The sequence below is a fragment of the Thunnus maccoyii genome, chromosome 19 (assembly GCF_910596095.1).
Source record: "Thunnus maccoyii chromosome 19, fThuMac1.1, whole genome shotgun sequence".
In the NCBI taxonomy this organism is placed as follows: Eukaryota; Metazoa; Chordata; class Actinopteri; order Scombriformes; family Scombridae; genus Thunnus; species Thunnus maccoyii.
The window spans coordinates 15358551-15646908 of record NC_056551.1 but is presented as its reverse complement, the minus strand read 5'-3'; the positions used below and the strand labels follow the sequence as shown (position 1 = coordinate 15646908).

Here is a 288358-nt window from a genome sequence, read left to right as displayed (position 1 = left end):
ACTCTGTGTGACCTTTTAGCATACGCATTAAACACTAACTTATTGGCTATTGACCAGCTTCTTCCACCTCTTTTCTTCTTTTACCCCCTCTTTGCTTCAATCCTTGCTGCCACAGCTCCATGACAGGTGCCTGATGTAACTGTTGACCGTGTCACCATCTCCTCCCCTCCTAAATCTATCTTCTCCTCCCTCTACACCCATTCTAATCAAATTCTGAGTTCATTTGAATTAACTAATGTGGAGCCAGCACAACCATCTGCTGGTGACTATTATGTTGTGTGAATAACATATTTGGAAATATGTTATTTAAACAACATAATTGTCATTATAATCATGTTTTGTTTTTGTTGACCAGAGAAAAGAATAGGAGACATGAAAAAAGGTATTCCTCTTGCAGTAGAATATGTTCATTTCTCGTATCTTTATACTATGGGTATCATTTTGCAGTATCCTTGGATAAAGCCAGTTAAAGCAATTTGTTACTGAAAAACATTATGGAGTAGTAGGCTACAATTGATGTAATTGTAAGTTTGTGACAGAGAAATACAGCTATAGTCATTAGCATTACTGGAAAAAGAGACAGAGTGAGAGATGTGATGACAGAAAGGTAGGTGAAAAGCCAGGAGGCCTCAACAAGTATGAACAATATAATCCCAAAGAAAACACATGCACAGTGTCATGCCATTGAAAAAAATGTGTGTTTCAACTTCTGAACTTGAAAGAAAATATTAACCATTTATTAATCATAATCTTGTTCTAAAAGCATTAATTGAGTGATTGAAAATTGCGTAACTTACTGTCAACCAGCCACGTGAGCAAATTATCTGCAAAAAAATCATATCAGTGACCATTTAGCATTATCCTATGAAGTCTACTTATTTAAAGAAAAATAGACAATGCAATGAATCAACAATAGAAAGCATCTCAAAAAACATCTAAAAACAATAATGCTTTTCTCTATGCAGATGAAATATAAATTAATCAGAAGTGTGATATTTTATTCAGGGGGCCTCAGTAGCAAGCGGGGCACCCATCTGTCTCTCATCTCTCTAGTCAGCCATGTCATGTGGGACTGAAGTGAAAGAGAAAGAGAGCCTCTCTGATTGCCTGCCACCCAGCTCTTTGCTGCTGCTCAGTGTCACTGCCACTCACCCGCCGTTGTGATGTGTTCGTTCCTCTCCACCTCCATTAACGTCACTCTTGGTCGACACGCTTGCAAATGGAAAGGCGTACAGGCCTCCAAAAGAGGGAAAGGGGAAACGCTTCATATATGTTTTAGGTGTACATGGACACTTGAAAGGCAGAACAAGAGTGATATTTTTTTTTTATTTCCTTAAGTAGGCCTGCATTAACGAAAATGCTGCTGAATTTCAGCTTTGAAATGTTATTCCTGTACCCTGAGGAACTTGTCTACAACCAGAACCCTCCAGTTGTTATCCTAGCTTGCTAGCTAAGGCCCCACTGTCAGTGAATGGAGATGTTTCAAGCAGACTGAGTGACGAGGTGCATAAGAGGTCAGCATTCTAAAGGGGCGACCAATTGGATCATGACCCATGAGGGACAGATATGGGCAAGGGATTTAGCCTCAAAGGTCGCACCGGGGTCAAGGAGTGTCTTGCATTCCAGTCTCCTAATCCTCTCCCTGCAGTCTGGAACGCCGGCCTTCACTGCTCCACACATGCATGCCCACACACACATAAATATGTATACCTCTCACATACTCTGAGTCTCTGTGCCCCGCACGCCAACAAGCACAGGTTGTGGTGATAGACTGGATAAAGAGACTTAAAATAAATGCACGCCTTGCCCAGTCTTTTCTCCTCTATGCCTTACGTAGAGAAAGCGTGGGCTTTGGGTGCCCTCTCCTCTCAAATCCCTGACCTTCCACTTATCCACCCACCTCCTACCGGGCCATCGAGTTTCCCCCATGCTGAGACACTGGAGTGCTGGGGATGTGGGTAATTTGTCAGGGCAACCCGACCCCCACTTTTCATGTCTTTGTGTGTGTCAGCATGCAAGCATGTGTATGCACCGGGGCTTTCTCCAGGAATCTCTCAGACTATGTCGCCAGTCTAGGCAGTCCCAGACAAGTCAGTGTCAGTGGCTGCGAAAGCACTGCTCATGCTAGTAGCTGTGCATTGGAAGCTGGGGCATCCTGGTCACGGCAATCTGAGCCATCCATCAGCCCGATGTGACGTGCATGCCACCCAACACCAAGTAGCATTTGTGCCCCCTCCCCTAAACACTTCATGCGCAGACACAGTGTACAATAGATACTATACACGCCTGATGATTTTGGAAGCTGAACCTGTTGACATTTACACTGCAAAATCCCACCACATACAAAACGCAGTGACAAAATTGCTCCATCTGTGGCTTGGGCAGCATGTAACACAGCAGTTTGTGTGCAGCAACTCACACCAGGCATCACTCTCCTACTGTTTGTGTTGGAGTGGCCCTCCTGCTGGGCCTTCAATTGTGCCCCCCCCCCCCCCCCCCCCCCCTTACTTCCTATTCCACTACATTATACCAAACAGAGCCAAATAAAACACAGGCTAACATAATGTAGCAGCATGTCAGTGGTGGGCCCTGGAGCAAGGCTGAAACATGAACCGCTGTGTACCAGCCATTAGGACAAGAGTAAAGGCAGCTACGATTTCTTCATAGCCACCCAGCCCTTATGTTGTCCAGCCCAGTGCTGGGCCTGTGTGTGTGCCAGCAGCAGATTGAGTGATGTATCCTGTGTGGCTGTGGTGTGCTCAGTGGGCCAGAGAGAAGTCCCAGCAGGGGACTACTTCTCCCTTGGCCCCAGGGCCACTGCACTTCATCAATCTCTCCACTGGGAAAGACCTGCCACTGGATCCCAAGTTTAAAACAGGGGCAGGAAAAAAAAAGAAAAGTAGGCAAACTGAAGTATGCAGAATCCAAGAAATATGGTGGAGTAGTTCAGGACATTTAGCCAAAAGCTTAAGAGGAATTCAATTTAGTATTTTGCGGATTTCATTCATGCAGATTTATTAATTTAGCCTTCTGAGCAACATTCATCCAGTTGCCATCTTAAAAGCATTTATTCACTGGTTACCTGACAGGATTCCTTTTACTATGTTCTTTTAGCTTTTTTTTTTTTTTTACATTTTTTATCCTTGTAATGTTTTTTGTTAGATTTTTTTTTTATTTCTTTTGAGAACTTTTTACTAATGGTTTACAAACTTTCATATTTTTTGTCTCACTTCAAGCAGGTTTGCACTGAAATGCCATGACATGACAAATTAGTAAACAATTTGCTAAACACAAATTTTCCTTGAGGCGAAAGACAACAATAACCTCCTCAAAAGTGACAGTTAAAAGACGCTCAAATGGACATATTCTGATTTTGGGCTTGTCTTCATAGTTAAAAATCCTGGAAAAAATGTGAAGCTTGCTACTTGTGTAATCTTTAATCTATTTAAAATCACACTGTTGTCCACACATAGCCTCTAAGATTTAAACAAAAGAACATGAAGGAGATCATTCTTTTGGACGTTAAAATTTTTTCATAGACTGATGTGGTGTTAATTCTCATAGAAGGGCCGTGCTATGGTAAAGGGTGTGGTGGCAGAGCATTCTGGCACTGGATCTCATGATTGGCTGGAATGACACTGATGAGGTGAGAGCTGATAGCTGCTGTGTTTAGGCCTAACCCTTCTCACGGTAAGATATACTTATACTTGCGGCACTGACAAAATCCCAGTCATGATTCTAGTGGTTGTGTCCCACATGATACTAACACAATAAATTAAAAAAGAATTAGGAGGCATTTAAAATGTGATCTGGTTTACTTGTCATCGCTTGTGTTGCTATAGTGGGTGAATCCTGTCTGTCTCAGTGTTGGGACCTTGCTGTGTTTGCCTTAGAGACAGAATTAAAAGGAACCATGAACACACACACACACACATTTAAATGCACATGCTCTGGCACAGTTCCTGACCTCAGATGAGGGCCGGGTGTGCAGATTCAGTGAAGGTGAGAAATAGCTAGCCTCCTCTTGTGTTGATGATGACTCCAAAACTTGAGAAACATGTAGGGAATTTCTCATGCCTCAGCGGGAAGTAGGGATCCCCTCTCACTCTTGCTGTCTCTGTCACTGAGCCCTCTGCATTCTACACTATAGTTAGATTTATTTAAGTCATGTTATGCCAATAAAAATCCTTTAGATCTGAATCTGATTTAAAGATCGTGGCCTATAAACATTTGCCTATAATTGTCAAGTAAGAGAAGATAAACTAAGCTGCATTTCTAAATTTAAACAAAAATACCAAGTTTATTGCCTCCAGCTGAAAATTATATGACATTGAACAGAAGTATAATATACTGGAGATTTTCTCAGTCATCTATTCCAGCTAAGCAGCTTTTAGGAGTTGAATCATTACTTTGTCAAGTCAAGAGAAAGCCATGGAAGGAAAGCAAGAAAGAATGGACGAGCCAAACGGAACAAGAGCCAGAGCGGGTGAGGAGAGTTGGTTTACAGTGCAATCAGCATTAAGGAAATTGGTTTGCACTAGCGCTGCGAGTGGAGAGAGGTGATTGATGCTAAGCTAGGCTAGCAGGAAGGAAGTGAAGAAATTAGCGGTAGGCCAGGGCACTGAGAGCTGTCAACTACTTCCTGGTCAATCTGGGGTGTGAAGTATGCCTCAACTGCCAGCCCTCGTGTACCACTTGTGCTGGTACAGATTTGTACACACAAACACATACACATTTGAAGAACATACACACATATTGTGAAGGCATTTTGCATTAAGCACGAGCTGTGCGTTTACAAATGAATACTTCTATTTTCATGTCTGGTCATTTACACTTACCATTATCTAACAGCACAATATATCAACATCATCCAAACATAAACGTAAAGATAAACCGCCCACAAATTATGCTCCAGGAGAAATTCCACAATGGAAATACAAATATACAAACACAGCCCCATAAGCACAAAACACAATACATAAATCCAAACAAAACAAAATCTACATATGCATCCATTAGTGCCAAACACTGTAAATTTGATCCAGTTGTGAAACCAATAGTTTACAGTCCATATAAAATAGAGCACGAGGAATTTATCCATTATTTTTCTTGTCCTATCTCATGCTTTAGAAATAGATTTAGAATGTGCAAAAGCATTATCAAAAAGGTATTCAACTAAAGCTCCATTCTCAATTCTCAATTCCTGGATCATGAACAATATTTGTCATAAATCATGGTAAAAATGACAGTATATAATTAAATGAATTACGCCTCATTCAGCTCACAATATTCACAGATTCTTTCATCTCAATCACACCTCTGTATCGTTCAGTTTCAATGTGTACTTTTAGGCAAACTATACTTTCTTTCTTAAATAAACAATAAATTCTCCATTTGGCTTTTGCCAGATTTTTACAGAATTACACGACCACGGAACATGAGTACAGCCTGACTCTTCCAAACTGAAACTTGAGTAGTACATCTTGATTTAGGAGTCTTAATGTGACAACTGTGTGCACAAGCATGCTGGGAAGCGCACACACTTTGACATACAAACGCAGAAGTAAATTCATGCCTACGCAGTCCTATAAAACAGGAATGTTTCACTATTTTTTAAACAGTTTTCAATCACAAAGAGACCATATGACCCCTTTCTTGATCTCAGCTAACTTGCCTCCGCACACAAGCCTTCAACAGCACATCACACAGTTCAGTCCTTGGGGCACCGTGTCAAAACTTGGCTCTATGCATGCCAACAGTGCAGCCACGTCAAGCCCCTGACAATAGCAGTAGTAGCGTACATGCAGTGTAATTAAGCAAGGCAACAGAGGACAGGCACAGAGGAGGAGAAGACACAAAGATGCCCTTGATACTTGGGTGTCGGCGCTGACAGCATTTCCTCTGACAGCTTCATCTCGTTGGCCACCACGGAAACCCTTACGTCTCCTGACATGTGCTTTACTCATCCCTGCCTCGCAACTCTGTTCCCTCAACATGACGGGAAAGAAGGGACTGTAGGAGGGAGAGTTGGAGATGGATGTGGGGATATGATGATGGCCAGTGCTTGTTGGTATCAGCGGTCAAAAATAAAAGAAATCGAGTGTAACCATGGACACAAGTGTCATTGGCCTGCAGTGTGGATGAGAAAGGATTTGTGAGTGGTATGAATTTTTAAGGATAATAAACTTGCTACCTAAATCATCTAACAGCCATATAACATTTTTTTGTAGGTCTGTTTTTGTTTAAGTTAGTGCAATTGTATGCTTCAGTTTCCCATAAAATGAAGCCAGTACAAGAGAACACAGGACATGGTGAACCCACAAGAACACAATGAAGAGCTGAGAAAACAAACAGGAAATCAGGAGGAAAGTACATCAATTAAATGGATTCAAAGGAAAAGAATAACCCAAGGTCCTACCAAGTAGCCACTCTAGATTGATCTTTTAAGAGAACTATTGTTTGAGGGCTATAATTTACAGACTTCTTCCAGAAAAGCAATGCTACATTTTCCTAAAAGTTTTTCCTTTCAAGGTAAAGAGTGAGTACTCGATAAGTCATTTAGTCAATGCCATTCAAGGTGGTTTAAAGTGGTCAGTTTCTCAGATGTGACAAAAATGCACAACAGTACCAAACACTTTGGAAAAATAATCAGTAGTGGGAAATATAACCTAAAGAAAAGAGCTAGTTTGGATGATATAGAAAACCGAATTGTCTAATGTTTGGGTGAGCTCACCCAAATTACAAAAAAACAATTTTCTCATCAAGTGGTATCTAGCAATGCACATAGTATTTTCTAATTGTGGTGGTCACAACATTGAACTATAGCTCTAAAAAAAAATCCATAGCAACTTCTCTTTCCAGAATAGGTGTCCAGTACTCTGGATAAGAATGTGTTGTTTACAGTTTTCATAGGGACTATTTCTTCAGTAGAAATTACTTTAAAAGAGAAGTTGACAGTGAGTGCGGTAAATGTGGCACTGATTCTGGAAAGACAAGACGAAAATGTTTTGCTCCTTGCTTTAAAGAAAGATTGGAGCCTGAGACAGAGCAAGACCAGAGACCAAAAAGAGAGATGGCCATTTTACAGAAGCCCATCTTTTACAAAGCACTCCATTCCTCTCAGGCAGGATTGAGTTAACGTCCCTTCCCTCCCTCTCACCCTCTCATCCCTCCCCTGCCCCTCCCGTTTCGCAGTGACTTGCTGTCTTGATTTATCTGATGGAAGGAATTCTGCACAGGGCTCTGGCTCTGGTGGTATCCCTATACTGTAACCTTTTCCCCCAGCCAGATGTTCCTCTCTCAAAACACGGTAATGTTCATCCCCAAATCCCCGTACAAACATATCAAGTGGTCGCTACATGTTTACGTGGGCCGTGGCCGACAGAAGTGACAGGGACAGTGACACAAGCATTGGGGGTTGGAGGGCAGACAAGGAGGGCAAGGAAGAGAGAAGTAGACAGACAGACAGACAGACAGACGGAGATGTCAGACATATGCTCACGCCAGCTGACAGCACTATGACCCAGAGGAGTAAGGGGAGATAGGGGGCAGAGAGGGGTTGATAACTCCCACAAATGTTGTAATGGGTGATACTTCGAGTTCAGCAGTTTGCCTGGATCTGAGCGCCTGAACTGATTTATTGTATCCTAACTTTTTACACTGAATTTTCCTTTTACATGCTTTTTTGATTCAGTGCTGAACGATCCAACAAGAGGTGAGGATGGCTTTTAGTGGGGCCACAGTAAAACCAGTTTTTGTAGGGCACAAGGGCTTGACGTGCAATATAGTTATGATCATAAACATGTAAATTAGGAGTTTTAAATATATGTCATTCCTGAACTTAAAACAAAGTCCTAAAAGGTCATTTTTTTTGGCTGGACCACAGGGAGCAACCTTATAAATGTGAACGTCCGTGACTGAGTGAGTCACTGACTGAGGGATTATGAAGGAAGGCCGCCGAAAGCCAACCAATGGTTTAACTTCATCACTTGCCTCGGCCACGTGTCACCACTTCCTGTCTCCTTTGTTTCAAATTAAAAGCCCTCCGGCGATTCATACACGGTTCAGCCGTATATGTTTAGGTCTTGTTATATTAGAAATTAACACAAATCAAATTGTGACTTACGAAACAAGAAATTCATTGCTCTCTCTCTTTCTCTCATCTAGCAGTCAGTAATGGATGAAATATAGCTAAAATATTGCTTCAAGTCTCTCAAATTTAGCCGTTGGGTTAAAAAAAACGGAGACCAAATTTTTTGGCCCGTGCAAAATTCTACATTAGTATCAACAGATTTCACACAGTATTTGTGGGTGATTACGCCTGTACATCTGCATATACATGTTCCCCTTATACGAGAAGAAACATATTTCACCAGCAAGAGAGGGGATAAGTACGAAGGAGAGATCGAGAGAGAGGATGATGACAATGCTGATGATGATGATGAGGGGTAAGCTGTGTCAAGGCCCTGACAGCTTTGACCGCCTCAGCCAATATTTGTCACTTTCATCGTGCATGAATTCATGATTTGATGTGCCTTAATTGATTCAGCTCGGCCTGGCACTGTCTGTCTGTCTGCCCCTCATCCCTTCCCCCCACTATCTTTCTATTTCTCTATCTCTATAATATCAGCGGGAATATGGAGACTAGGCAGACTAAAATGAATGGATTGGAGGAAGAGCAGCCAGTGATGCTGCCCTCCCAGTGACCTCTTTCATGACACAATGAGCCCCAAATGGCAGACATGACGGAGGATCAAGTGCTTCAAAGTGAGCCAGGCAGAGATAAAACCCAACAGGCCCCTTGGATGATGAACGAGTTTTGTAGCAGGAAAAAGCCATCATGTAGCTACCATGACACCTGGGCTTTGGTGCACAGGCCCAACACATGTCACATCATGTAGCTAAAGGAAGAAGAAGAAAAAAAAAGAAATGAGTCGTCCATGAGCTTAGTTGGATGACGCACTGGTGTATACTGTATTGTTTCTGCCAATGTTAAGTGTGTCCTAATTGTAATTGTCAGGACTGAGATTTGTACAGGATTTGTGTACAATGCCGGTATTTATAATTATAAATCTTAGAGGGGCTTTCCATTGTTTTTTTCTCATTCAGTTATCATTTTTTGTAATAATCAGTTTTTCAGATGTTTAATGCCCAGATTGGATTTAGAACATCATTATATGCTCTATGTGCCCTGTTACCATGGTGTTCAGACCAAGGTTACCCATTCTATGTTTCTCACTATGTGTGTCTTTTTTCAGGCCTGCATTGTTGCTGGGGCACATTTACCTTGGTTGTTCTCAAATAACCCATGTTCACTACAGAGAAAAACCCAAAATTGATTTCCACCTCCTTTATTGTAGATGGCAAAGTATGCAAGGTTTGAGTGGTTCCCACCAGAAGTGACGCCCTCCTCCTCTTTTTAGCCTTGAAGCAAATGAATGGTTGTCGAGTGAGAGGGACCAACAATACGTGTGTCGTAAACACCTCGCCCTGTCTGTATGTACTGTGTGTGTGTGTGTCAGAGGGGGTCATGGTGGTCATAGACTTTTTCAGTGACAAACAAGAAAAAATCTTGGAAAACCTCATTATGTTGAAGTACGGTAAAAAATGCCTTTGAACACCGGTGAGGATTACTTCAGGGCACAAGTTACTTCAGGGAACATAGTGTAAAAATGGTTTATACAGCTCAACACCCACCTTTTGTGCATGTGTTGAAAGCTGGTAAATTTCCCATAAGACCCTTTTGAACTGAGTGAAAAAGGGTTCAACTTGGCTAGATGAGAGCTCCACTATAGATGTAGAAACATCCCTAATAAATGTGAAGATGCTTGCATGCTTTTTACAGAAAGCATAATTCTACTTTATCTGCCGTTTCATGTTGGGTCCATTCAAGTAATGTGAGATACCTTTAATCTCAAGCCAGGGTTCCCCGTTTTATGATGAGTTATGGGTAACACTCAAGTAGAGAAACAGAAGGAGCAGCACTTTCTTTACAATAAAGCAAAGAAGGCCTGCGCTGAACCTGTCAGCTTGAAATTTAAATGCATACTTGATTGCTTTTAAAGTGGGTGCCACTGATATCCTGCCATGATGTTAAGGCTTCTTTGACGGGTGGTAAAAGCCTGAGAAAAAACTTCTTACAGGGAAACATCAGGAAGGTGTAGTTGCAAAAAAACAAGTTGTCATTTTATTAAAAAGAGCATCCTGTGTTCCAGCCCCGCTCCACTCCAACCCCCGCGCATTATGTTGCTGTGCTGATGTCACATTGATTATGCTGATCGTAAACTGCCTTTGTTTGTCGCTCGCTCCCTCCCGTCAGTCATCCATCTGTAAGGATGAGCAGAAGTCACACTAAAAGCCATCTTTTCCATGTTTTCTGCATTTTCAGGTCGCGCTGCAGATAAAGGCAGTCCCACTGGAGGCCTAGGCGACTCCTCTTTTCCTTCGCACTCCAGTATATTAATTGCTTTTTAATGTTTCCCTTCTCTCCTGAAAGTTGTTGCATACTAACAAATCAACAACAATAAGGTTCTTTTTGCTGTTGCGGGCCACAGCCAAGACTAAAAGGGTACAGTCACTGAATAATCCATGCAGGATGCACTGGAATGAAGGCTTCAAGCTGGTAACAGAGGAGTTGTAACAGGAGGCCATTTGGCTTTCTTTCTGCTTTGTCCCAAGTGTCCTCCGCTCCCAGCTGTGCGCATGTCGCAGAATGGGACTTTGGTGAGAGCGAGGATGGGAAGACGTAATACTGATCCAACTAATCCAGCTAACCCAATGAAGCATTGTGACATGCCCTCTCCCTCTTGAGCCACAACTTCAGGCAAAATTTGAGTTTTTAGCATTCATTATTAATCTACGCAGTTATAATAGAATAGGCTCCCTGTTCTGCATTGGCTTTTAGATCAAGTGTCGTAATTATGCCTGAATCTCAGGAAAATAGATTGTACCATATCCTGAGAAACATTATAGTTTAATGAATAAGAAGAAAAAATTGTCTAGTGTTTTGTCACAAACAGTCACTTTACTCTATAACATCAGCAGCACAAATTAAACATTTCAGTTTTTTGAATAAGAACAGCAGCCATAAACACAATTTGATAGTATGGGATTGGTTTTTAGTTTTTAATTTTGAATGAATACACACCAGCTCCCTCTTATATTTGGGAATCTCCTGGTAAAATATGTCTGCCTGAAGACGGTAGTATTGAGATAAAAAAAAGTTTAGAAACAAATTACGTGATAAATTAATTTGCTGCAGGCTTAAGCAGCTCTTTGATATTTCTGCTCGGTAGCCTGCAGCAGAAACAAGAGCTCTCACTGCTTAAGCTGCTAACCTACAACTTGCCACTGCCTGTAACATGATTCTTAACATACAAGTGAAGCAAAGACGGAGGTAATCAGACATGCTTACAACTTTGTTATATGAAAGAGGTCATAACCTAACTACATGATTAGCAGGCTTACTGTAACTAATGACATTACACATTCAGCTATATCTGTGATTTGTTTAGGATATTAAGAGCCTACTTTACTGCTTCTACTTCATTTGCCTTTTATGCCCGACTTTCATCTTTTGTGGAAGAATGCATGTAACATTTAACAATAACTGTGTATTTATAATTATCTTTGGGTGTAGAAAAGAAAAGTACAGTTTATTTGCAAAGTACATGTTTGCATATGCTCACCCAATCAGTAACACTGCATTGAGTGAGGAACATGCAGGGTGCAAGGGGGGTCATCAGCGAGTGTTTGGAGCTTGAGTTACAGGGCCAGCATCTGCCATCCGGCCATCAGGCCCTCATATCCATCACTGGCCGATGGCGTGGTGCAGCCCGGCGTTTGTAAAAACACCCAGAGGAAATGGAGTCTCTGGGCCAGACAAGAATAAAATTAGCTTGATGACTAAGTTCCTCCTCAGGTCCCAGCGGGAATAGAACTCTGCCATTTGTTTTCATTACTTCCCTTGGCTGCAGAAGGGAGGACGACGTGTGTGTGACTCTGTTTGCATGCATATATGTTTGGGGTAGAGAGTGCGTGTGCGTTTGTGTGTCTGCGTCTGCTTCCATCCCTGCAAAAAAAAAAAAAAAAAAAAAAAAAAAAGCACTGCACAAAAATGGGCATTTTGTCATTTCCAGTACTGTATGGGTTTAATCAAACATATTCACTCGTAAACACACCACTTTGATTCCAAACCTCCTTCCATGTATAATGTCTGTGCTCGGTCCGTAGAGGTGACATTACTGTTTGGAATTGTTCCACCACCCTTCATGGCATACAATATTGGCTTTGGGCACTTTATTGCATTTGCCTCAGAATATCTAATAAACACGCAAAGGTTATAAAAATTGATTTGCTCGCAAATGTGTTTTCATTCATTACCAGTCCTATGACCTAAGCCAAGTTTTTGCTGAACTAAATGTGCAACCAGCTTATTTTTGGTCAAAACATAATATATTTTGTCACTTCAGGCCAAAGAGGAAGTTATAAACTCGAGAGAAAAAATTGCCTCTTTTCCATATATCTCTACACAACCTCACATTCTCAGTATCATATGCACATAATCAATTGGGCATTGAAAGATTACTCAGCATGCATGAAACCAATAATGAGACGGTTCTTCTCATGCAAGTGATAAAGATAACCAGAGCAAAGTATGATACACAGACAAAGTATGTTAAATTAAAATTAATATATTGACTCCAACATGTAAATCATTTAAACATCTGTATTTCTAATAATATCCATTTAAAATTCATGCAATTACAGTATAGAAATATCTACTGAGAAATATTGTGCCCATTAAAATACATTAATTGGCAGCTAGACAGCAACCTGTGGTATTTCAGTGTCCCAGCATGCTCGCAGTACAGAATAAGTGTCCTTGTTTGTACTACAGAAGCACAAAATAGAATCACAGAGAAAGCAAGGAAGTGGGAGCCCCTCTCTCTTGTAAACACGGCAAGAAACTGCAACACTAAAGAAATGTCAGCTGTATTTACTATTGTTTAGCTGCTAGTGCACCTCTGAACTTCACCTACTTACAAATACATTTCTCTGCTTTTAATACTTTTCGTACACACACACATATGCATACACACACATACACACACACACACACCTCTCAGATTAGTTCCAGCTTTTACCCAGGGTGCCTGTTAGTGCTGAAGTGAACATCTTGTACTTCTTTAAAGCATGTAGCATTAACACCTTTGCCCCCTGTGTAAACCCTGAGTACTGACCCACAGCAGAGAGTGAGAAGCACACACAGCTCTCCGGGATGTAGCAGTGTGTAACCGGCAGATCTGTGTGCTAATGTTACCACAGCACAGAGCAGCACTTTTCGGTCAAACCTCCATAGGAAGGAAGGAATCAGGAAAGGGAATATTGGAGGTGATGGAGAAAATGAAAGTGTGTGGATGTGTGTGTGTGTGCGTGTGTGTTCTTTGGTAGAAGAGCTGACAAAACAGGCCAGGAGGCTGGTAAGGCCTTGAACCAGAGGTGTGAACAGAGAGATCCGCTCACACATTTGGCATATCACACGCAGGCAGAATTTATTTTTGCCTAATATGACCATTTAAGGCTCAGTTTACCAAATTACAGGAAAAAAAAAACATATTTAGCCCATTTACCTTTAGTATTATTTAGCTATACAGTTTTGGTTATACTTGCCCAGGTTTTAAGAAATCCATTTATGAGATTTCTTCTGCTAACCCAATACAATGAAGCTGAATTAATATGCATTTGTGCTGTTCGCAATATTGAAAATTACATTTTCAAACACATCAGCAGCAACTTATGATAATATCCTGGTAACTCTGAATAATCAAAACAACTCATTGGAGCTACTTTCTACTGAGGAAATAGTTCCTATTATTGCTGTCGAGGGAAAATCATGAATCTCCAAGACATCAACTTTTCATGAGCTAAGAAAAAAAAAGCCCAGTTTCCAGCTTTGTGACAGTCCATTTTCACATAATGAAATCGTTTCTTAAGGGGTTACTTTCAGACGTAAGAGAATTTTCTTATCACAACACTTAATCAGTTTATATAAAATAGTTCTAAATGACCTAATTTGGAGATACGTGGTTTTCACTTGACAGCATGCAAACTGTTGACAGCATGAATTAGTCTGAGTAACAGGAAGGCCGATTCTGGAAAGACATATTACTGTTCATTTTTTAAACGTCACTTTTTAGGGTAGCAGCAAAAGTGTAAGAGGCAGACTACCAAAACCTGAGGAAACAAAGCCAAACTATCTGCATGGCCAGATAACACTGGAGATAAGACAGATAATATGTTTTTTGTTTGTTAGTGTGATTTGGGTGAAACATCCCTTTAATTTGTGATTTATTTCCACATTGAGCTTCCTCACAAAACAATATGAAACTGCTGCTTTTGCAAATAAATACATACTGTTTTTCCTATACAGTAGAAGACATACACAGTACAGAATTTATAGTCTTTATGTGTATATTGACCATAGCATAATGCATTTAAACATGCATTTGTAGGAAGATAGAGAGAACGCAGATCACGGAAGAATTACACGACTTCCCAGAACCATTGTTGTTTGAAAGGGGGAAGTGATTTTCTCTAATGTATCTCTGTGTTGTGTCCTTGTCCTCCCACGACTGGTCTGCAGACCAACAGCTAGGGGTCCTGCAAAACGTGGGTCAAGGCGAGTGTGTGTATGTCAGACAACGAGAGAGAGAGAGGGAGGGAGAGAGAGAGAGAGAGAGAGAGAGAGAGAGAGAAAGAGAGTTTGCCAGTGACAAGGAAGTCAAATAAAGGGAAGAAAAGCTCCATTTCCCCAGCTAAATGTACCCCAGGGAGGCGTAAGGGAGGGAGGGAGAGAGAGCAAGAAAGAGAGAAAGGTTATGAACCGACAATACTCCTGCAAGGCTCCAGATTTACAACTACCAAGCCCTAAGAGCTCTGCCATGCTTATTTCTACAGCCTGTTAAAACAAATTGCAGCCATGTTTCAATCACCCACATCCTCTTGCTGCTCATCCGCTCAGGCCAGGCTTTTGGCTGCAGTGTTATTTCTCTCTCAATTACCCCTGAATAAATACTTTCCTCTAGTGAGGCAATCTTCATCCACTGGAAAGTCCCCACATGCTGTACACACTCTCACAAACCCCGAGTACTCTCTCCGCTCTCTCTTTTTCTTCTTATGTCAACCGAATTTTGCAGTTAGTTCTACACCGAGTGAAACTCTCGACCGAGGAGGCATGGATGAGAGCACATGTCCCTCTCGTATGTATGTTTGATTGCAAGTTGTGGTAGAAGCCTTTTGAAACCTGATATGCTGCTTGATTTGGGTTCAAATGAGAGAGAGCAACATCGGGCAGAAGGAGCAGGGCGGGGGTAGAGGATGGTTGGGGGCAGGTATGGGGTCAGAAGAGTGTCTTTTTCACGTTGCAGATTAGAAGCAGATGTCGGTGGGATTACACCGCCAGTGTCATCACTCACCCCGCAGCCCCACCTCCATCCATACACTCATAGTACACGCACGCACACATGCAGAGAGGGTTAAAAAAGTTGAACAGTGCTCTCAGCCATCCGTGCAGCTACAGGGAGGGCAAAGAGCATCAGTGACTGGTGTGATGCGCCGTGCCACAGCTACATTTCAAGCTGAATCAAAGCAAACTGAATTGTAATAAAATATATTGAGCATGGAAGTCTGATTCTTGAACCCTAATTCTTGAACAAAGCTTTCAATTGAACATGTCCTTCAAATGAATGAATGGAATCAATTCAAAGACATGAACAAACCAGAAAAAAGAGGACGCAGTTGCTTAAACAACTACTGGAATGTATTTATTAAGAAGTAGCTGCTGGAATGCGATGTACATGGAAGTGTTTAACCACTGAATACTGACTTATTGCTTCATGAAAGTTCATCTTAATCTAGATTTGTACATTTTTTGCTGGGGTTTTTTTTTTGCCGGTGGATCAGTTTGAAATATTGCCAGAGAGGAATGGATTTCATTAGAGCTCTGACAAAGCATGGAAAAGATAAAGCTCCTGTTTTTTACTCCTTTGGCAGGGCTGAGTCTGGCATGAAAATAAAAAAAAAATCTAGTTCATGAATGAAAGGATCCAATTCACTGACCCAAATACTTAGTGGATCCATTTTTGAATGAAATGATCCAACTGAACCAAACACTTGAATCAAACAGTGGCTACAATTTCTTTTATGAGTCAAGTATAAGTTCAGGCATGTACACACACTGACTGATTAACATATAACCTAAATAAAATTATGTTTAATTATAGTAGTAATTAATGATCATAAACGCCCTCAGTTGTACAACATAACCATGGCATCTTGGCGACAGAAGAATTTTCAGTGTGCTGAACCAATGATTAGCATTTTATGATGTTGTTAGCACCGACCATTTTGAGAACTTTTACAATCTGTCTGCCCAGAATTTTTTTTTTAAATGTCATCAAATGAGACTTTCCTCCTGATGATTACATTTTACACTAAAGTTAACAGTTATGCTGCATACCTCTCTCATGTTTCTACAACTTAACAATTGTGTAGACCCAACCCCACCACCACTGACCTCAGTCCAGTGCCCCCCCTTAGGGCCTTGAAGTGGTCCTGACTTGGAAGATAAATGATGTGACTGAGGAACTGCAACTACAGAGAGCTTATTGGAGCACCTCTGAAGTCTGATGTAGAGCGCAGATGGGTTCTAATCCTGAGATAGGTCCCTTACATGTTCAAATGTGTGTGCATGTGAACATTTTATACATACTTTGTGCCAATAAGTGAGAGCATCTATGGACATATGAGAGGAAGTATGTTTATAATGCCTATGTGTGTGGCATTAGCAGGCATGGTCTGCAAGGTCTAGGCATGTCAGCTGCGTGGTGTTGTGTGGTGTTGGTACAGAGGACAGAAGCCCAGGGGCTCCATAAGAGATAGCTGTGAGGAGAGAACTGTAATCCACAGTGCTTATTTTTCTTGACAGGAACCACACTGGGGCTGTGAGGATGGTCACAGCTGCTGAGAACATCACCATATCATGATACGCGGTGTTGTTATTCTGATCACTACAACCGGCTAGTGAAGCCTGGCAGCCTTTTTCTGGTAGTGGTCAAGGGTCTTGACTGGATGTCAGAGGTAGCTGGGGATCAACTATGACTGTAAGCGTTCATAAAAGATTTTTGGAAATATGAATATGGGAACAGCTTCGCTTGGAGGAGACACTGCTCAATGTGTTTGTGTTTGGGAGAGAGGGAGACCTACTGTAGTGAGAGAAAGAGGGAAATGTGTGAATGAGCTCAAATCACAATGAAATTTGAAAACATTTTTTAAATATATGGAGTTATCATTCACTGAATTAACACAAAAACCAAGTACCAATAATTTAACTTTTATATACAATTATTCAGCCTCACCACAGTGTAAACTGGGGTCTCAATGATGTTTGATGTTACCCACTCTTGGACTGAATCTGTAATCCTCACACATGTTAAGACCAGAAGTCAGGTCACAAATATTAAAGTGTTTGATATGATCACAGCAGCTCAGAGATGTTCTTATTTATTAAGACTCAATCTGTGAACTCTTAACAGTTCCAGATAATCTGTGCAGACCGTTAGTCCCAACTAAGATTGAGAATTGTCATGATGTCCTTGTATGGTGTTAATAGGCCCAATAATCCTCAGTGCAGGGATGTTAGACCATTTGGTCCAACTTGCAAACTATTAAAGTATTATAAATAAGTCAAATGAGCCTTCATGTAAAGACCACAAAGGATAAAGTGTGGGGGAAAACTAAGTTCTCTTCTAAGTAAGTTCTAAGCCATTCATTTCTTATAACAATAATTTGTATCATCACTCATGATTCTGAAATATGAATAAAAATAGTACAGCAAGATAAAAAAAAAGATCAAATTAATATAAGCTCATCACGTCAAACAATCATATACACAAAGAAAGCCGAAGTTTCAAAACATACCGAACATTTAACCAGGGCTTATCAGGAAGAAGGCATGAAAGCTTATAAAGTGGCCTTGATATGTGTATGTGTGTGTGTGTGTTCTGAGATCACAGAGAGTGGACAGTTAAGGCTCCAGTCAGTGTCCAAAGATGAGAGGAGATTTATAGGTGCTGGTGCAGACAGACTGGAGATTAAAGAATTTAAGATAGACAGACATTCAGAGAAGTTCAAAGACTGCAGTAAAGCAGTTTTTTAAAGCACGTCTGCGAACAACAGCAACTCATTGTAGACACATAATTGCAAAAATTCATTATGTCAACATGCCATTCAGACTTTTTTATAGCACTGAAATATTTAGCAAGTTACTTAAGGTAACTCACTTCATTCCACAACAAATCAACTTGTTTTTATAGCTTGTGTCATTTAGCAATCGGTTTCATTCTCTAAATTTTAGTTATTTATTTACTGGAAAGACGTGGAATAATCCCACCACACTGCATTTTCGCTGAGTAAATATCACATGCTAGTATCTGTTCCTCCCAAAGTGTGTGGAGCCATGCGGTCAAATCCACCCTGTGTACATCTTTATATTTTTGTTTTCAATAGCAGATGCTAAAAACACTCCAACCAACATAAAGTCATGTAACAAGTTACTCACACAACACTAGAGAAATAATGGGCACAAAACAGAGACATTATAGGCACAAGACACAGACTAAATGCTGCTCATCATGACCTATATTTAGTTTCAAAGGGTAACTTTGTCCCCTCTTATCTCCTCCACTACATGGTGACTGCATGCAAGCCTTGAGTGCTTTCTGAGAACAGCCCTAGAGCCCAGAGAGCTTCCTCTTGAGTGACTATCTCCACGCCCTTGACCCACCAGTAAAGCATGTAGACAGCCTTAACTATGGTAACTGATGCACATGCAGAGACTAAATGCATCTCTTTAAAACTCCTGTTGAGACTCTTCACAACGTACAGTGAGAGGTGCTGTTTTTTCAAGTGGTTTGTTTTGGTTTCTGCTTGGATATGGATCGTGATTGTTTTTTTCCTTTGTTGATATAATTACACTAAGAAAAAGTTAGTGAAACATATGCAGCCTAAGAAACAAAATGTACATAGAACTGAAACAAAATTTTGTTAAGATATATCCCTGAATATACCTGTATATTCAGATACAAGGCACAACTCTAATAGGAAAACACCTTGGACTTGCATGACACTTAAAATGCCCACTATTTCACCTTTGGCATCAGCTCTGTGTGATGTTAATGTTTCCACTAAGTCACGTCAGTGGTGCACAACACCAGGAAACCCAACTCCCAGCTGAAAACATGCCAATCATATGCATTTTGCAGATGATACATGGATGATGCATGAGCCATTGACTGAATTGAGTGGTTGGGATCATGACCCTCTCTGACACAAAGTCACAGAGAAAGATTATGCTGTTTATCATACAGTGTACATGTATGCGTTGTGTTCTTGTGTGTCCTATTTTATACTATAACTTTGTGCATTTATGAGATTTATTTACCAATTTCAGAAATGCTCATGGGGCCTCATCTGTCCTTTGTGTAAGGAAACAAAGTTCCCTCATGTTTCTTTCGCCCCTATGAGATATGAGCCTTTTACTCTGTGTGAATGGAGAGGTTGTTGTCTCTATGAAAGTATCTTTATGAGTTTCAAAAATAATTTTGAATACTAACACCAGGCTTAAAACCAAGACTACTGCAGTTTACTCCATCACTGGGGTAGTGATTTGGGGGCAAACCAATCACATGCTCTAACAACCTGCCCTAACAGCAGTTATTGTTGTAGCAAAATGGCCACATATTCATGTTTAATTTCTCTTCATTGCCTTGACCTGTGCCATGGATATTCTGGATTTATATCCCAAATCTGCTCCCTCTGACCCACAATTAACCTTAATGAAATTGGGAAAACACACAGTCTTTTGTGTCTCTATGTGTCTTTACGTGTGTGTGCACATGCATGTATGTTTTTCCACATCCTCTCCCTCCCCTCGCTTTTCTTTTTAGCTCCTCCATGTTACTTTTCAGCAATTGAAATCAAGGTAATGACTGGGCAAGGAAAAAGAATGTTCTTTCAATAGATAATTAGGGAGATTGGTTTACCAGGGCCACTCAAAGCCTATTCAAATGCAGGGCTGAGTCCAGGCCTTGTTGTCTGCTGAGCCCAAAAGGCTCCCAAGAGAGGCATTCGCCTTGGCTTCATTTCTCAGAGCAGGTGCCTGGCAGGTAGTCAATGGAGACGGCCAGTTGAGATATATAAGAGACCCATCCCCCTGGACAAGGGGTCAACATCACAGGTCAGGGGTCATGAGCAGAGGTCGTAAGGTCAATGTTTAGCACACAGGACTGGCCAAATGACTGGAAATGCATCCCGGACAGCCAGCTATCAGTTCTATGACTGGATGTGTGCAGGAAGTGGAGGTAACTCTGTTGATGATGGACAGCTACCTTTTCATTCATCTTTCATCTCTTATCCGAATATAGCTAAAAGCGCACTGTATCAAAAGAAAAACACACTTCATATGTTTCATCTGACTCTGCCCACCCAAACTCTTCATGAGCCAAAGTCATCTAATTACTGTTCATGTCCAAGTGCCCTCTATTCCTCTGTTGGGGATAGTTTTCATGTTCTGTGTTTTCACTAGCACATAATGTTAGAAATAAGAATTTCCAAGACCAAAAAAAACAAAAAATAACAAGCTGAGGATTTTAAAAATTGTAGCTCCTGTCCTTTTTAAATTCATTGTCTTGTTGATTTAGTCTTGCTGTATGACTTATAAAAGTAATGTGATTTATATAAGTTCTTATGACTAACTCTTTAACAATATTTTGCATAAACTCAAGTGCCCCCAGAATTGATTGATTCTTATCATCCTTTGCATTCACATGGATTTTCTCATCATAACAAACATCGGAGCGCTATTATTTTACATTAGATGGCGACTGGTGGTCCCAGTTCACAAATAAATACGCTCTGAATTCCTCCCCATGATGAGAGTGGTACAGGATTAGAGGTCAGAGGTGACGTGCACTCTAATTTCTAATTAAATCTCAGCGTGGAAAAGTGATCTGTCATTGCCCATAGGCTACTATTACTACTACTAGGGATCAACCCCCCCCACACCCATCACCTTCATACCCCTACCAGCCGCAGCCCCCTGGAGTCCAGCCACCTTGGGCTCCCTGGCTGCACCCCAAGGGAAACACTATATAAATGTCAATGTACTGAGAAACTGCTACTGAAGGAGTCAAAGCCATCACACAAGGGGGAAGCACATTGAGTTCCAACAGGAGCTTTTTTCCCTCTGTCACTCTAGTGGTGGTTCCTGGAAATGCAGCTGTGATTTAGGGTCAGATCTTCTTACATAGCGGTGGACCTGAGCTTCTGTGATATGTAACTGACACTCTGTTGGGTTGGCAAAAAGTGCACACCCAATCCCTGCTGGGTGTGCATGCACCCAATACACATGTACGGGAATGATTACAGAGGGTACATCAGTATACAAAACCAAATCTCTAGTCTAACTCTGTGTTGTGTACATTGCTCAGGTATCTACAACCCATTCTCCATTAGCATTCGTGGCAATAAGCACAGCAACATATCCAATATGCATGTCAATTTTTCTTTCTCTAATCAAATAGAAAGCCTGTGAAGTAAATATCTATTTTCTTACAGCCTGGCTGTTTACAACACGGGGGAGGCTATATAAACAGTGTGTGGCAAATAAGGAATTTCTTTTAACGTATCGGCCTGGCCAGCATATGCTAGATATAGGAAACCCATAGCGTCAGTGGCTCCATATTGGCTGCAGAGGTCAAAGGCTAGGGAAGGTCAAAGGTGTCATCCTCCTTTCTCATCATGAAGTGCATTAACATCTTCTCCCTGTCCCGTCATATCCAGATGGCTGACCAGGCCACAGGACAGATGCCCCATTTTAAAATATCTCAGGGATCCAAAACACACCATCGAGAATAAATATGGCTCCATCTTTAGGACATCATATTTCAAAGGAATATGGATATGGATATGGGATGGATGTAGGGTGCATAAGCACAGGCTGTGTTAAGCACGCCTTAATTGATTCTCAGACCAATCCTAACAGCTTGCTCCTCTCAATTTGTGTTTTAACTATTTAACTTTTCCTTCATAAAAACGATTTAAAACATAGAGGAAAGTAGAGGAGAAAAGGTGTTAGAGTTGAGGCTGCATGTCGTGACAACTCATTAGAGCCAGACATAGTACACATCACATTTTTGACAAAGAAGCCTGAAAAAAATCTTGTGTGCCAAGTATCTTTTGTGCGATAACCCATGAACAACAAAGAACATGAACTGAAACTCACTACAAAATAAGCAAACATTCAACGACATTTTTCTACTGTGATACTGTACCACTGCAGAAATCAGCAGACTAATTAGGCCAGGTTGTTGCTATTGGCAGCAGACCATGATCCATGTTCAGAGAAATACAAGAAAACAGGCAAGGACCTTATCAGGAGGAGGTGACCTCACTTGTGTGCCTAAGTAATTAAATTGCAGGGTACTGGAGTGCATGTACTGTATGGCATTCTTCCATTTTTTGTGTGAATACACACACGATAGCCAAACCCACATGATTAATGTTGTAGAGAAGTTGGCAAAATGGGTTGTTAAAAACCACAAGAAAAACTATCCACATAGTGTGCCTGTGATATGTTTTTCTACCCAAAATTATCAAAGTTAATCAGTCATCAAAACTCATCATTCAGTGCCCCTCTTGAACCAATCAGCACAGCTCATAAACAGATGACCCCACCTTTCAGAGCCTGTCATTATTTTTACAGCACCAAAACCCTTCCAGGCATGCGCGCAGTCAAACGAATGGAGCCTCTCCAAGCCAAATAGACCAAGGCACCCTGCCGGGAGCTTTGGGTTGGCCCTCGTGCAGCCTCTCAGACATACACACACATTTATGTTTGCAGTGAGTGGCAGTGACTAATACACACTTTCTCAGACACACATCCAATCACACACACAAACATATACAGCACGCTACCCTGCCCGGAGACCTCTGACTTGAACCTGCTGCTCTCACTCAGCAACACATAAATCACTGGGCTCTCAGCAGCACTGCTGGCCCTCAGTGCCATGCTGAACTTGACTCCACGGGAATAAAAGTCCGTAACTGGATACAAAAACTAATCCAGGCCAGAGACAATTGCTGGCATACAGAGGCCCTGGAGGTGCTGATACCCCCCTGCGACGATACGCTCTCTTTCATGAGACCTCTGACTTCTGCACTGAGGCGACACAGGCCTGCTAGGAGCTACTGGTCAGAGAACAGAGATAGGGAGAAGGGGTGAGGACACGAGGGAACTGGGGTGATGAAGACATAACCTGTCAAGCCGCCCTCACTCTTGGACTCGCCATCTGTTTCTCTAAATACACCTCCCCTCTCAACCTTCGCTCTGTCAGGTAAAACGGAGAAGTTACTAATCTTAAAGACTAAAAGGCTTATTTCAGTCTTTGACATGTAGTGCCACCCCCCTCTCGTTCTCTCTTGTCTACCTCTACCCCTCTCTCTTCCTAGCCTAATTAACTATTGTGCTGATGCTGAATGTCTTGCTTACACATCTATGGGACTGTAGTAGAATGTTTGTATATCTATCCTGTCACATTTGTGTACATTTATATCAATTTTAATTTGTCATAAATAATAAGACTACAATATGATGTACACTGATATAAACCAATTTATATTCATCAGTAATTTTGGTCACCGCATAGATGCAATGAGTTTAAGTCCGTTTTTAGTAGGCGGAGAAAGAGAGCGTGAGTGAAAGACAAGATGTGTATTTATGTATGTGTAGGTGTATTTCTATGCTTGTGTGAATGTGCAGCCCTATGTCTGGCCAGCCATGGCCACATCTGTTTGTCATGTTAGCACTTAAGCGCCTGCAGGAGCCACGATACTAAGTGGAGACAGAGTCCTCTATTCCACTCTCTCCATCCTCCCCTTTCTCCTAATTACATTTGTTCATTAATCCATTTTCTGCCCACTTCTCTTTCTTGTTTATGTTCTTGCTCCAATGGGCTTTTGCCTCCTCGACCAGCAGACAGTGACCTTTAAGGAGATGCCAAAAGACTCTGTAAGACAATGTTACACCTTCACCCTTTCACCACATCAACACACACACACACATGGAAACTCCATTACTGTGCTGTACTTAAGTACAGTTTTGAGGTTATTGTATACTTGAGTATTTCTACTACTACATTATGCTTCTGCTCCACTCCATTTCAGAAGCTAATATTACACTTTTAGCACCATGACTGATTTTGACAACTATAGTTGTTAATTACTTTGCAGAACATATTAAATTAAACTACCCAATAATAGATAAACTTGTTATAGTTTGCTGTAATAATAATCCAAAAATATAAAATTACACTATGGAAGAGGCTACTCTGCTTAATGAGTGTTACTTTTAATACCAATTAACATTTTGAATGCAAGATTTGCACAGTATTTTTACCTTGTAGTATTAGTAGTTTTGAATATGCGTCTGTTTTCTATACAGACACAATTCATGTTTTGCAAAGTGCTGCAAAGAACACAGGAATGAGTGGAACTAAAATCAATTTATTTTTACAAAATTAAATCACATAAACAGTAACAAAAACATGCCACAATTCAGTATGACTACCTGAAAAATGCTTTGTAAAATGTCAACTCTTAGAATAGAAAGGACAACTGACAACAGTGTGTTTTAATCCGCTGAGATTTGGGAAATTATTGTGCTTCTGGAGTGCTGAATTATTCTGTTGAGCCTTCTAGAGGTGTTGCCTAATTGAACAAAACACACATGAAGGAAGGTGTCCCAGTTTGATAACCCCAATCACAGAGCTCACAGAGATATATGAAAGTTAAAGCAGATAAGCAGTGAATGCTGCCTTTGTTATAGTCTTGGAGATTTATGAGGCTATATTAAAATACAAAACTTCATTTGGATTTGTTGGTTTCCTTTCGTTGCCTTGTTAGTCTAGTCGAGATACTGACAATCTAACACAGCAAAACCCTTACAACACCCTGCTGTAAATAATCCAGCAGCCTGTCCTGCAACCTCCCACACCACTCCCCGACTGTCTAACTGAGCTCCTGCAGCGCGCTCTAAACCCTCCATCCCAGCCCCCCAGTCACAGCTACAGGCCCGACACCAGCTCCAGTAATACAGGAATGCCTCTGTACTCTTCTGTCCTGATAGAGTGGCCACTGTTTCTCTCTGATAACATCAGGCACCAGGGCCTGCACAGCCACGGGGCTCCGAGACACACTTTTATGACTTAAGTATCTGGGACTGATATCTGCAGCCATCAGCTCAATACACCCTCATCACATACTTGCGCAGACACTCAGACACTCTCACTCCATCTAACTGATGCACACAAACACACGTACACACACATACACACACTCTCAAGCATGCAGGCCGACACGCACATGTACACACAACCTCACTCTAACCATTTATTCTACTTCCCATGATTTTCGTGCAGACACACACATTCACAACTGAACGTCTATATTCTATGAACCAAATTTAATCTGGGGTCAACTTGTTTTTCATTAGTCTCAAACTGTGAAATTACCCCTAATCCTAACCACTTAACCCTAACCTAGAAACCTAAATTTAATCATCAACCTGACCCTAACTCTAATGTCTAACCAGGATAGTAGACCTAATGCTAAATTTAAACCCAGTAACCCTAAACCTAACTCAAAGATAACTTTGTCAATGTAAGGAAAATCGACTTTAATCAGTGTCATGTTGGAACAGTGAGCAATGTTAAATTGTTCTCTCCGATACCGCTGTGTACGCACAGGTGGAAGATGTTTTCTCAGTCGTGCATATCACAAGAAGAGCTGTGACATTACAGTCGTACATTTGGATGTCTTTGAGTCTTTATAATGAAAGAATGTGTTGCTGCTGTTTCAGGTGGACAACATAAAAGTCAATAATAACAATCCAGGCTCTCAAAGCTGGCTTCTGCCTGAAAGGTGTGCTACAACTACCCCCCACCATTTAAATGTGTATACTTTTGGGACTTATCCTTAGTACTGGACAGTCTATGCCAACCTTCATTTGAGTCTTTGCTCTGGGGCAAACCAACTGGATGTGGACAACATTTAAAACAGTCTCTCTCCCGGCTGCTGTTCATACATGTAGCTGAAACAACGACATGTATGAGCAAATCACAATCCAATCTAATTGAGTGATCAGGAGACAATGAAGACATGGATGTATGAGCGATTTGTAGGCACATACGCATTTTTAAAAATGTATTCATTTTGTGGCATATGTCACCCAATTTAGAGGATTTTGTTTGTTTTGTAGCATGCGTAATGGGGTTTCCAGATGCATAGTATGATGGCAGTAATACAACCGTAAATGTTAATATTAAGAATAGAAAAAGGGTCAAAGATTAAAGTCAGAATACATATAATATGACGTCGGTATTTGGGGGAAAATGGACTTCATACAACAGCTGCCACAAGAATGTCTATAAAGACAAGTCTGAACTTTCTTGTGCACAGTTCTGACAAGGTTATTGCATTGATGTAATTTCCAAATAGGCTTCACTTTTAGGGATAGAGAGATAAAAGAACAAAGTGATAACTCAAAATAAAGTTCTTTGACAAACCAAGTATTCTTACAGATATACTATAACTTGTCTTGTAACATTGATTTATCCAGTTAACGAAACATTTAACCTAAAACACCACTGTCCCTACTGTTAGAGTGCGGAGACACCACAGATAGCCTTTACTCCTCTTTGACCCGAGAGAAGGCGATGTGTGCCTTTTGATGGACAGCACCATTTCACTCTTTCATGTTGACGGTCAGTCACACAAACAAAAAGAGGGATGAGATGAGTTTCTCAGGGGAGTGAGGATAATAAAATCAGGGTGTCTGTGTGTCCTGAGTGGGGGCCATATTTGATGCTCTAACAGAATGAAGGTCTTTGGCGGCCAGGCCTGGCAGTCTTTTAGCTAAAGCAAGCAGATTTCTTTGAAGCCTGGCCACCTTGGCTGAAGAGCCATTACTCCCGGGCTTTTCTATACATTAACCATGCTGTGCTACAGCAGCACAAGTGCATTACAGGCTGCCGCCCCAGCAGGGCCCAATTGTACTCCTTCTTGTTAAATATTACCCCAACAGAGCTTTTGATTTTATTTTCATTTTTTTCTCCCCATGCCGCTCATCCTCCTCCCCTCCCCCGATCAGATTAGGATCGATTGCTGCGTGGCAGAGCTGGCCCAGACATGAGGACCAGAACAACGCTACAGCGTGATTGTGCTCCTCAGGCCCCGCCTTGGAGACTATTCAGGCGACTAAATAGAATGATTTGCCCTTAGATGTCAAATTTCCTCCGAGACAAGGATGTCAATACCAATTAGATTGTCTGCAGTTGCCTTAGTTACGCCAGCCTGCCGCACACCGCCGCCGCCACCCCAACCTCTTTCCCTCTAAAGATACACTCGATCTCTTTTAACATCTCACTCACATCTCTCTTTTTTGTAGGCAGAGTGGTGGTCTCGGCACCAAGCCTTCAGCCTCAAATCAGTTTTATGACTGGCGCTGTGCAGACATTAGGCTAACTCCATTAGCCTCTCTGGAGGAGATGGCCTGAGGGGATACTGAGGGGCCAAGATGGGACTGTGTACGTGTGTGTGTGTGTGTGTGTGTGTGTGTGTGTGTGTATGTGTGTGTGTATGTGTGTGTGCGTGTGGTGAAAGGGTGAAGGTGTAACATTGTCTTACAGAGTCTTTTGGCATCTCCTTAAAGGTCACTGTCTGCTGGTCTGAGGAGGCAAAAGCCCATTGGAGCAAGAACATAAACAAGAAAGAGAAGTGGGCAGAAAATGGATTAATGAACAAATGTAATTAGGAGAAAGGGGAGGATGGAGAGAGTGGGATAGAGGACTCTGTCTCCACTTAGTATCGTGGCTCCTGCAGGCGCTTAAGTGCTAACATGACAAACAGATGTGGCCATGGCTGGCCAGACATAGGGCTGCACATTCACACAAGCACACAAATACACCTACACATACATAAATACACATCTTTTCTTTCACTCGTGCTCTCTTTCTCCGTCTCCTAAAAAATGGACTTCAACTCATTGCATCTATGCGGTGACTAAAATTACTGAAAAATATAAACTGGTTTATATCAGTGTACATCACATATATGTAGTCTTATTATTTATGACACATTATAATTAATATAAATAAACGCAAATGTGACAGGATAGATATACAAACATTTTACTACAGTCACATAGTTGTGTAAGTAAAACATTCAGCAGCAGCACAATAGTTAATTAGGCCAAAAACCGCTCTAGTGTGTAAATGGATAATTAGGGATCATTACGAATAGCTTTAGGAACTTAAAAGGTTTCCCTCACTAACTTACTACACAGTTTACTTTCTGCTTGGGGAAAACTGCAATATACACATAAAAGACAAGGCTCTTATCTCAGTGAGCTTAAAGCTTTTATCATGTTTTCAAGGCACAAGAAAACTTCCTGAAACAACAATCAAATAGATTCAGAAACAGATATACACCAGAACCAGTGACCTTATACTCTTTGTTCTTTACTCAGCTGTTCACCAGATACGACTTAAGTGTCTCTGAAGTCACCTTGTCTGCATTTCAGCATAAAACTGTTGTTTATGTGTTATTCATTTATTCATAGCTCTCATTCTGCTGTTTACATTCAATATTTGTGTTAAGTGCTGCATTGAGTGATTAGTAAGTCTATATCGTTTTAGCTTACATTGTTTTTGCTACAGGAATATGAAACCTTATACTTTCTTTTCCAGTTTTCAATTAGCATCTAAAGACACCATTGACTACTGCAATTGGCTAAATCAATAACTTCCCAGAAAGCATCCAAATCAGCACAAGATAAAGTATTCAGCTCTGTTTTCATCTCTTTGCCGTTAGTTACAGTTAACCATAAACATGAGGGGACCTATTTTGAGAGTATGTGACAGCATCATATCTTGCTATAATTTAAACATTAACCACTATTACGGTGTTTTGAGCAACATACTTCAACCACCAGTTGAAATGTTTAACATACACAGGAAAAATGACTTCAGCATTTATAATGCAACCCAGTATTCTTAATGTTATGCACATTCTTTCCCTCAGTTTCATGTCAAACGCACACTGTGCACAAGCAGCATACACTGGCAGACAGACTAATGCGAGCCATGACCAGGGTTGCGAATCTCCTTCTTTCAATACCTTTTCCCATTTTCTCCACCTCTTTTTCTGAGCCCGACATACAACACTGCATAGTCAATTCAGCGGTGAGGAATGGAAACAAGACTTGCATTTTGAAGTTGGTTTAACCTTGCAGTGACACCTATTGCAGATGCTTTGAAATGGTTGAGAAGAATAGTTTCCGCATGGTGGGATCTGCAATTAGGCGGCACATCTGCAGCAGCAGCAGCACCCCGGCATCCCCTCCACCTCCAAATCTGGCTTTCTCAGAGCTTGGTGTTGGTTGGCAGCCAACACAAACAGTTCCCACTGCATAACTGTGAATAATTTTATGAGATGGATTTCAACTGGGCAATTAGACGGATTTCAACTGTGAATATTTCAAGAGCCCCCATGCATTTCACTTTCCAATCAATAAGAAAAGGGACTGATCAAGGGAGCGAAAGAGACACGGATTATCTGGATACAAGTCACAGAACAGGAGGAGCAAAGGGGCTGGGCGAAGTGAGGAGACAAAGAAGGATAAACAGAGAGAACGATGAAAGAAGAGGAGGAGAGATAGTGACAGCCATGAGACAGAAATTTACAACCAGATCATCAATTAACCAGTCCAATCACAATGGATCAAGCCATTAAATGTGCATTTCTCCTAAACGACCTCCTGACTCACGACGACTACAGATCATGAGCTTGTATTGATGGCTATTGGAACACTATGCAGTCCTAAAGTCTGCGAAGTTCACTGTTTGTCAGTTAAATCGGCACATGCGGTCAGGAAGAAAACAAATGTCTGCCCTCTCAACTTACATACGTCTCATTAAATGTAATGCAGTTATTTCAAGCTACAAGAATAATGTCTTTTGCTCTCAAGTTGGCATGTTTACCTTGCTCTCGTTTTTCTTGTGCTGAATAAGCACAGAATGTGACCATTAAATATATTGCTGATGGAGAGACAAGGGGCGGGAAACATCAATATTAAATGAACTAGAGTTACGTGATAGGCTATCCCTAGATGACATCATCACCAGGTTATATGTACAATTAAGAAAATGCATACTACTTAAGTTTTGAATGCAACCATATGACTTAACAATTTTAACTGGAATATTAGACTACATTAATGCTCCAAGAGATCAATCAGGAGATTTTTCTACATATACTTATCTACCTAAATCTATTAAAATGTCAAAATTGGGGATATTCACTTCTCCATTATCATCACAATTAGTCTCTGCGTGATATAAAAAGCATGTGAAACAAAAGGACCTTAGGACATGGCATACTCCATAAAATCCTACTTTCAGCACCTCTGAAATTAGACCTAAAGTCCCCCCAGAGGGGCTATTAGACGACAAATCCCAGCCATTGACCAAGTTCTGCCCTCTGCTTGCTCATGACTGACGTCCCAACCTCTTTGAAGTCCCTCGCCACAACAACACCAGCACCACTTCCTCTCCTCTAAAAAGACAAAATGCGAGTTGCCACCAGAAAAGAGCAGGAGAAGCTTTAAGGGAGAAACGGGGACCCGCAAAATTCAAAAATAAGCCAGATGTTTGTGTCCCATGCTAACATGTGGAGACATGCGCTTGCCGTGGGCCTGCATTAATGAAGGTAAAGATCCATCTGGGGGGTGGGGGGGGGCTGATGGGCAAGGGGATGCTGTGTGATATAGGCCGTGGCACATACACACACTCGCCTGGTCACATGTGGTTGCAATAAGTTAGCCTCACTGCCACTCTGGTCAGACAAACAGATGGAACTGGGCTCGGGCTCTTTCGCCGAAATGGGAAATATTCCTTATAAGAAAAAGCCTGAGAAAAGAAATGCTGCTGTTGGATCACTTCTACAAATTCTATCAGCAACAGAGCAGATTTCAATTATTTCCTGGTAAAACTAAAAGATAGAAACTTGTTAGACATTGTTGTAGGTTGCTTCAAAACTGTTGTAGGTGATATGACACAGCTTTTTATATTGTTAACATGTTTTACCTTTTTACAAAATATATAGTAGAGTATAGTTTTGACTGTTGCTCCGAGAACATTTTATCTGAGCATTGATACTTTCAGTTTATTAAAAAAGGCTGCACTTTGAACCACAGGATTACAATAGTTATAATCTTCTTAAACTCTTAAACTCTTAAATAAATTCATTTTCTCACTTTATTGGCAAAATTAGAACAACAAAATTAAATCCTCTTTAAGAAATAATAAATACAATCCAATACAGTAGAATAATATTTAAAAACTACTAAACAAATTTTAAAGAAAGTATACAGTAGTTTAAATTTATCTTAATATGATTCAGACATACCTTACCTGAGTACTGTATGCCATTACATTACCACAGTCCTCATTTTTAAAATCTATCATTTTTGTCTAGTGCAGCACTACAATGATGGATACTTCTAGTTTAATATTTAACTGACTCAGATATCTTTAAAAAGGGCTGCCTATTAAATCATAATGCTATATTCATGGACATTAATTATGCTTATTTAAAATTCATTATGGTATTTGATCAAAAAAGTGTCCCATTTTAGCAAAAAAAAAAATTATATAAATATATATTTATATATAGTATCACTGCAGCACTATGTTGTTCTAGTATTGCATTGATATAATTTGTCCTCTTTTTATTGTTATATCACATTGATACAGTTATTCATTGTGTACAAAAATAAATAAATAAAGTAAATATTTTTAAGAAATATCGCCATAATATTCATGTGCTGTTACCAATAAGGCTCCTTCACAACTGACTTTCTGGCTGGGATAAAATAAAAAAAAAATAACTTGCCTGTCTGCTATCCTGTCTATCTAATTCTGTCTTTTTTGTTAGATCTGTTCATAAATTATTATTAAATTAATGATGGATTTCTGAAAGGTTCAACTCACTGATGTGTTAAGAAGGTGATAACTGACTTATTGCATCCGCTATAAGCGTTTGTGTCTTTGAAATGCACTGCTACCTACGATGAAACAATGCAAACATAAAGCCAGAGTCACTTTACGGTAATTAGGGATTACATATACAGAATTTACATTACGTACATTGTAGTGTGACTCATATTTACATCATGGCAATATTGCTTCTGGGCATTCAGCAAAGCATCCAGAATATATGTCAAAGCTCTCCACATGTCGTCATGTCAACAGTGAAGAAATACATAGAAATATCTCCATATACAGATATTAGCATTTCATAAAGAGAGAACTGCATGATAAGCGAAGGAGGGAAGAGAGGATGGGGTGGGAGGAGGTGAGGGGGTGGGGAGTGGGGGGGGGGGGGGGGGTAGTGAGGATGAATGAAAATGTAAAGATTGCATGGAATGCTCTTGCGTGAACTGCAAATGAACCCCTAAACCCCAATCTCCACCTGACAGAATCTGTTCTTTTGACCTGACACACAACCACAAAAGAGCTTGCAGCCAGCATGCAGGAATGCCACGTTAAGATCACAATTACCGCTTGATAGCCTTTTAAAAATAAATATTTCCATCCCAGGAGAGGCTGCGGAAATATTATACAACCCAATTATTGAGGATCTTTATACACTCAATATTTCACCATCTGGATTTTTTATGTTTGTTTTGGGAAATGAAGGAATAATCATGACAATGATACCTGAAACAGACACTGAGGTCTCCTGAGTGAAGTGTTGACAATTTCAGATTAAGGTGTGCTTATTTTGGAAAAAAACAACAAGACATAGGCTACTCTTTTGGAAAATTCCTCACAATTGCATATTGTTTCATTTTTAGCTTGAACATAATGCCCCAAAAACACAAAAAAGAAATACACACAGTTACAGTATTTTGTGACAGTCCAACACCTCTATGCTATGTAACCACACTGTTGGCTTTCTGATCTCTCCTCAGCTGTCATCATTGACACACAGTGTTTTAAAACTGTGGCTGAACTGAGGTAATGATAACCACAGCATAGTTGCATGGTTAGAATGGTATTTAAGCAGCCTAATGCCCTGTTTGTTTTCCTATGTGCTCTCCCAGTGGTGTTCTCAACCCAGTGAGAGTGTGTTGAGTGCTGTGATTGGTGTGTTTTTGTCTGTGTGTGTATGTACGGAGACACTCCCTCTCCTAAACTGGGCAGGTCTTTCTCTCTCTCTCTCTCTCTCACTCTCTCTCTCTCTTTCTCTCTCCTTCATTCAGTCACTCACTTTCCCTCACTCGCTCTTTTCTTTCCCATTTTACTTCCCCTCTTTATGTCTGCTTGTTTCCTCCTCCTCCTTTCTTCTCCCTCTCTCCTCCCACAGGGGCTGTATGCATTCCTGCCAGGAGGGGCGGAGGTGTCTGTGATCCAGGCTCGATAAGGACCAGGCCTCCCCCTCCACCCCCCACCCTCCCCCTCCATGCTACCCTCCCTCGTGTTCACCCTCACCCCCCCTCACCCCCTCCCTGGGAAAATGGGTGCACCCTCCTCCCTGGCAGGGCACCGGCTCCCCTTTGAGTGTGCTGCCAGCCGTGGCAGCAGAGACTTAACATGATTTGTTTGTCTGCTGCTGCGTGTTTGCACCAAACTCTAGCGCCAACCTCCATTACTCCCGCCAGAGATCCAGAGGGCTGGTTAGCTGGTACAGATCAGGAGTGAGGCTCCTGGAGGCGGAGGGGGGTGGAGGGTCGAAGGGGTGTTAAAGAGGGTGATGTAGGGAAGGTGGGGGGATATAGGGAGAGATCAGGGTTAAAATGAGTTTGGAATATGATCCACAGGCTGGAAACATTCAACATTTCTCGAAAAGTAAGTCTAGCTGCAACTGGCTGGACTCATATATGAGATAACAGGAAAACATACACTAATCACTCAGTGTGCATTTTGAAAGTTTAAGGGTTTTCCCATTCTTCCTTTTTTTCCTGGCATTTTGTAATTGGCTTGCTTCCTGGTACAGTGGCGGACACCAGGCACAGCAGCGGCTGCCCAGCCGGCCCATTGATCTTTCATCAGCCCATAGAGTTAAAGCTGAAGGCATGAGGGAGAGGCTGGAGAGGCAGCCACTCTTTTTATGGCAGCCCGCTGGAGCCTGCCTAGGATTGTTCCCTGTTTCCTCAGATTGTTTTTCATTTAGTCAGGGTGCAGTGCTGTGCCGCTCTGAGGAGGTGAGGTGGAGTGTCGCAGACATTTAGGGGAGCACGTAACAGCTACGGTCTGGGTAGGTGGATACAATGGTATAGCAGGGCTTGTTTGCTGATAACATTTTAGTTTGTGTGTGTGACAGCATGTGTGCGTTTGGGAGTTTTGGCTGTAATTGTTTTTTTGAGTGTATGGTTTGTGTGACATCTCTTCAGTATGTTTCTTCTTGTTCCAAAGCACAGATGATATGACCTATATCCCTCAATTAGGAAGGTGTTGGTGGCAGTTGATCTGTAGCCTAATGTGCTCATTGTAAGATGTCCAATCTGATAATAAAGGCACATTTCATAAACTAAAGTCAAGGATAGTTGTCATAAGAATGAGTATATTGAGGAAATCTGTTTTTCCTTCCCTAAAAGACTGGCAACAACCAACAGCAGCACCACTTATTTAGTGGAAGAGATACATTAAACTGTTGCACTTGGTAATATTTCTCCATGGAATCCCAGACTATTAATCAAAACCATTTCACATTAAGAAAAAGAAGCAGAAGGGCTCTTAACACAAATCAAATTTCACTTAAGGGGCTAAAATTACCTTCATCAATTTGCATGAAAGCCATGGTAGTGGTCAAGACATCCATGTGATATCCAATCAGAGGGTCTAATGAGTATGTGGGTGTGGTCCGTTGTATTCCCAACAGTATTCCATTGATCCGAGCTCCAGCGCTGAGCTGCAGCAGTCGTGCAGGCCCTGAACTTGGTCATCTCACTGATATGTGATATTAGGATCCTTCTTCGAGGTGGCTCCATGGGGATCTGGTCAGAGGGAGAGAGCAAGAGAGAGAGAAACAGACTTCAGATCAGCAGATCAATTTTCAATGGACTTTGAATATTTCATGTAGGGAGTCTTACAGCAGCAGACACACAGATGGGCTAAATAACTGTCGAACAACCATGTCCAGTCACATTACTGCAAATTTATACTTATTTGTACAAAAATAAATGTCGTGTTTTCTATCTAGTTCAAACATATTATGAGGCTCGATGTTGGTTTAACTAGGGTGCACAGAGAGTGAAGCCCCCCTAACATCATAATAACCCTAATATACACTTATTTATATAAAAATACAAATTCATTGTAATGCTACAAAAAAAATAAAGCCGTCTCTGTTTGTGGTGTACGACAAGAACATTTCCACGAGGAGATGTTGCAAAGATACACACACACACACACACACACGGCCGCTTCACCCAAAGGGCCAGGTTAAGGGAATCATGTCTGGATCATGTTTCTAGTCTCAGCAAACATGTGGTCGATGTAAGTGACTCAGCCCCGGTCCTAGGAGTGGACACAAAGAGCAACATGCTCAAAAAGCCTGTTTCTAAACATATACCTGTGTTCATTAATGATATTATTTCTTCATTTCTATGTCGTGTGTATTCTATCAATACATTCTCTGTCATTTAATTCACACTACATGGCGCAAGATTATAAAATGTAACATAACTGTCATATAATTCTGGAGAAAATTTTAAATTATGTCCTGTGTCAAATGGACAATAAATCCTTCCACGGTATCAGCAGTAACAATGCAACGGGACGACTCGCTCCTGCAGCAATAACCCACACCTGACCCCTAAACCTTCACCCACAGAAAGGATGTTGTTTCACCGACTGTCTTCAAATACTTTCCTCTCGGAAAGACATCAGTGAAACCAGAGCTTGTCGGGCCTTGTATTTGTTTATTAAGTATGCTCTTGGACTGGCTTACTCCCAAGATGGCTGTAACTGAGAGATTTGTTCATGTAGGCATTAGGGCTGGCTATCACTGGTGAATTATTTATTGAAAAAAATCTCCCCTTCCTTGACGGATGATAGAATATGTAGGGCTGCTCACTGACTCTGCCATATATTAGACGAATGATGAAAACACTGTTAAGCAATGCAAACTGATACTGAATTTAGAAGAAAAAAATTGGTAAAAAAAATCTGTATCTCTGGAAATAATGCCAAAATTATTTATAGTGAAGACCGCAGTTATAGAAAGACATGACCTGGAGAAAAATACAGATGCTACATCAATGGTTTATTATTTGGATATTCAGCGAAAAACTATAAGATTTAGTTTCCGCTAACTCGTTTAGAGTTAATATGATAAATTTAAGTGTATTCCCACTGACAGTAACATCAGGGATTCCACAGAGAAACAACACTGACTGCAAAAACATGCACTGATCCCCAACCTTTGTTTTTGGCCATGATAAAATACAAAAAAAAAAAGAGTTAACCAAGGATACAAGACTCACAAAATCAGACAAAAAAAGAAATTCAGTTACCCTTGATATCTTCCCTGCCAGATTTAAATCACAAATAATTTGTTCAAATCAGAATAAATCACATCTGGTAATTTTCTCTGCCCGTGCTTTATTATGTTAGTTTTTGTAGTCTGCAGCAGTGAAAGAAAAAGAGACAGGCAGAGGGGCCTGGCTATTGTCATTCAATGGCCGAGCCATTTTGGAAATCACCGCTCTCGATTTGCTCCCACTGCCTCCCTTTCTGTATTCCCTTATGGCTGCACTAGATGGAAGGCTTCCTTTTATAATTCCAAGTTGCACACGCCACCAACCCCCCCCCCCTCTCAGAATAACATACACATGTCAAAGGCTGAGCTGAATGATTGAATGAGTCAATAGTAGAAGTAAAAAATGAGGAGAGGCGGATGATTTGAATTTATCTATTAACTTTCAGTAGTATTTACAACAGCAGGATGCATCTATACTGATTAATCAATTTAACGCTTTTTTCAAAATTCACAACAAAAGACAAGTTGGGATCTTCAAAGATAGTTTACAGCTAGAGACGTCTACATATCGGTGTTTAAGCTAAAAGCCCCTCCATTACCAGAAGGGACTAATAATCGTGATCTATGCCTGCTCACTCAGCAAATAATCAATCATGCTTATTTAGTGCGTTTAAACTGGGATTTTGCTTAGGATTTAATGAAAACTCACAGTGAACCATTGTCTTACATATAGAGGGGGCACCTTTTAAGCATAAATTATGTTATGTGCAGGTAACATTATAAGAAATAAACTATTTTATGGGATATAATGTGAGTTAAGATGGTATATGGGAGTTTTTGTAAGCATCAGACCTAATTTGAATAAAAACCACCATGGCCTTGTGACCCAGGCTCATCTAAACACTCTCGCATTGTCACACAAAGAACCACTAAAAGGGGCCCACGCATGACCCATTTTGTGTCTTGACCCCTACTTCAAGAATAAAGTAGTAGACAAATGTTACAATCAGTGAATCAGCATCCTCACTGAAAAAAAAAAAACAGCAGAGATCAAAGAAAAAGGAGTGCCGTGCACAGCAGTTGAAGAGATTAGCAACACAAGACAAGTGAACAAACTAGAAAACTCTGCGTAAAATCCGAGGTATTCACCGAGAAGCTAAGCATCTGGATGCTGACAGCCTGATGATTTGAGTAACTGCAGGCCTATTTAGAACAACCTGCATGTTAAGACTTTAATGTGCAGAAATCAGGCAGAACTTCCACCCTGCCACTCTCACACCAAGGGAGATTATTCTCATCAGTAGGGCATGAAATTCACTGGCTGACCACCAGACACCCTGCCTGCTCTGAGGCCAGCAGAGTGACCACTGACGTGACGTGCCAGTGCCTGTGGGTGTGCATGTAAATTGCATGTGTGTATAAGAGCGAGAGGGAAAGAGAGAGAGAGGAAAAGAAGGTCGGTATTTATGTGTATTTTTTTTTTTATATGTGTGTGTGTTTGTCCTTGCATTTGCGAGGGGCTTTTGGGGAGATTCTATTTTAACCGTATGTGAAATGGCCTTGTTGAAACAGCCTGTCACCTTGAAATTAGCCTGAAAAAAAAAATTGTGTTGCCCACAACATAAAGTTCTCTACACGCTGGTGTCCCAGTAAGTATTTTCCACCCGTTCTGTTTCTGTTTTCACACTTTTTTCACACACTCTGTATACTCAGAGTTATTTTCCTCCCACTTTAGGTAACAGGGTGTATTTTAACTAATACGCTGTTGTTATGAAATAGAAGGATGAAAGAATTGAACACATCAGTAAATGATCCAGAGGATGAAACTTGAAATTTGAAACAAACATAACAAACTCTACTAACATCAGTGTAACCTGCTGAAACTTTATCCTACAGTAACTGCTGTTACCTGCATGTGAACAGTCATCAGGTGATGTGACACAAGTGATAATATGAAGGAGAAAGTACAAACAAATCAACCCTGTAGGCGCAGCAGAGAATGCTGGAGGACAGGACTGTAAACCGAGATCTCTTGGCTGATTACCATGAAGTTATAATGATGACACATGCTTCAGCTCTAATGTGATGAATTGATTTCACCAGGTTGAGAGAAGTGCACCTTACTTCAGAAGACGGAGGAAAGGAGAGAGTATTTCAAGGATACTTCAACATGTTGTAACAACCATACATAGTCATTGAAGCAGAGTGTCTAAGCCTATAGGTGGACAACCCTCATCAGGTATGAGAAGGAACGAAGCACAGGTAAAACGAGGGTCAAAAAAAGACGTTTTTTTTGAGAGTATGATGTAGGTCATTTATAGCCAATGCAGTCATCATAAGACATCTGAGATATGGCTCTAATTAGGATTTCTAAATTAACAGAGTTTGAGGTCAATCTTTAATAAATAAAAGTCTATAACCGCCCTCTGCGTAAAAAAGCTGCCCTGTTGTTCAAAAAGCAGGTAATAACAAATCAACCTCCAGAGCCTCAAAGAAAAAAAAAAAAAAAAAAAAAAAAAAACGCAGCCACGACATCAAATGATTGTCAGTATTTACTAGACCGGTAAGTGTCCAGAGAAGTGTGCGTAAATGTCTAAAGGATGACCAAGCAGAGCCACCACGCACGGCTGCCGGACGCGTCGTTGCCTTCAGCGTGGAGTTTGTGCGCCAGGCGCCGAGGAGGATAATCTGTTTACAGTGTGAGCGTTGATGGTCATTTTTTATGATGTTTTTTAATCCACAGTGGAGGAGGAAGGGGCGGTGGAAAGGGGGGGGGTGGCGGGAGAGTTGGGGGGGGGGGGGGGGGGGGGGGGCTGTCTAGCAGAGCCCCAGACAAGCTGGCTCCAGTGGCCATCTCTGTAGGCTATAGGCTTCTCTATTTGAGTAGAGAGACAGGTGTAAATCTCTCTCTGCGATCTTTACCCTGCACTCTCTGCGACACTCACCTGAAGGTAAATAAATGGTTTATGGCCAAGTAAATGAACCACCTCTCTCGTCCTGTGGGCTTGTGCGCAGAAAGGAAACACCCCCGGGGACAGTTGTCATTGTCATGCACCGAGTTGCACATGCAAGGAAAAGACAGCACAGACTGTGTATATTCGATAAAAACATGAGTTTAGGAAATAAAAAAAAAACCGATTTAATATAATTTGTCAAGACTGAGAATAAAAATGAAACGATGAAAACAGTTTGTGGAATTTTTATTAGCAATTTATTAGTTTTAAAGTTATTTCTAAAAAAAAGACCTGAAAAAAATATAACAAGCTTTTTTTTGTTATAATTTTTTTTAAAAGTGCAATGCCCAAACGCCATTTTGAAACTTAAGTTTTTGTGCGATTTTATGGGATGTGGGATGTGTAGACTGCTACAGGCAATACGAGCTGTAAGAGAGAGAGATACAGCATTTACAGTGAATATTAATATACATAGACATACAGCGTAGTAGCTATATTTATGAGTATATATGTGCATGATCCCGCGCGATTATTGTAAATGGTTTTTGATTGCCAAAGTTGATCTCAGTATTCCGGGATCACATTGCCACATTGTCATGCGGCACCCCACATCACGCAAAGTGTGCGTGCGTGTGTGTGCGTGCGCGTGTATGTGTGTGTGCGTGTGTGTAGTGAGAGAGCAAGATAGAGGGGGGCCATTATACCAAAGTTCTGCAAAGTAGGTCTGTGCCACTCTTGATTAGGGATTGTTCCCAAAAGATGGTTGCAGACATGAGATAATGAGGTCCTGTGATAACGCGGGTCTCCTTTAAGTTTTTCCCATGAATCGAGACTGTCGCCAGTCCACAAAACGACACTGTGCATCGGCACCACGCTACTCACTTCTCATTTGTCGAGCACAAAAGCTGATCCACCCCAAATCCGCACTAACAAACCAGGGGCCGGGAGCAAATCATATAATGTTCAATCGTATTCACTTCTCCACTAATTAACTGGAATCCTACCTTATTCCTAAATACAGTGACCAATTAAACTGCGATGTATGCCAAAGGTCTCTGGGGCCACACTCGGTCGCCAGAAACATTTGTGAAGGTCTGCGGCTTCACTATAGGCAATGGATCTTATTAGGTGGATGACCTCAGCGAGGAAAGGTTACAGGCTTTTTCACTGCCCTCGGTTGGAAAACTAAGATGTTTCCTAATCGGATTTTAATTGGTTGGTTTGGTGGTTGGTGCTTGTGTCCTTTTCCATGTGCGCAGTGGGGTGAATCTGTATTTCAACGCGTATCCACAAAAAAAAAAGGAAAGCATGGACATAACATGACAGGTGGAAGTGATACAATCAAATTTCCTATTTTATAAGCTTTTACATGAATATAAGGCTTCATAGAAGGAGTTTTCTTAAAAAAAAAAAAAAAAAAAAAAAAAAAAAATCAACAGGTGTTAATAACTTCCATTTTAAGTTTTTGCAAATCACTTTTGACCATCCTTTTCCACAATTGATTTTAAATTCAACCTCATATGGCTCTACTGAAATAGCCTCTCTGCTCCACTTCAAAAGTTAAAAAAAAAAAGAAGTTCTGAATAACCACAAATGACCATCAATTCAACACATACCCTCACTAAACGAGACACAGGCGCATTCTCTCCTCGGGAAAAAAACATATAGGCTACTTTTTGCACAGATTAAGCCTCTGTCCGTGCTTATTCGAGGTTACTGTTGAATCCTATAAGTTAAGCCAACCAGGTTCAGCTTACGTTCAAATACTCCCCCTCATTTACCCCCCCCAAAAAAATGTCTTTATGCAAAACATGTGTAGGGACTTCAATAAATGAAAGCACAGCTCCTAACCGCATCCTACTTATTTTGATTTTCATGTGGTTTTCGTGTATTGTCTAACTTCGCAAATACGGCCAGTCTCATATTTCAAATGTCACAAGTCTCTGACGACTTGCAATTTGAACATGAAAAAGCAGCAAAGCCAAACAGCTAGTAAAAAAAAAAAGAAAGAAAAAAAGGTGGCCCTGAAACTGTCTAACGTGACTCATAATAGATCTAAAGAAAGAAAGCTTTTTTTTTTATCCAGCATCGGTGGATATGGCTCAGTGTAGACTATGAGATGGTGAATTGGTAGTTTTATGTCAAACCTAATAGACTATTAGGCTAAATGGTAGTAGGCTTTTCAACTCACATATCCCATACAAGCCAGCAGCACACGCTCATAGTGTGCGCCAAGCCAGACAAACCTGTTGACGCACAACAGCGGTGGCTACATTAGACACCACAAAGCAAAGAGACAACTTAATCTGTCTTCAATGTAAACACGTTATTTAAACGTTATTTAAACGATCTTGTTCAAATTCTGACTTTACATTTGATAAAAAACCTCTGTGAAGAAAATGGTTGAGCTCTCACTCCTAAGAAAATATATTAAGCATTCCCAAACATTAATGTAGAGGCAGAGCATGAATATAATCGTGAAACGCTTGTTTTTTGATTATTTTTTTTTTATTTTGTTTTGATTTGGAGTAATATTTGATAAAGAAAATATAAATGTATCCCTCTCCCAACAACTTAATGCAAGGCTCCACACTCAGAGGAGTTTTCTGCAAACATTTACAAGGCATTATGGCTTCAACAGTTAATAGATGGATTCATCCATCGCACAGAGAAGCATGTGGGAGATTCAATTGACCGCACTCAACTTTGCCGCCGCTTGAGCTTGCCGCATACACTTCAAATTGTTGTTCTCGCTACTGACAAAACCGTTAATTCACCCAGAAACGGGAGGTCAAGTTTCTGCAGAGGCAGGGGGAAAAAAGTAGCCGACAAACTTACAGGAACATTTGTGTCAGAGCGCAAAGGTTTGTACGCACAGGGAGCTCTGAACTCTACTTAAATATTCACCCAGCATCAGAAACATTTAACACCTGTTGCTTTAATTTATCAGTGTGCTTGAAAAAAAAGGAACTAAGTCTGAGCGTTAATAAGGTTAAATGATGCAGGTAAAATGAGATATTTCCAAATTCATGTATTCCCTCAAAGCGTCTGAAAAGATTGTTAAAAAAGAAAAGAAAAAAGTGGACAATGAGGAATTTGACCACAAATTATACAATTGCCATTTTGGAGGGGCCTTTTTTGTCATAGAGCCTATAAAACACATTCACTTACACTCATGTTTAAGGGTGCAAACCTAAATGCTGGATTTGCTATATTTCAATGAAAACCGGATTTCCCATAAAGTCTGAAACAAAGTGATCACTGTTTTACAGAGAAACTAGAATTTCAGAGATATTTATTTTCAGCAGAGTAAGGATTTCTTGCCCAACTTACACCTACTTCCAAGGTGCAAAGAGAAGGAAAGAAGTCTGAAAGGGTCGAGACTCCAGCAACACACTTTTTTAAAATAATAATTATAATAAAGTTGTTCTTTATACCACCAAGTGTTGCTGGAGTCTTCCCTAGAGGTCCCAAAATATTCTAAGCTGACTAATATCATTATTTAACTTTCAATAAACCACTACATACAAATACACAAGTGACAAAATATTTTAAAACAAATGTTTGTTACATAAGTGCTATTTTAATCCTGCTAACTGCTGCTTTGCCTAAACAGAGTAAAACCTCGTGGGGATGAGGCACAGCGAAAATCTGCACTGAAAGGGGTGGATTACTGGCGCAGGCCTGCACACAGCACCTGTAGGGAGTGGCTAGGGAATCCTACTCAAAATAACCCAGAAAACTTATCCCAGCAGGTCTGCAACGAGGTTCAACAGGAAAAAATGACAGCCCACCTGAAGCACAAATCCAGGAGGACCAGGCTTACCTTGAGGGGGACTGACACCTAAGTGAATTTTTACAAGGTCATTTTGGGATGAGGTATACTGCTGTTTATGTAGCATAACTGCGCTGCAAAATTCCTTAACTGCGTTTTAGGAACTCCCTTGAAGCCGCAGTCACAGCTATGATGTGGTATATCTGTGAGCATAAGCATGATGCCTGAAACCTCCTTATTTCCTATTGGACGTCTATCATAGAGCTTAGTGTGGATTTACTTTAAAGATTGGCACTGCACTTGATCCATTTACCTCGACAATCACCATTCTTGGTAACAGAATGTCTGATTGTGGGGCAGAAAGACATAAAAGACATATTCAACCGTCCCGTCAGTGGAAATCAGTGCTGGTTTCTTTTACTCAGCCTTTCAGACTGCATGGCACTTGCTTTTCCGCCTATGGTTTTCCATTTCAAAGCCCTCTGTCTCCATGTAAATACCAAAACACAGTAATCCAATCTGACCCCATTGCAAATTTTCCAGAAACTATTGGGGGGTAGTGGGGTTGACATGAGCCACACACTTATCCCACTTAACCTCTAGAGAGAAGCCACCCTAACCCCTTAGCCCAAGATTCCCTTGGTGAAGGAATGCACTGCTTTATACCACTCTCCTCTTAAAAGCACTGGGTCTTGAGGTTGGGCTCAATGGCAAAATCTTGCAACTTCGTGAGACTGTAAAGTCGAAGCAGCAGCACAAAGCCAATGCCAGTGATGGGGAGGCTAAATGGACAGCAGATACCCAAATTAGGCCACCTCCCTGCCCACCAAAACCCAAATACTTTTTGATTTTACACAAAATAGTCCCTAACTGATGCCTCTCATGAACATAGCGGGAGCATATTTATACTGTGCTAACTTGATGACAAATAACCTGAGGATTCTGCTGTTTCCCATTTGCTATTGTGTGCTTTTTAGCATGCAAAAGTGGTTTCAGTAAGATTCTCAGCACTCAAAATATAAGGGGAAAGATGCTTATCTCGATGTTGGCGAGTGGTGGCACGTAAGGCAAGCTAAAGACTTTTGACACATGGTCCACATGTGTCAAAGAGGGGCTGAGGCATTTACCACGAGCATCTTGATCACACCACTTGTAGCTGCGGAGAAAGCCTGATGGCTGTTTATGAGGTTGAGCAGACAAAATCCCCTTGCATTATACTCTAGAGGTGATGCATGCCACTGGACCGGTTTGTTCTTATAGTGCTGCATACAATGTACCTTTAAAAGGCAGCTGTTCACTTCTTACTCTATTGTACAGCAACAGGCGATAATGAGCATAGCTTGTTTTATGTGAACAGGAACCATTAAGCAAGCGTTTAGTGGGCTGCGGGCCAAACAATGCAATGCAAACTTGCATAACATAAGCTCTTATGATTTCTGAGCCATAATTGATTATATAAAACACATACATGCATGTAATCTCAGTCTTTCGAGCATGCAGATGTGATATAACTGTGACATTTGAGGTCACAGTTAAGGTCTACTTTATGATAATGCGTAATAGTATACAGTTTCAAAATATTAATAAATGACGCAGATCACATATTGCATAATGCCAATCAATTTAGAAATGAATCGGAGATTAAGATCTGAGGCTTTTAACATCAGTTTTGCCATATTTAGATTATGGATCAAAAGCTAAACATGACATTTTTCACCTTTCAGTGGCCTCTTTCTTAACTATGTGGTAGTAAGTTAAAAGTTATGAGCCTGCGTCACTGTTGATGAACAACCTCAATCAAGGGAGCAAATGTCTCCCCAGCTCACTACCATTTTCCTTGTCAATCTGTAGTCAATGCCCTGCCATCAATAAACACATCCCCTAATTAACTAAAATTGTTTTTCATCAATACCCATAACTGGCCAGCGCAGGAATTGATGAGTGCAAGGGTTGACTTGAAAAACGCCTGACAGGGACAATTCATCGACAGGTAAAGAGTTTATCATTCCTCCAATTGAACTAAAACATGCATGTGGTTCTGGAAAGTGCATTTTCCAATCTGCACCCTTTTTGGGACAATATAGCCTCAATGGATCAATTTTATCCTCACCTAATCCTTGAGGTAAATGGTTTGCATTTAGAAAGTCATTACGCTGTCAATTGAACATCTCCCCCTCCACTTTGTGTCGGGATGTCCGTAATGAAGTTTGGAGTCATTATAGTAGTTGAGTATACTAATCTTGTGATGTTTCCTTTCCCTATCATGTGGTGTTAGGGCTGATGACTCTCACCAGACAATCTCCTCCATTCAGGAGCGGTGCCACCAAGTCTGTCCTTGCTTATCATTAACAATCTGCAAATAAACAGGACAGCATACATTACATCACTTGCAGCTCCATGATCAATTCCAGGAATGTCTTTGAAGCTTTGCTTAATGAACCTACACAGTATGGCTGTTGTGTGTAGTCAGGGCATGAAGGCTTCATAACCTATGACCTCAGTGCAGTTTTTCTTCATTGATAATATTGAGAGGTTAGCAAAAGGGGGTAAAAAAGTAATAATAATATTCGATAAAAACACATTGGTTGCAACTGGAAATCATTTCACTGCAGAGGCACGTGAAAGGAACTGCTCTTCCAATTAAATGCAGACGTCTTATCGCACAATCTCTGAGGGCAACTGCTGAAATGTGTGTGGACAGTTAGAAGTAGGACAGTTTAAAACAAAGGCTGTCCCCTTGTACTGTCAGAAATCACCCACCCACGTCGAGCGAGAAATTTTAGAGCCTGTCCAGTCAAATATACTGCCTCTTTTGATTTTGATATGCATAATCTCTGTAGATGTAAAAAAGGGAAGCGCTGACAAAGTTGGCTTCATCAATCAGTAGTGTCAGCTCAGACCTTTTTATAGCCTCTTGGAGTCCCTGAGAGCCCTAACCCTGTAAAAGTTTATATAGTGTATTGACCATTCTCTACTTGCTTAGCTAATGAAGCCAGCTTGGCCACAGAGACTGAAAGGCTGCCGCCGTGTCAACACTGCTTCCTATTTGATGACACCTTCCACTAAATTGAAATGTGCTGCTAATGGGGGTGAGTGTTTAAAGAAGAATAAGCCGCAGTAATTGACACAGACCTGACCTCACTCACACAAAGAGAAGACTGGAAGGCCCTGGAAGTAGGCTGGTGGAAAGCGGCATCTTTATTTTGGAGCTCATACCATGTGAATGGTTTAGCTACTGATGGATATCTGTTAGATTTTTCACTCGGTCAGACCCTGCTGTGGTTTATCAACAGCTATCACATTTGTTTTCTGTGGCAAATCAATATCATGCAACACATAAGCCGAATATCCTTGTGTATCTCCCCTGGGGAACATACTGTATATGCATGCAGAGCACTCCACTTTACACACATACAGTACGCACATATACGGGCACAAACATACAGGTGTTTTCTAAATCAACACTTTGTCATTAGGACAATCCTATGATGGGAAGGGCACTGTGACATGATAGACAAGTAGTGCGCTACAATGATTAAAACCTGCATAACATGACAGCAATGGTTTCTCATTAACACCTGCATGCAAACACTGAGCTGATATTCATCTAAAGTTCATGCTTCCAGTGGCTCCCAGTGAGCCATTTACTGACTATTTCAAGCTCCAAGATTCACAAAAAAATACTATAAAAAGCTTCCAAAAAAATTAGAACAACCCACAATGTGCAACAAGTACATCACACCTTTTAATGTTACAAAAATCTAAAAGAGTAGATAGAATTTCGCCCAGGTTGCACATGAATTAACAACATAGGTGTGATGCAAAACATTTAACGCAGCACACGTTGTCATAATTCAATAGGCCTATTACTTCTTTTGTGAGAATTCGCTCTAAATAGGCCCCTCAAGGACTTTGAGATCCACCACAGCTTTGGTCCCCGCCTGAGTCCACGGAGACAGACAATTGACTGAGAATTGATGACAAATGTTTGTCCAAGGTGGCTGACTCGCCACGGCTCTCTAGTTTACCTGTGAATTTGTGGTTAAATAGCATTTAAGAGAGCGCTAGCGTGGCGCTGTTTGGGGTGCACATCTCTTTAGACACATTGCAGTGAGGCAGAATTACTGCGCCCAATAGTGAGCTACAACACTTCTAACTGGTGTTTTTTTGTTTTGTTTTGTTTTTTTTTTTTGTGGTGGGTTTTAAGTCTTAAGCTTTATTCATATCCGAGGCTTAACCTTATAAATTGTGCGACTGATAAGAGTTCAAGCGGCTTCAATAATGTGGAGAAAAAAGATAATGACAGCTGTAGTTGACTTCATACAAACGAGAACATTTTTGTTAAAAATACGCCTTGTACTGTCACTGACACGGTGCAGCCTGTACAACTGTCACTCTGTCGACAGGGACTGATATTGAATTGTTTCCCTGAGACAGTTGTGCCGGGAAAGCGCTCTATATTTAACAACAGCATTGATTAGTATGAATCAAAACATCTATAGATGCAAGAATTGATAATACACAAGCAGCAGTGAGCGCATCCTCACTAGACTTCTGGGTCTTCTGAGACTTTGCGCGCAAACTTGTGAAACACGATTAATTCAGGTAAACTTAGAAGAATGCTATTTCAAGCTGAGATAAAAAACTATCATCTAGTTTCACCCTTCACCCGAGAGGCTTCAGCAATATAAGATGCGAAATAGATTTCCATAAGATTCATAACAGACTTCACTCACACCGAGTCAAATACAGATGCAGGCTAGAGAGGCACAGTGAGAATGAAGAGCTGAGTGTATCCAGAATGACAAAATGAGAAAAAAAATATTGAGTAAATCTTCCATCCATGAGCTTTCTAAAATATAAACCCATAGTAACCAACAAATATTATTATAAACCGTTATCTTATGAACATTAGCCTACATGTACTTATCATCGAGCGCCTCATCCCGTCAACCGGTTATATTTTCCTGAGCTGATTTCAAAGGAGGATGTTACAGGAAATGTTGGCTCAGCTGCTTTTCAGCGCTGTTAATCTCTGAAAATTCAGTAGACCGCGAATTGAATGCTGCAAAATCATGTAATAATTATGAATGACTAAAATTATGTTCGCGATATTCAAAGCATAAGAATACGAAATGTGCTGAGGGTCAGAGAAGGAAGGCAACAGCCCAAGCAGATCATAACATCTCGCCGACAGAGCGAGCCGGTTTCCCGGCTTGGCTTGTCTGCTCTCTCCCCTTCGCTGGGTCTCACAGACCGACCGATAGCGCAACTTCTATAACGATGTTGACATATTCACACAACACTGGCTGAGGCAGGGTGGTGTTTCACGGCAAAGCCCTTTTGAGTTTCCAAACACCTTTTTATAAGTCTGAAGTCTGTCCCCTCCACCCGACCTGTTAAAACCACGCCTACGCAGCCACACAATTGGTCCGAAAGCGTCAAAGAGCCAATCAAACGGAGCGCTGCTACTCGTAACATGCAACACATCCATACAGTATGAAGCCCTATGGGCCACAGAGGCGCTAGGAAAATCACGGAGCTGGGACCTTACCACCTCTCTCTCTCTCTCTCTTTCTCTCTGGCCGTCAGCGGACTTCTTTCTCTGCACACGTCTTTCCCTGAAATGTGTGTGCGTGCGTGAAAGAGAGAGGAGGAATAAAAAGTGTGTAGGCTATGTGTGTGTGTGTGAGAGAGAGGGTGCATGTCCGGAGCAAGTAAAGGCAGGGGGATTATTCGGCGCTATCGAAATATTTCAACACGTCGCCCTCGCTGCAGGACTGAAGCCAATAAGAAGGAACGCATTTTAACAGGAATGCCGATATTGTAAACAGCAGCAGAAGAGAAAGAATGCACTGCAGTCAATTAAGTGACTCACCCGAGTTGGTTTAATTCGACTAATGTCCGCAAGACAGCGAGACACACAGAGGTGTCCGATGCGCTTCAGACTCTGAAGAAAATCGGGCTCGCAACACTCTTGAAGATTAATGGAGAACATTTTTACATTTCTCTTTGAAGACTTTTGATCCAAGTCCAGCAAACGACTGTAGAGATTTCCCTGCAACTTGTGAAAAAGAAGTGGATGCTTATTTCTGCAGAGTTGAAGGAGGAATTTCCAAAAGCTTTCCAACTTCAGATTTATTTTTTCCTCCCTTTTTTTTTATTTTGTCTCCATTTGCTCCTCTTGTGCGCTGGCATCATTGTTGTAGATATATTGTTTTAAATCCGACCAGTCGTCTACATTTGGTGCCTGCTCTTGGATGAACTTCCTGATGAGAGATCCAGTCATACAGGGATCAAGTATGGCATATCATCCGTTTATACCTCACCGGGGTCCGGAATTTGCCATGAGTGCAATGCTGGGTCACCAGCCTCCATTCTTCCCGGCCCTGGCTCTCCCTCCTAGCGGCTCCCTCTCTCTGCCGGGCGCGCTGGGAAAGCCGATCATGGACCAGCTGCTGGGAGCTGCGGAGACCGGCCTCCACTTTTCCTCGCTGGGGCACCAGACTGCGGCCGCCCACCTCAGGCCTCTCAAGACTCTGGAGCCCGAGGAAGAGGTGGAGGACGACCCCAAAGTTCACCTGGAAGCCAAGGAGCTTTGGGAACTCTTCCACAAAAGAGGCACTGAGATGGTGATCACAAAATCCGGAAGGTGAAGCTGATTTTTTGTTGTTTGGGGTTTTTTTGTATGTGTGTGTGTGTGTGTTCATCCCAAAAGTGTAGCTGGTCTGACATACAGAGAGGTCTGTTGTGTATATTGATAACTCATGATGGAGGGATTTATTATTCAAATGCTATTGATACCTGCTTGGAGTTAGGTATATCACTGCGATTCCTTTGGTTAAGATTTTTACTTCATGCAAAGCTTTCAAGCCTTTCTATGAGTCTTATTTATATAAATAAAATTTAGATTGTGGCGTAATTGTACCACAAATGTCATGTAGATGTGACCAACATTACACCATAATATGTTTTCACTACACAATAAGGAATGACCCCTCAAAATAATCAATAGATATACAGTTTGATAGAAATAAACTGAGATAAAGTTCCTGCAAAGTCAGGAGGCTGTTGTAAAATTAGCATGTGCACAAATAGATCTTTAATGATTGGAAATGAGTTGTTAGGTCTAATATTATTTTTCAAATAAAAGGGATTAGGCCTGAAGCTGCTGTTTTACTATTAACTCTACACTAATACAGTAGCTTTCAACTTCATTGATCTATAGGCTACAAATTTCCTGATATAAAAATTAGTTTTTCTTATAATCCTATCGTTAATTTTTGTGCCCGGTTTGTAAAAACTTTACTCTACTGAAATGTCCACTTTAAGTGTGTGTGTGTGTGTGTGTGAGTGTGAGTGTGTGTGTGTGTAGCTCTGACTAAATTATTTTCGTCATCATCACAGTGACAGTATACAAAGATGGCTGTCTATGTGTAGGCCTTTCAAGACATTAAAAATCAAGAGATCGTTCAAGCAGCGTTGACGTGTTGTCTTATGGGCTTAATTGGGGATAAATTAGCAGAAGAACACATTAACATGGGGTTTATTCAGCTGCTTATACGTGGGGCAGTTCATACTTTTTCGGCTGATTTTGTCAGAAAAATTAAGAGCAAACTATAGGCTGCATCATAGAATCAATAAAGATTAAATGTCAATATTAAAATATGTTAGGGCTTTTTGGTTTATAGTTGAATATTCTATCCTTTGTTTTATGTGCATAAGTGCTTATCATTTGCTTTCCTTTGTCACAGGCGGATGTTCCCTCCGTTCAAAGTGAGGTGCACTGGTCTGGACAAGAAGGCCAAATATATTCTCTTGATGGATATTGTTGCTGCCGACGACTGCAGGTACAAATTTCATAACTCCCGCTGGATGGTGGCAGGGAAGGCCGACCCCGAAATGCCAAAGAGGATGTACATTCACCCGGACAGTCCGGCTACTGGTGAACAGTGGATGTCAAAAGTCGTCAATTTTCACAAACTCAAGCTGACAAACAACATCTCCGACAAGCATGGATTTGTAAGTTCAACTAATGTATGTCAATTTTCCTATTTATCAACTTACCCTTTTAGTACCCACGTGTCATAATAATGTATATTCTGATGTTTTTTGTTTTTTTTATTTTTATTGAAGCATTATTTAACCAGGTTGTCCTATGAAAATTCTAATTAAATTTTGGGAGCAAGACCTGATTGAAATAACACATCATTACAAAAAAAATTTAAAAAGTTATTAATCTTGAAATAATCTTATTTATAACTACTATTTATAATTATTATAATTATTAAGCAAGTCAGTTAATCCTTTGTCCGTATCTATCCATATTCTGTAACCTCTTTATGGAACTGAAAAGATATTCAGAAACATGCAGCAAAATTCGCTACCAAGACGTTTTTAAAACGATTTACAATTTTTTACAATTAAGTGTGATTTACTACATTTAATTCCTGCTAATGGTGTGACTTCTGCTCTCTAATTTTAGGTATCATTTTTAAGAAAATGTCAAGTACATATTCTGTAATTCTGTGACAACAAATGTCAGTGTAACATGAACATTTCACTAATCTTTTTTGTGATTGTGTGTGTTTCAGACCATACTTAACTCGATGCACAAATATCAGCCTCGATTTCACATTGTGAGGGCCAACGATATTCTCAAACTCCCGTACAGTACCTTCAGGACTTATGTTTTTCCTGAAACGGATTTCATTGCCGTGACTGCTTATCAAAATGACAAGGTAAGCACAATTATTGCTCACAGGCTTGGTGTTATATCATGAATATTTGCTAAAAATATAGCTTGTGCCGCTCGCTCTGTCAGACGTTTCCCCCCCTCACTCTCTCTCTCTCTCTCTCTCTGTCTCACTCACTCACTCACTCTCTCTCTCTCTCTCTCTCTCTCTCTCTCTCTCTCTCTCTCTCTCTCTCTCTCTCTCTCTCTCCTGCCTGTCTTTCATGCTCTGCACCATTTTGTTGTCATAAAATATGAAAGACGTCATATTTGTTGGAGCCTGTGAGAGTGGAGTATCATAGTGGGGGGGATGATGTTGCGAGTAAGTGCCATATTCACCAGTCTGTGGTAGGAAAGTAATAATTCTGAGGAATGTTATACAGGTTATCTTCCTTTTATTTAATCACGTGGAAAGGATTTGGCACAGACCCAGACTCTCTCTCTCTCTCCCTCTCTCTCTGCGTGTGTGTGTGTGTGTGTACTACTAAAAGGGTTGGGGGTCGAGAAATAAGGAAAAGAAGAGGGGCAACACTGGGTTGAATGGAGAAAAAGAGAGAAAAAAGTGGGGGAAGAGCATTTTGGTTGTGTTAGACAGTGCTGCATGGTAGCATTTTACTCTCTGTAAGACATACACATAATAAAAATCATCTCCTCAGCTCTTTGATATTGCTCGGAAATGATGGCACCCCCCCACCCACCCTCACCCCCCTCCTCCCCCTCCCCTCCCTCCCCCCCTCCCTTCACGTGTAGTGGTAACACTGCCGGAAATCAGAGAGAAGGTGGTGTGAGAATAAAGTATTGCAAAACTTTACACCAAAAAAAACAAACAAACAAACAAAAAAAAAACAGCACTGATTTACGCTGATGGAAAAACGTGCCCAAAAATGAGAAGTTGCGTGCTATTTGTGCGCGTTGTGGGCTTGCCTGTTTTGTTTTAATGTCTGTTTCTTTTTTCGTCGAAACCAAAAATATGTTGTATCTTTAGCCAGTTGAGACAATAAACTCCACGTACCGTATTGTAAACTTGCAGAAATGAGCTCCAGCTTCGGTGCTTTTCACCTGCAATTGTAAGACAGTTTCAGTTGCTAATATTTACAAATCATTTGCTTTATTTCAGATAACCCAGCTGAAAATTGACCATAATCCATTTGCCAAAGGATTCCGTGACACTGGCAATGGGAGACGGGAAAAGAGGTAAGAAAAAAGTGCATCACAAAAAAAAAAAAAAAAAAAAAAAAAAAAAGTCAGATGTCTTTTATGAATGGAGGCAGACTAGTGATCTCGCTGGATTAAACCCGCGTCAAAGCTTCCACATTACCCTGCAGGGAGTCTGGCTCCTCACGGTTTCTAATCAAATAGTCTAATAGACCTTAATAGAGTTTACTGTAATTCTTAAGGCTAAGCACTGGTGCTGTGAGACCTTTAATGAAGTTGTTTCCATTGCTGATTCATATTTTAAAATTATTCCAAAACTTTGGATTCTCACCTGCCTCATAGGTGAGTCAGTCATATAGTGAAGATCTTCATTAGGAATCTCGGATCTCCAGTCTAATAAGCTTTCACTCACCGTGCTGCATTATCGTTTCTGACCTGAGAGTTGAGACGACCACTAATAATAACCTCCGTACTTGTGCACAGGAAACAGCTGGCTCTGCAGTCCATTCGTTCATACGAGGAGCAGCAGAAAAAGGAGAACGGGGCTTCAGACGACTCCTCTGGAGAGCAGCCTTCCTTTAAGTGCTTCGGCCAGGCCTCGTCCCCTGCCGTGTCTACCGTGGGCCCCCCACACCTTAAAGGTAGGCTCACAGACCCCACAGTCGGTCACAGCTCCCTCCGATCACTAGTCGTGTGTTAAATCGTAAAATTCCTTTTGTGGCAAGATTTTTTTAAAAGGTACTTGTGACGTGCAGAATAAGAGTAAACTTTATGAATGTGAAGGAGTTACAGTCCGTGTACACGCTTTACAGAAATACTCATATTTAGTTCACGCACACAGGACAAATTGAAAGTTTCAACACAACAGTTAAACGTCACGAAAAAATTCTCACTAAAGGATGAGAAGATTATCAAGCAAGATATCAGTCTGCTACCAGTTAATCTGCAAAACAAACACACACAAAAATCAATAAATAAAAAATATGTAGCCGACTAATGTGAAGCAAACATCCAAATATTATTGGGAACAACTGGGAACTGACGTTATAGGTTAGATTATAGGATATCTGATCAAACATACGAGTCACCACTGTTGATAAATAAGTGCCCTGCAGGTCTATTTCTTATTCCACCTGTGAGAGGAACTGCAGTGGTTGATAATGGGAATGTGCAATTTTCTGATTCACCCAGCCTATGTGCAGAAAGGCAACTGACAGTCTAATCCTCTCTCTCTGACAGATTTCTGCGACAGCGATGAGGACAGCGACGACGAGAGCAAAGACGGACACATCAAAGATGGTCCGGACTCCAGCAAGATTTCCACAACTACGGAGGATGGAAAGGACCATGAGGCGAGCCCAGCTAAGGGGCACTCCTTTAGTAACAGTGATTCTACCAACAGAAACCGCGACAGCGGCCCTAGGACTGAGAAAAGCCAGGCAGACTCGAGGCAGAGCCCCATCACAGTCATCTCCAGTACCACCCGCTCTGGAGAAGACCTCAAGAGCCCGAGTCTGGACCAGCCGAAAACGGACGAGTGCAGATCGATAAGCAAGGACAGTTTCATGCCTTTGACTGTTCAGACTGACAGCCCGCACATAGGCCACAGCCACTTGCATAATTTTGGATTTCCAACAGGTCTAACAGGACAACAGTTTTTCAATCACCTAGGGAGCGCGCATCCGTTTCTCTTGCACCCCAGTCAGTTCAACATGGGAGGTGCATTCTCAAACATGGCCGCGGGCATGGGGCCACTATTGGCAGCTGTGTCCACGGAAGGGGTGAGCACCATGGACACGACTAGCATGGCATCACCTCAGCAAAGCTTGACGGGAGCGCCAGGTCTACCCTTTCATCTGCAGCAACATGTTTTGGCGTCACAGGTAAAACCTGTTTTCTAGGGCTCAGGCCTACTCGCAACTTTGTGTAAAGCACATGTTGAGTTATAGTACTACATACAGGCCTCGGAGGCCTATATGCCAGATTTTATGTGTCAGATATTGAAATGCCCCTAATGCTCTCAACACCACGCTCGCGTGTGTTTTTAAAAGCGTGTGTTTGTGCATGTGCGGTTGTCTGCTTTTGTTTTATTGCCAAATGTATTCAAAGTAAAGTTGGGCGACTGCATTTTGAATAACTAGGCTGTTACAGACCACGTTTTATTACTTTCTTTTGGCACTGCTGTGATGGATATTAGCATAACTATCATGCATTCAAAACAGGGAGAAGCAGACTTTGAAGAGACAGAGACAACCTTGCAACAGCTAGAGGTGTTAGGCAATCTTTTTGATATGTGCTCATTAAGTCTGTGAAAGTATTAAAATGCCTCATTGGCTCGGAAAGGGAAACAACATTACAGTTTAATAGACAACAAATTTGTCTTTTCCCCCTTTTATTGTCAAGACAAGTGTTATAGCATCAACCTGTCTTGTTTGATTGCGGGATCAGACGTGAGGAATTTTTATATGAATTAGAAATTCTTGAACAAGCACTAGAGTTACATGCTGGGTGGTAAAGTTTTGCTGCAGAATATTTTGTTAAGACTGTTTGGTTTGTGAAAAACCTGCGTGAATGGAAGCATTGAGAGCATGACAGAGTGGTTCAGTATTGGCTAAATCAGATCTACTTAGAGAGTGTCATTAACATTGTGACAACGCATTACATGTATAAGAAAAATGTTTACTGAGGACAGTGAATGTAAAGTACATGAACTGCCCGAAGCAGCTGTCTTTGCATCATTATTTTCACCCATTTGTTCCACTTTAATGTAAAACATATACGCAGGGATCTGGGGGAAACAGTTTATCACCATGCTTTTCTCCTCGACTTTTCTGTGTCTTTTGTTGACATAAATTGTGTTATTATACGTGTTTGAACTTGAATCTCCTTTTCTCAACAGGGTATTGCCATGTCCCCGTTTGGCAGTTTGTTCCCTTATCCCTACACGTACATGGCAGCAGCCGCAGCAGCCTCGTCCGCTGCCGCAGCCTCCTCCTCGGTGCACCGGCACCCCTTCCTGAACGCAGTGCGCCCTCGACTCAGGTACAGCCCTTACTCCCTTCCCATGACGGTACCGGACAGCACACTGCTCACCACCGCCATGCCCTCCTCCATGGCAGGCAGCGCGACCGAGCTGAAAGGGGACGGCATGGTCCCAGCAAGTCCCGCGTCTGCTGTCACCCTGGATTCCACATCGGAGGTGACCAGCCACTCGTCCACCATATCCTCCGGCTCGGTTTCCATGTCACCAAAAACTTGCACAGAGAAAGACGCCGCCAACGAGCTGCAGAGCATCCAGCGCCTGGTCAGTGGACTGGACTCGAATCAGGACAGGCCACGAAGCGGGTCCCCCTAGGAGTGCTTTTTCTTCTTTCTTTTTTTTTCTTTTTTTTTTTTTTTTTTTAAACACACCACCTGCTTCTCGTTTCGTTGTTGTCATGAAAAGTGAAAAGTGTTGACGGTGATGAAGACATTAACAGTAGGAGGAAACCCTCGTAGATTAATGCAGGTTTTAAAAAGAAACAAAAAAAATAAATTAAAAAAAAAATGAACTGTTGGACGTTTTTAGTTTCTGAAATGCACTTTGGTTAATACACACCTGATACTTTTTTTTGTTTGTTTTTGTTGATACAATTTTTTGTTAAATTAAACAACACTTTTATCCTGTCATTTGAATACCGTACAAGTATTGAAACTGAAAAGTTGGCATGGGTGTGACTTACAGATTTAGGAGAAGTTGCTGCTGTGTCCTGTCTCCTATAACTTTATTGTACACGAGGAGAAATTTGTTTTTAATATGCACTCTGAATTGGTTTGACTTATTTGACTTCACTACCGTTTAACCTACCTTTTAAAGACTGCTGTATTTTGTTGTACACGATGAATTGATTGATTAATTGGCCAAATGATGCATGTATGTCCACCCTAAACTAAAGATATTTTAACACTAAAAACTGAAAAAGTGTGAAAAATATTCTGTTTGGAGTATAATTAACGGACACTCTCCCTCTGCTCAAGTTTCTTTTTGATTGGGTTATCACAGTTTTGAGACAAATTTGTTTTTTCTTCACGCCTTTTTTAATTGCAGAACTTGTGCTCCGGGATAAAAAATGGCCCTAGCATGCGGGATTCAGCCAAAATGTCCAACAGGCAAAGGGAAGCAGAAATTACAATTAAATATTGAAAAAAAAATGAAAGGTAGTATTGATTATACGTGTACATAGGGATATATAAAATATTTATGTAATTATTTCATATTGTTATTGCGTGTAAATAAAACGGAGTAGTTTGTTTCTAGGGATCTGTTCTTAATTTATTGTCGATATACCTGTGTAAAGATAGTTTGTGGGCTATTATCCTTTCGTTGCCATCTGCATTTATACCCCCCTCTTAAAATATGGTCTTTATTCCTCCCCCAAATATCCACTGAGCTAGTTATTCACACTCATGTGCCATTGTATTTTCACTTGTTGTCCCCGTGTGTGAAGTGTTTTAAAACGAATGAAAAAGCGACAACGCACTGCACCAATGGCTTGAAAAAAATATTCTTTTTTTTTTTTTTTGAAAGAGAAAAAGAAGTGTCGTTGAAGTGTGATAAAAGTGGACTATTTTTTTTTTCTGTTATTAAAATACTTTGCGAACCTGATCGTAAAAAGTGCCGCATAATCGAAAATATGAAGGTTTCTTTTGTGTTTTAAGTTGTCAATGGGTTATGTTGTATTTGGATTTATGTCTAGTTTACAACATCGACATCGTGTTCTTGAAAGTTTCAATAAAATATTGAAATGTGATTTCTTAAGTGTGTGTCCTTCGCCTTATCCCCGGTTTAGTGGGACCTAATAAGGACTACAGAAAATGTCACGTTTAAAAATGTAAATTAGTTTATGTGAGGCTGGCACCGCGCGAGACATCTTGTAAAAATTTGCTGTAACCAGTCTCCATGTTTTTGGAGGTGAAAGAAGTCTCTTGGCCCGCTGACTCTCCCTTCACTCATGTAGAGATACCCTTCTAGGCTGCGTTCAAAGAGTTCAATTAAGATAAATCAGAGCAAAGAAGACCCCAAAGACCCTCTCAACTCCACAGGCCGTACCTGGGTCTCCTACCTGTACCAGTGTCCGCGCGCTATGTGACCGTTTTTTATTGGTCTCATTTGCATTTATTGCAAGGTATCGCGCATTTATCATATGCGTGTGAGTTAACGTTCTTGTTTTGTTTTTTTTTTACCATGACACTGGTCGGTAAAAAATTTGCAAAAATATATGACATACAGGAGGCAATCTGGCTAATATTTCCTCTGAGGTGCGTCATTTAGTGATGTGTTTTATCACGCTATTACTCTAACAAAGGTGCCTAAAAAGTCACTCAGTGTGATCGGGTTTAAAAGTTTTGTTGAACAGTGACATCAGATTAATTTTACACTCCTGACGAGTCCGCATCTCCTCCTGATGAGGTGTTACTTTCGGCCAGAGTGGAACCTGAAAAGACAGTCTAATCCCTTGATTACCCTCTCTATGGCACCTCGAGTCATGAGTTTATCAACACCATATCTTTATTTGTATACTGTCTGGTTAATGTGTAGCTAGCCTGGCGCTAGTGAATAGGTGTAAACACGACACAAGCCGTCTCAATTGGCCTGTCTTATTGCTCACCTGGCGCCTTCGATGGGCATATCTTCCATTTTATTGCACGGAAGGCGACGATGCGTCTGTAATCGTACCACGACACGACGCCCCCAAGCGGCTAAAACACCGGTGTGTTAACCACGCAACAGCATAACAAACCAAAGGACAAATCTTGGGCGTGAGCTCACAGAGGGGTCAGTGATAAAGATTGGCTCATAGCTTCTGTTAATTCTCCGGTTGCGTAATGATTCAGGTCCAACTTGAAGCCACAATTGCCTTAAAAATAATTAAATTAAAATCAGCTTGATAAGTCAACATTCCTAATCGTTTAATAATCTTAAACAGTGCTGTAAGAAGTTATGACCTATGGCCCTAGGCTTTGTTTTTGTCTGATTGTTTTTGAGAGAGTGAAGAAACCCAATGTAAGCACCCATTCATTAAGAACAAAGTGGTAGTATGTGCTGAGCATGTCTATCCACCGATATTGTCGATGTTATAATAAAGTACATGAAGATAAGAGGGAACCCGAAGGCCTCTCTATAACCTCTTATAAATCGATCGTGTTGATTATGGCCTCAGCTTGTTACAGGTCAGTTTTGCTGTCGGGCAGTTTTGTCCCTGTCCTCCAAAAACCAGGAGTGTCAAGCGTAATAAAAAGTTCAACTTTTCAAATCCCGAGCTAATGACTTGATTTATAACAAGTTAGTCTGTTTGGTGATGGTTGACAGAGTTTCGTGCGTTGCTCTATACTCAGGAGGCTCGCTGTTGGATGTTGGTTTGAGCGGCCTGTCTAACAGGTTGCGTTCACTTGAATGTATGTCACGGGTCAGTTTCGCCATCTAGTGGCAGTAAATCATGAATGACTCGCTTCTGCTTCCCTAAACTTCATTGTCTCCCGTTGCTGACGTGAAATCTGATTGGTTCAGTGGCTGAAATTCATTTATTCAATGAAACTGTGTCGACTGTGTTGATTTAATTAATCTATAATTCAGAAGTCGCTTTGTATAATTGTAACAAATGTGAATGACATTTTTTACCCATCACCTGAACTATATAGCAGGCTACTTTACCCATCATTGGTTCTCCAACAGCTTTATTGCCATGTGGATTCATAAATGTAACTGATTTATATGAATATCTTCAGTTAAAACACAAAGTCTGGAAAATAAATCAAATCTTTGAACACAGAATGTGAAGAACAAAGTGGAAAAAGGCAATTGTGCAGATAAAAAAAAAAAAGGCCAAGAAAAAAAATCTGTGCAGTTTATAGAAAAAGTTTTAACATTTTAACGAGAGGAGAAGAAATTCAAAATTGTAAACTGTTCCAAACTTCAATCAAAGTTAAACATTGCTTGCAAATGGTTTAACATGGAGATATGCAACTTGTACTGAATTTACCCAGCCATAGTAAAGAAGACTCATTAAGTTAATATGTGTAATCTCCACCTTGATGATATTTTGTTTGTAGAGAGCAGACTGCATGACAATCTTGCAGAAATAGAAGTGTCCTTCTTTAAACAAAAGCAAATTTAATTGTTGGATACCATGCAGGAACCTGTACAGATTATCTATTTTTAAAACAACTTTATCTTATATGAAAATAGAAAGTTTACTTAGCTGAGTAAAAGTTGAATTTTGAGCAATATAATTTGCAGCTAATTGATGTTTTCTGCATCATCAAGTTGCATTCCAGGGATATGTTTTAACATGATCTCTAATTTTCAGATGCTGCTGAGTAGATACACTTGGGGTAATAATACAGTAGGTGTGCCTGTATCTCACATGTTTAACATATTTTGGGGCTTTTGGATAAACATTTTGATTAATATTTTCCCTGTTTTAACAAGTATCTGATCTCTAAATTACACCACAGGATTACAGAGAGAAACTGGAACACATGATTCTGTGGTTGGAGTTCCAGTTCAAACATTAAAAGGGAACCTATACTAATTTCCAGCTCTATATATTTTTAATCTCAGACTCCACCAGAGTAGCTTTGCATGATTCACGATTCAAAAAAAACTCCTTATTATATTATTCTGGCTCTTTATGTAGCCCCTCAGCTCACCCGCTCTCTTAAACAGTTTGTTTTATCTTCCTCCTCCTCATGGCGTCCCTCCCAATGAGCCCACTAAACAATGAGTTACACCTATCACATATAACTAATATTTTATACTTAGCATTATGGAATGTTTATCGTAACAGTTTACAGCTGCACAGATGGTAAACACTTACACATACAGAAAGGTAGGTGGTAAACTGAGTGAAGGTGCATTCAGGAAGGTGTTTTTTATAGCTGCTGAATAGTGAGTCAGTCTGTGACACGATATCACCAAGAAACAGCCGCTGGCTAAGTCTTCTTTGTGAAGAAAAATGGCAGCTTAGCTTTGAAATCGTTATATTGTTGGAAGACAATTGTAGTATTAAGGTTAATATTATTATTATTATTTTGTCAATGAAACACTCTGTGTGTGTGTCAGTCCTGTTTTCACAGCACCAGCAGTCTGTTAACAAAGTATTATTCTCTACATAATCCCACCGTTGGCCAGCAGGAAAGGCATGTTTATGATATTGCTGGCAGATTATTTACATTTATTTACACACATGTACACACAGCAGAAAAAAGAGGTTGTCTGTTTTACTTCATGTATTTGTGTGCATATGCTTATGATTGTAAGTATACATGAGAGTAATACACACTTACAAAACATGTTCATTGCATCTTATTGTAACAACATGAACATCTTTTGTGCAAATTGCATTTTGAAAAATGGCCAACACGAGTGGAAACAAAAGGGGAAGTGGTTTCATTCACGTACATGTCATCCTATCCCAATATTTTATAGTCTATTGGACTTTTTTCTGGCATGATTAAAGTGGTTTATTATAAACAGTCAGCGCAGGGTGCACTGAGGGATACTTTAATAAAGCAACCACAAACATTTGTGATGTTTTCACAAACACAAAACAGTGTTAGTGTAGTATGCAGCACAAAATCCCCAGTATTGAATTTCAGTCATTTAAATTTATCTTACAATAGTTTAATTCATTTTTACATGCATGTGTTCTTTTATTTCTAAATGATGATTTCTGCTTTTTCCATTTGAGTCAACTTTATTAATGGTTCTGTGTAAAGACAAATATCTTTGTTGCAAACAAGTTGGTTAGAGGTGACTACAAAGAACTGTTCAAAATCTGTGATCTCATGTCATGCTAGAAAAAATAAACAAGAGATAAGTTTTCCTGCAGTAAAATTCATTACAAAAATTTAGAAGATGAGAATAGTAGAAAGAGTGAGAGGGAGAAAAAGACAGACAAGTAAAACAAGTGAAGAAGAATGATCATATTTTTGATATTAATTTCTCTTCATTGAGAGGAATTCAATATGCTTGGTCTGCTGGTTAAAAAGGCAGTCTGAAAAAATATCCATTGCCATGGCAGCTTGTGTTTTTATAAGGTGGCGGCACACTCTAGTGTCCAAAGAATATTACTACAGGAAAAAACATCTAAATAAACCATGATTTTAGGCTATATGTATGGTATGAACTAAAGCTTTTCAGGAGCTACATGAAAGTTTGATTAATCAAGTTGATAAATTATCTGTTATTGGACAAGAGGAGCACTGATTGTATTTGGGCTTAATTTATCTTCCTTTTGTTCGTCTTCTTTCATTTCATTTCAATTCAAGATCACATTACAAAGGACAGCGAAGTGTTTAAGGTTCATAATACATGCAGGCATGGTGGGACAACACCTCACCACTGAGAAGCTATAGTTTTTGATAAATGCTTACAGTTCATCTGTTTAAAAAAAGTTATTAAATCAAACTCACTAATGTATGCATGCTTTGGCATTGAACAGACACACCTCAGAACTAAGGAAGCCTTTTGTATGAGAGGCAAAACATCTTCATGAATCTACAAGTCCAGTCCCTCTTGACTCATAACTAATCACTTTTGTTTTAATGCTCCCATGTGAAGGTGTTGCAGGGATTCAATGTGATTCATTTCACTGATTACCTTTAATGCATTGAGAATTTGAGGGTATTTCCCGTTATTATTGTTATGAATATCATAATTACACATGTGGTTATGACTGTGATTATAATTACTATCATTAACTCTGATTTCTGTTCATTTCACTTAATTTCAAAAGTTTCAGTAAGTGTCTTAATGTATGAGTCATGATTGTCTTTAATTCTTTAAGAGAGAATTTGGAAGAAAATCCATTATTTAATTTGTAAATAACCAGCAATTCATTTTTTGTACGCCCTCTCCAAAACATAAAAAAGTGAACAGCGATATAGTGTAAAACTATAAGTGAGGTGTGTAAGATATTCAGGATGTTCAGTGCGTGGTTATGTAAGGTGTCGCCTGAAGAAAAAAAAGAGAGGTCTGTGTGCCAGAACTAAAACAACATCAAACAGGAAGCAAATCTCAAAACTTGAAGGTTGTGGAGGAAGTTGTGGAATGAAAGCCTGATTTCTGCCACTGTGATTGTTTGTTGCCCAGGAGGAGTAAATCTGACTTTGGTGTTGTGAGAAGGTGCAGCTCAAAATGTCACTTCAGAGGATAAAGTTACATTGTTCTAAGGCATTTGCAGCTCACTGACATGTCTACCTGTCAGTCAGTGAGATTCTCCATTTCTGCTGCTGTCAGCCCTAATGCTACTCTGTCATAGTGTGCTGCCCTGGAGCTTTCGAGGTGTGTTATGGCTTGCTCAGGGACATGATACTGCAAGAATCTGTTGTTGAATGTGTTGTTCACAATTCACATCATATTACAAAATGTAGTAATTTTTTTTTTTTTGACAGATGGCAACAGCAGCTGTATCGTGTCATGTTTGACGCGAAATTATTTGCCTCTAGCCTGTCCATGGATGCACTTACTCTAAATGTCTTTAGCTTAAAATTTTTCATGATTTATGGGTTCTGTGTAGCTATCTTGGGCTAATTCACTTCATCTTTCCTTGGAATAATTATCCTTCAATCCTCAATCCAAGTAATTCTCACGCTCATACTATAGTATTACTTGAAAGTGTCAAATAGATAGAAAAATACAGCAAAAGCATGGAAATAAATAGACTGCTTATCTTTAGTATTCACATTTAAAGCAACTGACTCTCCCACCACTGAGTTGATTAATATGACCACTTACTGTGAATATTAAAAAATGGACATGTATTGTATTAGTGTTCAATTTAACTTATAAAATATTCAAAAATGTGTTGGTTTTTTTTACTCATTTTACATAATGCATACAGACAAAGACAGACGCAGGGATACATATAAGCTCAATTTCAACACATCATGCATGCTTGTTAGTCGAGTCACTAATCAAATCTGAACAAAGCTTTTCATAACTTTTCAGAGCTAGATATTATTGTTGATAATGAGAGGATTTATTCTTAGAAAGGTTTCGCTGCATATCGACATGTAAGGTATGGTAAGTATGCACCTTATTGCAACAAGTTCACTTATCACTACTGTAATTTTTGATTTGTGAAGATTTTGACGGGGAACATTTCTTCTTAATATCTCATGAATAGCTAAAATGATGAAATAGTTTTACAGAAATCTGTTAACATGTCTTTTCTCCATTAAAAGTTGCAATAGAATCAGTAGCAATGAAGGTCAAAGAACCTCACAAGCCAGATAAAAGAATAAGTTCATTCATTTTTTTCTAAGCCATTTGAAACAAAAGGATCGTGTAAAATGGCTTATGTTCTTAAGAGTTTCACATATTTACAAACTACAAACCTTCTAGTGGGTCACCCAAATGACTTTAAGAAAACTACTAAAAAAAATTATCTCCATTACCAAGCAGAAGACTTAAACCATGTACATGTAAATCCTCCTAATAAACACCACAATAAAAAAGGTCATAAGCCAATAAGATCACAGCAAAACTGGAATTACAACAAAACTGATAGTCTATAGCCACACTAACGGCTTTGTGTGGTTGTATAGTGCTGCATTGAGCTAAATACTAAAATTAGCATGCTAGCATGCTCACACTGACAAAACTAACATGCTAATGATTAGCAGGTATAATGTTTATGTTCACCATTGTAGTATAATGCTACAATGTACATTTGCCAATTAGCACCAAACATTGAGTACAACTGATGGGAACGTAATTAGTTTTGCAGGTATTTGGTCATCAACCAAAGTAGGTGAACGAATTTAAATTTTGACATTTTAATAGTGCTAGATAAAAACATGAATGTCTGTACCAAATTGACAATCCATCCAGGAGTTGATGAGATATAATAGTTCACAACCAAAAACTCATGGTGGCACTAGAGGAAAAGTTTGGTAATCACCAAAGTCATTAGAATCTGTCATCTGTGCACCACAGTTACCTATAACACATTTTACAGTGATCCAGTAGTTGTTTAGATATTCAGTCTGAACCAAAGTGGACCGACTGACAGACCAACCTTGCTATCCCTACAGCCATGCTGCCAGTGTGGCTACAATGGTATAGAAACAATACAAGATTAATGTTAATAGAAACTTTTCAGCTATACCATGAATACCTGACATTTGCAAACCCTAAAAGCAGATTGCCAGATGTATAAGAAAACCAGGCCACATGTGTGGTATGTCGTGTGAAGCATGATACATTGTTTGCACATGCAAACCAACTGCTACTCCGTTGTCTTACACTAAATGGGTTCTTTACATGCATTTCACTCATTCAAGTTTCTTAAATAGCAACCCAAGTCTAGCCGCAGAGTCCCTCCTTCTAAGACAAGACGTTTAATCTCTACCATCAGCTGGAAGTTTAAATGAGCTGCGGGGAACAGGAGAAGACAGCCAACTCTCCCTTCACAGGCCTAATAGTCTCCACCATCAGCAGCACTTCATACACAACCACTGGCTGGCAGATTAGAAAGGAGGCTCACCGCAAACACAGACGGACGCACGCACAGTAGACATGCGAGTGGATTCAAAGTCATATATGCATGTGCCTCTGTTCAAAATATACTGAGGAAAGGCACAAATTATAAAATATACAAATACAATGCACAATGACTTTCTAATGGGTAATGTAGCAATCAACCCGCACACAGACACGCACTTCCTTTGAGTTGACTGTAGTGTGAGTGTGTGAAAGCAGCTTTGGTTGCACCACAGTCAATCTATCTTTGTAAATTGACATCACATTGTAGGCTCTCCTTTTTCTAAAAGAGCTTTCTGGTTACTTCATACACTTATCCATCATTTATCTATAGCTTGGAGTTGAGGGCATAGGAAAAATGCACATCCTCTTCAAGCAGCAAAATCAAAGATTATGAATAGTTATACTAGTCATATGAACACAGGTGGAGCCCTTTAATGGCCTCCACCACTCCTTTGCCTGGCAGTGCAGTGCAGCAAATCAAAAGCAGTGGTGGAAGAGGTATTCAGATCCTTTACCTAAGAAAAAGTATCAATACAGCAATGTAAAAATACTCCATTACAAGTAAAAGTCATGCATGAAAAATCCTACTTAAGCAAAAGTACATAAGTATTATGAGCTTGATGTAGTTAAAGTATTGCAGTAAAAGTAGTGGTTTGGTCCCTCTGACTGATATATTATTATATATGACATCATTAGATTATTAATACTGAAGCATCAGTGTATAAGCAGCATGTTACTGTTGTAGCTGCTGGAGGTGGAGCTAGTTTGAACTACTTTATATACAGTTAGCTGGTTTTGTCCAGTGGTTTCCAACCTCGGGGTCGGGCCCCTCCAAAGGGTCACCAGATGAATCTGAGGGGTTGTGAGATGATTAATGGGAGAGGAAAGAAGAAAAAACAAAGTTCTGCTACACAAATCTGTTTTCGGTTTTTGAGTTTTTCCTCTAATCTTTGTTTTTTGGTGAAATAATGGATCATTTGAACATTTATCGAAATGAAACCATGTGAGAAGTTTAGAGGGAAAAATCACTATTTGGTGGAGTTGTCAACAACTCATATTTTAAAAGCTTGTTAGTTTATCCATTGTGTAAAATTTTCATCTGAAAAGTGACTAAAGCTGTAAAATAAATGTAGTGGAGTAGAAAGTACAATATTTCCCTCTGAAATGTAGTGGAGTGGAAGTATAAAGTGGCATCAAATGGAAATATTAAAGTACAAGTACCTCAAAATCTAAATACAGTACTTGAGTAAATGTACTCAGTTACTCTCCACCACTGATCAGAAGAGACAATCATGGACTCAAACACTCACTGGTTACATGTAGGTACAACACCCTGACAAGGGGGGAGCCAAACACAAACAACTGTGAAGGAAGAGTGGCTCCTTACACACAACAATGCTCCTCGACCGTGATGGCACAAACTCTAGCCATGCATGTCCAAGAAGAGATTTTTGAATGTCCCACTGACACAACTTGTGGGGAAGTGGGTGAGGAAGGAAAAGAGTAGGACCATGATGTAAATAATGTATGTGAAAGGGGTCGTTCATAGTAAAAAAACACAGAAAATTACCACCCAACTCTACAGTTCCCTTCAGCTCTATGGATCTTTACAATGTCTTTCAGCTCTTTGACTTGGTTTTACAGCCAGCAGCTTGACTTTACTATTTATCTTCTTAAGTCTTTTTAGTACAAAATTCCCTTTTTGTGTTTCCCTGCAATGCAAGGATAGTTACAAAAATAACTGTATTACAAAATTTGTACTAAAAAGGAAGGAAGATATCCACTAAATTTGATAAACTCAGACCTCTGAAGCTTCATACAAGGACAGTGGACTTTGTCCCCCATCACGTAGCTACACTGAAAGTGCATTAGAAAGAGATATTTTAGTGGCCGGTATTAACAGGAGGAATGATTACAGCAAGCAAAACCTCTTTCAATTATCATTTGGGCACCTGACTAATGTTTTGACTTGAAAAATTCTAAACACATATCCTTTAAAGCTGCTTGCAAGTTGTTTTGGCAGACAAAGACAAAACAGTTGTGGCATGGGTCAAGTGGATTTAATTTGCGAGAGCTCTCTCACAAGGGTTTGTGTTAATGCCTTGGGGCTTTCATTCAGAGTGTCTTAACACCCTGAGGAGTGAAATGACTCGAATGCAGAGACTTTTTGTTCAGATGACAGCTTCACAGTTGCCAGGTAGAAAGCAGAAAACTCCAAGGTATTCCTGAATTATTTGATGGATAGATGTTAAGTGATTTCTGTTTGCTGCTCCTATATGCTGTCAGTGTACAAACGCTGGAACATGTCGAATGTACTATTCCATTGGGTCTAAACTTCAAGCATTAGCTTCAGTTCAGGACTTCCCAGCTTGATCCAGCTTCTCCTTAGCCATTGTACTCAACCTGAAATAGGATATCTGCTGCCCTGTGCAGCTGTCCTAGCCTTTTTACTCTCCTGATGCTTTTTTCAATCATGCCCTTCAAAGCCTGTCTTGTTAAAAGCACATCTTTTGGGGCACAATTAGCTGACAAGCTCCCTAAATCCCACATCTTCTACCATGTAGAAAGTTTGGGTATCCTTAACCCTAGCACTTTATCCAGTTCTTTCATAGGGATTATGAGAAAAGCATAGAAAAGATATTTAGGATGCCAAGTTGAAACATGTCAGACACATTTTCTGGAGTACAATATAACTTAGCTTGACCAGCCTCTCTCTGATTCAGCATTGGAAGAGATTTCTGATGCTTAACATGAAAAAGCTTCAGCATCAAGGATGCATCATCATTATATGTCAATTGCTAAGAGCACGTCAAGCACTGGACCTGTAACAGTTGTGTTGAAGGAGTAGCTAGCAGTAACAGCATTAATACAAATAGCTAAAGCAACTCCAGAGTAACAGTCCATATTTATCCATCATTAGCTAGATAGCAAACAAATATCTGTACCTTATTTTGAAAGATCAAGTCAAATTGTTACACACCTAAGAACAAAGGTGGCTCCATCTCTCCACTCATATAAATCACAAATGATACAGTAACTTATAATCTCCGGTGACACCACCACCACTACTACCATTACTACTATTAAAGGTTAATAAGGAACAATGGAAAGAGGAGATCTGGAATAAGCCAAAGCTTAGAGATTATATCAAAGAAGATTACGACACAGAACCATATACTGAATGGCAGAAGGCAGAGGTCCCCGTGTGCTCAACTAAGAACTGGTACCTTATCCTGAAGAGCAGCATTTGCATTAGCTTTTTTTGGTTGGGGTTTTTTAGGATCTTGGTGGTGTCATTTTGTGTTTCATTGCCCCAACTACAGTCTCAGGTTGCTGTAGCTGGGGCTTTTTGGAAAAAAAAAAAAAAAAAAAGACTGTAGAAGAATCCTGATTTATTTTGGTTGTCTGAAGGCAATATGTTCAGTTGGCTCTTTAATGAGGATTATAGGGACAGAACACTGTATCCCTCGGGGACACTTCTGTCGATTGGATCTTTTGAAATGTTCTTTTTGAGTATGTGGAACCGTATATTTTGATTTTTTTCATGTGACCATCTTGGTTGTTGACATCTTTGTTGCTATCTAGTAGTGTATATTGTAAGGTCATATGGATGGGGACACCATTTTGCGCAAGACTCACCAAAAGGTCCCGCTCCCTTAACCTGGTGCGCTTTGCATACTAGAACTTGTAAACCTGGTTTACCTTCAGCTCTCAGTCTTAATTAGCTCGAATTGTATTGAGCTAATCGTATGAAAAATTTCAGTCTGGCCTCCATGCTTAAAATAATAAATAAAAAGAGAACTCTCTTCAAAGTGGTGAATAATAGTCGATATCTTTGTACATTCATTCATTACTGTCCCTTCTCACCATCTCACTCGCTGCCAAGGCTCTATTAGCTTTCAGCTTAAGAACCGAAATGTTGTCAATCCATACTTTGATACTTCAGTAGAAACAAAAATGTTGTACTGTCAATTATATACATAGGTGAATTTGTAGATAACATAATGCTGTATTTGATTTTGACTTCAGTATTTTGCCTTCATGATCATCAGATTTTAAACCAACACCCACAAATCTTTTGTGTGAAGTTTAATTATATGATTTAAATGGCCCAACTATTGTACACAATTATGTACTGTAAATTCCTTTGAGCAGCAGATTCCCCTAGTGACCACTTGAAGTTTCAAGAAATGACTAATATAAAGTATATCCTTTCTTTCTGTCATTTTACCAGAGCAAATGGAAATATATCAACCTAAGATGATGCAACAGTTGTGTTTGAGTAAATGTTCTTTTGTGGTTTTATTTTTGGTATTGGTTTCATGCAAATATTTATTCTGTTGTCTGTGTTCAACCGACAGTATATGGCACTGAAGGAAACAAAAGGTCTTGACGGTTTTCTACAGTCCAAGTGTTTTTATGTTTTTCCAGCAGTGGAACAACTGCACTTGGCTATGACCTTTTAAGTTTGTGCTCTCTGCAAGTGACAACAATTAAAGTCTGGTCCAATCTCACAGAAAAGGCCTCAAACTGCTGCTTATATCACCCATACTCATCCTACTACAGGAAACACCACTTTATAAATCAATTAAGTCACAAAAGGTATGTATCTGTTCCTAAATACATATTATAATTTAACAGTAAACAAAATTCAATTAACATTTAAGAAAAAATAAAAAAGAACTTACCAAAAACTGAATCAAAGTACTATTTTCTTAAAAGACATCACAACCCCCCTCTGTCTATCACACACTTGGTACATTCCCCCAGGAACACCTCCATAAAAGGAATCCAAATTGACCCAGTCTACACAGTAAATTAAATTCATCTCTTCACCTCATTAGGAAGCATCCAAGCGAAACACATGATGTCTGCAAACAAATGGAGATTGTGGATTATGTCATTCTTCTCTGTCCTAAATATGCAAATGAGAAACAGTTATTAAGGAACAAACTAGAACATAAAGGGATTAAACATATGGACCTTAAAAAAATCTTTGCAAACAGCTCTGGAAATTTGGTGTTAATGCATGTATTCACCTATCTGCAAGACAAAGGGCTGATAACAAGGATTAAGAACAACGTAACATGACAGTTGGTGGCGATAATGCTCCCCAGTTGCAATTCAACATTGAAAAGAAGGGAAAGAAGAAATTCTGGTTTAGTAGTTTCAGGGTCTGACTGATTGCAGAAGAGAGGAAAAGTAGGCGACTCACACAAATCCACTAAATAAACATGTTGAAAAGTTAAAATCTGTGTCATGTTAACTGAATAAAAACCAACTGAAATGAGAATTTATTTCAAAATTTAAAATGTGTGTGATATTTTGCTAATAATGCCTTACAAACTCTACCATCAACAGGCCTCAAATTGTCAGTAGACATCATAGACTATAAAAAAAAATTTGGATGTAGTCATCGTGACGTCACCCATTGGTTTGTGGACTGCCGTTTTGATGCCTCGACTTTAGCGATTAGTCCATCGCCATCTTTGATTTTTGGAGCCAGAAGTGACCATATTTGGATCATGGGTGTAAAAAGAACACTTCATACATCCATGATTTGAATGAGAGAGTGGAATTGACCCTAGCACTAGGTGCTAGCTTCGTTAGCACCTATGGTTAACTGTGCCAATGCTAATTTTCGCTAACGAAAAACAGGCTTAAAACCATTAAAACAAAATGTACTTATAGGAAAACTGAACAGCCGACTCCTTTACCACAATAAAATGCCGAACAAGTCTTTTTTAGGCGACCAAAATGTTACAGTTAAATTTCATGAACTGAAAACATACTGTGAAAAAGCAGCAGTTACACCTGTGCTCAGTGAATCTAGGGTTACACCATGGTTACGTCACATAATCAACGTTGTCGCCATGGAAGTGACTCAATCACAAGTTAGCTGTGCCCTAAAGCATACGCTGCTATAAATTGTACCATAATTTACAAAATGAACACCATGCTGTATCGAAGAAGACTTGATACTAGTGATTGAGCCATAAACTCATTAGGAAAGTGTTTACTGAGGTAATAAATCAAGCGAGAAGTAGGGTACATTTTCTCATAAACTTCAATAATAATACAATAATACAATCAGATTACTTTTTGCAACCAGTGGAGTCGCCCCCTACTGGCCTTTAGAGAGAATTCAGGTTTAAGGCACTTCCGCATTGACTTCACTTTTCAGACCTGGAGCTTTTAAACACATTTTATGGATCATGGATCCATTTTGTGGATCCCTGATTTTAATTCAGCCTTCCCCTTCCCTTTGTTTTTCTTCTTCTTTGAAGTTTTACAGCAGCTAGCACCCTTGTAGCTGCATTACTGCCATCTTCTGGTGTAATTCCCTGTCAGTGTCCAGTTTGTACAGGGCCCTGTTTTTCCCAGTACCTCCACATTCATTGCAATGACTGATTTCTGTAACTGTGGCATTGTAAACTGTCTCTTTGCTGCATACTGTTTTTCCTGGATATTATAAGCCCATACTCTAAGGTTTCAGATTCTTGACATTGTTCCCAACAAGACCAACAGTCTAAAGTCATGCTAGTGGCTCTGTGAGGCTGTTCTTAAGCACAGCAGTGCTTTGAGCTAAATGCGAATGGCAGCATGTTAACATGCTCACAGTGACAAAGCTTGCATGTTGATAGCAGGTATAATGTTCCCAACATGTTCACCATCTTAGTGTAGCATGTTTGCATGCTAACATTTGCTAATTAGCTGTGAGCTCAAAGTACAGCTGAGGCTGGTGGGAATGTTATTAGTTTTGCAGGTATTTGGTCATAAAGTATTGGACAAATAAAAAACTTGACCTGATGATGGTGTGAGATGAAAGTTTAGGGTATCATAGTTATTACAATTCATCCTCTATGGGTCATGAGTGTCTGTCTGGAACTCACCAAGGTCATTAGGATCCATTGTCTTAGAACCTTGAATATCTGTATAAAAGTTTGTGCTAATCCATATATTCAATATTGAGATATTTCACTAAACAATTCCAATGTTTGACCTGACGGAGGGCCAATTTCATGACAATCCATCCAGCAGTTGTCAAGAGTTTTTTAATCCGAACCATAAATGTTAGTGTCATAGTGGCACTAGGGGAAAAGTCAGGGGATCATCAAAGTCAGTAAGATTCATCCTCTGGAGACGATTATCTGTATATAATTCCATGGCAATCCATAAAGTAGTTTATTTCAGTCTGGACTAAAGCAGTAAACTGACCAACATTGACCTCCCTGGAGCCGTGTCACTAGCATGGCTGAAAACCAGGTTATGTGTGCTTTTTATATTAGTGTCTCATTAATGTTCATTAGTCATTAGTCTTTCTTTTTTCATATTCCTTCCCCTACTTCTTACCACACTACCTCTATTTTGAACTGAATACAAATCCTGTTGTTTGTTTCCATACTTTTATATTTATATTATTACATTTCTTCACTACGCTTTTTCCCTCTGTTTTTCTTGTTTTTCTGTTTTTTATGTTCTGTGTTAATTTCTGCATTTCCATTTTTAATCACTTCTTTAGCCAATTTGTCCACTGTCTCATCTTCAGGAATGCCTGCATGTTCAGGGAATAATTCAGTCTCATGCCTGTTTGTTGTGGTGTTGCAGCCAAGCTGACATGAGGTATAATTTTTTACCATTACTATTATATCTTTTTCTATCATATATAGAGCCAGGTTCAACAGAATTCTACCCCAGTTCTCACTCGAGGAAGAACCCCGAAGACAGATTTACTGTGACTGCTTCTTAGTTTTAGATTTTATCAGTTTTAAGGTTTAGGGGGTCTTGGATGTTATCTAAAGCATGCCTCATCTCTTTTATGAGCCTGAAAGGAACTTCCTGGGATTCAAGGACATTCCTGGACATACCAGAGAGTCAAAATGAGGTAAAGGAAATACCTAATTCATAATTTCTGGATTTGAGAGTCATAATTTGTGCATTTGAGCATGTCAAAGTTAAAGGCGCTTTGACCTCACTGAAGTGAGACATGATGGCCTGCAGGCCCCCAGGGTCTGTGAATGTGGCCATGGCTGGAGCAGACCACACCACATGATTCCCATGCTCATTACCTCAGCTTTGTAGGTGGCTGGGTGTCTGTGTGTCAATGCTGCCGTCAGTGTCAGTGTCTCTGTCTGAATACATACGTTTGAGTTCTGGGGGCTTGTGCATTTTTACACTTTTATGAATATAACCTCAAATATGATGGTGTTCGTTTTCATTACATGCTATATGTGATTAATACTGTATATTATTCATCAGGTTTTAGGTTATAGTTAATTGCAAAGCCACGTCAAAGGATCTGACTGTGTAGTTACTGATACAACTCTGTTTTATAACTCAGACTTTACTTAGCTCTGTAGCCATAAGCCTTCTGGGATTTGGGGGGGGGGGGTGTTGTGTTAAGACATTACTGTAGCCATGTTTTCAGTTGTATTGTTTGAAATTATCTGTAAACTGTGTTATATTTGGCCAGGATGCTCACAACCCTAAATTTACCAAACTATGCTGGTAAAATACATAAAATAAATATGTAAATTATGAAGAAAACCTTAATAAATTATCATATGATTCCATGCATTTATTCATTTTTGTACTTAAACTTTACATCGAACTCTTACTTGCTGTTGTGATGTGTGAAATTAAAATTTCAAGCATTACAAGTGTACTGTGTGATGTACTTGTATTGGCACTCTGCACCAACACACATCATGTCATTGGTGAAGTTTTGAAAAAGAACACTAGAGGGCAGCAGAGTACATGATATGCAGTACAAATACACTCTACACACTGTTTCACTTAACCAACTGGCCAACATGACAAGATGTGCTAGATCCAGATGTGCTGGAATTGTATAAAGTTTAATGACTTAAGCTTTATAAAATGATTCTAGCTAACAGATTTTCCTTAAAACTAATGTCTTTGTCAGTTCATATTTTTGTATTTCTAATGAGTAATCATGTTTCTCTAAGTCCTCAGTACTGACTGCTGAGGTCTGCCCCAGGCCTGCACAGCCCCACCAAGACCTGTTGAGGGAGGAGGATGACTGCGGAGGTAGCCCAGGGAAGCAGGGTTGGTGGGGGGTGGTGGTGGTGGGGAGGGGATCAGGAAGTTGGAATGTGGGTCCCTGTGTGTGATGTGATTGTTAGCAGAAACGTGTCAGCCCCAAGCCCACCGCCACCAACCCACCTCCACCACCACCACCCCTGAGTCCAAAGCCCTGCTCAGGTTGTGAAAGTCGAGCTCTGTACGTGAATATGCGTGTGTGTCTCTGCGTAAGCGATATACCTCTTAGCCCTGCATTGCCATGGAGGCCCAGATACCTTATCATTGCCTTTTCTAGTGGAACAAGGGTAAACTCACTCACGAGGTTGAGGTTGAGGGTGGAGGGTGGAGGGTAGAGTGTGGGGGGGGGATAAAAAGACAGTCAAAGACTCTGAGCGGAAGGCAGACCACAGGCCCATGTGTGGCCATGGAGGGTGAGACCATACTGGATCAGAAGGGAGTGTGTAACTCTCCATCTTTATATAGGGAAACTGAAAGGCAGAGGAGGGTGATGGTGGCTGAGTGGGAGTGTGAGTGTGCACACTGCTCAGCAAATGAGGCATCAATCAGTATACATCTCATCTTTTTCCAGTCATTACACTTAACAACCCAACCTGCAGTGTTGCCATGTTTTCTCACTTCCTTGGCTTTCTGTTCCACAACTTTTTTTTGTCATAATGCTCAGTTTTGCACTTCCACTCTTTAAGTTTAACCAATGTAATCCTGCCAACCCCTATAAGATAGGTCATAATTTCAAACACAAAACTATATGTCACATTTTATTTTATGTTATGCTGCTGGCAGTTTGGTTACTTTAAAGGTGCAGTCTACTATCCAGCAACATTTGTCTTCTGAGTTGACAGTGGAATGTTTGCTGAATATACAAACAGCTGAGCCCTGAGTATCCATAAGAACTTCATCCACACAAGGATGAGTCATAATATTCCTTTGTTTATGTCTTAGAAATTGGTCACAAAATCCACTCTTCGCTTGTGTTAGAGCTCCCAAATGAAAATATGTTGCAAGCAATCTTTGTGTGAAGAATCTTGAATATGAACATGTTGGATGAAACTGGCATAAGTGTTTATATTTACATCAGATTCAAATTTATTTTTTTATCAAATTAGGCTATTTATTCAGTCATAGCTCCACCTGGAAAAAAAGAAGTAGTCTCTGCAGCTTTTGTTTTCCCTTCTCTCCCTCTTTCCTCCTCTCTGGCTCAGCTCCTGAGAGCCAAACTCTGGATGGGTTTTTCAGCCACAAACCTCACGGCAGGGCCCACATGCATAAACGATGCGTACGCACAAAAACCATGCATACGCCATTTCCCGCACATAAACTGGTGGGCCTATTTATAAAAACAGAATGTGCTGTGAGACTGTGCGCACCTCACGCCTTCTTCAGACCAGCCGTACATATGTTTTTCTAAAGAGATCTGAGGGTGATGAGATGAGGTGGAGATAAAATATGAGGTGGGAGACAGAATCTTTTAGTAAAACATTGTTTTAGGTTTATAACCAGCTAGACTGATTGTGTGATTATTTATTTTTTTACTCTTCTTATTTTATTTATTTATTTATTTATTTTGTGTTCAAAGAGATTTGTAAAATCAAAGGCGCATTTATTAAGGTAACATTGATGAATTACTTTTGTACGATTAATTTTGTCATTCTTTTAATTTACATTGGAGTTTTATTTTGCTGTTAACAGACTTTTCTTTTTGTTTTATCCTTAGCTGTGACACAAGTCCGTTTAGATATGAGCGCTACAAACTAATAATTGATTACATTTCTGGGGTCCATGTGATGAATTAATTATATGGAGGTGATAAAGAGCCGCACATCCGTGCGTAAAGGTCGCGCGTAATGACAGTTATGCAACACTTCATCTTTACAGTTTGTTTCATTGACAGGTGTACAGACTGGTGGAGCAGGCGGCGAATTTACATGAAAACGGCTGGTGAAGGGTGTGTCCTCACCCATTTATGACTAATTGTGGGAGTGGTAATGAGGCTCGTGCGCCCAGTTCCTCAATGACTGAGATTTATAAAACAGAACCATGCGTACGCACAGCTTTATAAATCTGACGAAAAGAATGCGTATACATGTTTCTGTCTCTGTGCGTACACACACACACACACACATTTTAGTCATGAATCTACACAGAGTTTTATGAATGTGGCGCCCGGTCTTTGGTGCAAAGCATCTGGGCAGGCCCCCTCCCTGATCCAGGGATCCAAGAGTCCTGGCTGGACTGGTGGTTAGCCACACCAGCGCTTTCACCTGAATTCTCACCAGACTCTAAACAAGCGGTAACATCAGACCACACACTCAATAGTACTGGACAGCCAGGAGGTAGGGAAGCATGTATTTAACCACTGTGTGTGTGTATGTGTGTGTGTGTGTGTGGTCCAGGTATTCCTTATGTTGTGGGGACGTAAATCTGTTTACACAGTCATGTTGTGGAGATTTCCTTATGACTTAAGTCACTTTCAGGGACACACACCAGACTTAAGACCAGCTGACTGGGGACGGCTTGTCCAACTGGGGACAAAAGCCGTGTCCCTAATTTTTGGGTCAGTGCTTAAGGTTAGGGCTAGGTAATGGTAGGCAAGTAGTGGTTATGGTTAGGGTTTGGGTAAGTCTCCAGGAAATAATGTAAGTATATGTAAATAACCCAAAAGTGACTTAAGTAAACCTGTGAGTGAGTGTGTGTATGTGTGTGTCACAAGCTACATTTGGGGACAAATTTCAGACTAAAGACCAGTTATTTGGGGACGGTTTGTCCAATTGGGGAATATGCTGATTTTTGGGTCAGTGGTTAGGTTTAGGTTAGGGTTAGGGTTGTGTGTGATGTGTGTGATGTGTGTGATGTGTGTGTGTGTGTGTGTGTGTGTGTGTGTGTGTGTGTGTGTGTGTGTTGCAATGTTGCACTTGCACACACATATTTCCAGCTTAAAAGTTGCACAAAACTGATCCACACATCACTCTAATTTTTGGCACCTCGTCATTTTCACCTGGATAAGTGGGATTTGTAGTTTTTCAAGAGAGGAGGAGGGTTGACTCTGCCACGCAGAACGTTTAAGATATGACATGAATGAGCGGTAGACTGTGTTTGCATCCAGCAGTTTGATTTTCATGCTGCAGATTTAGAGTCTATATGGAGCAGCGGTGAGACTGTTTAGATGCCACTGGGCAGTGTCGGTTTCTGACTTTTGTGGTTCACTACTTGTGATGCGTTCAGTGTCCTCCAGGCTACATTTAGATTTTATGTTTCAGAGTAAATGATTAGCCAGCATGGTCACGCAACATTTTTATGTTTATTTGTAGCAGACAGAGTTTTATGTACTTTACACCACTTCCACCAGCAAAGTCAAAGTTTCTCTTTCTGAATCATAATTTGGTCTAGCTGGACTTTTTTATGCCGCTCAGCTGCTCTTTCAGGCTGAATAAGTGATGCAAACAAAGCATTTATCTATCTTCATTATCACTTTTAAGATCATTGTGTAGGTGTATTTTGGAAAAATACCGTAGGATGTAGATAAGTTTTTAAAATTCCGTCGGTAACTGTAAATTTAAATGTTCAAAGTTTGTGTGGGCGGTGCAAATAGGAAATATTTTGTCCCTGTTTGTTTATTTGTTTGTAGTACAAAATGATATAACGTTGTTTTGTATGTTTGTGTATATGCAGTGTATATTTAAATGATCTGTGTGAATATGATGCTATTTTTGTGGAGCAAATATGTTTCATTTTATTTCATTTGCAGTTTGATTTCACTGTGATATTTTAAAGGAAAGTGGATTTTGGCAGCATTAGAGTTCATTTGTTTAGACTTAAACTGCCTCTTGTCATGTGATCTAAAACTAAGGCATTTTACCAAACTTACCAAATTAAGGTAAAGGTGATCTATTTAGGATGTGCATATGTAAAATTATTAGTTGTTCACTCAATTCTCCAAATAACTGATAGACACTGATGCGCGAATAATCCAGGAGTTTTTTAAAGAGATTTAACACGAATTACATCAAAAACTCTAATTGTTGTTTTTTTTGATACAATTTACTTGCACATCTTTATTCTTTATTTAATTTGTATAATTACTGTTATTATTAAATGGGCTTTTTGTGAAAGAAAGTTTTAATATCGAGCTGATTAGTGCATCACCTGAACTTTAACCCATCTCACACAAGATCAGTCATTTCTTTCTTAAATCTTGTTCTTTCTTTATTTATTTATTTATCTTTTTGCCAGAGGGTGTGTATTTACCCTTCTTTATTACAATATCTAATGTGAATTCACAGTTTATTAAACTTGTGTGATTTTTTTTTTTTTTTCGTGTTTTTTTTTTTCACCATTGAGGATATTTTTAAGTTTCGACTTCAAATCGACCTCGTCTATTTGGTGGTCATTAAACTTTAAATATGTTCTGTTGTTTGTGTAAATTGACAAAAGTTTTATATTCATTTCTTTGCTCAAATTGCATAATTGTTTCTGAAGTCCTTTTTTCCGCTCTGGCTTGTACTACGCGCTGTTAAAATGTCTCTTGTTGCAGACTGCAAGTTAATTAGCCTTCATCCTGCACACCCACGTCATCTGTTTGTGAGGGCTGTTGTTGTTTACTGTTTCAAACGGTCAAAAGTCTGCACTTCTGGCTGCTGAGCCCTTCTTTTTCCACTTTTACTTGCTCATAAGGCCTTCAGTGGATTTCCACGTGGTCCTTTCCTTTTCAATGACCGAGTTTCACCTCTTAAGTTTAGACATACAGGTAAAGTAGGACGTTTCTCGTATTTGGCACTCACGTTTTCATTTGGTATTTTTCCATCCAAAGCTCCTGCATGTGGACAAAATGCACTTTAATCGCTCCCAAATTAGTTTTCACTGCTAATTAGCATATATTATATTATAATATGGCAAAACGGGGCAATGGAAAATATAGGAGGCATATGCAGAATGTAGAGCTCATGTGCAGCTGCTGGGCTATAAATTTAATATTGAAACTGATTTGTGGGTATCGATGTAGTTTAATTTTAGGTGAATCTTAACCTCCAAGATGATCTAGATCTCTTGAAGGAAGATTTCAACTTGAATACACTGACCGCTATATGCAATTGACCTTAAAGCAGTTTTCACTTTCCAGTCATGTGACACCATAACATCTCATTTTGTTTGTTATTCCATTTGTATTCTTTTTTTTAAAAAAAAAAAAAAAAAGTTAAACACTGCACACTCGTGGTTGCTTGCATCACATTTAATTGAAATGCACTATTTCCTATGCTGCATCTGTACTTGTCAATAAATACTGTTTTACTGAACCATGAAGTTTATTTATTATATTTTCATGCAATAACGTTGTAAAATAAATTCCAATTATCACACCATGTTCAAGGATTTGGAGCCTGATAGACTATGCCTGTATTTTAGTCATATTTGCATCCTGAAAACAGTATTAGTGCAATGCTCTGTTGCCTTATCTAGCTCTTGCAAAACCTACGTTTATTTTGTGTTGATACAGTAACTGAGAAGCACTGGGAAGTCCGTCAGAGCTCTGTCGTTTGTGTGTGTGTATGTGTACGTGTATGTGTGTGTGTGTGTGTGTGTGTGTGTGTGTGTGTGTGTGTGTGTGTGTGTGTGTGTATGTGTGTGAGATACATAGGGAGAGAGAGAGAGGTGGGGGATCTCACAAACTTATCCAACATCAAAAAATGAATGTGACTAATTTCAGAGCTTTATCAGCTTATCTGTTTCTTAATAAGAGGAAACAGTTCAGTTAAGTTTGATTTGAGAAACAATTATCCACATATGGGGAAAAAAATGAATACAGTTATATTGTTTCGTGTAAATACAGTCTGCTTACATTTTCCTGGAGAAAGTTGGTGGACACATACTACTGTATGTTTACAGCTTACTCCTAAAAATGGGTGATTCATTCAGAATATTTTCGAATAGAAATCCTATACAGTTGGAAAAGAAAGTGAAGTCTTTAGACTGCTTTCAACCTCTGCTTTCAACACCAGATTCACTCTGGCTCCTGGATTTATTATGAGTCTGCGTTTCGGTCTTAAAAAATAATATTTTGATATCTAAATTAAGTGTAAACGTTGACGGCTCGCTAATGGACAAACAACCAGCTCATGTGCTCTTTCTCTGTGTCGCACTGTATGATGCTGAAGTTGACTGCGTGGGCGCCTGCCTAACGAGATAACAGCCTTAAAAATGCAAATGAGACATTTTAATGCGCACACTGCAAAAAATGACAACTTAAGCGAGTCGTAAGTTTTCATGCTCGACTTTATAGTACCTGAAACCAAATACAGGGCAGATCTACTAGAAAAAACACTGACAAGAAAAACATTTGACTATGAATGGTAAAATATCAAACGAACAGGCTATTTTCCCACTCCATTTTTGTTACATTTTATACGCTAAATGTGCTTTAAATGCTGACTTAGTGGCATTTTTAACTGCCCTGTAAGATGCTCCTAAATATGCGTATAACCAGGCACTGTAAAAGAGCCCACATAGCCTACAGTTTGATCTCATTTACAAGATTCTGGTGGTTTACTGTGATCCTTCTGTGGATCTGAAGTCCAGTATCATGCGAAACGGACGGCGGTGTGCGGACTACGTGTGTGAAGCCACAGGCCTAAACATAGCCTACACCGACTGACCCATGCAAGTTTTTTTTTTAAAGACAAATATATCCAACTGCGATCTATTTGCGTCTTTTTTAGCCTTTTTAGCCTCATACACTCAGTCGTGGAACCTGTTCTGTGCCTTGTTCTACTGAGGGAAATAACAAGATAGTAAATAGTTCATTCATAAAATTCCGCTTGACCAAACGGCCTGTTAATTAGCATTGTTAATTGACCAAACAAAACTACAGGCCAAAACATGTAGGCTATAATTAAATAATCGTTAATGATCATTGTTTTGGCCATAAGCAGAGACAACCTGTCATCTTACAATATCTGATGATGCACCAATCAAATTTAGACTGTTACCGACATTGTCTAGAGGCCGTGACTTTACAGAAGAGACGGTTGCGCGTAATGGCGCATGAAGCAGCAAATATCAAATGGATTCCCTCCACCGGACTGGGATTATGGAGAGGTTTAGCAGAGCGGATAAATCAGAGGACCCGGGGTGGGGACCTGGAAGGAATTATTATTTAGGATATAAACCAATGCTATTCATGCACAGGCTGCACTCCCATAACCCCCACCTCCCGCTCTACGTCGCGGACCCAGCTTCCGCTTCGCACGGTTGGTCATTGATGCGCACTGGAGGGTTGGAGAGGGAGCACGCGAGAAAGAGAGAGAGAGAGAGAGAGAGAGAGAGAGAGAGAGAGAGAGAGAGAGAGAGAGAGAGAGAGAGAGAGAGGGGAGAGAGAGAGAGAGAGAGAGAGAGAGAGAGAGAGAGAGAGAGAGAGGGGGGGGGGGGGGGGGAGACGTAGAATTGACACGGCAGAAACTGGGAGAGAGAGAGGAGGGAAGAAGGAGGTGACGGACCTGCTCCTCTGGGACTCGGCTACAGCCTACTGCTAGCTGCTATGAGCGGGGTCGCCTCACAAAACTGTCCTCAGCTGTAAAATGCACAATAAGGCACGGAGCAGCGGCCGGTAGCTGTCACCGAGCTCCGAGAGGGTCTCCACTGTCGCGGCTCGGCTTGTAGGAAAATCTGGACTTAACAGTGAGAGAGAGAGAGGAGGGGAGAAAAAAAAGAATTCATGGAGATACTGAGCAGCTTCCTCGAGCAAAACGGCTGGATTATCTGATTGGGAAGCAAACATTGAACATTTGGAGGGGCGAGACGCGTTTCTCTGTTGTGCCACTGCTGTGTCCAACTCTAGCCAACGACGTGTTTTTTTGTTTTTGTTTTTTTTTGTTTTGTTTTGGGTTTTTTTTTGGTCTTTTAGGTAAGCTGTTCCCGCTCCGTTCCCGCTACGTGTGTGCTCAGTGTTATTGCAGTTTAAACTGTAGGCTACTCTGCGCTGCGGGGATCGCTGTTTTCTGCAGAAGTGACCGTGGTAGAGTGGTGGAGTGGTGAGGATTGTGTGTGTGTTTTTTGAAGGGGGGGGTGTTGGTGGTGGTGGTGGTGGTGAGGTGGGGGGGGGAATCATGTGCTTCATTTTGTCCTGTGTGTGTGTCACCATGTAGCGACTGCCCATGACAATAAAACTCACGTCTTTTGTTTTGGGAACATGAATAGGAAATAAGTGAAGGGGTCCTATAGGCCTGCTTTAATGTGCAAAATAAGTCAGTTATCACAGTTCTGATGTCAGCAGTTCTTTAGACAATATATGCCTATACGTGCAACTCTGTCTCGTGCAAATAATGTAATTGCTAAAAGACTAAGAACAGTACATTTGTGTCAAGCATCTTGATGAGCTACCAAAACTCCAGCCTGTTTAAACAGATAATGGGCATACAACTACAAGAATAAAAAATGTACAATAAGTTAAACATATTCTGCTGTTACAAAGAAAGCCTTCAATTTTTAATGAAGTTGATATCTTGATATTTTAGTTTTCCCTGTTACGTCTGATTTGATTTTAGGGCGCATATGGCTGAACTGTAATACCCCATTTAGTACAGGCTACATCTTAAATAAGATTTATAGTCAAATAGTAATAAAATACTATAGTATTCATGTGTCTGTCTCTGTGTAAGTATGTGTGTGTGTGTGTGTGTGTGTGTGTGTATGTATGTATGTGTGTGTGTGTGTGTGTGTGTGTGTGTGTGTGTGTGTGTGTGTGTGTGTGTGTGTGTGTGTGCCAAATCAGTCTCTTCTTGTTTTAATATTAATCTGCAGCCCCTGACTCTGACATCTCTGTTTGGGTCTTTCAGCTGGGACGACGGTAGTTTTCGGTGCTTCGGTCATGGCGGACCAAGAGGAGACTTTTGGCCTCCAAAACTCTCCCGGTGGCGGCTCGGATTCGAGGGAATTACCGAACGATAATAAATCAGAGAAACAGAACGGGACCTCAAGCAAATCCCCATCATCACAGACAACTTACATTCAGCAGGTCAGTATCAGTCTGTCTGTGGGCTTCTGGTCTTCAGGTTGCAAGCCGAGGCTGCATGATGTCACGGGTCACACATTCACTGCAAAATTATTATATATATATTTAGCCGTACGAGCAAGTAACATATTGTCGTTTTGTGTGTTAAAAATAGTCAAAAAATGGTAAAACAAGAAAAGCAAATAACTATGGGAAAGAGTAATTCTACTACTTTCCAAAATAGCATATAGTCCAGTTTTATATGTAACTTTTTTGGATCTTATACTGAAGAACGAAGTTGCTCCACTCTAGAAAATTAATTTGAGAGGTGAAACATTAGAAACGTTTGAAAGTATTTTCGCTGGATCTTATGGCTAAATATGAGACTATATAAATATAGACATGACCTGTGCTATATTATACTGTATATTCTTTGTAGTTATGTATATGCTAAAGGTCTAACATGTGGTTACACAAGGGTTACTACAAGCTCTACATTATTTCTTCTTTCCACTTAAATCTACCCCGCATGTTTCTTGATATTAAAATTCCATTTCATGCATTTATAATTTCACCTTTAGTCGCTAAGTAGACTGATGTTTTTTGACAGCAGGCTAATTGGTCAACTCAGAAGGCCTCGAAGCCATCTCATGCATGACACCACTGCGTAAAAAAAAATATAACTGCGTTAAGTTGTGATTGCGCTACAAGGCACTAATATGTGTCGTTTTGAAGGGAATGGAGGGAATAAAAGTCTACCTGCACGAGAGGGAACTCTGGAGCAAGTTTCACGAGGTGGGGACGGAGATGATCATCACCAAAGCCGGAAGGTAAGATGACAAATATATTTTAGAATATACTGTATGATCAGAAGCAGTGTGTTTACTGACTGACTGCACGTCTGCTTGCTGATAAAGCGTCACGTGATTACCTTATGTGAATTTTATCTATATAAGGTCAAATGTAGACTATAGGGCCGTTTGGAATTTTTTTTTTTTTTCATGCTTTGGGATTTGGAAATATACACTGTGAGGAACCACAGAGAAAACAGAGAGCATCTGGTGGACGCTTTAGCGCTCTGCAACACCAGGACTGCATAGCCTACATTTTCGTCTGGGTGGCCCTGTTGGGAAATGCAATACCATCGACTAATCAGTCAGACAGAGCAAATGGACAAAACGGTCCTATAGTGTAAAGTAAATATTAGCCTATAATGCAGAATATGACTTTATATTCATTGAAATATACTAATTTTAAGAGCATGATCTGCCATTTTCAACGTTTTTTCTGTTTAAGTGTAGGCCTATGAGAGAGCACACGTGTAAAACCTTTGCAGCAACATGTTATGCATGAGATTGTACATGTGTTTCGTTGCTGCCCTCAGACTGTATCCAGTCAAATCAGCGCGCATCGGCTCAGTGTGAACTTATAGCATATGCATGAGCACCGCTGGTGTCTTGCACATGTCAAAGTGGCCGGTGGCTCAGATGTGTGTATCATAAATGATTAATACTTATATTTTAACGCAGCTACATTATATTATGCGCCCCAGTGCGGGTATAGAAGACAGTTGTTTTATCCCAGCTGCAGAAAGTCTCCATTATATTCCCGCCAATCATTTACTCCTGTTTTTGGCGTGAAATGATATTGCGCAGCATCCCTCCTGGTCCTCAGCATTTCCCTTTGAGACTGCTCAGCCTTATACTCACATTATGCGTCTTTTTTCTGCAGTATGACAGCTACCAAATATCTAAAATGATTTACTAAACGGATCCTGCACAAATCTGGCCCACAGTAAAACACTTTTTTATAACGCGCAGGTCTCAGTCAAAACAGTTTTTACCTCTCCAAACCAAACAGCATTTATCATTTTAAGTCATCCCACATGAACGGACTTCAGTTTAGTTTAGTTTAGTTTAGTTTAGTTTAGTTTAGTTTAGTTTAGTTTGCAGAGTGGAATCATTTAAAACGCTCAGTAACAAAAAGGAAAATTAGTTAAATCTTTATTCTGAATGCACACATTTTATTTTCATTCACATTTTTTTGGTTGTTAACAAATGTTTGTAATGTATACTTGCACACCGCTAGAGAGTGGGCAGAATTGGGTGTCACTAGAAAGTGATTTCTTCTGGCCTACAGAGCAGAAAACCATGAAAACTAATCACAGTCTGTTTTTGTCTGTATGTTGTCTACTTTTTCCACAGAAAAAAACATATAGCGTCTATAAACTGTGTCTTGTCCTTTACAGGCGGATGTTTCCTAGTTTCAAAGTGAAGGTCACAGGATTAAACCCCAAAACTAAATATATTCTCCTGATGGATGTTGTTCCTGCGGATGACCATCGATACAAGTTCGCTGATAATAAATGGTACGTAAAATACAACATAAAAACATAAGAACTGTCTTTGCATTTGCAGAAACAAACATTTTACAATAATGGGGAGGGGGGGGGTCATTGTTTGGGGGTCTCGGCTACCCTCTGTGGAGTTTATCCCAACAGGAAATTTTATAGACTATTGTTGACTAATGGAGGAGAATCGGAAGTGAACATATTCATTTCCCAAGAATTGTAAACTGTGTATATTCTACTGGTTGCCAAGAAATCTAGTCAGCAGGGAGAAATGTCTCTGCCGGAGCTGAGTTTTCGGTGTTGAATGACTGCTGATGATTTTTCCTACTATATATTAGCTATACCAGCCTTTATGTGCATTGCAACAAAGCTTCCTTTCATATGCAGTGGGGACGTGAACAGGGCTATTTGTTTAGTGTCATGTCGATCTCTCTAACCTTGGACAGGAATGTCTTGTTTGGGTCAGCGCGTTTCAATGAGGAGATACTTAAAGAGGATAATCACATGCCAATACTGCCGATAATGACCTGTCCAAAGCATGGCCTGGAACTAATTCTCCTCTTGATCTAACAATGTTGGAAAACAATGTCTACCAGCTCTAATCTGACAATCCAAAACAAACTCCTTAAAGTATTTGATATATATGTGGGTCACTTCATTGATCTATTTAAGTTAAAGAAGCCCTAATGCAAAGTTTTGACAAGGAAATATGAGTAAATGTGAAGCATAATTATTCGATTTAATGCAAAACAGCCATAGAAGTTGGCAACCGTGTCCTACTAATTGGTCGTTTTTTTTATTTAATTGTTTTTGAAACCTCTCTATGTTAATTTAATATTTTCTAATATTCTATTTTTTTTAAATAACTTGCATTCAGTTCAGATATGTGGTTAACTGTGGTGCTGTGATTCAGGTCTGTGACCGGGAAGGCCGAGCCCGCCATGCCCGGGAGGCTCTACGTTCACCCGGACTCTCCCGCCACGGGGGCGCACTGGATGAGGCAGCTCGTCTCCTTCCAAAAGCTGAAACTGACCAACAACCACCTGGACCCGTTCGGACACGTAGGTGCCTAGGCCCTATCATCTATATTATTTAACCACGTGTCTGTGATTCTGTGAGTGTACAAGAAAATAAGCTGGTTGATGCATTAATCCCAATCCGGAAAATCTGTTTTCACTTTGGTGTGTTGCTCAGTGGCACTTCAGCAGGGCGGGTGGTTTCTGACAGGCGCTTTTATCCTAAGTCGTCTCTCATCTACTGGCCACTTTTTTATCAGCTTTTACAACAACAGGGCTGGTTTTCACAGCTGAACCTTGACTAATGATCGTTTTCCTCTTGAAACTTCAAAACTTCGTTAAACATTTGTATGAAAATCATCCAGATAAATTGGCGTCAAGACTCAGTGAGAGAGCAGCAGGGTGCGACTGTTCCCTAAGAATAAAAATGTAAAGAATTAATAATAATAACAATAATAATAATAATAAAGATAATAATAATAATAGTAATAATAATATAGTCATGACTTTATCACTACTTGTATACAACTTGAAAGAGTTGTGAAAAACTTTAAAAATTTAAATGCAAAGGTTTTTGCCCAAAGGGTAAGAACTGATGGAAAATGTGCCCTTAGGTATTTAGGGATTAATAATTAGAGTTTAAAGGTCATAATTTCAAATTTGTTTGTTTAAAAAACAAAACACAAAAAAAACAGTGATTTTCATTATTAAACTACATTAAGACTGAATGTTGCCTGTTAAATTTGTTCTAAAAATACAGTTGTTACAAACTCGTTGACCTCATGAAGTTTTAGTTGTGCTATATAATTCCTATCACCCCAATCTATCTGAATATATGCAAAGTATATTCTGTGCTTAAATCAAACACAAAAAAACTATTTATATATTTTTGCTTCTCTCTAGTTTTAATTTTAATATTTTCAATTTTTGACTTTTTGGGATTTTTTAAATTTGTTTTGTTTTTTTGTGATGCAAATTGTATTTTCTGTCCTTGTAAAATTACAAATGGGATTGTAAAGAAAAGAAAGAAGGTAGTTTTTGGCTCAGACTGGATGCAGTTTATTATCCTTGTGGAATTTTCTGGAAACTACATTTGCTTATGTTAAGTGAGAAAATGTTATGTGAATGACATATTCAAGTGAATGAAATGAAAACATCATTCATTTTGCTATTTACTGTCAGGAAAAAAAACGTTTTTTTCAAATTCCAAAAAAACTGTGAGCCTACAATCTTTATTAAGTTCACAAATGACCCATGTGCTTGATTTTTCATTGCAAACACAATGATAAGCTAAAGTTGGATCTGTTGCAAGAAAAATGAAAACTTTTTTTCACTCAGATAATGCCTGATTTTATCAACTTAACATGATTTCTGAAGAACAAGAACACATGGGATGTGACTTCACTGCACATACAGAACTATCTATAAGAAATAAGTAAATAAATACTCTGACAAGTGAATTTACATTTTAAATACATACATGTAAGTTTCTCAATAGAATGTGTAACTCACGCAATGTCTGGACCTCCATATAATGAAAACAATGAGTTTACTTCTGATGAAAGTTTACTTGAGAAAACCTCAATTCCTGATCTTTATTCTCAAAGAAGAAAATCATTTTATTCAGTATCTTTTCACCCTACCATAAAGTAGAATAACATGTTTGCTTCCAGTATCCTGGAAACTCTTTGGTACTTTTCATAGTTGAGGTTTATTGTAGCACCCTGTAGATGCATTAAAGTTGTAGACCTCCTGGAAGTCAGCTTGCATAAGTAGAGGGGAGCAGTTTGGGCACTTTTGTAGCAAAGCAAGGGCCTGTATGGTACCCATTTCCTAACTTTGACTCCTCATTATTCCACACTCACTATCTGGCCCCAGGCTTTTGTGATTCCTGTCTTACCCAAAACCCAAAACATAAACATCACTTACTTCATCAACGTGTTTCCATGCTACTAATGGGTCTGTTAGCGGCAGGTTTTCATAAAATTTTAAGTTGATGGCCACATTGAGGCCAAATGTCTTGTTGTAGAAACAGAATAGTCACACAATTAGCTTTCTTACTAATAGGCCCGGTCATTAAAGGAAAAAAACAATTATGAGGTTGGCAAAAGGCTGCTCTGTGTTTAGGGACAGAGATTAAATTATAAGGAAAAACATAAGAAATGGAATTAAGTTAAAATCATGAAGTGTTCAGAAAATGTTAATTAGAGGTGTAAAATTAAATGAGGTTCAAATCTGGAATGAGAAAAAGGTCACATATTTATGCTGTTTTCTATAAATATATGTCTTTAAGAGGCAGTAGTAAAACTTATTAAAACATTGTTGGTATAGTTATAATATTGAACGCACTACTAGTATCATTCTTTTACAGCCACTTTGACAGTGAATCTTAAATGAGTTTCTTTAAGCAAAAAGTGCTGTAAACACGCGCACAAGCCACCATCTATCCACATGGCACCTATAGTGATTGTCGCCTTGCCAGAGCCCAGCTGCTGAGATGAAACTGGAGCTCAGTCGGAATGTGAGCGGTGTTGTAAATTCTGGGTTAAAGTGAATTTTTGATTGGTTGCAGTGGTTCCTGGCTCGCCCTCGTTCGTGCTGGGAGACAGCACCATGGGATTCATAAATGAAATGCTGGTGGCTGGCCAGAAATCTATTCCATCAGCTTGTTGGTCCAGCTGGTTGAAATAACTTGTGGATGATTTATAATTACTAGCCCTAGTGAGATATGAGACCAAAACATATTGCTGATGTAGATTGGACCAATTTAGGACAGGCCTGAAAGAGACGTTTTTCTTTAGAAATGTCTGGTAATTAGACACACGTCAGCGGGCTGAGCAGGGCCGAGCTCACCAGCTCAGGACTGTTGTAAAGGAACTAAGGGAAGCTTGAGCCCAATGGGGCCTGAAAGTTTGTATAGAGGGTTAATTCTGCTTTATTTTTGCACATATGTTTTATAAGAAAAGAAAAATGCTGCCCAGATTATGTTTCTGAAGTGTATAAATGTTTAATTTACAATTTTATCTATGACCTGTTTTATTTATGTTAATACACTACACAAAGTTACTAAGTACATTTACTGAACTGCTGTACTTAAGTACAATTTTGAGCCATTAGTAGTCCTACTTGAGTATTTCTGTTTCATGCCATTTTATACTTTCTCGCATGGCATAAGGCAGTGTTAAAGTAGGGTTAGTAGTTTCTTCACAGATTAAGATTTTACTCACAAAACATGTGATCATTTTATAAAACATGATGCACTGTTCTCTATTAAACTACCCAGCAATGTAAATCTGCTGAAAACTAATTTTACCAGTAATTATAATAAAAATAAATAAATAAATAGTAAATGAAAAGCGCTTCACCTTCACCATGAGTACATTTAATTTTGATACTTAAGTACATGTAGCTGTTAATGCGCTTCATGTACTTTTACTCAAGTAAAACTTTGCAAAACTTTTCCTTGTAATGAAGTATCTTTTGTACAGTAGTATTGTAGTAAAAGGTGTAAATGCTTCTTAAACCACTGCATTACAGTGCAGCTTTGGTCTCATTGCTGCATTTAGCTAACCATAATGGTGTTTGTATTTTTCCTGTATTTGGATTCCTAAATATCCTTTGTTTTTTTCTTCATACCAAGCTGCAGTTTTTTGTGCTTTGATCTCAACTCTTGGAATATTTCTCAATGTTATTCATCTGCCCCCTCAATTTGCTCCTGCACTCGTCTCCCCGTCTTCCCACACATGTTTTGGCCAGGAGGGTGGAGTGTGAGGATCGCACTGTTTATATTTGAATGGCAGTGTGCGATGAGCAATAGATGATGGTGTACAAAGCCTGCTAATCCCAAGGCTAGGGGAAAACTCTCTGATGTGGTGGAACTTGAAAGCAAAGGGCAGCGGCTCGAGACCCGAAGTGATCCCTCACTATCATTAAATACTATCATCCAGAGGCGGTGGGGGGAGCAGAGATACTGGGACCCAGGCAGGGTAGCGGCTGGGCCAAGGAGACGAGGCGTGTGCTAGGGCCCCAGTGGGTGGTCTACAGAAACACCCCTACCCCCATATCCCCCTACAAATACACACACATATACTGGACTTTGGGAACCCACAGTTAGTGGACCGTGCTATTTTCCAGGGTGAAATATATGTTTAGGAATTTCCATGCAACTTCTAATGTGACTCGGTGGCAGACATTTTTAGCTTCTAAAACCATCCAGAGTGGTGAATGACAAGTCTGCATTGATGGGCTTGTTGCTTGCGGTTTGTCCCAAGCTTGGATGTATCTCTGCAGACCTCAAATAATCCAGTAATGAATGCATGGGAAAATGTTTTGTTTAACCTACTTTTTCTCTGCACTGTGTTCAAAAAGCTCTTTCACCCAAAGTTTAAAGCCTCATTTGCAAATCTAAACACAAACAGGATGGTAGTTCTGCTACAAACAGTTGGAGCATGTGGTTAAGGATATTTTTTTTTTCATTTGCATGGTGACATGATTTTACAATACAAGGACAAATACAACTCTACACTTCAATGATGACATTTATGAGCTGTAAAATCACAATATGCAATTATAAACAACTCAGTAAAAGAAAGTTGCTGTGGAGCAGCAGCAAATTTACATTTCTCTCAGTCTGGCACTCCGTTTTGGTAAAACTATTCTCACCTCAGGTCCAAGTATGCAGCTCCAAACCTTTGCTTGGTTCTCTTCAAATAGTTTAATTTATGGTCAATTGTAAATTTTGCAAAAGCTGATTTTCCATCTGCAAGTCACCTACTCTTCAGCAGTCTGCTTATCTAACCAAAGTGATATACTCAACAAATCTTGACTGATATTTTCAGTACAGGGTCAGTAACTTCCATTATTGCATCTACAAGGTGCATGGCAGGCTGTGGAAGCACAGTTTCTGCCCATTACAAAAACCTATTGCACCATGAAATGAGATCAAGTTCAACTGGAAATTAATAATGGATGACTATTGTATCGTCTATGTAGGCCTCTATGGTTCACTCGGCTCTAAGAAAGGACTTAGGGTTATGTCTGTGCAATACTGCAGGATCCCCCCACAGGTACTGGAGGTCAGGGCGATCCCTTGTCTCCTCTCATGCTGGCAGTGAAAGGCAGGTACAAAAACAACCTTTAAGATAACAGATAGGAGGAATGCCTATGGGACAGACATGTGGGGGGTGTAAAAAGGAGGGGTGGGGGGGTTAAGAAGAGAGGAAGACAAAAAGCCCTGTTTTTTTATCTTTAAATGTAAGTGGATTTAATAAAAAATAAAAGCCATTACATATCCTGGAGGCTGATGACCATGACTCCCTGGTCCGTCAAAACAATTAGACTTAAGACCCACGGATGAGAGGGCCTCAAAGGCTCAAGTTCAGCTGTGTGGACCGCGTCTTAATGTCGCCATGCTAGCCACTGGTAGTAGTCAAGTTAGTCAGGTTAGAGGGGCAGCAACAGGGAGGACATGCTTATGTCAGCCTATTATTCTGTATGACTGTAACCATGGGTACAGTACTTTAATAATTGTAATATAATAGTGAATTAATCATCTGCAAAGTGACAGTAATGAGTTTGGAGTTACATAAGTAGGCTGAAGTTTTATTTATTTTAGTTTTGGCCCAATTTCACATGGCCCAATTTCATTTGAAATATTTATGAAACAGTTAAACTTTCATTAAATTTTGTAGTGCAATAAAAGTTTTACCTTTGTTCAGACAAGGACTGTGTCCAAAAAAGTATAGGAATGCAGTTTTTGACTGAAAAAGTGCAGATTCAGTGAGATTTATGTAGAATATTACCTTAACCAGAGCAGCTGCCAGTCAAAGTCAAAGTCATCCTCATGGCCACTCATGTCTTGAACAGTGCATTCAGAAAGTTTTTTTTTTTCATATTTTATTATGTTGCAACCTTATGCTAAAATTATTTAAATTCATTTTTTCCCTCATCAATCTACACTCAATACCCCATAAGGACAAAGCAAATACAGGATTTTAAAAATTTCTGCAAATTTATTAAAAAGGAAAAACTGACATATCACATTGATCTAAATATTCAGACCCTTTACTCCAGACTTAGTTGAAGCACCTTTGGCAGTGATTACAACCTCAAGTCTTCTTGGGCATGAGGCAACAAGCTTTGCACACCTGGATTTGGGGATTTTCTGCCATTCTTCTCTGTCAGGTTGGATGGGGACTTGTGGTGGACAGCCATTTTCAGGTCTCTCCAGAGATGTTCAATCAGGTTCAAGGGCTCTGGCTGGGCTACTGTAGGACATTCACAGAGTTGTCCCTAAGATACTCCTGTGCTGTCTTGGCTGCGTGCTTAGGGTCATTGTCCTGTTGGAAGTTGGGCCTCCGGCCCGGTCTGAGGTCCTCACCACTTAGGACCATATCTTTAAGGATATCTCTGTACTTTGCTCCGTTCAGCTTTTCCTGAACCCTGACTAGCCTCCTTGCAGCTGAAAAACAGCCCCCACATCACCACCATGATTCATCGTTGGGATAGTATTGGGCAGGTGATGAGCGGTGCCTGGTTTCCTCCAGACATGACGCTTAGAATTGAGGCCAAACAGTTCAATCTTAGTTTCATCAGACCAGAGAATCTTGTTTCTCACAGTCTGAGAGTCCAAGCAGGCTTTCCTGTGTCTGTCACTGAGGAGAGGCTTCTGTCTGGCTTCTCTGCCATAAAGCCCAGATCGGTGGAGTGTTGTAGTGATGGCTGTGCTTTTGGAAGTTTCTTCCATCTCCACACAGGATCTCCAGAGCTCAACCAGAGTGACCATCGAGTTCTTGGTCACCTGTCTTACCAAGGCCCTTCTCCCCTGATTGATCAGTTTGGCCGGGCAACCAGCTCTAGGAAGACTCCTGGTTGTTCCAAACTTCTTCCATTTAAGAATTATGGAGGCCACTGTGCTCTTAGGAACCTTCAATGCATCAGAAATTTTTTTGTAGCCTTCCCCAGATCAGTGCCTCGACACAATCCTGTCTCTGAGCTCTGCAGGCAGTCCCTTCAACCACATGGTTTGGTTTTTGCTCTGATAGGCATTGTCAGCTGTGAGACCTTATATAGACAGGTGTGTACCCTTCCAGATCATGTCCAATCAATTGAATTTACCACAGTTGGACTCCAATCAGAGTTTAGAAACATTTCAAAGATGATCAAGAGAAATGGAAAGCACCTGAGCTAAATTTCAAATGTCATAGTAAAGAGTCTGAATACTTATGTCAGTGTGATACTTCAGGTTTTGCTTTTTAATCAATTTGCAATTTTTTTCTAAAATTCTGTTTTCGCTTTGTCATTATGGGATATTGAGTGTAGATTGATGAGGAAAAAATGAATTTAAGTGATTTTAGCATAAGGCCAAAATGTGAATAAAGTGAATGAATACTTTGTGAATGCACTGCATGTATATAATTGCATTTGTTATAGTAATAATGATAAAGTGCTATAACTGAGCCCTGAAATGTATTAGAAAATGGTAAGCATGCCTAGCCATTCCTAGCACTAGATGTCTAGATCTCAAATGTGAATGTAGAAAATGTGGTAAAACAAAAAGAATGTATGATGCATGCTGCAAAAGCGAAGATTCAAAGATTTTTTTTTTTAATACATTCTCAAATTACTCCAAAGTGTTGCCAAAGCAACTTGGGCTTCACTTTTTGGATTTTATTCCCTCGAAGCAGCTCTGAAGAAAACTTAATGTTAAAGCGTGTGTCTAATACTGTATGTTCTGCAAACTTTGATGCGATAACATGCAATCAAGCCTCTAACTTTGGGCTCCATATTCTGTTTCCTGTAGATCATCCTAAATTCAATGCACAAGTATCAGCCGAGGATCCACATTGTGAAAGCGGATGAAAATAACGGCTTTGGCTCCAAAAACACGGCCTTCTGCACCCACGTCTTCCCCGAGACAGCCTTCATTGCGGTTACATCCTATCAGAACCATAAGGTAAGTCCTGCACGGGCTACTTTTGACTTTCGTTGTTGTGTTTTATTATGCTCTTTGACACGGTAAAAAGGATAAAATTGCTGCGTATTTTATGAGACGATTTCATTTAAACAATGAGTGCGTTTACGTGCACGCTAGTATCCACTGGTTATGATTGGGTTTTTGGAGTATCCTGGTTATATTTTGCGCATGTAAACAGCTTATCTTTGGTTCAGAAACCTAGATAAGACCTTATTCCGGTTTTGAGAAACCTGGATATATTACCTGGAGTATTCCGATAGAAACCAGGATAATGTGGCATGTAAACACTTTTCCAGGTTTCCGAACCCTCTTATAGTGGCTGAGAAATCAAGACACACCTTTAGGCAGACGATCAGGATCCTGGATACTGTTATGATCATGTATACAGAGATATGAATAACCAGGTTTGTCATGCTCCATGTAAACGCCACATCCCGAATATAATCAAAAACAGGATAAGGCTCAAAACCAGGATGCACATGTAAACGCACTAAATGTTTCAAACGAGGCAAACGAGCCAAAACGGACCATCTATTGTGTATTTAAAATGTTGACAACACACATATAGAATTATGTAACGATATAATTTTCTTTTTCAAATTACAAAAACAAAAGATGAATCATTTCACACCTACAAAAGTTCAACTGAATTTTCCTCATTTTCTGCGGAACTCCTGACAACAAGTCGCGTAACTGGATGAGCTGATGGGAGAGAAAATGAAAGGCGCTCATCTCTGTGAAGGCTGAAGTAAAGCCTTGTCACTGTCAGCTGGAAATCTCTGATATCACACTGAGTCACTGACAGACGAGAGAAAACAGCAGATACCCGACTAGACGACGACTGACCTCAAGAGACTTTTTTTTTTCCAAGTTGCAGGCCTTTATAGTGCTTTGTAGAGTGAGACAAGCTGCAGATAAACCGGATAAACTTTCCAAGCACCTTATTGCCATTTTAAAACAAAAAATATTTTAATTTAACAATCATAATAATAGGCAGTGGTGGTTAATGGCGTTATTTGTGATTTTAATAAATAAAGTTCAAGCTCGTTTTGCTAAGCTCTGCTACTTTATCAACATTTTTGAAATACTTTGTGCCAATTATCTGAATGAAATGTGTTTGTGGTTGTTTTCAGTCCATTTCACTGTGGCAGAACTACACATCGAAGGTTACATTAACTCGATAACGAGATTATAGGATTATCTTTATTATTTATTCGTTTATTCCTACTATACTTTCTTTGCGTGTTGCAGATGTGCGCAATACAAAACAGCTGTTTACAAACATAAAACAGCTGTTTATACAATTATAACTGTCCTGTTTTGGGTTTTTTTTTAAAGAAGGAAATTTTGATTAAATATTTTATAGGTGCACGACTGAAAATTGTCATTATTTATTTATTTATTCATGTTTTTTATTAATTACTTTTTAATGCAATATCTTTTTAAACGTTCGCTTTTTTGCTGAGCTTTTTTTTTTCCTTTCTTGCTGAACGATGGAATTAACATCCATCAATAATTAATTCAATTTGCAGCGCTTTCAGGCCTGCGGCAGATTTCAGTGTTTAAAAGCTGAAAGTTTGGAGAATTTCTTTGTTGTTTGTTGTTTTTTTCTCGCATATCGTGATTTGTAAAATGGTGCCCATATAATAAAATAAGTTTAACGAATCTGTCATTTCTTGAGGCCGCGGAGCCTCGCAGTTGTTGATCGATTTGAAAGAAGCAGAAATACGATAAGTATTTACTCTGCCCACATTTATGAGGAAAAAAAACATCCTGGGAATACAAATATGTGTAAACAGCGTCTGTTTAACATCATTTTAAGGCCTATATGTTTTTAGTTTGGGGGAACAGGGGAGAAAAGGGGCGAAAGCTCATAATGTCCCTGCAGCCAATCCAGAGTCCTCCTCACGTCTGGGAACAGGAAGCACAAATGACCGACATTCTGTAGAAACCATTCATTATTTTCAAACATGTTATTGGGGGCTGAGATCGTAACCCCGGGCTAATTATTGGGGCTTTCCAGACCTGCAGAAAAACAAGCACTTCTGATTTCCAGGCGCTTTTACCACAACTGTCTAATCAAACAGTCTAACATCTGCCAAAGCAATATGTGCTGCAGGCATGTGTCCAATTCACCTGTTAGACTCTCAGCTAATGAAAATGGTCTCTGTTTTCTAGTCTGTCAGGTCACAGCTGTAATTAAAACATATTTTACAAACTGTGCTTTCTGAAATATGTATTTCAGTGGCCAACACTTAAGTTATGTGTATTAAATCTTGTTTTAAGTGCTTCACTTAAAAAAAAAAAAAATCTTTAGGCTGAAATAGCCTGAAGCATCTGGAAATATGTTTATGTAGGCCTCAGTTATTTTAATGAGCATAGTTTGGACACAGTCTTGTAAAACTGTGTAGACTTTGAAGCTGTGAATGAAATTTGCCTGATTGTCCTGAGTCCACTCCCAAATTATTTTTAACAGTATTCATACTCTCTGCTCTGATTATTTCCATCCTCTGAGCCCAGTCAGTAGGAGAACTCACATGTGTTTTGCAAAATATATTATTTTCTCTTCCTGTAAACTGAACTGAGGCTATCACTGTGGAATGGGTAGGCCTAATTATTTGCCGAGCTGTATTTCTTCTTTGGAACGCCCGCAGAGGGTAAAGAGAGTGCAACAGGGCTCTGAACTCTTTATTCCAAACTTTTTAGAAAAAAAAAAAGATGAAACAAAATTCTCTGCCAGGCTGCATGCATTAACAAGAAGCTAGCGAAGTGTCGCACGAGAGATTTTACAAGGTTTGGTGAATGTGTCAGCCAGCGTGCAGACAAACCTCCAGTCTTGTCTGAAAGCTGGAAACACACAAGAGTTGCCAACTACCTGCCAGAAACCACTGCTCATAAGAGGGATATCCCTGGATTGTGTTTAACCTCTTTGGGATTAGTTTACTATTTTGGAGGTGGTTCTCAAAACAACTTCTACACTTTTTTTTTTGTTTGGTATTGACTGAGACATTTTTACAAAAACTTTAAGTAATATAATAAATCACATCAGTCAGGCATACGCCAACTGTCTGTTATAAAGTCGCATTATAAATTATGCAATGAAAATATGTCTTATTGAAACATGCTTTATTGAATTGTTTAGCTTATGGCTAAAAAACATCTTGGGTTTCTGGAAATGTGATCTGTTATTTAATTCTCTTGGGTAACTGACTACACTTGTGAGCAGTCAGATCCATCCAAAAAAACTTCAAAACTCAGCTCTACAAAAAAAATATGTTGTAGGCCCTAATATATCATCATGCCACATGTTGAAGAGGACTTGTCTTTTTTGAGAGTTTACTGAAATGTTCTACAAAGTCTTGATTTAAATAGTTCCTGATACGTGTTTGTTGATTTGACTTTTTAAAGGTTCCACATAGCTGAAAAGGCCTGACGGAGCACAACAAATAACTTTTATTGAACAACATGTTACTAATGTCAGATGTGTTTGCTGTTTCAGATAACCCAGCTGAAGATCGAGAACAACCCGTTCGCAAAAGGCTTTCGTGGCAGTGATGACATGGAACTGCACCGGATGTCCAGAATGCAAAGGTAAGTTTATTTAAAATGTTTTGGTTTTTTTTAATGTAGAGCATGTGTGTATCTATATTTTATTCGTAATCTACTTCTTTAATTGATCTGTGGCTTCTACACATGGAAATATTGACACAAACTGAATGATGTCAAGTAAATATAACCGCAATTAGACAGGGATTACTGACATCCTGGTCACACTGTCACTTAACAAGCCCCACTTTAATCCTTCAATCGCCCAAATGCAAGCCAGTTATGAGTGTTATTTTCAGTGATGTAAGTGTAGTTCTTGATCTTCGGCCAGTTTTCATGTTGAGGACTTTTATGGCTGATCTGGCAGAACCTCTGAAACATGACTGCAACATCTCCCTTCCACTCAGCTCTTTCTACCAGGATGTTCCAACTGCTTATGTGTCTGCTGTGTGTGTGTGTGTGTGTGTGTGCGTTTGCGTTAAACTGGTGGTATCACCGGGCCCGGCAGCCAAGGCAGTACACGACCACATTGCTCGCTCTCTCTCTCTGTATTATTCAGTCCAGATGAGGGATGGAGCATGTGTCCATACTGCGTGGAAAACACATTTTCAAAGGAGAAAATCTGGTTTTGAAACTTGCAGCCCACCCACCCCCCTCGGGCAGCCAATACAGACGTTGTGTGTATTCAAATGTAGAAATCCCAAATCAGAGAAAGCTGGAAAAGCTGTTTGGCTTTTCTACAGGGTGCTAAAATCCTGCCTCCTTCCCATAACCTTTATTTTGAGCCACAGATTATACTTCTTTATAATTAAGCAGTTCACATCAATGTCATGATTTATACTGCAGAGAAAAATCTCAAGAAATCAGTGGACAAATTTCAGTACTTTCATGTAGTTTTCCAACACTTGATTATATCAGACGCAACGTTGAGTTACTTTAAGTAGGTGCGTGCCACAAGATAATACGACATTTTGAGTGAAATGCATTTCACCTATCAAAACTTAAAAATGTATAGAGCTTGGTCAGGGTCCAAACCACACTATCAGTCTTACATGCCATTGTCCAATCCAGCCGAGTACAGTAAGCTATGCACGTCTGCTCTTGGTTACCATTTTGTTGGGAGAGCTTATTGCAAAACCAGGTCACTGTTTCAACTGAAGCGATCCCTGAAATCAAAGAACCAAAAGTAGCAAAATGATCTATTGACGGATGCTGTGGATTAATAGGAGCGAAATACATGCTGGTATTTTCACTGGAGAGGGTTTTCCACCAAGGGAGTATCACTCTATGTTTCCTAAGTGGGTGTGAATCATTGATGTGAATGTTGGTGATTTTCTTTGACGACAAATGTTAGAATTAAAGGAAATGTACAAGATTAAACTATTAATTTAGATGTTTTTGCAAGTTCACTCTTAGATAAGCTCTACAGTAGGATATAATATGCAATAACATTTCAAGAGTTCAGTTCCAGACAACTATTAACAACTGTAACTATGTGTGCCTGTGTGTGTGTGTGCATAGTACCAAGGAGTATCCAGTAGTGCCTCGCAGTACGGTGCGCCAGAGAGTAGGCTCCAGCCACAGTCCATTCAGTGGGGAAGTCCAGGGCATGGCTACCCCAGGTACCCTGAGCTCCCAGTACTCCCAGTGTGAGAACGGGGTCACAAGCACCTCACAGGACATGCTGCCTCAGTCAGGCTCCTATCCACTGCCACACGAGCCAGGCCAGGAGTACCACTGCATCAAGAGGAAAGGTAGGAAACCCCACTGTGAATTCAACAACAACACAAAAATATACATAAAGAAGACAATCAAGAATATGACAGTGTCTTTACAGTAGTCAGTATCCATATCCATTGCTGTTAATATTATGGTGCTATTATTAGCTACCTTTGCAAGCTGACCCTTGTAATTAATGGGGTACATAAAGTCAGTAATACACAAAGAAAAATATGTGTACTGTAATTTGTCAAATAACGACTAGCACAGCAATGATGTTGTAATTTTTATAATTATATGCCTTAAATATGGGCACATACTATATGTATACTTTGTCATGTAGGTTTTGGCCACTTTTACACAGATGTTAATGATGTTGATAAAAAATAATGCTAAATATGTACTTCTCCATATTAATCAATAATAAATAGCAATAATTAAAATGTAAATATGCCTGAATTTGCCAAAACAAATTTACATCTGCAGTCCAGTGCCAGACAGTTTTGTGTATGATACAACATACTTATTCTATGTTTTGTACAAGTCAGATACAAAACAAATGTGGTAATAATACCATGAACAAAGTCTATGGGATGTTTAGTGGAAATAATTCAGTTATTAGTAGTATAATAGTGGAGTAAATGTGTTTCAGGTGCCTAAAAATAAACAGAAGCACAGCTTCATTTTTTTTTGTACATATTGTAGTAATTTGAAGATAACAGTTGATTAAAATTGTTGTTCAACTCCATCTGCAGTGGAGGATGACTGTCACTCAGGTGAGCACAGCTATAAGAAAGCTTATCTGGAGAGCTCGTCCAGTGAGGAGGATCATTACTACCGCCCAGTTGGCTACGCCCAGAGCCTTGGTCTGTCCGGTGGGCCCTACCGCAGTGAATCCAGCCAGCGGCAGGCCTGTATGTACGCCAGCTCTTCACAGGGCGCTGAGCCAGTTCCAAGTTTGGAGGACATCAGCTGCAACACTTGGGCAAGCGTCTCACCCTATGGGAGTTGCTCCGTCACCACCATGCAGCCAATGGAGCGGCTGCCATACCAGCACTTCTCCGCTCACTTCACCTCAGGGTCTCTGGTGTCCAGACTTGGGGGAGTGGGAGGCCATGCCTCTCCACAGCTTGGTGATGGCCACCACGCTGCCATGTACCAGAGCTCCATGACCCACCAGACTCTGGGCCGGCAGTGTAGTCCTGGGGCTGGGATCCAGTCGCCAACAGCCGGTCTACAGGGAAACGAGTACCTCTATACACATGGCATACCACGTACGCTATCGCCACACCAGTACCACACGGTACATAGTGTTAGCATCATGCCAGAGTGGAACGAAAACAGCTAAAAGAGCTTTTTTCACAGTCAACAAATAAAAAATAATGAAAGGAAAAAAAGAAAAAAGGACCAAAATAAGGCAGGGTTTAGATAAATTTATATTTATATTTTTAGAGGATGTGTTGCTGTTCATCTTAATGAGCTCTGTGTTCACTGACAGCAGTGGATATTCGTAGGATGGTGTTGTCAAGCATCTTATCACTTAACTTGTTGCCACAGCATCTGCACTTATAAGCAACTAACATAAACACGAGAAAAGAGGAGCTGGACCAGAACATAAGCATATAGACTGCACAAGTGCAGAGAAAGCAAACAGAGTGGAAATGCAGACACTGAACAGACTAACAAAAATGCTTCGGATGCTTCGCCAGCAGTCCCCAGGCTGAGGGTGTTGTTGTGCGGTGGTGTATTTCGGATCTCCATGTTTCAGTGATGAGTGAATATGTTCTCATCTTTTTTTTTTTAACAAGTACAAAACTCTTTTGTATTAATGTCCCGAGTTTGTGTAAAAAAAGGACGTTGGTCTTCTGTCACATTAGCCTGAGTTCTCATTTTCTTTTAAGTTTTTGTAGTTCAAACTTACTTTGTAGTGAAATTACTATGAGTTTAAAATGAATAAGCAGATGGGAGCTTTTGTTGTGGCTCTTTTGTGAATTTGCTTGCTCTTAAATCTGTCAGAAGGGTGATTTTGTTTTCCTGTTACTGGGTACATTTACATGCATCAAAAATTATTTTCTGTTTTTTCCATCATTACTGTATATGCCTCTCAGTTTGTAGGGTGCAAGGCTGCACTTCAATATAATCCAGTCAAGCCTCAGTCAAAAGCCAGAGCCACAAATAAAATGTTTCACAATTCTCTTATTATTAACTGCCTGATAATTAAGGGTAGTCAAGTACTACAGTTTCAAATGCAAACTACTTTCATATTTTAGTCATAATATCTTAAGCTCACCACAAACTACAAAATGCAGAAACCATTAATGTCAAGCTCCTATGTTAATTTCACTGTGAAGTGACCTGTTCAAGCTTATAAAAATCGAAACTTTCAGGCATAATACAATCAAACATTTTTAAATAACTAAGCAAAATCTGCTGCAGGTTATTTCTGGCTGATTTGTAATCAATAAACACAGAATCATGTCAATGTGGATGCATGAAGTGAAAAAACTCTGACACTTAAAAGTTTTAGGCTTGAATTACCGTCCAGTTCTTCCACTATGATATTAATGTGGTGGACTGGCAGCCGGCTAAGTACTGCAGGAAGTTTGTGAGCAATAAAAAGAAGCAAATGGACTGTCAGAACGTTAAGCTCCACTTAATAAAAATTATATTTTTATTTTAGCCCGATGTGACCTGGGATAGGCTCCAGTCCCCCCCACAACCCTGCAAAGGATAAGTGGGTACAGATAATGGATGGATGGATAAATCAACATTTTAATATTAACATCCAATCAAATAATTAGTAACTAAGAGGGAATAGTGACTCCATGTGTGGACGCGTGAACAGGTCATTTTTCATTTTTGAACACATTAGCCACAACAAGTCAGGCTGAGGGTTTTATCATTTTATTGTGCCCCAAAGTGGCAGCTTAAAATGTGATAATTATTCAAGCACAGCTATATAACGATTAGTAATTTGATTGTCATTATATTGAAAGAGCTTGTGTTGATCACTGTTTCAGTTTGACTGGATAGTACTGAAAATGGTGCTCCTGCAGATTGAGAGGTATTTTGCCGTACAGTACAGAAATTTGGTTAATAATGCCCAGATTGAAAATATCTCTCTTAAAGAAATGTGTAAACGTTTTAAATCTGTCACTTCGATTTGGGTTAACATTATTAATACTGCAATTAAAGCATGATTGTGTGGATAAAAAAAACACCATGAAAACATGTTCCGGTTTAACAAATTGCTACACTTGCCCAACATGACTTGAATTTTTATTTACAGCTTTTTTATTACATTTTTACAACACTTTTGTGGAAGCAACAACAATATGACAGCTGTTTATGGCAGTGGAAGAACCTATTAATGATAATCTTTACTGGAGATGGCTTGCTGTATGACTAACAGTATCCCATCAATAAACCAGTGTGCATAATGACATGGAAACTGGGATTTTCACACAGACGTTGTTGCAGTAACAAAATCCATGTTAAAAGTTTAATCACACTATATTCATCACAGGAAAGGCAATAATATAAAAGTGGAACTCATTCCAGTTGACACCAAAATGAAAGAAACGTCACAACTATTTTTTTTTTACCAGTTAATGAATCTGTCACTGAAAATCAATGAAATTATTATGTTGCAAGCAAAGGCAACACATGTGGTTTTAGCTCTAAATGTGTTTATATGCGCTCTATCTAATGAATCATGTATCCACGTCATTAGTTTGACATTTTCAACATCAAATTGGTTACAGAAAGAATCATTGTAATGCCATTGGGTGAAATCTTCACTAGTGATGCAAACGTCCCTTCAGACACACGTTTAATTAGATGTCAAGTAGTAGTAGATTGACACCTGACATTCAGAGACGGGTTGTTGCTCAGCAGTTTGCTATGCTGCAGTCTGCACAGTCTGTGTGTTGTGTATACATGTCTCTTGTTACCCTGGAAGAAGGATTTAAACATTATTGTTTATTTGGATTGTGGCTTTTAACACATTCTCCATCTACTGTCCTTCCACATCTGAGCTTTTCGACATGCAGAGACAAACTACAGCATTTCAGTATTACATTGTAATTTCAGATACCTTGACAAACATTTTTGCATTAAAAATACCATAAATATTTTGCCCTTTCTCTGACATAACAACCCTGCAAATTTTTGAAGATTTCCTATCTCTGTCGTTGTGTGTTTCATGCAGTTTCATGTTGTACCCATGTGAATGTTTGTGCTCTCAAATTTTAAGTATTAATCCCTAAAATGGCACTTCTCTGACAATCAATCTAAATTTAAATCAAATTGTAAAGTAGCAGCTGGACACCACAGAGAATGTAAATTTACAACATTTACTTGATACACATTGCGAGGCAAAGGTCAGTTTCACTATACAAATGGGTTAGCGGTATGTTTTTACCTGCGGACAAAGGCTAATTTTTAAATGCTTGTAGTTTGATAGAATGTTATTTGTCAATAGTATTTATTTTTCAATTATGTAAATCAGCTTGCTCCTGCATGTGTCAAAGATAGATGGTTCCATTTTTTATAGCCTGTTTTTTATGATTGTTTATAGGATTTTCTAATCATACTTATATAGAAAACAGGAGATTACTATACAGCTGTCAGAAAGTATTAAAATAAGATTGAAACACGTGGATAACTTTGTAAATAAACATGTACATACCAGAATACCTGCAATAAATTTAAAACATTAAAGCATTGTGTTTTTTGTCAGTTCTTGTTGAATTCTGTTGCTATTCAAAGGTAAACAGAGATGATTTTAATTATTTTTGCCTGATTAGACCTCAACTCCGGACTGTGTGGGTGTGTCCAAAGTGAACTCGACTGACATCTCACTGATCCTGTCTGCATTGCTGCACCTGTAAGGGCAGGACAAATTACACCTTTATCATCCTTATTATAGCGTATGAGGTCTGGTGACTCACGTAATTTCCATCATAGCTCCACCCACCCTCAACCTGAGAAAAGGTCTACTCAAAGTAACTGAAAACACCTGTGTGGGTGTGCAGGGCTTTAAAAACTGTCAATTTTGTGTCTGAAACCAAACATCATTGGCCTGTGATATGGACACAGCAGGATGTGAGTTAACATCAGATAAATGCAGTCTTGGCGGCAAGTAATTACACTTCATTGTTTCCAGCATCCCTTTACCCAGTAGATAATCCAAGGGATTAAATGTCTGCAGTCTGGACAAACTCCCTACCCCCGTACTCCTCGGGAGCTACAACCTCTGATAAATCTCTTGTGTCTGTATGGGTGTGTGTGTGTTAAATCCAGTGTTTGAGTAGTTCACAGCAGGCGCAGTCCATGGCATAGACCTCATAGGTGGTCACCTAGGGCCCCAAATGAGGTGGGGGGCACCAAATGAGTAGGAATAGGTGTGCTTGTATACAAATTTTTGGAAATAGACACTTGCTCTCCCTTCTTAGCGTTTTTTCCTGTCTTTTTTCCCCATTTACTTGCATCAGTTTTGATCTGGTTTGTTTTTCAAAGCCTTGCTGATTGGTCAGTTTTGGCACGACAGCCACCAAACTTCATGTGCTACCTCAGGCCGTGCCACCAAACACTCATTGAATGGCACCCTGCCTTTTTGTCTGGAGGACTGGGAAGACTTTGTCTGGGCTGGAGATACCATTGTTGCACTTCATTGTCATGTGAATCCATATTTGAAGTTCTTGTACTGGAAGTGCTATTGTTGCATTTTTGGGGGGACTCCAATCTAAAATCTCGCCTAAGGCACTAACATAGTCAGGACTGGCCCTGGTTTGCAGTAAATAACAATACGGCTGCATCAAAGCTTTGAATCATGTTGCATTTCTGGCGTAAACCCAATTAGTGATGCCACTGCTTTTCATAGCTGATGGAAAAACATCACTGACATCACTGAATGAGGTGTGGCCACTAGAGGTGGAAATTACAAACATATTTGCTGATTCAAATCATTTTCTTAGTGAAGCGATCACATCGCAGTTCAAATGCACTTCAGTACATCAGTAAGTGAACACAACACAGCACAGCTCATACCACCATTATGTTCAGGACAGGTTCTGACTGTCTTTAACTCAGGAGTGTGTTTAGTATGTTGTTGATTCAAGCTGTTTTGTTCAGTTCAGTATAAAACTAACTATATAGTACACAACCAAGTGTAACACTACCAATGCCCTCCAGTAGAATGTGCACTATCATTCCCATATTTAAACAATATTGTGCCTTCCCCCTATTTATGAGGGCCAGCTTTTCATTCCACCTTCTGAAAACACTCACTTTTCAAGCATAACCTGGCCCTAATGCTCTTTAGGTAATGGTCAAGGGATTTAATGAATTTTACTTTCCGGACTTTGACTAGAGAACCCTCTTCTGATAAGTCTTATTTCTTTAGATTAGGGCGTGAGTAGGAGGAGAATGGAGGGTCAGAGCTGATGTCACATTTTGGGGATGGGTATGACAAGTAATTAGCCACTGATGCCACACATCTGGGGGAAAGCAACGGTGGCAATGTTGCAGTAGGAAAAGCAGTTGTGGTTCATAAAATTAATGATTGTTAAATTCAATTTATCTGCTTTAGTTTCAGGGTCCTGGTGTTGTGCTTGCTGGCTCACTGTCACACTGTTATGACTTACTGGGACACTTAAATAGAATGGAGCTATTGTTAATGTTAATGGCAACACCTGTGCTTTTCCTGCTATGATAGTTCAATAAATCTGCTGTGAAAAAGACCTGTTTGAGAACTTTGACATCCACCCTTTTACCCATACAATAAAAGCTGAACTGTTTACATCATGAAAAGAGAAGCCAAAGCCAGAAGAGGACAGTCTCGAAGGAGGACAGTGTGTTGCTTGGGTGATTGAGTCCACTTCTGCAAACATGGGTAAGTCAAAGGAACATTGTTACGTAAAACTGGCAACATGAAGGGCTTGGGCCTACCGCATTAGGTGCAATATATTCCGTATTTAATTTTCCTATATTGCCTCAAGGTTTTACCAAATAACAGTAGTGTTATTTACATCATAAACTGTTGGATACTTGAAATTGTTGTATCATTGTTGTATCTGAAGATGCTCAGATAGGCCGCAAAATACTGTATAATCAATAGCAACTGAGTCACATCTGTTTGTGGAAATTCTTATTGACTGGTGAAAGACTTGTGGAAGTCAAGAGATAGATTAATAACAGCAGGTTACATATGAAATATAAGTTCTTACAAGAAATTAGAAAATGACAAACCCTGCACTGTTCATTTCCCTTCCCCAATTACTTAACCCTCCCAATCTCTCTCTTCTCTCTCCTATTTGTCTTTCACTGTCTCTGCCCATCCCTCTGCCCTCATCATCTCCTTTACTCCCTGTGATCCCGTTCCCAATCCCTCCAACTACCCCTCCACTCTCTCCACCACCCCATGGCCAAACACACTGACCTAGACTCCCAGCCTCCTTTGATGTGAGCGATGTGACCCCTGCGCTCCAGATGCCCCTACACCGCCAGTCTTATCCTCTCCGAGAGCCGGCACAGCCCACAGAGAGGGACAGTCATTAACCCCGAACAACCCCGGCCTCCCCTCCACTGCTTAAACACATGATGTATCACAACACCCACCCCCATGCATCCCCCTCTGATTCACCCAAACATGCATGTGTGGGCGAGGACCGATGATGCAATAGGCTCTTTAAACATTTAAAGAACAGGTCAGCTTTTCAAAGGGAGGAGCTGGAACCTTTGGCCACTGCTTCAGTTATCATGGTCAGTGGTTGAAAGTCTGGTGATATGTCAAAAGGAAAACAAATGAATGTCTAATGAATGGAAAGCCTGGATGACGAATGGAACTTCACACTGGTACATTGCTGGTTTATTTGGATTATGTGTGTATATCTTTGCCATACCTGGAGTGATAGGGTAGGATAGGATGGAGAGAAACAATGCTTTTATCTACTAACTGACTGAACATGATGAAATGTAGGAAAATGTTCATCACGTTTATTAAAATATGTTGAAACTTAATAAGTGCAAGCATGTTGAAACAGCACTGTATAAACTGTATAAAATTGTGTTTCTTAATAACTACATCATGTATCTTTCAGTAAACCCTGCACTGTTTTGTTACTTCAGCAGAGAGAAAATTAAAACAAGTCATCTCAGAGTAATGATGAGTCATGGCCTCAGTCAACCTTAAATCTGAAACCTAAACAAATCATAGTCTGGGTGCCCCGCATGACAAAGGAGAAGAGTGCAAGAACAAGAGCATTCCTAGGGGTAGAAAAACGAGGGAGGGGGATTACTTTATTAAGATGTACTGAAACACAGATCACCACAGATGGATGAGCGCCTCGCACAAAGAGGGTTTTCAGAGAATCAAATCCATCTCATCCAGGAGTCACAAACATCTGTTTGAAAAGTCAAACTGTTGCAACTTTGGGGCTTTCATTACAAACTGAGAGTTCCTTTTGAAAACCTTTAGACAACGGGCTAAGACATCAATGTCAGGCAGCTCCGTTCAAGTTTAAAAAGACAAAGCGAAGAAGGGACGAAGAGGTGAGCTCTCCCAATAACAACACAGGGTTGTGGTTCTAAATGCAATTTTAATGAAGAGGCTCAAACCAAGGCCTCAATCAACAGAGCATCTGGGCCATCCACAAGGAGGCAAATGCTAATATTGCCCTTGCTGGCAGATAAAATAGTCTTGCACACTTTTTTGGCACATTCCCAGGGCATAAGTTTGATTCCTGGCTTGAGGCTTGTGGTCAGATGGCAGTGGGGGTTGGTCTGGAATTAAGAGAGCCCTCCATCAGATAACACATTTTCTGGTTCGTGTAAAGACGTCCAGCATATCAACGGAGACATGCATCACTGTGATGTGAAATCTGCGTCTGTGCACGGCAGTCGGTTTTTGCCTCCACAGCTGGCCAAGACAAGCCCCGGGATGGGAGCGCTGAAATGGGAGCACAGACCCTTCCATCTCCCACCATTCAGTCTTTCAGCACCACTCCTGGTCAGAGTACTGGGTAAAAGAAGGGGGAGGGGCAGGGAGTGTCCTCCGGGGGAGACAGACGGGGATGGTGCAGTGATGATAGGGTGAGAACCAGAGAGAGTCTAGAAAGCTAGAAAGCAGTGCAAAAGCTGTTAAGAGGGTTTTCAGAGAATCCGTTAAGCTGTGTCCATATGGTAGCAGCAACTTTCAGCTGGAACTGCTGGATATGCGTTTTTTTGTACACAAGTACAACTTTTAGCCCATACCTAAGCTAAGTCTTTGTAAAAACCTAGAGTCACTGGTCAACTCAATGTACTTTAGCCACAGCAGTGAGGCTTTATACCCAGTCGTAGTACGATAACTGCTGTTGTTGAGGACATTGTTCCCTTGCCTGAAAAAAAAGCAATAATGTGCTGCACTCTTTTGCCCAAGGCTTTTGATGCTAATGATCACATTTAGCTAAATAAACTACTTTCAAGGGCTTTTGGTGATTGTGCTTACAGCTGGTTCAAATCCACTGGTTCTGACTGTTGTTACCGATGGATTCAAACCAAGTCCTCAGATGTTTGATAAAGGGGTCCCACAGGGAAGTGTGACATATTAATGTTGAAATATATAGAGATAATCTTTATTGTTTACTGTACATACATTTACTTCTAAATATTTTTCACTGATTTATTTAAATATATTAGAATAATGTTTATCTCCAACCGAACACTCCGACGTGCATTTTTATGCTGACGATACCATTTTATATACCACTAGCTATATGACAAAATCAGGCATTCTACAGGTTACAGTCTGGTTTTGATGACTGCTACAACTCTATTTTTAATTTAAAGTTTGTTCTAAACTCAGAAAAGACTAAATGTATGCATTTCACAAGAGCACAAATCTTTCATATTCCTGCAATGGTCTATGCTATCATGAAAATTGGCCAACAAAACTCACTCACATTCAAAAACTAGAAATTCTAATGGGATTTTTACTAGAACCGAGTTTGTTTTTCCTTTCAAAGTTGAAAAACATTGTGCAGTCCACTACTATCTACACTGGATTATGGAGATACCCTGTTTGTTCATGCTGCAGCCATTACTCTTAAAGCATTGGAAGCCATTTATCATAATGCCATTTGATTCATTACTCAAGATAACTCACAGCCAGAAGGCATCAGCATTCCTGTGTTTTCATCAATAACTGATATATTTTACATCCTTAGTCGAGTTCAAAATGAACAAACTGTGACACCAGATCATAGGATAGGTTAGCTTTAAAAGTTCTTACAAGACTTGTTTCCAGTACCATGCACCTTACTACTGGACTTAACTGCAAAACAAATTGATGTTAAAGTCACTCAATTCTCAAAGAATTTTAAGTTCTACTTACTGATATTTTTAATAATATTTGCAATAGTTTTAATGAATGTGTCTGTGATGACTCCTTTGTGTGACTGAATTGCCTAATCAGGATGTTGTATATGTGTAATTTGTTCTCAGGTCCCTCTTACAAAAGAGATCTGGATCTTAATGACCAAGATCCCTGAATAAATAAATCTTGATTAACTACATGGCAGAGTTTTGAGACCAACACATTAGAAAAAAAAACTGATAGAAAAGGCAGAAAGGACAGAGGAAGAAAGAATTCTCAAAGCACTTTCATCTGACAAGAAACAGATTGTTGTACTAGTGAGAAAAATTGTTTTTATTCAGTAACAGAATATTGAGAAATGCTGTGTGAATCTGGGCCAAATCAATTTACAATAACTGATGAGAGGCCTTTCTATGACAGGTAAATTATGACTGTGCAACTATTCTTATCCCAAAAGTCAGTTCAGTTGGGTGAAATATTGTGCTGTACCAACCATGCTATCCGGTTTAGTGCAAAGAACACAAATCTATTCATCAATTACACAATGACATGTTGGTGGAGACTCTTTTTAATCACAGCCCACATTAATCAGGATTTGATTTTAACATTATGTTTTCATCAAATAAAAAGGATTCACTGTCTTGCATGTCAGATCATTTTTAACCAAAAGGCCACTCTCAACTTCAGCTCTCTGTGGAAGATAACCAAGAGTGAGTGAAATTATAGCATTTGCTCGGTAAAGCCATCATATCAGATTTGAATGAATGGTTAACACTGCAGAAGTCCCATCCATCCTTGTCGTGGGGTGCCTGGGAGGGTAGACCATAAGTGTTTCAATGTCAAAGCTGGGCCCAGCTGGAAAATGGCCTCCAGCTGTCTCATCATTAGAGCTGATAAGGCACCATGGCCAGGCTTTCTCCATTCCTCACTCAGTCTGTGGGAATTACAGGTACAGACTGTAGGTACCGGGAAGTAGAAAACAACCCTTTCTCTCATCCACCTGGGAAGTAGTTTCTCCATATGGAACACATTTAGACTTGTGTCAGTCCTCTGAGATCTTGAGCATGCTGGTTTATTTCAATCTTAAACATCTTTATCTGCTCTGTCCTGGGAAGATCTCTACAATGCAGATATAAGTTGCATTGTAATCCCACAAAACAGAACAAATACAATCCATTAAACAGTTATATAAAGAGCCATAAAATGGTGGGCAGTCTCTGACAGTTATTATTTAGACAAGTAGTTTATAGTATATGGTTTTTATAGTTTGGAAATGTTTGAAAATTAACATAAAAGTCGACTACTGGTGATTTAGATATAACATTGTACTCACCAAGTTGACTGCTAAGTATAGCAGTCCCTTCGCTTGAATAAGCAAGACGCAGAGAATTTCAAACAGGTATCTTTGTATTTATTTTCTTCTTTATGTTGAGCACCGTGAAAACTATAGAGGGATAAACAAAATAAATGCAATACTTGTCTGTAGTTTCACAACTCACACATAAATCATGCATGAGACCAATTGACAGTACAATGCATTATAGCAAGCTTCTGAAATATGCTTCTATAAACTGTTATGACAACTGTGAAATATAACAATAACAATGCAATGCACCACATGTGACTTCTCACAAATAAATTTAGGTTCACAGTTAGAAGAATTCTGCTTTTCAGCTAGCCAACATGGGTAGTGTTATTATGGACAAATTAAAATAGTCTCTGTAATCTCTGTAATAATCTCTGTTTTCCTCGCATAAACATAAATCACACCTCTAATAGTAATGCATACAATCAATGTTTCCATACCTCGTCCCGCATACCAAGGGCACTAGTTTAAGAGTTTCAGACGTGAGCCCTCCTTGCTAGCATTCTCTCTAGCTTGTCTTGTACTTTCTAGTTTGGAGCTCTTAGGGATAACAGATCAGAACAATACAAAGACAACAAAGTAAATGACAAAATAAACTTGTTTCTTATAGGATACAATCATATGAACATGATACATGAACCAGTTTAGTTTCATACCTTTAACCGTACCTTCAACAATGCCTAAAATTAACTTTGCACAAGAAAGCGGAAATCTCCCAAAAATTGTGGAATGAGCCACAAGGGGCACTGTGGCGCTACATCATTGCGCATTATAACCCATGTAAACAATCACTGCATAAGGTAATATCCAAGTAATAAGGTAAGGTAAGGTAATATACACGTAGTCATTTATAGTAAGATCTGGAAATGCTGCAACATCGCTAAAACAGGGCAAGGAGCACAAGACATCAGACGATTATACATGTTTTAAACAAGTCCGTAGGTTTGCCGAACCTTTTTTGAAGGGGAAAACAAATAAAAACAGCTAATCCATCACAGTTTACAACTTCATCGATCAGCTTCGAGCTACCCTACTTGATATAATGATTGTGACTTCATTGTTGCGATGTCACCATGTTCACAGAGTTCAGCGATTGCATTGGTGAGTACAATATCATAACTAAAACTACGAAAACGAAAACAAAGTTGCTATAAAATGCTTTTGCACCACCAGCACAGCCTGATAGTAGAGATAGATACAGATAGATATCATGGAAGCAGTAATGGGAATTAAAAAGAAAAAATAAATAAGATAATTAAACAACAGCAAAAACTGTGTGATGTACTTTCAACTAATATTTTCGAAAATATTATATTTGAATGCAATTCTATTCTCATTATTTTGGCTTGATAGTATCTGTGTTCATACATGACAGATTGAAATGGCCACATTTTAAGTGTTCAAATTGATCGCAGGTCTCAGTTAAACAACATAGCATGAACACTGATCACACCTAATCCAATACCAGCAGGACACCGTGGGCGTAAATAATCTGGTCATCCAAAACTGTCAACTGAGCAGCATTGCGACATGAGTGCACCACATCCTCGTGCAAAAAACCCTGCTGCTTATTATACACTGGCTATGGGATACCTCAGCCGTGACTGCAGCCGTAGCTCTATAGGAATACTCCACAGGGAAGCTCTGTAACTTCAGGGAGATCAATACGTTGCCTACAGAGTAACTGAACCCAAGGGTAGTGAGGCAACAACCCTGCCTGACCCCTCTGTGCCTTCAGAGACAGTGTGCCAACACAGCAGGTCAATATGTCTAGAGGCAACAGTATGGGGCCATCACATTTTGGAACAGTAAGTTGACTTATCATGCGTGCCACTGCCAGCCTGCTGAAAACGGCAAATTCAAATTATGTTAAATGTGTCAAAAAAAAAAGTTAATGCTTTATTGAAATTTCAAACTGCTGTAATCTGTGCTTTAATTAGATTCAATACATTTCTCTGCTTGGGTGATGTCAACTGATTATAAACTACATTTCCTACATTTATTACAAAAATATTATTGATCTCAGGTTAATTTTATTGCCTTTAATACTGTTAACAGTGTAACTATTACATTAAGTGGTGGTTACTACAGATTTGTTTAGGAAACATAAAAAGAGCAGCCTTGAGTGGAGAATAGAAGAGATATCGGCTACTTCTATTAACACCAGTTTCAAATCAATAAATGTTACTCTCCAGAGGCAGTCTGAGCTGTTTGTGGCAAGGTATTGATCCCCCTAAATGCAGGTGTCTGCATGTTGTTCTTGGAGAGACGCTGTGGCCTGTCTGTGTGCCAGCATATACTCCCAAACCCCCCTACCCCACTCCCTCTGCCCTTTGCTTTCACTCCCCATCTCCCTGTCTTGCCACCCAGGCTAAGCAGCCAGCGTAGCACCTCCACAGAGGCCGATGTGTGAGTTGATGCCATCAATAAAACCATCATCTGAGATGGACTGCCATCACGCCCCGCACAGTTAGTCAAGCCCTCTGCGATGAATCACCTTGATAGAGGCAAGCCCTCAAGGAGATAAACACTCAATATCTCACCAGTAGGTTTTCTCGGATCCATACCAGTTCATGTTTCCGCTTTTTTTCTCCGTTTTTTTTTTATGCTCTGTGCTCTAGGTCTTCGGGGCTCTGTGTTAGTCAGCAACAGCACTCACCAGATAAAGACATAGTGGATTTAAAAAGTATTAAGGTTTGAGGTGAGCAATGAGTGAATGACAGGGGAAAGTCAAGCAGAGGGGACAGCTTAGACCTTCTCTAAAATGGAATAAAACTGGACCGTTGGGAAAGAAGTATCTGGAACAGCTGATCAGTTACTCTTGTGTGTTGTGGAGTTTAGAATTTAGATGTCATAGTAAAGCTGAGGTTAAAGCTGCATTGCAGGATAACAGAAGACCAAGAATTAGCAAGCTTTTTGCGTCTGTGAATCAGCTGTTCTGTTTTTATCTTATCGCTGACAGGTTGTTTGGTTTTTGTAACAGCTTATTATCTACGCATGTGAAAAAGGTCACACTTTTGTTAATGTGTGTGTGTGTGTGTGTGTTTGAGAGAGAGTTTGTCTGGGAGTGGGCTGTGATATAATGCTGGTGGTCTTTTTCTTTCTCACACTTGAGAAACAAACTGGCCCCCTTGGCAAGATAAATGATTCAGACAAATTTCCACTTCAAAAGCATCAAAAGGCCGATTTTGTAACTTATGGTCTTCTCTGAGAGGATTTAGTCTTGACGTACAAGCCCAAAAAAGGTTCACATGGCGTGTGAGGTTAGCAATGTAAAGCTAAAACGTGACAGATGACAGTAACAGTATGGAAGACACCCCGTGGTCCCCTATCTTAACAGAGCCTCCTATCAAGATGGATGAGTCTGAAAGGACACTAAATGGCTAAACTGACTGATAGCATACCAGACGGACACCAGCCATGATAGTCAAGTCTTTGGAGCATAACTGTAATCGCTAAGTGCCATTTTGCTTGTACTTGTCTGAGCAACTAGCTTTCACATAGCAAGCGACCAAAGAAGTAACTAATGAAGTCTTTTGGGTCAAATTTGAAATGTTATTTAAATGATGTGCAATATATATAGAATCTGATGATTTATTAAGTCAGTTACTATCATTACTGTCTCCTGTTACAGAAATTCTCATCATATTCACGGCTATGTCTATGTATATTCTCTCTGGTGTAGTTTATACATTCTTTTCTTCTCCTCTTCCAGGATCCAGACTGTAGGTAACCTACTTCTGCAGTGTTTGGGCTCTCAGGGAGAGAGCTGCTACACCCGGCTTTGGTCCAGAATGTAGCTGAGATGGATGAGTGTGTGACAGCACTCTCCCTTTACTCTCTCTATGGGAGGCTCGCAGTAAGCCCTGCAGTGTGTGTGTGTGTGTGTGTGCATACTAGCTGTATAAACTCACCCAGAGGGACCCCAGGCATGGGGGAGATAAAGACCTCTCCTGAAATGTAAACACTCTCTGAAGTGGCGAGCGGGGCAGCTATGGTTGCACACACACACATTTAGAGAAATGCAGTCTCAAGGTCAAGGTTAAGCGGTACACTCTTTCAAGGCTCACTTTCCCTCTTGACCCTCCGTCTTGGTGTTGGATCTGCTCTGAAGTTTGGGCGCTGAAACATGGGCCGCTTTGACAAAAAGAAAAACAGTGAGAATGTACAGAGGCCTGGTGCTGCAGAAGTGTGGTACAGTATTGCTATCACACATTGACACACAAAAAAAGTACTTTGAGTGTGTAACATGAAAGAAACAAGGAAGCGGGCATTTTGAAATAACATGTATTTTAAGTGCAGGTAGTAAAGTAAAGAAATATGGGAAATAACTGCTACGATTTAAAAGAATGGGCGGTAGAATTGTTGGAGATGAAGCAGGTGATGAAGATCTGCCAGACAAGGGATCTAAAGTATAAGATTGTTGTACGCTCAGATTGTATTTTCAATGATGAAATGAAGTCCTCTACAGTTAGTGTAAAGTTTTATTTCAACCAAACATGACAGTTCACAAGGTCTGCATTAGAATACAAACCGTGTTTTCTTTACCATATTCGGTGGGTAAAAGTGGCAGAAAACAACAATCACAGGTTGAGACTTTTAGTACAAATGGACAATTCAGCAGTCATGAACATGACTCTTGTAAGTCTCACTTAAACACTGCAAGGCAAACATTTTTCTATGGCTATGTAATTCAGTAATTCACGAGAAAATAAACAAATCAGTGTTTGGATAAATGACCAGAGATCAGAAAAGGCCACAATTCTCCAAAGGCATCACAAACAATTCAGCAGGAAATCCACTGTGGATTATTAACCATTTCATAATTTGTGATTACAAACTCGGCAAAAAGGTCATTTTTCACTAGGAGTATTATGTGCTTTTAATTTCCACAGACAAATCCAACTTACTGTTACTCTAATGTATTCTGTACTCTAATTTTAAGGTGAATTTTTAGGCTTGATGTTAATATTGAGTAAACATTTTTTTTACACCTAGACTGCCAACACTGAAATAATTGAATTTGCATTGCAAGTGTCATGGAGTACTAAAAGTATGAGCTTGAACAGGCGTTTCAACACATGTTTGACTTGCATGGTTCTGAGCACATAGAATCTTGGCATCCAAGTGCATTTAAAATAGTTAAAATTACAGGAACAAAAGAAAAAAATGATAAGTAGGATTTAATGAAATTGAAATTGAATTGTGTTGTATGAGAACCCATCGAAGTTAACAAATTGTGTAAAAGTAAACTAAAGCATTTCTCCCAGCTGTCCTCCAGGATTAAGTAACATGGCAACAGTTAGTACAATGTCTGAATACAAAATTCTCCAAGATGCTCAAATATACACAATAACACTCACACAGAACGTTTCAGTGCTGTGTAGGTGTGCTATTACCAGGGTGATGTTTGTGTGTAGAAAGAATAACACACTTAACAAGTACTTAACAAAGTACCTTCTGCTCAGTGAGAGTGCTGTGAAAAATGAAGGGGGCTGGCATGGTTTGCTGGTAATCTTTGCTTGAGTCCATCTTTATTATCTTGGTCAATGGACAGAAGTGGATCCTGAGGTAAAAATACCCAAGCCTGCTTCTCATCAATGTGATGCTCTTATCTGGCATTTGAAATACATTCAGCAGGATGAGCGAGCGTGTAATGTATGGAGCCAGGGCTGAGAATTGTCTATATGGTATATGTATAAATATATCAGGGACCTTTGAAGTAGTAGTCTATCTGTATCGTTTTTTGATATGCATGAATGAGAAGTTATAATCACTCAAACCGCATATAAATAATAGCTGTGATTGCTCGTTTTTTTACTGCAAAAATTCAGAGAAACAAGAGAGAAAGTTGCACAAAAAGTTGTGCTTTATTCAAAGCTAGTAGATATCGAAGGTGCCAATGTCAAGGCCCAAAAGTTGTGTTTTAGAAGTGGTACTTTGGTATGGTAAATAATATTATATTTGCCTGATATTTTGATGATTAATTTACATTGTGTTTGAATCAAGAACAGAAAAATACTACAGTACCAAAAAAGTGAATGAAATGTTTCTATTTGCAAGACATTTTCAGCGAGAGAAAATCAAATCAATTTTACATTGTTTATAATACTTTCCACATCCATCGCCCTAAAGTTAAACCTCCTGAAGGCAGTAAAGCAAATGTGATGATGGTGTTTTCAATATATTTCTATTCTGCCTAGTTAAGAAATTTGTTACTCCTAAGAAGGAAAAAATATATGTAAGAAAACTACTTTTAGTTGATGTACAAACTCTGACAGAAACCAGTGGAGCCAGGATATACTTCAACTTTATTTTTGTGACTGACAGACAAAGTGAAAAGGTTAATAGGACCAACCATCTCCATCTTTGAAGTGCAACAGATATCAATCCAGCACAGGGAGAGACAAGGGGAAACATTAGCTGGGTTTCAGAACGACAAAGTGAGAAATTGCAGCTCACAGTCTACAATAGTTCCACTCTAGTGAGCTATTGATTTCATCCCCAGTTTTTCTAAGGCTCTGGACACTTTGCAGCCTTTGGTGGCACTCTTTCGTTCTCCTCTGGGATGCGGGGTGAAAGGACACTGAACAAGAAACTCAAATGTGTGGCGAATCGTTCAGGGAAACACCTCCAGAGACGGCTGTCCTTGTTTTTAAACTGAGACAATGGTCCTCTTTGTTTGCTGCCGCATCCCTCGGCTGCTTAGGGATGTGAACACTTGCTTAGAGTCGGTCAAGTGCACAGAGAAAGAGGCAAGACTTGAAAACAAATAGGACTGGAGGGAGGGAAATGAAAAATGCAAGTGCAGTGCAGTACAAGTGCACCTTGTATATCCACACACACATTAGGATGAATCAGTGACATACAAAAAGTAAGGACGGGAGGACAGAGAAGCACTGGAGACAACAACAGGTCACATCATGTCAGTCAAAATAACTTTAGTTAACAAAGGGCTCTTCGGGTTCCCAAATCTTAAAGGTTAAAAGATTTCTGTTTATATAAGATTGTTTTTTCCTCATTAAAGGATAGGCAGTTTTACAAGTCTATCTTATAACAACAGTCAGCTGCCCAAATGAACATTGAAACAGCTTTTGCTTGCTGTAATTATTCCTCCTGTTCATACTGGCAATTAAAAAGTCCCTTTCAAATGTGCTTACAATGTAAAAGTGATGGGGGACAAAATCCACAGTCCTCATTTTGAGCAAAAATGTATTTACAAGTTTATCTGAAGGGTTCAGCAGTCTAAGTTAGTCCAGTAAAGTTTGTACCTTCCACAGCTTCAGTCTTTTTAATAAAAAGTGTGTCTCGACAGACAGTGTTTTCCTGTTCAGCTAAAGTTGAAGGATTGTAGCAAAAAGAGGGAATTTGACACTAAAAATACAGCAATTTAAAAAGACATTGACTTGATTTGACTAATTTGGACAACTGAGGCCTCATATGATCTTCATGTAAACTTTAAAATACTTTTCTGCACAGAGGAAGGGCTTTTATCAGCCATCACTTACATTAAAAGTGTATGGGATCTCTTAATGGCCAGTATAAACAGGAAGAAATAATCATCTCATGTTTTTCACCTATACAGCTCTATTGTCTAAGCTTCCAAACTACCTCACATTTAAATCCTCCAACTACAGTACACAATGCAAAACTACTTAACCTCAGATATACTTCATGCACCCACTAATCTTGGCAGAACTGCTTTCAGAATGAATCACTAACTGCCATCAAACTACATATGATAAATTCCCTTCGATATTTTAAAAACTTCATTATCTCATGTTTTCTCCATAACTGTCTTTATCAACTCTTCATTGATTGTGGCTGTCTGGCCTTAGTTATGTTGTTTCTGTATGTTGTATGTCTGATTATCAATGTTCCTTGTTCTCAGGTGTCTCTCACAAAACAGACCACCTGAATGAAATTACCTGACTAAATAAAGTTAAAGTGAGATAAAGTAAAATAAAATGAAATTTTAAATGTGTGTATGTGGTTTGTATTTTATGTATTGTTGGTGTCTCATTGTGTTGTAACAATTAAATACCCTAAAACTGAGTAGTTTTGATAGAGTTCATATGGTGTGTTGCTGTGAAGTTCTTTGTAAACTCATCATCAGCAGTCATGACAGTAATTTTTCTCATATCTCATAGTGTTCCTCTGGCTCCTTGTTACATGGTTGTTTGTTTGTTTGTTTGTTTTTATATAAAGTAATTGAGGGAGGTATAGTTACTGGAAAGAAACTGGGAACGTTTCCTAGACTTACAGATGCAGATGTCAAAACTGCCTTTGTATCAGAAAATGTAGAATTTTCATCTGTGAGAAAGTTTTAATTAATTTCTAATTACAGTGCAACAACAGCAACACCTTTGTCAACAATGGATAACTGACAAACAAAAAAAATACTCAACAAATCCTGCTTGATTGAATACTTGAATAAAAGGAATTTTGAAGTAACTAAATAATCTTCACATTAGCATGCAGACCAATTATCAGCATTCGTTAATCCCTAATGCTTTCATCTCTGTGTTTGGTATATGGCATCATGATTTTCAAGACCAATCTTTTTTACATCTTAAATTATTTTGGCACAGATGATTTGGTGTTATGTAAGCTCTGTTAGCTGTGTCTCATTCCTTAAAAACTCACATATCAAAGTGATTACTGCTCAACCTGTTTTATAGCTGACAAATACTGCTAATTGGCATTTAAAGTGTCTTCAGAGTTAAATTAAGTGTTTCAATTATTTTATTAAGTTTCTTAATTATTTTGCTAAAGATGGCTTAAATGCAAAGAAGGAACAATCCATCACAAGGACTAGGCACAATCATCAGTTTTTCAGCACTACATAGATACAAGCAGCACACTGGTAGCAGCGGCTAGAGCATTAAGGTAGCAGGCAGGCAGGCAGGCAGGCAGGCAGGCAGGCAGACGGGTGGGCGGCAGATAAAGAGGACTCTATTAGTCTCGGCTCATTGTGCCACTCTGATTTCTTTCTACTTCCTAATTGGCTGGCTTCTGTAGGCTTGGTAACCATATTTCTGTTTAAAGGGGAAGGCTCCGTGCGGGTCACGGGAATAAAGGGGCCCATTTGACAGGTCAGCAGGCTGATGTCTACAGCATAGTCTCAGGTCAAAGGTCAAACTAACATCAAGATAGGCCGTGGCAGTGTGGGTCAGCTCCTACACCAGAGAGCCTAATAAGTAAGTCGGCAGACTGACTGGAATGTTGCATCTTAGCATTTTACCAGGAATCTTTGATTCAAAGACCACAAGGTTATTGATTTCGAATTTCTTGTGCTCATCATTAGCGATTTATCACGTGGGCCAGAGTTTTGACTCATCATTTCTCAATCTGTTGCCAATAACTTAGGCCCTTAGTACAAAACTCCAATCAAGAAAACATTTGATACATACAGTACATTCACTTACTGAATAAAGGATCCATTATTATTCAGCTGTCAACAGCATTTCAGTAAAACAGTATGATGTGCCCTGATGATCACGAGCCATAAACAATGTAGACTAATGAAAACATGAAGTTTAATGAATTAGCCTACAGTCCTCCATGGTTTTATCATCTCAGCTTTAGTATTAATTTATCTCCAATGTTCAAGATTCTTTAACTCTCTACTTTGTAGCTTGCAGTTAATAAAAAAGCAGCACTGAGAATTCAGGTTCAAGTTAGAGATGCTCATGTGAAATACATTGTTGATTTCACTCATTATTCTATACGTTATTGGAGACAAAAGACAAAAATAACTAAAGTAATCCAATTATGAGTAATCCATGATTGCAGTAGTCAGAGGGCTTAAGTAACTGACAACAGTCTTTAGGAGGGATTTGGTTTGTACAACAGATCACATTGGAATCAGCACCCTCCTAACTCGATTAGCATTAACGTTCACCTCTCGGAGATGAGTAGCCTGAAAACATGCACATTTGAACACACACGCATAAACACGCATACGCATGTGCACACACACACAAAGTTTACAGGACAGTCTGCCTGGCACCAGACAGCAGTGCACGGCCAAATGAGATGTGTGAGAGCCCCCTGCTGCCAAGAGGCGGACAGGAAGAAGAAACAAACCCTCTCTAATGGAGACATGACATGCTCGCCGGGGCGGAAACTCAAACAAACGATTAATGGGCCATGGAGCCTTCAGTACAGCAGCAAAATACCCTCCGCTGCTGCTCCCCCTCTCTGTACTCCCTCATTCTCGCTCTGTCCCACGTTGGCCGAGGGGGTTCGACATTTCAAGACCCAGGCCTCTACCCCGAGGCGACATATTTCTGCTACCCCCTTACCCTAATTCTGCTGAGATCCCTGAACTGAATTGAGTGGACAACACGGCATTAATATCATGAACATCTCAGAAGAACCTCATGCACCAAAGGAGAGTAATTTAGCCATAGGACAGACACTTGTATGTGTATTTTCTGTCTTCAACCTATTATTATGCCTATCAGCCTTGTTTTCAGCTTGAATCCAAGGCATATTTGAGTTTTTCTACAGCTGACTGTTTCAAGGAGCAAGAGACAAAAAAGTTCTGTCGCTATCGAGATAAGACAAGAGTCCTGTGATCATGTCTTTTGGTAAAGAGCAGCTCAGACCTGTCTGGACCATACTGGATGCGGTGACCTAGCATCGGTGACGCAGTACCATATGAGACAACAGGGCCTGGGAAAAGTTAGAGAGAAAAATCACATCCCCCAAAGCTCCCCGAGCTCTCCCTTGAAATAATTTCCAACCACAAGTATAGTGGAAGGTATTGATAGTGCAGTAAATGACAGAGAGAACTGACAAAGTGAGGGTCAAAGAGTTTCCTAGACGCTTTTATCGTGAAGCTTATCAAATGGGGCTGCAATGCTTCTGATACAACACTGATATTTGTAACTTGATCTTATTAATTGGCATCAACACTAGCAGTATTGTATCACAAAGTTAGTGTTTTCCAGTGGCATAGTAAAGGCTGCAGGAACAGCTAAGGTGCCTGAATGAATCCAGGAAGTGATAGGTCTTCCATTTTCATGGGGCCATGGAGGTCCATCCAGTCCAGTAGCTGGTGCTGTCTCCTTCTTTGTCTTCCCTTTCGTCTCCTCCAAAGCCTCTTCTCAGCAAAGAGTAGCGAAAGAGAGGGGAAGAAGGGAAGCCCCTTACGTTCATGTGTTTTGATTAGCAGGTAATGATCTTTGATCTAATGCGCTGACTGGGAAAGTGCGGCTCCCATTGAAATCCGGTGGATGCTTGGCCGACCTGGAGCCAGTGTCACTTCTCGTTAGGGCCTGCAGCTCCATGACCTCCCCATTGCCAGTCCCAGCCCCCTCCTCGCAGCATGTTCACCCCGCGTAATGATATCAATAGCAGCAGGGGTGCAATGAATACAAATCCGCGTGCAGAATGTTTGGACAAGAATTCGCTCCCAGCCCTCCCTCCTCTCGCCGCCCCACTCACCACCGTTCAACCTCTATCCCCCACACAAAGGGCTAGGTTAGGCTGTAATCTGGATGGTTGATTTCACACAAAATAGTTGGCTACTGCAAAAAAACAAATGCCCCCTGCTGGTCAGCTACAACTGTATATGTTTCATATGAGATTGAGAGTCTGTTTTTGTCTACATCATCAAGTTTAACTATACTGGGCTTAAGCGTGTGAAAATGTGTTTGATTGTTTAGATTTATTCATGCATGCAAGTAAAACCATTCAAGCTGCAAAGTATATGACAAGGACTGTTACATGCTTAATTGAAACAAAACAAAACTCAGTTGTCCATTTGCATGAAACAGGCCAGTTCATAAAAATCTTCAGTGAAAAATATTGTTTGTTTCACACGATCTCAAATAAGGTAAATTTTCTAATTAAAACATTTACTGTCTATACATCAGAGCACTCAGAAGTTTTTTCTTGTGGTATTACTGCAGTAAAATATATTTTTATTACTGTATATCATATCATTAAATATACAACACCAAGTGGCTGTAGGAAAAGGAAACTACTAATAAATTCTATGAGCAATCTCAGGCACACAGTCATCCCCTATCGAACACTCTGTCTAGTGTTGTACCTGACATGGCAGCCAACTGATTTCCGTCTCTGGTATTGACACAGCCGTTTAAGGCAGCCTGGCCACCAGTGCACGTAACAAAGGTATGTTCATGAAGCCAGCCAACGAAAGCCTCAGTCAAACCAGAGAGGAATGAACCAATGCATTTCTTTTTGAATTAACAAGACTGGAAAAGCAATAAAATCCCCACTATGAGACCTGTTTATTATCAATTACAGCGGCACAATGCAGCCACACTGTGAACATACATGTGCTGCAGCCATGTGCCTCTCTCTGCAAGGATTGCATGCCATGTGCACATGCCCAGTGCACACAGAGTCCTCTCTTCTTCTACTTCTTCTTCTTTACTTGCTTGGTTCATTACTGCTCTCTGAACACACCGCTGATGCTTTTTACAAAGCTCTCCATTACATAGTTCGATATTTAATGTGCTGTGAAGTGCAGCAGTGTTAAGAACACTGTCCAAAATGCTTTTGTTGTAATTGTCAGTTTGAAAGGAGGTCTGAATGAAGCAGAGGACTCATGCCAAAAAGGCAAACTCCAGTGTTTTACAACACAGCATCATAAAAGGGCTATAATTTTTTCTCAGTTCCAATTTGGTATAAATTTTAAGTAAAGTCTCAACATTACAAACTAAGAAAACAGTGGTCATAAACTCACACCATCAACATTCAAGTAATTTACATTATATTTTGATTTGACATGTTTTTAATCTCTGTCAGCAACTGTAAATATTCTTTTCTTTACCAAAATAGTATGTTGTGAATAGTGCAGCAGCATAACAAGAGCACCTGTCATGAGCTGGCCTCAAAGAAGATATAAGTGCTTGTTACCAGACAGTTTTCTTTCTGTGGTGTTACTGTTTTCTGCGGTGGGTCAGTTCTCTAATTGAACATCTCCATTCCTGCCAGCCATTAGGAACGGAGTGAAAAGCATATGGGATAAGAGATGACACTGCTCAGACGAGCGGTTTGGTCAACCACTCCTTAATTAAAGGGTGGTTTATATCATCTTGTAACACTGAAACGGCTGGCATGAGGCGTGTCAGTCTCCGTATCTGAGGCGTGTTACTTGCCACAGTTTGACAGGAGCTTCTTAGCATGTGGTCTGTCATCAACCAAGGATGACACAGCTTTTAAAATCTGTTAATTGTAAACACAGTTTACAAAGTGAGCCCGCTGTCAGTCTGTGGTGCAAAGACACAAGTGAATGACTTCTTGCAGGAAGTGAGGCTTGTTCTGCCTTCATTCTCTCCTAAAGAGGTGTGTGGAAATGCTTTTTGTCATCATTATTTTGTATTTTGCACCCATTTTTGATCTATTAATAGAAATAATTTAGATTTGAATGTAAGGTTTGTAGGCAATGTTCATCAGTTTCACAGAAGCAGGTTCAGATTTTATATATTTAAGGAGTCACAGAAGAGTAGAGAAGATCACAGATCAGTCAAAACTGGATTGTGTTGAATATTTTATCATGTAATGTATAGTCACTTTAAAAAAAACCTGCATGACATTTACACCGGTGCGAGAAGTCCCATCTCCACTGACTCAACACTCAGGGAGCCTTGTTTCAAAAGCTTTTTATTCAGGTACATCTAAAATGCATTAGCATTAATATGACTACAGGAAATTAAACCTTTATGTGTACACGGAGAAGCCTCCCGGGGTCACACATCTTTTGTCATACAGTGTCTAGATTATTTCAGTTTACAGCTATGACATTTCTATTATTTTAGCTTTATTATATGTAATGGTGACAACATACTCAGCACATCCAGATTATTTTCTCACAACAAGATGTTTGATAATGTAATGAAAGGTGAAATGGCCTCCAACTACATCTAGACTAAATGAGAGGAAAGATTAAGATAAATAGCTACATCTGGCTCTCACTGAAACTCTAAAGGAAGTCAAGATAACCAAGGAGGGCCTGGTTATTCATCACCATCCAGACATGTGCCCGTACACAACTGTAAAGGCTTAGAAAAAACAGACGCAGACAGACGGAAACTCACCAGCCATGCATACTCGACAGCAGCACCTGACTTTGGACCCTGTTTTGAAGAATTTGCGGAGTTATACTGTTGAGGAGCAGAAGGGAACGCAATGGATTGACAGCTGGGCCAGGAGGGCACCTGGTTAATGTCACCTATCATCCAGACCCTTAGTGCCCCACACATCCCCTTGCATCCCACTCTCTTTTTCTCTCCACTCTTTTTCTCAAGGGAGCAACTTTTCCTCCAGATCCTGACTGACATAAACCCCAGAGCCTCAGACCCCAAACAGAATTTGCTGCAGACCCCGGGCTGCTTGTCCTCTCTCTGCTTCATCTATCTCTTTCTTCCACGATTTCCATCCCCTTAACCATCGCTCCCTTTGTTCTTGCAGTCGATCGATGCACCATAACTCAGCTGACCTCTGGTGTTTGATGTCTGAGCTCTGGATATCATTTCAACCATTTTCGTTGAACCAGTGAACCACACTGATAATACCATGTCTCACGAACACAAGCGTGCAAATGATGTGTGTGCGCACACACGCATACACATTCACTGACACACGCATACAGGCACAATATACATAAAAAAGATTGAGACAGAGGGATAACGTGAGTGAAAAAGAAAAAGAGGCTGCGGTAACTCTTCATATGCAGTAAGCCTGAAAACAGTAGGCAGTATGTCAAAAGACTTGTCAGTCTGTTCACCGCTTTGGGACACAAACATTTAAATAAAAATGTTAAGCAGTATGTTGTATACTGTATGCTGGTTGTTAGTGGTAAAGCTGCAAACTTCAAGCTAACATATAACCTGAGTTTTTCACAATGATTTTTATCAGTGTGTGGAAATGTTTGCTGGCAACATACAGTAGTCACTCATACAAGTAAAATATGATCATTTAAATCTCCTCTGATCACACATACACATGATGTGTGTACTTTCCCATATCCAGTGTGAATTAGTCCACGTAAATGGATAAAGCCATTAAAGCATTTAATTCCAGCCCCTATGTTGATCACATTAATCAGTTAATCCAGGTCAGTCCTTAAAGAGTTTATCTTCTTGGATTTGCTCAGGGTCTCAGTGTGAAAGTCTTTGAAAGTGCATGTACCGTTAGATGTGTTACATGCATAAAAAGTTTTTTTAAAAATATGTTCCCCCCCAAGAGCAGGGAAAGGGCAGTGATGGATGCAGTGGTGGTCAGGGTGTGAGTGATAAATTGGAAGCCTACACTTTTTAAAAGGTTATCCACGTTAGGAGAGGGAAAATGTACCATGTTTTCCTACCAGTGTCAGGACTGCACCAGTAAGTTTTTGATTAAAGTTGTTTTACACATCAAAACATAAACGTTAGCTACCTGCCTCATGTGAACAGGTTGAAATGGTGGGTCTAATTCATGCTAACGGAGGAAACGACATGCTCACAACCATTACATTGTTTTTGTGCGAATGTAAAGAAATTATACTGTAGAGTAACAGAAATTAAAAAAGAAAAAAAAGTCAGTTTCTTTTAAATATATTTTGTTACTGTTTGAACACCAACAATGTTCAGTTATTAAACACTGGATTAGATTTATTTTATGATAAATTACCAAAAATGACAGACACAATACAGAGAAGCAGAGATGACAACTCTTGGAGGCCATATCTGACAAAAACACTTAGTTGAGAGATATTAGTTGAGTTACTTTGTCATTTGCAGTTGTATGGAGGATCAAGTGTGCCATGTTTTGGGGTATGTGATTATTAATAAGACATGTAAATACACATTTCAAAACAAGTTATGAGGCTATTAATATCCATGGTGAAATATTTTTGAACACCTTAGTAATTCTTTTCATCACAGATTTTTATATTCCAATTAATTTCTCAACCGCTTCACCATTTACCATTTTTGCATGTGCCACACTTAATTGTCTTTGGTCATCATAAGTCTCATTGAAGTAAAAGCCAGATAACGTTTTGACGAAGTGTTGCTAATATAGCAAGTAGCACAGGGGCTCTGAACTTTAGCCAATCAACATTATTGGACTATCCAATTCACAGATTGAAGAGCAACCTCACTGGAGCCAGCCACACGTTCCATTTAGCCAAATAGCAGGAAGTGGCTTGTGAGCTGCCTAATGCTAACATCCTGAGTCTCCCAATATTATTCTGCTAAGATGGTTTGAGGAAAAAGCAGCTTCTTTAGGGCTGTAATCACAAATAATAACAAATGTCAAATTGTGGGTGAATTGATAAAATTGGGAAAATACTGATTTTCTTTTCTGCATTATAGGGAAGTAATGTCAAATTGCCCTCTGGTGGTTCAAGTTTCCTTTATATTGTTGTAAATTATGAGGTGCCAGAGAAAAACTTAAAATTAGTATTAGGTACAATTCAATTAGCTTAAATCAATAAAATTACAATCACATTTGTTTTGTGTGGAGAACCATAAAACCAATCATACTGACATACATACTAAGGAGATTTAAGTAATACACAATTATTTTCTGTCTAAAGCTGATTATGTACGTGTTGCAATTTGACAGAAATCAATAATCTATACAACTCTTACCTCAGTTCCCTTGAAGCAGACTGATCTACCAAGCCGTAGTAGCGAGAGATCTGATTTGACCTATCATGTCATGAGATAGAGGAGTGTGTTCAGGTGCAATGAGCTGGGAGGGAGTGCAGTTGTCATGTTCCCTAACGTGTAGCAGGATGTATTGCTGGCAGAAGCAGCAGGGGAGATCCAGAGTCTCTCCTGAACACTCACAGCCTCATGAAAGAATGATGGTTGATTACCTGCAGGAGATGAGCTACGTGGGCCCTCCAGAGTCACAGGATAGCACTTTAGCGCTGCAGAACTGAACTGCTGAAGATGTCTGAGAGAGAAGGAAGGAGACGATCCATCATTGTCCTGTTTTTTAATAGAGGGTTTGGGGGGGGTTTTGGCATTATTCATATAATTATCTAGGAACACCTGAGCTTTGCAACATGTATCTAACTGAACCCCTATCAATAAAATTAATTTCCTCATGTAATAAAATTGATTTGAAGCCTGAATTCACAATTTCACATTATTATTTGATTTTAAACACATTCATTTTGGATACTAAATTCATTCTGAAACAAATGTACTTTTTTAATAAATTATAATTTTAAAATGTTGTGGCATATATGGATTCAGAAAATGAAATGAATAAAAGTCTGACATTGTTCCTTGTAAAGACTAACACCAAAAACAGATGTTATTTCAGTCAGCAAGCGTTTTTATAATGAATCAACACATATATGCAAAGACCTGAAACTATAAATGCTACACCAATCTCCAAGCTTTGTTATAACAAGCATTATTAACTGTTCACCTCCCACACCTGTCACATTTATACCTTTTAAACACACAATCAAGTTATATTTTCCTTGTATATTCTTCCTCAGACTTCACTGTCAATACCTTATTTTGTGCCACGGCCTCGCTCTTTAGGAGAACAAGGTCCAGATGGCTTGGGGGCCTCCGTCAGTTTCCCTCTACCAGCCACTCTGCTTATCGGCAAGTTCACTTCACTTCAAGGAACCACTGACAGCTCTGTTAATTAGCACCTTTAGCCCTTTTTCCCAGACACGGACAACACTAAGACATTCATATGTCTATTAATATCTTTAGCTTGTTGGGCCAGTTCAATTTCTTTGATATTCTATTATGCAAAAAAGGCCAAATATGTGACAACAATTTCCCCATAGTTTATAATAGCAGCTGATTTCTCTGTTTTGAGACACAGTTGATTTGATGGGTATTGGAGACCAGGAATAAAATAAAACCATCATCCGACCACTAAAAGTGTAATTATGAATGAGGAAGTTAGTTACAATTAGTCATTTTTTAAGATAGGATTATTCTCCTCCACAGCACACAGCAACACTTGTGCAAATTAGACTTGAAGTGAACTTTCCATTACCTCCAGATGTTTGTTGTAATCACAATTGCTGAGGAAAATCTGACAAATCTGTGGCAACATTTTGCAGCACAGGTTTCATTTTGACTCCTTTATCGTCAACATTAACAAAGATATCATTTATTGAAGCATTGGATACTAATAGTGACCATGACACAATGTAGTTAATAAATAGTTCATAGCACAGTGGCATCAGTATGAGGTCAGTCCCAGGCTCTTGGCCTCTACCCTCAGCGGAACTAAGTTCCTGACCTGTTGGTCATTTGTCCGAAGTGCAGGTTAGACCCTGGACAGCCTGCAGGGGAGTAAAATCAGCCCACAGCTTTGATCTGCTGTTACCATGAATAGGGAGTAATGAAAGTGTCCCTGCTAAATTACAGTGGAGTTAAACAGACTAATAAATAATCATGTCCATCAGTTACAGGTGGCTGACACAAATCTGGGTCACATTCTGCAATTAAGTAGTAAAGATGATTTCTGATGGATCCATAGATCTTACTAGATTCAACACAAAAATCCAGATATACTCATGTACTGCACCAAACTGGTACAAATTAAATATTTTCATCCAACTTCTAAAAATAACTTTTCTTTTTCTGGTTTCTATTAACGAATAAATAGTTTTTTATTCTGTGAATTGTTTATTTTTTCTTTTGTTATTAAGGAATGGAGTTGGAATGGAGTTTGTTGGAGTCTTGACATTGAGCGACCTGATTACAATTTAGTAATTTCTATAAAAGATGAATAAAACGAGGCGGCCGTGGTGCCTAATCCTCCTGTGTGTTTGAGGTGGTTGGTTAGGGCGGGACAAAAGGTGTTGATTGATAGCCACTTGGCCTATTGGGCTGGCCGAGCTTCCTCCCGAAGGTCACGTCCTGTCTGGCCCCTGTCCACTGCACACTTCCACAACATATCCGGGGTCTTGGCCCTCCAAACCGGCTGACGCATGCACCATACACACACATGCACACACAAACACAGACTCTGTACCCCCTCGGCGCCATGCTGCGGTGGTGGTCAGGGCCTTGCGTGCCATCCAGGGTCTGGTGTGAGGGGGAGGGGGAGGAAGTAGGAGGGGGAGAGAGAAGGGAAAATGGTCTTCAACCAATCACAACCCCCAATTCTCCTTATGGAAAAGGTTACAGCACTCCTCCTCCCCCCTCGCCAGTCACTGTAACTGTAATTTTAGGTCATTTTGTCTTTCACATCTATATTACTTAACACACCAGATGTAAAGTACATAACCTGTTAGCTTTGCACCTGGCTGTATATATACATTAGGCTTCAAGGGACTCCTTCAATCACTCAACCATACACAATGTTACTGAAAGTTAATGGCCATTTTCTAAAGATGCTGCGTATTGTTATCTTTGAGTGATCCCTGATAAATGGCTCTTAATTCAAACTTTTCCACATTGGCCAGTTTGTCGGCCCCGGTACTAAAATCATTTCAAACCCGCTCACAAACATCCAAAACCCAAACCTTGCTGGGAGGCCCAGAAAATCTCACCGGCTTTCAGCTTTCTCTGTCTGACCTTGGACAATGGCTATAGCTCCATCTTTTGGTTACTAAGCAGAATGCAGCAGTAAATGAGCATGTGTCAAAAGGTTTTTCTTCAGGCGGACACTATAAAAACATTTTCTTTATTAGAGAAATGGCTTCAAGAAATGCTAAAATTAAAAGCAAAGCATTTCAATAGTTTTTTCAATGTTATGAAAAGATAACATTGGATTATGTAGCCACAGTTATGCTTTAAAAGCTTTTATCAACTGGGGGAAGCAAGCTGATTAAAGCTATTTGTATATACAGGGTTATACATTTTAATGTATTTAACCTCTTAATAGGCTCAATTTGTACACAGACGAAAATATATAGTACCCAAAATAATGTTACTGTTCTTCAACCCATTGGATTAAAGCCATAACACTGGTCTCATTTAAAAAGGTAAATCTTTACATTTTACAACCAAAAAGTCAAAATGGGTATAAGTGATCCTGAAAATGATGCCACCAAGGATTAAATGTCCCACAGGTGGGACAGTGTCACTTAACAGGTTAAAGAAACTCCTTCTGTATCACCATTTAGTTATAGTTGACTAATTGATAATAATATGTAATATTAGAGAAATGGAGATCCTCATGATTTTACTCAACTTTTTATTATATTAATGTGTTAAATTAGTGTTCATCACTGTGGATGAAATGAAAATGCTGTACATAATTCAAACTTTCCAACACCTTATAATATTAAACATAAGTTATTAATAATCAAATGTGCTTAAATGTTTTTAAAGCATCCTGATATACTGGTCGAATATGACTAAAAAGAGATAATATTTTGGAGCGGCCAGCCTCTCGAAAGATCTGTCTTAACAAGCTTTGTCATCTTGTTATCTGGGGTTTGCCTTAAGAGTTCTCCTACTTCAATGTCCAGTGATTATTTTGATTTTCAGTGTTTCTCTGATCCCGGGGAAGACAAATGAAGTGTGTAGCCACAGAGAGACAGAGTGCTCGCGGAGGGTGAAAAGAGAGTCTGGGAAAACATTCCTTAGACAAGGAAAGGAGAGAAGGGTAGAAAAAAAGAAGAAGAACGGAAAGATGTGGTAATAACATTTTTTTAATACAAACCCTGACTGCTGTTGTCCACTATTAGTTTTACACTGTACAGTCACACTTATACTAAGTGCACATATTTAAATAAGTACAACGATTTTGGTTCAGTTTTACATTGAAATCCCATTAACCGCTAAGCATTGTCATGATTTGGTCAAAGCAAACTCCACCTCTGCTCTTGCTGTTCATCAATAATGTAAAGCAGATGGCAAAGAGGGATAGACAGGGGATGGAAAGGATTAAAAGAAAGTGTACTGCGGATGAAAAATAAGAAGACAAAACAGAAATAAAAGAATTGTATTTAATATGAAATTGAACTGAAGTGGCTTAGTATAAGATAAAATGTGGTAGAAAGAGATGTGTTCAAAATGCTCAGTAAGCCAAGGGTCGATTTAGGGAGCTGGGGTCGGATTTGTGCCAGGAAGGGGCGGAAGGTGTTGACTAGATGCAAACGAGTTGGCCCCATCGAAGAGCGACAGTGAAGCTGATAACCCACTTTCCACCCACCCAGAGAGGACCTCTTTATAAGGGCTTTCGGACTGGGCCCCAGGCACCTGAACATCCCCAAAAATAACCCTCTCTGAGTCCTAATCCAATGGGCTGTGGCTCCATGCCAACATATTTACCCCTTCAAGGCACAACACACAGCAGTCTTTCCTTTACTCTCAGTCATTCACACAAACAAATCCTTTCATTTAATGTGGGCGTTCTTGCTGTGATTGTGAATCAATTGTATGGATCAGGAAAAGAACTTACTCTGAGAATTTTAATTGGGAAATGTGTAATTGCAACAATTCATGCATTTTTTTGACTAGACTCGTGCCAGCAACCTCTCTTTTCAGGGTTTGCGGTCACAGTGACACAAAACAGTGAGAGTGTGGGAAGATGCTGAGGGCTAATAAAAGAGAAAAAGAGGTGCAAAACTGGGAAAAAAAGGGGCCTTTTGCGTGCCGACTGTATTTCACTTCCATGGCGCAAAGGCAAGCAGCGGAAACGCTGTCTTGCAGCTTTCTTTAGATATAATAGTCCCCGCTGAAAAGCCTCTTTCCTTTCTCAGAGGGTGCATCCAGATTTACAGCTTGTCAGCAGTAACAGATCATAGCAGAGACACAGCTCTCTGGCAATGAAAGATTTTCTTTACATTGCGATTGGCAGCCGGTGGTTTCAGGCGGGCATGATTTTTTCCTGTTTAATAAGAAAGCACGGAATTGGGTACTTGAAATTTTAAATAGAGGATTAGAGTGACAGAGCAGAATATTTATGTCATGCATCCGTAAATCTCAAACAACCTTAAATTGTCCCTGACACATTCAAACCCACAGGAAGTTGCTGGCATATTAAAATAATCATTACTGTAGTGCTGATTAATTGTTTTCTTGGCATTTCAACCTTTTAAGTATCTAAAAGTTATGATTACAAATGATAATGTGGGGGAGACAGACAGTTATACAAGTGGTGCGCATGTCAAGCTGTGCACGTGTAGTCAGCTCAGCCAGGTTAAGAGTTTGCTGGAGATCAGGAGGTTCATGATGATCATAAATAATTCAAACACACCAGACAGTTTTTAACAGAGAGCAGGTTTTAATGGACAGAACACAGTTTGGCTTGCATCTTAATTTTAAGTGCCATTTCTGAATTTTTACTTCATTAGATCGGTGTGATCATTTTCCCAATCTGGTTCCTATTCACTTTACTGTAAGTGGCTTGCAGCCAACGCAGCCCCAACAGACATTTCTATTTCTAATTAGGAGGTTTCTGGCCCCGAGAAAGTCCTAGAGACTCACTACAGTCCTTCCCTTGTGATCAAGCTAATTTAAGGTTCCCCTTAAGCGTCTGCATGGCAGGTTGTTCTTCATGAGCTGCCTGTTTCCAAAACAAAGCCACAGTACTGTAATTACAATATGACAATAAACCAAGCTAACCAACAGTTGACCTAACAACATCTCAGCTCCACCCAGTCTGAGAGAGCAGCACTGTATGACCTTTATTAAAAAAAAAACAAAAAAACAAAGAAAGTCCCGTTAAAGATTTTTTAACCGTAATGAGTTGTCAGCAGTTTTCTACACAGGAGGATGAAATCGCTGAGCGGCTAATGTCAGTCATGTTGGCCCTGTCATTCCTCAAGTGGCCTTTTGCCTCATAAGCGATAGCCTGAGAAAGGGCAGCAATCTTATCATCAGAGCATACAGAGGGGAGAGGAGAGCCAGACTGCGGGGACGGCTGCTTGGGAAAGAATGGGACAGACACAACATACACATGTCTGTAAGAAGATAATTGTTTTGATAACGAATTCAGATAAAGGAAGATAAGTATGGAAAAAAACAAATATATTGTACATGCATCTAGAGAGACAACACAAGTTGTGATGTCTTGCAAAGCTGTACGTCTGAGATAGCTACTTTTCACACCATGTTTTATACTAGTCAAGTTTGTTTTACACGACTGCTTGCAATATTTAAAACGATACCAAATGGTTGTTTATTTGGATTCCCCATTTGCTTCAACAAATGTGTTGCTGATGGGTTTTGTTTTTTTTTTTTCTTACCCTGAAATGTTATTAATGAAGTAATGCAGTTGCAAGCAGGTACTGTTTTGAAGATTTTGCTTGGTGATGCATTCAAAGACAAGCTGATATCCATGTTGTAAGAGTTGGATTTCTTAAGCTATGTTGTCATGTCAGGAAATCAAATCTAAAGGTGCTAATGCTATGAGCAATCATGAAAAAATTAGGGTTTACTCTCGTAGGAAAAGGGTTTCTGTTTGGCAGCCGCATGTGAAAACTTTAGACCATATTTTGAATGTATGAACAGGGAAAGTTTTCATAACAATTCCTGTTTGGAATCGCATTTCCACATGACACTGAAATGGGCTGAAGACACCTGGTCAGTCAGTTTTATACAAAAAAAACACCAAAAAAATGTGAAGCTAACTAAAATATTTAAGGCCTGTCAAATTTGTCAGTGGTCAGACAATGACACACACACACACACACACACACACACACACACACACACAGCACAGTCCAGCTGCTATAGCATTTATATTCCACTGTTATAAGAGCAGCAGTACTCTGATGCTCAGGCTCTTTGCCATATCTCAAGTGGATGCTGTGTCTGTCCATGGGAACCCTAAATAAAGATAAAGCTGCCGTCCTTGACGACTGGAGAGCTGCCGTAGCACTAGAGAGCACTGGGACAGGGAGAAGGGGCCATCAGATAGACAAGGGGGGTGAGGGATGGTTTCACAGAGGACAGGATATGAGGTAAAGGCAGGCTGTAGCTCGGTATCTCTGCACGAGGATTAACTGATATCGTAGGCAACGTACTCTCCTTCACTCCTGCTTGTTATGCTCCCAGATAGTTCGGGGACAGACAGTACAAACGCCCTATCTGGATGTTATTCTCCACAAATAACTTTTTATAGCTAGCACATGATTTGCTCAGGTGTGTATTTCAACAATCAGTCCAGCCTCCTCCCTTACCCCTTGACGCACATACATACACCCACACATTGACGCATGCAGAAATCCATTCTTTCATAGCATAGTCAAGTGTTTCCTTCACGTGTCTCTCTGCTCATGTCTTCCTGTTTGGCTCTCATCTCAATTTCATTTTTATAATGAAATGTCTTCATTGTTGCTCGGTTAGTGAACAATGTGCTGCTCAAATCTGATAATTGCCCAATAATTTTCAGATAACTATATGCTAATTAGATGTCTAAATACCGCAGACAATAAATTAGCCACTTCAATATTCAAGCTGCACTAATCAGGTGTGAACATTAATCATAGTTTCAGTCACTATTTACTGGGATTAACCTACTTCTATGAGGGGGAAAATAAAACCATCAAGTCTCATGCCACATAATCAGTTCTTTTAACACAATCATAGAGAAAAAATCAAAATATTCTCATTTGTGTATGCTCATTAAAGGACATTAACTTGACATAGAGCACTGTATATACATGCACACATACTGTAGATGTAGACTCAAAATGTCATTTACAATTAATAATATACCCTAAAAAGCTGTTTCAAAGTGTAGACACCTTTATAAAGTAACTGCAATGAATTCTGAAATGAATGTACAGTATTTAAAAAATCTGTAAATTCCTTCATGGATAATGTTTCTTGGAATTAGTTCATATTGCAAAATATTATATCTGGGGTAAAATACTGTATACTCCCTCCAGAATTCATTAGTTAGCTTCATTATAGTTATAAATTTACCGACATTTTGAAATGTTTTCTATTTGTACCGGCATGTAAAAGCATGCATAATATATGAAATGCTGTCATGTAATTCCTCTTTACATACATTGTATACATGATTAAAAGTGTTTGTGCTTATGTATTTTGGTTTTGGTTTTGTTGTGAATATTATATTAACAACACTATATACATAGTTTTATTTTCTGTATACATGCATTATAGTGTAACAACACTATAATTATTAGTATCAAAAAGTTGTGCTAATGTCTTAATAAGCTATAAATATACTTTGTTTTAATAAATACTCTTGATTCAGATGTGGTTTGCATTATACTGCACGGTAAACTGAAACTTTTCTTGCTTTACCCCCTAGGCAGAGTAGCTGGTGTGTTTTATGAATGGATGTTATTTGGAAGATCCCCCCCACCATGAAATATGACAATGGTCTGGTGTGTGTGTCCTGTGACAATCTCCATGGTGATTCAACTGTGTTTGGACCAAATACATTTCCTACCTACCACCCATTTTCTTCCATCTTTAGCAGCATTCACACAAACAACTGGAAGCCACAAATCTTCATGGAAGAGCCCCGGCCCGTAACTGCAACCATGAATAACCTACTGTATGATAGCATGTACCCATATCATCAAAAAACAGCTAGCACTATAACCACATCCAGATGGACAAAGCAACTCGTCTCCCTCACTTGCATTGGTGTCGTGCTGCTCTCTCCTCTGGGGCTGCTGTGCATGTGGTCATGTTTTGCACCTTCCTTGCAGCTGAAGAAATGAGAGAATTCTCCTTTGCTGGATGATCGACCGTAGTATCTTCTGCAGGAAATAAATTACATGATCATTTGACATGTGGCCAGCAACACCAGTTGAATGTGATGGTTCTCAGATGTGAGACGCCTGGTGCATTATTGATGATAGAAAAACTAAATTTCAGCATATTATTTTATTATATAAACATAACCAAAAGATTACAATTTAAAATTCAAGTTAAACAGCAGAGATGTATATTTTATTGCATACCATATGTTATGACTAATTTAACAAATCAGGGCTTGATACGATGAAAATATTAAGGGAAATAATGACAGCACAAAAGATTTGTAGTGATTTTAGATGTCAAAGGCGACATTTTAAATCATTAAAGCTTCAGTTATTATTCATAATAATAAATAATAAATAACAAAAACTTAACACACAATAATCATAATAAATATTTCTATTATTCAAAAACTTCTACTCAAATGTAATATTACAGATAGATGTGGATGTACAGTAATTGTGATTGTAAGAATTTATCCAACACAACAAAAAACAATTAGGCCTGTAACAGTAGGCTAGTTCAGGCGTAGCTGTGAACTTACCTTAAATAACGTTAATCGTGGACTGTAGAAATTAATGGTCGGAGACGCCGTTCTGTAACCCATTGGTTTGCTGAAGCCTCGAATTTGGCAATTTGACCGTCGCCATCTCGGATTTTTGGAGCCAGTAGTGATGAGACGTGACCATATTTGGAAGAGAGGGTGGAGCTGACCGTAACCGGTAGCTGCTAGCTTGGTTCGCACGGTGCATTTGCATTTGCAGTCTGTGGTGAACTGTGTTAATGCTAATGCTAACGCTAACGCTAATGCTAATTTTCGCTAGCGAAAAACGGGTTTAAAACAATTAAGATAAACTTACCTGAAAAATTGAACATCCAACTTCTTGGACGGTCTTTTAGTACAACCAAACTCCGAACAAGACTTTTTTAGGCGACCAAGATTTTGCAGTTAAATTCCATGAACTGAAAACACACCGAAACAGCGCCGGCTACGGCTCACCTGTATTTATACTTTTCCATTGGTTCCGCCATGTTTACGTTACCTAACCAACGTTGTCGCCGTGGTAGCGACTTGTCAATCACAATGTAGCCACGCCCTAAATCATATCCTGCTTTATCCTCAAATTTAAATTAAATGGGACCATAAATTACCAAAGAAACATCATTCTGTATTGAAAGAGACTTGAAACTAGCGATTGAGGCCATAAACTCATTAGGAAAGTGTTTACTGAGGTAATAAATCAAGTGAGAAGTAGGGTCATTTTCTCATAGACCTCTATACAATCAGACTTCTTTTTGGAGCCACTGGAGTCTCCCCCTGCTGGCCATTAGAGAGAATGCAGGTTTAAGGCACTTCCGCATTGGCTTCACTTTTCAGACCTAAAACTGCCGCTTGTATCATGGATGTATAATAAAAGCTCTTATAATACATCCATGACTTGTGTATAATATTAAGATGGCTTTTTTGCCATAGAATCTTGTGTAGATGACACCTAACTTACTGTCAGTAACAGTCAGACAGATATAGGCCCCTATCAAATGTTCTGTTTTGTACGACTTTGTTAATGCATCCAAACATTTACTGAATCTGCATAATAATGTTTAAGTAAGTTGATGTCCCAGTGACATTGCATCATAACATTATATGCCATCAAAATCTGATGAGATGGCAATGCTGGTCTGTTGGTCGGTGCTCCACTTTGGTCCAGACTGAAATATCTCAACAACTATTGGATGGATTACCATGAAATTTGGTACAGATATCCATGGTTCCCAGATAATGAAGCCTACTAACTTTAATAATCTCTTGACTTTTCATCTTGCGTCAGCATGAGGTTTTTATTTTTTAATTAAATGTCTCAGCAACTATTGGATGGATTGCCATGGAATTTTGCATAGATATTCATGGTTTCTAGGGGATGAAGCCTAATGACTTTGATGATCCCCTAACCTTCTCTATAGCACCATCAGCAGGTCATAGTTTTCACTTATCTTGTGAAATATCCTGGGTTTTTGTGTGTGCTAATTCTAATGTTATCCTCCTAACATGCTACCTTCCTTATAAAAATGAATTTAGTTAAGTATATATTAGTTATATGTTTAATGTTTATCTGAAGCTTATATGATGCTTCAGCAGTCTAAGTTAGTCAAATAAAGTGGATATCTTCCACATTTAGTTGTTATAGTAAAAAAAATTCCCTCTTTGTATCTTGACAGTGTTTTCCTGTTCAGCTGCAGTGGAAGGATCGTAACAAAAAAAGGGAATTTGGCACTAAAAAGACTAACTTTGAAAGATATTGAATTGCTTTGACTAATTTGGACAGCTGAAGCCTTATATTAGCTTCAGATAGACTTTTAAATACTTTTTTTCACAGGAGGGCTGTGGATTTTCTCTCCATTCACTTACATTGAAAGTGCATTATGAAGGGATCTCTTAATGGCCATTATGAACAAGAGGAAGGATTACAGCAAGAAAAATGTGTCAGTGTTCATTTGGGCACCTGAATATTGTTTTAGGACAGACTTGAAAAATTGTGAACCTAACCTTTAAATACAACCTCATAGAGCAGATAGCATGGCTAGCTTAGCTTTGTTTCCCTTTCTTCTTCTTCCCACTCCTCCTCTCGCTATATCCAAGTTACTTTAAGTGGTAGCGAGTACAAGGTGGCACCTGAAAAACCTTAGGAACACAGATTGCTTATTCCTCCCTAAGTGCTAGTTTTCAAAAGAGTGCATACCTTTTCAAGATGCTGGCAAAGAAGAGTTGACTGGCACAGTTTCAAAACAGAAATTAGAGCTGATGGAAAATATAACATCTTGGGCCTACATACATTTTAAAGAAAAAGCTTCTCAGCTTTCACTGAACACTCATTTGCAGATAATTACATCATTTTTGAAGCTGACATTTAAAGAAGTGGGTGACCTCAGTTTTGAGGTTCACAGAAAACCAACTCACACAAACCAGTACCTCATTTTTCATTCATGCCATGCACTAGAGGACAAAATGGGAGCCATCCAGTCATAATACCACCAGGCAGAAACAACAACAATCATAAAGGCTTGAGGTAGGATACAAAGTCACATCAAGGATTGCGGTTACCCTGACTGGGCTTTAATTGAAATAGCAACAAAAGCCACGACTACAGCTCCACCCCATTTATGACCCCGTTTAATGGATGTATATTGTCGTCCCATTTGTAGCAAAAGTTCATCAGACGTTCATTTCTATGCTGCACTTTTGTTTATTGTATAAACATGTGATTGCCTGCAAATAAAATCATGACACAGAATCTGACCTTATTCATATCTGTATTTTACCATCAGTTAATAATGTGTACAGACATATTTAAGTACTCAAAAACAATTAAACAGGTTAATCTGCCAACACGCTTAAAAGAAGGAAACCCAGTTCATTGGATCATTCTTATACATACTCTGTGTCAAATACAAAGTTCGGTAAGCAATGAGGAAAAAGGTAAACCGAAGTCTAGAAATGCTTTCCTCAACTCTTCTCCTTCAATCCATAATCATGACAGGCACCATGAAATTCTTTAAGATGGTCTGGGATGATAAAAGTATTCATCATTCAGTCCCGTGTGGTCACAACATCATCCCTCTGTGATCCATCCTCCTCACATTCTCTTCCTCATCTTGCCCTTCTTTTGGTTGCCTCGTCCAAAACCTGACTTCTTGAAATCTCCGAGAAACTGTTTGTTCTTGCCACGGAGTTTCTGCAGGCCGCCACTCTGCAGGAACTGGTGCTTCTGATTTTTCTTTCGTTGTTTCAGGATTTGATCATTCGTCTTCAGCTCTGTGCGCACTCTACGGCCACCTGGCGTTACCTGCGATCGTCCAGGGCTCTGGAACTGAGGACCTCGCTGACCACGACCACGACCTGGGAGAGGGATGAAACAGAAAAAAAACATTACTTTTTTTTTTTTTAAAAAGGTACAGCAGCTACACTTGATAGACCTGCGATTTACACAGTGACTTAAAGTATTAATTTACTTTCCGCTTGGAAATTAAAGGAATACTTTGCCATTTTTTAGAAATATGCTAATCAGAGTCCGATAAAATAAAGAAATAGTCCGGCACATAACCTCTCATAAAAAGGTAATTTTATGTCATTTTTACTCTTAATTTTTTACAGATTAAAAAGTCAAGATATGACCTTTTAATGAATATCGTTGCCTTTAGACAGAGCCAACGGCTAACCGTTTCCCCCTAACTTCAGTCTTTATGCTAAGCTAAGCTAACCACCTGCTGACTGTATCTCATACTAACTAACCCTCAGCAAGAATTCAAATAAGCGTTTCCAAAAGTGTTGAACTATTCCTTTCAAAAACAGACGGTGAAGGTGTGCTAAGGATGATTTGCAACAGTAAAATAAGACTTCAAAAATGTGTCAACAATGAATAATTATAATTATTGCCTATTAGGAACATTTTGTTTAAATCCCATAGACCTCATTAATTACAACTGCTTTAACAAAACAGTCCATTAGATGTAATGAATAATAAGTGTTCAAGTTGAGACAGAGGATGCTCTCCTACCTCCTGGCTTCCTCCCTCCTCCTCTTCCCGTTTCTCCATCTGAGCCAGATCCTCCGTCATCGACCCTGTACTTTTTCTTCCACTCCTCGTAACTGACATGTCGTTAAATCATACAACATCTCAACAATACAGCTAAATATTGTCACAGTGAGAGAGAATAGTAATAAATTTTCAAGTAATATGACAGCAGTGATAATAGTAAACACAAAGAGACATTTTGTTGAAAGGATACAAGTTCTTTTTGTTCTTTTTGTTCTGGATGACTTGGCCGCCGTCTGTTTTTATCTTTTTCTTCTGGTCTTCCTTTCCTGTGTCTCTGACAAAGCGCTTCCTCTTGCGGTCCCTACAAACAACAGAGATGCACCGAATGATGATATATGAAATGGCAAAATCAGAAGTGTAAGGTGTATGAAAAGAAGACAGAGACTTTGAACGAATGAATGAGTAAATTTTCACCATTTCATCATTTTTTTGTGCTGGTTGAACCGGTCTCCCTCATCTCCCATGAGGTCCAGGACAGCTGTGGAGGCCTGTTGGTCGAAGGCACTGCCCTCTCCGCCGAGACTTAACCTAACAAGAACAGGCATGACAGGTTATAAAACACAGATAATATATTTTAATCATATCTGATGTAATTTACTTCACATTTCATACACATCTCAATATGCCTTAATAAAATTTGTATCCTCACCCTCTCTCAGAGTTGAAGTCTTTAGGTCTGTAGGGGATGTAAAACTCTTCATCTTTGCCTGTTTGTCTGCTTTTCTTGCTCTTTGATTGTTCCCCATCTTCCTGCCGGCCTTTCCTCTTTCCACCGACCACCTCCGAGAACACCCCCTGGTGGAAAAATAAAGAATTACATTTTTATCAAAAGTGACACCTATGTTGGCATTTGGTCAATAAATGTACAAAATGAGGATATTTGCAACAGTAATTAACATTTAGAAACACTTGAATAATGATGTGTTGGACCAGTGTTATAAGAAGAAGCAAATTAACACATCATGAGATTTTTGGCCTCAGTGCTCCACATGCTGATCTCTCAAAAATATGAAATGACTTGTTTCAAGTCATTTTTTACATTTAGAGCGTCATCATCCTGGCCTGCGGTGTGTGTGGTCTCATCGGTGGTGGAGAGGTTGATGGGCTGATGCAGGAGGCTCTCTGCAGCCAGGTTATCTCTATGCTTGTTAAATTTGTCCACCAACCGCGAGTCCTTGGAGCGTTTGGCTCGCATCACCTCACCGGCCTGTGTCTTACTGTTGGAGTTGATTTCAAAGATAGTCTAGAAGAAAGAGACAACACAGGTTAGCAGGAAATTGCAGCACAATGAGATATCTGCATTGTCATCAATTGTAACTCACCGATTTGGATTTGTAGCCCTTGATGGCATCAACTATTTGAAGGCGGTCTAGTTCCATTTTCTCCAAACCCGACCCTAAAGCGAGATAAATTAAATGCTGTTACTAACTACTCCCTGAGCATCATTATCACTGCTCTCTACATAATTCATCCTCCTCCAAACTGACCCAGTAACGGATGAACAGCCATGATGGACAGATCTGTGTTTTTGACTCGTCTGACGGACTCTGGCGAGGGGTTTGGTCGAGACTTGAGGTACTGCTTGTAGGCGTTCTCCGAGACACGATGCAGGTTTTGCAGGTCTAGGGAGTTGTCGTGTGCTGCGATCAGATTTGAGCTTTCATCATCCAGGATACTCTGAGGGACCCGCCCGAACACACCGTCTACATCTGGAGGAGGGGAGGCGAGGTTTGGATAGCAGATTGACAGGTAAGACAGTGATAAATAAGGAATACTTTTAAAAGTCTACCAGCAGCCTGAGTACATCAATCCCAGAGTTCATTCATCAGTTGAAACCTGGCATGCATTCTAAAAAGGCTACCTTGTGTGTGTTCAGGTGTGGCGATCTGAACGGGCCTTCCAAGGAAGAGGTGAAGGTCGTATACAAAAGGCATCTCATCTGTGCAAACCATACTGTAGGTTGTGCCGCTGCGCCCCGCACGTCCCACACGACCTGAAGGAAAAAGACCAACCTCAGCACTTCTTCCTCTTTATTGAAATTTGGTAAAAGGATCAAAAAAAATCTTATCATCAATCTTATTAATTGTTTCCATAACGCTCACCAACTCTATGCAAGAAGAGCTTGGCCTTGGAGGGGAAGTTGTAATTGACGACATTGTCCAGCAGGGGGATGTCTATACCACGAGCAGCGACATCAGTCACAATGAGCACCATGGCTTTCCGATGCACAAATTTTCCAATGTTGATCTTCCTGGCAGTCTGATCCAGGGCACTGTATATGTAGGCACACTCCACACCTTCTGAAGTCAGCAGCTGGACAATAAAACAAAAGAACAAAAATATGGATACTTTCAAACTTAAATCTCTGAGTTACTAAGATTGTTCACTGAGGAAAAATACACACAAATGGACTTTGGAGTAATTCTAGTGTCTTTGTCTTACCTCCTTGAGGTATTCTACATGATGTTTGGTGGCAACAAAGACTACCGTCTGCTCCTGAGGTTTCACTACGTTCCTCAGGAGATGTAGCAGCAGGGCCGGCTTGTCATCCAGTCGCAGATGGAAGAATGACAGCTGAGGGAAGACAAGAGAAATTAAAAGATTTTGAAATGGATGGATAGATATGAAGTGAGGATTTAGTTCAGATCATAATATGCATAATTTTTAACAATCATACAGTCATTTTTATGATGTACTGTATGACTTTCTCACTAATAAAGTAAGAGCTTGCAAAGAGCACCTGAAGGCAGCATGGCATTACACTGCCCTGATAGAAAGCAACAGGTGCTTTGTGTGAGGAGAAATGCTGAGTGATCATAAGGTAAATGTTTTTCTCTCCTAAAACAACAACCCAGAATCATTAGCACTTTAATCCCGACTCATGTAATGTTTACTAAAATGTGTCCTCTCTTTACCTTAATCTGATCACTGAGCTTAGAATCCACATCCAAACGAATCAGTACTGGTTCTGTCAGCCCTGGAAACAAAACAAGTTTATTTAGTCAGCATGAAGCCTTAAGCCCCAATATGAAAGTCATTATGATAAAGATGATGATTATTATGACGGTTTGCGGACAGATGAACCCAAAAAGTAGACTCAAATCAATTTGAAAACCTTCAATCATGATTGATGTATGTAAAAGCACAGAGCGGCATTAAACCAGGATAGATTGTTGGGTTTTTTTTAAAGGTGATCTCACCAGCTCTGGCGAACTCCACCAGCAGTTTGGGCAGAGTGGCAGAGAACAGCAGAGTCTGTCTGGTGTCTGGAAGCCTCCTGATGATCTCCTGAAGCTGCTCAGCAAAACCCATTTCAAACAACCTGAGTGCAAGAGGAACATGGTTACATTAAAACACATTTGCATACAGTGTCTCCAATCTGTGAAATGAAAATATGCCACATTTCTCACCTGTCAGCCTCATCAAACACCACATACTCCACACCGTGCAACTTCAGGTTCATTTCCTTGACAACGTGCATGAGACGACCGGGGGTGCCAATGATTCTGAAGGAGGAGAACAGAGATCAGCATTGTAAACGCAATTATTATTAGTTAGCACCATAACACAACAATCTAAGCTTCTGTGTGTACTCACATGTCAGGGTTTTCATGAAGAGCAGCAAACTGATCCTCCATTCTGGAAAAGACATTTAAATCAGTATAAGTGGAAAAGAAGAATAACTGCACAGATCTCAAAGTACAAGAGAATTAAAGAACAGCAGCACAGGACAGCCAAGGAATCACACACCTGTCTCCACCAAGGATTAAGGCGGTCTTGAGGCCGGTGAATTTTCCCAACTGTAAAACCACAAAAAAATAAATAAATAAAATATATATATAAATAAACACAGCTACATATAATATCAGCCAACAAACACAATAAAAACTCATCAGTCTACTCGTCTGACCTCTTTCGTGAACTTCATGGTCTGCAAGGCCAACTCTCTGGTGGGGGTCAGGATGAGGGCTCTGGCTCCTGTTTGGGCTTGTGGGGCCTTCAGCTTCTCAAACATGGGGATCAGGAAGGCGGCTGTCTTACCACTGCCAGTCCTAGCCATAGCCACCACATCCTTGCCATCCAAAATCACCGGGACAGTCTGCAGTGGTGAAGAGAAGGATTGGACGTGACATATTGTGCTGTAAAAAGTCACAAATATTTGGATTTCAGGATCCTGATGTGGTACCGACTTACCTTTCTTTGGATTGGAGTTGGGACTTTGTAACCCTTCTTCATGACCCCCTTGTATACAGGGTAACTGAGACCTGAAATCACACATAATGTAGACTGAGTGAACAGGGGATCAGATTATACTTTTTCAGCTCAAACCAGGCATATACAGGTAGACTTCCACTACTGTCAGCAAGCAGTGAACACGCAGCCCCATCTATGCACTCTTCACTGTCTCTCACCCATGGACTGAAATCCTCCAGACTTCTTTTTCTTCTTGTTTTGGGCTCTGACCAGCTCCCTGGTGTCAGGCTCCACATCTGACAGGCAGTCAGAATGGGCGGGGAATCGCGGCAATTTCCTCCCTGGCTGTGAAACCATAAAAAAAAAAAAAAACACATGAGGTCTTCAAAATGCCATGTAAAATTTTGAAAAATCATGTTCCTTTCAAGGTTAGAAGGAGGGATGAATATTGTTTGATGACAATGTTCACAGGATCATTTTAGGAATAAGCGTATTTCTTGACACATTTTGCCTCATGATCAATTTACTTAGTAGATGATGACTTTAACAACAGCAACACTCATTACATAGAAAAGGGATTTGCTGTGTGAAATAGCGCCTCTGCTATTCTCCCTAAGGTGTAATATTTTATTTCATAGAAGTGTATTCATTTTTATGATGCTAGCTGAGGTGGTCTTTAAAACACTGCAGGAAACCCAGCTGAATGATTCCTGCAGTCTTTGTTAATCTTGTGACATTTTATACATCCCAAAAGTGAGAAATTCAGCAGCAGAAGAAATCAAGCGAAAAAAGGCAGACACAACTAGTTAGTACAAGAAATGGTATCTAGTACAAATAAGACAATTCAGCCGATTGTCAGAAAATGAATCTGCAACTATTTTGATAATCAATTAAATATACATGTTATGTGTCATACATGTAAGTAAACTGAATATCTTTGGAGATGATTAAAAAATGATTAGCCGAAGAAAATATTCAGCAGATTGATCGATAATGAAAATAACAGTTGCAGCCGTAGTTAGATGTAGGCATAAATGTATGTGTGCACAGCAAGAGCTTATGGTACTTTTGTGAAGGTGTTAGTATAAGTCACAGTGGCAATGACAACAAAGCATATGAGCAACACTTGTAAAGAACAGTAGACTATATTACATGCTTTTGAAGTACACTAAGTTAATAATTACAGTTTCAGTAGATAGATTACTGCAACTAACAATTATTTTCATTATCAAACTGTCGATTACTTTCTCAAATAATCGATTAGTTGTTTGGTCTATAAAATGTAAGAAAATGGTGAAAAATGACGATCAGTGTTTTCCAAAGCCCAAGGTGATGTCCTCAATGTCCACACCCTAAAGATAGTCAGTTATCTATCATAGAGGACTAAAGAAACCAGAAAATACTACATTTAAGAAGCTGGAATCAGATAATTTGGACTTTTTTTCTTAAAAAATGACGATTATCAAAAAGCTTGTCGTCTGATTTAATAGTTGGCAACCAATCGATTAATAGTTGCAGCTCTAATTATAGTCATGTAGCATGTACAAAGTTTGTTAAAACAGACTTAGGGGGCATCCGGATTTGAACCGGAGACCTCTTGATCTGCAGTCAAATGCTCTACCACTGAGCTATACCCCCACTGTATCACCCTCACGTGTAACACAGCTGACATCACCCACTCTCTTTTAAATCAGATAATCTGTCAGTAAGTCAAACATCTCCATGAACAAGTGCTCAGGAGATCAGATCAGAAGCGGAATAAGTATTGTTTTCCTTACAGAATCATCGTCCTTAATTTGAGCAGCCAGCTCAAAGTCTCCAGTGTCAGAGTCAGCCTCCGGCTCTCTGCTGGCGGTGTGTCTCTTCTTCTTCATCACTTTCTTCTTCCTCTGAGCCATCCTGACGTTTAAGACTGCGTTCGAGACGCTTTACTGAATAATTATATAAAACGGCAACAAACTAGTGTTCAAAACAACTCGTGTCAATCTCAAAACACAACAGGACGACGAGCAGACATATTGGACCACACGTGTGAGCTGCTTCTTCTTCTTCCGTTTCATGACTGTCCCTTATAGCTCACTACCGCCACCTACTGACACACACTGATAGATCAATTAATTTAGGCTGTAGTTGGGCAGATAACAGTGAAGAGTGTGAAACTTAATATGAATACGATAGTCATTCTTATTTATTCTCTCATTAGGCTAACTTATAGTCAATGAAATAATAGAAAAATTAGAATATTCCCTATTTTTCTGGGGACCCCCTGGAAGTGCCTCAAGGACCACCGGGGGTCCCCTGACCCCACTTTGAGAACCACTGATCTAGATAACTTTCTCTAAGACTATTATACTGTAGTATACTACCATTGTGCTGTCTTATAACCTCGTTTCTGATGTAACAATATCTCATTTACTGACAGAGGATTTGTGGTTGATATAATGTACTTCAAAGCCAATAAGGCAGCAGCTAAATTTAACCATATAACTGAATTTTCTGGTTTCTATCCCCTCAACGCCCAAATGAATATCATTAATTCAGTGGAGAACACTGATATTTTGTTTGAAATCTCTGAGCCTTGATGAACAGGAAGCAATTAAAGCGGCCCTCCACTGATTTTACACATGACAGTTAATTTATTTGTCATGCTACTCAGCTGGTGAGGGCTTGGAGACTTCAAATTTTTGATTAAAAAACCGTATTACAAACTGAGGATCTGGAGTTTGAAAGACAGGCTGTGAGGGTCTAATGAACGCCATTGTTGGATGAGAAAAGACTGGAGCACACTGATTGATTTGCAGCCTTTAATAGAGCAAACAGACCAACGAAGTCACTACTGTGTCTTCATCAGAGACAAAGCGACAATTGATTTGCATTGTGGGAGGTCTAGGATCCAGTTTATTTGGAGCTTGAACCACACATGTGAATATAAAATCATTTTGTTCTGGTTCTTGCGAATCTCCCAACTTTATGGAAGTGAAATACAACATTTCTTTAGTACCCCTTTAGGAGATCATATTATTTTTATATTATGTTAGTAATAATAACCTAATCTTTTGCAAGAGTGTTTTGACACCCATGTCTGGATCAAATTACAAGATAACAAGACAACTGATTATATGACAGTTTTAAAGAAATCGCAATTTTTCGCAAAGTTTTTGTGTTGTTTCACCTTATTCATATGAGACAATATACATATACATCCAGTTTATTCCTACATTCTGTTAGCGTTTCTACCTGTCCACTCGCAACGCTGGCACAAATGCCTCATTGTAAAGTCTAAGCTTAAATCTTGATTACACCCTAATTTCCACAGCAGTGTCTCTGATGCATGTCACACAGCCACAATACAAGGCTGATACAATAATCAGAGTAGCCCACGGTGCTTTATCTAGGTCAGTCTTTCTCTGTCAGTATACATAAATTCAAAACCTTTGTTACATGCCATGATTACTTTTTTTCACAAACATCAAACTGAACACTTTAAAACTGTAGAAAACAGGGACAAACAAACATTTTTTTTTATTAACGTGTACCTTTATCCACACAATATATAATAAAAGCGTGTCATTTCCATGCCTGGGGTGCATAATATGACAGAGAGATTTTATTTCTCATAACTAGACCTCAGCACATGAGTACTGTCTTGCCACTCCAGCCTAAACTCATATTTGTCATTTAGCTGCATTGTTTGCAATTATAATCTCGGTTACCTCATACTCATGAAGTGGTAAAAGATGTGTATGCGAAAAGTTAAAGAATAATAATAAATTACCCTAGTGATGACTATATATTTATATAACTCAAAACTCATGCGGCCAAGGAAGACAACCAGAGCATTTCTTTCTGTTGCGTAACTTTTCATGAAGTAACTGCATAGGACATTTTGGCAGGCAAAGCCTACCCATCCATGCAACAACTGTCACACTTATGCTACTGGAATCCTGAAATATGCTACGAGATTTCTTCAAAAAAACAGATTTTACTCCACTGCACAAACATAAGCCTCGAGACAGAATCTCTAACTTTCAGCAGGCATTATGCACTCGTTTCATATTCTGTCCTGATAAAGGCCCCATGAACCTAACTATCATAAGTCATTGTTTAGGATAAAAAGTTTATTTAACACAAAGCCATTTTCTTGTTCCCTGTCAGATAATACCATGCCAGGATGACATAACAAAACAGAGGACGCTTTATCTTCTCCCTCCATTCATAAATACTGCCCTGCCAAAGCTTATACAGAATATCCTTGCTTGACAGCCCAGAATTAATCTTAATCTTACTCAACGAGTTGAATCTGTAAGGGGATCAAATATGAGATCAAATATGAGTTTCTTACTCGTATTCTCATTTTGGTTTTGTCTAAAACGCTTCAGGAAAAGTAATTCTGTCAAATGTTGTTCCTGAAAGTCTCCAATAATCCATGCATTTACTTCTTTCTGCACATTGATTATTGGACAAATGTAAATGTCAGTGGTGAGTTCCACTTGTGGTTTCATTAAAATGTGAAGCCATCTGCTGCTCAAGAAAACAGCTGCCCAAGACATCAAAAACCCAGCCGAGCATGTTATTCATCAAGGGCCAATATTGGGATTTCAAACATGTTTTTATTTCTATTTTTAATTTTTTTAAAAATCTGTTTTGATCTCATGGGAATGTTCATGTTTTATTGGGTGTATCATTAATGAAAACCAATATTTGTAAAAGTGTGGATTTGTTATTGGCAAAAAAGTGTACACTTTCTATTGGTCAGTATGTCTTCAGCTTACAGGACTTTTTACATTTCCACACAACCTTCAGTTGTCTCCAACCAGCCAAAGTCTCATTTTTTAAATCACCCAGTGGAAATGTGTCCTTTGGATGATAACAGTGACACTAATATGGCAGCCAAAACGTGCACTGCGCTGTTTGAAGTCAGTGGGCTGATGTACAGTAAATAAGTCAACACCATGGCAACAGCCTGGAGCTAATGCCATTCATATTCCCTCACAGAGCTGGGGCTGTGGTGGCCTGGAGGCAAATCTGTTCGGGGGAGCTGATGCTGGGTTTACGCACAGGCAATAGGTGCAGCAAGCCACCTATAGGATCTGCTTTTGTCCTTAAAAGATGATTTAAGTGATAAAGCCCAGGGGGGATTAAGATATGAAGCTGGCAGGGATGGAAAGGTTGTGGTGCTGTCAACTTGGCAGTCAAATAAACTGGGTGTTGGCGTCAATGTGCTGTCAGGTCAGCCTCCAAAGCTCTTGGCAGTGTCTTCACTCTCATGTTGAAAACATGCTTCCGAATCACTGCTTCATCTCCACGTTATGTAGTTCAGGCAATTTAGTTTCTGATGTTGTTCATTATTCATGAGGCAAGGCTTTTAATGTTTGTGTCGATGCATATCATAGGCTACATGTGAAAGAAAATAGAGTAGCATGTTTTGATTTCCCTACTGGGAACAAGGCTGCGTAACGCCCCACCTCTTACAAATCCCCTGAGAGCCCTATAATTGATCTCATAAAGTGTAACAATAAGATCTATAAATGACAAACAGAATTTATCAGGATGAAATGTAGGCCAAGCTAAGCTGCATCCTGAGCTAAAGGGGACTTACAGGGAACTATGTGACCTTTCAAAAATCTGTAAATTGTGTCAGTGACATAGTTTTAGTTAATACACAAATGGTTCACCAAGCAAGTCAGTGACTAAATGGGCACTGAATAAAAGTCATTAGGGAAACAGATGTCAAAATGTCTCAGGTTGGATTTTTATAAAGATGTTCCTGAGCAAAGTGAGTGTGTGTGTAGCAGATGCTGCCTCCTAAGCCTCAGAGATTGAGGGGAATGTTTAAATTAAGAGATTATTGAGCTGATGGTTTTGTAAAGCTAAGCCTTTAAATGGGGGTAGCACTTAAATATTCTTCCACCCTATCTGTGTCAGTTTAATTATTTATCAACCGCTCTTAAAAGACTGGGCTGTGGGTTCAGTGGGCCTTTTAAAAATAGTCCAAACATCCAATTAAATTGCGAGTGATGTGTGCCGCAGCATATCAGGCGGGCACGTCCCCACAGCAAGCCTTCAAGTGGTGGTTTGAATTTCCATGCCAGATGCTGTACATCCAAAAGGGCAAATTAATCTCTGAAATCTGATAACAGTTCCTCAAAAAGTTTGAAATGCTCTGTATGAGATGAAATATTAGTTTGGAGTTGCATGCCATGGAATGATTATAACCTAGTTGTGAAATGTGAGATTTACTGTGAAACTGTTGTTGTTAGTCCTGTGAAACATATTTCAAAATTCAAATTCAGACCTGTGTAAAGATTTCAAATCAAAAACAAATCCACAAAAACTTGGTCATTAGGCTATTGTGCATTAATTCAACACCATATGACCAATTTTCTGCAAAACATGCCTCTTGACCAGCGACCACTCTGCATCATGTAGTTGTGAGTAACCTGGTGAGGAGGACAGTAGGTTTCAGGGCAGTCGAAGAGAAGGTCACAGCCTGGTCTTGGGCTCACTGGGCTGGCATGGCACTGTGGACGTGATAGCGCCACCCCCAGTGACAGCAGCAGATGGTGAGAGGGCCCCGGGGCTTCACCCCCAGGCCCCTGGGCACAGAGACAGAGCAGCCATGCACAAAATATCTGGCCACTGATTGGACTGTGCCTCTTAAGATGCCACAGGCTGATAAGACGCTCAGAGATGCAGCGCTTACACGCTTGAGAAGACATATAATTATGTTAACCCGGTAGTTTCTCTGGAGCCTCCACTCTCCCATCATGGTAGACATTGTAGCTTATCAGGTCAGTAAATGGGAAGTCTTGCTCCAGTATTGGTTGCAATACATAAAAAAAACAGTTGCAGGAGGTGTTAGCCTGACCAATTTGTGGTTTTGGATGTAGATCATAAAAGAGCATATTGGAACAACTGGTCCTCCTACATTGCAAAAATTCTTACACACATAATAGAAAACAGGCAGACATTTTAATATATTGCTGGAATGTATCAATTACAATATGTACATGAATTATTGATTCATGCAAAGCAAGAAAATGCTTTGTACTACATTATATGTTCATAAACTCCTGAAGTGGAAATCTGAATTCATGTAGTGAATTGATGCCTTAAAACCTGAATATTTGTAATTCATAAAAAAATGCTGGGAGAGAAATATAGCAAAATTTAGAAGTGCTTACATTTCCACAACTGAAGCTAAGCCTTTTGCTAAGACGTCTCTTTTGCTGTATAAGGAGAATCCGGCTTTGCACTCCCTTTAGTGTAAAACTGCAGAGGCACATACATGCGGTCAAACTTTCAATTACTTGATATTCTGGGTGCTAAAAGGCAGTTTCCCTTCAGGGCTCCAGTAGTTAATCTTACAGCTAGTGCCAGCATTAAGACGATAATCATGGGACATGTGACAAATGCACAAAAACTGTCCCTAAAGGGAAGCGAAAGAGACCCCGGAGGATTTCTCCAACCAGCCAAATTGGTGGGGCATCAAAGTCTCTACAAACTGAAATCTCTAACCTCACCGCTCCCCGTGTAGTTTCCAGACTTTTTGTTTTGATTTAGCTGCACATAGCCGGCAGAATCTCTGCCCATGTTGTAGAGTATTGTGGTCAAACATTACTGGATTACTGCTTATTAACACTGCAGAGAACCCGCCGGGCTGCGGTTAATACATAAGACTTAATGGCCATTTTCAGTTTCATGTCCTCTACAGTTCTTAGGGCAGGGTTATATGTGACGACAGATGCCCAGAATTAAAGCCCACAGAGCAGAATTAACTTTTCATGTGTTTCCTCCTCACATCCTTGTTGTTTCTTCTTGGTCATTGCTTGCACATCCTCTGGCTCTTTTATACTCCTTCCTCTGGTGTCTTAATTGCAATTTCATCAAGAATTTAAAGCCATGTAGCCTCTCTCTATTCTTGTCACTGTCAGTCCAAACTAGCCACCGCAAGGGACTTCAAGGGAATTTAAAGCAGCTATTGTGTGTCATAAGATAAGTCAGGAGCAGCTCGGGGAAGACTCACTTTCATCATTGTTGTACTGCCGGACCTCCTCTACCCCTCCAAATCCATCCTTCCCTCACTCCCTCTTTCATGGCTTTATCACTCAAAGGCTCAAGCAGCTCAGCAGAATATAAATGAATAAGAGCTGTAAGATGGGGGGAAGAGGGAAAAGGTCGAGACAAAAATTGCATGTGCACACCAGCGTTGGGACCACTCTATTATGCTCTACACCACTCGGTTTGGTTGTGTTGACACCATGTGAAAAATTTCACATTATAGATTCATCATGCCCGTCCATGACAAATGGGAATCTTGGCATGCTGAGTCGTACGTGTGTGTGGGTGAGTGTTACTTTTAGAATTAGGATAAGACATAAGATAAGGATTTTATTATAGAAAGGCTCGCGGTTACTCTTCACACGCATAAAATGGAATATTGATTCAAGTTAAGCTTAAAACAGCATCTTTTCCACTGTTATGCACACACACACACACACACACAACTGTCCACATGGCCCTTTTCTACCTACCATATGCTTCACACAGATAGAACACACTGCTGGCATGTCTCTCGCCCTGTTTTTCTTTCACACTCATACACACACACAAACAATGACTCATGAATAGAAGCACCGAGAGGAGAGACAACTCACACACAGCTGCACACACTTAGAAATAAAAAGAGGCACATATGTGTGCGTGTGCAAGACAAAAAGATGACATGATTAGGCATTGTTTGTTTTGTAAATGAGCTCTAATGAAGAGATACTTTATCTGGATTCCACTGCAAAACATACAGCACCAGTCAAAAGTTTGGTCACACTCTCTCATTCAAGTGAATGGGAGGGTGTGTCCAGACTTTTGACTGTATGTGGAAAAATCTGTACCCGCCACAGTAAATATGTCTTAATATGAATGACAGCGATCATTGGCAGCCATCTATCAGGCCGGACCATATGTTGCTTTGGGTGGGGAGGGAATGAGAGCTTACTGCAAAGCCTGCCTTATCCTTTGGCATTACAGTCTCTAAGAAAGGATTTACTCTTTAATTCTTGATTAGATAGAATTTTCTCCCCAGTGTGCGAGCACAGTGATACACTGAGCAGAGATAACCTGCCCTGTTGGGGAAGTGTGTGTGTTTGTTTGTGTGCGTGTTTGTGAGTCCTTTGGCATTGCTACCCCTCACACACATGCACAGACTCACTCACGTACACACACACCAACCTGCCCCCTGGTGTGCCATCCCATTTAGTGCCAGGGCTTTTAACACTTTGTGATAGGGCTATTATTAGAAGAGATGGATTATCAATCAGGAATTAATCCTGATTGATGTGTTTGCCTCAACTGGAAAAGGGACACATTCACTGCGGCACTGTTTGTTTTTATCTCTGTGATTAGAGTAGGTGGTTCTTTCCCCCCCCTTTTTTTTCTTCTTCAGGAGGTGACATGAGAGCAGAGAGGATTTTTTTTTTTCTGTTGTTGTGATCAAACCACTAGTTCCACCAGCTCCTCCATGCTCAGGAGGCAAGGAGACCGCTGAGGAAGACATTCATTTATTTAGTTCCTTTACTCATTCATCTTCCTCCCCCCCTCATCCCTTTTGCCTGACTGGCTGCTGAGCTGACTGACTGCCTGGATGGTTGGCTCCCTCTCTCACTGGACTCTCACTGGCAGTGCACTCACACACTGCATGAGCTTCAGTGAGGCTGGGGTGGAGAGAGACAATCAGGGCTGTTCGGGGCTTTGAAAAGTGGGATCGCCGCTAGATTTCTCTCTCTCTCTCTGACTGTTTTTGTGGACTATTAAATGAGAGCAGAGGAAATCTCTGGCTCACTCTCCTCCAGCACTGAAAACTGACCATCTCTACTGTGCTGCATCCATGACTTTACATACCTGGCTGGTGTATGGGCTTGGATTCATCTTGGTTTGGGTGCTCTGCTTGACACGGGGTGAGTGGGATATGTTTTCGCCTTGAAATGTAAAGTGTATGTTGTAGATATGAACATACTGCGTTGGTGTGTGTGTGTGTGTGTGTGTGTGTGTGTGCATGCGTGTGTGTGTGTGTGTGCACGCTCCCACACGTGCATGCAGAAAAAGCACTGGACTCTAATGACATGACAAATATATAATCCGTACTTAAAACAATCTTTTCCAGCCAAAATAATCTATAACATGATATACAGTTATACAGGTAATATATTTCTACTGCAGTATATGAATAAGTACAGTAAAAGTATTATGAAAAACAACTTTAAATGTTTGCAAAATATAAAAATAATAGCGCAGTCGCATTATAGAAAATAAGCTGGTGAGTGTTCTAGACCGAAACCAACAGAATTGATCATGGTAATATAATGAGTGGCCATGTCGAAAGGTGATTCCAATAAATATGCCTTTGTTCTGCATGTAATTGACCTGGGAGTTCAAATCTGTGCCTCCTGACAATAGTTAATATCTATAGGTAGCAAACTAAATTTCCCTATAGAGCAATAACGAATGACCTGCACTCGGCTTGGCTGTAACCTTTGTTTCAGATGAGGGCCAAACAATAGGAAATTGGGTTTTGTTGTGTGCAGAGATGTCGTTTGCTTGGTTCTTTCTCAGTGTTTGGTTTGAGTCAGATCACCTCTGATCCCAACCCCAAACCAGACTGAGGGTGAAGTAAACTCTTGGTCAGACTAATGATATCATGTTTATCTTTATCCATGAAAGGCAGTAGGTGAAGCAACAAAGCTGGACATAAATATAATTCTAGTGTATTATAAACAGCATTAGATTTTCAAATGAATGTTATTTGAAAATGAGCCTATATTTGGAATAACATAATATGCGTAAGCCATATTATTGTCACACGAGAAAGGTAATCTATCTGAATGTAATCTAACATCTGTGATTTAAAACATACAATATTCAATAGAAATTCGAAAGATGATGATGATAGTATTGGGGGTTTTTTTTTAAATAACCATTAAGCAAACATCACTAGAAGACATTGAGCTTAATACCATAATAGCACTTTTTTTACTACCTGTGATATATTATGTAATTCTTGATTGCAGTATGCATTCAGAATTTGATTCTTATATGTTTATGGTGCCTTAAAAGCTCATTTTCAATCCAAATATCCTTATTATATTTTTTTAATGTTTCTTGTTTGTCTTCTTGTGTTGTATACTTTTCCCTTTCAATTGTCTTATACCTACATGTTTCTTGTACATGTACACTGTATAAAATAGTATACGAGTATAATTGGCTCAGTTTTGAAATGCAAATGAGTTGTTTGCAACGTGTGCTCAAAGCAAATACATGATACTAAATAGTTAATCAGATTTAGGTCACAGTAGATTTAAATATCTTTGGACTTAATCAACCTTTGCAGTGCACACTAGGACAGGACCTGGTGTATAGTCATAACAAATTGCATTGTACCATGGGAGTTTAATGTCTTTCCAATATGTCCTCATTACGTTGACAAATGCTCATGCCCGGCAGCTTTTGTGTAACAACATGGTATCACGATGAATTGTTAAATCGGGTTGTTTGCCAGATGTAAATGACCATTCCGCTGTTTTTCATTTCCAGCACCTTACTCATCTCTAATGAAATACTCTAGTATTTATGAAAGCTTTCACTGCATGCTGTATCACCAACAGGGGAATATGACACATCCCCTAAAAGCTGGCATGTGCGCTCTGTCCCTGTGAGGCTTTACATTGATTCCAGCAGATTTCTAAAGTGATTTTTGTAAGAGCATTTGCCTGGGATTAGTTTCCTCCTGAAAGCTCCATCAGAGCTTTTGGTGGGCTATTTAACAGAGCAGAGGCAGCGAGAGGCTCACGCCCGCGCTCTGCCCTCGCACTCAGTCCACAGGGCTGCACAGATAAAGAGGGAGGATTGGTTTCAGGCAAAGCTGATCTTCCATCTTGTGTGTATGGGATTTTGGAGGTCGGGCACAGGTGTGTGTGAGGGGTCTGAATTCACGGACAATCCCTTTAAGCTCTAGTGGATTTGTTCTGTTTAGGCTTAGCCTTACTTTCTTGAGAGAGTTAGACATTTGGGAAGCGAGACAGCGGCGGAGGACATCAGGGAACTAAAGCTGGAAGAAGTCTTTATATTTCTGAAAAGATATGCCTTAAAATTCCTTTGTATCAGCTTTTAATGTGTGCTAGCTCGTCTCTCATTTTTTGGCGTCAGTTCAGAAGGAAAACTAAACTGCAAAATCTAGCTGCATGCATGTTGACTTAGTCCCTCTCGAGTCCTGTAGCTTCCACCACTTACAGGGTGCTGAGTGGTAGAGACACGGCTTTGAGATCGCAAGCTGGAGCTGGCAGGCAGACAGCTTGGGATGGGGTGTACTACTGAGGGTGAGTCACCCTTAAGCAGAAGCTTTAGAGGAGGAAGAGGAGAGGAGAGGAGTGGAGAGGAGAGGAGAGGAGAGGAGAATTAGCTTTTTTGCACTGTTTATGTACTTATTGTATCAAAGCTGAATGACTGTTTGGGTGTTGTCTACCATACATACTGTATGTGTTTCATGATATAGTGGGGATAGGCAAAATGATATAAATTAAATAAAATAATGGACATTTTTAACTCTGAGGTAATGACCTCAACAACACAATGTCTACCAGCAGCAACAGTCAGTTTTAAAAGAAACACAAAACACCTTCATATGTGAGTTTTCAAAGCAAGATGACACAATTAAGAGAAATCCAAAAAGACTAGATTATGTGCAGCCAAATATTCAGATGCACCAGTCAAGAAAACATTTAATGTGCCAACAGGAACATGTTAAGGTGAATAGTCTTGATGAAATTAGTAAGGTGTTTTTCAGGAGATATGGTTGTTAACACAGACAGGTTGCATCAACAAAGAAGAGCAGCAGTCATGAATAAAAACAGCGATATATGGACACATACAGAAGGGGTTGACAAATGCTGGTGATTGGCATACAATAATGTGACCTAATATAACACACCTTTATTGCAGTTTTTTAGTTTCATAGTCTTTATGTTGTTTTATTGATGGTCCATATTTCCAGATGTTCTACCCACCACTGTAGGTGTCAATCTTTTATTAATAATAATAATAATAATAATAATAATAATAATAATAATAATAATAATAATAATAATAATAATAATAATAATAACAATAATAATAATAATAATAATAATAATAATAATAATAATAATAATAATAATGCATTTTACGAGAATAAATCTGTGCCACACAAGTCTTAAGCTAATATTCTCTTATTATGTGAAAATTGCATATCGAAATCTTTATAATTATAATCATAATGGTGGTGTGAGAGGCTTCCAGTGATCCCCATAGGTTCTGTCTGGATCTCCTGTCTGTAGTACAGTATATGTGCTGATAACACTCAGCTTTGATGGAACGTCTTCTCATCTTTACTACTTATGTATGCTATTCCTTCCATAGCAGTAAAAAAGCAGCAGGGAAGGTTCCATTGCTTATGTATCTTTGTGGTGTTACAGAAAACAAGCTGCCAGATTATCTTAAATTGCACCCTAACAAGTTGTCATGTACTGTTCTGTGTGTCCCCTGCAGTCCAGGGGCTGCAGTGCTATGGCTGCAACATCATCCAGGGCCAGAGGTACGTGGACGTGGGCTGCTCCAACCCAGAGGTCATTACTTGCACCCACTCACACAAGGGCTTCAAACACCGTTTCTGCATCAAGACAGAGAGCAGTGAGTAAATCGCTCATGAACATTATTCAAAATTGAAATATATTCTTCCTTCTCTTTATCGTGTAACTAAGTCAGCTAATGAGTCTATGTATGATACTTATTTGCAGAATATTTATGGAGTAGCAGATTATTATTAAATCATGATGAATTCACTGTGACGTGCCACTGGACATAGGCATAATCATTTTTAATCATACTTTCATGTGAATGTTCTTGGTCTGCTGATGTGAATATTCAATTGCTCCCTGCGCTGAGGGTAGTTACATAACCCTACTTTGGTGCGCTTTGCTGAGTAAATTATAAGTCATTCATTGTTTGATGTTAAGTCAAATGGAGGATGTAGACATCCTCGACAGGATGGTGACGGTCAGATGAGTAGTTCTGCTGATATCCATGGAAGCGTGGACAATCCAGCTGTTCGTTTGCTCGACGTCTAAAGGATCCGCTCATGTCGAAAGGGCTGATGAGGCACCTTTTTCCATTTGCTAAGGGAAATTGTAAGCTCAGACGAGGACTGACAACACACCATCAATATGACAAGCACTTTGTCAAAAATCTTGAAGCAGTCTTGGCTGTAATCTGTGGCCAGTCAGCCTGTTAATCTTCATGTGACCCTGCCAAACCCAAATCAAATAGATGTTGGTGAAGTTCCATAAGAGTCTTAGAGTTCTAGTTGCCTTTGTCCACAGAAACAAGACATCTGTCCTTAAACCACAACCAGTTCAATGCCTTTCTCTCCTCAACAATGTCCTCTCACTTCTCAGCCATCCCCATCCACTGAAATTAAGTCCCTAGACAGGTGAGGAACTGTAGTGGAAGTAAAGTAATTATGTGATGTTAAGATAGGCTGGACTAAGAATTATCATGATGATGATTTAACATTTTGTATTACTGCACTACACAACAGGTGCATCGTCTAATATGAAACAATCCAAACACGGACACTGAGCTGAAGCAAGTTTATAGATTAATGTACTGATGGTCACTTTAAAAACCAAGCCTGGAGAGCCAGGTTGGCCCTGCCCTCACCTAGAAAACCTGATCACTCTTCACTTTCAGCTTGGATTTTAACACAGCAAATACTTCTGAGCTCCATGTTGTCTAGGGATGTCAGTTTGTCTTTTAGATTATAAACGACAGATATGTTGTCAGGTGCTAATTAGAAAAAAATAACCATAGTAACCACAGTAAAATCTCATCATAGAAATTAACTGGAAAGGCATAGAAAAGCTGAAGTAGGGCATTTTATTCATATTTGGGGCATTTTGTAATTTATTAATTATTTTAATTAATAATTCACTGATGGATAGTATTACTGTTTCAAAAACTATCAGATTCAAATTATGCATTTTATCTTAAATGGTTCTTAGGACTCAAAACAATATCAAAAACTTTATAAATTATCAGATGGATAATTGATGACCAAAACTCAGAGAATCTCGAGCTCTGCAGCTCTAACATAAGTGGGGATTTAGGTTTGACATGCTTTATTGTAATGTTGAAATGCCTTGTTTGTATATTTTTTCAGTATAAAGCCATTACATTACAGATTTATAGGCTATATAGACTAAACAAAATATTCTGAATGTAATAACGCTTCTCCAAGTTTTTTATTTCTTGAATTTAAGAGTAAAAGATGGACTACTTTCAGAGGTTTCTCAGCTGTGTATCCTGTGGAGTAAGCCTTTAAGACCTCTAAATGTCTTCCTCATTACACACTTGCAGTATTTGATGCTTACTTATGCTTTTTTTCTTGCTGAGCCAAACACCAGCTTGTCACTCTTCTCTGACTGACTGTCTCCCCCCACCCTCCTCCTGTCCTTCCAGCGGCCCTGGGTATTGTCCTGACCAGTGGTTGTGCCACGTCCAGACACTGCCAGCAACAAGAGCTGCCAGGGGTGCGCATCCACTGCTGTGACTCAGACCTTTGTAACAGCGCACCCTCCTGGAATCCAGGCACATTACACTATATCTGTGCACTAGCCGCCCTCTTGCTGCTGAGGATGTGGCTGTGATTTGGAGTCACTCTAGAGAGGAGCAGAGCGTCACTTTGCTGCACATGCAGAGTATGGGAGAAATGTTTTGTATTAAAAACTCATGTCTTATCTTAGCTGTTAATGTAAAAGGGCTGAATGAGAGTTTTACTCTGTTGTGGTGTTACTGGCGAGCACCTTGAAATAGTAACTTTGTCATATTGTTAGATTGAACTTACAGTCAGAGAAGTGGCAAATATCTGTGAATATGTTTGATCGAAATAATGATGAAACGGCTTGCAGTCGTCACTGAATTTATCATGCACATCCACTCACTCAAATGTAGCTGGAAGTATATGGGACACTATGAGACATTTGTTGCCAGGAAAGGAAATTATCTCAGAGTTATCAGTTCATCAAGTAAAGGCTTCTTATATCAGTAATGCAGTGGCGCACTGACTTCACTTTTATAAAGGCTTAGATCCTCTTGTACTGTAAGACATACACCCCCTTTCTCTGTTAAGGAGTTCATTATCTTTGTCAAGATAAAAAAAAAAAATATTTGTGTGGGCTATGTTCTTTTAAAGTCTCGGGCTATTTACTTTGCAAAATGAAGTATATTTTTTTAGTTTGCTGTCCTGTTCTCCCAGCTAAGCTTGGGAAAGCACACTGCATGTGGTTATATGTACGATTGTAAGAAATACTGTACAGTGAAAGCATGACATGTTGTGAATTACTGTATTAAAATGTTTCATATTTTTCAAAAGAAAAATGCTTTGATCTCTGACATTTTTTCCCTATGCAAAGACGCACTATGAATGCCACATACAACACATAATCAGAGCGATCTAAAATTACTTGTGATTCACATGATTACCGATACGAAGAGTTTAATGCCAAGACATTAAACTGTAGACAGAGAGACAGTATTTGCTTTGAACATATTAGAAAAGCTAAATCATACTGTACATGTTGTAAAATGTACGATTTATACACTTTGTATAAGAACAATATGATTAAGGCCACTTTCATAGAGACATATACTACATTACACTTACATACTGTCTGTATTATATAGGGTATGTACTAATTAACTACCATGTACTTACACATTTGTATATCACACACACTAGGGGTGGGTGATATGGCAGTACTGTGAGATTTATAATGTGGTCTATATGATCAGAGATTTTCGAGGCAATTTTGCATCAATTTGATAAAGTTCCTTGATTTGGCTGATATCTAGATTTGCAGGATTAGCTGCAAAAAGACATTTCTGTCCGGTTATTTTATCTATTAACAGTTTCTACAAGGATAACATGTATTGTATTATCATATCAATACTGTAATATAAAATAAAAATCAAATATCATGATAAAGTTTTTTCCTCGAATTGCAAACCCCTAACAAATACCTGTTTCAAAACATACTGTAGTGGCCCAACATTGTATGAAATCTGTATACAATTGTCACAGAAAGGCAACATTAGAGCTGTCTTACACAAAGACATTTTGACACAATGGAAGCTTGCCAGCTCCAAATATTTGATAAACACTTCATATTCACTTTCCTTATGCTGATTGTTTGCTTGCAACAAATGTGTTATTCTAACCAAATGCAAAAGACATTTTTCCAATGAACACATAAACACATTTTAACCTGGCTTCAAATGTGGGCCTTCAAGCTGTCAGCTTGTTTCTCACTGACAGATGTGAAACGAAGCAACCAATGCAATAAAAAAAACACACTTCCTTGCTTTATATCTCAATCACCAGCAAAAAAGGTTTTATGAAGCAACTAAAGATGTTATTCATGAAGAGTAATTAAGCAAAATGGGTTTTCTTTAATTTCTTTAAAGTATTTATGTTCAAATGAACTAAAATTATAATTCTGTCATAATGTCAATCCATTTAAATGGTTTTATGTTAATGTGTAGTAGTAATTGGTGCCAATGCAACAAGTATTTGAGTACAAATTAACAATAAATTATTTTTAGTATGGGTTAGAGGGATCTAAACGGCTAAAACTCACATCTCACAATAAGTCAAGCACAGTGAAACACTAACCTAAGTGCACAGAATCTGAAAATGTCTATCACTGTTTCCCAAAGCCCAAGGTCCTCAAATGTCTTGTTTTGTCCACATGTACACAACCCAAAGATATTCGGTTTACTATCACAGAAGACTAAATAAACCAGAAATCATTCAGATTTGAGAAACTGGTATCAGAAAATTTTTCTTAAAAAATGACTCAAAACAATTAATCGATTATCAAAATAGTTGGCGATTAATTTAATAGTTGGCAACCAATCGATTAAAGGGGAGGTTCACAATTTTTCGAGTGTGTCTTAAAACAGTCATACCTATGAACACTGAAAGAGGTTTTCCTTGCTGTAATCTTTCCTCCTGTTTATACTGGCCACTAAAAGATCCTCTTTAAATACGCTTTCAATGTAAGTGATGGGGGCCAAAATCCATCAGTCATTTTGTGCAAAAATGTAAGTTTATCTGAAGCTTATATTTGGCTTCAGTAGTCTGAGTTAGTACCATCAATTGGATATCTGCCTCATTTACAGTCTTTTTAGCATGAAATCCCCTCTTTGTGTTTCCTCAGACAGTGTTTCCCCGTTGAGCTGCGGTGGGACAAAAAGAGGGACTTTGGCACTAAAAAGACTGTAACGTTTAAAGATATCTAGCCTACTTGATTTGACTAATTTGAGGCTGAAGCTTTATATTAGCTCCAGATAAACTTTTAAATACAATTTTGCTCGGGGGAGGCTTGTGGATTTTGGCCCCCATCACTTACATTGTAAGTTCATTATGAAGGGATTTTCTAATGGTCAGTATGAACAGGAGGATTATGGCATGAAAAACCTATTTAAATGTTCATTTGGACACCTGACTGTTATTTTAAAACAGACTTGAAAATTTGTGAACACGTCCTTTAATCGATTAATCGTTGCAACTCTAATCTGAATCCAGGTGAAACAGGTGTAAACAAATCCCCCACTTAATCAAGTATGATTTCACCTAAGTGGTGATTTAATTATCCGATACAGCACTTAATCAATATTAAGTATTATACCAATACAGTATACATGAATACACCTGTACAGGTGAAGCAGCCTCCCACCAAACACGCACTATTGGTGCACAAACCGCAGATCGCCGCATATGATGCTCTTTGTCCCAGAAGCCCATTGTATACAGCGGAGGAAACCCTGTGCCGTGATCAGCCATCTTGAGCCAGGATAACCTGCAAACCTCCTCTGAACAGCTCAACACAACGCTCTAAAGACCTTATTCCTGGTAAGGACAGGGAAGGGGAAATATCTGAACGCACTCACATACACGTATATAATGTCTGATAAACGTAGAGACATTGATATTTAAATTATCAAACAGATGGGACAGGAATCGGCTAATTGGCAAGCTAACGGGGCGAGCTAACAGATGGCTAATAGTAGGTTGGTGTAAGCCTCCAAGAATACAAGATCGTATCTATTAAACAGTCAGATAGCACTAATGTAGGTGAGAAGGGGTTTTTAAATAACGATATGTATTGACAAGATAATCTACGTATCTATCCAGCTGCAATAATCCAACCCTCGCAGCTAACCTAGCTGGGAAACTAGCATGCTAAGGCTACCGTTAGTAAACTGTATGTTGGCTTTTGTGAAATTATACTGAGGGGTAATTTAGTTTTCAGTTAAATGACATTTAACAGGTTGTCTATTGGCTAATAGACGCGACCGAGAAAACGTGTGTTGTGATTTATGCGATTTGTTGTCATGATAAAAACATTGATGTCAGCAAGCAGGTAGCTAGCTAAGCTAACGCAAACTTAGCTGTCAAAACAGCTAGCGTTGATTTAGGGGCCGTGGTTCTTATCAGACACGATAATCTCGTTATCTGACAAAGATAATGTCACGGTTAAGTTCCTCATCTGCTTAATAACGTTACAATTTTTTCCTGTGCTTATTTATAACAGAAAATTACTCTAAACGACGCTGTCACTTTGCCGGTTGTTAAGCTAAACTAGCCAACGTCGTTGGGGAGCAGGAATAACGTTACAGTGTCAAATTAAAGCGTTAACATCATGTATTCCAGTCGGGTTTGTTTGGATTTTGTGTCTCTTTTTTAATTCTGATTTCTTACATGGAAGGGATGATAGTAACGTGATCATGTTTAGTGCAGCGTTGCACATAATGTCCGATGCTAATTCGTTAGCCAGCAGGGTGGTAGCCTCCTCTTTGGCTTTACTTTTTCAAACAACGGATGAGTACAATTTGAAACACGGAAGTTTGCGACAAAGCAGATCTTTAATGACTTATAAAGATGCAAATTTCGTTTGAATTGGCCTTTATCTCTCATAAAGTGCTACATCATTTCAGCTTTTTGTACCATTACACTCTGGGTACTAGCAGGCGTGATATGATACGTTACAGTTTGTTGTTGTTTTTCTTATGTGGTGACTTTAATTTATCATATACATCTTGTTAAAGATCAGTAATTCAGTTTGTACACATTGTGACAATGTGCTCTGTCTCGGCTGTAAATGGTAGTGTGATGATCTCATTATGTATGGCTTGAAAGGAGTCACATGATGCGAATAGTGGGGCCTGAACATCATGGAGGCACTGTGATTATATATGTGTCATGATTTCCTGATCGCCCAGATCTGTGTCGTGCATCCCGGCCTCTATGGGAAGTGGCTGTTTAGGGGAGGAAAGGTGGTGACAGTGTTTCTCTGGAGTAATGGAGAAGTGCTGAGACTGCAGTCTGGTCACATGGTGTTGACTCGCCTTCTCCTTGATGGATACACAGTGGATTTATTTCCTTATAATGAGCACAACAAGCTGAAAAGGGGGGTTTGAGTGTCACAGCTGAATCACATTTTGATGTTACTCAGCTTGGGGACACCTCCTCTAATAGCTCACCTTGCAGAGCACTGAAAACCATCACACTGGGGATAGAGATGCCACATGAGGGTCATGTGACAAGAGGCAGCCTAGAAAAAGGCCTTTAAACGTAACGCTGGGATTTTAAAGGATAGCAATGGTGTAATTGTGTGACTTATTCACGGTTTCTGCTTCATTTGAAAAACTGTGCACTGGATCAGTGTGTGGGACTTGCTCAGTGCAAGTTAATGCACTCCCTTTAGTCATGTTTCAAATTAATTATATAAATCACATGACATGGAAGTCCTGTTGTTAAAAAGTGCCTGACTTTGCTAATACATCAGTAGATTCAATGTATTTAGTGGTAGGAAAAACAATATAAGTTGCACCTTGCTGTAAACAAGCTTTTGATAGCAAGTGTACTATGGTCATTACTGTGATATCAGTAAACTCTATTTATAAAAGGGGTAGGTACCCAGGTAGTTTATGATAATGTAAGTGGCAGGTTCATACAGACTGCTTTTAGCTTCACTTAGCCAGTTGGTGTTAGCCTGAGTAGTAACCAAATGTCAGGTCAAGTTGCAAGAGTTTGTGGAGGTCTGCGAGTGAGCCACCAACAAAACACACCCTGCAGTGGTAGCCCTGCGAATTATTGACATAGTTTCAAATGATAACATTCAGTAATTTATGCTGTTTTTAAGAAATGATAATTTGGTTTAGAAAATTGTTGTGAAACATACTTTGAGTTCTTCTTCATCTATATTTATTTTCTAATTTATTTTTAATGTAATTTGTGTCTGCATGTAAGTATTCTCTTCAGCTGGGGGGTTTCTAGCATCAGGTTTTCAGGAATTGTAGCAGGAGTTAGTGTTTATGTGCCACCATGAGGGTACCAGACCCAACATTTAGCAAAATGAAAGGTGACACCTCGACCTGAATTAACCTCAACTAAGCCTTGTAGCAGCCCCTATATATAACCTATATATAATATCACTATCACACACTTACTCCATTTCCTTACACTACTTAAAGTCTGCTCCTTTTATCTGTCACTATTTTCATCCCTGTTGCTTAAGTCCCTTTCTTCTTTTTTTACTCGCTTGCTCTCTTTTTTTTTTTTTTTTTTTGTCGCTTCTCTCTCTCTAGCTTCTCTTATCACACCCCATCACCACATTTCTTATGGTTGTGTCAGCATTAATCTTGCCAGTCAAACACGGTCGCTGAACTGCAGATGCAGAAATGTGAGCATAACACCAGCACTAGGCTCTGATGTGGCACAGTGATTTCATTTCCCAGGAACTGCGTAAACTGCAGCATGGAGCTGCCTATCAGAGAAACATACTGGTTTAAGGAAGACTATCTTAGCTCGGGACATAGAAACCATCAGGCTGCTGAATGATTATGCTCCTGATTGAATTATTTACTTCCCTACAGCAGATACACTTTACGGCAGCACCTTGATACAGAATTATAAAACAGCCTTTATTCAGCACAACTACAAGAAAGCCTTGATGTCTGGTTATGGCATTGCAAAGTGATTTCTATGGTGAAATTGATCATGATAAAAAAACTGCTTGCTTTCTAAATCGGCTTCATTGATGTCATACATGACCAGATCATTTATTTATGAACAAATCTGTGCAAGTTGAAAAAGAGCATCTGCCCCAGGCTGCTTAACCCGTGTATTTGTGTGAATGCTCTTTAGATGCGCTTGTATTGGTGATCTTGTCTGGTAAACCTGAATGATTTTTTTTCCTTACACGCTTTGTCTGTGTGCTAAGAGTGGACTTTAACAATGAAGCAGCACTGAGTATCAGATAGGTGTCGGGGCTATTTGTAGATCTTAACCTATGATGCCGGAGGTGTTCTTGCGTACATGTAATCGCCTCTCTGTTTATGTGTAGACAGACCGTGTCCAGTGCAATCACAATTAACCAGTGTTGCTCTGCTATTATGAGAGAAGACAGTCAGTGGAGACAGCAGGGTAACTGTTATAAAGATGTGACCGCTGAGCCTCTGAAGTGAGGATGAGTTTGGTTTATAGGTTATTGAGATGGTGTAAGATAGACATTATGGACATATTTTCTTTGGGTGAAATCAAAGTATTTTGTTTTCTTTCGGCAAAAAAAAAAAAAAAACTGGATTCATGAGGGGTTTCCAAGTATTGCCAAACCATGCTAGTCACAACTGGCCTCAGTGGCCGTGGAGATTTCAGTTGTTGTTAACAGGCAGAGCCAGCATGACTCTGTTTTTGTTGGGAATGCTCTAATCTCATAGGCCCATGAACTATCCACAAAATGTTGACACACTTCATTTAGTTTTCCCTCAAGCCAAGTGAACAGTGGTGCAGCATGTGAAAGGTAGCTTCAGACAAACATTGGGTAGATAGTAATATTACACTTTGTTCCAGCGTGCACCCCGGTGTATTATCTCATGAACACTGTATCAGTCAGTTAACAGATGTCAATTGCAATGGCCACATACATTTCTACTCTTAAAAAAAAAGATGAGTTTCGTCAGTTTTGGTGTAGTAATATAAATGGGAGGGGAATCATCAACAGTCATTTAGGGGTCACTGGCAATAACTAAAATCTAACAATTCTGTGCTCATGTTTACGTTTTTACTGATTAATATAAGTTTGTAGGTGAATAGTAAGGTTAACTTCCTGTGGTAATGATGAGCATTTACATTGCATTTTTATGAATTTAATGCAAAGCAGCCACCAAACTGTTTAAAACTTCATGGCTACGGCTGTTTTTACTGCATTTATTTAAGAAGAAATATGAAGCATCTCGTAGTTTCCAACCAAATGAAAAAGTATTTGTTTCATTTTCGGTTAGTTCTGTTGACCCAGCTGTAGCAGCATTGGAATTAAATGGGAAGTAATTCAGGTCATGATCATGAGAAACATTTTATTTATGGTTTATTTATGAGTCATACTGGCTCATTAATGAATCCCATAAATATTATGAGGTAAGTTGATGTCTAATGGGTAAATTTATTTATAATTGCGTAGTATAATTTGGTAAATAGTCAAATGGAGTAGTTGGACTGTATACACAATGTATATGTTTGTTTACGATGTGTTCATTCACAGTCCTATGGAGGTATACAGTTGTCATTGTTTTCATGGTTCTGTTGCTCTGATAGGATTATTGCTTTGTACGTAACACTGACCCTTACATGACCAATCCATTATCTAGGGTATGGTATGAATTTTGTGTTTTTTATTTGCATACAGACATGCTCAATTTTTTTTTTTTAGATGAAGTAAAGTATGTGAATTGACGTAAAAGGAAGAGCAGGAAATTAGCAGAAAATGTCAACCTTAATGGAACCAAATAAGTCGTCCTCACGCTGATATTCAGAAACCCAGCATGCAGCATGAACGTGATCAGTGCTGAGTGAGGAACTGCAGTCGCTGATTGTAAGAAAATGAAATGTAATCACCTAAAAACCTGAATTCTTCTAGTAAAAAACAGCTGGTTGCCCTTACTGACAGTTTATATCTCTAAATCTCTCCCTCTTTCCTCTCTTTCAGAGCCACAATGGCCACCGCACCGTACAACTACTCCTACATTTTCAAATACATCATTATCGGTAAGTGTGCAATGCGGGGCGACCATCAGAGTGTGATTACATGATGTGAGATGTGGAGATCAAGACAATGTCCAAAGAGCTTTCACCTGAATCTGTTTTTTTGGATACCGCATGCTGCTCCGTGCACTGGGTGGATCCTGCTTGTCTCAATATCTCTTTAATATTTAATAGAGCACCAGGTTTTAAGAGATGTTTATGTGTGACTGAATTCATCTGCAGAGAGGCAGAAATGACAGGCTTATTATAACATTTTAGCCCAAAATCAATTACTGCTAATAATTCAGTGACAACAATTTAGCATACATTGCTAATGTGTAATTAATTTTAAAATGTGTTTCTCCTATTCGAATGATGTTCTACTTTGGCTGACATGTTACTTAACGTGAGGTCTCTAAGTGAATATATTGGTGCTTTTACTTGTACATACATTTACAGACAGACTCACAAACACACACACACACACACACCCGGAGCTCTGGGCTGTTTAACCTCCACCGCTGTCAAACTTAAAACACCCTGCCTCAAAGCTAACAGCTGTTTGTCAGCTTGGATCTTATGGAGATGTGTGATTGAGTCTGTAAAAGAAGCCTGAATAGATGGTGGCTTGCAAGGTTTTTGCTTAATGCTTTTTTTTTCCTTTAAGAGACCATTGAAGACATGGTAAAAGAGTGTTTTTTTTGTACAATTTTCTTCAATTGTTGTTGCTAAAAAGAAAAGTAAACAGTGAATGCCTCAGCTTCGGTACTGGTTTCTCAGCATTTTCTTGTGAGATATCTCCTGAGAGCATCAGTAGTCAAACTCAAACAAGGTTAAGGCTCAAAACAAACGTACCAGTGGTGTCAAAATAGTTCTAAACATATATCGTCAAACTCTACAGGACAGCACACACACATATCCTCCCCTCTCTCTTTTGCTCTGTCTTTCTCCGTCGGCCGCTCTCTCAGCAGTCCACATGAAATTTAAAGTATTGTCGCCGACTGTCACAGAGGGACTGCTACATCATGCATGGAGGCAACACTGCAGGCTTGAATAGAGAATTGTTGTTCTTGTTATTTCCTTGGTTGACCTGAGTTTCTCTCTCTGTCTCTTCTCTTCTCTGTCTCTTTCTCCACAGGGGACATGGGGGTAGGGAAGTCATGTTTGCTTCATCAATTCACAGAAAAGAAATGTAAGTGCTGCCCTGATTTTTGACTTTTTTTTTTCTCTCTCTCATCTGTGCATGTGCCTCAGTATATGTAAGGTTGCCAGGTTCAACTGGAGTGCCTAAATCGCTTAAGATTTCTTTATACGCCAGCGGAAGTCGGCGGCATAGAAGTCGAGTGTGAGCTCAACAGTGAGAGACTCTTCTTCTGTGCGTGTCAGCTGCAGCCTCCCATTACCGTTCAGCGCCGTTTTGTTTAGCGCTACTATTAACGAGCCAGATGCCGTGTTCCTCATTCACCCATCCACGATTGCATCCTGCTCTCTCACACACACACACACACACACACACACACACAAGGGTGGTTTTAAAAAAGGTTTTCAGAGTTAGTTTTATAGAAATGTGACTCTTTCTGGTTGTTTATACTTTAAATGTAGTGAACTGTGAATATACTGACTCTATATACTGTGATTAATAATTGATGCACCTGCTCAAGATGAGATGTGTATAAAGTTCACAAAATGTGTATCACAACATTGTGATTGTAAGCTACAACTAGACAGGAGCTTTAAGTCTCATCAACCTGATGATGGAATAAAAACCTGGAACACATTTCCTGTCACACTAACTGGACTCTTTTTTTTCTGTTTAAAACATAAAGTTGAAAGATTTTTGTCCTGGTTGATTTAGCTGGTGTGGTTACTGGTGGCAGCCAATATTAAAGAAAATATAAAACAATCAGATAACAACCAGCGTATCAGTTTACAGTGCAACCAAACAAACTCAGGCTGTTTTTTTTAAATAAAGAAGTCGATCAAGAATAATCACAACCTAACAGCTCACTGCGGCTGCTCGTTCTTGTTCCATTACCGCCTTGCAGTGTGCACGGCTAGCATTAGCAGTAACTTCATACAGCTCTGATTCAATGTAAGGTGAGTGAATAGTAAACAGTGAGGTTGATGTAGATGGAATAAAATAAAATATGGTAACATTGGTGAAAGCAATTTATATCCAGCAGGGAATGGCAGGCTCCACCACAAACAATGAAAACTACTATATAATGAGGTAAATATCAATCAGGTTATATTTGGGATTATTCTTGATTGGCAATTATTGAAAAATGCTGACCATGAATGGTATAAAAACTGATGTTTGATTTCATACTAATTCTAACAAGAATGGTAACGGCACTAAAAAGAATTTAAGTTCAAATATAGTAAAAGACAATCACTGATGCAGCATTTTGAAGACAAGTAAAAATGTACGCATAACATTTAAGATGTGCAAAAATGGCAAGATGAATTTTCACTAGCCTCACTTCTTCTCCTCAGTCATGGCAGACTGCCCCCATACAATTGGTGTGGAGTTCGGTACAAGGATAATCGAGGTGAGCGGCCAGAAGATCAAGCTGCAGATTTGGGACACAGCAGGACAAGAGCGCTTCAGGGCCGTCACCCGCTCCTACTACCGCGGAGCTGCAGGAGCGCTGATGGTATACGACATCACCAGGTACAGGATGCTTGTTTGTTTTTTTTTTGTTAATGTGTGTGGAAAATGCACAGTTACTACATAGTCTCCACTTCACACCCAAGCTTTCATGGTGTATGTGATAACCATCTAGTGCGTTTTACAAAAACATGTATGTAAGAGGAAGTTAAATGAAAGCAAACGCATCTGATAAGTGCACAGTCCACCCCCTCAGTCTCCCTCCTGAACAAACACGAACAGTTAGTGTTACAGCTTGTGTCCGTCTTTCTTGCTCAAACTGCTAGATAGTATCAGTGGCCTGCTAAATAAACACAGTTCAACATGTGGAATGTCTGTCCACACCACACCCAATTCCATTAAAGGCCCCCAGGGCCTCAGAAACCTTCCTTAACTGGAAAAACTAATATGAATTGTTTACATCACTGTTTTAATGTGGCTACCTAGAGCTTCCACTGGCCGGTGGACAGAAATCGGAGACAAGATGAGTGCTGGTTTGGTCTTGCATGGTTGCTATGAGCACACAGATGATAATTCAGTATCCTGTAATTAAAGGGTGTGGCTTTAATAACCGGTTTTAATATCGGTATTCTTCCTTGTAATGCATGTTCCTTAAATGTAAAACATGGCCCAGTTTAGAGGGCACAGTGTGACAGATTAAGAGTGAAATTTCTTAAGATAGAGATTTGATGAGGTGGATGATGATGAAGGTCAAAAACAGAGCTGGATGTGTTGCACATGTGCAGTGTAAATTGTTGTTTCTTAACAACAGACCTCTAAGCGACTTAAAGGATAGGTTCACATTTTTTTCAAGTCTACCTTAAACCAATGCTGACATGCTCACATGTGCATCGAAAGGTTTATTGATCGCTGTGATTGTCTCTTTCTAAAGTGATCAATATGTGAAGTGATGGGGGACAAATCCACTCCATACTATGACTTATTTACATGTTGTAGAACAAATGGTTGTAATTGGGATTGAACTGTAATGTTGAGGTATGTTTATTATTTTATATTACACTGTAGTTTTATAACGTCGTTACCACCATGTCGCACCTGCCGACTCTTAAGAGATCTTTGCCTGTCGTCATAGTAACCTCTGTCCCTCTGTTAATGTTTCGCAGGAGAAGCACATACAACCACCTCAGCAGCTGGCTGACTGATGCCAGAAACCTCACCAATCCCAATACTGTAAGTACAGATTTCATTTTTTTTTTTTTGTCTTTTCTCTTTTTCTCTGAAACTGTATGCACCAGCACATTCATGTTCCTCCTGCATGTTATTTTTTTCCTGCTGTGTCATCCCCCGTATTTCTTTAAAGTACACCCTTTGTCACTGTCGCTGCTTCACTTCCTGTTTTTCCCCCTCTTCGTCGCTCTCCCTCTCCCCTCAGCCTGTTTGAAGCCACAGAGCCCTGTCCATTTTTTAAATTGGATTCCATCGTAAATATGATTAGCGCCAAATCATACTGCTCTAATTTACTGAGCTCTGTCTTCCTTCAGAGAAGAGGGTACCTGCAACATGTCACTTTCACTCCTGGTTTCTCCACATCAAGAGGAAAAATGTTTCTGGCGTAGCCAATAGCAGGATGTAAATAAAACTCTGTTATTTTAAAACAGTGATTTATTTACATCCTGCTATTTCCTTACACATGTATGGGTTTCTTGTGAAAATGCAGTAATCGCAATACTGTTTAAGTCCACTCTTTTTTCTGTGACTCTCATAGAAAACAAAAATAAAATGCAGGTTATTAGCCTGATGCTGCCTTCACATGGATTCAGGCAGATGGTAGACGGATAACACCCTCTGGATGGCACAAGCAAAACAAAACACGCATGATGACATATTGCTATGGTGATGTTGTATTGTTTATAAAGAATGGAATAAAATACACTACCTGTCAAAAGTTTTAGAACACCTGAAATTAAAGCAGTTCAAGTAGCTATAAAAAGCAGCTTTCTCCTAATATTCTATTGCAGACATAAAATTTAATTCCCTCCGAAACTTAAGGTCATTCATTCATTTCCAATGGTCCCTCCTTGTGTAAGGGAGCTACGTAACATCCGGTTGTGAATTCCATCGCGGCGTACGGCCTCGCCTAAGTGTTTTTAATTTGGCTGCTGTCGTTTTGAGATGGGAAACATAAAGAACATATTATCTGATCATTTGACTGACGCTACGGTCGTTATCTGAATGAAAATAAGTGTTATGTAAGACTTCTTGTAATTAAGCAAGAGCTTCCCTGTTCTCTCTTTTCCCAGTAAGAGTCAGTAATTCAAATTCAAATAAAAAAAATATTCAATTTGATGTCAATTTTATGTGAATGTCATCAGATTATCAAATTAACAGTACTTCTATTTGTCTTCCGTGAAATAACAATTCCTATGCACTTCACATTTTTAACTCTACACATTCTTCTCTTTCATGCAGTGGAAACGGAGCACTTTCCCCATCTTAAAGAAATTTGAAGCTCACATACTAATAATGATTGGTTGTTGACAGTGAGGATCAATGTGAGTAATTCTGAAATAAAACAGAAAAAACAGGCGGAAAAAAAAAAGACCGTGCATGAGTTCCAGTGGAGGAGAAGAGTCTTCGGAAAGTCTGTCACTCTGCAACAGGGAAGCTCATTACATGACATCAGTACATTTCAGGCTCTAATTACATCACCGTTGCCAGGAGCAATGCCTGATGCGCTCACACGGGGGTGTCAGTCACTTAGTCTATCTCCATCGATTTCTTAACCAACAAGAAATAAGTGTATCAACCCACTTAAGGCACAGTGTTGCTATACTGTCTCCTGGTTTCATATCTCTCCGAGGTTCGGAAAACGAATGTGTCCCCGAGAGACTCTGCTTCTCACTTTCTCTTCCTCTCTCTCTCTGTATTCTCAGGTGATCATTCTCATAGGAAACAAAGCAGACCTGGAGGCCCAGAGGGACGTCACGTATGAGGAAGCTAAGCAGTTCGCTGAGGAAAACGGTGAGCCAGACGCAAACAACACGAAAATGTCGGGAAGACGAGAAAAGTTTTAAATGGAGGATGCGGTTTTGAGTCTGTAAAAGAAGGTGAAGACGGGAGACTAGACACAGATGTTGGTTCTGTGTTTTGTAGCTACACAGTGAAAACAGCAGTCAGCGTTGTTATCGGGATTCTATGATTGAACTGTTTTCACCAAATCTGTCTTAAAAGTAATCCTAAGACTCAAACTCTTTTCTGCAAAGGCGTCTTTCAAAACAATGAAAGTTCAGTTCCAACAAAAAAAAAAAAAAATCAATGATCCCAAAAAAATGTCTAAATATTTATTATAAAAAATTAATTTTGCCTCTTTATTCTTTTCAGAATGTTTATAATAGAAGCTTTTACCGCTGAATTTACAAAACAAAAGTGATGATTAAGTGACAGAAACTAGGAAAGATCAAGTGAGGAGAGATATGGAAAGAGGGGGCGAATAAGGACTTGATATTTGAGGCATGTCAGCTTGCAACTATGTTTTACTGACTCCGTCATCGTGTCTGTTTTATGTTCTACAGGTCTGTTGTTTCTGGAAGCCAGCGCAAAAACGTAAGTCTGCACCACTTCAGCGTTAGAGCATGTAGTTTCCCTTTGCTTGCACTCCCGTTCGCCTCTTTTCTCACATTTATGCTCTTGTGTTACAGAGGTGAAAACGTTGAGGACGCCTTCCTGGAAGCCGCTAAGAAGATCTACCAGAACATCCAAGATGGCAGCCTGGACCTGAACGCCGCCGAGTCAGGTGTCCAGCACAAGCCCTCGGCCCCTCAGGGCGGCCGGCTAACCAGTGAACCACAGCCCCAGAGGGAAGGCTGCGGCTGCTAATGACCAAGCAAACCCCCCTCCCCCCCTTCTCCTCCCTTCACTCTGCCTTCCTCTCTCTCCGTCTGTCCCGCCCGCCCTCCCTCCCTCAACCTCCTCCCCCCTCCTCCTCCTCCATCCATTCCTCCACCTCCGTACATCCATCCACCCTCGTCCCTCACTGCACCAGGAGCTGCATGAGAAACAGGGCTGCGGAGGGAAGGAACGGGGGACCGATATCGACTTGGGCCAGACTGAGCTGGGCTGTGCGGACTATATCTCTCCCCTCCTCCTCCTCTTCCTCGTCTCTTGCCTGTCTGTCTCCCTCTGTCGCCGTCTCACTCTTCCTCTTAAAACTCTTGTCAGTGTGTTGTCAGTCCATACCTCTCCTCTTTTGATCCTCTTGCACCATTCAGTGTAGTTCCCTCCTCCGCCCTCGCCCCACCACCACCATCACCCGTCATAGTATTGTAGACGCCACCACACATTACACGGGTTACTGACACTTTAGATAGATGTAACGTTCATACGATAATGATAAACTGAGACTGTTGTTTTATGTTTGGTTTTATAGCTATATATGACATGTAAAACACTGCGTTAAGTTTCATTCACCACTGATCAGTTCTGTATGAATCCAGATCGAAATCATAATCCTCCGGACGCCTGCCCTGCATGGTTTACCAATCTGGCGTTTTTAATGCGGGCGAGATATCTCACTCATGGTTAGTTTTCGTGGGATCGGACAGTGAAAGCAATGACGTAGTGTATCATGCAGCCACACAGGTTAGAGGCTCCTAAAGTGCGTGTCAGAGAATGTGTAGCTGAGTGAGCTTGCGTGGCAGGTTTTTAACCTGCTTGTGGCTTTTTAAAAAAATTCTGTTTCTGTTTCTTGGCACTGATATTCTCAGGAGAGAGTGGAGGGTGTGGGGGGGGGGGTTAGGGGATGAGAAAACCAGGAATTACCCATGAATTCCTTGAGGGTAATTCCCGTCTCTCCTGAGTTATCACAGGAAGGAATTTGGGTGTTTTCCAGCTTGTCTGTGTGTGTGTGTGAAGAAGCTGGATGGGGGTTTCTTTTTGACTCTGTTAAAATGACACTTTAACAAAAAATAAAACATGGCTTTTTTCTGTTTTTTAAGGAAAGACTCATTCACATCTCTTCCTTTGCACCAGCTCTCCCTCTCCTCACTCATGACTCCCCAAAATCCCCCCCCCCCCCCCCCCCGCCACCCCCCAGGTCATATCAACAGATTCTGTCTTTACCAGCATTTTCTTTGTCATCGTTTGTTGCCTTATTATAATTAATATGTTATTACTCTTTAATCTTTCTTGTTTTGCTGCACTTGCTCTTCACATTGCTGTCTGACTCACCCCGATTCAATAAACCAAACCTTTTTAGAATAATTCTAGGAATTTACTGGAGAGTAAACATATGAGTGGTGGCTCACATGGTCAATATTGCTCAAGTGGTGGAGTGTCAGCAGCATGGTCTTAAGCTCTCATCGTAACTATTTGGATGTAAAAACAAACACTCCTGTATCTCAAGTGAGCCTGCACTGAAGAGCTGATCTGTTCGTTAGGGCGGTTGTTCCTCTGCCTTGTATATTACAACACCAAGCAGCATGCCCCACACCCTAAACATGATGAAATTGTCAAAATACAATTATGTCTTTTGTTTTTTTTTCAAGTACAATTTTTCTGTACCATAGAGTGATGCCCTGATTGGACAGCTGTATATATTGCTTCTTAACTATTGGTGATGACCTCGCTACTTGGGATTTAGAAATTTATTTGCTGGCTCTGCCAAGATCTGTACAGTTGATGTGCTAGTGGGTTGCCTGTAATTCATGCTTGGGAAATTCTGTAACATAGTTTCTATTAATAAATGTATGTAAAGGACAGACACGTAGACACCCCCCTGCCCCCTCCCAACCCAACCCACCCCCGTCTGCACACTACTGAACTTGTCGATTGGTTGAGGGGAGAGGAAGCGGATTGAGATGATGTGCAAACTAGTATTTATGTCTGCTAACTTTGATTCCTCTCATTTTTGTATGGAGTGGAGACTGGGACACTTTTTATGTTTGTATTCTGTTTTCTTCTTCTTCCACCCCATCGTAGCTCCTCTACATGGGGAGGGGCCTGCATCACTGTCTTAACTTTTTGGGGAGTGGGGATTGGTTTGTAATTGTGGGAAGTTAAGTGGGCCGGGTCTTTTTTTTTTTCTTTTCTTTTTTCTCCCTGTGTCCCACCTCTGCAGTCTGAGTGACCACTTCCTGCTTTTGTCTGTCCACAAGTACAAAAAAAAAAGTACATATGTATAAATTTTTAAGGAGCTGTGCTAACATTTAAATGCGTTCTTGCGTGTATATGATTTTAAAATGTTGACATTTTGATTTTAATGACAAAATACTCTAGACAGAAAAAATAAATTATACATAACCTGTTGATGTGTGTCTGTTTTTGCAACTGTTTCCACTACAGATACAAAACAACACTTACACTCACACGTGGAAAAAGCACCAGACTCAGTAATTTATTTCAAGTAGCACAACTGCTTTGTATTTTATTGCAACAAAAATTGCACAAGGCTAGAGGGAGGAACAAATAGGAATAAGAAAACATATTTACAAAGGAAAGCAAAGTTTGTCTACAAAATTGGTGAGGAGGCTTAGACACGAAAAGTAGAGTAGTGGTATGGTCGGTAAAGGGGAGGAATTTAAAATAAGAGCCAACACTGACAGTACCATGTTGAAGTCAAGGCAGCTTGCGGTTGACTTGTGTCCTCAGGCATCGCAGTCAGACAGGGCACACGGGGTGAGACGACTACAGCACAAATACTGAAAAATGTCTTGGAGATGCATAAAGGAACGTATGAATTTCATGGGTTTTTTTTTAAGTCTATAATGGTCAGCTTCTCACTTATACATTGTTTTTTTTGTAAGACAGCAAGTGACAGATCCATAAACATTTCAGTCCAGTGTTTCCCCCAGGATATATATTTATTTGCTGGGGTGGAAAGGCCTCTGAAACAGCATTTAGACCATGTGACATAAACCCTCTGTCAAAATTCTTTCAGGCGAAGAGGCCCTTCAGTGGTCAGAGAAACACTGTTTCAGTCCATGATCCCTCTATACAGATCACACAGCATGCTGCTGCAAGGCCAAACTGCTACTGATGGCTTTTATGACTGGCATGTAGAGAAAGTTGATTCAAACTTGTAAAAAACAAAAAAAAACAAACAACAGTCCAGCCTAAGGACAACATAAAACAACAGTCAGATCCACTGAGTTGCAGATTCTGCACCCTGGTCCCTCCCCAGTACACACTGGAGATAAAAAGGTTTTTGGTATGGCAATCAAACATTTAAATCCAATAAACAAATCGGCACAGCTATTCTTAACCGCTTTGCCGCCAAAGCCGCAATTCCGCACTTGTGACGTGGCAAGTCTTGGAACAGCTGTGCCAAAAGTGTTTAAGGCACTATTTGTTACTCAAGTGTGCAGAGAAGCAAAAAAAGGTGAAGGCTAGAGGCTCATTCTGCCATGTTTGCTTGCTCCCATTATTATTTTATGGCACATGGTTGCAAATACTGCAAAAAAGCATTCATACAGTACGGAACGAACACTGACATGATTTCATCACTCATCACACAACCAATCACTGATGAAATGGTACAACAAAGCAATGGAGAATGTTGGGATGTGTTGGACAGAGGCATCGGGTTATAAACACTGTGATTCCAGAAGCTCCCTAATTCTTACAGGTGAAAATGGAAACAATGACATCAGTTGATGAAGTGTTAGAAGGCATCCTACTACAAGATGAGGTTAAGTGTTTCTTTTTTTTTTTTTTTGCTCATTGTCATTGGCATCAATGAAAAAAATCAAACAATGATGGAAACAAATATCACAGGCCTTTTTTCTACTAGTGTCATTAGTAAAGGGAAACAACTAGAATACATGAGACATGATCATTTCAAAAATGATTGGCGAAAAGTCATGTTGATAAAGATTTGGCCCCTAGCCTTTCATTAAGGCCAAAAGACACTGTTCATTCATAGTTAAGGCTTTTCAATATTGCAAACTCTGACATCATCTACAGAAAGATTCCTTTGATTCCATCCACAACAACCACAGGCTTAAGTGTTTCAGAGTGTAAATCTACACTCTGCTGCTGCTCTCTAGCAGACTTTACCCTCAGCTCTCCAACATGAGCCCGGCATGGACCAGAGTTCATGCACATGCTCAGAAAAAAAGGGTAGTGTAAGATACAGTTCTTATCAGTTTTATTTCTTAATAGTTAAAGATTTTATGGCGCTACCTCTGAACAATGTCACTGATCTCTTTGACAGAGGACAGCAGCTTGCTGAAGTCCTGCTGTGAGTTGGCGCCCCCTGTGGCGGTGGGGCAGATTTGCAGCTCACGCAGGCTGCTCTCAAGCTTGTTGATGGCCTCGCGGAAGGCAAACTTGTTCCTCATCTGCTGGATGGAGTCGACGTAGCTCACGCAGTACTTCGACAGGTTCTTGCCGGCCTCCAACACAGCGCTGTGGCTACCCGTCTGCTCCGAGTTGCGGCAAATGGCTGCGCGGAGCAGCTCGGTGCCCTCCAGCACCATCTCGCGCGTCACGGCTGAGTTCGGCGTGCGTTCAGAGGCCTGGCGGGGTGCAGTCTTGCGAAGGGAGCGTCGGGTGTTCACGAGGGGGATGAAAGCGGTGGGCGAGCTCTGATCGCCGGGGGAGGTGAGGGAGGAGGAGAAGCCTCCTAGGCTCTGGCTGGAGAGGGAGGTGCTAACTGAAGTGGAGGTGGTGGAGGTCTTTAACGGTTGAGGTTTGGAGGTGGAGCCCAAGGGCAGCTTCTTGGAGCCCTCACTGAGGGGTGTGCGGGCTTGGTCACTGGCAGTGGTTGAGTGGTGGGGCTCTGAGACAGAAGGGAGGCCCTTAGCTTTGATGTCTGAGGGGGAAGGGAGTTCTTGAGTGGGGCTGCGGGAAATCTTGCCTGTTTTGGCATTGGCGGGTGGCGGAGGTGGGGCTGGCTTGGGTTTCTGGAACTTTCCTCTTTCCCTGACAGATGAAGAGTCCATAGTGTGCTTGTGTCTGCGGGCCCTGCACTCTTCTCCAGCTGCCCCCAAAGCAGGAAAGACATTGGGCTTGAGAAGTTCAGCATGGAGAGCGCTGGTCTTGGAGTTCTCCAGCCCCGGCACCCCTGGTCTCCTGACAACCTTAGGTGTTAAAGCCTGGGGACTTGATCCAGGACTGGGCTCAGTGTCTTTTAACACCTCATCAGATGTTTCCTCGGCCTTCTTGGGCAGACGTGGTGGGGGAGTCAGGGTGCCCATTCGAGGGAGGTTCTCCACTTTCTGCTCACTGGTTCTCTTTCGTGGCAGAGCTGGTTTACCCCCGAAGGTGCCTGAGTCAAAGTGGCGCTGGCCCAAGTCTCGCGGCAGTGTAACAGACTTCCATTCAGTGCCATCTGAGCCGGAGGGCAGGCTAGAGGACCAGAGGAAACGCTTCGAGTTAGACATCACTTCCTCCTCACTGGGTGGTGTGGTAGCTGCCTTGCCCCCTGGGCCAGGCACTGCAGGAGCTCCCTTCTTCCTGGGGAATAAAGGTCCAGGGTAGGTAGGAGCTCCATTGGTGATGCCCGCTGCCCCATTATTGTTAGTACTCAGGAACTTTGAGGATTCGAGTCCATGTGCGGCGTCATTAATGGCCAAAGATCCACCGCTGTTGAAGCTGTCATTGTCTCGAGGATCTGGAGTCACGCCCCTCCTGTCAGGGTGGACATCCATCTCTCTGAAAGAGGAGCTGCGTTTGGGCGGAGCTGGTGCATTCTTTTTCTTTTTCTTGATGAGGCTGAGAAAGCCACTGCCACGTGTCTTGTCCTTGTCTTTAGGTAGCAGGCGGTCATCCTCATTTAGGTTGCTGTCCAGGAGGGGGCGCTCTTTTCTGGGGAGCATGGGTGATGACACAGCAGCCTCTGTATCCACTAGGTCTGAGGAGGAGTGCAAAAGAAACAAAGAGCCATCAGTGAGAAAGAAAAATACCTCCACTGAGTATCAAACCACAATTACAAAATGCTTTGACAGACTGGAAAAAACTTAAAATTTCTTTGTCTTTATCATGTATTTTTGTGTGAATCTGAGTATCAATCCCCTTGTGTCCATTCAATATTCCTTTAAGTATAACCAATAATAATAGATTATTTTACATTGAGATGTGGAAATATGGGCAGGAATGCAATGCATGTGAGTGTGTCTCACCTGGACTATCTCCATCCCGGTTGTCCATGTTTTTGCGAAGAGTTCTGGTCTTGGTGGGCAGCTCTGGAGCCTGCTGAATGGAGCCCAATGTCACCTTCTTCCCTTTCTTCCCCAACTCCTTTTCCACCTCTAATAATACATATACAGTCCAGATTCAACACTTAACCAAACCCCTGTGGCCTAAGACATTACAACATTGACAGCAGAACCCATTTTGTGTTCATTTCAGAAGGAAAATACTACCCACAAGAAACATGCTGTAGAAAGTTTTAAACTTAAGAAAGTAGCACCGACCATCAGAGATGCTGGACTCCTGGAACATGGTCTCAAAGGCTTGGTGTGTTTCAGCAAAAGATGGACGTTCTGATGGGTTCCACCTCCAACCTGACAGGAAGGAAGACAAAACATAAGAATAAAAAAAGTTGCCAAGCAGTATCGTGCCTCCAATCATGTTCTGAACAGATGTGTTTTTGCTACTCACAGTCCCTCATAAGCTCGTAGACCTTCTCCGGGCAGCCCTCTGGTCGGTCCATACGGTAGTCTTTCTCCAGCAATTCATAGACCTGGGACAAGTCAATGCCGGGGTACGGAGACATCCCATAGGTGGCAATCTCCCACAGCAGCACACCAAATGCTGGAGATGTTGGCATGAGACAATTAGTTGAGTGATTCATACAACAATGGACAATAAAACTATGTCCAGAAGTGCTGCCTGAATATGGAAACATACCCCAGACATCAGACTTAATAGAGAACTTGTTGTAGGCCAGACTCTCTGGAGCAGTCCATTTGATTGGAAACTTGGCCCCGGCATGAGCTGTATAGGTGTCTCCCGTCATTAACCTGCTCAGGCCAAAGTCTGCAACCTTCACCAGATGGTTCTCTCCGACCAGACAGTTACGGGCAGCTAAGTCCCTGCAGGAGACCATACAGAGGAGAATGAGTGATGGACAGGATTGAATCATCAATAGACAGTTAAATAGTCCAAGGATCACACAATTACTGAAAAATAAGGAGAGAGAATAAAGAGAAAGCAAGAACAAATAATCAATAGCCATCCACCCCCGTGTTGAATTTCTACAGATGTTTTATGTGAAGCAGAGTCACAAGCTGAGTCTTGTCAGGTTTAAAAATTAAAATGCGGTCGGAAAATACAAGAGACATAAATCATCTCAACGCTTCTAAAAAACCTTGTTAAATGTGCCAGAACAAACTGAGTATGTTACAACATCGACTTGTCTATGATACAAGTCGAGTCTGTCCTCCTGTGAGAACAGATGGGAGAGCAAGAGGGGAGCTTCTCAGGAATGTGGAAGAAAAGAGATATTGAGATTTAAGGTCAAAGAAGATCTTTTACTTCTCTGGTATTCATGCAGCTCCGACTGAGACAACACTACTGATCTGTAATCAGGCAGCTGAGAACTCTTTTAAAACTAAAGGCTAAAATCTATTCTAGGTTAGCACTCAGACTCTCGTGAACCTTCTCAATGCTGACAAATCTCTTCAATTTAACATACACTTCAAAACTGGAATTGTAAGATCTTCACACCAACCTGTGTATAAAGTTTTTCTTCTCCAGGTACTCCATGGCAGAGGAGATCTGTGTGGCCATGTGGAGCAGCACCACAGCGTTGACCTCCTCTCTGTTGCACTCCCTCAGGTAGTCTAGTAGGTTTCCGTGGGTCATGAACTCTGTGATAATATAGAAAGGTGGCTCCCGTGTGCACACCCCTGCCAAGGAAACAAGGCCGCAAAGGAAAATACATTAATATTGAACATTAGATATTTCTGTTTGCATGTTGCTTTCATCTGCAAATCTGGTTACAACTTTTATGCAAAAAACACCCTGAAAACATCCTATTTAGGTTATGAATTTAAGCAATATTTTTATGAACGTATTATCCTACTTTTGTGACTCAGATTTCAGTGTCTTGACATCGGCATACAAGTCAATTTTTATCTGAAGTTACCTACCTAACAGTTGTACCAGGTTGGGGTGTTTGATCTCTTTCATAACAGCAGCCTCCTTTAGAAACTCCTCCACTTCCATCGTATCCTCCTGGAGATAAAGTTATCAGCAAAACAGGTGAGAAAAATGATAAGCTGGCTGCAGTTGCATCCATAAAACACCAGGTGGTAGCATTATTCAGCTAAATTAAAGATTTATAGCTGACACAGTGAGAATGTGATGAGAGTAAGTGCCAAAATGTTTCTGCCTGACTAAATGGAGCTGATAGTATTTACCTCCCAAAATCAAATGTGAGCACTGCAGAAAGAAATCCAGACTTTCATACCTTTAGTGTCTTCACAGCGACAGTGAGGTTGTACTTCTTCCAAACCCCCTCGTACACCTCCCCATACTGGCCGCCTCCCAGCTTGTGCTTCATGGTAATGTCAGTGCGCTCCATCTCCCACTTGTCGTAGTTGGGAGACACTCCGTAGATGGTGGGCTTGTTGCGCTTTGGCGCCGGGTAGTGCAGCGTGGTGATGAGGCCGTCGGCCACTGTGGAATGGTGGTGCACCAGCTCGGCCAGTGTGTTGAAACGGCTTTCTGACGAGACGTACAGCTGGAGGAGAAAGAGATTCTACATTTGAGTAGATGTGCACAAGAGGTCAGTTCAGTTAAGGATTTTGACAGAATTTTAATGAGAAAAATTAGGATAAATATGACATTTTCAGACAGAAGATTAATAATGTTAATTCAGCTACAGTCTATATATATTCTCAATGATAGGACATACGAGTTGTATGAGGAAATTAATATTATGCACGTAGAACATTTCTATTACATTGACTTCTTGCATTAATAGTGCTTACACATGAAAAAATAAATATGTCAGCAATGTGTCAGTAGTACACCATGAAATAACACTACTAAATCTTGACAAAACAATGCATTCAAGTATTTTCTTCATAATGAACAATCTCAGGCCATTCAAAAACTCAGAAGGCATTTGTCAGGAAGCTGGTGGAGGGGAGGATATTGGTCAGGGCTCAGTGGACACAGTCTTTTCCATTGTCCAAGTCTTACATAACCCTAAAAATGATTTGCTCTACAATCTGCCCTGTGCATTTCTTTACTTGTGAAAAGGCTCTTTGCTCAAGCCGAAGGCATGTGGAGGGGAAAAGTGAAAAAGAACGACCTTGACTGTAGTGAAAAGACCTTTGAAATCTAAAGAGGATTTAATGGTCAGTTGGCCGCTCTCCTGGCTTAAACCATGACCATTTACCAAATTAAAGGGAAAAAATGAAAATCAGTTTTACTAACATAAAAACCTCGGTTATGCAGCGCCGTGTTAATCACAGAGTTACCGTGAAACAAAGTGGCAGCTCGGGGGAGTGCTGAGGTCATCTCAAATTATTGGAGAAGTCTATCATACCAGACTCTTGAGTTGTAGCTCTCAGTGGGAGGATGGAAAACAATATGAGATGGGGAACCATGAGAGTGTGTGTGTGTGTGTGTGTGTGTGTGTGTGTGTTCGTCCTTTTGGTTTGGAGTGTGTATGTGTGCATACTTGGCTGCATCTGTCTGTGCTAATGCATGTCTTAGCATGGGCGTCAGTGTCTGGCCCAGCCTCGCGTCTGCTGGCCATTATGAGCAGCACAGCGGTGGTTAGAGGCATTCTTGTCATAGCTAGCGTTCCTCAAGCTAGCTCACCTCGCTACATCACAGACAGGAGGGTGACACAGCCAAAATGGCAGCTGCTTCTTGACTGATATAGCACTTTAGGGGAATCCTGAACCAAGACAGCCCTACATACAGTAAAATATGCCCTGTTTTTACCTATCACCTTTATTTGAATGAGGTACACTGCTTTCTTTGATGAACAAAAAGTCTTCTTCAAGTTAAACACTATGCAAACTGTCAGAAGGTTTTTAAGCATTTTTGGGACCTTATAATAATAATAATATTTTAGGTTTCTTGTTTGTGTTGAAAGGGTATGATGTGATCTGAACCAATCTGTTCTTGCAAATGTTAGTGTGACATTTGTGTTTTGTTTTCCACTGATGCCCACCTTGCCGTCGGATGCAGTGTTAATCCTGTAATGGTAGACTCTCCCCTCGTACCGCAGAGAAATGGACCTCTGGCCGGGGCTGCTCTCGCTCTCGCGGACCAGGAAGCTCCCGTTAATTCCCGAGCTGAGCAGGTACTCCGCAGCGTTGCGCGACACGGGCCCATGGTACCAGCTGTGCTTCTCCAGGCTATTGACGGGGGTGATGTAGTTGGACGGCACCCAACCCTGGCCATTCTTGGTCTGCGCCTCGCACCACTCGCCGTTGTGGTTGTAACCCAGCACGCGCAGCTTCTCCCCTAGTCAACATGTGAGATACAAATTTTTTTTTTTAAATATCCAGGCTACTTGTGGCTAAAGTATCTGGTAGTAATGGTTACATCTCATTCCTGTGATCTTCAAAAAAAAAAAAGGAGTATTTCCACAGTTGGAACAGTTTTGAATCTTATATATTCTTTGCACTGAGAACAGGCTACTATAACATGAACACTGTATCAGAAGTCAACTTGTTTTGAGTCAGACATGCAGGAATCCACTGTATCTGTATCTAATGTTTCCTCAGATCAGGAAACCAAGCAGGGGCTTTTCACCCAGTCATTCGGTGACCTTAACTAAAGACATGCATTTCTTTTCTCAGGAAAGTGTTGTCCAAACCTCTGATTCAAATAATGCCTTCATCCACGTTATCTGACAATAGAAACCCAAAGTAAAAGCAACGTTTCTTGTGATATGGATCATATCGGAATTAAGTGGAAAGTAATGTCACACAGGACATTTTCTTGTTTATTCCGGTGCATATGTTCTCTCCTTCCTTCCTCTGTTTGTCTGTGTGATCCATCTGTGGTATTGTTTTACAGTCCGTTCAGTGGAAAAAAAAAACCTCACGTGTGAGACCATCATCAGGAAGTGAGAGTCAGACGGGGATGAAGAAAAAGAGGGAAGGAGACGAGACAGGAAGCAAATAAGCAGATTCCCAGTGAGATTCATGGCCACACTGAGACTTTAACTGTCTCTAAAACTAGATGGCACTTTGTATGTCACTTCAACATCTACCGATAGTGATATGTGACAATATTGTTCAAAAAAGTCTGAATAATTCCTCGATAAACACGCTTGCTTACCTTTAGTAATGCTGAGTGTGTTGTCCCCGCTGGCCACGAAATCATAGAGCGCGACAAACAGGTTGGGGTCATTCTCGCTGGGTCCAGCCAACAGGTTCTCTTTAGAGTTCCAGCGAGCCGCTTCTGTCAGACCCTGACCCTCAAAGTCTGGTCTCTGGAGAGCTTCTGAAGGAAAAAAAACAAACAAAAACACATGGAGTTATGGTTACAAAATCAAACAATGTAGAAAGCAATTTTTCTTGAGAAAAGAATCATATCAGAATTAAGTGGAAAGTAATGAAGGGAGGGAGATCTGTAGGCGTGTGTTTGGTATGCAGCGACACTGTAAAACAGTTTTCCCATGCAGCTTCACACACGAAGGACGATTAAGCAACAACGTCAACTCAGGCCTCTCCATGTGTCATTTAAATTCTTTTCTACCCCTGTTCCACGGTGCCTTGCTCCAACAAGCAGGTCGTCAGCTGTGATCCCACCGCGGGATTAGAGTAATAAACCTGATCATGTGACCTGCGGTGTTCCTGCTGTCCCTGTAACTTTTCATTTCCTGGATTATCCCTGCTTAGTTTTCATTTTTGTGAATACCTGGACAACTAACACACATCAGACTGTGAGAATGTGTCTCAGCATGAATCTTCAACCATAACTGTAACGTGGATGTGCTTGCACTCAAAGGTAATGACAAAAGTTCAAAGTGCTTTAATTGTGAGTTATGTTAATTATATACCTGGCTTGAATTATACTAATTCTAGCGCAGTAAAACTGATTGCAGTGAACTACAAAATGTGAAAAATGGAAATAATGAGGAGAAAAGAAGAAGAAGAAAAGAGTGAACAAAAGTGAAATGAATTTAACTGCAGTTTGGCCTACATGAGCTGAACATGAGCTTAATTGTGGGACTTCCTCAGCTGTTGTCACACATGTTTCTGAGGAATTTTACCATTTCACCCCCCAGTTCTCTCTCTCTCTCTCTGTCTCACACACACACACACACACACACACACACACACACACACACACACACACACACACACAGAGCCAACACGCTAGTGCAGCACTAGGTGTCCACCTTTTAGTGAGAATTTCACGGACAGTAACAAGATGTGAGGAGGAAATACTTCAAATTATTTTGTGAGAGAACCAACCAAACCCTCAAAAAGTGATAAAACAAACTGAAACTGCACTTAATTGTTCAATTCTCAATAATTATTGTATGACTGGAAAAAATGATATGATGATTACTTACTTACTCACTTCCTAACTGTACTTACTTGTATTACAAGTCAGATATAGCAATGCATATTTAAACATTTAACTATAAAACCCATTTGGCCCTTAGATTATTTTCATTGCCTTTGTATTTTGTCAAAGAGACAGTAGTAGTTTTTAACCTGATGCTCCAGATGGTTTGTTACACTGAACCATCTGAGAAGTTGTCCTTGGAAACTGTTTGGAAAAGAGCAGGCACTTTCAAAAAAAATACTTGGCAGGTGATTGGATGAAACATCTGTCTATCACCGTCTTACACTGCAAGGCAGCTGGATTCACGAGATCATGAGAGAATCCTCATAGGACGCCGATTGGTCCGAACCACCGGTGGGTCGGACACAAGCGCATAACTTGAAGCCTGACAAGATGGATTCTCGCGTGATCTCGTGATCTTGCAAATCCAGCTGCCTCACAAGGTAAAACAGTTTTAGGAACTGAGGCCAAATGAATGATTTAAAGGTTGTTTGAACAGTAAAACAGACTACATAAATACAGACTAATTTAAAGTTAATCTGGTGACCCACAGAGTCTGGCAATACTGGATAACAAATGATGGTTTGTAAATATGTTTCTCCTTCAGTAAGCAACTGTAAAACTGTAGAACAAAACACAATCCAGAAATTCTTATTCTTATGCAAAATGATGAGAAATTAAAACAAATCTGCAGTTCTAATGATGACGTACTTTTTCCACACATCCTGATATAAACACTAAAATGAAATAATGTCTTAAATGGAAACACATTCATATAGAGTGGGCGTAGGAAGTAAACTATTCACCAACACTGACAAATCTTTCAAATGAGAACAATAGTCTGATGACAAGTTTGAGCTCCAGAGGACACAATCAGTGTGATTTACACTATTATGAGAAAAAACCACTGTAAGTCTACGGCTTCTCCTCATGGCTAAATAAGATAAAAAAGGAGGCAGCATTAGTATTTAATAATCACATCACACAATCAGAATTTGTTCTGCTGCATATTTGTGGGCTGTTGTCATAAACCTGAAATTTCGTCCTGCACAAAAATATTTTTGGGGCATTTGTGGCTAAAATGATGTATCGAGTTTTACAGCTCAGTGGATTGACAATGTTTTCGAGTTGCCCAGGATCACAGAGCTTAGCCAACTTTTATTTATCAGAGTCTGATAAAACCTGAAACCAGTTTTTAATGAATGCATATCACGCCCTTTGGTAGAGTTGGCAGGAAGACTGTGGCCTTTTTTTTTTTAAAAGCATTTCCCACTCACTTACACACACAAACAAGATGGAAGACTTATCCATTATATCATCTCCATCAAGTGAAAACCACGCATCTCTGAGTTTGGTGATCTTTATGTTTATCTTTACCTTGAGGTTCAATAAAAACCTTTCCAAAACTAGCGGATTACCACTTGCTCACCACATTTATTGCATAAGTGGATGCTAGTTGAGAAAAATTCCACAGATCTACAGTGTGCCTCAGCAAAAAATATGGAGTGAGATCACCTGATGTTTCTCTTCCAGACATTATGTATGTCTGTAAGAGGAGTGCTTTTAAGTCTGCCTGGTCTGAAGGAGATCAAGGTGTAAAAACAGCCAAAATCATCCAGAACCTGTGTCCTGTACCACAACTGTGATTTATTCACAATATAAGGAACATTACTTTGACTTGGGAAAAAGCACAATGTGTACTAAGTGATATAAGGCACAGCTGGATTTGGTGGAAACACAGAGCAGAGAGAGCTGTTTGAGCGTGCAGCGAAGAGGATACTCCTTGGCAAAGCAGAGATTGAACAGAAGAGTTACAGACATCCTATCTGGATGATTTAGACTGTTGTCAGATAGGCTACAGCATTACGCATACACTCAGTACAACTCCAAGCATTAAGCATGAGTGCATCCACCCCAGATGGAGGAGCTTTGGATTCACCGTTGGAGAAGAAATGACTTGCAAGTTCCTTAATACGCCAAGGAAATACGAGTTCATAGAAAACACTACCAAAACTAGTGTAACACTGAGGAAGTAAACAGAAAATATACGGCCTGCAGCCAGTCACATGACATTGTTGACAAGTTGCAGGCATCAGCGAGTTGGAGGCCGGTGAAAGACTCACCAGCCTACGCGCAGTCAGACAATCAAAACCAAATGTGGTGCTTCTTTTAGGTCACAAAGCTTGTGAGAGAACACGCCAGGCTTGATTTCATCTGGAGCAAACTGCCTTTTTTCATACTCTTAATATTTCAGCGGATTCCAAAAAGAGATGAACCTGTCACATTTTGGGAGTGCTCCCCTCAGCTAACAAAGATACAGGCATCCATGTGCCGCATACAGAAATATGCCCGACTGTAGTCCCACATAAACAGATAGGTCACTTTTCTGTTTACAATCTGACAGACTGGTTCCTTTACGTAAAACCATGTAGTGATAAATGATGACTAGATGACTAGCCAGCCATCACTCACTTCACTGGCATTGGAAAAATGTTTGACACAGTCTTGTGTCATCTTTGCCAACTTATCCGGTTTTACTCATCTTACATGAACACTCACCTTTGATCTGTTTGTATTGTGTCACAACATCACAGGTTTAAATAAGATGGCAACATCCATATGTCGATATAGATATTGGTGAGCAACTCATACCACCTTATGGTAATTTAATCCTTGCCTGAAGTGGACTAAAACTTGGCATGACCAGATATTTCTTCATAACTACCAAGCTCCATTCATATTTAAGAAGAAATAATTATCCCAATATAAAACCATGTCATGTAAAGTAATGTAAAACGATAAACAAAGCAATGAAAAAGTTTTGGATAATGATGGCGGGGAAACAAAATCTTTGCAGCAGAACTGATTGACATCACATCTTTGACACAGTTACAACAAAGTTAGTATTGGATTACTTTGTACAGGTGCTTAGGATATTATGTTCATACTTTTGAGTAAATCAGTAAAAACATTTCCATTTTAGTTTATCCGTTAGTTACATAAACAAGAGTGGTGTGTTCCCAATGAATATAGATAGACAAAGAATATAGGTAACACTTCAAGTAAAAAGGTTTTAGCCATGTTTTGTCAAATTTGGGCTAAAGTAGGACTGAGGTCAGAGATCAAACAAGAGGTAAAAGAGCACTAAGTGCTCTTTTAAGCAAGACGTAGACCTGCGAGCAAGCAAAACATACCATATGTCCAGAGTTTGGCCTGGTCATAAAGTGTGTGGGCAGCCCTTGTCACACGTGTCCACTTTACGGGCCGCAAATACCACAGCTCTTTGTGAGAGGGTGACAGCACACTGACACATGGACCAGGACAACACACGGTCAAATAGAGATGAAAATAAAAGTCATAGGAAAAAGGAAACTCGGGAGGTTAGGTAAGAAAGAAACAGAAATAATGAAAAAGTCCCCTGCAGTTATCCAAAATCATGCAGTGGGAGAAATTACAGCATGTCTGGCTGCGCTACAGAGATGACACTCAGAATGATTAAATATGTGTGGAACTTGTAAAGAATTTGTGGCTATGACTGCACTGCTGTGAGCAATAGGAATGCGACCAAACTCACACAGTGATGTAAGACAGAAATGACTTCAAAAACCAAACTACTTTAAAAGAAAATGTCTGCTTCCACTTGTTCCTGGTGATCAAGACCAAAGGGGCCCTGCTAGTTTTGATTTCAATCATCTTAAGTGAGCTAGCTAACTACCCGGTGGAATAGACACCAGCAGTAGTCTGGGTCCAAAACAACGAATCTTTATAACAGTGTGGTGTGCTTCTACTGTATGAAGCTGACCCGAGTCCAAACCCACATATTTCTGAGGGCTGAGAGAAGGAAAACCTCAGACTTACATATTTCTCTTGCATCACCTGTCATCACCTGACTGGGAGGTGGTGGAGAACAAGGGGAAGTTGATTCAGATCCCACATCTGATATGGTTCTACCCACTGTGAGATATATTATTGTAATGTGAGGATGTTCAGACCAGAGCGAATACCAGGGGGAAATTTTGGCGACTACACACGGAAGAACCACCATTTTAACTATTTAAAATAAAACTATAAAAGGTGTCAGTTCTTTACGCATAGATGTTTATGTTTGTAATTCTAAATATGACAATTAGCTTACAACCTGGAGCAATAGACAAATAAGGCATCCAACTCAATGAAGTAAAAGTCAGAAAGTTGTATTTGGGGGTTGAACATCTCAGTATGAGATTTGTACCATATGGCCTTAAAATTAGAGGCTCTTTATCACCGTCATCGACCTCAGTTGGAAGCGCACCAGGACTATTAACTCTATTAAATAATTTGGTTGTGCAATCTTGGGCACACATAAAACTCTATGAGTCTTCCATTACTGATCAATTACTATGCTGATTATGTTCAGACTCAATGTGTCCTGAAGTTCTTAAAACTCCTCTTGTGTTTTATTCATCATGGGCAAATCAATTACCCAGTTTTAGTGTGACCAGAACAGAACGCAGTCTAAGTAATGGAAACAAAGTCATCGCTAATCCTCAGACTACAAAGAAAAGTGAAATATATACATCTCCCTTATCCTCTGAATTCATTATGGAAGCTTCAAGTACTGAAACATAGCAGAGGACTGAAAAGGAGAGTGCAGAGCGAGATTAGATCCCCTCTTCTCATAAACAAGAGTTAAGTGGGACACGGCCAGGAGTCAGATTTCCTTGTATTCTCTTCTCCGTCTCTTTTTCCACTTCTTTCCTCTGCTGCTAGCCAGTGTGTCTGGCCTCCCTCACCCTCCCCTGCGCTCATACTCTCCTGCTTTCCCCTCCCCATTCTTCCAGTTTCCAAAATGCCGAAATCATTGTTGAGACTTTACACGGTGATATTTTCATTTTCTAGCCTTCTCCTGCTTCCCCCCCCCCCCCCTTTATGGCATCTCTACTTTAAATTTGTTTTTATTTCTTCAAACTAAACTATAAAAATCAAGGCCCTACGCTATGAGATGACACAACAGGCATCACAAAATATTCTTACCTTCCAAGTAACAGCTGGAGGAGGACGAGAGGCCTTTCTTAGATTTACACCCCACCAATTTCAGGCATATCTCCAACATTTTCATTTGCTTTCTTTCCCTTCCCGCTTGGAAACTTTGTTGCTGTTCAAATCAGACGTCTCTCGGAACGTTACTCCTCTACATGTGTCCAACAAGAGAAGAAAAAAAATCAAACACGAGAAAAAACCCTGACAAAATCAAACAGAGCACCAATCCAAAATGGGTGCTGAATTATTCTTGTTTTCTTTTCCTCTGTCCTTCCAGCTGCTGTAAATCCTCTTTTTTTTCCTCCTCTCTCCTTTCCGAGACAGAAAAAGCAGAGTCCTGTCCGACAAAGTCTACCAACTTTCTCTTCTGAGCGTCTCCATGTTTTTTTTCCCCTCCTTGGCTTTTGGTTAGCTCCACTTCTGTAAGAGACAACAACGTTCCAAAAAGCGCTGGTTTGGTCCAAAAAAGCTTGCTAGACTTGTAGATGTGTCAGTTGAGCGGGCAGCAGGGCAGTCTCAACGGTGCCATTCCTCTCTCCTGTCCCCTGTGTGAGTGTGTATCTGAGGCACAGGGACTACTCGTGCTACAGCTGCCAACAAAGGGCCTCTTTCAGGATCAGCCTGCTGCACTCAATGACATCAGCTGAGCCCTCCCACCTCCCAGCAGCAAACACACAATGAGGGAGAGACCGCTACCACACATACACACATACACAGGCAAGAGGAATACTAACATCACCTCAACGGGGCATAAATTCATGCCAACATATGAGACAAAAGCTCCAGATGTCTCATTAAGAACTTTGAAGTTAGAATCAGTTTAGACCTTCAACATTTCTCCTTCTGTTGAAGTCATGAGATGATTACAAGAAGCTCCTCCTCCAACTTTTTAACCCCCCTTCCCCCTTTCTCACTGTCTTTCTGCCCCTCTCTCCACTTCTCTTTCTCTCTCTCTCTCTCTCCAGTCCGAAATGTTTACAGGTTCAGGAATCAGTTCAGGACACAGGACTGGGTTGTTAAAGATGTAGCTGAAGCTCTCAATCATGGGCAGCTAGCAGGTAGGGAAGTATTAACCTTCTACTCTAATAAGAGTGTGAGAAAGCAATATATTTGAATTCATTCGAATGACAACATTTATCATCTTATCTTAAGAGAAACATGTCCTACCATGTGATTTTTTAGACAGCAGCAGTGGTGTGGCCAAATCTGGAAGGAACAAATCATCCTTGGGAGAAGCCAAGTGTTCTTGCAACACAACTTTTTATCTCCCTCTTCTGTCTTTACTCAGCTGTCTCCAAGTGTACTGATACACAACTCATTCAGGGGTTTAGTCTAAACCAATTCTCCTGGGGGTAGATCTATTGAAAAAATGTGAGCAAGCAATCAAGAAAGGAATGTCACTATAGCTGTGGTTTTAAATGCATCTGGGAGTGTTCATGACATCTTTCAAAAATGTTTTGAGGCCTGTGGCTTCTGCGCTCTTCTCCCAATTGTTAAAGGGGATATATGCACATTTACAGGTCAATATTTTTATTCTGAAGCACTACTGGATATATATTTGCATGATCTAAAGTTAAAAAATCTCCTTATTGATCTTATACTGGCCCTTTATGCAGCCCCTAAGTTCAGCCTCTGTCTGAAACAGGCCGTTTTAGCTTCTGTCTCTTTAAGGCCCCCCCTCCCGACAAGCCCACTCTGTTCTGATGGTTAGCTCTCTGAAGCTGGCAGACTTCCGCCAGCTCTGGAGGCTATGTAAACAAACAGCAGTTTTTCAATTTCTCAAATACATCTGTATACGTTCAAGGCAAAATCCGATCCGAAATACGTGAGTGGACAACGTGAACAACCCATAGAACAACCTGAGAAACAAAGATTAAGGAAAGGACGTCCAGTTGTGGGCATGTGCGAACGATCTGACATCCTTGCATTCAGAGCAGGCTGAAGCCCTGGCTTTTGAATTTCAAGGACATTTTTTACCTTCACCTTATGATTTGAAACAATGTTTAACATAGACATCCGACATTATAACCGTATATAAAAAATAACACATTGAACAACCCTCCAACCTAATGCAAGTAGATACGATTGCCATGCAAAAAATCCAAAAAGCCATGCATTCAGAGATGATTTAATTTAACATTTTGTCCACTTACATGGACTAAAAGGATTATCTATCGTCATTACATTCAAGATTGGACACACTACACAAAAGGTCACAAGAGCAGCTGTAATCTACTGACTCTGTCTAGCAAATATGTTTTCCATTCCAACATACTCATCTATGTGTACGTGTTTGCTTTCAGAGATAAGAGGAGGTCCAGTCAAGTGAGTGATTAAATACTGGTGGGAAGCTGACTTGATGACACTATAGTGAGTGGCATGAGAGCTAAACTGGTTTACTGGCTGACCTGGTCGCTGGAATTTCCAATCAGGGGGCAAAAGTGAGGACTAAAAATATGCCCCATACACAAAAGCATACAAGATACAATAGCTTAAACAGTCTTTACTTTTAGTTCAAAAACATGAAGTGAAAGCAATGGTGTCAGAGTATGTAGCTGACTGAAAAAACTGTAGAAATTTGTCAACCAAAAGGTTTGCAATATAAATACATTTTAAAAGTGAAAATCTTCTAATATTTTCTTGATTCCATTTATATCAGTGAGGGTATTAAACAAATATTAGGAACACCTTTCAGTAAAACACAATACAATTCAACACCCTTCAAAATGACCTTTGAATCAATGCCTCTCTAAAATAGACTAAACAAAAACTTAACATTATAACCATCATGAAAGTAAGATTTATTACAAGACTGTTGTATCTAATACACTGGAAAATTAGTGTATGACAATTTGACATTTTTGGTGGTCACAATAAAACTTTAAATTGGGGTTTTAAAAAAGGTTTTCTAAACAACTTCATCTGGTACTATAAAATGTCAAGTATTGCAGGAGACTGGCGGACTTGTCCATTTGGCAAGTAACACAAGAAGTACAGAAAAGAACAATCGACAGATGTTTCTGAAGACAGAACGGGATTCTTGTGCAATATATAAGACGAGGAGAAATAAAAGGAAGGCAGAGGGGAAAGAGGAGAAGAGAAGGATAGAAAATCTAAACATAAGGTCCGTCTGAGGGCTAGTCTTTCAAAACAATTCGCAATACAGGCTCTTAATGGTTTATGAGCCAATTTGCTAATGGCTGCGCATTGTCATTTTCATCAAGAGCTCATCATTTGTATCAACCGTACCTCTTATCTGGATTAGTTGTTGTAGTAATTAAGAGTATGCTGGCCTGGTGTTTAGGGCTGAGTATCAATACTTGATACTTTTAAGGTATTGACCAAAATAAGCCAGCACCAAATAGTCAAACTCCAGTCAAACGATACCTGCATTTGATCCTTTTTGTACCCAGATCTAGAAAACACTGACTATTTTTAGGGTTTTGCCAATTATCGTAAGGTATGTGATTGGCTCACTACTGTAGCAGCTACAACCTATGCAGTCTGAGGTGATAATACTTCATTGTACATTTTTGTACAGTTATTTAATGAATATTTCAATAATTTGAATACTGTCAAAATGTATTCATGCAAAAATCATTTAAATGAGGAGGAGTGGTGGCATTTTACACAACTGAATGCTTCCATTCACATGATGGGTATCGAATGAAGTACTCTACTGGTATTGGTATCACTTTAAGGGTACTGGTATCGTAATTTTTTAAATGATACCCGGCCCTACTGGTGTTAAGTATTCCTGCAGCTGCAATAGTGACCATGGCCTGAATAATACTTGCTTCATAGTAGACTTCTGACAGTCAAAAAAGTCCCTAGAATGTGGGAAGACAAAGAATTTGGAAAAGGTGCTCTCCAAATCAGAGCTACCCACCTCTGCAGCAAAGATGGAATCATGTATGAAGGGGGGCTGGGAATCGGGAGAGCGCCCCACATTTCTTCTTGAAACCTCTTTGCAAAACAACTTTTGACAAGCTGCCCATAACGCAAGGGTAGGCAATTTATTTTAGAAGCATATTTGTTGAAATTCTCTTTACATCCCATGTCTCTCATCGCTCTGGGACTTGGTTCGGAGCTGAGGGTATGGGTCCAGCTCTCTGACGGACTGGTGACTGAGGAGGTTTGGGAGGTGACCAATGAAAGAGAGGAGATATCACTCGAATATAAGCAGGGAGATGGGATTCTTATTACTTCTGTGGTGGACTTTAAACAAGTGAGAAGTGGTCCTATTTACTGTTTACTGAGAGATTTTATGCCTTGAGAGGAAGTTGTTTGTGTGACTGAGTGCAGTAGTAAACATGTGTGCATGTGTGTATGAGGCGCTTGCATATGCTCACACTCATCTGGTGTGAGTGGCTTAGGACAGAGTGGAGGGGGGAGAGCTGTATTTTCAATTTCTGGTGCTTTTTTTTTTTCCTTTTCCAGAAGACTACCTACCCCAGCTTTAATCTGGGCACAGTGGACCAGATCATTACAAATGGGGACAACCAGAGATACGTGTAAGGAATGAGGTTGCCGAAGTATTTCGTGATTTATAGTGAAGTCAAGATGCAGATTTTCATTTTTTGTCCGAGAGGAATCCAAACAACTCTGGCCGAATACAGTAAATCCACACTAGTCTTGATACCTCAAGTAAGATAGTCTGTTGGGTGTGGGCATTGATGCTTTCATTAGCATCTACTGGCATTCTTCAAGATGGCTCAGTCTCAGTGGTTTCTGCAAGTAATGACCTCAGTGCCCTGAACATCCAGTCACATGGCACCAGGTCCTACATCATCGCTGCAGCGCTGGTATGGCTAACATTTGTGTTCCTCACATGCACCACCCCAAACACCAATTAAGAAGAAATCCAGGCTTCCTCGAACTCTGAGAAAGGCCCATTAACTTACCGCAGTCACAAAGTGTTGGGGAGATGAGAGGATGAGGGGAAGAGGAGAGGGGCTATAAAAATGTAGGAGGAAAGAGGAAAAAAGGTTGCAGATGGAGAAACATGAAGCACATTGTTTGGAAGTGAGCTCATAGGAGAATAACTCGCTCGCGTTTTATAATCCGAGCCTAGTGTGTTAACAGTTAGCTGACGTACATCCACCCACGGGATGGTTTTTGGCCCTTTTCCTCTAATATACCCCCTCCTGCTTTCCTGATTCCGTTCTCCAAACCTTCAATAAGAGAACAGGTTGCATTCCCCGAGGCATAATGGCTCAGAATGGGATGGGAAATTAGCACCAGCCACCAGCCAAATGTTGGTAAAATATGAAAGCGGCTGGTAGACTCCAGACACAAAATAATGATTTACTATTGAGTGGCTGGTGAATTTGAACATTTATCTGTCAGTGGTTGGTAGATGTTCACATTTTTAAAAGTTGATTTCCCACCCTGGCTCAGGCTATACTGGTTTTATAGCACTTTGGACAATGCTGACATGTGTCATATTTCATTTCCTAACTATCAATTATGAACTGGGCATTGCTTCTGCACTTAGCTAAGACTTTTTATCAGTATGCACTGAGCAAGAATGCACCTCAATAATTCAGACCATTACATGATTAACTGCTAGTGACATCTGCTATGAACATTTTGACATGTGGCAAGGCGGTGAAGGCAGAAGTAGGCCATTAGCTTGTATGATAAATTAATACTTGGTCAGTTGATGCTGATGCGAAAAAGAGAGAAATTAAAGGGTTGGTAAGAAGATATTGTCTTTAAATGGGTTTGAGGACTGGTCGATTTCTATAATCTTTTAGTAACACACGAAAACACAGTCCAACCCGCTCCATGCATGAGGACACACACACAAACAATAATTACACTGTCTAACAATGTTAGAAATGTAAGCCAGCCAACACTTGGCATAAATCCTGTCCATCTAAGTCATGGAACAGGAGTTATTACACTTTAAACCGAGCAAGCTTTCTAATTACAGAGAAGGAAAAGGGTGGGAGACGGGGAGCGAGACAAAGCTGTGTAGGTCTATAATAGTGATTCTGTGCTGCACATGGTTCATCATTTCATTGCTGTGCCTAACTCTGTAACGGCCAAGTGTATATCAGACACTCAAGAACTATGTACCGTGCATATGTGTGTGCGTGTGTGCATGTGGCTGTTTACTCAGGGCCCTCTGGAGAATGCAGCCGGAGCGTTTGAGGCGTGCAGACCAGCAGATGAGGTTAAGAGGTTTTGAGTTCCACATAATTCTCCACTCAGCGCTGTCCACAGGGAGAATGGACACTTAAGAACAAAACGGTGGCAGCTCTAGTTCAAGTTAAAGGGCTCTATCATCAGCCTTTGGTGGTAATAGGTGAACATAAGTAAGCAAACGTGCTTCTGTGTAGAAATCACCATATGTACACAGAGAGCAAAAGACAACTTCCTTTATTGTCATTTGTATCTGGGCTGTTTCCTCACCGTCTTTTACATGGAAACAGTGAAACTGACCCAGAGGTCATTGAACACATTTCACGATGAAATCCATTTCTATGCATGCTAGTAAGCATCTGCTCAGACACTCACTCACTCTTTCTAGTTAAATCCATCAGATTTGAGGTGACTCGTTAACAGTCTACTGTCAGCTCAGCTTCACAACAATCTTCAATACAGACGGGCCAGACAGACCTGCTGGCATGCAGAGCCGAGACAGAGGGAGTGAAACCCTGCCGACCTATTAAAACAGGACTGGAGGAACCATTTTATCATGATGACAGACACAAAATAGGGCAACACAAACCAGGTGACTAAGCAGAACCTTTGCTCATTTCTCCACACGATAGACTGCTGTAGGCCCAGACAAAGCTATGTAGTGCCAAAAATACGCAAACCTGCAGAGAAATGGAAATGTATGGATGCTAGCCCAGAGTTAAAATTTCACACTCTGAGCAAACAGACAGGCAAGTCAAATGCACAGAACTATTCATCACGTGTTATAGGAATAAAAATGCTGTGCTAACCATCTGTGTTGAAAAGGCCTATGAAAATTAAGAGGCCAAAAGAGAAGTCTCTACACAGTAAGAGCACCCTATGTGTGTGTGTGTGTGCGTGTGTGGAGGGGAGAGGGTGCTAATCCAGTCATTTTTTTTTTTTAAAGTTTAGCTTAACTACTCAATTTGACCCAGAGTGCTGGCATGAAAGCACATTTTTTTATGTTCCATTGTTTTATGAGAGTGCAGACAAGGAGAGCCAAACTCTTTCAGGAGGGAAAGAGAACGCAGCAAAGAAAAAGGGCGCATGTATACGTATGAGTGGGAGGGTTGCCGTTCCACAGCAATTGAAAAAGACCGTTTGCACAACAGCCTCTAACATTATTTTGGTTCTAATTCATTAATTCGGTGGCATAATAAGACAACACTGTGCTAAACAACACTGTGCTAGCAAAACGCAGTAAGCAGAGCAGAGAAAGACAGTAAACGCACAGTCTGCTTTTACAGACTATCAACTTTAAATGTCTTGGATACGTTATCTAGATGCCTGGGAAGAGACCCCATTTGTCTGTATGCCCATTGAGGTAAAAACAGAAACAGATACATAGCAGAGAAACTATGGCTATGAGGCTCTCAGGCTGCCGCAGTGGAGCTGCTTGGGCTCTTCTTTGTGTCTAAGTGGATCCAGATGCAGCAAGCATAGCAAGGCCCCCTCATATAGCGCTACGAAGAGGAGCTTAAAACAACACGAAGGGACAGGACAGCGTATCAGTACCGTATGGACTGGACTGGTGAGAGGAAAAAAAACAAACAAACCATGTAACTGGCCATATGATGCCTTGGTAGACAGAATTTTGAAATGCAAAAAAATATTTTAAAAAGGATATAGAACTCTAAGCAAGAAATTGATGTTGTGCCGAGTAACATCGAGGAACATCAACATTATATGAAGGTATTCTCAGGAAGGTGGCAAATGGCTCCATGTCAAATCATGACTCCCTGGGCTTCTATCCTTCAATCTGCGAGGGAACAGATGATCTCTGAACAGGAGGGACACAAACTCTGGGTGAAATTTTTTTTACTACAAGACAGAGCTGGCATCCTAGGTAGCCGGTTGTCTGCAGAGAAAACAACAGCTGCGTCTGGAGCTGGGGCTGCCTGCTTGGGCATGGAGCAGGGGAACCGGGGGTGTTCTTTTTATTGTGTATGTGTGTGTGTGTGTGTGTGTGTGTGTGTGTGTGTTGCATGGACCCGGGTGGCGAAGAGCTCCCACGCTGCATTCCTCACCCGACTTGGAGGCTCTCGGTATGCATTTGAGTGCTGTAACGTACTACATGTATATGTGTGTGGTTGTGTTGATGGCATCTTATTGCTCTAACTGGGGATTGAAATTGACAATTAGTTGTACAATCGCAAATGCGTGTCCTGTGACTGGAAAAAATATGAGGATGCCCACATAATTAACATCAAAATTATTCTGTCTTCAAGGCAACACAATTTGGAGTTAAGTTCTAGTATCGCAAAATCTAAATTAGCAACGTTTTCAACAAACAATTAGATATTTCAGTAAATAATTATTTTCTTGTCAGAAACGGGGCAATCGCAAGCCCAGATTTCATAACATATGCTATTGCAGTCGCTGAAGTGGATCCAAATAACAAAAACCGGGATGAAACTCACTGACTCAACAGGATTGTTTGGACTAAACCAGCATGCTTACATTTTCAATTGTTCTGTGCAAAACACTGCGTAACTTATGTATATGGAAAAAGCTTTGGTTTAAGCTTTGGTTTGTGTCTTTGTGATTTTTTTTCTTCTTCCTTTGTTTGCGTTTGGAAGTTTTATAACAAGCTCATCCTTTCTCAATCGTTTCTCTATTTTAGCAGCTGAATGTTTTTTTTTTTTTAAAGATGAAAGTTATAGAATCTATTTTAATTTCACTCAATTTTCAAGTTTAAAAATGTTATATTTAATCAGTCAAGAAAACAACTATCTCAGGTACGGTGCAATGTTATTAAATATACTTATTATGGACTAACCAAAGATAAGAACCTTAGTGTATGCATCATTTAAAGGACAGAATAAAATTCAGCTTAAGTACAAACATTGGGTAGCTAAATATCCACCGTAGTGACAGAAATACAGTAGTAGCAGATAGCAGTAAGCCATTAAAAATTACGCCAATGTAACCATGTCAGCTTAAGAAAATACACACCGTTAACTTGCACACCAAATGTACTGTTTCTAATGCCTGCTGCTTGTGTTCTGTTTACTGTTGTATATTGTGATTTTTTGTGTGTGTTTGCTCCATTGTTGTCTGCTGATTTTCATTAATTTTGCCTTTTGTTCGTTTTGTTTTTGTTCTCCATGTCAATAAAAATGTTCTATGCGATGTAAAATCCACTTATTAAAAATGAGAGCATGAGAGCAAGACAAAGAAAAAGAGAGAAACGATGACAAAGGGAAGAGAAAGACAAAAAAAAAAAAAAAGAGAAGGCAGGGAGAAAAAGAAAGAAAGAAAGAAAGAGAAGAGGTAGGGAGGGAGGGGGATTGCACCAGTTATTTGAGAGAGGAATGCACAAGAGGTCACATTCTTCACTCCACTGCTGTGGCTTGCCCTATGTTTAACTCTCTCTCTCTCTATTTCTCTGTGCAAAATACGGTAGACAATATTACTCAACGCAACCCTGGTGCAACAGATGACATACAAACATATGTGATCTGCTAGAAAATAGAGTGGGCTGGCTCATGAGGCAGAGGATGAAGAGGCCTTAGGTAAGGAATCTGTTCATGACACAGTGATGCTGATCAGATAAGACATACATAGGTTCTACTTGGGTGGCCCACCCAGGTAGAATAAGACCCACCCAGGTAGATAAAATCCGAATTCAAAGCAACAAAGATTTGTCCTATTGTCTTTGTATTTACTGCTGCGTAATGAATGAATGAAAAGGAGAAATGCGGGGGAGGAAAAGGAAACTAATAGCGTCTGTTTCCACAGTAAAATCATCTGTTGAGTGTTTGGTGGTTATTTATTTCTGCTTTAGAACGCAACCGCCGTGAAACAATCAGAAAATAATGGTTTATTTCTCTCAATCGCGGGCTTTGTTCTCTCTACCGCCGCTCCCTCACCTCGTTCGACCACCGCTGCGCTGTCTCTCTCTCGCTTGCTCGCTCGTGCTCTCGACACAATCACACGACACAGTCACACAACAAAGTCAAATTTTACTTTTAACGTCATCGAACGAAGATAAATGTCTACACCTCGTCCTACTAGAGCACTTCCTTGTTTTGTGAATGAAGTGGTACACAAGTTGAAACAGCCGCACTGTGTGTGTTTGACCAATCAGTGATGGTCATCCCTGCAAACCCCGCCCCCAAAGTTCCTTTACTTTTGGAAAGTACTAGCACCCGAGCAGGGACTTTTTGGGGGGTAAAACAATTTCCCTGGAACTAAATTTAGACCCTGATCCCTTCAGTGGAAACACAGGTTGAGGAGCTGAGTTCCCTAAAAGGTTCTTAGTACTTGGAGAAAGTTCCTGCGGTCAAAACGTGACTAAATGGCTGAACTGTCAGAACATCAAAGCAGAGTCTTCAAGTCTTGAGAAGTCAGCAATAACCACAAACCATTCAACACCTTAACATCTCTGCTGGTACTCTAAAGACACCCTACTGAGAGGAAGATTGGAGTGGTTTATGACATCATCATGACATCACATGTGACAGCTATGGGGAACACTACATCAGTGAAAGAGAATGAACATCAGAAACAGACATCAGCTGTCTGAATAAACTCCAAAGCTCTAAAAAAAAAACCTTTGTTTGACTAGTTTAATAAAACAAAGGTTTGACTAAACCTTTGTTGTTTGACTAGCCGTCACACGCCGCGCCACCCACCACCACGAGTAAATTCTCAACCTGTGGGAAACACTGCACTAACACACACAAAAATGCCTTTTCACGGACGACATTTTTACACGTCACAGTGGGAAAAACACAGCTGCATTAACACTAACAACAATAAAGAACTATTTCTTATCACTGTTCATTGCTGCCATTAAAAAATTGTCCGCAGGGCATCTGTCCATTCCAGTCTTATCCTACAATGACCTCAAACCTAACTTGATAATAAATCTATCACAATGACGCTCGACCAAATACTGGTAATGTTTAACTGTTTAACTCACCTCTGACAGTTTGAGCTGTTATTATCTGAAATGTCATTTAGTGCAGGTCTAAAACTATGATGATTGTGCCAGTAAGAATTGTGTTACATGGCCTCCTCAACGTAAACTACTCCTATGCAGACAGGGCTTTAATTGGGCAGACAGAATAGATCAACCTGGTTTATACGATACTACTTACATTTCTTTAAATGCTTGAAAAGACATATGTGCCTGTAGGAAATGCTTGGTCATGTGTGTATTTGTGGGAAAACGACATTGACTTCATCATTCGCACTTTTTGTCCATTTGTTATATCATTTCCAGCATATAACTGCCATGAGTGTCTTGAATTCAGGTCCTTGTGGGCCTCATTTACACAAATTAAAAAGTTGGAACTTGTGAGACCACCTTGATTCATACACACACCTGTTTTGTCTAGTCATCAGCTAGCATGGTAATAAAGTGGACTTCCAGGTGGTCAAGGCTTGATGAGAGGGGCAAACACTTACTAATCAGCAAGGTGTCGTCCGGCAAGGGCCAAATGTGTGTCTCTCACACACACACACACACACACACACACACACACACACACACACACACACACACACACACACACACACGCACATAAGTATACACAGAAACATGCTCTCTGACACAGAACCAAGAACACTAAATTCTGCAGGGGAACCTGTCAAAATGCCATCACAAAAGACCATCCAACTACTATCAATGTTAAGTAGTAAACAGATTAGATAAAGAAGACATCCTTTCAGTTGAGAGTTGCACAGGGTCTGTCTGTGTGTGTGTGTGTGTCTGTGTGTGTGTGTGTGTGTGTACCCATTAGTGTGGAGACATGGTCAACCACAGTGAAGGACAAGCCACTGGGGAACAGCCACCTAACAGCTGGCCTGAATGAGCATTACTATGAGGCGCCTGCTGCATGGGTACGTGCGTGGGTGTGCGCGCTCACGCACACACACACACACACACATACACACACACACACACTCACACAGAGACCCCCTCCTTCCATCTTCAGGACGCACAGGGATCATGGGAGGAGATTTGGTGTCTAGACTGTATAGATTCCACAAGTTCCAGCCAAGAAAGAGCGAGTTACAGACTAAGAGAGAAATGGATTCACTTACTGCATACACATTGAATGCAGCTGCTGCAGGAAACACACTCACACACACACACACACACACACACACACACAGAAATCAAATGATGTCACTGAAAGGCTAGAGGGGGGGTCAGACTGTCTACCCTATTTCCCAAATACAACGTTTAAAAGCTAAACTACATTAATTACCAGCACTTGAAAACGATCATATGCACTTCATTAACAAAACTTCATTAGTAGATCATTAAACATCAACCTGCAACTGATTTATAAACTAGATGTTAAGATGACATTAGATATCTCTGTCATGATTACAATTCTAATATATATTTTCAAATGTATACCTTTGACTTCACATTACTGAAAACAGATTTACATTATGCTGCTGGAACCCCACTATGTCCCACAGTCTTATAATTTAGCTGTTATGACCATCAGATAACCCAGTCATGACTAACTGTCTAATCTCGATTCTACATATTAAAATCAGCTGTTCTTCCTGGAAGCCATGACGTGACCGAAGCCTACTGTACCAATTTTACAGCAGACATGAAGACGTTTTTCATGCATCTACAAGCGCGGCTGAAGACATTTATTCAAATTTCATTGATCATGACATCCTTGTGTCAAGCTCTGTTAAATATCTGTTATCAGATATCATACGGCATTTGCAAAGGAGAAGTGCTGTTATTGTAGTGTACTGTTTTTTTCATTTTACATCTTGCACAGTCTTGTAAGTCAAACGGTTTATTTATTTACCCACAGATGAGTGTGATTTTCTATCAGCCTTAACGTGTGTGTTGTGCTTTTCTGTTTTCATCCCTACATGCTGCCCACAGAACCCAATGACCCTGAATTGAATTACCGGTACGCAAATAAAGACAATGGGGTGTCATCTTCCTTCATCCCCACATTTTAATGTTCCTTGAACATACTTGAAGCTTTGCCAGATAAGCCAGCAGGCAACAACCAGGGAAAAATTGCGGGGTGAAGCTTATGAGTAAGAAGAAAAGCCCTGTTGTGCCCAAACTGAAACCAATCCAAGCAAGAAGCAACATGCCGGAGGTCCCTACATTTTCTGTAACCCAACTCGTCTGGCTGATGACCATAAGTTGGCACTGTTCTCTTTTTTGTTGTCTAGAAGTTAAACTTGGCTGTAGTTAAAATTTGAGACAACAAGGGCAATCACTGTCCAATCACATGCCAAAACCGCCATCTGTTAAACCCTTACACTGTTTCCAGCTGTTGCTGTTTTCCAGTAGTTTTTTTGGGGGGGGGGGTTTACAGTTAATAGGTTAAGCTTCATACAAAAGGTGCATTTTCATGAATAAGATGATCGAATAAACAGAGCACAGTGTAGAAACTTGCTGTCCTGTAATGATGTAATGTATGAGAGTTCAGAACCCTGCTGCATGGTTTCCATTAAAAGTTAAATTACTGAAAATTGCCCGGAATGCATGTGCTTTGGAGTGATATAGTTTAATTGTGATAAAATGCACCACGATCAGAGCCTATGATGTGATGGTTTGCTCTGGATGAAGTCATGTTGTGTTATTATTAATGGAGAATACTGGTCATATCATCCCGATTCATTAAGTGCTCAATTCTGCACACCAAGCTAAATAGCACTGGACCCTTCAGCATTTGTACATGTCAAGGTATTTGTTCATCTAAAAATAAGAGGACTGAGGCCAAACTCATGCCATAGATCATGTCTGAACACTTTACAGGAAATATACACGGTTAAACAGTATGAACACACCAGTAACAGAATAAACAAACACCATTATTATGTTATTATGGTCAATAATAAAGGTGCAACAAGAAGAAATGCTTTGCAGGTAATAACATCAGCCTGTCACCAAACTGCTATCATGATCAATAAGAGAAATTATACATATACTATTCAATACAAAGTGGCTTAACATGGCATAACATTTATCAAAATATTATTTTTGAATGAAAATAGCATCTCAGTAGAACTGCAATGTACCCTAACAAAAACAGATAGAAATAAATGTAACCACCAGGGGGCAAAATGGCCAATTTTCCTTTACTCCACACCAAGTTGAGTACTGAAATGACCAAGTTAACTCCAAATCAGTCGGCAGACAACATGGTTGTGAGTCTTTTAAGAAAAAAGGGAGAAAAAACAAAAAGAGTTCCTCTTTCTTTTGAACCCTCCAACCTCCAAATCCCGCTCTGCTTTCCCATTTCCTCTGTCAGCCCTTTTCATGGAAGGGCAGGAAAACAAATGAAAGGCATCATTCCTTCATTAAGCACTTTTACACAGCAGTTCCACTTCCTGCAGTCGCTCAAAAACGTTCCAGACTTGCCAGTGTTCACATATTGTTGTCCCGTGTAGTTAACACAACAGCAGATTTTAAATTCTGGTGGGAAGAAAGGAGGCACACATTTGACGGAAGTGTAAAAAGTAGTTGCTTCACTGGGTGTAATAACAGTGGTCACCTTAACAATCTCTGACTGAAGCAATGCTTAATATGCTTACACCAATTATGGGTACACCATCTTGGTTGTAATTTTAATTCAATTAAATTACTTTTGGACTTTCATACCCAAAATGGCACTGGAACAAGGGACAAGCTGTAGTAGGACCGCAGGTGTACAGACATAGTAAAAATATAACTGTAAACTGTAACTGTGTAAACTGTCAAATTGATGCCAGTTTTTAGTAGATATTAATTATTAAATAGTCATAGTAAATGAACAAAAACAACTGTCAATCCAGGATGTATTCCTGTATCTACAAGTATGCATTATACACAAAATTAGACTAGAGAGAAGTGATTAAATACACTAATCTGTTGTGCTCAGACTTGTTTTTTAAAAACAGGCCTGGTAACCTACTGCAGCCTGCAATCTAGTCCATGATCCACAGAGTTCCACAGTCAACTTCAAAGTATACTTAGTTATCTGAACCACACACTGAGAAAAAAAGCTGTTAATACAGCGTGTGAGCTATGGTTCCAGAAATTCACAACCCTGCACAATCCTCACGATCTGTGCTAGCTAGCCAGTGAGATCATACCTCCCCGCTGTACAGTACACAGAGGTGCCAAGAGCAGAGGCAGGTCTTTGCTTGCCCGTCACTGCCTCTGTCACTCTCCCAGGCAGCTGCATGCAAAGATCTGAACCTGCCTGTTGAGAGAGCAAGCACGGTGCTGGCTAGGCTAGAGTTAACTAGCTGTGGCTCACCAGGTAGAAAAAAAAACATAGATGTAAAATCATGTGTTGATATTGCCCTCCTCTTGCACTATGACTCACATCCCCTCTCATACTCTAACCTGCTCATCACAGGAGGAAAGGGGCAGAGAGGGAAAACAAATACGCCCCGTGTCACTGACCCTTTGCCAAATTCGATCCGTTTACTGGCAAAAGCTTTCATTCTGTTTTTCTGACCTTCCCTGTCCTGTCCCCCCTCTGCGTTATGCAAGACTTAGAGTCAGTGGAAAGCATTCCCTGCCAAGGCAATCACAGCCCTACAGACACATTTGGTAAACTTATCAGTTAGCTGGATGCATGGCATGCATCCGGTTCAATCGCACGTGATCATTTTACAAAGCTGAAACAGTTCAGCTTTATTTCTCTACCGAACTGAAGGCAATTTTATTGGAATTTTTCTTCTGCATTGATATACGACTTGTTTACCTCATTGATACTTTCCACTGAAATGCTGAAATGTTACAATTTACCTCTAAAATTTTGTCCTCGCCCCCACACTGAGTACTAGTTACACTACCAAGCATTCAAGTTGAGACAGTTAAGACAAAACTTATGGACATAAATGCAAAAAAACAACAAAACAAAAACTTTCCATTAACTTATACGTTGATTTATGGTAGAGAACAGACCTCCCTGTGCCTTGTTATAATGTGTGTTTTGTTATTGTTGGCAATAAATTAAGCCACAGACCATCGCAAAAGCATTTTCATCAGCCAAAACAAGTAAATAAACCACTGACTATAAAAACAAGGGGTGAAGTAACTGATGATGTCACCGCTGGTTTCTATGTGTTATGTTTGAAGCCTTGAGAGAATCTGATGGGACATTAGAAAGAACAAGATGAGTAGAGAGGAACAGAAAAGACAAAATCGCTTTATATCGCCACGGACTAAAAGATAAATAAGCACTGCCCACATGAGGACAAACATCAGCGTGTATCTGTCTCTGATGTGATACAATGGATATTGGGTAATTTTTTTTTTTTTTTTGCAAAGCGTGGTGAGGCTCTGTGCCATCAGCATGCAAACCTTTCCCAGAGGCGATGGAGAACGGGCGTGATGAGCTCATTCAGACGCAGCCATGAAAATTAATCTGCAATTATTTTGATCAACAATTAATAATTTGAGTCCTTTTTTAAGCAAATAAGACAAACATTTTGTGGTTCCAGCTTCTCACTTGTGAAGATTTGCTGCATTTCTTAGTCTTATATGGTAGTAACAAGTATATATTTGCGTTTTACGCTGTTGGTTGGACAAAACAAGTACTGTGAAGATGTGCTCTGGAAGCTTGTGATGGTCGTTTTTCACTATTGTCTGACAATTTATTGACAAGATGATTAATCGATTTATCGAGAAAGTATTCTGTGGATTAATTTTTAGTTGCAGCCCTAATTTCAGACAGTCTTTATGTGCTCTGCCACCTCCAGCAGACCTCATAGCACTCTGTAATACACACTACACACCATCCTGTACAAACGCAGGAGGAGGAGCAGGCACTGTTGAGCTCTGCCATTACCACAGCGCTCCTTTTACATCATATATGTGGAGGTATTCCTTAATGATTGTTTCTGACTTCTCCTCCATTTGTTCCTCAGTTGATGCAAGCTTATTAAGAGCTGTCTCTCAGCATCCTCTGTCCATATCATCAGTCATACTGTGACTCTCTGTCTGAGCATCTGTGATCTAAGTTGTGAGACGTCCATACATGTTGACCTGGTGGAGATTGGTACCGTAATGTAACATCAATAAGTTTATTTACAATACTTTAGATCTCTTGTTAAATTGAGTCAGAGGAGTCTGACAGTACAATCAAATGTCAGAAATGCACTAAAGATGTTGCTCTCTGTTGTGGATTTATTAAAAATGTTTTAATGTTGTGTTTTCGCATTTAATATTTTTGTTATGGGCCCCAGTTGTTGTTGTTTCTGTGACAAACAGATGGTCGGGAAATCTCAAACCACAGGATCAATAGCCTGAGCTAATGTCCATGTATTAATATCAATACCGCTGAGTAACTCATTCCGCATATGAATATGTCAAAAAGCTATCCCCTCACACCCCTAAGGACCATCTCAAAGCTCCACATCTATTTGGTATCGAATACTGCAGAATATTTTCTTTAATGGAAGGTCAACCGTTTGTATTTTTTTTTGTAACTGTTCAAAGGAAAAACAGCCAAACAATATTTCTAAACTTCAACTGCTTACCACAGAAAACTTCTATCTTCATAAAACAACAAATAAAATAATTAATATATTGCCAAGTTATCACTTTCTTATTACAAATTATATACACAATATTGTATTGACATAAATGCTTTGCCAGCTCACATTTAATCAAAGATAATGTCAAAATATTTGTTGGAAAAGAATCTAAAACTTGTCCTGTAACATCTACAGAATACTGCACATTAGTCTTATTAACAGTGTAATTTTAGAAACTCAGTTCTAAATGGACAAACTGAAAGCTTTATTAAACTTGCTTTCTTTTTGGATACCAAAGAGCATGGCTTTTCTCTTATGATTTCTAAATGTTTACATGATAGTTAATAATACATTAAATTGATAAATGTGAAGATCAGTTCATCATGTCAGGTGTTAATGTTTAAAAACGTATTCCAGAGAAAAATGGAAATTAAGTGTAATCAAAAGTCAAACTGAAAAAATCCACACAGAAGTTACTTCTGTTACCATTTACTGTACTAACCTGTCAGCTAACACCAGTCAGCAGCAGATGGTAAATTTAACAGCATACTTTTGAAAAATCACAGGCTTTACAGGGATTTAGATTTGGTGTTTAGTTACTTACAGCTGGTACCAGAAACTAGTCAGTTCAAAACATTTCAAACAATGTCACTGCGGATGTACCAGTAAAAAAGAAACAACCCACTGCTAAAGAGACTGAACAACCCTCTCTATCGTGTGTTATGTTGCACATCTCATTGTTAAGTAATCAAGTTTACTGCACCAGAGATAACAAGTGAGCCAATGTAATACCATAGTGGTTACAGTTTATCACACATTTCATGCTTGATTAAAAGAAGCCTTGCTAGCAGCAGTATGTCATTAGTTATGTTGTGTAGCATTACAAGAAGAATTGCACTGTGTTGATCAAGTGACAGACAACAAATCATGACAAAGACCAAGCAAGTACAGTACAGATCCATCACACCACCTCTAGGGTCACCCTATGCTGCTTGTATAATTAATGTGTGGTTGGTTTGATTATTAACTGTTAAAATTAATTATTACAGGCTTTACAGTGAATACGACTTTATCTTCTCCAGGTTATGCAAGCATACGTCTGTCAATCAGCTGGCAAGTTGCAATAGTCAGTCCAGTGTACTCATCCTACTCATCTATACACTTTGATTTGTTGAAAAGTAAAGTAATAGACAGACTACGGCAACCACAAGACAGAAAGGTGTTATAGTATTTGATCGTAGGCCAAAAATCTCCTGAGTAAACCAATACTACCGAGCAAAAGTAGTAAAAGTAGTGAAGAGTGACCTCACAAAAGGTCTTAGAAGAAATATTTGCTCTTACCGTGCACAGCGAAAACGTTACACGGCTGGGTCCCATGGCGTGACGACTCTCTCTTTCCACCCTTGATGAAGGCCGGCAGACTGGGTCTCCTCTGGTCCCCTACAAACTTTCCCGGCTGCTGCCCCATAAGGGCAGGGTGCCAGGCCGCAGCCGGGACTCTCCAAGCTGGACTCAGTTGCTCACCGTCCAACAGTTGGCCACCAGGCAGGGGAGGGATTTGGAGAAGACAGGAGCCCTTTTCCCTGGCTCAGTCTGTCCTCTCCTGGAGTATGAGTGATGCGGGTCAACTCTGCAGATCCAAATTACTCCAGTATGTCTCTTTTTATCATGCATTAATGGAACCTGAGTGCTGCAATGGTCAAAAAAGACATTTCACAGGAATCTAGGGGGGAAAAAAAACAATCACGGGTCACTGATGATTTTCTTAAAAGCAATGTGATGCTTTCATACTGCACCACTCACATTCAACTGTCCCTACTAATAGTATGAAAGTATGAAAGTATATTAATCTAAAAAATAATCAGAAGCCAATCAAACATATACATCCTAGATTTAAAATACTTCAATTATGTTGTCTGTACAACTACATTACCTTTGCTTCTTTCTACATACATCCCTATTTCTCTCTGTCAACGGAGCTCTCTGATACCTACAGCAGGACGCAGGGCTACTAAATTTCTGTTTTTCAACAACAAAAAAGCTCTTCATTTGACAAGACAACTTCTATAAACTCCCAGCTACACACACAACAATCAAGAAATGTAGTGTTGGTAGGCAACAGCGAAAAAAATACTTTACATAGAGGACATGAAATACCGTCAAACAAATAAATATAGAAAAAAAAAAAAGAGAATTGACATCCAAAACCAAAGATAACAGAACTGTGGCAGAGCTTTAAAGATCCCCTCCGGACATGTTTTACAATGACAAAAGTTCAATTATCTTGTTAAAATCCTTAAAATGGCATCTTCTCCTTCTCCATTTTGTGAAAAGAGGATTGCACTCAGAAATATATTATTCACTTGATTTAATTGTCTGTCACAGAATGTTTTCAGCCATCCGGCCTTCATCACTGGTTACTTTTAAATGCACACTAATATTATCATTCCGAATATGGCAATATATATCCTCCTCCATTACTTCTGGTTTTAACAACTATTGCTATCACTGTGGATCCCAGGTTCTTCGCTATTCATGTATCTGTTCAAACCAATAGTTGGCAAAAAACACAAAACCTTTAAACATGTAAACATAATCAAAGGATCAGTACAACCCTCAAAGATACATCTGTCATCAAAGCCATGATCACTTAATTTGGTAAAAAGCAATTTTGAATAATTGTCTTTATTCCTTTACAAAAATGTTATTGTAGTGATTTTAACTTTTTTGAACGTTCTGTGACAGATGAACAATTAAACCAAGTGAATTATATATTTCTGAGTGCGACCCTCTTCTTCACAAAATGGTTATATGCATTTAGGATAACGCACCAGCTGGTCAGAGCCAGTGGCATCCCTGCAAGTATCTACTCCTTCTACCTCATTAAATATGCAAATATATTTCATCTCAAAAGTTTAACTGTTAGACACAAGATGTCTCCTACTTCGCTGTAAAGTCAATTCTCAGTGTTTGTGCATTGAAGGCTTCAAATTTCCACATCACCCTTGTGTAAGTTGAATATTAAATTATTTGTGATGTCACAAATCACGCTTATAGGCCCACCCCTTAAAATCAGATTTTTTTTTCCAGAGAAACTTTCCATTTGTGTGTGAAAACAGTCTTCTAGTGTCAAAGTCTGCACATACATCAATCTGCACAGTGACGCTCAAACATTCAACTATAAGAACAAGAATGAAAACACATTTTTTGAGTGGAGGGGGACTTTAACTGCTGTTATCTTTAACCCTATCGCTCCTGGCCAAGTGACTTTCCTACAAAAGCATCCAATCATCAGTAACAGCCAGTCAAATGAAAATGGTAAACTTATAGAGTGAAAACAGGTGTGAATAAAAAAAAAAAAACTTACATGGCCACAGAAACATTCATGTTGCTGGTTATGTGGCGACCTCAGGCTAATGTTGGAGGTAGCCATGGAGGCTAACTAACTAGCTGGTGGTATGCAGCGCCAGACCCTTAAATGCACATCGAGTAGTCAACAGTTGGCTCTTCCTGGGTCGCTGTTAACACGCTGGTAGTAAACAAGTGCAATAATGTCTCACAAAAACATCTCCGGCAACAACAGTTAAATGCTTTGCAGTGTGTTTTTCTTCCCAAAAGTCAGGGTAGTGAGTTTGTTTCAAACTTCCGTGTCCACTCTTCCCGTCTTGCGGAGTTTCTTCCCCTGTGGTACCCGGACTAAAGGCACTTCAATCAGGGAGGCGAAGAGAAATCGAGGAAACTCAAGTCAGCCTGACACCGACGACTCTTCCTGCAAGCCCTCTCCTCTGTTTACGGCCGCCGAGCTCTTCGTTGCCGACCGCTCGGTTCGCGTACTTATTCATCGCTCTCACGTGAAAATCTGAGCAATAAACTTTGGCCGAGTAGTAGTTGAGTCGCTGGGGCCGCCATACTTCCATACGCAAGGTGGTTTACAGAAATATGAGGGTGGGGCGACGTGTGGCGTCATGTGCGTGCGTGGGCTAGTACATGGGAGCAGAGCAGAGGAAGAGCAGCAGGGTAGAAAGGGCAAACTCAAAAGAAGATAACTTGAAGTTAAACATACAACAGCTCGTTTTTTCTTTCCTCTTTTATTCTGCTAATTGACTGTATTTCTCCCTTGTACATTCTGATGCAGTTTATCAAACTAGACTTAGAAAACTTAGAGTCCAAGATGATCTATAGCAGCCATTATAAATATCATCACAGCCCAGGCAGGCATTTAAAGTGCATATCAACAATTGTAACAAAAATAGTGAGTACACTGCACATCCTCAATGTATCCATGTACTTCACCTGACTCCTCATGGCTACTGCATCTAGTTTAATTGAATTGTTGCCATGGGAATAAATTCGTTTTTTGCTCTGTGGGTTCTGGTCTTGGGGTATCTATACCTCTGACTTGAAGGAAGTAGCTGGAACTCCACTGAAAGTGGATGGGATGTATCCATGCTGACCTTGTCTGCCTTCTGAGTCAGTCTGGTAAAGTATAGGTGGTTCAGGTCAGCCTGCTGCTCCATGATTTTCCCACTGGTCTTTACAATTTTTCTAATTTGTTCCTGTGTGAGTGATTTTGGAGTGTACATACCAGCATACAGTACTGTGCAAACGTTTTAGGCACTAAACGTGAGGATGCCATGAATCGTTTTTATTTATCAACTTTATATTATATTATCATATTATTATTATATCATATATTATATCAACTTAATACAAAGTTCAATAAACAGAAGAAACCTAAATCAAATCGATACTTGGTGTGAACACAACAGTACCAGATCTCAGTACACCTGCACACAGTTTTCTAAGGTAAGAGTTAAGAGAATAGAAAATAAAAATAAGCTAAAATAGAATAAAAGACAGATAAAACAGGAGAATAAAAGTTACAGTGCAGTGCAAGAAATAAATCAAAAGCCCCAGATTTGATTTAATAAAAGGCAGCAGCAAACAGAAAAGTCTTCAGCCTTGATTTCAAAGAACTGAGACTGCTCAAAGCATCTTGGAGAACTTGCCACAGTTCTTCCGTGGATTCAGGCGTCTCAGCTGCTTTTGTATCTTCATGTAAGCTCAGACTGACTCAATGATGTTGAGATCAGGGCCCTGTGGGGGCCATACCATCTATTGCAGGACTCCTTGTTCTTCTTGTCACTGAAGATAGGTCTTTATGACTCTGCCTGTATGTTTGGGGTCATTGTCATGCTGCAGAATAAATTAGATGCCTCCCTGATCATTTTGCATTATGGACTCTAAACATCTAAAGTGCCTAAAACCTTTGCACAGTACTGTATCTAACTTACAAGATGATATAGTGTTTTAAAGGAACAAAAGCTCAAGATTTGTATCTCTGCTCTGCAAATTCACATGCAGCAGTGTTATAAACAAACAGACATAGTATGTAATGACACTGTAAAGAACCTTACATACTTATTTTCCTGATTTATGTACTACTGATACTGATACAATGGCCATTATAAGCCTATAATAAAAATCCTCCGACATATCTGTTGTGCTCAGGTTGGCCTTAACATTTTCAGTAGCTTAGTTTATCCAATGTTTAATAGTGATACATCACTACCAACATTTCTATTACAAAACATAAACATTTTGAAGGCGTATTTTCTTATGGGAGAAGATTGCATAAAATACATGAACTAAAACCCCTTGTGAGGACTGAATTTTCCTCACATGTATTTCTCATCTGGTACTCCATCATTAAGAAAGGAAGACCACACTTTGAAGTATTGAAAATGATAGAAAATGTATTTCATACAACAGTGTTTTTGTACAATATCACACATTATCAAAAGTGTTCCACTGTAAATCTGAAAATGTAAAACAGTAAAAACTGAAGAACAGCTGCACAAGTGATTTCTGAATGCTGCAGTATTTTAGGAGTTACAAATTACAGTTGATTTTCATTAGCAGTCAAACAACAATAAACCATTTTGTTTCATAAAGTTAATTAGAAACATACAATTTTTTTTTAAGCCAGTTCAGTCCTCAGGTAGGTAGGTGGGCAGTCCCTGACATAGCTGCTGGTGTGATCTTGGTTTTCTGAGGCCACTGTTTGGATTCATGCTCTTTAACCTTCTTGTTCCAACAGCTTCTGTTGTGTCAGCATCACAATCTCCTCCATCACTTCTGGTTTCAAGATGTCCTTGACCTGCAGAGACAGCACAAAGGGGACAATTGTAGATCAGCCTCAGTGAAAGAAATCAGTGTTTTAAACACCACAAAAATGTTACGCATCTGGTGGACAACATTTACACACAAAGGGCTTTATAGTGACAAATTATAATAATGGACATAGATTCTCACATTTCAGTAATTCCTTGAATGATTTTAGTATTAATAGTAAATAACTTTTGGGTTCCAGTCACTGAGACAAACAAGAGGAGACTGTTCAGAAACCCATCAAACAGCTGTGTTGGGCTTAGTTGGCAAGCATTATCCTCAATAAGGAAAATTTTGCAAACTAATGTCTACATTAACAGCCAACAAAAACATATAATGTGTGCCACAAAGATGTGTTAACGTGAGATATGAGCGAACGTGCTGATATTATATAAGCACGACATTTATGAGAAGCATTTGTCAGTAAGTCATCAGTTCTCTGCCCCAAAGAGCAATGAAATCATCCGTGTCTGTTCCACACTGTTAGATCAACAGTGTCAAAGTTAAGAACTGCAATAGATATATTTTCCACAACTGTTGCCCAGCAGCTGTGGGTTCCAATATGGCCACCAGATGGCACAATATGGAAAAGTTCCCTTTTTTTATTCTAATAATTCAAAAAGAACCACATACTGTTGCATAACTGATGTAACTGTCATTACAGTGCACTGAATTCTACCTGCTTGTGTCCTACCTGGTGTTGAAGTGAAGATTCGTAGCAATAGAGAACACTGGTGTCAAACAAGAGGAACTTGTGTGCAGCCAAAGCCAGTAGGCAGTTTCTCAATCGTGAGATAACCTCTCGATCTGACAGACTAACGGGCTGAGGACAGAGACAAGACATACAAAAACAAACAGGATTGAAATTAATACAAAACAAGTGTCTCCTCTTTGAAGATTATTAACATATTGTACTAACATGTTGTTCAGTAAAGGTATTCAAACAACGCCTGGTATATTTTTCCAATAGTTTAAATGCAAATGGTCTTGATAGATATAATGACTTGGAAAAACCTATGAAATACTGCTCTTTATGTGTCCCGTTCCCACCTCAAGGCTGGTGTAGAAGCCCCCAGCCTCCTCTTCTTGCTGTCCTGGTGTGGGATACAGCCACACAAAGCCGTTATTGCCGAGGATGATGGATGCACCACATGGCAGGTTGTGGAAATGTGTTTTCTGCCTTTTGATCAGAGAGGGAGAAAGCTGTACCAGCACTCCTTGACCCAGCTGATGATCAAAGAAAGTAGAAAATGGATATTAGGTCAAATTAAGGCTGTCATTAAAGGGAGACTTTTCTTTCTTTTTTTTTTTTTTAAATTAAACAAAATTATAACTATGTTTTGGCTACATTAATTTTAGCTGTTCCAGAGTCTCAAAGCACATTTTTATTGACTCTACTTCTTGTCGGACTGTGTTAAAACTGCTTTTAGGTTTATTATTACGCCCTTTTTTACATTATTGGTTAATTTTTATATAGCTGTCCTTTATGCTGTTGTTTGACAGGCAGTATATGTGGTTGTATTTTTGCTGTTTGTTTTTATATGTGTGGTTGTGTTATTATACCGTCTCCCTGCACTGGAAAGGACTTTGTACCTCCTGTTTGAAAAGTGCTATACAAATAAAATTATCATGTTGTAATGCAAGTATGTAATTGTACATTATCAAGGAGCAAAATCACTATGGTATTCTGCCAGTGATATACTGTATAGGAAGGATTAAATAATGGTTTTAAGCTGTGCCTTACTGTCATTGTTATGACTCACCAGAATGCAATGGAGCCAGCAATGAAAGGTGAAAGATTACTAAGTATAAATGAATGTTGCATAGTTACATGATAACATTTATTACCATCTCCAACACAGAGTGTGAGCATTGAGTGAATCATTTCCTGTGTATAGTAATGCAATTTGTGTTTGTTTGTTTTTCTATTAGTGGCACTGTTGAAAACACATTCTTGTGTGTTTCTAGGCACACAACAAAATGCCCAAAATGTACATATTTTGGGCATTCCCAACTTTGAAGGTCTATGCTAGCACTGTCCACGTTGAAGTATATGGTTGCCATTTGTTTACATTGTGATTGGTCTTATTGAACCACAAACAGTGAGTCATAGAGCAAACTGAACCAAACTGTGCTATACTGTGGTCATCTCATTGCGTACATTTGCATAACTTACTTTTCCATACTTTAAACTGCGGGTGTGAAGTGATAAGGCTCCATCTGAGAAGACAGACTGCACCTCAGCCTAAAAGCACAGGACAAAAGCAACGCAGACATTATGAATGAGATATAAGATGGAGCAACCTGTGAAAGATAATTATGAACTGTACATAGTCAGAGAGTCATACACTGATGAGATCGCCCTCCTGAAGGTATTCTCTCATGGTGAGCTCATCTTCTGCCGATCTTCTCCTCTAAAAGAGAAAATAAAACATTTAAACAATAAACTTGAACAAACTTGTCCGCCCTAACCCATCTCCCCATTCTTCGGAATAACTTCTCCCAGTGAATCCAATTTTCGAGCATCTCACCAGCTCTCCTCCAGGCAGATTGACGGAAGACAACAAGAGGACAGAGTCCAGCCGGGAGTTCGTCTCCACCTTCCACCGTTTCTGTTGCACCTATACATGACATATTGAAAAACCAAAATGGCAACAATTTGTTGTAACCACATGGGAAACATTTTAAAATGTCAGACATCACGCAGGAAAAGAGACACGGAGGCAGAGTCTTACCTCTGTGATTCTGCCAACCACCACATCGCCAACCTCACCGTTGAACCTGCAATTCAATAACATATAACCAAATTATAATTACATCACTACAAAAGCAGTGGTAGATTAACCAATTAAAAGCGGCGCATGTGTCAATTCAGTATGACTGTACTTACCTGGTCTTAAGTGGTCTGACACAGATTAATTTATCTACTCTCTGCACCTCTCCAGCAACTGAAGCAGTCAGTTTCTCCTCATCAACATAGGTACCGTGACCCCTGGGGACAAATGGTGTAAAGCACTGTTAATGAGGCTTTGTTATGCAGCCAAACAGGGATGTGGTAAAGAGAAATGTATGTTAATTATGACCTCTAGTTAGTGCTCACAGACAACAAAGGTGTTAATTCTAACTAATAAATGTATGATTTTGTTCCTCCTTAAAGTCCACATAACTGATTACATACATATTGTGTTTAAGCATGAAAAGGTGGGTTAAATAAAAACTAGGAGGATTTACCTCGCTCACTTTTCATGGCAGACCAGACAAGCTGAATATATAATCTAAATCCTATAAACTGACCACAAGCTGAACCACTATTATCCTCTCAATGAAGTAAGATAAGCTGGTGCAGCCTGTAAGCCTGATGATGCTGAGGATGGTCCCTTCACCAGTCCATAGTAAGTTTTGGCTGTATTTAAAAGTTTTTTTTTATGATCTCAACCTACTTTTTTAAAATCTGTTTTAAAAGCAAGGTGCCAGTAGCAGCACCAAAGATCAGCCAGCTGCTTTCAGTTGATTTCCCTGCATGACAAACATCATGTGGCCATTATGAGCAGCAGCAACCGATCACACCACCGGATCCATCAGCCGGGACCTACCTCATGAACCCAGTGTCTGAAGTGATCACATCGCCGGGGACGACCAGATCTCTTCGGTTAAAAGCAGGAATTGATAGCGATACTGGTTTTCGGATAACAGGTAATCTCATGTCAGCCGCCATGCTGCGGCTTTGCCTCTTCTTCTTCTTCTCTTTCTGGTGATTAGCAAACAACTTTAGAAGTTTTACCGCCACCTACTGAAGAATGGGTCGAATGTTATTGGTCTTTTTTTTTTTTTTAAATTTGTTTTACCTAACTAAAGTTACAAATAGTTTTTAAAACGCGTAGATCAACAACATGTAAGAATTGGGATATAAAATCGTCTAACGTTAGATTTGTTGCGTTAATCAGCCAGTTTGCTTGCTGTTTGGTGCCAGATTGGATCAACTGGAGGGACGGTTAAAAGCTCGCGAGATTTTAACCCTACACTGAATCTTAACATAATAACAACGGTAATCTCTCGAGAGTTAGTCTCTTCGGTTGATCCAACCAAGCATTTACATTGCATTACCACCAACTGCTGCTCAGGAATGTGGACCGTAGAGTCTAACAGACATGTTTTAATTCATATAGAAAATACTCTGCTTTGAATAATAATTCGTATCTAATATGGTTTTTCCACAAAAAAGTTCAATTATCTTATTAAAATCCTTTAAATAACAGCTACTCCTTCTCCTTCATTGAGAAATACAGAATTTATATGAAAATATTATTAATTTTAAATGTTTAATTGTTGGAAACTTTGTCCCTCCAACAGATGAATGTGACATCCCTCTAGTGTCAAACTCTGCACATACATCATTCTGCACTATGAAACTCCAAACATCCAAGCGAAGTAACAATAAGTGAAATCCATTTTTAGTGGACAGGGATTTTTAAATGTTCTCTTCCAAGAAACATAACAAAAAATAATGTGCAACAATTCCTAATACCGAGTAAACATCTAGAACCTCTTATGTCAGCCCTTTAACTTTATTTTCTCCATCTGTCTCATCATTTTATCAATGTCACTTTGACTTTTCATAAAGTAGATCTCACACCAATTCCTCTTATGCCTTTGTATGTGTTTTTCTTGTTTGTGTGTGTGATGTATTTGTAACATAATGTTCAGGGGAAATCATGTTACATTATATATAAAACTGAACATACAGTAATGATAGTTTTATTTATGTATATAATGCTTATTTGTTGAGATATTCAATATGCTTTGCTGAGTGAAAAAAGAATATGTTGAATACATGTAGACAGGCACACACAAATACACACAAAGTATAAATTTGCTCTACATGGAACAAATATAAGTTCATATTAATTCATTTGTGTGTACACGATGGTGTAGCTCATTCAGTTACACACCTGGTATGGAAAGTGGTGCTCTTTATAATCCTCTTAAATTCAAATGACTACAATTTTTTATAGTGATGAATGGCAGATTGCAGCATTTATCCATGGGCAGTTGAACTGTTTGCATTTATGGAGTACACTGTATATTTTTTTCTGCAGTGTTTCTGCACTCATTTTACTTTTTACACCAGCAGATGTCAGCGTCGAGCCGTGCGTGCCTGCAACGCAACCACGTTTCAACATAACGGAGTGGTGACGTCAGATGTCAACACGACGCAAACTTCTCCGTCGTGGCCAATCAGCCTTGAGTCGGACAGTCTCTTGTAAAGATGGCGTCGGTGGGGCACAGAGAAGTGAGAGCTGGACGCTTTACCGTTATTAAACACCGCTGGTTCAGACACCGTAAGAACTGAAACGGCGGCCGTAGTTAAAGTTTATCGACCCATTTTGTCAGCCGCAGCACGCAGTTTAGTGCTGTGTGTGTATCGCCGCGGGCTTGGTTGTTTTTGTTGTTGGTTAGCCAGTCGTTGCCTTGGACAGCTCATTAGCTTCAAGTTGGAAAAGCCAGCGTTAGCCCGGGCTAGCTGAGTAGCTCCATCGGCTGCTTGGATTTTTCTCCACGGCATTCATGGATTGATAGCTTCACCAGTGTGAACTCTGGGCTGCTTATATCTATTTAAAACTCTTATTTTCACGGAAACAAACCGGCCATGAGCCACTTGGATTAAAAACAATACTTTATAAAGGAATAAGGGGCACAGACGATCTGGCATTGCGACACTATCTGGAGTGTCGAGACGGAGCGAGTTGGCCGTCATGTATTTTCTCACCGGCTGGCCCCGGAGGCTGCTTTGTCCGCTAAGGAGTGAAGAGGAGCCCTTCTACATCCAGCCCAGCTCGCAGAGGTTTTACTTCGCCGTGCTCTCAGAGACGCAGCTCAGCATCTGGTTCAGCCGGGTAAGTCAACCAGCTGCAGCCCATATTCTCAGCTGTCCCGACAATAACAGAGAGTGCAGTGCCACTTACATTTTAACTGACGGGGGCATATACACATTAAACGCTGTTAACCGTGCTTCATCAGCTACAGATGCCATCGCTTAATTTTTTAATGCACTTCAACTGTGTGACAATCTGGCTCTCCTTGTTTAATAAAAGGAGCGCTAATGAACATGTAGAGCTACAGCAGTGTCCTCAGTGGTGATGAGCAACCTTAAGGCATTCACCTTGGTGGTGGCAAACGGTGCCACCTACACACAAATTACATAGACAGGTGACATTACACATCACAACAGTTTCAGTATATCCGCATACGTGTGCTTGTCACAAAATCGCAGCTCACTTCATCCTTATGTTGTATTTGAATGTCGTCATTCATCCCCTTAACTCCTTTATTCAGGTGTTGGCGGCTTTTCATCTTCTCAGACGCAGGTAGAGCAGTCTACCTGATGAATGCTCAATGTCAGCTATTAATTAGGTTGAGTCTCTCAGGTACACTCAGTACTTTTGGTAAAATAAAATAAAATCTGTTTTCGCCACGAAGTTCAAAGTTTAAGTTATTATCAGCATGGGATTTCCTATAGTGTTCCAAACAAATTCATGTTGTGGTATTTTCTGTCAGACAGCAGCTCAACATTAATTCAAGAGGTTTTAGACTTCCGGCATTAGACAATCAATGTAAACAATCATGTCAGCACATTAATTGATACCTTTATTTTCCATTTTGCTCTATAAAATTATTGAGAAGCAGAAACAATATTGCATGTTCTTAGTATCTTGTGTTCTGATGGATTATATTTTCCTCTAAGTAGCCTCTGTGTAGTTGAAGGCCAGTGTTGATTTGCTCTTCTCTTTTTCTGCTTATTATGGCAGTCTTTTCAACAAGAGGGTGATTTTTATCTTGGCTTTTCACAGGTTATCTTGAGCCAACTCCTTAGTCATGAATTTAACTGATTCATGACTTTTTCTTCAAAAAGGGGCCTCTTCTGAAACTGGTTCCTTAACTAAATCTTGAACCCTGCTAGGAACTGTCTTGTCCAGAACACTCATTGTTGGCTGGCCAAATTGATTACATTATGGCTCCTGAACTTGCTGGTGTAGAGCCAAGTGGCTTTTGGTGTTAGGTTTGGGGAAATCTTAAAAACCTGTAATTTATGCTGAGGGTAGAAGGTTTGACCTCAGGGTTAAATGTACAGAAATGAATAGCAAAACGGTAGATCAGCAGTTTCAAGATTAATGCTATACTGGCAGTCACTTCTTCAAGAGAGATGCAAGTAAAAAAAAAAAGTGAAAGAAAAGCCTGGTGAATATCAAGGGAGATGTAGGAGGGAGCAATATTTTGGGGAAAAAAATTAGCAAGTTGTAGGAAACCTAAAAAAATGCCTACGGTGAAGACAAACTCTATACACTGTAGAAAGTGGTGCGATACAACCCATTACAGAGAAATGGTGTGAATGTGAATTTTGACTTGATGTTGTAGTCAGTAGTAGGAGACAGACTGTCAACTGACCTGGGTGCGAGACAGTGGCAGCTACAACAGATGAGTTCCTATTTTCAACATTGTTCATATGTATTTTTTTTCTCACAAACTGTTTGAACCTCCATACAAATTATGTTATCTGCCAGTGTGGTTGTCTTGCCGTATGTCTGTTACTAGGGAACCCTTGAACCTAGTCAAGTAATCAGATGAAACATCTGATGAAATGCAGAAAGTCTGGTAAAATGTTTGGTTACAGCCCACCAGCATCTGCTGTAGTAGAAAACTCCTTAAAAATTCCAAATACAAGGCTGGGAACTGGCTGCACTGATATATACTCCTCACTCATTTGTTTGAATACATCAGATTTGTTATGCTGATATGGAGAGAGGCCATTTGATTTGATAATCTGCAGCTGAGCACATTGTTTATGACAGTCTGTGTTCCACATAACTTGTATGTTATTGGGTTGCAGCAACAATGGATCAGGGTCACTGTTTATTTCCTGAGAACTTCTCAGGGTGTGACCATGCTTTCCTTCCCCTCTTCCTTAAGAACTTTGCTTGTCAGTATCAATAGGTGCTTTTGGACCAAACAGTTCAGGGGACTCCCTGAGAGGAACTACCCATTGAGGAGCTCCCCCAAGAACTACATACCTTTCTGTTTGCATTCACACCACCAATAGGAACGCTGAAGTGACACAAGCCAGTGGTTGGTGTACCCACGTCATTTCTGTGCGAGATACAACTTCAACAGTTACAATAACACCGTGATCGGAGCTCTGTGTTTGTTGTATGTCGTTGGTAGTTAGAAAGGAGACTTGTTTTGTTCCATTGATTAAAGCAAAACGCTAACGTTAAGAGCTGTTGTTTACACAGGCTTTTAAAAATGGCGGTTTCTGGTGCTGCATCAGCGCTGCATTGGCTCATGTGTTCAACCAATCAACATACACTTACGTCTGCGCACCAATCACTGTACACTTACGTCACTTAAGGTTCCTCTTGCGCTGGGAGAGTACCTACCCTGATGTTGGAGCTAAAAAAAAGTCCCTCCTGAGAACCCAGTTCCTGCAGTTCGGACACAATAAAACAGGGTAGTTCCTGCAACAGTTGTTAAGGGCGTCAAGGAAAAGGATCCTCTCAGGAATGTCAATTGGAGCAATTCTTTTTTTCTTGACATGCACCTTTCACATCTGTAATATCCATTATTTCATTTGAGTTCACTCTGTAGCGGAGGGATTTGTTCACAGTTTTCTTAAGTATTGTGTTTTCAAAAACATTGAAATACATTTCTTAAAGCAAACACATGTGACAAACTTGACTATATATCAATATGAAATTAGATATAGTGTGGGTTATGGGTTATCCCAATATTGTAAATCTGTTATTTGCCTTTCTTGCTTTCTTGTCCCCGTTGATCTTAGCCATCATTTTTCCACCAGGTCTTTTCTCTTTAATCCCATTAGTCCTGAACCTCGGCCATCGCAGCCTGAGCCTGGCTAGTTCAGTCGAGGCACTATTACTAATCCGTGTAGCACAGTAGCTTAGCCTTGTAGTCGTTCTGTTCTGGCAGCCTGCCATAGCTGTATGGGAGGAGAGATACTGCTCAGGATCTTTAGGAAAAGAGGGATGGAGCGTGTAAGTGTGGTGGCGCTATTTTTCCATAATAGCGCTGTAGTTGACTCTGTGTGTCTGTGAAAATCGGCAGAGTTGTGTGTGTGTGTATGCACATGTATGGTAGCACATAGTTGTGTGCTTGTGTAATCCTTTGTGCTCTGGGATTTCTTCAGTTACACTGACTGACTTCATGTAGTTGTGGTGGAGCATGGGAAATGGCAATGCAGGGGAACTACATGAACTCAAGTCACTACTACCCTACAAAGCATTTCAGTCTTGAGCTCAGTTAAAACAGTGTATGTGCTGCTTGTTTATTTGTGATATGGATTCAAGCTTAGGTACAATACTTCAGGATTTTTTTTTCTGTATGCAAATTGCAGCTGGGGTGTAAAATTGTTTAGCTTTTTATTTTATTAGTCAATAAGGGACATGTGTATTGCCCAGTTAAAGTGAAGCATCACACTCTGCATTCTGATATTATTTTATTTCTTGAATGTGAAATGACACAAACAAACCCTTTTTTACAAAGGAGATTTTTAAGTTTATTTATACTGATTACTTCAGACCACTGGACACCAACTGAACCAGTGAGTATAAGGTTCAGTATAAGTACTAGCTTTGGGTTTGTAGGTGTTCATTTCTGTATTGCAAGACCCATCTTTTTACCCTTGGAGGGCTTGTATAATAACAACAACAGCAGTTTCTAAAAGTTAATCAGATGTAAATGGTCAAAACATCAAATTAAAGGTGAAAATCAGCATTTAAACCTCATACAGAGTACACAGGCTAAACAAAACTGTCCTAATACTTACAGATTAAACCATATGCCAGCTATATGTTGCTCCAAACAAAACACTGGACCTGCTGTATGCTAATGTTAAGGAAACATACAGCTCCATAGCTCTCCCTCCCCCCGGGCAGATCAGATCACAACCTGGTCTACCTTAAACCCCTCTATAAATCTGCAGTCTGGCAGCAACCAGTGATCACCAGAACTGTGCGGAGGTGGTCACAGGAAGCAGAGGAGACTCTCCAGGGCTAATTTGTGGTGACAGACTGGGATGTTCTCTGTAATGCCAGTGGGGAGGACATAGATGGACTCACAGACTGCATAACAGATTATGTAAATTTTTGCATGGACTGCCCGATCCCCACTAAGCTCCCAAATGTAAATATAATCTACCTCTAGTGTGATCTTTGCTTTAACTTACAGAGCACCACCTGAGTTCCTTCTAATTGTTTGTGATCTGATGTTATTGCAACTCCTAACAAGGAGAGATGCTCCATGTCTGTTTCCCACTGAGCAAGCTTCACCAGTGCAGGTATCATTGGCATTATTAAGTTTTAATTGCACGGAAAGGACGCTGCAGGGTAGAAATATTTAAGACCCTACTCTCTCATTACAGTGATAGTAGGTCTAATGTTGCATGGCTCGAATTACATGAGATATTTTCCTGTCTTAGTTGCTATATAGTTGCTATAGCCATTCAGCGTGCTGTATCCTGTTTACCTGTAATGTCAAGGACTGTTGCTTCTCTCACAGAAAACAGGATTATGCTGCCTTACTTAAAAAGATACTCAACCAGCATTTTGATAGTTTGGTTTCCAAATTATTATGCTGTGTTCTCTAATAGGAACAGTAGCACCATAAGATAAAAAAACATGTTTACCAATCTGGCAATACTGAGAAATAAGACAAGTTACTGTACATTTGTAGGATGACTCAGGATTAATTCATCTTCAGTCTTGTCAAAAGTGCATTACTCCAGCCTCATACCATGAATGAATAATAAAATCTCTGCAGGGGGTTTCCACTGCTTGTTGAATAACGTCAGTGACTCATGAGTGAGGCTTTGCAAGGTATTGAGGTTTTGGGTTTGACCTCATTACCAGTGCTTCTCTTCAACTGTAAAATAATGCACTGAAATAAGCAAGAAAATCTATAAATCAAATTGATTATGATAATTTGATTACATTAATATAGAATATAGAAATATTCTAAAATTGTCCTTCCTCTAACACCCAATCTGTCAGACAGGAAATATATTTAGCCATGATCCAAATATCACTTACTATTTATTGATTATTTGTGTGATTGTAGCTTTCTGTATTAGCCACATGCTTCTACAATATAATACACAGATTTGGACCAAGAGATCCTTTCATATCTCAACTACTGTAGGTCAGTGCAGTGCGATTGGCCCTCTGATTAAAAACTGAAAAGGAGGGACAAAAAATGACAGGAGGGAGAAATAGAGAGAGACGGAGAAGGAGAGCAGAGTGCGAAACAGGAGAGATTTGAAGGAGAGATAGAGGGCTACAAAAGGAGAGAGAGAGAGAGAAGAACAGAATGAGAAAGATGAGACAGAAGAAGAATCAGAGCGGGACAGAAAGAGAGACTGAAGGAGAGATAAAGACTGAGAGACACACATTACCCCATTGTTGCGACAGTTTCATGGCATGTTTTCTCTCTCTCTCTCTCTCTCTCTCTCTCTCTCTCTCTCTCTCTCTCTCTCTCTCTCTCTCTCTCTCTCTCTCTCTCTCTCTCTCTCTCTCTCTCTCTCTCGTACAATCATATACTTCGTAAAATAGTTACTGGCTGATTTCCGTCGGCATTTACTTGCAGAAGTAGTGTACAATTATGTGCGGACTGCCACCCACAGGCCTCCCATGCCACCCAATGTAAACTTTTCTAGATCCACCACTGAGTTGCACCTTTATAAATCATATTGCTCAATACTTCATGCAAGTGTTGTTAGTGGTGAATAGAAACAGACAGTATGAGATAGATAGATTCTTTATAGTCATTGTATTAATACAAAACAAAATACAGTTTGGCAGCAATCCTCAGTGTAGCAGCTTGGATAAACCTGAATAAATAGAGAATAACGCAGGCCTGAAGTAGCTTAAACTCAGTGTCAAATCAGGGCATTGGAATGAACTGGTGGTGATGATAGTTCTGTGATGCAGACAAATATCTGCCTTAGTGATTCAGGGGTAGAGGCAAAGTCAGGGCAACAGCCTCAGGCAAAGTTTGTATGTGTATCTGCCTGTTTATCTGTCTGTGTTGCATGGTACAAACAACACCCTGAACACTTGGACACAATTTTAAAGTCCAATTTTGGAATCAGAACCTAGCAGACTGCTCATCATTTTCCATTTTGTTTACTGGTAATGGTCATAATATTGCACAACAATGTTTGCAAAATTTTTTACAAAACATGCTTTTGTTTGCTGGTCAGAAGATATTTTTCTAAATAAGCCTCACATGGTAAGGATTTGCAATTTAGCAGCAGTCATCCCATCCTTTAGGGACCGAATTTTATCTGTATTTCTTCTTTGCCAAAGAATTAACATGTGAGGCAATGAAATGACAACACATCACCTACCTGCACATTAACATGCTCTTTCTATGGCCACTTTTTCTATTTGTTTAAAAAAAATGAGTCATCTGAAGAGATTTTTTTTTGATGGTGGAGTGTTGCTTTGTCCAGAGTTTGTGTAGTTACTTTCAGATAGCCCCAGCAGTTGTTATTTGAGCAATTAAAGGCACATTGCACCCTTGCAACTTTTTTCACAAGCAGCTGGATTATTGAAGCTGTTGTCATATGTCACACTTAAACTCAGATCCCAAATCTGTTATTCAGATCCAACATTATACTATTTGTTGATGGACCTGTGGTTATCACACAGCAAGCATGTAGGCATTTTATTAAAGGAGAATTCCACTGATTTTACTCATCAAAGTCTGTTTACAGGTATTGGGGAGTACTAGCACGAATGCATGGACTAAAAAAGACATTGTGTGTGGGTCCGCTGCATCGATTTCGATCCTTTTTAAGAACTGTCCATTGTAAGTCTAACAATGGCTAACAAAGGTCTGCAATTCTAAATCGATGGAGTTCTCTTTTCCAACATGACACAAGTGCTATACCATTTTCATTTGGAGCTCAAATGTAGTTTCTAATAAGACTGAAATGTTTACAATTTACCTGTTTCCTCCTCATTGGTAACATACAATAGATTTCCAGTGTTGTAATATCTGGCAGTCAGATGTCTGTGACCCACAGGATGTTTGAAACGCTTATTTTTTTTCCTATATCCTTATTCCCCACCCACAGCCCAGTGTTTTGATAGTCAGCTATATCGAGTCTGCGAAGGCGGCGGCCCAGTTTGGCTTCTACCAGAAGGCAGAATGGAAACCAGACGACTCCATGATAGCTGTGGCGGTAAGTACATACTTCTCAATCTCATATCATATTTGCATTATGACTGATGTCCATCAGCCCACATCTTGTATCTTTTCCTATTAGTACAAAACACTAACACTATCACTGTATGTAGTACTAATAAAATTCTATCCTCAAATGTTAAAAATTGAATAGAAATTCAACATCATATTATTGTAAATCAATGAGAAATCAACAAAAAATGATTTTGTTTCATGTATTTGTAATAAGTAAATATTAAATGATTCTTAATCTGAGTTTTTATCAGATGTCCAATATTTTAATTCCTTTTTCCCAGTTGGGGGGGGATTATATTAATGATGGATAAAATATTTACTTTAATGTACTGGACTCATTCTTAGGATGTTCTTGTTCAACTGAAGTGAACTGAGCTGAAACCGCCATTTCTGGAAGGGGGCAGGGAGTTTATGACCATGTCTAACAAAAGTGAAAATGCCATTGTCTTTGTAATACACACACTGTTGGTGAAAAAACTTCATGACCTGCCAGAGTTCTCACAGTCTTCAAACCAGTCACCACCCCTGGCACGATTTGAAATGAAAGCAGTTGCATAACAAACCGCGTCTGTCTCAGGTGTTGCACTTTATTTAACACACCAAACCAACTGTCTCAAACCAAAATCTCTCTTTCACTTCCTTTCTCATTGTCTTCTCTGTCTGTTGCATGTTTGTAACAGTAATCACTTCTCATCATTTTGCTGCCACTTTGATTTAGAGCATGTACAGCTTCAGTCAGCGGGTAGATCATTAACAATATGATCCTTTTATTATATAAAAGCAGCTTCCTTGCAGCTCCAGCGTATGACAGTAGAGCGAGTGTGACAAATGCTGTAGATTAAAATTAAATGTGGCTGCAGTTTTCTAAACAGTGGATTTTGTCCTATTTTTTTCATTTTGTTGAGCTCCGGATAGTTAGTTAGGTAGATAGGGCGGTGTTTCGGTGACAGTGAGAACGGAACTGAAACACAGTCCGTGAGCTCCCTACATCATGTTACAACTTCAACGGTTTGTAACGGTGTGACATTAGTATGAAGTTGGCATTTTTATATTGTAAAATGGTCATAAAGGTAATACAGAACATAGGAAATTAACTATTTTAATGGAAAAAGATGTGAAAATTGAAACTGATTCAGCATGAATGATCATTTTAGTCAGTTTCTGGTCTCAGTTTCATAAACACAAGGTACATTAGATCTGTTTACGCACCATTGTGTGGCTACATCATTTCATGTGTACGTCTTACTGAAGGCCGTAAGTAGCTCCGGGTATACCAATGCTTGAGTGAGGAGGCCCCTTACAAAAGATTTTTTTAAATGGTGCTTTAAATCACTACTGCAATATTTGAAAGTACACTTCCGGCTGTTAAAGTTACTACCAGTTAGATCCAACAGTAGCCTCCTGCAGTTGCCAGATGACAGTATTTTGTCTGTAGTAGATAAATCAATAAGAGTCACAGAACAGACTGGCCTTAAACATTTTGAGTTGAAAATATTTGACGGTTTCAGTTACACTTTGCTCCCTACCCACAGTACTGTTTTACTTTGTCCTCTGTTAATCACTGTACTCTCTGACTCAGATAATCAACTCAGAGTGAAACAGCAACTCAACAGGTTGTTCTATGTTTTATTGATCACTGGAATTTACATATCAGCTTGAATGTATCAACTGTGCTATCAAAGTAGCCAGAGAACATCTTTGATATATAAATTGGTTAAAAGGTGGGCATTGATCACTTTTGCCCTTGAACCCTGACCTCATTGTTAACGGTCAGGCTTGTGGTTGAGATCTAGACTGGGAACAAATCACAGCCCTCTAAAAGATCTAGCTGCCTCAGCTTTTTTGGGAAATGGAGAGGGCCTCATTTTTTTGTGTGTTTTGCGAATCAATACAAATTTACCCGAATGGTGAACCTGATGGGGGAAGGAACATATCTGTTTGTTGCTGCTTAAACAAGCATGAAATATTGTCATTATATCCGTGCCTTTGGTAAAGAACCCACCACAACCAAAAAAATATGCAAATTATCATCCCACAAAGCTGAAAAGACATGATTTTTTAAAAATTCATGCTCATTTCCATGGAGATGAGATGTTCTCGCCAACATGTTTCTGTATTTGAGCCCACACAAGCCTATTGACGTTAGTTCAGCTAGACCTTTCCTCCACTGTCACGCTTTAATTTGGATCATCATTTCTATTTCAGGTCAGTTCTGTGAAAATCTGTAATATAAAATTTAAGTAGTATGTTTATGATTAGGTTTACACATGTGTGTCAGCTGTCAATGTTGGCAGGAAATCAACATATCTACATTTCTTTGAAGCATAAAACAGTTCTACCCACGGCATACACTGACAACTGCACTGGACTTGTTGTGTCCAGTATTTACAACAGAGGTTACACTGAGGTCGAGAGCCGAGCTAAGAATAATTTGCAAGTATTATGGCGTAAGTGAAGCCAGCAGAGTACATCAAGGCTGGATTTACGGAGTTATTTTGGCATTTATTTTCAGGATATACTGTTAATCATTCTTTGCAAGTGTAATCCCCCGGAGAGCCCTGTGAGTTCAGAGAAGGAACAGACAGATGCCGCATCCGCTGTGTCATGTTGAGACAAAGATGACTGTGCAATGGCAGTGGAATCAGGCTGTTTATCTTAGGATGCTTATGTAAGTAACCAGAAAGCTTATGAGTGTCAGTATTTGATGGAAGCACTAATTTAGCTAGTCAGATGTTGCTTGAGGTGTCACGCCCTAGAATATGTGATGATTATCATCTAGTTTCAGTGTACACCTAAACAAAAGCAGCACAGCGTTCTCTCCAGCGTTGCCGCCTTGATAGAGAATAACTGAGAGAGACAATGAAAAGTACCGTACTCCACCTTCACAAAATTAAGGGCAACTTAACTTCAAGGTACATCAACCTCTGACATCTTCTGTTCTTGGCACCATTACTCATGATTGTTATACTTAACTCTGCAGCTAAGCTAACTGTGTGAAGGAAGCGTCTTGTTGAGTAACCTCACAGAAGACATGTGGCAGAGTCAGCAGATAACTGTCAGGTTCCAAAGGTCATGTGATCAGCGACGCATAGGACGTCAGCCAAGACCCAGAACAGGAGCAGGCGGCATTAAAACAAGCCGCACACAGAGAATCAATTCATTAAAATCATTAGCGTCTACTGGAAAAACCCACTGCTTTGTGTTTGCTTACAAGTGTGTGGACTGTGTGTGCTGCTTAGGATATAGTGTTTGCAGTTGAGAACATTACAAAGTTGTATAGAGACGTCAGTATAATGCAATTTATTGTACTCCCTTTTTATTTCAAGTTTCATCATAGACCTTAGCCTAGATAATCTTACATCTTTTTGCAAACGCAGCCAAGAAATACTGTCAAGGACGCAAAATGCTGTTGTGTGTGGCAGAAGGCGGTACATGTTTCTCCCAAAACACCACCATTTGTCCTTGAAGCCATTCTGCTGAACATGCTGTATCGGGTAAAGGGGCAGAAATATTATCTTTCCCAAGAGAAAGGAGGTATGGGACCTATATTTATATGTCTCAAATGTTGTCATTTGTTGTAAATGTTTAAACTGCCAGTTTATGTCCATAAAGAAATGACAGTCAGTAGTGAAGACATAACGTCATTTATCAGATAATATTACCAGGATAACCTCTTGGCCTTTTAGTGTCTCTGCCACTCTCTCTCTCTCTCTCTCTCTCTCTCTCTCTCTCTCTCTATCTTCTCCCTCTCTGTCAGTCCTTCTTTTCATCCCTCGTGAGGCCAAAGTACACATGAATGAATGCTGTGAATGTGTCTGGGAAAGCAGCAAGTCAGGCCCTGATCCCAGGCCCACCCAGCCAAATACAACAGGGAGCAGGTGCAGGAGTTAAAAATACCAGGGCACACACACTTCCTGGGTTCCACTAACACAGAGTTTGGTTCTGACTCCTGACTGGTACAAAGTATTAAAAGTTAATGTTGGTTTGGGTTTTATTTCGTACCTTGTCTGCTGTTTGAAACAATTGAGATGCTAAATGCGTGCTGGTGTATCGACGTTCTACCCAATATATCCTGATGATTTGTTGGCAGCTGTGAATAAGCCAGCTGATGATTAATATTGTTTGTGCTGATGTGAAGGACTACTCTGCACTCTGTGCTTTGGTTGAGCTGGAGACACCGCAAACCTGTCCCATATGCCGCGGGATTGGTCTAGTATTGTCAACAACCACATACATTTCCTTTCAAACAGGAAATGTTTGGGGCAAGAGGTATGTTAACTTCAAAGCAACATTAACTATCAAGAGTATCTGTGTTGAGTCAAATCTCACAAAATGCAGTGTAAGTTAAATCATAGTGAGATCTGCTGACTAGAAACTGCTCTTTTACTCGACCGACTAAAAGGAAACACCAAAGAAAAATTAATCTGAAGATGAAAATGTGAAAGTGTAGACCAAGCATTTGCTTGTCATCCTGTGTACAGTTTAAATTGTTGATCTATCTCCTAAGGAAACAACTAGAAGAGGGTGTCAGGAAATTCACTTTGAGTGAAGCTCAAAAGCTAAAATTGTATTCTAACCAAGTAAGATCAAAACATTTTGTGGCTGTACTTGAAATGGTGAATCTGTGTTATCTTTTGCACCTAAGAGATGACAATGGCTGCAGTGAGGCAACAGCAGCAGAGGCTATTGTGTAGTTAAAAAGTCTAGCGACAAAGATGCAATAAGATTAGACCAGAATATGTAACTACTTTCAATCCACAGCAGATGTGCCTTTAACTTCTGCTCTAGTTGGAATTAAATCTGGTCCTACTGTCAAAGTAGATGCTCAGTCTAAAAAAGTTTAATAAGAAGAAATAGACATCATAATGGGACTGTAATGAGCCACAAGATCTGTGGAGCAGACCAGTCAGCCTGTCGCACAATCACACTCGATCATCGTGACGTCGCTCACGTCAATCAAACAACAAGGGTTTGCAAAGGCCTGCGTCCCTTTCACTCTGGCAGTTTTAAATGTCAGAGTCAAGTTTAAAAAGGACCCCGAGTTGTTTTTCTGTCACACTCACTCTGGCAAATTGCCTACACGAGACTTAATAACTTCTTAGAATTTTTTCATTCATAACTCTAATGTGGAGGAGGAGCCACATTAACAGATACAGCACACACGAGGCTATGATAACCGATTTAAGTGTCTTAAATTATCTACAGGCTATACTGTGTCTTGAATAGCTGTCAACTTTCTAGCTCCAAGAAGCCATAATTTCTCTCACCGTCATTAGTATTGTCGTTTAATTATAGGGTGGGCCGACTCAGAGAAGTCAGGGACTGCAGAACAATAAAAAAAAAACAGCATTACCCAGGCAGTAGTCCTCACTTCAACTACCAGCTGTTTCCCAGATGTTTGGCCACGCACACACCCTGCAGATCTTGAGGCTAACGTAATCACCCTTTTAAACCGTGGCTAGGACTATCTTTAGCTGAGCGTGCATGTGTCTGTGTGTATTAGACGGAGAGTATGAGAAAAACGGCGAAAGCAATTGATACAGTGTGAGAGATGGACTTGTTTGTGTGGCAGGAGTCAAGAAAGGATGTAGTTCTTCAAACAGGGGAAATACTTTTTAGCATTTAGTTCTTCTCGTGTGTGTCTTGGGATCTTTCCGAGGCCAAAATGTTCCCTCTCTGTTTTTATACTCTCACACAGCAGTGCTTAGGAAAGTGTTTTGACCAAGAACTCTTTTGATCGACCAAGAATTTGGTGCAGTTTTCTATGGCACAGATGTGGTTCCACATACAGTACATACAAGTACATATTATCGGCTTTTGTTGATATAAGCACTGTGAGTAAAGAGAAAAAAGGGTTAAGGTAAAAAGTGATAAATTAAGTAATGGTAAACCACTTGTGGTTTACCAGTACTTGTTTAGTGGGAGTCGACAGGATGGAAAAAATGTTTGGAAATAGTAGCAGACAGCTAAAATTAGTCGACAATTTCTGCAGAATTTCGTGTTTTTGTAAACAAATGCAGCCCTTAGATCCATGAATTCTCTCTATTACATACGCGCAATAACAGAAGCATACATTAGTGCCGCAATAAATGTAATTTTAATGAGACTGCATCAGAGAGGTGTTTCAACTGTGGAATTTTTCGAGGTTTTACTTTGAGCTGTGGCTGTACAGGATTAGGTGTTCCTTTTTACTGTGTCCACTCCTGCACAGATTCCGTCTTGTTGGAAAGGGTCAGAAATGTTTTCTCCGACAGGTTGATTTGGTTTTCAAAGACCTAAAATTTGTGTGTTCACTGTCTGAAGCAGAAATAACTTAAAAATACATTTTCATTTATATTACTGCAATCTTATGTTATGTTTTTCCTGTGCTATAATTTAATTAAAATTATTTTGGCTATACACTTTTACTGTTATGCTCCCAGTGACACACTGGTTTGCTCAACAAAAATGGACAAGAGTACCTATCTAATGCCCATCATTTCATCTGCTTGGATAGATGGAGCGAGACCCGAATGAAATGGCATACTACTGAGTGATTTGTCTGTTGCCTCCTGCAATTAATTAAAGAGGAATAAACAGATAAACTGGTGGAGAGATAGATCAGATGTCTTTAGTCTTGCCATGCTTCAGTAAGGACTGCCTGACAGCTGTGTGCTTCCAAAACCACATTCAATAACAGATGCCACAGTTAAAGATAACATGCTGGTTGCTACTGTTTCACAACAATACGGGATTCAGTTTGGATTTTTGCATGCATTTCTGTTCAGTACGTTTTTCAGAGACAACCACCGGCATCTACTGATGTCTGTGCATTGTATGAGCCATCACATTTTTGAAAAGTGCATTTAACTTCAGTGTGTGTGTGTGTGTGTGTGGACCTCTGGGTTTTGTTTCAACATGTAGAAGAGAGGCATCAGTATGCCATTGCACTGCATACAGTTTTCTGCTGACTTGCCACTTTGTATGCAAAAACCAGCGTCTTTCATTCTACTTGCAAGCCTGAACTAGAGTAGTTACCAGCCAGCTTTTATCTTCTTCCTTTTCTATTTGTTTGCAGTTTTACAACAGCATTAAGTCAACCCTTTGATGTCACCCTCTTTCAAATTCAGCATTAAGTCGTAATAGTTGGTTGAAATAGTACAGAAGAAAAGGAAGTATTTTGTGACGAGAGCTTAAGCCCCGTCTTGCCTCTCATGTACCAAAATACTGAGGATGTGTATGTGCCCACTAGAAACTAGAAACCAGGTTAAAGCAGGACATCATAAAACACATTTTCATGCACTGCAGTGACCTGGTTACTCCAGAATGTGTGTTTTAAATGTATTTGGGCAGCAGTCAGATTTCTCCCCTACCCTTCACCTGATGTTGTAACCAAGTCTGGCATAGTTTAAGTGACTTAACCTCACATTGAGAGGTCAGGCTTTGTACTGGCAGAGCACAAAGTGTTTTTTTTACTGCGCACGTGTATCTTTAATTAGTCTTTTCTTTGGTTCAGTTGAAGTCAGACTTTGGATCAAAGTATTTTAGATTCATGCTCTCTCTGTGTGTGTTCTTGCACATGTCCTCATGTAAAAACATTGTTATAAATCTAGTCAAGCGTATTACTGGCCAAAAAAGTCATCTGGATGTGTTACCCAGGTTTCACTTAATCTCTAACTTAGCCTGATAAAGGAAACCAATGTTTATTGATTACATGACATCTAAAGAATCAGGTTTCTCTAGCTTGTTTACCACCTAGCACATAGTTTTAATATATGACTCCGGTCAGGCATTTGTTTTCTGATGTTGCCACTATGAGGAAGAGAAAGTAGGCCTGTCATATGGTTTACTGGCCCTTGACGGATCACTGAATTAGCCACTTGTTTTTGTGTTTCGCAGGGAGTATTTTTGCAGAAGGGAAACTCTGATTGGCACTGCGGTCCAGTATCTGCAGTGAAAACTGAGCTGTGTTGCGGTTGCGTTATATTTTGCAGTCTCATGAAAGAGAGTACCACCAGCCGGTCCAAGAGCTGCAGCACTTTGTTGCGACTTCCATTAGCCAAAGGACATGGAGAGAAATCTTTTTCAACTCCCCACCATGCTGGGCCACTGTGTGCATTTTCCCTTTTGAATCTCAGTGCCTGTGTGTTTATTGGACCTCAATTGACAGTGACTTGCCTCTTCCTGTATCATTATATCTGCATGTGTGAAAGCACCAAGAGAACCAAGAGTCCTGGAGACGTGGAAAGCATCTCAATTGTGGCCTTCTCCCTTTATCTCGCATCCCTTTCATTCACCATTTTTTTTCACTTATCTGACAAGACAACTTGGAAGTAAACCTAATAATCCCATGAAAAGATGAATGAGTATGTGAATGCTTTCATGTACCTAGTGTGATCAGACTAAGATGAAAGAGATGAGCTGTTGAGAGTGGAAGACGCTACTGAAGTTCGTCCTAGGTTGCCAAATAGTTTTCCTCCCCTTCCCCCTCCCATCTTTGATTTCTGTAGATTCCCTGCCTCCTGTAATTGACAGGCTTTTGAAGTACAGTAGCAGGCTAGTCACACTTCCTTTGTAAGCCCTCTCCCCCTCCTCTGGGAAAGAAGCTTGTCAGAATTTGTGAATATATGAGTTCAGATTAAAGATCTCACATTCACAGGACGTCAGAGTTATAACGTGAACTTTCTTCTTATCTTACATATATGCAAGATACAGTATTTCTATTGGCCTATGTGCTGTTGTTTTTACTGCTTGACATCTGTAGGGAGACACTGGTGCAAACTTCCCCCTGACTGATAACGATGATTGATGATGGTCGTCAATAAACCCTCAGAGATAAACCATTGTTCAAAAGCAAAATAAACTAAAATTTCATCATCGATTGAATTCATGCAAGAGTAAACTGTTCTCTCTATTTTCCAGCTCACCACTGTTCTCCCACAGTACTGGGAAGGGAAAAAAAATGATAAGATTTCCAGATACTAAATATCTCTGTGACCTATGTTTAAAAGGCCAAAAACTGTTACATAAACTGACAGATGAAGCCAGCAATGTTGACATTCTTGTATCCTGTTTGTACTTGTTTCACAGTTTTTTAATGTCTTCATTCATATTTGCAGAAATAAGTATTTGTGTGTGTGAGGGATTTTTGTCTTGTTCAGACTATTTTGACACTGATTTAACATTTCCTGTAGTTAAAATAGCAAATAAGGAGAACTGTGCAACCTTGGTAGAGGTTGCACATGTTCGTATGTGGACTACATGAGCATGTTAGTCTATAAAAACTAACTAGGTCGTTGTAATGAGACTGTGTCCTGCTGTGATCATCTTAACTATTTATAGTGCTAACATGAATATGATGAAGTGGCTATTTTATCTCCACAACCTCAGCGCACGATGACTTTGCTTGACAAACTTAAGTCAATATAAAGGTGACTTCTCCAAGTCCGCTAGTCTGACTTTGATTCACTTGTACTGTCTATTAGACTCTTTAAAGGTCGCGATGGATCAAAAATCAATAACAACAGTTTCTGCAGGCACTTTATAATCAGCAATACTTCCTTTATTGTATCATTGCTCCCTATATGTTCCAGTTGTTCTATCACCTTACAAAAATATCAGTCTTATATCTCCTGAATGATCTGATTAAATGCATGTTTCTTTAATGTAGCTGATGTTAGATATATATTATAAAAGTTCTTCTGGAGACCAGCAGGAAGAAACTTCAGAGGTTTAGGTTAGTGTCACAGATTGATGATGTTTCTGAAGTGTTTTGTGATTTAAGTAAACATTGTATTTTGATGATGGTGAGTTGATGCACGCGAATGTAGTGTATCACTTTCATTATGGTCAGCAGTTAAAGTGATATATGGGAACTTGATATAGTGTGAAGTTTTGTCACACTCTCTGCCTCAACAAATGTTCGAACGGTAATGATAGCATACATTTGTTTATGACAGAGAAGAAGCTTTGAGATTTTTTTGAGAGGAGATTTTGTGCGTGTAGGAATGTTGTTGTTGTAAAGCAGTTTTTTGCCTTTGTAACTCCTCTGCAGCTTTGCGGAGCTCCAAGGCTGTTGATGGGTTCAGCAGGCCTCAGTTTGGCTCTCCGTTCCTGTCTCTGGCCGTGCCAGTGCTTTTTCTAGCCGAGCTCCGTGTTGCTGCTGGCTTTATCCTCTCTCTGCTTTGGGTTTTCGCATTGCTGTGGTGATGTGTTGGCCCTCTACCAAACAGTTCTGTCACCACACTAGAAAAGTCAAGGGTTATTTTAATGTGCTGCTGCAAACTATGAGCAAAACATCCCCTTATAGTGAAGCACAACTGAATAAAAACACAGTAAAATGGAACTATGTATATATATTGAACTCACTCTGATTCTTAGGTGGATCTGTAGTGCGACAGAAGGCTTTTTTGTGTACAGCCATTGCAAAACCATGGCACAATATTGCTGACAGTGGAGGATAGATCAGGTTTCGTATCATGTTTCGGTCAACAGGCTCAATTTCAGTAGTTTCCCTGACAGCACTGTGTCTGCGTCTGTGTCTGCGTCTGCGTCTGTGTGTAACTGTGGAAAAAGCACCAGAATATCCTACTTGCATACTAGTGCTTTCCTAAATTTTGACATTGCAGTTAGTGTGAGCTTCTTGACAGAATGAAGCATGGGGCTTGTGTGCTCACAAATGCTGATACATTTGTTTTGGAGCATCATTATCAATTTAGACCTGCATGTATAGTTAATAAGCTGATGTCAGTACATAAAAATAGGCTAAATTAATAGACCTATTCAAAGGCAGTTTTTTAAGCCCATACAAATCCAGTGATAAAAACAATCAACAGGTGGCTCTGCCTGCTCAGGATTGCTTAGTGCAAGAAAATGTCTTCTTGTGTCTCTTGTTGTGTTTTTTTACCATGACAGTGACTTTGTTGCAAGTGCCATCCTTTAAAGGTCTTACTGGGGAGATATAGAAAATAATTTGAGCATGAAATACCTTAAAATACTGATCAATATTCTTTGGCAAGTAATCTTGGTGTTACAGTAATTGTTTGTCAAAGGATTCAAAATGCAGGCCCATTTGTAACCAGAGTGATTAGAAGGTCCTGTTTTAACAAGGACACACTGCATTTGGTGTGAAGCACCCAAAACTGGGCTTGATCGATATCATCCAATTGCAGGACTGCAGCTTCAATTAAAACTGCACCACCTATCATTAATATAAGTTACAGCAGCAGCAGTTTAGACTGACATCATATGCATCTAACTGCGTTGGCCAATCATGTATGTCAAAGTATTTATTTTAGATAGATTACCATCATAAGCCGCACCGACAGAGTCCTCTGAATAGCACACTGTCTCCCTCTCCTCCCTGCGATGGCAACACTGGATGATGTTTTTTTTTTTTACCGAGAAGCTATTTTTCTTCTCTCCTGTCCCGTCATTATTTCTCACTCTTGACTTTGCAAACTTGTGTTGACATTCAAGTGATTTAACTCAATTTTAATTCATTCATTTTCATAGTTTCTCCTCTCTTTATCTCTCTCAAACATTCGCAGGTTATTTGTGTGTTCTCTGTTTGACACTTCTCTCTCCATCTCTCTGTCTGATAAGAAAATAGTGGATTAGCAAATATATTGATTTTTAAAAAAAAAAAAAATTTTAATGACAGTCCTTTTCTCTCTGTTTTCAGACTGCCAAAGGCTACATCCTCCTGTTTGATGTGCTGGGTGGAGGAGATGACAAATACCTCTATGAGCCTGTCTACCCAAAGTGAGTGCAGCATGCATACATACTCACACACACACACACATGTAGGGCTGCAATGAATGATTATTTTCTCAATTAATCGTTTGTTTATAAAATATCAGAAAATAGTGAATACTGTTTTATCTGATCAACAGTCATTACTCGACTAGTCATTTCATGTTTATGATACTGATTTTATTATTTAAATATGTATATTTTTGGGGCATCAGAAAATGGTTTGAGTTCCAGGGTGAGAATGTTATAATTAACATTTTTAACACTGTGCTACATTACAGAGAAATACAAAACTGTAATAATGAGACTTTGAAATATTTATGTGTCTCTACAACTAGCAAGGAGACTGAACATTTATTTCACACATTATAACATCACACAACTTCTGAACTTGTACCAGACTCGGCTGAAAAATGGGACCAGTTGTGTGCAGAGCTGCCGAAGCTCTGTTCTCAGATGGTACCAAATTGAGATTCAACCAAACTCACAGACTATCAAACTGCATGTTTTCTGCAATGCTAGTGAAAGGGCATACAGCGCTGCTGCCTATCTGTAAGGACAGAATAAGGAAGGAGAAGTTGTGACAAGTTTCGAGGGAGCTGCAGCAGTTTTTTTTTTTCTTCCTGCGACTAGCCGACCAATGAAAACCAAGACTCTTCTCATCGACAAAGGGTTTGGTCTACTATTAGGGGGCAGCTCTATAATTTACTATCATGTATGACACAGAAAAGCTTCAAATCCTCACATTCAAGAAGCTGTAATCAGCTGCAACTGCTAGGACATCATTATAATGGCAAATTATGATGACATTACTGGTTACAAACAACCTCAGCCTTTATTTATATGAACACTTAAGTTTCAGCTGCTTTTTTTTTTTCCTTTTGGGATTTCTTGCTTGCTGCAGTTTATCTTTGAAGAAAATGTCAACTTCCTCGTTATCTAACACTCCCTGGGGTTCAAACCAGCAAAGTCTCGTCAGCAATCAGCCGGCAGATGTCTGTCAGTGCAGCCGGCCAACATTACAAGTAGGAATACAAGAATACAAGAGCTCTTTATGACTAAATCCTCTTATGAAATGTAAAGCTCATGACCAAATATGGAGTTAATAGTTTGCTGTGGTTACATGGTCGATAGAGCAGGTAGTGAACTTTTAGCTGCTAATTGCTACAGCTGTTTATACACTTAACATGATACGCTCACATGTGATTGATTGACATCTCATACTAAACATGGACATTAATCCGCTGCTTTCCACAATGTTTTGAGACCTGGCTGCAGGGATTTTTCTCCCATTCAGCCTCAAGAGCTTCAGTGAGCTCAGCCACTGGTGTTGGGTGTAGTCACAGTCAGCGTTTCAATGCATCCCAAAGGTGTTCGATGGGGTCAAGATCCGGTTTCAAGCTGAACATAAAAAGTCTTTACTATTCTGTCGGTTTCTCTAGTTTGTATCAATAAAGACATCCATGTTGTGAGTCTGTGTGGTGTTAGTATGGCTGCGTGTCTACAATGTGTGTGTAAACGTCTGTGTGTGTGTGTGTGTGTGTGTGTGTGATTCACATTCCTAGACAACATACCAGCAAAGGTAGGGCAAGTCTGGACACATCCAGTGATCTTTTTCAGCTCTGCCAGTTGTGTTCAGGAATTTCGGCAGTTTTCCTCACACATCTATAAAACTAATATTTGTATTACTCTGTGTTTGCACAGAGGAAGTCCTCGTGTGAAGGTGACCCCGGGTTATAAGGAGGAGCAATGTGCCCCTGCTCTGTCTCTAGAGATGAAGAAGCCTGTGGATCTAGAGGCCCCCATCACCAGGTAGGATGCTGTCTTATTGTCCCCCCCCCCACCCTTGTTCTCTCTGCCTGTGTTTCTCTCTGTTGTGTCTTTCTCTCTTCCTCTCCTTCATATAAGCCTCTCTTACCCAGGTCATGGATTGTGTCATCGAGTTCACATGCACACAGACAAAGGCACCTCCATATGCTGAATCCATCAAAAGTTATTCGCACTCTATATCGTCAGTGCAGGTGCTTCCTGTAACACAACGTCATGTCTATGTTGGAGGTGTAGCGTGAGCAGCAGCAGCAGTTAGCGCTCCGTTTGTGTGTCTACACAGGATGTGTTTATACACAATGTTGAGTGTCGGCCCCCTGCGTTTTGGAAGTCACACAACCGCTGTAGTTATGTGCTTTAAACAGTGGAAAACAGACTTGAAGACAGCTGTGTTGACTGAAATAGAGGCGTATCTGCTCCTTCAGACCCTCCTTTTGTTTATAGATGCCTCATTATGTACATTTTCATGTATAGAAATGTTCTATCCATTCATATTATTAGTTTGAAATCATGTAAAAGCAAGATGATTTCCATTAAATCTGAGAACTACAGTATGCATTGGCATTGATTTCTATATTTTAAAGCTTGTAGCCTGCACTGACCTCCTCATTTAAACTACATGTTGTTTTCGCTCACATAGTTCACCAGGAAATATTAAAAGAATATTCACCATTGTTGTAGCTGTTAAAGGCACACAGCCCCTTGAAACATTTAAAAACTTGAAATCCTTGTATGTGTGAAGGGCATTTGGCCCAGAGTTAAGGCTTGAAAAATTCTCTTCTTCCTCTCACGGAAAGTCGGAATTGGCAGCGAGAGATGGCCGAAGAACAGCGAGGAGCTCTTGTCAGTTGTTGCAGTGTCATCTGCAGAGAGAAATAACACGAATCTGCAGACATGGAGGGGTGCCGAAAGAGAAGAGTGATGATTGATGGAAGGGTTTAGTGATGATTGATGAAAGGAAAGAATGACAAAAGGAACATTTTTTGATTTCATTGTTAGCTGGACGAAGTTCAGCGTTGCCTGGAGCACAGCTGATTCAAATCAGCCTCATAATTTCGGGGATTTCGGGACATATTTACTCAGATGGTAACAGAGCATTTTGGGAATCCTTACCAGATTTCATCACACTGTCATCCTACACTGCGTGCACAATTATTAGGCAAATTGTATTCCTCAGGATTAATTTGTGTTGTTGAACAAACACAATGCTCTCTGTCAATCCAAAATGTTATCGAGCCTCAAACCTGAATGTTTAACAAAGGAAAAGTGAGTTTTGTCTTTCTGAGGAGTATATATAAGTGGGCATAATTATCAAGCAACTTAATTACAAAAATTATTTTTCCCAACTCACTTGTTTATTCTCAATTTTCAAAGTGTATCAAATAATAACGCAAAATGACAATTAAATAACATTTTTGGCCTTGAATGCTGAGGACTTCTTACTGTACCACTGCTTGGAGAAAGTATCTTCCAACGTTCCAACTATCTCATCCTTAATGATAGCAGCCCCACACCAGCACCCCTCCTCCACCTTGCTGGCACCTGACTCAAAGTGGTGCCCTGTGTGTCCATTAGTGACCCGACCCCGGGCCCTCCATCTGCTCCATCAAGAGTCACTCTCATTTCATCTGTTCATAAAACCTTTGAAGAAAATCTTTCTCCGGGTATTTCTTGGCCCAATCTTGACACTTCAACATGTGAATCTTATTCAGTGGTGGTCGTGCTTGACATTGAATTCTTTTCAAGTCTTTCGCCGTTAATTTGCACCTTTTCTTCTCCATGCGTTTTTTGCAACCCTGTTGACTATTCACAACAAAATATTTGATTGTCCGGTGGTCTCAATGCCTCAATAGTTTACCTATTTCAAAAGTTTTGCAGCCGTCTGAAAGAAATTTTACAATTTTTGACTTTTCAGTGTCAGTCAAAACTCTTTTTTGGCCCATTTTATCTGAGGTAATGAAGCTGCTTAATAATTATGCACACCTTAATATAATATAATATAATCCTCCCTCATTACACAAATACATATCACCTGAAAATGATTAAATCCAATAAGTATTCAAGTTTATATGGCTTGGAGTTGGAAAATGTGCATAGAAATAATGATGAGGTGAGAGTACTCACTTGCCTAATAATTGTGCACACACTGTAGCTCTTCAGTTTAATGCTGGTGTGAGATTTATTGCCCATCCTGTTATCTTGTGACTACGCTTGCTTGTCACACATTCTAAATTAGATGTTTATATTTAGCCTGTTGTATTTCAAAGTCATCTACCGTTACACTGTATTTCCATTGCACCTCGTTAAAACACGGAAATCTCACAGCATTGCGAGTACATCTAAATGAACAAGCTTCGTTATGCAATAGAATATAAATAAATGCGTAAATGCTATTCCATTTCTAAAACCTAGTATCTAAATTATAATGAGCTTGATAGAGAAACGCAGGCATCTTCATTGATATGGAACAACCCAGGAACCTGTTAGAAACAAGCCCTCGTCTAGTGCCTCTTTGTTTTTGCTCGTTTCTGTTCTTTTAAGATTCTTTCTTATCTTCGCTATTATCACCCACACATCCTCCAACTTGACATCTTTGTTTGCTCAGTGACAAGAACTGTCCCTCCATCAGTTTTCTGCTCGACTTTCCACTCTTTTTTTTTTTTTTTTTAAATCTTTTTGTTTATATTGTATGTGTCTTCTGTTTGACGTGTTCGTCTTTTAACATCTCCTCCGCTGTGTTCATTTGACAGAGAGATTACAGGGTAGTCATCTGAATGAGAGCACTGTGAAATGGAATTTCACAGGCACAGCTTGATAGTGCAGGAGATGAGTGGGTGTCTCCTGCTGTGAAGCTACCAAGAGAAGTTTCCTCCCCCTCAGTGAAAGTCCAATGTCCTTATACGCTTTGCTTCCGTTTTTTTTTTTGCCTCTCTCTCCTCTCTAACTCTAGCTTTTCTCTTCTTTGTCGTCCCATTGTGCCATCTTCAGACCTCTCATACTTTTTGGAGCACAATAAACAGCTTCACACACACAAACACACCGCTGTTTGTTCCCTTGTGTGTTTGAAGACAATGAGACTTGGCAATGGCAGCTATGTGGCCTCATCACAGCTGGCCAATAAAAGTTTCAGGCTTCACTCAGAGGGCACAGCTGGATGATGACTAGTCCACTGTTTTCGAACACTCCGCTGTTTGTTATCTCGCTCCCACCCATCCTACCTACTGCCCCCGACTGTTTTCCTTTACTCCCTCCTCCTCTTCAGTGTTGATATCTCCGTTTCTCCGTCTTCCCAACAGTCTGCAGTCCCTCCAGGAGGACTTACTGGTGTGCACCGCAGACGGCTACCTCCACGTGCTGCACTGGGACGGGCTTGGCAGCAACGGACGCAAGGCCATCTGCCTCACTACAATCCCCTTCTCGCTAGACCTGCAGTCTGCTCGAGGTTAGAGAAGACCCATCCACACCGGTTAACACAGGAGAAGACCTGATTCCAGTTGACAGTATAAACAGAAGCTGCAAAGCACTCACTAACGTTGGGAAATGAATTATAAATAATTTAGACCTGACCATTTAAAAAAAGCATTTCGATATTGAATTCTCTCAAAATCACACATGATCCTCTGCCTTATTTAGTTTTTAACATTCTAATCATTAACTTCAGCTCCAGATTCAGTTTTCTTGTTGCATAGAAGACTTCAAACCCCTGAATGTGTGTGTATGTGTAGGTGGTCCCTCTCTGGACCTGGAGGGAGTGTATATCCGCTGTATGGAGTACTGCGTGACGCTGGACGGCTTCGCTGTGGTACTGAGCGACGGACGCTTGGGCTTTATCACACCGCTCAGCAACATCATCACCACAGACGTAAGGACACTCATTGTTGACGTTTAAGCACACACAGTCTGCTAAAAGGCAAATAAAGGATACAGACCCAGATTATGAAAAATATATAATAGCTACAGCATTGAAAAGCTGACAAAAGTCTTTGATTTGTCTTAACGAGACTTGCATACAGCCTGGTGCAAATCAGCATATGACATCATCTGACCACATGACAGGGAAACCACCACAGACCTATTTTAGCCGCAAAAATCCCTGATATTATAACAACTTTTCTGTTTTATAATGATAATCATGCTTTGTTTGTGTAAATAAAACATTTTGCTTGGCTTTTGAAGAGGCAATGCAATGACAATCTATCATTTAGCAATATTCCAGGTTAGTTTTGCAGAAAAAAAATAATTAAGGTATCAATTAAGGAATAGATTTAAAGGCTAAAACTATACATAGTAGATAAGTCGAGGCAAAGTGAACATGCAGTGAGAGAGCTGTGGATGTCCTTTGTGGATTAAAAGTTTAATATAATGACATCAACACCAGCAATCAGTTTTCCCAAAGAGGAGAGACGCCCAGAATTACTCAAAAAAAAATATCCATACTGATGATGTAACTTGTTCAGGTTAACAGATTTCTACATTGTATAAATAGCTATCATTTTTATCTTGGCAGGATTAAAGAAATAATGACTGTATCAGTAAGAACTCTTTTCACATCCAACAAGGAGCTCAACATAAACAAGTCGTTGTTAAATTTTGGCTAGAAATTCTGTTTTTTGAAATTAGACAGTGGGTGTAAGAGTCACTATCAAGATAAAAACATGTCCTGATTATAAATGTCACATTATCTAACCAAGCCTTCTACTGATAATATGTGCTGTAGAGTTTCATATAGGCTTTACAAAAACATTTTAAAGTTAAATCTCAGTGATGTGTTTCAAGCTGACAGCAGTATAAACATGTTCTGCCGACTTGTGAGCGGCCACGTCGTGCACACTAGCAGTGATTTGTAATTCATAAAGGTTTTCCGGTGTGTGTGTGTGTGTCCAGCAGCTGCAGGGCGTCTGGGCAGCAGACGTGACAGATGGCACCTGTGTGGCTGTCAACAACAAGTACAGACTGATGGCTTTCGGTTGTGCCAGGTACGTGTTTGCATGTCTCTCTCGCTCCCTGCATCTGTATTTTCACAAAACAGCGCTGGGAAGAGAACCCGGGTGTGTTTGTTTGCATCCCCGTGTCACAGAGATTGATTGTTGTCCGTGTGGTGTGTGTCCAGTGTGAGAATCTGTCAGTTCGTGTTTGCCGAGGCTAACTAGTGTATGCCTGTCAGAAACTTCTCACGGATTGTATAATCTGTCAGCTTGGCAGGATTTTCTCTTCCTCACTGCTCCCTACTCTCCTCCTCCGTCGTTTTCTACAGTTTTTTGTGTGCTTATTTTGTATTTTATCCAAACAACATGCACACATACACAATGTTTGAGTTCAGAATTGGACTATCTCACTCACAAGGCCGTGCTTGTGTGGTCCAGTTGAATTGAGTCTTTTGAATATTATTTGAATACACTTTCAGTTAAAAGTACTTGTTACTATGATGTAGATTGCTGTGATTTTTATCACAGAACGAGGAAGAGTTTAACATGTCAGTTGAGAGCAACTTACACCTTGTGTTTTTGGTACAGATATACGTGCATGCATGTGTGTTTATATGTGAGTAAAAGAAAGCATAGGAGTATACTACTCCAGATTACAGCTACAAGTCGTTTACACTGAAGCCACATTCTGATCCTTTAAGTAGCGTTTCTGATTACTGCATGGATGATAATCACATCCTAAGTTATGGGTCTTAAAATGTGTTTGTTCTTATTACAGCGGCTCAGTGCTGGTCTACATGATAGACACCACGACAGGATCCATGCAGCTGTCCCACAAACTGGAGCTCACCCCAAAACACTACCCAGGTATCACCCATAAGCTTCTCCATTTCTCTCTTTTTTTTCCCCCCTTTCTGTTTTCCTTCTCTCTCTCCATGTCAAATCCCTACACAAATTCCTCTTTGAGATAACTTGAATTCCTTCAGCTGTGTGTCTCTTGGGTGCACATGCCTGTGTCTCCCTTTAGTTCACATCTGGTTCACCAGAGTCCTCTAATGAGATCTAAAGCCATAGCTCCCCCTAGTGGGGGAATTGCCATATAGGGCCTTCATCATTCGAATGAAATGCGTTGCTGTCATAGTTGCTGGCATAGTTTCACACATACCTCGACATACATGAAAGTAATATACAGGATTATTTAGTTCCTCAGTACCTTTACAAGAAAACACACGTTTTCCAACAGAGACTAGATCAGTTTTTCTTATTTCTTAGCCCTGAAACAAATCATGTGTGCATAAAGGAACCTTACTATACTATAGATTTATGCATACAGGTGTTTGGAAATCCTTATAAATTGTTATGTGTTTATTTTGCATCCAAGTGTGTTTATTTGCTTAATCTTTTAGCAGGAAGTCATGTACTAGAAGGGGATAATTCATGTGGAAAATTCAGGTTATTTTGTAGTTATCATGCAAAGAAGGAAGGTGAATGAATTTTAAACCATTTTGTTCAGCTGCTGCAAGAATTTTCATCAAATAATAATAAAAATACTTGGTTTCATTAATCAGAGCTTTTTCTCATGTTTAAGTTTGAAAACAAAAGTCCAAACATGATTCAGCTCAGTGCAGCAATGAAAAAGACAATATTCACTAACTACAATGTGTGTGAGAACAAGAGAGTGTTCCACTGTTTACACAGACAATCCTGTAATAAAGAAGAGAATAAAATAATGTGATTCTGTGACACACAGTTCACAAGAGAATTTGTTCAATATTTAAACAGTACAACAATAATCTCTGAATTCTCTCCCTTTTTCAAGACATCTATAACAAGACAGGCCCAGTCAAGCTCATCTGCTGGTCACCCGACTACAGCGTCGCCATGGTTACATGGGAGTGTGGCGGCCTGTCGCTGTGGAGTGTCTTCGGAGCTCACCTCATCTGCACTCTGGGAGAGGACTTTGCGTGAGTGGACGCACACTCCCACGAACACACACATGTACTTGTACACACTTCACACCTGATTTAATGCAGGTATATATGAACCTCCCTCTTTGTGCTCCCCTCAGGTATCGTTCTGATGGTACCAAGAAGGATCCCATTAAAATCAGCTCTATGGTTAGTGCATTTTTTAATACTTTCCTGGTCAAGCGCATGTGTTTAGCATCTGCCATGTTTTTTTTTTTCTTTCACCCTATAATTTAATCTAAAAATAGAACAATAAAAATCCTCATTTGTACATCATATTTCAAAGATTTAACACTACAGAGATCATTGAACGAGTTCACATAATGGTCAATAATGACAGAAAATAAGATGGCAGAGTTAAAAGCAAAAGTGTTTGTATTTTTTGATGTGTCCCATGGCAGGGGTTAATGGAAATTAATTATGAACATTAGTTAATTACATCTGTTTCAATTAGAAGAATGACAGTTAAGCAAGTTACACATGTATTGCAGATATGTTGAGAGTTATTTTTTACATGTTTTATTGTGTGTTTTTAAATGATTTTTCTACACATTTGTAGATTTTTTTTTCTTTTCAACGTTTGCCCTTCACATGTAAAATGCATTTTTGTTACTATCATGCATTGTGAAACTTGTACTCTGCCCCCTTTCCAGAGCTGGGGAGCAGAGGGTTACCACCTGTGGGTAATCCCTAACAAACAGGAGAGGAGGAGGAAGGAGGAGCAGCAGCAGCAGCAGAAGGAGGAGGAGGAGGAGAGGGACGACGACGATGACAAGAAGGAAGAGGAGGAGGAGGTGGAGATGGTTCCACCTCCTCAGTCCTCCCTGCAGGCTGGCATACTGCAATTCCACTTTATCAAGAGTGCTCTCACAGTCAACCCCTGCACGGTGAGAAGACGGATGGAAACACAAAGTAGAGTCAGTTTTGTGTAAACATCCGCATTAAACATTCACGCTCTGTTTGCTCCTCTCTCGGCTGTACAGAGTAACCAGGAGCAGGTGTTACTTCATGGTGAAGACCGCCTCTACTTGACCTGTGGTGACCCCACACAGGTCCACAACACCTCTGACACACACCCGCACACACACTTGCACCCATGCGACAGCAGCCCACTGCACCATCCCCCCGACCCCGACTCCTCTCTCTCTCAGGGACTCAGCACTTTACTGGGACACAAGCACTGGCACGTGGTCCAGGTAAGGGTGCACAGTCATCATATGGCAACACACCAACGATGACAAGAGTTTTTAAATATTTCTTCGGATGAACATGTTCAAAATTTATTCTTGAATCAGCAACACAGGCCCTATAATTGTATTTATTTATCTTGTATTTCTCGTATTCTTTTCCTCTAGATTCACAGCACATACCTAGAGAGCAACTGGCCTATACGGGTAAGTGTGTGAATGTATGTGTTTGTAATTTAGCATCTGGCGCACCAGTGTGGGAATATATGCGTGTTTGTAATTTATCATCCTGGCGCACCAAGTGTGCACCAAGTGTCAGAAAAGATGAAAGTCAAAGAATCATGTGTTAAATTATCTTCAAAATTCTCTCTCATGATTACTGAACACATTGACTTTGTGATGTCATATGTGGGAAATGAAAGCATCTGGTAGCACAAACTGGTTCAAACAAACATTATTTAGAGCAGTCATTTCACCCAGGACACGTGTGTGCTCAGACTGTAAAAGCTGTAAGATTCCTGAATTTACATAGTTATGTTTACAAAGTAAACCACCAAGAATTATGATTGTGTACATAAGCAGAACTATCATTATGCGAGGTGTGATTAAATGTTTTTCAATGACAAAATCTGCATGTTAGTTTTAGTTAAAGAGGTTTGTCTTCTTGGAGAGCTTGGAGGAAGTCAGGAGCAGTTGCCGTTGTTGACCTTTAAAGCTCATAATATGTGATAATGGACAAAACAAACTTGACTTTGTCAGTATGTCAATAAACCAGTAGTAAATACAACATGTCTATAAAACTGTTGACCCTGTGTTTTAGTTTTGCATGTGTGTTTTCCTGATTGCGTGTATTTATGTTCTGTGTCAACACTTGATATTATACTGTTTGCCTCACACAGTTTGCAGCCATAAACACAGCAGGCCAGTGCATGGCTGTAGCAGGGAGGCGGGGCTTGGCACACTACTCCTTATTCACAAGGAAATGGAAACTGTTTGGAAATATCACTCAGGTATGTGACACTGTAGACTGGAGGACAAAAAATCTAAATGTAATCTGAATGGCATCAGTACAATCACCAGTGAACAACTGGTGGTTGGAAAATGTTACCTCAGGACCATGGTAATATTTCAAGACGACATGTAATTATCTCTGCCTGCCGTTGAAAAACTAGCAAATACTTCATACTTTTAATTTCCATGTCAATCTACATATTTCATGCGATTCATGCTATTACCCAGCCAGCAATCCTTTGGAACGTAGACCCACATGGAAATTTGCAGCAGCAAAAGTAGAAGCATTTAGGAAAAAAAAGGAATAAATCTTAAGCACACAAATTAAATATAAATCCCTTGAATCCGTAGCTCAAGTTACACATCTGTGTTTGCATTTCTCGTGCGGTTCCTTGCAGGAGCAGAACATGACAGTAACGGGCGGTCTGGCTTGGTGGAAAGACTTTGTGGTGGTGGCCTGTTACAATTTTATAGACCAGCAAGAGCAGGTGAGACTGAAGCACCAACTACGTCGCTATCGTTCCTCATACGTCACTCTGTTTCTTGTTGTGTTAGTCTCATCACGATGTCTCTCTTCTAACACCAGTTGAGGCTCTATCACCGATCATCCAACCTGGACAATGCCTTCGCTTCGGTCACTAAGCTGCACTCAGACACTCTGCTGCTCAACGTCTTCAGAGACATGGTCATCTTGTTCAGAGCTGACTGCTCCATCTGCCTCTATAGTATAGAGAGGAGGAACGACAGGTGGGCTATTTTTGTACACATGTTATACTTGCAGTCTGAGTTTATTGTATTTGTGTGGACAACGTAGTTATAATATTCTTTTTCTAGACTTTTACTCCACCTCTCTTCTTCCTTTCACACACTCCTGCACCTGTTACTCAGCCACATTTTCTCTCAGGAAAAGCGGCTTCTAGTAAAAGCTAATGATCTAATACCCATCACATGACAGAAATGGCCTCAGCTTTACGTCTTGCTGAGACTAGTCCATGTTTGTAATAAACTGCCAGCCTCAAAACTTTAAAACTTTGGCACCGTCTTAATGATTTGAGCTCACCTAAATAGTTGTTTTAACTTTAAATTGTTTTTCAGTGACTTTTCACTCAGATACGTTGACTAAATTTAAACGAGGCACCTACCTGAACAAAATATTTTAGTGCAGTTTTAACACTGATGCTGAAGTATTGAAAGAATTTAAAAGAAAATGTGTTTCTTCTTGACATTCAGGTGTCACCTCTCATATAACAGCTTTTTCAAACACCTTGTCTCAGTGCCGTTTCCGTGTATTAGTGTTTTTACTATAAAGTCTAACATGTGTACCTATATTTGACATTCCAGTCCAAACCCGTCAGCCAACGTGGAGTTGCTGCAGGAAGTGTCGATGTCTCGCTACATCCCTCACCCTGCCCTCGTGGTGTCTGTCACACTCACGTCTGTGCGCACAGAGACTGGCATCACGTTGAAAGCCCCGCAGCAGGTAACACAGGAACACACTGTGGCACTCACACACACACACACACACACACACAGTGAATTATAAATGTGTGAATCCTTGTTTTACATGTGTTTGTCCATCTCAGGCCTGCATGGCAGAGAGCATCATGTTAAATCTGGCTGGCCAGTTGATCATGCTACACAGGGACCGTTCAGGGCCGCAGGTACGAGAGAAGGAGACGCCTGCCATCAATAAGAAACCGGTGAGTTAAAACACCTCACTTGGATTGTCAGTGTTCCAACTTTTCAACCACTTTCACCTGCATTTAGAAACTATGTCAGAAACTTAGTTTTACATAAATCTAAAGCAACATAAATCCCTATAACTATGTTATTCTTCCTCCCCTAGCTACCATTTTGTCCTCCGGTGGTGCTGGCCCAGTGTGTGGAGAATGTGTGGACCACCTGTCGCTCCAACAGGAAGAAGCGCCACCTGCTCGAGGCCCTGTGGTTGTCCTGCGGTGAGGCGGGCATGAAAGTCTGGCTGCCGCTGTTCCCCCGAGACCACCGCAAGCCTCACTCCTTCCTCTCCAGACGCATCATGCTGCCCTTCCACATCAACATCTACCCACTGGCCGTGCTGTTTGAGGACGCCCTGGTACTGGGGGCAACCAATGAGACCGTGCTGTACGACGGGCTGCAGGGATCCTCGGAGCCGCTGGAGGCGCTGTTCCCCTTCTGCACCGTAGAGAGGACCTCCCAGATCTACCTCCACCATATTCTGAGGCAGCTGCTGGTTCGCAACCTGGGTGAACAGGTATGTAGAGGCTCCTGTTTAACACACTTTACTCACACAAACAATCTCTATGTTTGCATTTAGTGAACCATGTAAGTGGAAATACAAACTGTTCCATATCAAGATCACATTGTGAGCTCCGGTTGTTTGCACACCCACAAAGTACACAAACTGAGTGCATTCTTTCCTCTCCTTGATGTTCCCTCTCCCGCAGGCTTTGATGCTGGCTCAGTCGTGTGCCTCCCTCCCCTACTTCCCCCACGTCATGGAGCTGATGGTGCACGTGGTGCTGGAAGAAGAGGCAACATCACGGGAGCCCATCCCTGATCCTCTGCTGCCCACCGTGGCCAAGTTCATCACCGAGTTCCCCCTCTTTCTCCAGACCATCGTCCACTGTGCCCGCAAGACGGAGTACGCCTTGTGGAACTACCTGTTCGCTGCTGTGGGAAACCCCAAGGACCTGTTCGAGGGGTGCCTCATGGCTCGGGATCTGGACACAGCAGCCTCCTATCTGATTATACTGCAGGTAGTGACTATGATTGGAAACATGTGTAAACACATGCACCTCTCTTTTTTTAGCCTTTTTTAGATGTCATGATATCATAAAAATACTCCATCTTTCTGTCTCTTCTCCCGTTCTCTCCCTTCATGTAAAGAACATGGAGGTTCCAGCAGTGAGCAGACAGCACGCTACGCTGCTCTTCAACACGGCGCTTGAGCAGGGCAAGTGGGACCTCTGCAGGCACATGATCCGATTCCTCAAAGCCATTGGCTCTGGAGAGATGGACACTCCGCCCCCGACGCCCACCACACAGGTGAGGAGATTCCCATCATCTCAGCACACATTCCAATTTCCTTTGCTCCTGCTTTCTTTGACCCCAGCTACAGAAATTATTTAGGAAGATTTACAAGCTTAAGTCTTGTTGCAACAATGGAAGTCTTATACACAACATAGAGTAAACCTTTGTGTAATCATGAAGCTGCTCTGACTGTGTATCTCTGTCTGTAGGAACCCAGCTCAACTAGCGGTTTTGAGTTCTTCAGAAATCGCAGCATCAGCTTGTCTCAGTCAGCTGATTCCATCACTACGGGCAAGTTCAACCTGCAGAAGACCTTCAGCATGCCCACTGGACCCTCTGCTAAAGGGTATGGATATACACACACACATATATACCATAGATTGTGAGTGATCAGTATTATAAAATGTTCTCTATCACATCTAAATGTTTCCATATTTTCTTTCCTCCGTTCCAGTCGGGATGTTGAGTGTGCAGAGAACATGTATATCGACATGATGCTCTGGCGTCACGCCCGCCACCTCCTGGAGCAGGTTCGACTCCGCGACCTGGGATGCTTCTCCGCACAGCTGGGCTTCGAACTCATCGGCTGGTTGTGTCGCGAACGAAACCGCGTGGCCCGTGTTGATGATTTTGTTTTGGCATTGAAGAGACTCCACAAGGATTTTCTCTGGCCATTCCCCGTTATTCCTGTGGGAAGCCTCAGCTCGCCACTGAAGAACGGACGGTGTCGCACAGGTGAGTGACTCAGGATCCATCCAGGAAACGTTGAGGAGTAAAACTAAAACAAATGCTGTTGTTTTTCAAATGGCTCTTTTTAATTTTAAGTTGTTTGTTTCACACATCAGATATATAACAGTATCTTTGGCTTTATGTCCATTACATCATACTTTCTGTCGTTGTTTTAAGTGCTGAGCACAAGGCTGTTGAAGTCGCAGTCAGCTGACAGCTTGTTGAACAGCGACATGGACACAGCTCCCCCTCAGGCTCCTCCCAGCAACCACACCTGGTTGGACGGGCTCGGGCAGAGGACCAAAGACATGGACACGGCCTCGTCCGCTCACTCTAACCAGCACTCACCACAGACACATGATGCTTTCCTGTCGCTGCTCACCAACAAAGGTAATAAGATCTGAAGACTTGCTCCCTGTCCTATCCATGTTCAGGCACAGATCTGATCCATCTTTTATTCTTGTTGACTTGTGTTGTCTGTTATTTTAGTCAGTGTGAAGTGGTCACAAGCTTTCTTTTTCCACAACCCTTTTCTCTCTCCTCCCTCTAGTGGAAGAGTACAGTATTGGCTCAGCCACAGACTTAACAGAGACCAGCTCAGTGGTGGATGGTGATTGGACGATGGTCGATGAGAACTCCTCGACTCTGAGTCTGAGCCAGGCCGAGCTGGAGCACATCTCCATGGAGCTGGCCAACAAAGGCCCGCACAAGTCGCAGGTGCAGCTCAGGTAAGATGCCATCACCAAACGTCACCTCTGGGTTACAATGTAGTGTCACAAGTAATAAAAAAATTGTTATAGTATTATAGTTTGTCATAATATCATTATGAATGTATAAGTGTGAAGTGAAACCAAAGCCAGTGTTTGACAGCTCTGCCTCTCTGTGACTTTCAGGTATCTCCTCCACGTGTTCATGGAGGCGGGTTGTCTGGAGTGGTGTGTTGTGATTGGTTTGATCTTGCGGGACGCAAATGTCATCAGGCAGGTGATCAGCTTCCTGGACAGCCCCGAGGTTCCCGCAGAAACTGTGCAGAGTGTCCGAAACGGCTTGTTGGCTGTCGACACATGGGCCTCTACTGACTGGTGGGTATAGCATGTGACCTGTCCGGATGTCTATTTATTTCTCCTGTTTAAGCACAGTAACATTGTGAATGTTTATAATGTGTTTTTCCGATGTAATCAGGGTGAAGAACTCATACCCAGTATTGTAAAACCTCTCTCTAAAACATCTCTGTCATGTTTCTCCAGCCTGGGATACAAACCCTTTCTCAACCTGATCCAACCGCATCTGCAGCAGCTGATGGATTCAGCGGCGGAGCAGGTGCAGCCCGAAGCCTTCCAGCCCACCAGCCAGAGCTCCAAACTCGTCGGCTCTGAGGGGCTGGGAGGTGCCGCTTTACCGCGTCCCGAGGACAGCAGGGGAGCAGCGGCTCCGCTGGGCCTGGCACTACCCTCCCTCGAACCCACCGGAGGTTTTCCGCGGCCCCCCTCTGAGGACTGTCCTCCCGAGCAGACAGAGGAGCAGGGAGAAGAGGAGGGAGCCTACGACTGCACCTTGTCCTGAACTCAGGAGCCTCATCTGGACTCTAACCTGTGAGCTTTGGGCCCGCGTGAGAAAAGGAAGAGGAAGCAGCAGCAGTTGCTGACTGGAAATAGACTTTATTTTTGTGTGTGTGTCTGTCTGTGTGCGTGTGTGTGTGTGTGTGTGTGTGTGTGTGTGGGGATGTGTGTGTGTGTGTGTGCACAGAAAGTACCTCTCCTGCAGGTTCTTGCTTCAGTCAGTATTATCCACTCTTCAGATTTGCCCTTTGTGTCGACTAGAGCCCCTGTGGATACTGAATGACAGACAGACCAACTGGCACAAAGACATGACAGCACAACCAGAGAAAGAGTTCAGTCTGACAGCTTAGTTTTTCGAAAAATGTGCTGTTGGAAAAAAAAAAAAAAAAAGGTCACCTGTGTCAGTTTGTGTGTTTCCACGTGCTTTGTGGTGTTCAGAAGCTGTAGACCAGCACAGGAAAGCGCCAGGCTTTCTATTCCAAGACAGATGTTTTGTGTGTAACTTTTCTTTGGCACTTTTAAGTGCAACTGGAGACTTTGAAATGTTGTTTTTTTTTTTTTTTTTCCCACAGTCCAGACAAAAAGCTCCATTGTTCCTTTTCAGTTAATGCAAGCAGCGCAAGAATCACGAAGACAAAAAAAAAGAAACCCTGTGTATTTGATCATCATACTACGTTGCTGAGGATAATGTAGAACAAAGCTCTAGTCGTGAACCATTCACAAGATGCACTGAAGTGTGTCTGAGCCTACAGTAAGTGTGCAGTTGTGTTTGTGTGCACAAGGGGTGTTTCATACTTTCATACCTCATATGATTTTAAAATATTTTGTGATACCTTTTTCAATAATGTAACAGTGTACAACAAGATGACATTATTTTTCTATCGATTACACCTTGTCCCTCCCTGTAAAACGCAGTCATGGTATGAATTCTGTGTAATTCTTGAGAAGTGACGACCTTAAGATTTCTAAGAAAATGATCTCTGAGAAAAATCCACTATTACGAGTGCAGACTAGTTTCTTACCACTGATCAGTACCTGCGTTCATGTATTTTTCATGCACCAGATGAGGTTTTAACAACGCCCCGACCTTGCCGACGTCCAGGCCCCAAAGTGTCTGAGCCAATATCAGTTGCTCTCCTTCGAGTGGGGTCCAGGTTTTTAGACAACAAGCAAAGCAGATTGCTGCTGAACTGGCCAGATTTCAGGCTGCAGTGCGGTGAAGGGCCTGGGCAAAACAGATGCTATAAAAACCAAATCATATGATGCTTTATCCAGCTTTTTAAACACACATTTGTGTTTGTCTGAGAGACTGAAAATGTGTGTCCTATCATCAGTGAAGCAGATCATGAATATCGTGTTATTAAAGCCATCCTACTCTGTAGATTTTGTACCTATCCCTTGTTGCCAGAACATTTGATTCCCTCTTCAGTAGTGTTAACAGTGACACCTTTTTTTTCATGTGTAATGGACCCCCATCATCTGATAAGGACTCATATTTCGTCCAGTCCCATACTTATTATACTCTGAGGGTCCGACAACGTGCATATCCCATCGCTGATCTGCTCAAGACAATGAGAACCAATTCCGCCACGACACATGCGTTTTTGTGCTCCTGTGTGGATTCCTGAACATGTGTATCACAATGTATTGAAAACGTGTTGATACAGTATGCGTGGTGACTTTCATCACATGGGATTGATTTTTATTGTAGTAGTCCTCATTATTACTATTATTTATTGGCATTATAGCTGAGTTATAATTGCTGAATTGATACCTGGAGATGTGCTTGGTTTTTTTTTTTTTTATGACTGATGGCAAACCCTCCCCCCCCACTTCAGTTAATCAAAGACGTATATTGGCTCTCTACCGCAAGCACTAAAGGTTAATCATGGATATGTCAGTATTATATTGTGCAATGTATTGAAATGTTACTCAGCTTTATTTTTTATGTTCACTACTTCTTTTTCCATTTTGTCCCCCATCTGTTTGCTTGTACTTTTCATGATAGATCAAACTATATTTTACAGATTTGTTTTGCTCTCTTGTCTGGCAAGATGAGTTGGGTGTGGTATCGGGTTAAAGGATAAGGCTGGCAGTATTCTATATTTTTCTTATCGTCAACAAATCTCACGTGCCAAGCCAAGCCAAGAATGAACTCATCCTACTTCCAAGTATTGTGTGTGTGTGTATCCAAAGCCTGATATCATATTCCTCTGAGCCGTAGACCTCCATTGTTGTCCAAAAACTATAAAAACACATCAGTGAGTCACACTGCTGCACTGAATGACATGTTCTTTCACATCAAAGGCAGTGACTACTGTAGTTTATGTGGAAAAAGCTCCAAAGACTAATTACAGCGATAAGATTTTCAGTCTCAGGAGAGTAGTTCCTTGTACGGCAGACGTCACTGCGGATGTTTACATAGCTTCACCAGCTTGTTGTGCAACATATCACAATCTCTTGACTTTGCACTGAAATTCTTTGAGAATTTACAATGTAGTGCAAAGTGAAGAGGTTGTGTTATGTAGCACAACAAGCTAGCGGAGCACGGGAAACAGATGTGTTGCTGCACATGGGCAATGGCGTCTGTTGTACAAGGAACTACTCTCTCGAGACTGAAAATCTTGTCGCTGTTTCTAAATTCTTGAGCCATTTCTAAACAAACTGTGGTAGCCATTGCCTTCGTGTTGTAGAAACATGTCGCCTGGTGCAGCAATGCGGCTCATTTACGTGTTTTTAATAGTTTTTGGACAACAATGCAGGTCTACAGCACAGAAGAATAAGAGATATCAGCTTTGGATATACACACAATACTTGGAAGTAGAATGAGTTTATTGTCGGTTTGGCTCTGCACATGAGATTTGTTGATAATAAGAAAAAAAAAAAACAGAAAATCACCAGCCTTAGCCATGAAAAATTCCGGTTTTCTGTTTTTATAAATTGCCTGTATTGTTAGAACACTAACGAAAGGGCAAAATGACTGCAGTGTTGTTGACTCTAATCTACTGTTGTCAGTCAACATGAATCCTGTCTGTTGCACCCTTGGTCTCCACTCTGAACAAGCCTACAGCTACACTACGCTGCTCCGCTGTAAGCTTTACTTGAAAAAAAACGGTAACTTGATGAACCAAAGACTTTAACGTCCAGAGGCCTTCTGTTTTAACCGGTTGCTTCGACTGAGCGCGAGTCATTAATATGCAGAGGGAACAAAACCTCACACACAAACCCTCCCTCTCATCACAAACATAACCATTGACGCTCAGAACTAATGCTGACGGCATACGAGACAATTTCCTACGGAAATGAATATTTCAGATCTTTTATGGTTTCCTTCTCCGCGGGCGAGGAGTGGTCAGGTGTGTCACATGGTACGCGGGTTTCAGTTCACTCAGAGGTGGACAGCGCTCCCTCCCTCCCTCCCTCCCTCCTGTGTACAGTTTAAAAAGTATTGCCTGCTTCCTGTCTCAGAGTTCAGTTTTATTTCTGGGGCAGCAGCAGACATCCTCAATGCAGTGTAAAGATACTCTCTTGTACATTTGCCTTTTCTACTCATGTTTGGTTTTCTACTTCATTTTTTCCTTGTACATAAAGACCAATAAATTATTTTTAAAAATGGTTGGTTTGTTTCATTGACTACCATTATTTCCAAGTATAATCTGATCTGTTTGTACATGTAAGTGTTGTGAACAGGACAATACAACATGAAACATATACATAATAAGCATTTTTTTAATTGTTGTAAGTGCTAGTTTAATTCAAGCTTTTTGCATAATGTAAAAATCATCCCGTCCATTCAATAAATGGATACCCTGTTAACCAGATCAATCCCAATAATCCCAAGTATCAATCATTTAATCCCAACTAAAAGACAAATATGCAGTTGTTGTTTTTTTTTTTAAAAAAAGAAGCAAAACAGCAGTTCAAAGTGTCAAATCAATCACAAAAAAAGGACAAAATGATCAGTCTTGTTTAAAAACACATCTTAATTTAACTTTTAGAACAAAAATTGAAATAACAGTTATGAAAAGAGGCATGGGTGAAGATGTCTGACAAACACACAGTTCAGGTCACTAACGAAACAAATACAGTATGACATTAAAAAAAAAAAAAAGACATCCATCAACAACAAGCATTAAGACATTTCAACGTGTATCCCAGAATATATTTCTGTTACAGTTTATTTCTCAAGCTGATATGGATATTTGTGTGTGGACGCTTAAAATCTTTAAGATTTTATTTTTGTTCCTTGACTGAGTGTTAACTGTGATGAAGACGAAGCTGCGTCCGAGTGTGAGTTTACACCGAACAACGAGAAAAACACAGCAGTGCTTGGTCGGCTTCTCGGTCTAAACGGATTTACATTAATACGTTAGATTCTGTCACAACTTAAACTCACTGTATCCTAAAAAGGAGTTTGTTTTTTTTTCTTCTACGTTAAGCTCTGTAGCAGCGCTCGGTGAAAACACAGTGGGAGCACCAACCGTGTAGGATGAGCCATTTCACAGCTTTGCATCATACATCTCCCCGCTCCGTCCCACATTTACAGCACTCCCTCCTATGCTTTTATCAAAAACAAACACACCTTTTGTTATTCATCGACTATCATCTCACTTAATGTTATAACTATAAACAAAAAATCCTATAATATCTACCACATATGAACAAGCTGAAGACATTTTTTTAAAGTTTACTACACAAAACTCTTTTTTTTCCATTTCTTTGTTTTCCATCAGTTTCCAACAAAAATCAAAGACAATTCAACTTTACAACAGATTATTAGAAAAATATTAATTTACATTTGTTAATAAAGCTTTTTCTCCCATAGACGCTCTGAATATCAACTGAAGCTCTTTCAATAAAACAGATTCAGATCTATCTTCTGTCAAAGTCAGACACACATGACTTAACTGTGATGTCAGTTTCTTCTTTTCAGGTACTTCCAGGACAAAACAAACATTTCAGATGCTCTGATCACTTTTCTTCAGTAAAAAGGAAAGACTGATTTTCCTTTCCAGACAAGGTTAAAACCATGAGGTTCATGTCTGATTCAGCCTGAAGAGAAACAACACATCAGTTCCTGCTCCATCGACAACCCTGTTAATTAATTAACCATTACCTTCTACTGATGGACTACAAAACACAATAAAAATGCCAGTTGAAACCTCGGAGGAGAACCGGCGAGGCGATCTAATAGTGTTTCTGTATCTGCTGCCGTTCACGTTGACTCCATCACTAACAGCTGTGGAGCAGCACAGACTTACAGAGGCAGGAGTTTACTGAATATATATTAAAAAGGACCGTACTGATGTTTTAACCAATTTACATTACTGCCAACTACTGCTGAGTATTTTTCCATCAGGGATGAGAGTCTCTGTTCATAGTCGTAAGATACACAAATCAAATTGTAGACGCCAACCAATAGACTTTAATTTCTTTACTCTTATAATAATATAGGTTATGTTTATAACAGCAGATGTCTTGTATACTTAGTTTTTTGCTCTTTGAATCCAGACATGTCTTTATACTGCAGTCAGCTGACTTTTGACAAAACAATCTCACTCTGGAGCTTTTGATCGAATCACACGATCTTCCTCAGTAGATGGACGGTTCAAACTTCCATTTTTTCTTAACTCTTTACAGACTTCTCGTCCATGTTGGCCGCCGAGAGGAACTTTTATGGTTGAAATATTGTTTTCTTCAACTCATCTCAAATCATCTTTTGGCTACAACCCACCAACTTGATTTTAAATCCGCTGTGATTTCCCGTGTGACACATCATGCATAAAAAGAAAAGAGCATAGAAGGACAATCTGTTTTCAAATTGCTGAGTGCTACTGAAGGCTGTGATTTCCGACAGACGACGACTGACTGTACATACAAAGTCTGCACAGTTGCGGCACTTGGTAGCGTTAAGACCACTGAGATGTTTGTGTCCGCGTTACACAGTAAACATTTTGTGTGTCTCTTTGGAAGCGAAACTTTAAGGCCTCCTTCAGGTCGGCGTTTCTCGTTTTTGTGTGACTGAAGCAGACGACATGGATCACAGGGGGGACGCGTCGCCGGGTGTAACACAAAATGAACAAGAGACAATCATTTTTGCTCAGTTGATTTCCCAAGTGCAAAAAAAAAAAATCCCAACTTTTTACAACCTGATCCCACCTTTGATCATATAAAGGGGTCAAAATGCCAGCAAGCAACTGTGTGACATTGTTTTTTGTGTTTTAATGGAATTCATCAGTGTGTGGGGACTGAAGGTAGGGAGGGGACGGTCATCCAGATGTTTTTTTTTTTTGGATGCACAGCGATGCGATTCATCTATCAAACACTACAGAAGCAGACCTCTTTAACTATAAGAGAGGTAGCCCTCAAACAAACATGCTTTATAGACCATCAAAAGTAATCTCTCTCGCTCTTCAACCTCATATATATTATCTAAATCTTTCCAACTATAACATTTAAACCAGTCTTTGCAAGATCATTAATAACGGTTATCTCTAAGTTTGATCATTATAGAGGTAGTGGTGACACTGACTGTAACAATGGGGTCCATTTATGTGAAGCGGACACGTGTAGAAACAGGTCAGACTAACTGGACTGTGGGCTGCGATACTTGAGCTCTGCAGCAGCTTCACATGAGATGAGTGAGATATTAGCAACATGCACCAGAAAAAATTAGTGGACGACAGCTAAGACTATAAGCTGTCCTCAGCAGCATCGACTCCTAGTTTTACATTCTTTAGATATAATGTATGTAGTTCAGGACAACTGAAGAGAAGAGAGAAGTGAAGTCAGAACTTAAGCAAAGTGCAGCGACACATTAGCTTGGATTCTCCTTGTTATCTGTAGCATCGCTTTCTCATTCTTCTCTACAGCAGCGTTTCAGATCTTATCCTAAAACTATCTGCATGTAAATGGCAGCATATTATGCTATGGCTCAGCAACTTAATAACATCCTGAAGAGGACTATGTAATGTGGTGCTAATTATCAGGAAAATAGGAATTTAAGCTCAATTTAAACCCATGAAAATATTAATCCATTGATTATTAGAAACCTTTTTCTCCATATGTGTTACATGGCTTGCCTGTAGAATAATGTAACTAATATCAGTTGGAATTAAATGGAAGTAAACCAATTAAAAACAATGTATTTTCCATATAATTAGTATAAAATTACATATTTCTTACATGCTTCTTGGTAATTATGGACCCATAAAAGGGTATTTAATGACATTAGCTGTTTTTTTATATATATAAATTGAATTTTAAAAAATCTATTTTGCTAATTGATCAGGATAAATTTCACACGTAGCTACACACATGCTATTTCCTGTTTTGTTTTAGTGGTTCGATTCAATTGATTCTAAACGCATCAAAGTCTGATTAACTTCTCTCCATCTGCAGCCAACATGTAGAGTCATGTGAACCGGATCATTTTCATTCATTACCAAAAAAAAAAAAAAAAAAAAAAAAAAAAAAGATATTCCTTGGTGCTGCTGGAGACAGCTCACAGCACAGATCCAAACGCTATTACAGTAACAGTGAACGTAGATAATCGTCAGCTCGCTCTGCTTCTCGTTAAAGTGTTGGACACTGACGCTTGTGAATGAGTGTGGATTTGCATTGCTGGTTTCCCGCCCGTTCACCCTCAAGGCTCGGGGAATCGTTTTAAATCGCAGGACGTTTCGAGTGCCACAAGTCTTTTGTTTCCCAGTTCTGGTGTTGTCAAGCTTTGAAAGAAACACATCGGGTTTGCCCGAATACGTCAGGACGAACGCCTTAAGAAAAGACCTTATTGCCCTTTGAGCAAAATCTTACTATCTTCAGGAAGATTATTCCTTTTAAAACGGACACCTTGACATTTTGATTTTAGCCAGCTTTTTTCAATTTTACAGGCACAGTTTTCTGCATTTGCATCACTGACCATCACAGCAGATTGTTGGCATTCCTCAACGAAACACAGGAGCATGTGTGCATATGTGCTGCAAATCAATGGTCTTAGTGAGGAATCATGATGAGCAACTTCACAGTTAACTGATTAGCTAGTACAAAAACTATCTGCTCATAATACAACAAGTGGTGTTGACAAAAAAAAGGTGACTTTCAAAGTGTCAAAGTTTCCAGTTAAAGTCAGAAGAGGGGTCAAACAAAAGCCATTCTTTGTTTCCCCTCCCGAGCAGATCCGTCGGTATTCCACTACAACTACAGTGCAGATAGTGGTGGTGTTATTTTTGCAGAGGAAGCCGGAGAAACATCTAGTTTGAGAACGGCCCGAGTGGTTTGCTGATGAAAGAGAGAGCAGGGAGAGGTAGTCATGCGACGTTATTCATTCAGGAAAAGTGTTAGCATGAGAGAGGAAGAACGACGGGGGAGGAAGTCAGCGAGAGAGAGAGAGAGAGAGAAAGCGGGGAGGGGGAGTGAGATGGGAGTGAGTAAAGCAAAGGCACGAAAGATTGAGTACAAAAAAAAAGAAGAAAATTAACCCCTTTGTTTCTGTAACCCAGGAGTGAGCACGAGGCTTGTAGTGGCCGGTGCGTCGGTCGGTGAGTTAGTCAGTCTGTAAGCTGGTCAGCTTAACTCCGGTATGCCTCAACGTGTCTTCCTGCTTGGTTAGCTACAGTACTAAGCCTACTGACACAGTGATGGGGGTCTCTCAGGCAGGCTGGGAGGCAGCGTGTGTGAGTGTGTGTTGTTGTGCGTATTTGTGTCAGAGTGAAAAGGCAGCAGGGCCGGTTCTCGGTATTGTCCCTTGAAATCTCTTCTGTCTGTCTGTCTGTCTGTCTTGGGGGGGGGGGGGGCCCCCTTGCGGCCCTCGGCTCTCCTCAGCGTCAGCCTCTGCGGTGTGTGCTGACCTCAGTATCGGTACATGTCGTACGTACTGACCCAAGACGAAGGAAAAGCCCACGTGGGGAACCTGCGGAGGATCTCCTCCAGCTGAGCAGTCCTCTGGTCTTCCCCGAAGAAATAGTGAGAGGAGATGGCGACCGAGATTATTCCCTCAGGGCCTGATGGGTCCGGGTCTCTGGGAGGCTGACGAACAGAGAGAGAAAACCATGACTATATACATCATTTGAGATGTGAGAGGACCAGAACTAGCAGTTTCTAGTCCCTTAGAAAGATCACATTGTCTTTAGCTTATATGCTGCATGTTTTTTACCCTAAGAGTCTTTAAGGTGTTCATCTAAACCCTGAGAGGGGCATGCTCTCATGCAATTGCAAAGCATTGTTGTCTCATGACAACAATGCTTTGCACTCAAACACGGTCCAGCTGTGTTCTGGCAGGATCTAATCTCCTGCAGGCATCACAGAAACCCAGAAATGTCAGGAATGAAAAGAAGGTCTGAAAGACAGACATCTGTCTGGATTCCACGATGTCAAAGGCACTGCAGTAACTGATGACCGACAGTATATATTAATGTGGCCAGGACCATAGGCATAAATACACAAGTTACAACAAATCCACAATTTTTTGAGGGATACGTTCAAGATTTTACACTGAAAAAAGATGAGTTGAGTGTATGAGGGCTTAGGACATTATGACAGAAGTATATTATGGCCATTGTCATGCTCAATTATGTCTCATAAATTGTTGCAGCAATTTTTGGATTGATACCATTTGTTACATAGATTTTGTGCAAAATTTAACCACTTTTGACCATTTGAGAAATTATAAAAATGGTCAAAAATCCCTCCAAAATACACCATTGTTAGAATAGGCGAAGGCAATATATTTATACTGCGTGCAAAAAACTGTATGGTTTTTGCCCAAAACTGCATGGGATTAGCATGACATGGTTGGTGCCAATGGATTCCTTAGGTCACCTAGTTTCATATGATACCACTATCTTCACTGTAGCTTTAAAACTGAGCCCGATACATGTCAACCGCAGACACCGGCTTCCTCAGGGAGTGGAAGTGGTTAAGACACCAAGACCTTGATGAACACCATAGAAAAATTCATGCTGTGATCATACCAAATTTATGCAATTCCAAGACTGTTTAGAGATCCCAGTATGTAGAAATATTTAAATACACCAGTTTTAGAATAGGCGAAAATAACACATTTATACTGCATGCAAAAAACTGCATGGTTTTTGCCCCAAACTGCATGGGATTAGCATAAAATGGGCTTATCTGTAAAGGGGAGACTTATGGGTAACCATAGAACACATTTTCATTCAGATATCTTGAAGTTAGAAGTCAAGGGACCCCTGTGAAAATGGCCATGCCAGTTTTTCCCTTGCCAAAATTTAGCCTAACTTTGGAGCATTATTTAGCCACTTTCCCGACAAGCTAGAATGACATGGTTGGTACCAATGGATGCCTTAGGTCTAGTTTCATGATTATAGTATCTTCACTCTAGCTTTAAAACTGATTCCACTACAGCCTCTGAAGGACAGTAACGATGGCCAAGGACACCAGCGTCCTTGGGGAGTTTAAGAGGATAAATAATTCACATGAAGAATATACACAACAGAGCAGGGATATGAAATGTTAATAAGGAAAACAAGTGCAGAAGGTCCCTTTTAGCTGCAGACAGTACCTGTATTTCAAACCAGAAGGTCCACGTTGGGGCATCGAGGCCGTGGGAATAGAAAACAAAATATTCTCCACTCAGGTCAAACTGGGGCGTCCCGTCACCGAAGGACCAGGTGGAGAGGCTGGCTCCTCGGTGAGGCATCAGGTACAGGGACATGTGGCTAGGGCCTGCACAGGACAGCAAAACACACATTAACATGCACATACATGTAGACTAATGCAACCAGATCGGACAGTTGAGCTGAGAGAAAGAGGAAAATGAATGTATTATTTATATTTCATGATATCATATTTGAATGACTTCTTCCTCTAAATCAATGTAGCCGTTCTGGAGCTTTTGATTGTATCATACAATCTTCCTCAGCAGATGGAGTTTGCCCAGTTGTCATGAAAATGTAGGTATTCAAATTTCCAAATTTTCTGAATCTTTTTAAAGCCAACATGGACAAGCTGAGAAAGTCCTGAAAGTGCCCAGAAAAATGGAAAGTTGGACATTTCCATGACAACTGGATAAACTCCATCTACTTATGTGATGTGATCCAAACCTCCTAAATGGACCCAGCGGTAAGATCGTGTTACTATTTCCAAGATCACAAATGAACTTTCAATCTCAATAATTCAATGTAGTTTAAAAATGTCAACCTCTTGTTCGAGAACATTCTCTGAATTCATAATCTCAACACTGATTGTAAGCTCTTCAAAATAATGCATCACCGTACTGGTCATATGGCTCAAGTCCAATCTGAAGTCACAAAGTCAACATTTTTTGATTTTGTCTCGTATCTCTGCCTGCAACTCTTCAAAAGGAAACTTCTCTAATTCGCTGTCAACACAAAGCGCTCCTGACCTTTGACATTAAACGTCATTTTGATTGTTCCCCAGCTGGTCTCCTCTTTGGACAGCAGGCTGAACTCCACTGGAGAGCTGGGAGACACTTCTGGAGCAGGAAGGTACCAGTTCTTCCTACAAATACACCAAAATATGATATAAATTATAAAAAAGAAGCAGCCTTTATACAGCAAAGATGCAGGAAGTGACACTGTTAAACAAAGAGCTACAAGTCTGCGTTACTGACTTGCTGAGGAACTTCACTGGCAGGAACCAGGGGTAACCGCAGAAGGGTCTGTCCTCACGGCAGCTGGTGCGAACACTGTCGTTGATCTCGGGGATGTGGGGTGTGATGTGCTGTATGGCTGTGTAGTCAAAACTGTTGATCCAAAGACCCGAGTCTCGATTCTCCACCTGGCCCTGCAGATTGTGGAAGGTCCGTGTCGTATGCTGCAGGGGTGGATGAAACATGCAAAAATATAAATAAATACACACTTCCTTTCCTTCTATTTCTTACTTTCAATATGAGATTTTTATATAATTATTACAATCTCTCAAAGAGAAATGCTCAGACTTTTTTGTCCCATCCTTTCCAAGAAGAAAAAGTAAATGTATAAGAGATAGAATTTTCTAAGAGCGAAATACAATAAACTCATATGTTTATGTGAACATGTTTGTGCTTCTGTGTGCGTGTTGCGAATTTTAACCTGCAGGAAGACTCGTTTTGGCCGTGGGCTGTCTGGATTGCCTGAATAAGGAAAGAAGAAGCTGCAGGACACCAACAGGAACATGATGATGAAAACTGAGCCCAGACCCGCCAGGATCCACTTAGTGCTCCGTACCAAATAGATGAAATGAAGCTGAGACAGAAAAGAAAATACAATATGTTACTGGATAAACAATCTACACAGCAGTCTTTCTGAAATTACCACCGGCTTTGCCAAGTTTTCTTCATTGTTATACATGATGTAGGAACACTTACGAAAAAAGAGGAGAGGAAAATGGTTGCCAGGGTGACGAGGGAGGCCAGGACCACCTCTGGGGGTATCTCTGTGCCGCTGCGCCCCATGATGGGTGTGAAAATCTCAAATACCACCCAGATGAGGAACATGAAGTGGATATATGGCAACGCCAGACCCAACAGATAGAGCATACTGTACTTCACTGACGCTCCTGCACAAAGACAGAGCGCTTATTGTTCATCAGACCAACACTGAATCATCCTGAGATCAGACTATCAACTTCTGTCGGTCCCACAGCTACAGTACGACAATCCATCTTCAACCCAATCAAACAGTGTTGGTTTGCAGTAAAGCCCTTTTCACAGACATGGAATATGTAACTTTAGTAGAAGGAAGAGTGTTATCAGTTCTCTCACAGGCAACAGCACAGATGGAATTTTTTAAAAAAAACTATTTTAAAGCTTAAATAATTAATTCCTATTTGCTCACATGTTGTATGTAAAGCATTTTGCTAGATATTCATAATTTCAAATCATTGGCATGGACAATATTTTTAAATACAAAGAGTGAGACAACTGGTCTGATTATTATTATGGTTGTAAGAGGGTTGTTTTTTTGTTTTGTTTTTAACTCTTTCTCTGCACCCTAAGGGGAAAAAAAATTAGAAACCTATCAAACATGAGAGGAATCTCTTCAACAGCTTAGAACTGTATATTTCACAGTGTTTTGTGGTTTATTGAACTGATTTTATTTTCTTTGTGCATAAAAGATGATAGCCTGGCGAGAAATTAACTACAGTTTTCTTAATTAGGTAGAACAGGACATGCATTATAATCTTACTGCATGTATTTAATCTTGTGTTGCTGTGTTACAGAAATGTTACTTGGTCCAACCTAGTACGATTTTAATATAAAAGTGATCCGGGCGTTTACTTGTGCTTGAGGCCAGCATATAAAATTGGCCTTACATCATGCGATGCGTGTCTGAAATTGGCTCAGGTCTGGTAGAATTAGACAATAGCGGAGAGTTAACCTTAGTTTATGCCTTGTAATTAGCTACAGATTCATCTAACTACTGCCCTTCTACAGAGCAAATCCCAGTTTCTAAAACTACGGTGCCATGAATAAAATCATCTAGTTGCTCTAACTTCAGAGAAGGTTTTGAGAATCAGGTTTGGGGTAATAATACTTTCATCTCTTTGTTCTGGTTATATCAGAAAGTAGTAATTAATATGAAGACGACCAGTGTCCTCATGCATGAATCCTTACATTCAACTGAGTTCTCCTTTAAATTAAACATGTGTCCCAATTTCTAGTTCTTATAATTTACTGATCAATAAATATTCATTGTAAATAAAGTTGAGTTGAGGTTGAGTGTCTACCTCTGTGTTTAAATTCCTTGGCTAGCAGCAGTCTGGTGGCCAGGGGGAAGGCCACCATTAGCATGGGTACGTAGGCTGAACACAGGCCCCGTTGGGTCAACCACACCAGGCTGCAGCACCACAGCAGCAAGCTCACGTCAAAGTAGAGATCACCAAGCTCCACCAGACGGACACCCTGCATGGAGAACACACACAACAGCTCAACATATGGGGAATATGCATACATGAATAGATTATGTTCAGTTTATTACATCTGTTGTTTTTATTCCATCCTAATCTCCCTCTCAGTTTTGTCTCATTTAAATAGAGATCCAACTGTCCATGAGTTTATATACTTCTTATATAAACTCAGATATGCATGACAAATAATTTTACTGGCTTCTCTTTGAAGAAAATAACAATGTACACCATCATTTATTTAGAACTGATGAGGATAAAAGATAAATAGGACCAAAGAATCAATGTTATCACCTGGTTCCTCCTTGTTCCTACAATAGAAACTCCTCACTGAGGCTACTATTGTATTCTGAAACTAACTGTAAATAATAAAAGGAACACAAAACTGATAAAAAAAAAAGCTTGGAAAAAAAAAACTACTGCAAGAGAAATTCACTGGCTTGATTTTCTGTGTGTATTACTGTACACTGATAGAGAAGCTGCTGTAATATACAATGGTGCTTGAAAGTTTGTGAACTCTTTAGAATTTACTCTATTTCTGCATAAACATGACGTAAAATGTGAGCAGATTTCCATGCAAGTCCTAAAACTGGATAAAGAGACATCAATTAAAAAAATGAGACAAAAACCTTACACTCATTCATTTATTTATTGAGGAAAATTATCCAATGTTACATATTTGTGTGTGGCAAAAGTATGTGAACCTCTAGGATTATGAATTAATTTGAAGGGGAAATTAGAATTGGGTGTTTCAATCAATGGGATGACAATTAGAGGTGAGTCTGGGAGGCCCTGCCTTATTTGAAGAAGAGAAATCTGGGTCTTCACTATTAAAGTCTCAGCTTTACAACACAGGTTTGTGGAAGTGTGTTGGAAGTGGCTCGAAAAAAGGAGATTTCTGATGACCTTAGAAGAGGAGTTGTTGATGCTCACCAGGCTGGAAAGAGTTTCAAAACCATTTCTAATGAGTTTAGACTCCACCAGGCGACTGTCAGGCAGATCGAGGACAATCAGCACCATTGTTACCCTACCCAGGAGTGGTTGACCAACAAAAATCACACCAAGAGCATGCGAGTAATAGTCCGGGAGGCCACGAGGGACCCCAGGGTAACGTCTAGGAAACTAAAGGCCTGTCTTGCAGTGGCTACAGTTGATGTTCATGAGTGCCATCAGGAGAACATTGAACATCAATGGTGTGCATGACAGAGTTGCAAGGAGAAAGCCACTTCTCTCCAAAAAGAACATTGCTGCCGTCCACGGTTCGATCAAGACCACATGGATAAGCCAGAAGGCTGTTGGATTAATGTTCTGTGGATGGATGAGACCTAAATCGAACTTTTTGGCTTGAATGAGAAGCGTTCTATTTGGCAACGAGCAAACACTGAATTCCAGCATGAGAACCTTATCCCATCTGTGAAACATGGTGGTAACAGTATCATGGTTTGGGCTGCTTTGCTGCATCTGGACCACACCTTGCAATCATTGATGGAGCTATGAGTTCTGAGTTGTACCAGCAAACTCTACAGGAACATATCAAGGTATCCATTTGTGAACTGAAGCTAAACAGAAAGTGGTCATGCAGCAAGACGACGACCCTAAACACAGAAGTCGTCCTACCAAAGAATGGTTAAAGCAGAAGAAAGTGAATGTTTTCAAATGGCCGTGTTAAAGTCCTGATTTTAATCTTATAGAAATGCTGTGGAAGGACCTGAAGCAGGCAGTTCATGCAAGGAAACCCACCAACATCCCTGAGTTGAGACTGTTCTGTGAGGACGAATGGGCTAAAATTCCTCCAAGCCGATGTGCAGGGCTGATAAACAGTTTCCGGAAACGTTTGGTTGAAGTTATTGCTTCAAAAGGAGGGTCACACCAGTTACTGAAAGCAAGGGTTCACATACTTTTGCCTCACACAGATATGTAAGATTAGATCATTTTCCCTGATAATTAAATGAATAAGTTTGATGTTTTTGGCTCATTTATTTAATTGGGTTCCCTTTATGTGGTTTTAGGACTTGTGTGAAAATCTGATCACATTGTAGGTCACATTTATGCAGAAATAGAGAAAATTCTCAAGAGTTCACAAACTTTCAAGTACCACTGTATCGTTACAAAGCATAACATTCCACAAGTGCACAAGGCGGAGTATTCTTCAATTAAAATGAACATCAAGATTTCAGCTTCGCTGAGAGGCACTCGCCTGGCTCTTTTCTCACATTGCCACATTTTGGTTGAATGATTTCTCAACAGCTATTACATAGGAAGCCCTTACAAACACACACACACACACACACACACACACACACACACACACACACACACACACACACACGTACATAACAAATGTAAGCAGCAGTGTATGGTCTTGCATCAGTGCAAATGCAAATACATCCCCAGTGTCTGTGGTGAGCTTTGTACAGCAGGTTCTGGTCTTGATTGATGTGAGACTAAAAAAACACTGAGATAAGAGTTTCTAATTCAAGTCTCTCTGTGTATCTCGACCTTTTGTGGGCAAAGAAGTTCAGATTTTAGTGTTACGTGACTCAGAGTTTATTTAAACCAGAATACCAAAATGTAAATGACTACAAGCCAAGAAATTTAAAAAAAAAAGAGTTCTCAGGCAGACATCTTTTATTCGATCTTCTTTAAGGACTAATGATTTCTTTGTTAGTTTTCTCTGTTAAACAGAACTTGCCAGTCCTATCTAGACTCTTTTGTCAACAAAATACCATTAAAAAATGAGGCCACAGTTACAGTTTACTGGTGTTTCAATAGAGATTTTGTTTCATTGGAGATGAAGCCATGTAGTCTGGGACAAAGGTTAGATTGTGTCCTTTCTGGAATCTGGCCACGATAAGCCAGAGTTCATAATGTGGTTAGCTGCAGCTCCAGATGAAAATCAACTTTCTGTGATAGTTTGAACCTCAGGTATATGCTCATTATAAGCAAGCTGAACTGCAACTACTTGCTCCTAAAAAAGTTTACCAAAGAACATCTTGATGTCAATTATATTTCAAGCAATACAAGATTCAGGACTTAGGACTATTAGCAGGCACAGATGCCATCTGCTGATAGATGGAAAACCTACTCCTACTCCTTCCTGCGCAAACTATCAAAAAACAAAGCGAGACAGGTCAGTCGGCTCTCAGCTGTGTGTACACGTGATTGACAGTTAACTGCCTGTCAAAAATCTCTACCGGTTTATACTCACATACACACACACACACACAAAGAGTCATTCTGTAATCACCATGGAGGAAGAGGAACTGTCTGCTTTCTCATCTCTGCACTTTAGTCTACATCAACTGTGAGCTGAGCGAGTCATCATGAGATGTTAGGCTCTAGGAAATAATGCGACCTCTATTGTATATACAAAGCAGGAATGAGAAAGAGAATTAAAACTCATTTGATTATACTGAACTAAACTAAACTAAACAGTCCACACTCTGGTCAGATAAAACTCTCAAACGTGAAAACAAATTTCATGGAACAAGACGTATCGTTTGAGATATTAATCTGAATCCAGCTGGTCAACATTCTTTCCGCTTCAACGCAGCAAATATTTCAACACTTACCTTATGGCCAAGACTTATGGTTATACAAAATCATCTTCCCGTTCAGCTTTGCACAAAAACACATAACTATAAAACCTATGTGTAAAACTTACACTAATAATTCATTATATTCTCAAACACACCTCCCTTTCAGCTTTACTTCTCTGTGCAGTAAAATATTTCCATTTTATTTATGGTCAGCTTCACCAACACCAATGATTCTGCACATTATCTGCCCTCTAAAGTTAACGTTCAAAGTAAAAAGACATGTAAATTACGTTATAAACTCTCTCACCCCGTAGTAAAGGTTCTTGGCCAGTGTATGTACGAGGATCATCTTTCCAGTGGAGGCAGCTCCGTACAGGCAGATGGAGGCGTAAAAGTGGTTGTACCAAAACATGGAGCGGCCAAGCAGAGTGACGAGCAGAGCTACGATCAGCACCGACAGCAGGGTGATGAACCAGCTCAGCACTGCTACACCTGTGGCACAGGCCAAGTCTCGCACATAGCGACCACCTGAGAGAGATGGAGATGAACCCGCATGAACAGCTGACCAAACCCCTTCCATAGAAAAATAAAATCAATCTTAACATTTTGGACCAGACTATCATTACAAAATACTTACATAATTCACAAAGAGGGACAGACAAAACACACACATCCAGTAGAGGAAATGGCATAACATGCATCCACCACAGGAAATTGTGACCTACCCCCATTGCCAGGCAGTGAGGCTTTCTTGGCCAAATAGAGGAAGGTTGCTGTAGCCACCATGTAGTTGAGGATCGTGCCAACGCGCGCTGGGTAAGCCACCACGACTACCCCTAACAGGTCAAAAAATACCATGTTGCCATGACGGTACTCTGAGGAATCGGCCAACTTCTCTGACATTACCAGGTACTTCAGGACCGCCAGGATGTTGTCGCCTAGAAACAGGAGGTGAGGTGGTCAAAAGATGAAATATAACACATTACAGGTAATAAAAAGGTACAAAGGCCGGATCCTGACTTAAAACCTGGACTGGCTGGAATTCAAGGAAATGGACAAACTATAAAAATAAATATTTAATTACTCTATTGGGGTTCTTCCAACATTTGTAATACTGCTTGCTCAATCAAAAGAAGGAAACTGTTGATATGACTGAATGTGAAAATGACAAAAAAGGACCATGCTTTACACAGCTGACGCATCACATGCGGTAGACAGAGTTTATTGTTGACTTACTAAACCTTCTGACCAGCAGGAACAGAGTGTACCGAGGTAATGGCCTTTATTGTTCCTATATGATCACCTAGACTGTATTTTTTGTGGCAATAAAACCACGAGCACACACCACCACGTCAATTATTAAACAAAAAAAAAGGTACAGTACACACTAGAAAATGATGCGCTGCTACTGTGTATTGAGTCTTACAATCTCGCTCTTCGATCGTCAGTTACATCACCGACAATTTAAATGAAATTAGATAAAAATGTTTTCTATTAGTTTACAGTATATAAATAGATGTATGAGAGACATTTCAGGCCACTAATATCCTCATTAATTCTTTTTTTTAATACACATCATTATTCTGTCTTACATGCACAATTAGTGTGTGTGTGATGATGTGTGTGAGTCAGAATGATAGCGTAGTAAAAAGAGAATACAGTGGTGTACAGTGTGTGTGAGTAAACATGATTCAAGATCCAAACAGCAGTGTGTGTGAGAGTATGGTAGTGTGTGTGTGTGTGTATGAGCAAGTCTGATTTATGCCCTAAACGGCCTCTCATTGTTACACAACAGTTGCACACCAGTATATTGGACACATACACGATTGGTTACAATCATGATGTTGAATGTGGAGGCACAGAAAACTGGCTACAGGAAGGATCAGTGAAAGGTCGCTCCATGGGTTATTGTGGCCTGAGGCGAAGTTTCTTTTATGTATTGCTGCCTGTAAGTCTGCACAGTTAACAGCACGCACACACACACACGCACGCACGCACACACACACACACACACACACACACACACACAGGCGAGACAAAGCTCCATTGTTCTTCCGCCTGGTAGGCTCTGTGTTGTCAGTGTAAACAAGTGAGAGTACAACTTCTACTTATTCGTGTAGGGTTCACTGCTTAGCAAGATGATTCTGCTTTGAGATTTACCCACAACTTCCCTGATCAAAATTATTTTAAGATTCATTCAAAAAAATCATATGACATAGTTTTATTCCTTAGTAACATTGAAATTGTTATGACGCCATTCTCTTATTTATCATCTTTACAGATAGATAATAGGCTACATTTGATTTTTTTAAAATCAATGAATCTACATTAAAGCAATGCTAACCTTGCACCTTGCTCTTTTTGTTGTAAAATTGAAGAGTTTAAAGATCCCCTCCAGACATGTTGTAAGATACAAAAAAATACTCTTCTTGGAATAGTAATATGTATCTAATATGTTTTTTGCTCAAAAAAATGGCAAATGACCTCATTAAGAACCTTAAAATTACATCTATTCTTTCTCACTCATTCAAATCCAGAATCAATGAATATGCAAATATTGTTCTTTTCAAAAGTTCAACGGCTAGACAAAAGATTTCTCCTACTTCACTGAAAAGTGCACTGGATGCTTCAAGTTTCTATATCTCTATTTATATATATTGCATACTGGACCACAATCAGCCTCTAAACTAGTTGTGATGTCACAAATCATGCTCAGAAGCCCACCCCTTAATCTGACTCAGATTTTCAATGAGCACAGAGAAACTTTCCCCTTTCAGCAGATGGAAAATGCGAGGAATGAAGAATGAGATAACAGCCTTCTAGTGTCAAACTCTGCACAGTGAAGCTCTAACATTCGACTGAAGTAACAATGAGCAGAACACATTTTTGAGTGGAGGGAGACTTTCAATAACCAGATTAGAAACAAATTTGCTATGTCCATCACAGGCAACAACAGAGCAGAGCTACCGGTGTAGCTTCCCTGTACTATATCTACTCTCCGCCTTACAAAACTGTTCTGCCTCCTTCTTTACAGACTAAAAATACGTTCGTTCTACGGAGGGAGCTCTGAAATCTCGCTCTCTAATAATTCATGCCTTTCACAGCGAGTTGCTGTGTACAGAAGAAAGAGGAGGGGGATTGTCCAGTAGCTGCTGAGGGAGAAGAAAGATGCCAACTGTCTCAGGTTTTTAGTGCTGACTGACTGGATTCTCTGCTAAGTAAAGCAAAATGATTCAGCAACGCAGATGCACGAGGTAAACAAGTACAAGTGCAACAGTTAATATCTGTGGCTGGTATGTACAGTATGTATGTGTGTGCGCATCTTGTAACTCTCAGGGAAATAATGAGATTAGCAAAGTGCTGACTAGTCTGAAAAGGGAGGCTGGAGGATAAAGCAGAAATGCACTGCATGTGTTTGTGACAGAAAAACTGCGTTGGCAGTCACTTAAACCACACCAGTCTTCTGCTGCAGAGACTGTTCTGATTATGACAGACAGATGCACCCATCAGCTACCAGCTTCTGAATCTATTTGCTTAAGTATGAGTGGATGAATGTGTGGGTTTTTGCATACCGGCTCTCTGTATCGAGTCTGTCAGGATTCTGTCGGCAGTGTCATACTTGGTGTGGTAGATGAAACCGTTCTCAATGAAAGCCAGATCAATGCCTGTAAGAAAAGAACATATATATAGAATAAGATAAAAACATTAAAAAGAAGGGAGAAAAAGACACTAAATGAAAGCATGTTTGCTTCATATCAGACTTTCTGTGTGGGTGCTCATCTGGGTCCTGTGTATTTCTTTACCTGGGATGTTACCAAAGTCCCTGTAAATGCGGAAGTCGGTGTCAGACGGAATGATGCCGCTCTGAAAGACCTCCTGGCCGACCACAGAGGCAAAGGGGTGTTTTGCTGCATGAACGTAAGCCTGAACTAGCCATGGGTTCTCTGGACCTGTCGGGGAACAGGAAGGAAAAGCTGCTTGACAGATGTCTCAGTTTCCTCAGTTTTGTTACATCAAATAATCACTCTGTCAACAAAGATATATCAACAGGGTTTTATGAATCTGTCCTTTGCAGTGTTTACCACTAGTCGTTTGTGGTTTTTGGGAATGTAGGCATTTGTAGCTTGTTTAATGTGTTGCACACATCAGTTGTTAAGAGTATCAGATAATGCCTAAAATACAAATACAACGTAACAGGCAGCTCAGGAACCATAATCAGGCACTGTTAGCAATCCATGGATACTGAATGGTGGCAGCCAGCCAGAAGATAAATGGTCAGAACAAGGGCAGATACTGTAAGTCTGTAATGCAAAACTTGATAGTGATTCTGATTACTCCAACAGCAACGGTATCAACTTCATACACTCCTTATTTGCAAGCTTTCCAATCATAGAGGAAGGAAATATTGTCAAGAGGCTGTACATACAACAGAGGAAGCAAACCAGAGGAAAAGCCCACAAACTAAAAAAACCACACCCGTTTGTCAAACTTACAGTAAATGGTACAGTACCTGTCTGGAAAACAACCTCCTTGCCGCCAACACCTGCAGCCTCCAAGTTAATGAAGGCTCTCACCTGTTTGGCCCATGGATGCTGAGTAATAAAACCATGACTGGCCTGAGAGAGAGAAGAAAAAAGAGAGAGAAAGAGTTATTGAGAGAGAATGTAACAGAAAAAAATAAGGAAAGCAAAAAGAGAGGAGAAGTTTTATAATTAAATGACAATCCAAAGTGCTGTGGACAAGATAGTCTAACATCCAAAATGTAAAATATGTGGTCTTAGTACTTCATTTTACCTGCAGGATATTTTCCTCAGCTCCATTAAAGAGGAAGATAACACCATGGTGAAGAGGAGTAGACTGGTTGGCCAGAGAATGGAGGACTTCCAGCATTACTGCACAGCTCACTGCATCATCACTGGCACCTAAAACAAGGAAACCAGTGTACTGTATGTGTGTCAAAAATACCAAAAACCTGCACAATGCTGAGCTCTTTGTCTCCATTCACATTCGCATCAGGCAAGAAAAGTTTGGCTTGGCCTGGCATGTACATGAATCATGTAGTCATACCCATACATCGCCTAAGTTTCCTGACCCTGTGGCTCAGTGTGTGAGATATAAAATAAATACATATGAGAGTGCACATAACTCTGAACACACATTTGCAAACACGTGGAAATGTGCTGAGCAGGCCGTGTGTGCAAACATGTGAAGAATGCGACGACCTGGTAAAGATCCAGCTCCCACTATGATGGTGAGAGCAGAAAGGAAAAATGGGTAACAGTGAGAGGGAAAGAAAAAAAGAGCATGTGAACAAGGCATGTGATGCAGAAAGATTAGACAGGTTCGCGGTGAGGAACACAATTTGCTGAGAGTGAATTCAAAGAAGAAGAAAAAAAAAAAAAAAAAATGACCCAAAGATCAGAGAGCGAAACTGAGACATCATGTGCTCCGGCTTTCTGGATTGAATGTGATCATGAGGTGGAGGTGCAGGCTCGTTCGCTGTCTGTCTAGGCACCGTTCATGCTGCTGATACCGCTGTCACTGCCACTTATGTGAGAGACATATTAATCCTTGTCCCCGAAAAGCAGTGTGGGAGTCCAGAGGACGGCATGTACAAAAATCAAATCCCGAGTTCACCTGTACTTGGAAAAAGGAATTATAGGTACAATTATCAATACAGGTGCTGATCTATGCGTGAAAATATGTGCGAGACAATGCCTCTTTATTCTTTTTTTTTTCAGAACTATTTTTACACGAACAAGTGTTTATATTTCCGAAAATCAAAAGGTTGGCAGGCAGCAGTGGACATGGAAATGTATGTGTATCTTCCCGATCCACACCCCTTGAATCAATTTCCTTTTGCCGGTGACGCTGTGTGTGCAAACGTGTGTGTGTGTATGTGTGTGTGTCCCTCCAACAGGCTCTAGGGTGTGGAGAAAAAAAACTGAATTAAAACCAAACAAGGAGGGTTAGACTAGGCACAGCAGTGTGCTGCCTATCATCAACAAACACCGTTACTACTGCGCAGTCTAGATATGATCACCTGATCGCTCTAAGCAGATTCCTGTTAAAGCACAATGCGACTAGTTTTTAAATCATTTACAAGGAGCATTTTAGATCCTCACTTTCTGGATTGGCTCGTTATGGCTGTTTAAATGCAGTCCACATGACTATGGTGCACAACATGGGACACAAGTGAAGGCATTATGATCATAAGAACACTTGAGGACTTGCATATTGGAAACCAAAGACTTCTATACACTATGAAGACAAGAGCTGCAGTATTTGTGAGGGTGTGATGGTTATAAATGTTAATAGGAAATATTAAAAAAAAACAAAGAAAGTTGCTGTAAACTGCTCTTCAGATCAGTAACATTTTCCACTGCTTGAAATGTTTCCTTATAGCATCCTAAAGGGCAAGGTCTACAAATCACTCATCACTTTTGCACAACAACCTCCACAACAAACAAACCGATCATGAGAGTGCACAGACTTGCAGGGTTTTGAGGGGTTGAAACAGCATATTTGAGAAGTTGAAATTAAAAAAAGATTAGATAAAATATACAGAAGTTGTTGTTGAAATGTGGCACACGGTGGCATGTACCGACATGCAAGATGCATGCTAGCTACACCGGTTCTTCTATACACCTTTTTAATTAGCAAGCTCACTCACTTTCACTGGTTTCAGTAAGAGCTCACAAAGAGAAGAGGCTGCTTTGTTCAAGAGAAGGAGGAAAGCTTTAATACCTGGACTGTTGGCCACTGTGTCAAAGTGGCAGTTGGCCAGCATGAGATGCTGCGCCCCGCCCTTGGGCTCCAGCCTGACAGCGATGTTAGTGACACGGTCATAGAAGCTGGTGAAGCCTCCAAGAAAGTCAATAGAGAAAGTGCCAGTGGGTCGCTGCACGTCCACTGTGAGCTGATGGGCGCCCGCTGCGGTCTCAACCCGGATGTTCTCAATCTGCTCCAACAAGTAGCCCACTGTCAGTACTTCATTCTCCTGGCTGCCCACTGGCCGAGGGCCGACGCTGGTGATCTGCTCTAAGTGTCGTCTGGATTGTGAAGTGAGGCAGGAGTGAGGAGAGAGACAGAGAATATTGTGGTGTTGTTCACTCTTTGCGGCAGTAAACCAAGCCTACTTGTTCCATCACAACATCACAGAGTATATTAATAATTACACTGCAGTTCAATGTTATTGTAAAAGACAATTAATCACTGTATGTATCTAGGTGTGGTCACAGTTCATATATTTCCTCTTGAAACCACCATTAGGTTTCACAAGTTACATTTCCTGAATATGTGGTGAACCTGCTGATAAAATCACAAGCCTCAGCTAGAAATCCTATACATCTGTTTTATGTTATTTTAACCCGTTACAATGGTTTTTTTTGCATCATTCCTGACAAATAAACCTAATAAATAAAATAAATAAATAAACACACAGTTTAAGTTTGCATGTCTTGTCTGATAACCAGCTCTTCTAAATATCTATCAGATGCATCAACAGGTGAAGTGAAACAAAGTTCAAGTCCAGTCCTGCATGTTTTGACCGATACTAAGTTTAAATTAGACTTTACATGTGTTAGCAACGCGAGAACATATTGTTTAATTTGACAGTTTTATTGGTGGCTCCAAAAAGACACACATTGTCTATGGAGGAACTTCTGCTTTAATTCCATTGACTATTGATTGATTAACTAAGTGACTGACAGAAAATTAATCATCAACTTGATACTCGATTAAACATCATGAGTCATTTTTAAAGTTGTTTCCGACTTCTAAAACGTAAAAAAACGTGCAGCTTTATTTTGTCTTCTATGACAAGTCAGTTGATTATCTTTTTGTTTCTGAGTGTTTGGTCAGAAAAAAAAACTGTTTGAATACTTTAACTTGCTTTCTAGAAAACTCTAAACAGGCCTTGTTCACTATTTTCTAAGAACCAAAAGATGAATGAAAAAAATAAATCAGTGGTTACAAGTAACACCAAATGTTTAAAGGAGAAAGTGGAGCAACTTCATAAACACATGATGCATGTCCTGAGGTTAGGATTTAGGATTAGAAGTAAAATGAACCTATTTTTCATTCATTTCAAATACATTTATCTTTAAAAACAAACAGGATACAACCTGCCATTGTTATGTAAGCTGAGTCCTGGAGTTTACCCACTGCCATGACTTAGGTTATAGTGAGCCATGTTTTACTTTGACCTTATCTATCTACCTTATCTTATCGCCACTGCACAGGCTCCCTTAAGAGAAGAACAGGAAATAAATCTAAAATGTCTGTGAAGATTCCAGGGTGCAACAGGAAAAAAAAAAGAAAAACAGATGCTTTTCCTCCCGAAATTTTCTTTAAAAAAAGCAGCTGCTGGTCGTGTTTGCTGCAGCTGCTCATGAAAACGCCAATGTTAGCTCCGCTGCCCACACCAGCAGAGGAGCTGCTGTGATAGCTGATGCTTGGAGCCACCAATAAATTATCTTCAGAAGTGGTGAGAGAATAATATCTGCCCTGAAACCGTGGTGGGTGAAGCCATGTGTTGTAGTCCAGATGTTACAACAAGGGATTAAAAACAGCTAATGTATTGTTTTCCCCCCTTTTTCTTTTGCTTTAGACTCCTAAATCACCGTGTCCTCCCCTGCATGTCATTTCTCTAGAAATGACAAAGTGGCAGCAGATGACTTTGAAGACCGCTGCTTTCTCTCATTCTTTACTCCAGCCTCTGAGGCACCGTTTTATGCTCATAACTCAAATCTGGATTTGCAGGGCATGGACTCATGAAAGCCATGATTGTGACCAAAGAAGCTCAGAGCCCTAATCAGTTCAAATGCAGCATGCCTGACTCATTTATGGAGAAACCAGCCAAATGATGGCAAATCCCACCACCACCCAGCACTTTCAAGAGCTCAACCACAGCCCTGCTGACCTCAGATTCAATGCCATAATCCCTGACCGTCTCTCCTGCTCTGATAAAGAAAAGCTGCTGCTCAGTGTGGCTGAGTGGTTGTTTTATGCATGTTTTAGCATTTTTTATCATTTTAACACTGAACATGTGTTTGGTTGAAAATAGTGTGGTTCAGTTTAGGCTGGTGTTTCAAAGTGGGTTTTCAATTTTTTTTTATTAAGTGTCTTTTCTTTTTGTGACTTCTCTGTTTTCAACAGCTTTGCAACCTTGATCTTGAGTTTCCTCAACCTGCGAGATGACATAGATGAACTTTTACAGAACAGCTGATTTTCAAAATCTGAGTAGGGCTGCAATTGACGATTTTTTTTTTTTTTGAATAATCAATTCATCTTTTAGTTTATACAGTGTCAGAAACTAGTGAAAAATGCCCACGCATCACAAGTTCCCAGAGCATGAGTTGGCTTGTCTCCCTTCAAAGGGTTCACAATCCAAAGATATTCAGTTTATAATTATATAAATCAAAGACAAACAGGAAATGCTCATAAGTGTCACTTTTCTTTGATATTAACATAATTAACTTAAGCAATTGATTATATATATATGACTGGAGATCCAACAGTTGTGTTTACAGTGAGTTTCTAGTAGGCTTTTACCATTTTAGTTTTGTGAAATGACTGAAATGATTGACGGTCCAATCCTATAGATTAGTTTTCTTTTTAAATACTTGTATTTCTTTGTTTTTATGTTTTTATCTTGGTTCCATGTCCTTTTAATTTGTGTTTCAGTGTCTTTTGATGCCTTTCTTGTTTGATGTTTAAATGCATTGTGTAAGGCGTTTTAATTGTTTTTTGTATGAAATGTATTATTCAAATAAACGTTTGTATTGTGTTACCTTACCTTCCAAAGGTCCGTTTCATTTATTTATTTGTTTATTTATTTTTAGTATTTTACACGTTTGTTTGTCGACTTTAAATAAATAATAATGTCCGTTGGTGTCTCTCGGGGTCATTTAACTGGTTTCTGTACTGGAGATCTTGATTTGCTGGAGGCTGCATCGTTAGCAGATGAGTGCTAGAGGCTGCTGTTACACACGCGGCTGAAACACCTGTCAGCCCTGCAGGTTACCTGGGAGGTGGAGGTGGAGGGGACACCCGGTAGTGGTTTCTAGGCGGGTCTGTTGCCAAACTAGAGGAAAGGTTAGCCGGGGCTCTGCTCTCAAGACCGTTAGCCAACATGTACGGTACAGTTATCTAAACTCACCTGGCTCTCACTGCGTTGAACTCGCCGGTCGGCTTTCCAATGACGAGCTGCTGTAACGACAAATGAACGAGTCCCCACAGCACCAAAATAAACACAGACACCAGGGAAGCAGCGAGCCCTTCCCGCAGCAAGTACAGGCTCACTTCGGGCTTCCTCTTCGCGTCACTGCTGTAGCCGTTATTCCCGCACAGGTCCCGGGAGCCGTCGTTATCTTCCGCTACACAATTCTGTGTCCCGAATTGTTTTATTCTCCTGACAGTGGTGTCGCTCTCCATTTTCGAGCCAGCGGTACATCAGCTGCAACCTCCGCAAGCGTCGCTCTCAGGCGTCGCTTTTTTTTTTTTTTCTTTTTTTTTCCAGACCGACGGATCGCGCTGAGGGACAAACTTCAGAATGAACTGACGTAGAGCCGAGGCGCATGAAGAAAATGTAAAATAAAACGGCAGCAGTGCAGGAGGAGATACTGCCATGTAAGCAGCAAACAAAAATAAAGCAGCGTTTAGTCAGCAGTTTGGCTGATTTCACTGACACTATGCCTCAATAATAATATAATAATAATCCACTTTATATAGCACCTTTCATACAAGAAATCCAGCTCAAAGTGCTTTACAATAAAGAAATTACATGCACCGAGTGCTTCACATGAAAATAGACATAAAATGAATATAAAACAGGGACAGAATTCCATAATTAATGTAACATAAGATAGAAAATAAACCCACTTAATAATAATAATAATAATAATAAAATGAAGAGTGAAAATAGAATACATAGAATGCATAACA

At 40.1% G+C, this 288358-nt stretch overlaps 8 protein-coding genes, 1 long non-coding RNA gene and 1 other non-coding gene across 18 annotated transcripts in view; 4 read left to right on the top strand and 6 right to left on the bottom strand.

Moving 5' to 3' along the window:
• Nucleotides 1-100349, bottom strand: part of LOC121886018 — a 101233-nt gene extending 884 nt beyond the window's left edge. The window contains exons 1-7 of one of the 4 annotated variants that reach the window (XR_006092660.1): nucleotides 100262-100349; nucleotides 83866-83953; nucleotides 53136-53182; nucleotides 45681-45742; nucleotides 34953-35173; nucleotides 1153-1237; nucleotides 798-824 (exon numbers count right to left, since the gene is read on the bottom strand). This is a non-coding gene — a long non-coding RNA (uncharacterized LOC121886018). The remainder of the gene's footprint in view (nucleotides 1-797; nucleotides 825-1152; nucleotides 1238-34952; nucleotides 35174-45680; nucleotides 45743-53135; nucleotides 53183-83865; nucleotides 83954-100261) is intronic. The other 3 variants (XR_006092659.1, XR_006092661.1, XR_006092658.1) reach the window with 3 other exon arrangements.
• tbx3a (T-box transcription factor 3a) lies at nucleotides 49445-58012 on the top strand. 2 transcript variants are annotated; one of them, XM_042395896.1, is made up of 7 exons: nucleotides 49445-50041; nucleotides 51144-51411; nucleotides 51984-52130; nucleotides 53241-53317; nucleotides 53762-53919; nucleotides 54518-55161; nucleotides 56178-58012. In XM_042395896.1, exons 1-7 carry the CDS (start codon nucleotides 49650-49652, stop codon nucleotides 56631-56633), a joined length of 2142 nt encoding a protein of 713 aa, XP_042251830.1. In that variant the 5' UTR covers nucleotides 49445-49649; the 3' UTR covers nucleotides 56634-58012. The 2 variants fall into 2 exon arrangements, with proteins under 2 accessions (XP_042251830.1, XP_042251828.1); XM_042395894.1 differs by having other exon boundaries at nucleotides 51144-51426.
• tbx5a (T-box transcription factor 5a) lies at nucleotides 83695-101811 on the top strand. Its single transcript, XM_042395897.1, has 8 exons — nucleotides 83695-83874; nucleotides 84586-84680; nucleotides 86099-86218; nucleotides 87114-87261; nucleotides 95018-95170; nucleotides 98691-98782; nucleotides 100259-100491; nucleotides 101212-101811. Exons 1-8 carry the CDS (start codon nucleotides 83728-83730, stop codon nucleotides 101802-101804), a joined length of 1581 nt encoding a protein of 526 aa, XP_042251831.1. The 5' UTR covers nucleotides 83695-83727; the 3' UTR covers nucleotides 101805-101811.
• Nucleotides 101812-141123: 39312 nt separating this feature from the next.
• Nucleotides 141124-148677, bottom strand: ddx54 (DEAD (Asp-Glu-Ala-Asp) box polypeptide 54). The gene is made up of 20 exons (XM_042395016.1): nucleotides 148399-148677; nucleotides 146839-146965; nucleotides 146621-146691; nucleotides 146337-146525; nucleotides 146177-146226; nucleotides 146024-146065; nucleotides 145837-145932; nucleotides 145627-145748; nucleotides 145342-145403; nucleotides 144869-145000; nucleotides 144529-144739; nucleotides 144288-144419; nucleotides 143914-144135; nucleotides 143749-143822; nucleotides 143466-143669; nucleotides 143076-143221; nucleotides 142841-142954; nucleotides 142617-142727; nucleotides 142385-142476; nucleotides 141124-141726 (listed from the first exon to the last, which is right to left on the bottom strand). The coding sequence occupies exons 1-20, from the start codon at nucleotides 148516-148518 to the stop codon at nucleotides 141464-141466; spliced, it is 2580 nt and encodes an 859-aa protein (XP_042250950.1). The 5' UTR covers nucleotides 148519-148677; the 3' UTR covers nucleotides 141124-141463.
• Nucleotides 148187-148258, bottom strand: trnac-gca. The gene has a single exon. It is a non-coding gene; the product is annotated as a tRNA-Cys (tRNA).
• A 16816-nt stretch (nucleotides 148678-165493) lies between the features above and the next one.
• On the top strand, nucleotides 165494-178390 carry rab14l (RAB14, member RAS oncogene family, like). 2 transcript variants are annotated; one of them, XM_042395592.1, is made up of 8 exons: nucleotides 165494-165617; nucleotides 170752-170810; nucleotides 171925-171978; nucleotides 173283-173460; nucleotides 174561-174627; nucleotides 176331-176418; nucleotides 176970-177000; nucleotides 177096-178390. In XM_042395592.1, exons 2-8 carry the CDS (start codon nucleotides 170759-170761, stop codon nucleotides 177271-177273), a joined length of 648 nt encoding a protein of 215 aa, XP_042251526.1. In that variant the 5' UTR covers nucleotides 165494-165617; nucleotides 170752-170758; the 3' UTR covers nucleotides 177274-178390. The 2 variants fall into 2 exon arrangements, with proteins under 2 accessions (XP_042251526.1, XP_042251527.1); XM_042395593.1 differs by lacking the exon at nucleotides 165494-165617 and adding an exon at nucleotides 170531-170637.
• A 1397-nt stretch (nucleotides 178391-179787) lies between these two features.
• On the bottom strand, nucleotides 179788-216519 carry abl1 (c-abl oncogene 1, non-receptor tyrosine kinase). Of its 4 annotated transcripts, none has more exons than XM_042395156.1 (12): nucleotides 215942-216519; nucleotides 213916-214297; nucleotides 188650-188814; nucleotides 187532-187827; nucleotides 185810-186100; nucleotides 185490-185574; nucleotides 185069-185246; nucleotides 184246-184430; nucleotides 183997-184149; nucleotides 183810-183899; nucleotides 183516-183644; nucleotides 179788-183247 (listed from the first exon to the last, which is right to left on the bottom strand). In XM_042395156.1, exons 2-12 carry the CDS (start codon nucleotides 214040-214042, stop codon nucleotides 181572-181574), a joined length of 3375 nt encoding a protein of 1124 aa, XP_042251090.1. In that variant the 5' UTR covers nucleotides 214043-214297; nucleotides 215942-216519; the 3' UTR covers nucleotides 179788-181571. The 4 variants fall into 4 exon arrangements, with proteins under 4 accessions (XP_042251090.1, XP_042251091.1, XP_042251092.1 ...); XM_042395157.1 differs by having other exon boundaries at nucleotides 185810-186082; XM_042395158.1 differs by lacking the exons at nucleotides 213916-214297; nucleotides 215942-216519 and adding an exon at nucleotides 194902-195494.
• Nucleotides 216520-218310: 1791 nt separating this feature from the next.
• Nucleotides 218311-222566, bottom strand: exosc2 (exosome component 2). The gene is made up of 9 exons (XM_042394995.1): nucleotides 222339-222566; nucleotides 221636-221737; nucleotides 221481-221526; nucleotides 221277-221366; nucleotides 221094-221159; nucleotides 220922-220990; nucleotides 219796-219972; nucleotides 219440-219568; nucleotides 218311-218734 (listed from the first exon to the last, which is right to left on the bottom strand). The coding sequence occupies exons 1-9, from the start codon at nucleotides 222458-222460 to the stop codon at nucleotides 218654-218656; spliced, it is 882 nt and encodes a 293-aa protein (XP_042250929.1). The 5' UTR covers nucleotides 222461-222566; the 3' UTR covers nucleotides 218311-218653.
• Nucleotides 222567-223931: 1365 nt separating this feature from the next.
• Nucleotides 223932-261620, top strand: ric1 (RIC1 homolog, RAB6A GEF complex partner 1). Its single transcript, XM_042394994.1, has 27 exons — nucleotides 223932-224639; nucleotides 231893-232000; nucleotides 243680-243759; nucleotides 245455-245562; nucleotides 248874-249019; nucleotides 249303-249439; nucleotides 250462-250553; nucleotides 251281-251369; nucleotides 252322-252466; nucleotides 252571-252619; nucleotides 253123-253356; nucleotides 253453-253665; nucleotides 253825-253863; nucleotides 254556-254666; nucleotides 255066-255155; nucleotides 255254-255414; nucleotides 256009-256147; nucleotides 256251-256367; nucleotides 256514-256921; nucleotides 257115-257426; nucleotides 257557-257715; nucleotides 257910-258046; nucleotides 258155-258435; nucleotides 258607-258819; nucleotides 258980-259157; nucleotides 259323-259511; nucleotides 259677-261620. The coding sequence occupies exons 1-27, from the start codon at nucleotides 224499-224501 to the stop codon at nucleotides 259990-259992; spliced, it is 4392 nt and encodes a 1463-aa protein (XP_042250928.1). The 5' UTR covers nucleotides 223932-224498; the 3' UTR covers nucleotides 259993-261620.
• Nucleotides 261621-263701: 2081 nt separating this feature from the next.
• LOC121885303 (endoplasmic reticulum metallopeptidase 1) lies at nucleotides 263702-287919 on the bottom strand. The gene is made up of 15 exons (XM_042394645.1): nucleotides 287574-287919; nucleotides 284159-284463; nucleotides 282206-282333; nucleotides 281922-282027; nucleotides 281215-281361; nucleotides 280984-281076; nucleotides 278137-278349; nucleotides 277719-277939; nucleotides 273696-273870; nucleotides 272335-272525; nucleotides 272060-272212; nucleotides 271600-271802; nucleotides 271372-271487; nucleotides 270529-270692; nucleotides 263702-269015 (listed from the first exon to the last, which is right to left on the bottom strand). Exons 1-15 carry the CDS (start codon nucleotides 287846-287848, stop codon nucleotides 268839-268841), a joined length of 2667 nt encoding a protein of 888 aa, XP_042250579.1. The 5' UTR covers nucleotides 287849-287919; the 3' UTR covers nucleotides 263702-268838.
• Between the last annotated feature and the right edge of the window lie 439 nt (nucleotides 287920-288358).

Excerpts from the sequence above, each read along its gene's own strand:
- abl1 (XM_042395156.1), bottom strand. The coding sequence starts at position 214,042 with ATGGGGCAGCAGCCGGGAAAGTTTGTAGGGGACCAGAGGAGACCCAGT. Across the intron at positions 187,828-188,649 it reads CACACTCAGCATTACTAAAG|GGGAGAAGCTGCGCGTGCTG; the intron begins GTAAGCAAGCGT and ends CATGTTGACTAG. Across the intron at positions 185,575-185,809 it reads TCGCTGTGAAGACACTAAAG|GAGGATACGATGGAAGTGGA; the intron begins GTATGAAAGTCT and ends CTTTATCTCCAG.
- tbx3a (XM_042395894.1), top strand. The coding sequence starts at position 49,650 with ATGAACTTCCTGATGAGAGATCCAGTCATACAGGGATCAAGTATGGCA. Across the intron at positions 52,131-53,240 it reads CTGCTTATCAAAATGACAAG|ATAACCCAGCTGAAAATTGA; the intron begins GTAAGCACAATT and ends GCTTTATTTCAG. Across the intron at positions 55,162-56,177 it reads AACATGTTTTGGCGTCACAG|GGTATTGCCATGTCCCCGTT; the intron begins GTAAAACCTGTT and ends TTTTCTCAACAG.
- tbx5a (XM_042395897.1), top strand. The coding sequence starts at position 83,728 with ATGGCGGACCAAGAGGAGACTTTTGGCCTCCAAAACTCTCCCGGTGGC. Across the intron at positions 83,875-84,585 it reads AGACAACTTACATTCAGCAG|GGAATGGAGGGAATAAAAGT; the intron begins GTCAGTATCAGT and ends GTCGTTTTGAAG. Across the intron at positions 87,262-95,017 it reads ACCTGGACCCGTTCGGACAC|ATCATCCTAAATTCAATGCA; the intron begins GTAGGTGCCTAG and ends TGTTTCCTGTAG.
- rab14l (XM_042395592.1), top strand. The coding sequence starts at position 170,759 with ATGGCCACCGCACCGTACAACTACTCCTACATTTTCAAATACATCATT. Across the intron at positions 170,811-171,924 it reads TTTCAAATACATCATTATCG|GGGACATGGGGGTAGGGAAG; the intron begins GTAAGTGTGCAA and ends CTTTCTCCACAG. Across the intron at positions 177,001-177,095 it reads CTGGAAGCCAGCGCAAAAAC|AGGTGAAAACGTTGAGGACG; the intron begins GTAAGTCTGCAC and ends CTTGTGTTACAG.
- exosc2 (XM_042394995.1), bottom strand. The coding sequence starts at position 222,460 with ATGGCGGCTGACATGAGATTACCTGTTATCCGAAAACCAGTATCGCTA. Across the intron at positions 221,738-222,338 it reads TCAGACACTGGGTTCATGAG|GGGTCACGGTACCTATGTTG; the intron begins GTAGGTCCCGGC and ends ATTTGTCCCCAG. Across the intron at positions 219,973-220,921 it reads GCAGTTTAAAGTATGGAAAA|CTGGGTCAAGGAGTGCTGGT; the intron begins GTAAGTTATGCA and ends TTTGATCATCAG.
- ric1 (XM_042394994.1), top strand. The coding sequence starts at position 224,499 with ATGTATTTTCTCACCGGCTGGCCCCGGAGGCTGCTTTGTCCGCTAAGG. Across the intron at positions 254,667-255,065 it reads TGTTTGGAAATATCACTCAG|GAGCAGAACATGACAGTAAC; the intron begins GTATGTGACACT and ends GGTTCCTTGCAG. Across the intron at positions 257,427-257,556 it reads CCTATCTGATTATACTGCAG|AACATGGAGGTTCCAGCAGT; the intron begins GTAGTGACTATG and ends CTTCATGTAAAG.
- ddx54 (XM_042395016.1), bottom strand. The coding sequence starts at position 148,518 with ATGGCTCAGAGGAAGAAGAAAGTGATGAAGAAGAAGAGACACACCGCC. Across the intron at positions 146,692-146,838 it reads TGGAGGATTTCAGTCCATGG|GTCTCAGTTACCCTGTATAC; the intron begins GTGAGAGACAGT and ends GTGTGATTTCAG. Across the intron at positions 146,526-146,620 it reads CAACTCCAATCCAAAGAAAG|ACTGTCCCGGTGATTTTGGA; the intron begins GTAAGTCGGTAC and ends TCACCACTGCAG.
- LOC121885303 (XM_042394645.1), bottom strand. The coding sequence starts at position 287,848 with ATGGAGAGCGACACCACTGTCAGGAGAATAAAACAATTCGGGACACAG. Across the intron at positions 282,334-284,158 it reads CACAGTGGCCAACAGTCCAG|GTGCCAGTGATGATGCAGTG; the intron begins GTATTAAAGCTT and ends TCCTTGTTTTAG. Across the intron at positions 278,350-280,983 it reads AGACTCGATACAGAGAGCCG|GCGACAACATCCTGGCGGTC; the intron begins GTATGCAAAAAC and ends TCCTGTTTCTAG.